Source organism: Acinonyx jubatus, chromosome C1, assembly GCF_027475565.1.
Source record: "Acinonyx jubatus isolate Ajub_Pintada_27869175 chromosome C1, VMU_Ajub_asm_v1.0, whole genome shotgun sequence".
Lineage (NCBI taxonomy): Eukaryota > Metazoa > Chordata > Mammalia > Carnivora > Felidae > Acinonyx > Acinonyx jubatus.
This window is the reverse complement of record NC_069381.1, coordinates 183,728,139-183,973,839: the sequence shown is the minus strand read 5'-3', so window position 1 is coordinate 183,973,839 and position 245,701 is coordinate 183,728,139. Positions and strand designations below refer to the sequence as shown.

Below are 245,701 nucleotides of genomic sequence, written 5' to 3'. Positions count from 1 at the left end.
GACTTAACAGACCATAGGGGAAGAGAAGGGGGAAAATAGTTTCAAACAGAGAAGGAAGCAAATCATAAGAGACTGTTAAATACAGAGAACAACCTGAGGGTTGAAGGGGGGGGGTGAGGGAGGAGGAGAAAATGGGTGATGGGCATTGAGGAGGGCACTTGTTGGATGAGCGCTGGGTATTGTATGTAAGTGATGAATCATGGGAATCTACTCCTGAAACCAAGGGCACAGTGTATACACTGCATGTTAGCTTGGAACAATGGAACATTGGATTCCACTTGAAATCCACAAAATGAGAGGAAATCCCACTGTCAATCTGTACAATAAACATTAGTAAAATTGAATTTTTATTAAACATGAAAAAATATATGTAAGCTTAAATGATGCTGCAATAAACATAAAGCTGCATATACCTTTAAAAAAAAAAAAAGAAAAAATACGTATGTAAGCTTAAATGTTTTCTCTTCTCTCCCCAGTAGATGGTCTTGCACATTCCCTGAGTTATGTATATTCCATTTGGGGGACCATCATGTTAGAAAATGAATCTATAATCTGATAACCAACTTTTTAAAAGAAAAATGGTAAATATCAGAAATAGGGAAGAGAAGGAGAAGAATCAAGGATAGCACTGAAATTATTTTTACCGGAATACTTCTCTCTAGCTCCTAATTAAGCAGGCCTTGCCAATATCCTCTCTCTATGAAGTTAAACAAATTTACATTAATATCAGACTGCATTTCCTTTAAAACCCAATATATAGCATCTTCATTTCCACAGTATCATTAAAGTCTACATTTGATGGAAGCAGCAAGTGGATGACTGTAAATACACCCCATGGCTGTAAATATATATTGAACACTAAGTTCTGCTTGTTTCTACTGCTTCCATCATGCCAATATCCTGCAAACCCTTCTTTTCCTTTTTCATTTTCTTCTAATTTTTTCTTCTATCATATTAACCACTCACATGGTTAAGTTCCTATTCTTTCCATGTTTTTGTCTTTACATATATTCTCTATACCACCTTGTCCCCTGAAGTGCTCTCTCATGTTACTTTTTTTAAAATGTGTGAACCTCTTTCATTAGGTGTATCAAAATAGAGTTTCCTTCAAAGTACAGGGATACAAGGGCACCTGGGTGGCTCTGTCAGTTGAGCATCTGACCCTTGATTTCAACTCAGGTCATGATCTCATGGTTCCCAACCATGAGCCCCAACTTGAGTCTCACGTTGAGCCCCCGTGTCAGGCTCCATGCTGACAGTCTGACAGCACAGAGTCTGCCTGGGATTCTCCCTGTCCCTATCTCTCTGCCCCATGTGCACGTGTGTGTTCTCTCTCTAGCTCTCTAAATTAAATAAACTTTAAAAGCAAAACAAAGTACAGGAATACAGAAAAATTACTATATTCACTATTTGTTGTTTTTCATTAAATATTACATGCCATAATTTAGATTTTTAAAAATCCTTACAGTTTACTTCAAGCATAATTAGATAGTTCTGAGAAAATATCCAAAAGAATAATTCTATGGCATCTTATACTACTTATCACATACCAACATGATAGCTAATGTAATATAGTGGTTACTATGGAGTCAGACCTGGGTCGAAAATTTAACTCTGGAACTTACTAGCTGTGCCATCATAGGCTTTGTTACTTTACTATGGACTTGCCTTACATACAAAATGGGGCTAATAATACTTTCACATATAATCATCTACAGTGCTTATTTATGAGGCTAATACTTAATTAACATTATTTCCAATTGTCCTTTGATCATACATTTTAAGAATGAGTATCACATTTAACTGGTTCTAGTCCAAGCAATGGCAGTAGCTAAGATGACAGTGATTTGTGTGCTTTGCAGCTCCCAAGGAATTAAAGCAATAGTTTTCATATTAATAGAATATAAGGAAAACTTTACTCCTTGCTTCCAGAAAAAATTGTGATAGATAAAACTCAAAAATAGGAGAAAAAAATTGTTTTTCTCTATCATAAATGTGTCAAGCACTGCACTTTCCATCTTTTCTGCACCTAACCCAGCAAATGAGTTTACTCATAGCTATTCAGGGTATCTACTTTTTTTTTTTTTTTTAGTAAGTTCTACACCCAACGTGGGGCTTGAACTTATGACCCTGAGATCAAGAGTCACACACTATATTGATTGAGCAAGCCAGGCACCCCAGGTTACCTACTTCTTAAGTGAGCTTTGATAGTTTTGTCTTTTTATGTTTATTTATTTTTGAGAGCGAGAGACAGAGGGCACCCATAAGATTTTAATCTCTACACTCAATGTGGGGCTCAAATTCACACCCCCAAGATCAAGAGTCATATGCTCCACCAACTGAGGCAGTCAGGTGCCCCTAACAAGCTGTGTTTTAATTGGAAAGTTTTAGAGTTTCAATTTTAGACCACTTACATTTAATGTAATTATTCATATGATTAAGTTTAAATCTACCATCTTGCTATTTTTATTTTTCCTCTTGCTCTTTGTTCCTTTTTAAACACTTTCCTTATCTTTTGCAGTCTTTTTTTATTATTTCATTTAACCACATTCCATTTACTACTATCAGCTTATTAGGAATTCTTACCTCATGTATTTACTGATTTCTCAAGTTTAGGTTTATAAAGAAGAAATTAACAAAGGAAAAAAATATCCTGGAGTTTTATATTAACTTTGTTATTCAAGAAAAAATATTACCTCTCTTCAACAAGCTCAGTTTTAAGTCTCAACTTTACTTAGAAATTTAATTAAAATTTAAAAATTCAATATAGGAAAAATGTGGTTTATTGTTAGAAATACAGGGGAAAAATGTCAAACTTTTCACATCATGAGGATAATGAGAACTAAGGCAAGAGTAGATAACATCACAATAAAGAAAAATGAACACAGTACATGGATATGTCAACCAGAACTGGGCTGTAAATTGTTTTATAGTATAATCTATACCACCTGCAGAGGATGGTGAAAACAGCAAGGCCAATTCCCATCTAAAAACATACTGGAGTGCACTCATGTTCATAGTAGCATTATTCACAATAGATAAAATGTAGAAGCAAACCATGTGTCCATCAATGGTTGAATGGATAAGCAAAATTTAGCATACACATACAACAGAATACTATTCAGATTTAAAAAGAAAGGAAATTCTGACCCATGCTACAATATGGATGAAACTTGAGGACATTATGCTAAGTGAAATAAGCCAGTTACAAAGGGACAAATACTTTATGGTTCCATTTAGCAGGTACTTTTGAGTAGTCAAAATTATAGAGACAGAAAGTGGAACAGTGGTTGCCAAGGGCTGGGAGATGGGGAAATGGAGACTTATTTAATAGGTGTAGACTTTCATTTTAAAAGATGAAAAGTTATGGGGATGGATGGTGGTTATGGTTACACATTTTAAATGTATTTAGTACTACAGACTGCACACTTAAAAGTAGTTAGATGGCAAACATTATGACAACTAAAAAAACCTGAAAAAACAGAAAACAAAACCTGTTAAAACATATCCATTTGGTCAGATATATGCTAATGTTCTGATTGTGCAGAATGCACAACTGCTGGTACTCAATCCCCCACATATTTCAAACCAAATCTGATATGGCTTGACACTTTAAATAATCTCTACACCAAATGTGGGGCTTCAACCCATGACCCCAAGATCTAGAGTCCCATGCTCTACCAACTGAGCCACCCACATGCTGCAAGACATTTTTTTTTTTTTTTAATGACAAAAAAGACCAGCAAATGTATTCATACTTTATTAAATCTTAATAGTATTTTTAGGGAAAAACACACAGATGAGTAGGCTACATTGAAGAAATCTTATTTTTATAGGAGAGTTAAGAAGCCTTTAAGATACTTTCAGGTATTATCTTCAATGATGCTTCTTCTCTTTTTTCTGGGACTCCAGGTAATATTCAGCCCCTACAGCTACCACAAATGCAGCAAATCCCCATTTGAATCCTTTTAATAATGCACCAACAAAGGAAACATTGTTTGCAAAGCCACCCATGTATCTCCAAGCTTCATTGCTAGAAGAAAAAAAAGGGAAAATTATAATCACACATAACTTATGTACATTCACTGAGTAAAACAGACTTGATTTTCATCTAACAGACTTAAATGCAACCCTATATAAGATAATCTAAGTGGATCACAATAGGAGTCTTTTGTGACATAAGATAATTAGGTCTATATGCCCACGTTTCACATATAAAACAGAAGAAAAAAGACTTGATGATTTCACACTTCACAGCCATTAATAATCAATCAGGATTTTATAGAATTCCCAAATGTAAGACTCACTTCAGCCTATTCATTACCGGTCAGCTGTGTGGCTTTGCCCATAAGTCATTACAGCATCATATAAAGAGAAGTTAGAAACTTGGGTATTAAACTTTGCTCTGCCACTTAGATTCTTCACAGCCTCTTAGGCTGCACAAGTTACTTAACCTGTCAGGGCTCGCTTCCACTTTTACTCAATGATGATTACTATCTACCTTATAGTGTTATTATAAAGATTAAACAGGGTAAAGTATGATATATTCTGGCACAGAGGGTATGTAACACTCAACATTATTATTACTATTCCAGAGGCTCACAGCTTTTCCCTGTCATAGCAGACTGAGCTTTAGAAGACTGACTTCCTGCTCTGGCAGTCATTCTTCAGAGTATCCTGAACAGAGAAGTAAACAGAAGTCAAAGCCCTTAGTGAAAAAAAGTCTCTCACAGATAGGGATGAATAAGTGGAAAAAATCATGTTATAAAAAACAAAATACACTTAAACTCTAAAAAATCTGACTTACTAGAATACATGACAGCTAATCACATCTAATTCAGATACCAAATCCAGACAAAGATATCAGAAGAAAACTATAGAATAATATCCATCATGAACATAGATGCAAATATTCTCCACAGAATTTTGGAAAACTGAATCCAGTAATATATGAAAGGATACTAACATCATGATGAAAGGTTTATAGTTCAGGAATGCAAGATTTGGTTTGAGATTTTAAAATCAATAAGAGGGGCGCCTGGGTGGCACAGTCGGTTAAGCGTCCGACTTCAGCCAGGTCACGATCTCGCGGTCCGTGAGTTCGAGCCCCGCATCAGGCTCTGGGCTGACGGCTCAGAGCCTGGAGCCTGTTTCCGATTCTGTGTCTCCCTCTCTCTCTGCCCCTCCCCCATTCATGGTCTGTCTCTCTCTGTCCCAAAAATAAATAAATGTTGGAAAAAAAAATTAATAAAATCAGTAAGAGTAATTCATCATATTAACAGAACAAAAAAACAATGTGAGCATCTCAGTAGCTGCAGAAAAAGCATTTACCACTAAAGAGAACTCCACAACTTGATGAAGGGCAGGCATCTATGACCACCCTCCAACTAATATATTTAGTGGTGAAAGACTGAATGCTTTCCCCCAATTAGCAACAAGGCAAGGATGTCTGCTTACACCACTTTTATTCAACATTATACTAGCAGTGTTAGCCAGAGTAATAATACAAGAAATAAAAAGTTTACAAATTGAAAAGGAGGAAGTAACACTGATTTTAGACAAAAGGATCATTAAGTAAATTCTTAGAAATCTGTAAAAAAAATCTGTTAGAAGAAAAATGTGAATTTAGCAAAGTAACAAGATACAAAGTCAATCTATAAAACTCAATTGTGTTTTCACATATTAGCAAAGAAAATTGAAAATTTATGTTTAACAATACCATTTACAATAGCACAAAAATATGGAATTCAAGATAAAATTAACAAAATCTACATAAGACTTGTATACAAAATAAAACACTGCTGAGAAAATTAAACAGAATCTAAACTGTCCATAGACTTCAAGACTCAATAGTGTTAAGACACCAAGTTTCTTTTTTTTTAGTTTTTATTTAAATTCCAGTTAGTTAACAGTGTAGTATTAGTTTAAGGTATACTATATAGTGATTCAACTTGTTAAGACATCAATTATCCCTAATTGAGCTATGAGTTAATGTGATCTCAATTAAAATTCAAGCAGCCTTAGTAGAAACTGAAAAGCTCGTTTTAAAATTTAAATGTAAATACAAAGAACCTAGAATAGCTAAAACAATTAAAAAAAAGAAAGAAAAGGAACTTAGATACTGATCCTCTAGAATAAATTCTATCTGAATTATTTAATTATTCTTACCGGCCCCATGGATCCCTTAGCCCTCGTGCAGCCAGCTTCTCCTGGACAGTTTCTAATGGTGTCCCTTCTATCTTCCATTGTTTATAATCTGGAAGTTTTAGTTTACCATGACCATGTTCATGTCCATGTCCATGGGCCATGTCTAAACGATAAGATTAACATAAAAGAGAAATATGCAGATGGTAGGTATCAAGCACCCAAGTTTACTATGCAAATTGTAGATAAAATACCTAAACATTTGTTAATATTTTAAAAGAAGAGTCAAATAAATACTTGAAAATTCTGAGTTAATAGGTTTTACAAACAGCATCTTATTACATAACTAGTTTATGTTCACTTAGGAAATACACATGTACAAATTTTAAAAAGAAAAAGTCAATATTCCCACCATTGAGAGATAGCCATTTACTTTTGTTCCTTTCATTTTAAGAACAGCAAACATTTATTGTGCTCTCTGCCAGGAGCACCAAAGTGCTTTAACATGTATTAACTCCATTACTCCTAAAACAACTCTTTGACCTTAAATTCCAGTAACTGTCACCATTTTACAGATGGAGACAATGAAGCTCCAATAAGGCAACTTTCTGAAGGTAACAAAAGTCGTAAATGGTCCAACTGGTTTTGAACCTTGCAGTTTGGTTTCACAGCCCTTGCCTCTAACTTCCAAGCAATAATACTGTTCCTTCTTTCTAGTCCTTTTATAATGTGTAAATATGCATAGCGACAATGTTGTACATACTGTTTTGTTACCTGCTTTGTTTAGATGATTCTTTTAAAATGCAGTGTTACTGTGTTTAAGTATTTAAGATCATATGCACTTTTTCTGTAAAGAGCCAGATAGTAAATATCTTGGCCTTTGTGAAACAAAAGGTAAAATCAAGGATATTTTGTAGGTGGGGCGCCTGGGTGGTTCAGTCAGTTAAGCGTCTGAATCTTGGTTTCAGCTCAAGTCATGATCTGTTTGTGAGCTGGAGCCCCACCTTCAGTGCAGAGTCTGCTTAGAATTTCTCTCTCCCTGTCTCTCTTTGCTCCTCCCTGGCTTGCTCTCTCTCTCTCTCTCAAACAATAAATAAATAAACATTTTTTAAAAAGGGTGTTTTGTAAGTAATTACATAATGAGAGAAAAAATTTTTTTCAAAATATAAGAATAACTGAGTACAATATTTTGTAAAACAGGTCTGATGAAAAAAATGAAATTCCCTTTTTTTAGGGATAGTATTTTGCTTAACTGGGGCATAAAGTTAGTGTTCCTTAGTTATCAAATTCATTCCAAACGTTCATCTGTAAAAACCAGTCTCAGCTCACGGGCAGTACACAGACAGACAATGGGCTGGATTTGCCCAGCAGGCTTTGGTTCGCTGACTACTGAATTAGATCAATGGAGACCTTAGGACTCCAAAGGCTCCTTAAATAAAATATGCCTGTAATGGTTATAATAAAGACCAAATTTACTAGTGTTTCTTGTTTGTTTATTTATAATCTCTACACTCAAGGTGGGGCTTGACACCCCCAGATCAAGAGTCACATGCTCTACTGTGTGTAGAGCAGGAGCCCCACCCACTAGTGTTACTGTTATAGATAATGTAAAAATAAACTTCAGGTCAGTCCCCAGTTAAATTGCTATGAATTTCAAATTAAGGGGGTATGAATTAATACCCCCTTTTCTTTAAGGTTACCAGTAGCAATTCTATAATCACCACTCTCCAGAAATAAAACCAAACCAAATAATCACTACCATTATTTCTGCATTTATAACTATGAACAGGCCAAATAATAAGGCAGGGCTCTTACACTGCATTTTAGAAGACAGAGGTAATTATTACATAGTGTATACTAAAGACACATTATGTGAAATGCTCATACCATTAAAAAATAGTTCTCAGAATATGGGGGGAGGGTGGGAATTATACATAGTAATTCTGACAAATTAACCAACCTTTATATTTAGACATATTAAGATAATCACAAAACATTAGTTTGATGATTCTTACATTTAAAAAAGAATAAAAAACAAGCTACCAAACACAAGCTAGAACAACATTCACAATTTCAAGTGAAGACATTTGATCCATTATTTCATTATTATTATTATTTGGTGGATTCAATAATATAAAGGGAAAAAAATTACAGTTTCAGATTTCAGGCTAACTTTTGAGATTCAATACATTATTATAAAAGAACTAATTTTAGAAGTATTTAATTAGAATGATGTCTTGGCTTCTTCAAACCATGTTTTAAAAAACTTTTTTTGTTTGATGTTTCATTCAAAAATCTTTAAAGAGATTACAAGACAAACCCTCATTTTGGCAAATATCAATTCTAGAATATTAACTCTAATTGACCATCGATATACTTGGAAAAGAATACAAAACATCAACATTTTTTGATAAAATAACTTGACTTGGGAAAATGAAAATGGAAGCATTACTATGCATGAAGGCTATTTCAAAGTTACAATATTACTATGTTCAAAATACTAAGTAATGTGGGAGATAAATCTTTGAAAGAAAACATGAAAGTATACATACACTCATTTCTCCTAATTTCTTTTAATAAGTTCAATGTGTTTTCTCTTTTACCTCATTAAAATATTTCAGAAAGAGTCCCTTACTAAATCGAATATTTCAACGACTTTTCAAAAAGTTGAACACAATTTCTAGGGAAACTTTTGTTTTCTTTTAAAAATTATTTCCACTTATATTCATACAATGGAGTATTACTCGATAATCAGAAAGAATGAAATCTTGCCATTTGCAGCTATGTGGATGGAACTGGAGGGTATTATGCTAAGTGAAATTAGAGAAAGAAATGACTTCACTCATATGAGGGCTTTAAGAGACAAAACAGATGAACATACGGGAAAGGAAACAAAAATAATATAAAAACAGGGAGGGGGACAAAACAGAAAAGACTCATAAATATGGAGAACAAACTGAGGGTTGCTGGAGGGGTTGTGGGAGGGCAGATGGGCTAAATGGGTAAGGGGCACCAAGGAATCTACTCCTGAAATCATTGTTTCACTATATGCTAATTTGGATGTAAATTAAAAAAAATAATATAATTAAAAAAAAAGAATACAAACACAGGAAAAAAAATTATTTACACTTCCAATAGTCATAAATCAAACAATGATATCCTGATCACTTGAAGGAAGTTCAGAATTCTGCTTAAGTGCAGACTTTAGTGCTATATAGATCTGACATCAAGTCCTGGATGCACCATTAATAGCTATAAACTCCTGGGCCTATCATTTAATCTCTCTGAACTTGTTTCCTCATATAACATGAGCATAAAACCTACCCTGCAAGATTGTGAGATTTGGGGAAAACACATTGTGATGTGCTTTCCACTTTCGTACCCAGGTGGTAAAAATGTGACTTAGCACAACCCTTGTGAAAAACTGGCCTGACCTAGAAATGTTGAACATCTGAATACCTTAAGGTCTAGACCTGCCCTATTCAGTATCATAGCCACTAGGACTTAAAGTGTGGCTAGAATTTTTATGTCATTTTAATTTAAATTTAAAATCGGATCCTCAAGTCAGTTATTGGAAATTTTTTTTTATGTTTACTTATTATTTTTGAGAGAGAGAGAGGAGAATGAGCGGGGCAGAGAGAGAGAGAGAGAGAGACAGAATCTGAAGCAGGCTCCAAGCTCTGAGCTGTCAGCACAGAACCCAACACAGGGCTCGAACCCACAAACCACAAGATCATGATCTGAGCTGAAGTCAGACACATACTTAACTGCCGGAGCTACCCAGGTGCCCTACAAAATTTGTTTTTAAGGTTTATTTATTTTTGAGCGAAAGTGTGCAAGGGGGAAGGGGCAGAGAAGGGGGGGGGGGGGGGACAGACAATCCGAAGCAGGTTCTGTGCTGACAGCAGCAGGCCTGATGCAGGGCTCAAATGCATGCACCGTGAGATCATGATCTGAGCCAAAGCCGATCACTCAACCAACAGAGCAACCCAGATGCCACAGTTACTGAAAAATTTTTAAAGTGTGTTTGGAACAATTCAGGTGAACAAATCTGTTTTTTCAACTGTAAACTTTACAAAATATAAAAACTGGATCAAGTGTTTGTATTTATGAAAACTTACAAAACAAAAATATTCTGCAAGTGTAACATACATTGGTTTTGAGATGGTATAAAGAAAATGTAAAATATTTCATTAATAACTTTTAATACTGATTACATCCTGAAATAATATTTGAATATACTGGGTTAGATAAAATATATAATTAATTGTTTCTTTTTACCTTTTTAATATGGTTACTAGAAAACTGTAAATTATATGAGCCCTTGCCTTATATTTGGATAGCACTGTTATTAAAAAAACTCATGTTTTTTTATATGTAACAATAGAAATATACATATATTTTTAACAATATATGTATTTTGTAAAAATCTTTTTAGCCACATTGTTTATGTGGCTAGCCCCAAACTGTAAATGACCCTAACACCCCACATTAATGGATTAATTATGGAATAGACACATTACAGAATACGTAATGAAAAACTACATGCAAAAGTATGAACAAATCTCACAAATAAAGAAGGGAGAGTAAAAAAAAAGATAAATACACTTTGATCCCATTTATATAAATTGAAAAGCCAAACAATTCATTTTTTAGAAATGCATCATAGATGGAAAAATTAAAGTAAAAAAAAAAAGCAAAGTAAAAAAAGTGAATGTTTATGACAAGTCAGGACAGTAGTACATCTTGGTGAAGGAGGTAGAATCACAGAAGCTCAGACAGGGAGCTTCTAAGGCAGTGTTTTTCAATCTAGTTTTTAATTCTTGCACCCCAAAGGAGCATTTTTGGATATTTTTTTTCCCTTATGATGTTTTCATTCCTCCCCCTCCAATGAAATTTTAATACCACAGATATACTGTATATCTGCTTACATTCCATGGCTCTTTGGAGGGCCACAAACCATTGTAGTCTTTGTTATTTGTTTTGTCTTTAAGATTTTTTTTCACCTCTCCTCCAAGAACAAATTTTCACCTCCTTGAAGGGCAATCACCTCTGCTGAAAATGCAAGTTCTAAGTTATTGGCAATGCTTTATTTTCTAACCTGAAGGGTGGTTACACAGGGTTTGCTTAATTATAATTATTTAAATGTATTTATGTTTTATACACCCTTCTGTTATGTAAACTTCATAATAAAAACTAAAATTAGATAAAATAACAAATTATGCCAAGGACTCTACAACGGATAATTATTTCAGTTTCAGAACCGTTCAGACAAAAAAATCCAGCAAGGTCATTAGTGCTACAAAGAAAGAACATGTGATCATGAAATTTTAAAAAAGCTATCTTCTTGTGTTTGGAGTGAACCTGTAATTTGGTGACCAACCTCCACTAACCTGGGCTGGCATATTTTCCCTAACTATGAAATAAGAGGATAATAGGGGCGCCTAGGTGGCTCAGTTGGTTGAGCATCCAGCTTCATTCAGCTCAGGTCATGATCTCACAGCTCCTGAGTTTGAGACCCCCATCCCGCTCTGTGCTGACAGCTCACAGCCTGGAACCTGCTTCGGATTCTGTGTCTCCTACTCTTTCTCTCTCTCTCTGCCCCTACTCCACTCATGCTCTCTCTAAAATAAATAAACATTAAAAAACGAAAGCTTAAAAACAATTTAAAAAATGAGGATAATGCCACTTACAGTACATGTAATTTTATGGTTTTCCAACGACTTTCAAGTACATATCCCAACTACCCCTCATTTTTAAACTTGTGAATAAGAACATTAGAAAATAAAAGACAAGTGAACTTTTAGTGTCCCCTCCAGTCCCTGCGCCTACTTATGTGTAATTTAAAAATAGTAACCACTCTATAAAATTGAATGTGATTTTCGTACACTGCTTTCTTCATAAACATTCACACCAGAAAAGCCTTGCCTTAAAACCATACATGCTTGTTGTGAGGCAGATATTGCAATTATTCTTATTTTACCATTTCTAGATTTGAGGCTGTTCTGATTTTATTCAGTTCAAAGGTAAACCAGAAAACATGCGGCGGGGGTTTGCGGGTGGGAAAGGAGGAAAAAAGTATAAGCACAGTAACTCTCACCACTTTCTTCTACAAACTACCCCTAATTACCCCAGGACTTCATTGTTCTCTCTTGCTAGTTCTTCGATCTTCTTCCCTCGAGGTACATACTCTCAAGATCTTTCCCCGTTTAGTCTCTCCCTTTTTTACAATCCCCAGAATACAGTCTCACTCTTATTCCTGATCAAGAAGTCTCCCACCAACTCTAATTTACCTGACAGCAAACTGACCTCTCACGACACTCAATAAACCCTCCAGCCGGAGCCAAGCGGAAACGGAAATTGTCGCCTGAGTGACTTACCGCAGGAAAGCAGAGAGGCCATTTAACGTTCCGCACTGGGTCACGGATTCCTGGACTCAGTGGAGAGTACATGGAGAATGCTGGAAGCCGACATTTTTTTCCGCACACCTGTGCATCAGTGGTCTGACTGAGGTAAGAGTAATTGTAGAGGACAGAACGGCAGGGAAAGAGTGATGTTTTCCTTGCTTGGAGACCGGAATCCTTAGACACTGCACAGAGGGGAGGACCGCAGACATACTCCAGCCAATAAGTGAGGCAGTTGTTGAGCGCGGACTCACCCAATGGGAAGGCTGGTTGTTGCGCTGCAGTTGGCAGGCTGCTGCGGGAGGCGGTGGCGGTAAGAAGCCGGAGGCAGCGGGGTGACAGGTAGGCGGCGGCGCTGTCTTTGGGGGACGCAGAGTGCCAGGTCAGGACGGTTTTTCTTCTCTCGGCTGCAGGAACTGACGAGGGGGGTCTGGGGAGGGGGCAGCTGGAGTGTTGGTGGTTCCGGAATCTCGCGTAGACAAGGTAGCTTGGGAGGGTCGTGAGGAGAAGGCAGCTGAGGCGGGTGGAGGCTGAACCTTGCGGGGCGACGAGGGGGCCTAGGGCGTGGGGGGCTGCGGTGGCGCTGGCAGAGAGAGGAGAGAGGCAGGAGCAAGACGGTATCATGAGGGCTGGACGACTTCCTTGCATGAAGCTCCAAGAGAGAAAAGGACGCGGCGTTGCAGGCACCTGAGAGAAATCCTAGGAATTGCTTCTTATGGCCATTTCCCGGGGTGGGAAGGGTGTGTGGAGAAGAAACATTTACTGGCGGTCAGATCCTTCAAACTCTTTATAGCTATACATTATGTAATCGTTGGCTATCATTTACCCAAATAACTAGGTTGTCGCTCTTGGAAGAGGTCTTGCAACCTATTGATGTGTCAGAATAGTTTTTTCGTTGGTTTGAGTGGTTTCTACCTTGGCAGTCTCTGTAGGTGAAGAAGCATGAAGGGTAGAGTAATCAGGAAGAGCTTATCCCAAATACGGATTTGGGTTGAGAGATAAGGTTAGTTTGAGACGAGCGGCTAGGTTCGTGTTTGTATAGTTCATGAATTTATTTGTTTTGAGGGTCAAGGTTGATTACAAATACTTTTTTTTTTTTAATCTTCAGGAAAGTGGAGAGCCGCAAAAATCTATAGTAGGAGGTAAGTGCGAGTTGGAAAATGACTAGAAAATTAGTTGCTAGATTTCCGCCCTCCCCCCCCCCCCCGAATTGTGAATGTTAGGGACTATGAAAATAAGGTGGTGGTTTGAAGGAGGTAGGGCGGGGAAGTCATCTTTTAAGTAATTTGCTTTTTAAGTCTGATGAACTAGTTATGAATTGTTTCTTAGGTTTAATAAGTATGCTCTTTGAACCTTTGCTACTGAAGTAAAATGTATTTACAGACATAATTAACTGTAAATTAACATTTTTTGAGTTTTTATAATTGTTTGCACAGTGCAATGTAGAATAAAATAGGAGTTCCATTCCGTGGGTGTTACCAAAGGTCGAACTACATTTTGCTATAAAATCTGATTTTATAGCCCACTGGAGAGGTGTTTTAAAAGAAGCATTATAAATTGCTAAAATTTAAGCTGATTGAAATGTAGCCTGTAGCTGAGAAGATAAAGACTAATGTGGTATGAGCAAGTGTATAATTTTCCTTTTTGTATTAATGATAATTTATATTAGTATATCCCAGAACCTAAATTAAAAGACTTGCTTTTTTCTCTAAATATCATTTGGTAAAGAGAGGTGGATCATTGGAGTTTGTTCTGAAATGTTTAGAGTACTGAGATATTTATCAGTACTTCAGATAAAAATTTTGATACTTGGTGTTTCACTCATTGTCTTTTTACCTTTTTGCAAGAGTAATTCTATCTCAGTCACAAAGAATACTTCTGCTTCTATTTTGGGTGCATTTCTGTAGTGTGAGTACCTGTGAACAAATCTCTGCTTTTTTGCAGGATGGTGTGCGTGTCTGTGTGTTTCTGTGTGTATGTATGTGTTTCTTCTTCTTATGTAACCAGCCTGCTAGAGCTGTCTTAGAGAACTAATGGCTGATGTTGAATGGCCAGTAGGTGTCATTGTAGAATGCAACAGAGTTGAACATTGGGTAGGAAATTACCAAGTGATTTAAAAAACACTAGTCAGAATTAGAATATAATAATAATTGGCTTATTATTTCCACATCATTAGAAGCCCAGTTTTCTGACACATTTCAGTATTGGAGCTGTTTATAAGGAATTTGAAACACTGGGTGTAAAGAAATAAAATTTTTTGCTCTAAAATAGACCTTCAAAGCTTTTTTAACCCAACTGTTAAGCCATCTTGATATGCAATATGGATTTGGGTTTGTTTGAATGTTTTTAATTCACAGTTTTGGCATTTAATAGTGTTTTATTAAGTTCTATAATGATTAAGATTTTCAGCTTGACTGAGCTTTATAATAGAAAAACCAATGCCACATAATAAAACACTAAAATAATAAAATGTGGACAGAAAGTCTCCAAACAAGTTACTAGCTGCACACAAAAAAGTACTTTGTTGTTGTTCTTTTAATGCAAGAACAGAGGAATTTCTGTCTTTCATTCTTTGTGGCTTCTTAGTTTTTCTCATGTTTAAAATAGCTTCTTTTTATATTTTTATCCTGCTAGTAGACTATGTGCTTTCTCAGGATGATGACCGGAGTATTTGTCATTGTCTGAAATGTAACATAATGAATTCTGGAGGGAGCAGGCATAGAAAGCTCTGAAGGTGGCTTACAACTGGCGTGAGTACAGCCCTTACCTGCTGAGCCTTCTACTGAGCTCTTTTCTCTTTGTAGCTCTGGTCCTTTGCCTGCTGTTGATACAGTGTTTAAAAATAGAGTTGGACCTAATTCAGAAATTCTCCATGAAGGTGGTGAGTTACATATGTATCAGAATAATCTAGGAGCTTAAAAAAAAAAAATCATACGCACATATCCATTATATCACCTCCACTTCGCTTCAGATAGGGGGAATATGAAGGGAGGTAGATATATTTTGAAGAAAGAAAGACCCTCCTAGATGATATGGTTCATCACTGGCTTCCACTTTAGAATTATTCATCTAATTCACGGCTCTCATACTTGTGTAAAATAGCAATAGTAGTTTTCACTTGAAAAGAAAGGGCTGCCAAATCAACCAATATTTTTATAGCTCAATAAAATTTCACCATTTAATGTCATATTTGGGGTAGATTTTCTAGCCAGGAGCTAAAATTTCCAGAAATAAAAATTGTGTTGAATGTTTTGGTTTGGATTAGTTTTTACTTGGCAGTTAGCTGCTTTCCATAAACCAAGCTAATTTCTTCCACGATTCAGACCTGTGCTGATTTGCACAGATATTTAGTCATGTCTTGTTCTTTTAATGTCTCTGAAAGCTATCTAGTTTTAGAACCAAACTAGAATTGGACCAAAGTCCATACCTTACATTAGGGTTCAGTCTTGGTATTGTACATTGGACAAATGCAAAATGACATGTATCTACCATTACGGTATTAAACAGTAGTAATAAAGCTTTTTAATCAGAATGTATTCCTTTTGTAGTTACTTCTGTCTAAATGAAAATGGGAGTGGAGAGTATACTGTGGTTCTTTCTACTTGATAATTGTAAAATCTAAAGTTAATATGAATTTGCAGTCTATCATAGTACCTACTGCTTTATTGTTTGTGGAAAAACACTAGCAGTGAATGTTTCTGTTCAGAGTTCTGTGGTCAGATCTCTTGTCATTCTGTACCTTGTTCTTTTGATTTTGTTTGCTCAGTTAGCATCTAAATGTGATGATTCTTAAATCTGAGTCTTTAATCCAGAGCTTTTTCTTGATTTCTGGTTCCTATCCTATAAACCTAATTGCCTTCTAGATGAGAATGACCCGCAAGTCCCTCAAATAAAGTATGTCTAAAAGTGAATTCATGTTTTATTCTTTTATCATCTATGTGGTAAAGCTGGAACCTTGTATTATCTTTGACACTTTTTATTCATATACCCCTCATGTCAATAATGTTAGGTTCTGTGGACTCTACCTTCTTAGTACTTTTTAAATCCCATTTACTTCTCTCAATTTCTATAACCTTTAAAAAAAAGTATGAAGAGTTAGGACTTAGAGGTGTACTATCTAGATTAGAATTTGAGATCTACATTTGTAGCCTCAATTTCTTTGTTTAAAAACAGAGTTGTACAACTGTCCAATTGCATTCTTAGGCATTTATTCCAGAGAAATTGAAACTTATATTCATACAAAACCTGTATATAAATGTTCATAGCAACTTTATTACAAATAGCTCCAAACTGGAAACAATTCAAATGTTCTTCAACAAGTGAATGGTTACACAAACTGGCACATTTATACCATGGACCACTAGAACGAGCAATAAAAAAGAACGAGCTACTGATACATACAACATCCTGGAAGACTCTCAAGTGAAAAAAGCCACTCTCAAAAGGTTACATACTGTATGATTCCATGTATATAATGTTCTTTAAATAACAAAATTGTAGTGATGAAGGGCAGATTAATCATTACCAGGGGTTAGGAACCAGGGAGAGGGGAGCCTCTTGATAGAACAGTTCTGTATCTTGATTGTGGCAGTCGTTACACAAATATACATATGTTATAAAATTGTACAAAACTACACACACACACATACACACACAAATGAGTGCTTATATAACTGGTGATAACCTGAATAACCTCTGTAGACTGTACCAATGTGAATTTCCTGGTCTTGATATTTTATCATAGTTATGCAAGATGTTACCATTGGGGGAAAGTAGACCAAGGGTACCTGGGACCTCCTGGCACATATTTTGGGAACTTCCTGTGAGTCTATTTCAAAATAAAAAAATTTTGAAGGGTAATTACAAAAATGAGAAAATATAAGTAAGGTTCTTATTACAGTACTTGGTGCATCATAAATGCACAATAAATATAATAGTAGTAGCAGCAGCAGTAATGATAGTTCAGGCCACTCACCTCTTTCTAGGCCTTTCACTAGGACTATTCCAACAGTCTTATGGGTCACCCTGGCTTCAGTCTTTTCTCGCTCCAGTCCATTCTACAGTGCAACCAGAGTACTCTTTCTGAAGTGCCCATCACATATTACTTACCACATGCATAATCCTTTAATGGTTCCCTGTTGTACTTTCATACATTAATTTCATTTTTTTTAATGTTTATTTATTTTTGAGAGATAGAGCATGAGCGGGGGAGGGGCAGAGAGAGAGGGGGAGACAGAATCGGAAGCAGGCTTCAGGCTCTGAGCTGTCAGCATAGTCTGACGTGGGGCTCGAACTTGTGAACCACAGATCATGACCTGAGCCGAAGTTGGATGCTTAACAGACTGAGCCATCCAGGCACCATAATTTTATTTTTTTTAAATCATAGTGGAATGAAGCATTGGAGTCAGCATGACCTTCAGAATACTACAATAGGTGAATTAAAGATAAAAACAAAAATCTTGAGTGATTTTTCTCATCTTTAAGGTACTATTTTAAGTATTGTTACTTTAAAGTTTTGTTTTTATATTGGTGCCTAACACACTGTGCCAAAACCTGATGACTGAGGGCAAAGAGATTGATAATTTTTCATCATTCTGTAGGTTTACTGAGCAGTACACTGTTGGTTTCACTGGACTCTCATGTAGTTGAAACTGCCTGGAGAATTGACTGAGTTGGAAGGTCCAAGGTGTCCTCACTCGCATGTTTGCTCTTGGTGCTGGCTGTCCATTAAAGTCCTTCAGTCTTCTCAGTATGGCTTCTCATTCTCTAGTAGGCTAGTCTGGCATCCTTACATGGCATTTTCAGGGCAGCATTCTAAAAAAGTGAAGGTGGAAGCTGCAGGGCTGCAAGCCCTCTTTGGGGCTTAGGCTTCACAACTTTCATAATGTTCCTTCCAAAAGCAACTCACCAAGCTAGCCTAAATTCAGGGGAATGGAGAAATAGAAGAAGACCTCTGTCACAGACAGTTTGAGCTGCTATAACCAAATACCATAAACTAGGCGGCCTAAACAACAAACATTTATTTCTCCCAATTCTGGAAGCTGGGAAGTACAAGGTCAATGTACCAGCAAGTTGTGTTTCTACTGACAGCACACTTCCTGGTTCAGAAATGGCTGTCCTCTTATTGTGTTATCACATGGCAAAAGTGGGAGAGAGCTGTCTGGGGTCTCTTGTATAAGTGTATTTATCCCACTTACGAGGGCTCTACCTTCATGACTTAATCACTTCCCAAAGGCCCCACCTTCTGATACTGTTACATTAGGGGTTAGTATTTCATTATATGAATTTTGGGGAGACATATTCAGTCTATTAACAGTAATCTACAGAGATATCAGATTATTTTCCATTTTCTTAATGTAAGGATAAAAAACACTCCCCCAAAATGACATATTTGCTAAGAACTGTGAAAAGTTTTGCTGAGACTTAACAAGTAAAAATAAAAATACAAGTACAAAAGATGTTAAATGGCAATCCAGGTAAGGCAGGTTCAAAATCTTTGTGAAATAGAATAGTTTGCATAATATGTGAGGAAATCAACCTTATTTGATTGTTATGCTTACAACAACAGCATTACTTGGGAACTTGAAGAAGGTTAATCTGTAGAAAGGTCACAGCTTTTATTATTGTCTTTTTTTTTAATTAAAAAAAATTTTTTTAACGTTTATTTACTTTTGAGACAGAGAGAGACAGAGCATGAACAGGGGAGGGTCAGAGAGAGAGGGAGACACACAATCTGAAACAGGCTCCAGGCTCTGAGCTGTCAGCACAGAGCCCAATGCGGGGCTCGAACTCACGGACCGTGAGATCATGACCTGAGCCGAAGACAGACGCTTAACCAACTGAGCCACCCAGGCGCCCCTTATTATTGTCTTTTAAAGTTTGTTTATTTTGAGAGAGAGTGAGAGAAGGAGAGAACCAACAGAGGGGGGGCAGACAGAGGAGGGAGATAGGATCCAAAGCAGGCTCCGCACTGACAGCAGAGAGCATGATGCGGGGCTTGAATTCACCAACTGTGAGATCATGACCTGAGCCAAAGTCGGATGCTTAACTGACTGAGCCACCCAGGCACCCCTATTCAAACAGCTTTTAAACAGCTGATTTAACATCTTTCATCAAAATGTTTATTTTTTCTAACTTCTTATTTTCATATAATTTGGTCTTGCCAGTCACAGTTTTATAAGCCACAGTACTGTTCTAGAACATAACTCCCAAATGTTGGCAAGAAGTTATAGTACAGTATTATGAAATCTTTTCACTGTATCACACTACTATAAACACCCCTCCAGCTGAACTATAATAGTGTTTGTACCTTCACAGAGTACAGGCTCTTTGTTTAGTCTTCCTTCCTACTCTACCCCCTGTTTCAGTGGAAATATTTTATGTTTTATCATCATTAAATTGAAGCATAGCTAAGATGGCTGTTGGCATCTTAGATCACAGATTTGTTGCTTGGAGTCTCTTTTTTACCTTATCAGTAAGCAATTGTGTTTGGCTGCTAGAAACAAGAAATAACCATTGCTTAAACGGGATAGTAGTTCATCTCTTTGTCTTGTGGAAAAAAATCAGAAACTTGAAGAAAGAAAGGCGGAGAACAAAGGGGGCACACTTCTCATCTTCTAAGAAATCTTTCTAGGGGTACCTGAGTGGCTCAGTGAGTTGAGCATCCGACTTTGGCTCAGGTCACGTTGGGCTCTGTGCTGACAGCATGGAGCCCGCTTCAGATTCTCTCTCTCCCTCTGTCTCTGCCCCCCCCCCACTCATGCTTTCTCTCCCCAAAATAAATATTGAAAAAAAAAAAAGAAAGAAATCTTTCTAGAATTACCCACACACTATTTCTTCTGATCTCATTTACCGGAACTTAGTCATTTGGCTATAAGTGAGGTTCTGAAATGGCTTTTAGCTGAACATGTAGACCAAATCAATGGGGATAGGGGTAGGCATCTATATTGGGTGGGAACTAATAGTCTCTGCCATATTTGCTTCCTGTCTTCTCTGCTGATTCTGCTGCTGACTGCCCATTTGTTGCTGTTAAGTCATCCATCCACTAGACGTGAATTAAGTGCTAACTGTGCTCTGGCCTTGTTAGAACTGGAAATACAAACACAGCTGAGGAATGTTCCCTGTCCTAGAGAAGCCAAGAGTTTAATAATAGGACTAATAAACTTGTATACAGGTTTCTGGGAATGGAAAGTATTAAGTACTGTGTGCTATTAGGACTAGTTACCACCGTCATTCTGTGTACCATATCAATTTCCAAGAGCCTTAAGATGGAGAGGGAGAGATGACTCCTTTCAAAGAGCAATATTAATGGGAAGAAATTAGTTGTTCTCTGCTTCCTAAGAAGAAGGAATGAAGGCCGTTTCCCTTCCCTAAAGGCTAGAGAAAGAGGTCCTAAAAGAATCACTCTTGATGTTTTGTGTGCTTTTAAGAAGAGAGACTTGTTGCAAATAGCTTTTCCCCCCCAGTGTAGAGCAGAAGCTCTTTAACCAGAAAAACATGGCATGAAGTAATGATGAGTATAAATGATATTTTGATGTCTGCAATAACTGTAATTTGATATGAAACTACCTGTGATATCTGTTGGTGACCAAGACACAGAAAATACTATGGATTTTTTTTGTTTTGTTTTTGTTTTGCCTACATTTATAATCAAATGAAATGATAAATGTTAGGTAGAGATTAATAAAAAGAATGATATAATTCTTTTCCTATCAAAGTTTATGAGTTTTGTTTACAGATTCCTGGCAGTCTGTGGACTCTAGATTGAGGATTTGTGAGTGAGGGGGAAAGAAGGGGCTCTGAATGGATACAGGGTTGTATGCTAAGAAGGACTTTAAAGAAGAAGTGACTGGGGTGCCTTAGTGGCTCAGTCAGTTGAGCGGTCGGCTTAGGTCATAATCTCACGGGTTCGTGAGTTCGGGCCCACATTAGGCTCTGTCTGTGCTGACGGCTCAGAGCCTGGAGCCTGCTTCTGATTCTGTGTCTCCCTCTCTCTCTGCCGCTTCCCCCACTCATTCTCACTCTCTCTCAAAAATAAATAAACATTAGAAATTTAAAAAAAAGAATAAAGAGGAAGTGACTGCTGATCTGAGTCTTGAAAGAGTAAGGTGGTTATGCTAGAGGGTAGTTGAAAGGCATTCAAGAGAGGAGGAGGGTAGCTAGTAAATACATGGAAGTGTAAGGTAGCCTGGCATGTCATGGAGTTGCAGGTAAACATTGGTGAGGGGCATCTGTGTTGAGCCAAGGTAATTTCTATTCCTGCTGACAAGGGCATTGAGCAAGTACTGATGACAGAGCCCATGTAGCCAAACCTTAGATATGTACCTCTGGTCATCTCTCTCTTCAGGCATAGGGAACAACCACCTTGTGATACAACTACTTGTATATCTGCCTCCTGGGAGGATTTCCCTTTTCTGCTGTGTTTCAAGGCCACCTCTGTTAGGGGTAATGCCAATGTCATATGGAACCATGTTTAAACCAGGCCTGACTTCTTTCTTTTTTTATCATAGGGAACTCTGCAGGTTCATAGATTTAGTGAAGTGTATGCCATGGATGTTTGAGCCATTTGTTTTTAAGGCTTATTTGTGCTTTGGGGGCTTGTGCTAACCTCATCATATATATAAAATTTTGTAGTCATAGGATCAGTTTTTTTTTTTTTCCTTTTTTTTTTAAAGTCAGGATCAGCTTCTTATGTAGTGGTAATAACCAATCTTCAAATAATGGCTTAAAATAAAAAAAAAAGATTTGTTTATTCTCATGTAAAATTCTGCAAGCCTGGGTGACTATAGGGCAGCTATTATCTATATGATAGATCACCATTGCATCTTTATATTTATTTCTGCTCTGTAATCATAGTGGCAAGGGAAGAACACGTTGGAGAGTGCATATTGGCAATTAAATGCTTCCAGAGGAGTCATTTCTGCTTGTTGTTCAAAGCAAGTTATGAGGTCACATTTGACTTAAATAAGGTAGAGAACTATCATCTTGTGCACTGAAGGATAGGAATAGCTGTCTGATACAGTATCACTTCCACTTAATGATGGATTGCTGCTAGTACATTCAACTGGTGGGTTAGAACACCCAGTTCTTAAGGGTAGATCAGGTCACATGGTCACTTGTGCCCCATGGTCATTCTTTAAGCAGGACCCAAAAACCAAGCAAGGAGCTGTTTCTCAAAAGTAGCATAATCATCTACAGCAGAGGACATAGCTTTATTCTAAAGCAGTGATTCTCAACCTGGGGCAGTATTGCTTCCTAGGGGATATTTGGCAATGTTTGAAGACATTTTGTTTATCGTAATTTGGAGGGGAGTGCTACTGGTATCTAGTGGGGAGAGGCCAGGGATACTGCTAAACATCCTACCATGTACAAGACAGCTCCTTGCGGCATTAGGAGTGACCAACGTGCTAATTGTGCTGAGGTTGAAAAACCCTGCTCTGTGTGGGGCTCTAGTTGTAGTGTGATTATCTTATCAGAGCCTACTGGTAACTTTATACAGCTGCTTTATCATCCACCACCGATACTTCAAACACCACTGAGTTTGCTAGATCTTACTATCCAAATAACAAAGTATCTTGCACTGCCACACTGGCCTGCTACACTGCCTTTTCTGTCCTGGGCCCCATTTAAAACTGGCAGCTTTATGGGCTATTCAGGAAGTGGGGCAAAACAGCACTTTAAAATATGGTTTATTTTGTTTCCAGACTTTAAAGAGGTCCATATAGGACCATGTTTCTTTCTAAGTGGTGGTGGTGGGCTGATCCATGGCAGCCTGTCCTTCATTTTGAAGAGAATATCTTGGCATACTCTAGTACTACACCTCTAGGGACTTCATCAAGGTCTCAGGTTCCTAAATTTTTGTGTGATTCTTCTACTCTCTGGCATGCCTGTATTTTTCCAAGGTATCTTACCAGGTAAAATAAGCACGATGTTCTCAGTGTAATGAACAAGTGAAATCCTGTGGGTTGGTGAGGTGTTCAAAGTTCTTGTAGTCTAGATTGATGAGACATGGCTTCACCACTTACTAGCCATGTGACCTTGTGACCAAGTGATGTAACCTGTCAGTGACTGCTTCTTCATCTATGAGATGGTGATAAGAACAGCACTGACCACATAGGGTTTTTATAAATAGTAGATGAATGTTTTTAAATGCTTAAGGGATGCCTAACTGGTTCAGTTGGCAGGGCATGTGACTCTTGATCTTGGGGTTGTGAGTTTGAGCCTCATGTTGGGTGTAGAAATTATTTAAAAATAAAATTTGGGGGCATCTGGATGGCTCAGTCTACTCTTGGTTTCAGCTCAGGTCATGATCCCAGGGTTGTGGGGTCGCGCCCTGCATCAGGCTCTGTGCCGACCATGGAGCCTGCTTGAGATTCTCTCTCTCTCTCCCTCTCTCTCTCTCTCTCTCTCTCTCTCTCTCTCTCTCCCTCTGCCCCTCTCCCCCTCTCTTTCTCTTAAAATAAGATATAAAACAAAATCTTAAAATAAAAATGCTTAGAATAGTGCCTGGCATATAATGAATTCTATATAAGTATGAGCTAAAAAAAATAATACTGGTAATACAAAATCCTTATGGAGAAAATATAGATTGGCTATGTTTTTAACTTTAGCATAGGGAAGGAGTTTATTAAAAAACAAAAAGCATAATACTATAAAGAAAAGAAGAGTGACAGGACTAGCTGTTTTCTTAATTTTTAAATATAAATTGTAAAGATAAGTGGGGTGCCTGGGTGGCTCAGTCAGTTAAGTGTCCGACTCTTGGTTTTGGCTCAGGTCATGATATCAAGGTTCATGGTTTTGAGCCCCATGTCAGCCTCTGCACTGACACTGGGGAGCCTGCTTGGGATTCTCTCTCTCTCTCCCTCTCTCTCTCTCTCTCTCTCTCTCTCTCTCCCTCTGCCCCTCTCCCCCTCTCTTTCTCTTAAAATAAGATATAAAACAAAATCTTAAAATAAAAATGCTTAGAATAGTGCCTGGCATATAATGAATTCTATATAAGTATGAGCTAAAAAAAATAATACTGGTAATACAAAATCCTTATGGAGAAAATATAGATTGGCTATGTTTTTAACTTTAGCATAGGGAAGGAGTTTATTAAAAAACAAAAAGCATAATACTATAAAGAAAAGAAGAGTGACAGGACTAGCTGTTTTCTTAATTTTTAAATATAAATTGTAAAGATAAGTGGGGTGCCTGGGTGGCTCAGTCAGTTAAGTGTCCGACTCTTGGTTTTGGCTCAGGTCATGATATCAAGGTTCATGGTTTTGAGCCCCATGTCAGCCTCTGCACTGACACTGGGGAGCCTGCTTGGGATTCTCTCTCCCTCTCTCTGCCCCTCCCCTGCTTACATTCTCCATCTGTCTCAAAATAAACAAATAAACATTAAAAAAATTTTAAGGATAACCTCCTTTGTATACCTTTAATTGTAATTAAAATTAGAAACAGTACATCTGTTTTCTAGTACTATTCAAAAAGGAATATTGGTCATGATTAGAAAGGAAGAAATATTTAGGCACTTAGATGCCTGCCCCTGCTCTATTCCCCTTTATCCAATTTTCTGTTTTTGCTTTTTACTGATTGTAGTTCTGGATTATAGTTTAAAATGATTAACTCAAATATTTTTTGACTTCAGAAGAGCTTTTCCTGAACTTTGTCAGTTAACTAGGTAAAGAAGAGAATTGTTTAGAGGTAAGAATGTCATCAAATCCAGATACTTCTGCCTTCCTTGAGTCTTTAAATACCAACTACTTTAAACATTTATTTGGCATTTGAAAGATTTATTCTAAAATTCAGTGTAATTTCCTGGAATAAGTTGTATTTAAGGTATGCCCATCTTTAAATTTTTTTGTAATGTTTTATTTATTTTTGAGAGAGAGAGAATGAGTGCAGAAGGGGCAGAGAGAGAGGGAGACACAGAATCTGAAGTAGGATCCAGGCTCTGAGCTGTCAGCGCAGAACTTGATGCAGGGCTCGAACCCACAAACCATGAGATCGTGACCTGAGCCAAAGTCAGATGCTTAACCAAGTGAGCCACCCACGTACCCCAAGGTATGCCCATCTTTAGCATACAGAATACAGTCTTTGAGTTATTATTTCCCATTGAAAGGAGCCAGGATTCCTTGGAGAAATGTTTGATCACCCTGGAACTTCTTGTCCCTTTAGGAAGTTAGAAGACTATCATCATTTACTAGGTTTATGTCAAAAGGGCTTTGGAGCAGTGTTGGGGGTTCCTATGACCACTCCCAAATTTCATGATTTGTTAGAATGACTCACAAGTCATTATATTCAGTTATACTTTATTACAGTTCAGTGATAAAAATCAGCAAAACAAAAGGCACATAAGGTGAAATCTGGAGGATACCAGGTGCAAGCTTGCAAGAACCCTCCCAGTGGAGTTGAACAGGATGTGCTAATCCCTCCAGTAATGAGTTGTGACAACATGTGCATCATGTTATCTGCTAGGGAAGATATCTTGAGCCTAGATGTTCAGGGTTTTTATTGGGGGGTCAATCATACAGGCTATAGTTACTGAAGTTTCAGATCTCCTAAAGGAAAGTTGATTTTACCATAATCACGTTTGTTTGTACAAACTACCTAGACAAACCAGTACAGTTGGATTCAAAACTCCAAGCATGCAAAACACTTTTATCAGAACTTTTTAAAATTTTTTTTTATTTTTGAAGGAGAGAGAGAGAGAGAGAGCATGAGCGGGGGAGGAGCAGTGAGAGAGGGAGACACAGAATTCAAAGCAGGCTCCAGGCTCTATGCTGTCAGCACAGAGCCCGACGTGGGCTTGAACTCACAAACCGTGAGATCATGGCCTGAGCCAAAGTCAGACACTCAACCAACTGAGCCACCCAGGCGCCCCAGAACTTATTTTTTTTTAATCAGTGCATTTCAAGAGTTCATTTTCCAGGAGCCAGCTGTTACAGGTTGAGTCCTATCGATCAAAAAGTTATGTTGAAGTCCTAACCCCCATTACCTCAGTATTTGACCTTATTTGGAAATAGGGTCATTGCAAATGTAATCAGTTAAGATGAAGTAATACTGAAGGAGGGTTGACCTTTAATCCAGTATGACTGGTGTCCTTATAAGAAAAGAGACACAGACACAGTAAGAAGATAGCCATGTGACAACAGAGGCAGTGGTTGGAGTGCTATATCTACAAGCCAAGAAAAACCAAGGATTGCTGGCAACTCCAGAACCTGAAAAGGCAAGAAAAGATTCTCCCCATTTCAGAGGAAGTATGGCCCTGCCAACATCTTGATTTTACATTTCTGGCCTCCATCAGGATTGGGAGACAATAAATTTCTACTGTTTTAAGCCATGCAGTTTGTGGTAATTTGTTATGGCAGCCCTAGGAAAGTAATACTCTAGCCAGTGGCCACAAAAACAGACCCTTCTTGAGAATGTGCAGTGTTTGACCAACCCAGGCTTGCTGAGTTAACTGATGCATTCACAGGAGCCAAGCATGAAAAGGGCACACAGGGCAAAGATGGAACAATTTGAGTATTAGAATAATAACTATTGTGGGTTGAAACATATCAAGTATATTGAGCCCATGAGTTTATAATGATATTTAAAGCAAAACTAATAAGCTACCAGTAGATGATGCTAGTTAACCAACTCATTTTGGAAATTGGTAACTAAAGGGAAAAAAGTTAAGCATTTATCTTGTCTTAGAAAAATGCTACTACAAAGTAACCAAATACTAGATAAAGAGAAGTTTCTCTTTATAGAAGTATTCTAATTAAATGAGGAAAGAATAATAGGATTAGGTAATTATAACCATTGGGTAACCCCTAAAGATCCCTAAGCATTAATCACCAACAGCTGCTAACATCACAGAACATGACAATCAGACATTATGAACCTTTAGACAAGAGAACACAGCATCAACAGTCTTCCCCCAGCAAAAATGAATCTACTCTGGTCAAACTGCTATATCCAACCACAATTTTATAAGAACTACAGAAGATAGAGGAATGTATTATATTATTAGGGTACAATCAGCGAAATCCAGGCATGTGGAAGATGATAAATAACTGTTTCTTCAACAGATAAATTACAAGATACACACCTATAGCTTAAAAGAGATTTAAGAGACACATTATCCAATCCTGGTATGTAAACTTCATTTGGATACTGATTCAGTGTTTCAAAAAATTGACATAATTGTAAATTTGAATACCAACTGGATATTTGATTACATTTAGGAATTACTTTAAAATTTCTTAGATGTTATGATATTGTGGTTATGTGTTTTAAAAAGCTCTTATCTTTTAGCAATATATACTAAAATATTTACAGTTAAAATGATAGCCTGAATTTGCTTCAAAATAAGTGGAGGAGACACTGGGGGAGTGTAATGAAAAAAGGTTGGCCATGACTTCATAATTATTGAAGCTCAATAATGGCTACCTGGGGGTTCATTATGCTAATTGCCCTACTTATGCATATGTTTAAAATTTTCTGTATTAATTAAAAAGGGACATATTCCCAAGCTGCTATAGTTGAGAAGTCAATAGAAAAACATAGGGAAAATTCCTAGGTGATGAAATTACATCAAACTGTATTTTTCTGAAGGATTTAATGATTTGTTCATTCTCCTTTGGAATAAGTTACTTGCCGTTTTCTGGGAGTGGAAAAGTAATGAGCCTGGGAAAGAGGTTTGAGGTGAACAGAGATTAGTTACCTGTACGTTATCTTGATAATGCTTTGCCCAAATAACCCCCAGAATATAAAGTTATCAATTTTAGTTTTCATATTCTTTCTCTGCTATATTCTGTGCACTTTTGCCTCTCATTTTTGAGACCAGATCTCATTTAATTAATCTCAAGAAAAACATCTCTTTTCATGAAATTTGAAGTTGTTTCCTGGAGCCATTCAGTAAGATATAATCTAAAAAATCATTGGGGCACCTGGGTGGCTCAGTCAGTTAAGCATCCGACTTCGACTCAGGTCATGATCTGTTTGTGGGTTTGAGTCATGCGTCGGGCTCTGTGCTGACAGCTCAGAGCCTAAAGCCTGCTTCAGATTCTGTGTCTCCCTCTCTCTCTGCCCCTGCTTGTGCTCTATTTCTCTCTCAAAAATAAATAAACATTAAAAAAAATGGGGGGGGGGGCACCTGGGTGGCTCAGTCAGTTGAGCGTCCGACTTCGGCTCAGGTCGTGAACTCACGGATCGTGAGTTCCAGCCCCGCATTGGGCTCTGTGCTGACGGCTCAGAGCCTGGAGCCTGCTTCAGATCCTGTGTCTCCTCTCTCTGTTGCTCCCCCGCTTGTACTCTGTCTCTGTCTCTCAAAAATAAAGATTAAAAAAAAATTTTTTTAAGATCTTCAACTATGCATTCAAGTTACACATCACATACTTAAATGGTTTTCAGCCATTTATTGTGTGTCTGGGTATGAATATTCTTGAGTTCATCCAAGCTGGAGTTTGTTGAGATTCTTGGATGTGTAGATAATGCTCTTCATTAAATTTGGGAAATCGTAGGCCATTAATTCTTCAAATACTATTTTCGCCTTTCTTTCTCCTCCATTTGGGTCCCCTTGTGCTTATGTTGATATGTTTAATGCTATCCCACAAGTCTAAGACTCTGTTCATTTTTCTCCATTCTTTTTTCATTATGTTCCTCAAACCAGATAATCCCAATTGATTTATCTTCAAGTTTACTGATTCTTCCTTCTGCAAGCTCAAATATGATGTGCCTCTCTCGAGAGTTATTTATTTCAGCTATTATACTTTTCAACTCCAAATTTCTGGTACTTCAAAAACTTATCTCTATATTCTCTAATTGGAGAGATATCATTCTCTTATTCTCATTGAGTTCTTTACATGTGGTTCTTTTATCTTTGAACGTATTTGAAAGAAGTGATTTAAAGTTTTTGTTTAGTAAGTCTAACATTTGAGCTTCCTCAGGGATAGTTCTATTTACTGCTTTTTTTCCACATGGCTTTTCCATTTTTTTTTTAAATGTTTGTTTATTTTGAGGGGGGGAGAGGCAGAGAGAGAGGGAGAGAGAATCCCAAGCAGGATCCACACTTCTTATATAAGTAATTTTGTCGATAATTCAGAAATTCTTCCTGATTGCTAGAGTTCTCTGTCCTGTAGCTTCCTTGTGGGAAGCAAATACATCTCTTCTTCAGTTGATGCTTGCTTACTCTTTTCTTGGCTCCTGTGTATTCAAAGGAGCCTCCAGCTTCTTTCTGTGGTCAGTGTCTCTGACAGTGTTCTCTCTCTCTTCCATGTGATGCATCTCTGATCCATAGTGAGCATTTGCATGATCTTCACTGACACAGTATCGAAGTGCTCATTCCAACATATCAATAAGCCTTTTTCACTCTGACATCCTGGAGTCATTAGCTAGCCCATCTCTTGCCCTTTAGGTTTCTTAAATGTGAATCACACCAGTCTAATGTATTCTTCAAGCTGCTGGTAACATACGTCAAGATCTCTGAGTAATAGCCCTGAAGTTCCTTCTTTTTGGACATGGGTTCAAGAGGTAATACTATTGGTATCTACTCCTTGGGGAAGGATGAGACACATGGCATTTCAGTAACCCTTTCCAAAAAGTACTCTCCAGTATAGTTCTCCAGGAACTTCTAAAAACTTTCGTATTTTGGCTTAAGGATTAAGATGTGTGGAAATGGATTGAAATCCTCTCCCTTGCAGACACTACATTGATTCTCTCACAACCCCTCATCTTTAGTTTTTAGAAGTTTTATTATAATGTATCTAGGTGGTGATTTGTTTTGATGGGAGGATATTCATCCTGCTTAGGATTCTCTGAGCTTCTTGGGTCTGTGGTTTGATGTTTTTCATTGTATTTTAGAAAATTCCCAGCCATATTCCCTCATGTTTCTTTTATCCTATTCTCTCTTTTCTCTTTCTGGGACTTCAAATAAAACTATGTTAGGCAATTTGATACTGTCCCACAGTTCTTGGATGACCTGTAAATTTTTCCTTACTCTGTTATTTCTTTTTGTGTTTCATGTTTAATAATTTTTTGGACTTATTTTTAAGTTTATTAATTCCTTCCTAAACTGTATTGGAATCTCCTGATAAGCCTGGAAAAGGAATTCTTTATCTTTGAATCATTGTTGTTGGTTTTTTCTCCCCCTACCATTTCCATTTGATTTTTTCTTACAGTTCCCATTACTCTATTGTAATTACCTATCTACTCATGCATATTGCCAACTTTTTAATAGACCCCTTAATATATTCTAGTCATGCTGGAGTGCCTGTCTGGTAGTTCTAAACTGTGGGTTATTTCTTAGCCTGGTCCTGTTGATTGCTTTCTATCTTGAGTATAGGTGGTTGTTTTTGTGTCTTGAAATTTTTTCTTGAATGCCAGATACTTTGTGTAGAATAGTAGAGACAGTTAACTTGTATTTATGCCCCCAAAATGAGCACTTTTCTGTATGGTCATTAGTGTGTGTGGGTAGGTTTAGTCAACCTGCTCAGGAGTTGAGCTGGGTTTGGGTCTGTTGCTACCGTCATTACCTTCAGTGCTTCAAAGTTTTCTGATGGTATGTTGGTATTGGTTTGTGTTAACGTGTGGACTTAGTTCTCAGAGGGTTTTCTTTAGTATTCATACTTCCCCCTCAACTTTCAGCCATGCCCGTCCACCTGTAACACAGAGGGGGCTGGTCTTTCACATTTGGGTGATAGGGAGATTTTTTTAACTGCAAATTCTATTTTTAAAATGGATACAGGAGTATTCATATTATCTCTTTCTTCACTGAGTTTTGGTGATATGTTTCTTGTAAGAAATTTGTCCATGTCAACTAAGTTGTTCAGTGTATTGGCATAAAGTTTATAAGGATTCTTTTATTTTTTCTTAATATCTGTAGAAAATAACAATAAGAAATTAATGAGAAAACAATCACGTATTTATCTTTGTAAATGCCATTTATGATATTCTTCAATCCTTTGTATAAATCCCTATTTCTATCTGGTTTTCTTTCCTTCTCTTCAAAGGGCATTTCTTATAGTGCTTTTATAAAACTGAAAAAGTCTTTTTTTTTTTTTGCCTTTGTTTTTGAGAGATATTTTTGGTTTATAGAATTCTTGGTTGACAGATATTTTTTTCTTTTGGCATTTTAAAGATAATGCTTCATTGTCTTCTGTCTTGCATCTTTTCTGTCATGCTTATCTTTGAGTCTCTGTGCATAATGTGTCTCTTTCCTCCCTTCAGTTGTTTTAAGATGTTCTCTTTATCACTAGTTTTGAGCAATTTAATTATAATGTGCTTTGGTGTGGTTTTCTTCATATGTCTTGTCTTGGGTTTCATTGAACTTCTTGGAACTGTAGGTTAATAGTTTTTATCCAATTTAGAAAAATTTAGAAAATTTTTTCATCAATGCTTCTTTCAAAAATAAGGTTTTTTTATCCCTTTTCTTCTCTCTTTTCTCCTTTGGGGAATCCAGTTACAAGTATTGTAGGCTGCTTGAAAATTGTCCCACAGCTCACTAGTGCTTTGTTTTAATTCTCTTTTCTCTGTTTCATTTTGACTAGTTTCTGTTGCTGTGTCTTCAAGTTCACTAATTTTTTTTTTTCTGCAATGTCTACTGTGCCATTTTCCCTATTCAGTGTAATTTTTACCTTGTTATGGCTTTTATTTTTAGAACTTTGAGTTAGGCCTTTTAAAAAAAATCTATGACTCTACTTAATGGTTTGAATATTTATTGTTTTAAAGTTTTTGCTTATTGTAACATTACTTAATTTTGGGTGAGTTTTGATCAGTTTTTCTCTTCATTTTGGATCTCGTTTTTCTGATTCTTTGCATTCTTGGTAGTTTTTTTTATTGGATGTTTGAGACTGTGAGTTTTACCTTGGGGTGTTCTGGATATTTTTGTATTGCTATAAATATTTTTTAGAACTTCCCTGGGATATAAAAGTATTGGCAAACAGTGATTCTTCCAGGTTTTGATAATAAGATTTATTAAGCACTACTAGAGCTTTGTTCAGTAAAAGGCTAATTATTCTCCATTATTTACAAAGGACTCTCATGTACTTTACCCAATTTTCAACCTGGTTGGTGAGAGTAGGTTCTATTGCTGGCTCTGCATGAATTCTGGGCATTGCTACTTCTAATTCTTTAGGCATTTCTTTCCCTGACTTCTTCCCTTTCCCTGGCTCACACACATATGTGCCGATCAATTCTCATCTGACTACGAGAAGAGAACCTTCTACAGATAGCTAGAGTTCTTTCTCTGTGCTGCTCTTTCCTTACTCTATCCTACAAACTCTAATACCTTGATCAGCCTGGACTCTCAGCTCTACCTCCTTAACTCAGGAAGTCAGCCAGGTTCCACCTGCTTTTTCCTTCCTTAAAATGCAGCCTGGAAACTCTCCCAAGGAAGGAAAACGGACAACTTCATTGTTCTTCATTATGTGTGCCCAGTGCCTTGAAAAATGATGTTTATAATCCTCCCCACCTTTTGATTATGTCAGGCAAGAGAGTAAATTCAGTTCCTATCACTGTCTTCTCTAGAAATAGCCTTTCTCTCTTCACTTTTCTTTTTTCCCTCATTACGAGGATCATGACTGAGGGTAAGTATATTGTCTCTCATCCTAGTCTAACCTCAGTCTTAGGCTTGCCTTTTGTTTAGGAACTCACAGTTTTCTTGCCCCAACCCTTACCCCCAAACAGTCATAGACCTGTCCCTAGGTATTGGGCATATGTATTGCTGATATCTTTTTCTAGCCTTTGGCTTGACTTGTCACTCATTCTGTCTTTTCATGACAGATTTAATACAGTACAATTAATGTATTTTTCATTGTTGTTATAGTGCTTTTTTTTATTGCTAGTTTGGCTGCTTCAAAGACACAAAGATGGTTTGCTATGGTTTTTTTGTTTGTTTGTTTTGTTTCGTATACTTCATATACATTTAGATCTGTGTTCTACTTGGGACGTAATTTTGTGAATTGTGTAAATTTAGAGATCATGGTACATTATTTTCCATAGCGATGTGATATCCAGTTGACCTAGCATCTTTTATTTAAAAGACTGTCTTTTGGGGCAGAGGATCTGAATAGACATTTTCCCAAAGAAGACTTCCTTACAGACAGCCAGTGGGTACATGCAAAGATGCCCACCTTCACTAGTTATCAGGGAAATGCAAATCAAAACTACAGTGAGGTATTCTCACACCTGTTTGAATGGCTGTTATCAGAAAGATAAGAAGTAACAAGTGTTGGCAAGGATTTGGAGAAAAGGGAACTCTCTGCACTGTTGGTGGGAATGTAAATTGGCACAACCACTATGGAAACAGGTATGGAGTTTCCTCAAAAAATAAAAAAAATTGAACTACCATATGATCCAACAATTCCACTTCTGGGTACTTATTCAAAGAAAACACAACAAGAACCTAAACAGATACCTGCACCCCTATGTTCATTACAACTTTATTTATAATACCAAGATATGGAAACAACCTACTGTCAATGGATGCATGGATAAAGAACATGAGGTAGATAGATAGTTATAGATACGCATATGGATATGGATATAGATATAGATATGATATAGATATAGATACAGACAGACATAGATATACAATTGACAATTTGGGGTTAGGGGCACTGACACCCTGCACATTCAAAAATTTGTGTATAACTTGTGAATTCCCCAAAACTTTACTAATAGTCTCCTGTTGACCAGGAGCCTTACCAATAATATAGTTGATTAACATAGATTTTGTACATTATAGGTATTATATACTGTATTATAGTAAAGTTAGCTAGAGAAAAGAAAATTTTGAGAAAACAAGGAATAGAAAATACATTTTACAGTATTTATCCACAAAATCTGTATGGAAGTAGACCTGTGCATTTCAAATCCATGTAGCTCAGGAGTCAACGGTATTGACGTCTTAACAATATTAAGCCTTCCATGGCCATGGGATGAGTTTTCCTTTATTTATGTCTTTAGTTTCTTTAACCAATGTCTTGTAGCTTTCATTGTACAAGTCTTTAGCCTCATTGGTTAAGTTAATTTATAAGTATTTTATTCCTCTGGATACTATTGTAATAGAATTTTTTGGTAAATGGAATTTTTCCTTTTCAGACTGTCCATTCTTAGTGTACGGAAATGCAACTGATATTTGTGAGTTAACTTTGATTCTGCTACTTTTGGATATGTTTATAGTTCTTTTGGTGGAGTCTTTAGGGTTTTATACATTATATATACAAACATGGTTTTTGCTTTTTCCTTTCCAATTTGGATGCCTCTTATTTCTTTTTCTTGTATATTTACCCTGGCTAGAACTTCCAGTACTATGTTGAATAAAAGTGGTGAAAACAGACATCTTTGTCTTGTTCCTAATCTTAGAGAAAAAACTTTCAGTCTTTCAACCTTGTGTATGATGTTTTCTGGGATTTTCATGTACGGCCTTGATTATGTTAGGATAGATTCTTTCTATTTTTTTTTTTTTACATTTTTTATTGAAAAAGGTGTTGAATTTTGTTACATGATTTTCTTGCATGAATTGAGATTATCATGTGGCATTTTCCCTTCATTCTAGTAATTGGGTATATTACATTTTTTTTATGTTTGACTCATCCTTGCATTCCAGGAAAAAAGTTCTACTTGGTATAGTGTATGCTGAATTCTGTTTGCAAGTATTTTGTTGAGGATTTTTGCATTGATGTTTATAAAAGATTTACGGATCTCTTGTTTTGTTGTGTCTTTGTCTGGCTTTGGTATCAGGGTAATATTGGCCTCATAGAATGAATTATGAAGTATTCCCGCTTCTGTTTTTTCAGAAGTTTGGGAGGAATGGTATTAGTTCTTTAAATGTTTGGTGGAATTCATCAGTGAAGCCATCAGGTCCAGGGCTTTTCTTTATCAGAAGATATTTAACTGCTGATTAAATCACTTTACTAGTTATAGATCTATTCATATTTTCTGTTTCTCATGATTTAGACCTGGTAGTTTTTTTATTCCCAGAAATTTGGTTCTCCAATTTGTTGGTGTACAATATTTCATAGAATTCTCCTATAACTCTTTTTATTTCTATAGAATCAGTAGTAATCTTCCCCTTTTCATTTCCAATTTTAGTATTTTGTGTTCTCTCTTTTTTTCTTAGTCCATCTCACTAAACCTTGTCAATTTTCTTAATCTTTTCAAAGGACCAACTTTTGGTTTTATTGCTTTTCTCTATTGTTTTTCTGTTCTTTATTTCATTTATCTCTGTTAATCTTTATTTTCTTTTTTTTAAGTAAACTCAGACTTCTATCATCAATGGATTTTTATTTATTTATTTAAGATTTTAATTTTTTTAAATGTTTATTCATTTTTGAGACAGAGAGACAGAAAGAGAGAGAGAGAGAGAGAGAGAGAGAGAGAATCCAAAGCAGGCTCCAGGCTCCAAGCTGTCAGCACAGAGCCTGACACAGGGCTCGAATCCACAAACTGTGAAATCCTCACCTGAGCTGAAGTCAGACACTTAACTGACTGAGCCACCCATGCACCCCAATTTTTATTATTTTCATCCTTCTGCTAGCTTTGGGCTTATTTTTTCCTCCTTTTTCTAGTTTCTTTCTTTCTTTTTTTAAGTTTTCTTGTTTATTTGAGACAGAGGGAGCCGGAGCTTGCATGCATGCACGTGTGGGGGAGGAGCAGAGAGAGAGGGGGAAAGTCCCAAGCAAGGCTCCGTGGTATAAGCTCAACGGGGCTCAATCTTATGTCTGATGCTCAACCTACTGAGCCACTCAGGCGCCCCCTTTTCTAGTTCTTTAAGTTGTAAAGTTAGGTTGTTTTGATTTGAGAGCTTTTTTTGTTTTTTAATATAAGCATTTATAATTCTAAATTTCCTCCTTAGCATCACTATTGCTACATCTCATAAGTTTTGGTATATTGTGTGTTTACTTTCCTTTGTCTCTTAAGTATTTTGTAATTTATTTTGTGATTTCTTCTTTGGCCTTTTGGTTATTTTAAAATCTTTTGTTTAATTTTTACAATTTTATGGATATTCCCATTTTTCTTCTGTTCACTTCTGACTTACTCCTGTTATGATCCCAGAAGACACTATGTGTGATAACTGTTTTTCTTAAATCTATTGATATTTAATTTGTGTCCTAACATATGATCTGTGTTGGAAAGTGGCCCAGTTGTACTTGAAGACTATATCAGCTTTTGTTGGGTAGAGTGTTCTGTATATGTGTGTTAGATCTGGTTGGATTATTGTGTTGCTTACATCCTCTGTTTCTCTAATTTCCTTTTGTCTGCTTGTTCTATCCATTATTGTGATGGGGTATTGAAGTCTCCAAATGTTATAAAACTGTTTCTCCCTTCAGTTCTGTCAGTTTTGCTTCAAATAATTTGATGGTGTGTCATTAGGTGCATAAATGTTTATAATTGTTACATCTTCTTGCTGTATTGAACCTTTTATTACATATAATGTCCTTTGTCTCTTTTTTGAATTTAAGTTTATTTTTCAGGTATTAGTATAGCCATCTTTAATCTCTTTTAAGTTACCATTTGCACGGACTATCTTTTTCCATTCTTTTACTCTCTGTGTCTTTGGATTTCAAGTGAGTCTTTTATAGACAGCATATATTTGGATCATGCCTTTTTATCTGTTTTGCCAAACTCTTTTGAAGAGTTTAATCCATTCACATTTATAGTAATTACTGATAAAGAATTCTGTAGTTTTGCTATTTGTTTTCTACATATCTTTTTTTGTTCCATATTTCTGCATTGCTTTTGCATTTAGTTGATTGTTTTAGTGAAATGTTTAAATTTATTTCTCATTTCCTTTTGTGTATATTCTATAGCTGTTTTTGTGTGTATATGTGGTTATTGTGGAGATTGAATTTAATAACCTAAAGTTGTAACACTGTAATTTGAATTTGCATTAATTTAACTTCAATAACATAATAAATCTCTACTTCTTTACAGATCCCTTCCCACCCCTTTCAGTTGTTGATTGCATCTTTGTACATTGTATGCTCCAAAACATAAATAATTCTTTTAAATGCATTAGTCTTGATCTAGTTGACAGCAAAATAAATGTCAAGGTTGGTAACTATACATTACCTCACTGTGCAGTCGTGACAGTCTTTTTATGATACTCAGCATGGGACAGTCATAATTAAATTAACCTCAGTGCCTCTTAAGTGCATGGGACCTAAACGAAATAGTCGTGTAAAACCCGTACCTTGAGCAGATTCAGCTTTCCACCTAAACATCTTTTACAAATTAAGAAGTGTTTGCAAATAAATAAATGTATTAGTTTAAGTTATGTAGAAAACAAAATGTGGACATATATGCCAGTTACAATAATACTAGCTTTTAGACCAATAGTTGGTTCTTTTTAATGTATTAGTCTCCTAAATCGTGTAAAAAAATGGTTATAGGGACACCTGCGTGTCTCAGTCGGTTAAACATCCAACTTCAGCTCAGGTCATGATCTCACAGTTTGTGAGTTCGAGCCCCACATCGGGCTCTGTACTGACAGCTCAGAGCCTGGAGCCTGTTTTGGATTCTGTGTCTCCCTCTATCTCTGTCCCTCCCTCGCTCTCTCTCTCAAAAATAAGTAAATAAACATTTTTAGAAAATGGTTATAAATCATTGTTACAATAATATTAACTTATAATGGCCCATGTATTTGCCTTTGCTGAGATTTTTATTCCTTCACACAGCTTTGAGTTTATTGTATAGTGTCTTTTTATTTCATTTTGTAGGATTCCCTTGAGCATCTCTTGTAAGACATGTCTAGTGGTAGTGAACTCTCCCTTAGCTTTTTTTTTTTTTTAATCTGGGAATGTCTTATTTCTTGTCTCACTTTTGAAGAATAGTTTTGTCAGATGTAGGATTCTTGGTTGCCAGTTTTTTTTCTTTTAGCACTTAGAATATATCAGCCCACTGCCTTCTGGGCTTTAAAATTTCTTATGAGAAATCTGCTTATAGTCTTATTGAGGGTTCCTTTGTATCTGAGCTCACTTCTGTCTTACTGTTTTCAAGATCCTCTTTGTCTTTCAACAGCTTGATTATAATGTGTCTCAGTGTGGGTCTCTTTGAGTTCCTCTTACTTGGAGTTCACTGGACTTCCTGGATGTTTATATTCATGTCTTTCATCAAATTTGGGATGTTTTCAGCCATTATTTCTTTAAATATTTTCTTTACTGGGGTGCCTGGGTGGCTCAGTCAGTTGAGCATCTAACTCTTGATTTTGGCTCAGGTCACAATCCCAGGGTCATGGGATTAAGCCCCACATTGGTTCTGCTTAAGATTCTCTCCCCGCCCCCCTCCTCTCCCTATAGGTCCTCCCCTCTCCCCCTCCATCTCTCTCTCCCTCCTCTCCCCTCTCTCTTGCTCCTGTTCTCTCTCTCTAAAATTAAAAGTTTTTTTAAACAATGAATGAATACATACATACATACATACATACATAAATATTTTCTCTACCTCTTTCCCTCTCTTCTCCTTATAGGACTTACACAATGCATATCTTGATCTACTTGTTGGTAGATAGGTCCCTTTGACCTCTGTTTATTTTCTTCAGTCTTTTTGTGTTTTTCAGACAGGATAATTTTCATTGTCCTACCTTGAAGTTTACTTTCTTTCTTCTGCCTACTCACATGTGCCTGTGTATCCCAGAAGTGAAATTTTCATTTCAGTTTTTGTATTTTTCAGCTGCAGAATTTTTTTTGGTTTTGTTTTAGTTTTTCTGTCTCTTTATATTTCCATTTTATTCATATCTCATTTTCTTAACTTTCTCCACATATTCCTTAGTTCCTTAAATACCTTTAAGAAAGTTGTTTTAAAGCCTTTGTCTAATATATCTGCCATCAGGTCTTCTTCAGGAACAGTTTTTCTTTGAATGGGCCACTCTTCCCTGTTTCTTCACACACCTTGTGTGGTTTTTGTTGTTGTTGTTGAATGCTAGACATCTTAATGTAACAATGTGAAACTCTGGAAATCAGATTTTTGTCCTTCCTTAGGGTTTTCCATCCTTTTTTGTCCCTCCCACCTTGTTTTTGTTTTTATTTTGTTGTTTGTTATAAGCTATCTCCATGCCAAGGGTCAGCCTAAGATGTAAACTTAATGTCTTTTCTGTGCACATTCTGGGCATGCATGATCACTTTCTATTTTTCCCTTCATATGCAGTTGTTTTTGTCTTGGTCTCCAATGTCTGGCTCCCAAAAGGGGAAAAAGAGAAAAATGGAGGTGGGGGGGAATATGGGAACAGGCCATTAAGTCCCCTGGAAGTCACTTTAGTGGGAGGAGTGAGACTTACAACAATGAGGGGAGATGGGACAACAATGGTTGCCCAGCTCTTTTTCTGTACCTCCATGATCAGAAGCAGCAGTCAGCAATCAGAGCACAAATATTTGATATTTGTTGGACAGAGTCCTATTTGCCCGTCCTGGCTCCTGCAAGCTGCTATAGAAACATGTGCTTTGCTCCTTGCTATGTGGCTCAGGGTGGGGGATGGGTAGCTATTGCTGTGCTGAGAGCTGAAATTGACCAAAATTAATCACAATTAAAATAAAAACCACAGGTCTTTCCATGGAAGTTTTAAGCATTCAGTAGACTTCAGAGTTCCAAAACAGATTCTGCAGGTATGATTGTTGTCTAGATGCTGATAGACTCCTGGTGCTCTTAACTCTGTCATCTTCCCAGAGTCCTCTCCTTCACCTTAATACTTTAAAGTTGTTTTTTTTTTTTTAATGTTTATTTATTTTGAGAGAGAGTCCATGTACATGTGCGTGTGTACTGGGGAGGGGCAGGCAGAGAGAGAGGGAAAGGGAGAAAAAAAAACCCAAGCAGGCTCTGCATTGTCAGCCCAGAACCCAACATGGGGCTCCATCGAACACATGAACCGAGAGCTCATGATCTGAGCTGAAACCAAGACTCGAATGCTTAACCCAACTGACCACCCAGGTGTTCCTCCTCCACCTTAGTTTTTAAAACAAGCATCATGCTTGATTTTTTTTAAGTTGATTTATTTATTTTGAAAGAGACAGAGACAGCATGAGTGGGGGAGGAGCAGAGAGAGAGGAAGACAGAGAATCCCAAGCAGGTTCCATACCATCAGCACAGAGGCCAGTCAGGGGGCTTGAACTCATGAAACTGCGAGATCATGACCTGAGCCAAAGTCAGATGCTTTAACTGACTGAGCCACCTAGGTGCCTCTACCTTAATTTTTAAAGGATATTTTTGCTGGTTATGTAAAGGATATTTACTATATTCTAGATTGGCAGTTATTTTCTTTTGTCCTTTTAACTATCATTCTGTTATATACTGGTTTCTTTTGTTTCCGTTGAGAAATTTGCTGTCAATCTTACTGTTTCTTTGAAGGTCAGCTGAATTTTTTTCTATGCTTTTTATATGAATTTTTTCTTTTTTCACTCATTCATTTTATAGTTTGATGATGATTTCCTGGGTATGGTGTTCTTTGAGTATATTCTGCTTGGAGTTGGCAGAGTGTCTTGAATCCCTGAATTGATTTCTTTCATCAGTTTTGTAGAACTGTTATTCTTTGAATATTGCTTATATCTGTTTCTGCTCTTGTCTGGAACCTTGATTGTATGTATATTGACATTTTGAGCATATCTTCCATTTATCTTAAGCCTTTCCTCCAACTTTTCCCCTCTCTTCTAGTCTTCTTTCTTCTTTCCTACTTTCTTTCTCATGTTATAGTTTGGTATTTTTTACTGACTTACCTTCTTTTTTTTTTTTTTAACGTTTATTTATTTTTGAGACAGAGAGAGACAGAGCATGAACAGGGGAGGGGCAGAGAGAGAGGGAGACACAGAATCGGAAGCAGGCTCCAGGCTCTGAGCCATCAGCCCAGAGCCCGACGCGGGGCTCGAACTTATGGACCGTGAGATCGTGACCTGAGCTGAAGTCGGACGCTTAACCGACTGAGCCACCCAGGCGCCCCTTACCTTCTAATCCTATGGTCTGCTGTGTCCAGTTTGCTATAAAACTAATATATTGAGTTCTTAATTTCATATATATTGTATTTTTCAGTTTTAGAATTTACATTTTTTTTATATCCTAATTCATTGGTGAAATTTTCTACCTCATCAGTTTTGTCGATTTTTTGCTCTAGTACCTTATTATTGTATGTTTTAATAGTATTCTGCTATAACACTACCTTTTTTAAGTTTATTTATTTTGAGAGAGAGAGAGAGAGCACGCGCGAGAGGGGAAGGGGCAGAGAGAGAGAGAGAATCCCAAGCAGACTCTGTACTGTCATCATGGAGCCCGACATGAGCCTGAATCCATGAACCAGGAGATCATGACCTGAGCTGAAACCAAGAGCCAGATGCTCAACTGACTAAGCCACCCAGGCACCCCCAGAATTATTTTAAATAGTTGTCCTTGTGTGTGAACTTTATTGTTGGATCATCTGTGGATCTAGTTTTCTCTTAATTATTGGTCATGTTTTTGTCACTTAGTATATTTAGTAATTTTTGATTGTGTGCTAGACCTTGTATATGAAAGAACCATAGAGTCTTCAAACAGTGTTACCTCCCTGACAGGGTCCCCCACCCTTTTTTTTTTTTTCTGTTGCTCAAGTGGCTGAGGGGCTTATTACTTCCAATGTATCTATCAGGAGTTGAATTGTTCTGAAGCTGTGCTAAAGTTTAATAAAACTCAGGTTTCCTATCCATCGCCGTGTTGGTTTTTTTGTTTGTTTGTTTGTTTCCTTGTTTGTTTGTTTGTTTTTGCCCCTTAAATTGAGAACCTAGTGAGTACCTGTATCCTTAACCCTGAAAGATTGTTGGAGAGTCATCTTTACAGAGATTCCCAGTATAGCTCTCAAGTCAGCCTGCTTATACTGCTTCAAAATCTGGCAATTGTCTTGGTGGCTCAAAATTCCCAAGGTACAAAAAGAGAGTTTCCTTGACATCAAATGACCCTTCCCAAAGTATGACCATTTCTTGCGTATCTTTCCAGAGGTTTTCTCTTAGTCCTCGTCAAGGTTTTTCACCCACTGCAGAACTCATGAAATGAAAATCTTACGTGATAGTCAATACATAAGAGATAAAAAATCAGCTGCTATGGTTGGATTGGGAGGCTCTGACACATCTTTAGTTTGAAAAACATCAGAGACTTTGCAATGATCATATAACTTTACTCCAAGAGAATTTTATTGTGGTCTTATTTGTATTTTTTAAATTGTTTTTTGTTTATGAACATATTTTAAAATGTTAAGTTTTTTTTGGTGTTTTAGATTTTAAAGTTGTGATACGATTTTGAATCAAAGTGGTAGAGTATAATGTGGTCAGCAGCTACTTAAAAATAGCTTCTACTTTCAGAGGAAAGTATACTTTTAGCAATTTGAAAAGTTTTCTCACTGATCAAAATAATTTTAATATGTTTTTGTACCAAAACTTCAAGTAATAGCATTTCCTGTGTTCTTTTTAAAAATGATAAAATTTTCAGTTCTGTGAAACTCATCCAAAATGATGATATAGCCATTGATACTTATTAAGGTTGATGATATACTGCATATTGAAATTTTAATGATTGTGTGTGTGTGAGAGAGAGAGATATCACTGTAATGTGTTCCAAAAGTTGGATTAATGGAATTTTTGACTGAAAAGGACTGATTTTTATAGATTATTCAAGTGAAACTCCCTAATATTTAAGTCAGCTCCTCAAGGTCTTACAGGTAATTAATGGGAAATTTGAAACTAAAACTCAAACTTCATTTCTCTAAATCTGCTATTTAAAAAAAAATTTTTTTTTAACGTTTATTTATTTTGGAGACAGAGAGAGACAGAGCATGAATGGGGGAGGGTCAGAGAGAGGGAGACACAGAATCCAAAACAGGCTCAAGGCTCTGAGCTGTCAGCACAGAGCCCGACGCGGGGCTCAAACTCACGGACCGCGAGATCATGACCTGAGCTGAAGTCGGGTGCTTAACCGACTGAGCCACCCAGGCGCCCCTGCTATTTTTTAAATTTGGTTTAATGATGGTATACAAGTGTATGCTGGTCATTATAGAAAGCTTTTTAATCCCTAATTATTTTTAAAAACAGATAAATTGTATTATAAATGTTTTATCAAAATTGTTTTTTATTTCATGAGAATATTATCTTAATATTTCAGTTTTTTAATTTTTATTTTTATAGAGCTGGAAAATATTGAAGTCTCAACAAATGAATTCCACACTTGAATTCTGCCGCATTCCTATGCCACCTCCTCCTTTAGAAAACTGATCTTAGAACAGAGGTAAAATTATGAAATTTAACTTTTTAAAAGTTAAAGAATTTTTCCATACAATTAGACATGTTGGAATTTTTGGTCATCTTTGGTGGGTAGCTTCTATTTATTTAGCAATTTTACCTAAGAGACTTGAAATAATCACATCTTAATTACTGCCTTTGAGTTTTACTTTTGAAATACTTTTTAATAGTTTTTAGTAGTTGTGTCTTTTTACCTTCTTGTTGCCTAAATCTTTGCAGTTACTGAATAATTGAATTTACTCATCATAATTGTATTATGTAACTACATTGAGATCAGTGCTGTCCAATAGAATTTCTGTGTTGACGTCTGTGTTCTTTATCTCTGTTCTCCAGTATGGCTGCATGTAGCTACTGAGCACTTGAAATGTAGCTAGTGCAACTAAGGAATTGAGTCTTTAAATTTTATTTTTGTTTATTTTATTTTATTTTAATTTAATTTAAATAGCTATATGTGGCTAGTGGCTACCATATTGAATGGTGCAGCTTTAGGGTTTTTTTTAGAAAAGTTGATATTTACAATAAATGCACATCTTGAGTACTCAAATTTCAGATTTATACCTTGAAATATTGTTATAGTTGGCCTAGTTTGAAAATTTGCAGTAGCAAAAACCATTTTTTATGATTTCATGTTTCCCTGATAATTGTATAGCTTTGTTTATCCAGTAAACCCTAGAGAGCAGTTACCATAATTAGTTTTTCTCACTGATGTGTTAACTTATTTAATCTTAAAAAAACGAAAAAACAAAACTTTGACATAGGTACTTACATTATCTCCCTTTTATAAATGAGGAATTTGAGGCCATAGATTAGTGGAGTAATTTTTCCACAGATGCATAGCTGGTAGGTCATGGAACTGGAATTTGAACTCAGGCAGTCTAGAGCCAGACCCCCATACTCTAACCATTAGGCTGTACTGCCTCTTATAATCTGATTGTTTATAAATTGACAATTTCCGAAAAAGATACATGCTGTCAGCTAAGACACAATTTCTGCCTGTGTAGGCCATGGAAAGCTTATTGTACTTGGATGAGTACAGTGAGTTTGCTTCCTGGCAAGTAGTTATTGACCTTCAGATCACGTTCCAGCAGTTTCTTATTTTGTTCATTATGTTGTATTCAGGGCTTGCTAATAAAGGTTGCCATTACCATGGCCATCAAAAAGATAATTATTTCCTGTGATGTCTTTTTACTTTGTTAGATAGTCTGAAAGTAAGGCAGTATGGGCCCAAATTGAGCTGCATGCTGGAATATCAGCTTGATTTTTGCTTTTAAGACTTTAATTTTTTTAAAGTAATCTCTAGACCCCACGTGGGGCTTAAACCCATGATCTCGAGATCAAGAGTCTCCTGCTCCACCTACTGAGCCAGGCAGGCATCCCTTGATTTTTGCTTTTAAATATACTTTCTATATACCAGATAATGGGATGGGTATAATATACAGTGGAAAAAATCTACAGAATTATACATTGTCTGGTTAAATAAAAGGGAAACTTTTAGTACATTTATAACTACATTCACAGCTACCTCCAGATACTAAGGTACTGAGAATAGTTAGGAAATCCATATTTACAAAATTTCTCTGTAACCAGCACTATTCTGTTTTTCAAGTGAAGGTACTTGAATATTTTTAGGATTTTAGATATAGTAAGTAAAACTAAAGCCCAAAGGATTTAATTGATTTGTCCAAGGTCATATAAGCAGTGTGGTTCATTGATTCAACAAATACACAGAAGTACCTGCCATTAAGTCCAGATACCATAGTATGTTTGTTAGCTTTGAGTATATAGTGAATACCCAAATGTGACCAAAACAGAAAGGGACCATTTTCATATAACTTAATAATCTTATAGGGAAGATAGATAATAAGTAATAAGATCTAAGAAGCCAGGTATAAAATCCAAAGCTCTAGGAAGGAAATGAACCATATTTGTTGGAATGGAAAGTAGTAGAGTAGGGAGAAAGGGATGCTATTTAGATGAAGTGGTCAAGAAAGGCTTGCTGAGACTAACAGGATTGGAAGAAGGCAGCTATTTGTATAGCAGTAGTAAGACAGCATTCTAGGCTGGAAAGAATCCCTGGGGTGAAGGGGTACATGAAGTTATAGAAAAACTTAAGAGTATGGCCAGGACATAGAAAGCTGTGGGGAGTAGTATGAGCTACAAGAAAGGGGACAAGGTACATTTTTCAACCATAGGTTTTGGAATAGGCATTAAGTTAAAATCCTAGTTTTACCAATTCAACTGTGTTACCTTGTGTGGGTCATTTGACCTAATTTACACATTAATTTTCTTATCTATTAGTTGGGAATAACAGAGATTATTTTATAGTACCATATATAGTGTCAGGAAAATTAAGTATATAATACTTGTAGCAAACATTTATAGTGTTTACTTGTGATAAGAATTATTCTTTTTTTTTTTAAGTTTATTTTTATTTATTCTGAGAGAGAGATAGAGAGCAAGTGGAGGAGGGGATGAGAGAGGGGAGAGAGAAGAAATCCCAAGCAGGCTCCACGCTGTTAGTGCAGAGCCCAGTGTGGAGCTCAAACTCATGAACCATGAGATCAAGCCACCAGGTGCCCTGATAAGAACTATTCTAAGTACACAATAATTATATGAAATAAGTACTGTGCTGCTGTTATCCTTCTTTTTGAAACCAGAGAAATGAGGCACAGAGGGTTTAAGTAAGCTAGTAAGGGGGTCACTGTAGTAAGTGAGTACCCTTAAATTTAGACAGTCTGGCTCCAGAGTCCGTGCTCAGAGTGGGTCCTGGTAATCCCTTAAGTGGGTTTGTGAGGTCAAAATTGTTTTTTATGTTAATACTAAGACAGTATTTGCTGCCTTCATTGTCATTCTCTGATGAATACACAGTGAAGTTTTTCAGCAACAGATTGAATGCGGAATTATGAGATTTGCAAAAAAAAAAAAAATGTAAAACAACAAATACTACTCTTCTCACCAAATTTGCTTTTGTTCGGGAAAAATAAAATTTCACTTTAAAACATGTCAAAAAAACCCCACTGTGTTAACATGTAATGGGCTTATTTTTTTAAATGAGTTAATAAACTTTTTAAATGTAGGAGTGAAAGGGGGTTCTGAGGCAAAAAGTTGATTTGCTGCTCTAACCCACTAGATTCTACTGCTTTATTAATCAGATAAATTATAGAAAACAACTGATACAATGTTCATACTTGATAGGCTCACTAGTAATTTACTTTTTTTTTTTAATTTGTTTTAACATTTACTTATTTTTGAGAAAGAGAGAGAGAGAAAGAGCATGAGTGGGGAAGGGGCAGAGAGAGAGAGGGAGACACAGAATCCAAAGCAGGCTCCAGGCTCTATGATGTCAGCACAGAGCCCGAAGCGGGGCTTGAACCCATGAACCGCGAGATCATGACCTGAGCCGAAGTCAGACATTTGGCTGAGCCACCCAGGCGCCCCTACTTTTTCCTTACTTTTAAGATAATTTTCTTTACATTTTAACATTTTTGAAATCAGGATATGTCTTGACTGAATAAACTTCAGCTACCAGGCAAGTAAATTGTGAAATAGCAACAGTCATCCTTATTTGGTATTTTGAGAATTTAGCTTTGTGAATTCCTTTATTCATTTATCATTTCAATTAATACTAGTAGCACCATATTGAGGTAAATTTTTTTATTAAAAATGTTTTTAATGTTTATTTTTGTGTTACGTTTTTATTTGAGTTTCCATCTGTAAATTGTTGCTTAAAATGTCTATAAAATATCACAGTATAATATAGCTTTGCAGTGAATAATGGTCTCAGCTGAAGATTGCCTGACATGTGCCAATTAATTCAGAGAAAATTTGCCAGATCCCTCAGTCTCTAATTTCAAACCCGGACAAGGTTGATATTCCTGTTTGATGCATTTGGGAGAATATCTACCTGTCAAACGTTTCTGGGTGCTTTTTAAAGAAGCTATCAACTTCCAACCATATTTAATTTTGGAAAAATAAAATTATTAAGCTTAATCACATGGAAAAAGCAGGCAGAAATCTCAGGTTTTGGCCAAAAATAAAAACTGTGATTACTGCAGGTGCTAAATAATTGAGTTCATGAGATAAGTAACTAAATCAATAGATGTTTGAGTACCTGTTATGTGCCTCACACTTGAGATATAGAACCTTCTCTGTGAAGTACGGATTCTAGTGGGAAAGACAGACAATAATAAGTAAACAAATAAGATAATTATGATTTTGCTAACTGCTGTGAAGGAAACGGACAGAATGATAGGGGATGGAAGGAAGAGGAATTTGGGGAGCCAATTTAAATATAGTAAGTAGAGGGAGCTTCTCTGAGGAAGTGACATTTGAACTGAGTCTAATCCAGACATAAAGAGAGGGCTGGGAGAGTGTGCCTTATGGCTAGTAGAACAAAGATGTCCAGAAGCATAAAGCATAATTTAAATTTTTTTTAAATGTTTGTTTATTTTTGAGACAGAGAGAGACAGAGAATGAGCAGGGGAGGGGCAGAGAGAGAGGGAGACATAGAATCTGAAGCAGGGTCCAGGCTCTGAGCTGTCAGCACAGAGCCTGATGCGGGGCTCAAACTCATCAACTAAGAGATCATGACCTGAGCCGAAGTCAGATGCTCAACCGACTGAGCCACCCAGGCACCCCAGCATAAAGGATAATTTAAAAAGTCATATGTGATTATATGGATAAGCTTATGTTCTTGTCCTTTAGTTAAACATTTTTTCATTTTAATAAAGGTTTGTTTCTTATTTTCTACTTAAATTTGTTACTGAACAAATTACAGTCTTAAAATTAGTAGTATTGTAGAGTTGAAGAAATATGGTGGTATTTGGTTTTAATTATTAACACCACTGTATTTCTGTATTTAAAAGTATTACGTGGACTCTTGGGTGGCTCAATGGGTTAGGCGTCCGACTTTGGCTCAGGTCATGATTTTGCGGGTTCGTGAGTTCAAGCCCCATGTCGGGTTCTGTGCTGACAGCTCAGAGCCTGGAGCCTGCTTCTTATTCTGTGTCTCCCTCTCTCTCTGCCCCTCCCCCATTCATGCTGTCTCTCTCTGTCTCAAATATAAATAAACACTAAGAAAAAAAAAGTTAAAAAAAAAGTATTACCTTGGAGTCATTTTAAAAATAGCATTGGTAGAAAAAAAATAGTATTGGTAGAAACTAAAGTGATTTGATAAACAAATTTGTTGTTATAGAAGAGATTAGATAGGAATTTAAAATAATGAGTTTAACCTGAATGTGAGACTTTCTCTTTTTTTTTCTGAAGGATTACTTGGGGAGCTTTTTAAAATATGTATTCCAGGCTCTGTATCAAATAGGGATTCTGATGCAATATATATCAGATAAAAAGATTTGTGGGGTTTTTTTGAAAATAATATTTGGGTTTCTTTTTTATTTTAAAAGCAGTTGATGTTCTTTGTAGAGAATTGGAAAAAAATATTAATTTTAGTTGCTTTTCCTTGCCCTTTTCTATAAAGCAGTAGCATACATTTTAAAAATCTTCTAATCCCTTGTAGTTAGCAAAAACATAACTTACTAGTTTATAAATTTTTCCTAAAACATAGAAACCTGGATTTAAACCATTTTTATATTTTAAATATTTATGTTAAAAACTTTTTCATTTTGGGGGCATCTGAGTGGCTCAGTCAGTTGAGTGTCTGACTTCAGCTCAGGTTATGATCTCAAGGTTCGTGGTTTTGAGCCCCATATCAGGATCTGTGTTGACAACTCAGAGCCTGGAGGCTGCTTCAGATTCTGTGTCTCCCTCTCTCTCTGCCCCTTCCCGGCTCATGCCGTGTCTCTCTCTGCCTCTCAAAAATGAATAAACATTAAAAAAAATTTTTTAAGTTGCTCATTTTGACTTTTTAAAGTTTATTTTTGTGTAACAATAGCTAGTTAAAAAACACAGTGAAGGGGCTGCTGGGTGACTCAGTCAGTCAAGGATCCAACTCTTGATTTCGGTGCAGATCACAATCTCATGGTTCTTAGGATTGAGCCCCGCATTGGGTTCTGTGCTGACATTGCGGAGACTGCTTGGGATTCTCTCTCTCTCTCTCTCTCTCTCTCTCTCTCTCTCTCTCTCTCTGCCCATCCCTAGCTCTCTCTAAATAAATAAACTTAAAAAAAAATGAAAAATAACCACAGTCACAAGATAATATAAACCATACAGGAATCAACTTAATTGGAAATGTGTTGACCTACGTGAAGAAAAAATAAAATTTATATTAAGATGTATAGAAGAGGATTTTTAATAAAGAGCAATGCCATGCTTCTGTATGGGTTAACTCAATGTTGTGGAGATGTGATTTGGAATTAATTTGTAAACTCCTATGAGAATGGAGTGTAGGAAAGAAACTTATCAATATAGTTCTAATATTCCTCTGGAAGAAAGAAGCAGGCAATAATAAACGCATTTTTAGGAAAAAGAATCTCTATACAAGAAGGGACTTGGAATATTTTTTACTAAGCTACAGTAATTAAAACATTATAGTCCTGGTGCAAAATTAATGGGAAAGTAGCTCAGAAATAGTTCCAAATGTATGTAAGACTTTTTGTATGTGACAAAAATAGCATTTCAAGTAACTGAGGAAAAACTGGACATAAAATATATTAGAACAATTTAGAGTTGTCAGGAGAAGAACATTTGTTAGATCTTAATCTCATATCACATTCTAAAGTAACTTCCAGATTGTTTAAACTATAAATGTCATTTCTAATTTTAGGAGATTCACACTTAACTAAACAAGCAGAGTGATTTTTAAAATATAATAACATATATCATGGTATCTTATACATCACAGCATTTTGTGTATAAAATCTTTAATGTTTTGGCAATAGGTATGAATGTTGATACTAATTTTTATTATCTTAGTTTTAAAAGTCATGTATATCATATTAATAAATGCAGGAAAATTAAAGCCTTTATATTTAGATTTATTTAGATATTTTCATGCTGAGGTATTAGCTTTATAAGTAGAGTAGGGAGAAATTATTCTGTACATGTGACAGTCATGTGCTTTAAAAATACATGATTGGGGGCACCTGGGTGGTTCAGTTGGTTAAACGTCTGACTTTGGCTCAGGTCATGATCTCATAATATGTGAGTTCGAGCCTTGCATTGGGCTCTGCTCTGACAGCTCAGAGCCTGGAACCTGCTTTGGATTCTGTATCTCCCTCTCTCTCTGCCCTTCTCCTCCTTGAGCCCTGTCTCTTTCTCTCTCTTTCTCAAAAATAAACATTAAAAAAAAAGATGGAGTATGGTTTTGAGAGTTTATTTGTATTTGGATATACTATCAATATTTATATCCTGTGACCTTAAAATTTCAAATCCAGTTTTTACAAGTGATACTACAGAAAAGAACAGAAAATACATAAATAAGTATGAAGATGTTCATTGCAGCATTTTTTTTTTTTTTGTAATATAGGAAAATTGAAAACAACCTATGTGTTTATAAGTAAACTATTAAATGGTAAGTTTTGGGCTTAATTGCTCTGTGGCTGTTAAAAAGAATGAGATCTATAGGTCTTCCATATTTTTAGCAACTGAAAAAAGCATATTGTAGAAAACTATATCTGATGAACATGTGACTATAAACTATATACATGCACTTATATATAAACATGCATATACATAAATATATATTTGAAAGAAAAATAAATACCAGATGGTTGACTCTGTTTAATCTTCATGGGTAGGATAGATAGTTGGGATTTCCTTTTTGTTTTTTTTTCTTTACATACATATACTATTTATAATATTTGAACATTATTTAATAATTGACTATCAACCATTAATTCATATTTGTAGCTAAATATATTTGTAAAATTATAAAGATAACAGTTGATATGCAGGGCAGAAATCGCTTTTTAATTTTCCAGGAAATAAAAAATTAAAATCAGTTGAAATCCGGCAACAGAGATACAGGAGTTTTTTTAAGTTACAATTTGTTTATTGGAAATCAGTCCTTGGTGTCACCACTACAATGAAATTATGCTTTTCTTCCTTACATGGTAATAAATATATCAGAAGTATTTACCTTCTGGAGTACTCCTCAAAGAGGATGTAAAATTCTGTTTTTCTTCTTAATCTTGTGGTCCATTGAGCTCATTAGAAATGATAAAGTGGTAGGAAGAAGATGCTATAAATTATATTAACAAAGCAGCCCCTTTTGTTTATATCTTCATAAGAGACTTGAGGAAAGGAAATACTAAAGGAAGATGAAGATATTAGAATTTATACTTAAATTATTTCCTAAGAAACTAATGTAGGTTTTGTTTTAATATACTAAATTTGATGCTTAATAAAAATGTAACCTGGGGCACCTGGGGGGCTCAGTTGGTTAAGCGTCTGACTTAATCTCAGTTCAGGTCTTGATTTCAGGATTGTGAGCTCAAGCCCTGTGTTGGGCTCCAGGCTGGGCGTGAAGCCTATTTAAAAAAAAAAAAAAAAAAAAAACATAACCTAGCTTACTTATTTTTCAGGTGCTTTGTAAGTCAAAAACATTTCTTTAAAAATTTTTTTTAATGTTTATTTCTGAGACAGAGAGAGACAGAGCATGAGTGGGGGAGGGGCAGAGAGAGTGGGATACACAGAATCAGAAGCAGGCTCCAGGCTCTGACCTGTCAGCACAGAGCCTGACGTGGGGCTCGAACTCACAAACCGTGAGATCATGACCTGAGCTGAAGTTGGTCACTCAACTGACTGAACCACCCAGGCTCCCCAAAAACATTTTTATTCTCAGTAGCTGTTCAGGTATTTTAGTTTCCAGAGACTTGGTAGGAATTCTAAGAGCAAATGCTGTGGCAAGACTGAAATTTCTTTAGTCTTCATACTATTGGGAAATTTGTAGCTAGATGTGAAAAGGATACTAGTCCTCTCTCTGCATTGTAGCCAGGTGAGGTTTTCAAACCTTGAATCTTATAATCAATCCATCTGCCTAAAATCCTTAGTCACTTTCTATGCTTAAGGCAGACTGTAAATTCCTATTTATACCATCTGGGCCATGCCTACCTTTCTACACCCTCAACGTTTGTCCCTTGCTTTTTGGTCACTTGGATCTTCTTTCAGATTTCCTGTGTTTTCTTCTTGCCACAGGGCCATTATATACGCTGTTCCCTCTTTCGAGAATGCTCTTTTCCTAATTCTTTAATTCTACTGATCTTTGTTATCTCACCTTAACTGTTGCCTTAGAGAAGTCTTCTTTGATTCCCTCATCAATGTTAGGTTCCTTTTATTATGCTTTTGTGTGTCATGACTTCTTATTCTTCATCTCTTTGCAAAAATGCATTTAGTTTTCTGTACTACATAAATGCTTCATTATAGTGACTTTCCATTTGGTTTTATCATTGTATTACCAGCTCCTAGCATAATGGCTGTCATTGTTGGTGTTTAAGAAATACTTATGGAATGGATCAATGAATTTCTGACTAAACCTTGCCTTTGCTTTAAAGTCGTCTCCTGGAGTTCTGAGCAGCTTTCAGAGGCAACTACCTTAGGGTATTTAGACAATTGTTCATAAACATTTTTTATTGAGGTATAATTTATGTAGAGTCAGAGGTACATTAATCATAGTTCTGTCATGGAATCCATTTTTAGGTGAAGAACGAGGTTTCAAAAGGTAGTACCACTTAACTGTTGTTTAAAAGGAAAAAAGGGAATTCTGACATTGATTTGAACAATCATCATAATAAATGTGGGAACCTCACAAAATTACTTCTTTGAAGGCCATTGTCATTTGGATGTATGGCTGTGCTATATTTTGTGAAGGTTTTTTTTTTTTAATTAATTATTTAGACCTCATTTATTTTAGTTTTTTATTTTAATTTGCATCCAAATTAGCATATAGTGCAATGATGATTTCAGGAGTAGATTCCTTAGTGCCCCTTACCCATTTAGCCCATCCCTCTCCCACAACCCCTCCAGTAATCCTCATTTTGTTTTCCATATTTATGAGTCTCTTCGGTTTTGTCCCCCTCCCTGTTTTTATATTATTTTGTTCCCCTTCCCTTATGTTCATCTGTTTTGTCTCTTAAAGTCCTCATATGAGTGAAGTCATATGATTTTTGGCTTTCTCTGACTAATTTCACTTAGCAAAATACCCTCCAGTTCCATCCACGTAGTTGCAAATGGTAAGATTTAATTCTTTTTGATTGTCGAGTAATACTCCATTATATATATACACCACATCTTCTTTATCCATTCATCCATCGATGGACATTTGGGCTCTTTCCATACTTTGGCTATTGTTGATAGTGTAATTTTTATTTATTTTGAGAAAGAGCAAGCGAGGGGGGGGCAGCAAAAATGGGAGACGGACAGAGAGCGAGAGACCAAGAATTCCAAGCAGCACAGATCCCACTGTGAGGCTCAAGCTCACAGACTGGCAATCATGACCTGAGCTGAAACCAAGAGTCGGATGTTTAGCCGACTGAGCCACCCAGGCTCCCCTGTGAAGTTATGTTTTAAGAGTCTTATTTCTTCAGCAAGAGTTTGTAACTTGAGTGTCCATGTCTATTAATGAGCTTTAGTTGATCTGAACTCCCAGAAATTATTTGCAAAATTGTGTATGTATGGGTATTGTGTTTATCTTTTTATGTAGTGTTTATTAATCCTTTTTTTCTGAAATTTTATTATGGAACATTTCAAACTTATAATAAAGTAATGATATTAGTGTAATAAAACATATATACCAGTTATTCAGCTTGAATGGTTATTCATAGCCAGTCATATTTCATCTATACCTAATTAGCTTTCCTTCTTTGACTCCTCCTGCTCCTGCTCCTGTCCTGATTGATTGATTGATTATTTATTTATTTATTTTTATTTTTGAGAGAGAGAGCGCTAGCACAAGCAGGGGGAGAGGGGCAGAGGGAGAGAGAAAGATCCCAAGCGGACTCCATACTCAGCACCGAGCCTGACGTGGCGCTCAATCCCACAACCCTGGGACCATGACTGAGCTGAAATCAAGAGTTGGGCACTCAGCTGACTGAGCCACCCAGGTGCCCCTGCCCTGATTATTTTAAAGCAAGTCTCTGACACATTTCACCAGTAAATATTTCAGTATGTAACTTTAAGAAACAAACAGTATTAAAACAAAAAACAAAAAAAAGCCAACCTAACTATAATAGTTATCAAATATAAAAATAACCTATGATAATTCCTTAATTTTATCATCAAATAACCAGTCGTGTTCTGCTTTCTCCAGTTGTATCATACACTTTTTAATTGTTTGAATCAGAGTCCAAGAAAGATTCATATGTTGGTTATTGATTTTTTTTAATCTGTTAGGTTTTCCTACTATATTTTTTCCCTAGAAATTTATTTGACTAAATTCATCAGTCTATCTTAACAGCATTTGCTATTTGAAAGTAAAGGAAATGCCTTACTCCTAACAGCATTTGCTATTTGAAAATAAGGGGAATGTCTTACTCCTCTTCATACTCCTTCCTTACATCGTACTTGATATAGTGCATTATAGAGAGACATTAAAAAGTCCTTTTGGAATTGAAGGGGGAGAATTAGAAAATCTGATTCCTTTTTATAGGGACAAATTTAATGTGAAATTTGACACACTTTTAGGAAATACTATCTTTTAATAAAGAAACTTATTTCAGGGGCGCCTGGGTGGCTCAGTCGGTTGGGCGGCCAACTTTGGCTCAGGTCATGATCTCACGGTCCGTGAGTTCAAGCCCCGCGTCGGGCTCTGTGCTGACAGCTCAGAGCCTGGAGCCTGTTTCAGATTCTGTGTCTCCCTCTCTCTGACCCTCTCCCGTTCATGCTTTGTCTCTCTCTGTCTCAAAAATAAATAAACGTTAAAAAAAAAAAGAAACTTATTTCAGTTGCTTTGAAGACATTATTCTCCCCTCAAAGAAGTTCTTTATTTTTTCTAGTTCTTAACTTTTTTCTTTTTTTCAGTGCTTATTTAGTTTTGAAAGAGAGACAGAGTGTGAGCAGGGAAGGGGCAGAGAGGCGGAGACAGAAGATCCAAAGCAGGCTCTGGGCAGACAACAAAGAGCCCTATGCAGGGCTTGAACTAACAAACTGTGAGACCATGACCTCTCCCGAAGTTGGACGCTTAACCTACTAAGCCACCCAGGTGCCCCTAGCTCTTACTTTTTGAGCCTTTAAATTAAATTAAAATCCAAGACCTTTTCATTGTCTTTCTCACTTTAAAAATAATATAGGCTGTTTTAATTTTTTTCTGTAACTCAAGAGTTACACATAATTAGAATATCCTCAGTATTCCTTACCTCAGAGGTAAACACTTAAAAGAGTTTAGTGGATATATTCGTCCAGGCTTTTTTCACATTTTATTTAGTTTTTTAATGGAATTATAGTTCACATAATTGTACAACTTGCTTTTTCTACTTGGATATTTTTCCATTATAGAAAAAATATAAATCTACCTTCTTTAAAGCCCTTATTTGTATAAACATTTATAATCAGTGTGCTGAATATATGACCCTTGATTTCTAGCTTTTCTATATTTGTCATTTATAATCTGTCACATGGTTTGTTGTATGAAATGTAACTTAATTCCAATTGTATATTTGGCAGAAGCTCTAAGCATAGACTATTCATTTGTCTTGGGTAATGTGCAGTTTGATTTTACTCAGTAAACTTGTTTTTTGGTTTTGGTTTTGTTTTATCACAAATCTGTTTATTAGAATAGTTTCTTACTCATCTTGAGTCCGGGTGCTTTAAGGGCTTCTGTCTGAAGGAGCATCCTTGTATAAGCCTTGCTTTTCCTCCTGTAGGCTGGCAGAGGACAGTGGAACAGCCAACACACAAAACAACCATTTGTGCATGGCTAAAGATGGTGGTGATTTTGTAGCATCCTGGGCACTTCACGTCCATGAAGTAGGAGTTGGGGCTCTGCACCAGGTGTTTCTTCTTGTACTTCCTCTTCTCTTCCAGTACAGGTGGAGAAGGTCCTTCACAAGGGGCATGTTCTTGTGAGGAAGTATAAACTTGTTTTTGCCACTTTGAAATATATTTCTTGGGGAAAATATAAAAGTATTAGGAAAAGAAGTTTCAAATATATCCCTGAAAATAGAATTTATTTCTTAAAAATAAGTTTTGTTTTAATTGAGCTCTAGTCTAGAAGTAAGCCTTCTTATCTAAAATATATACAAGGTTAGTTTTTCTGTTAGTGAAAGGTGCACATCCTTTACCTTTGGTAGTTTCTTTAAGTACATGATGCCATCTTCAAGTTTGGTGCTTTTTTTCTTTCAGAGATAAAAAAAAAGAACTAGAAGTTAGAAGAAGATGCTGGGATCTGAACGTGGTGTTGTGGAAGAATGGTTATCAGAATTCAAGGTAAATTGGATTGGTGATAAGAATGTATCATATGATTCTATATGTCCATAATTCAAACAGTGAATATGTGCTCTGGAGAAACCGAAACAAATGTTATATGAAGTGGAAATGGCAAAATACGAAATAATGTGTTTCTGTAATTGTAACTCTTTAAAAAGGCACTAAGGTCAATAATGGCTAGAAGGTAATATGGAAAAATAAAAAAGTTGTTAGGATTGATGAGGGGATATATCCATTTTTAAATATATTTAATAAAAAAGGGGAAGCTTCCAAGCTTTAATAAGGCACAGACATAGGATTTGTGTCTTATATTTTTATTTCCTGTAATTAAAAATCATTCATTGATTTTATTTAAAACTATATAACTTCTGAACACTAATAGAAATAAATGTTTCATAAGTATAAAATGCAAGAATAAAAATATATTCTAGGGGTGCCTGTGTGGCTCAGTCGGTTAAGCATCCAACTCTTTATTTCAGCTTAGGTCATGATCTCACAGTTCGTGAGTTTGAGCCCCACATCAGGCTCTGCACTAAGTGCCCTCTTTCCCTCCCCCAAAATAAATAAAACTTATTAAATTATATGTGTGTGTGTGTGTATTCTATACTTATTTTTTTTAGACTAGGTTAGTTTTTTTGTTGTTGTTTTAGTGTTTTTATTTATTTTTGAGACACAGAGAGACAGAGCATGAGTAGGGGAGGGGCAGAGAGAGAGGGAGACACAGAATCCAAAGCAGGCTCCAGTCTCTGAGCTGTCAGCACAGAGCCCGACGCGGGGCTCGAACTCCCAGACTGTGAGATCATGATCTGAGCTGAAGTCGGATGCTTAACTGACTGAGCCACCCAAGCGCCCCTAGAGTAGGTTAGTTTAAAGTGACCCTTTTCAGCAAATCTTGGTACGTGTGATTTCTAATAATTTTTCATGGTTGACTAGTTAGAAGAACTGTACACTATAACGTCCTAACTTAATTTGTCTTATTAACTCTAATGATATTTCTTGTATTAATTATCTTTACTTTTCTTAATTGACTCTATCATAAATCTTTTCAAGAGAAACTGAAGTAAAATATATTTCCTGACTTCCCAAATACCACGTTTGCTTTTGATTTCCTTTGATGTTTCTTTTAGGCGTTACCTGACACTCAGATCACCAATTATGCAGCAACTTTACACCGGAAAAAAACACTGGTCCCAGCTCTCTATAAAGTTATTCAAGATTCAAATAATGAGGTAGGAAAGCTTATAAGAAAAATAATTTCAACATAGTAAAGTGAAATATGTGTACTAAAACACATAAGTTTTGTAGTTTTCCCTCCTCTTTTTTAAAATCCTTCTTATGGAACTGGAAAACTTTCTTTCTACTATTTTTCATTCTGATAGTTGCTTTGGCTTTCCCTTTCCCTTTCCCTTCCCTCTTTATATTTTTAAATGTTTTGACAGATATGTTCCTGTTGAGGACTGTATGTTTTGAGTCTTGATCTGAGTGACCATCATCTCAATAGATTACTTATTAATTTGAAACTTTTCTCTGTTTCTGTTTGGGATGTTTCCTTTTCTAGAATCCAAATGTTAGCCTTACACTGATTCAGCTTTTTTTTTATTTTAAGTATGTTTGCTGTTATTTTATTGACAGTGTGGAAGTGTATATATTACTCTGATCAGTGAACTCAACCTGGTAACATGAAATGATGCTGCTAGTAAATTTAGTTTGAAAATGATTGGAGAAAGCACTATTTAGCCTAAATAGTTAAGATCAGTAAACTTAGAGTAAGAGTCTCCTTTTATTCAGCTTTGTGATAGAAGAAGGAAAAAAAAATTCAGCTGTTGAATCTATATGTTAATTTATGCAAAATACACACATTATCTTTCCATTAACACAATAGTATGACATATAGTTTTATCACCACTGGATTCATGTATGCTTTAAAATGAAAATGAAAGGAACACACAGGAAAGTAGCTTCTTATCTTCCCAGATACAGCCTCCAAGAGTGCCTCTGCTGTGTACTGGAGTGAGTTTGAAGAAGTTCAGGTAATCATCTCCTAACCAGCAGCTTAATTTAAAGTGCATCTTAATTTTTGTCCTACCACTAAAAGCTTGCTTTATTGACCTCTTTCTTTACTATCTCCTAAACTTGGATTGGCTCTCAGTTAGGCTTGCATCTGTTGCTGTTTATAGCAGCAATTGCAGGATTCATTTGCTTCTTTTTCTCTTGCTGTGTATTTATGTTTTATAACTTTAGGTGTAGTAATGTATATATATTCATATCCTTTTTGGTTAGGAGTTTTCAAAATTCTGTTTGAATAATGAATGTGTGTTATTTCCTACCCCTTGTTTTGCACTGTCTTAACATTTAAGCTTTGCTTATTAAAATTTGTTTTATGCTTTCTCTTTACATTGTAAGCTCTTCATGAGCAGTGGTCATATAGTCTGTATTTGTTACTTCCCTAGAATCTAGTATATTATGTACATAATGAACACTTAGTAAATATTGATTAGAAGAATAGTGAAACACAAAATGAGATTCTAAAATGCTATCATTTTCATTAACACTCACAAGTATATAAAAAGGATTGGTTTCCTTTTTTATACTTTAGAAGCTCTGACATTAAAAGAAGCTATTCACATTACTTTATATTGTAATACTTCATAATAATGTATGAGACCTTATCATAGGTAGAATTGGAAAATTACAGCTTGAGAGATAAAAGCTCAACAGTAGTCATTATAATCAACCAGTTGCCAGAGCAGAGCTGTCTTTCCATCTTTTCTCCTGTCAGGTTATAAGGTTCTAACCATGTGGTCATATTTCAGAAAAGCAGAATGTAGAGCTCTATAGAATCTCAAACTAATTCTGGATTTCAGTTATAGAAGGAGGCCCCTTTTAGTCCTGATTTTATTGTATTCTGAAACATAACTGTTTTACTTAGTTAACAGGAAATTATTTCAGAAAATCGTCACATGCCACATATTAATTGAAGCTTACGGTGATCTTACAGTTTTGCTTTAAAGACCTTAAAAGTTCTTAAGAAAGTGTATTTCCTAGTTTAGTATTACATATCATGGCCAACCTGTACTGCAGCTGAAATTTTAATCTCTACACCAAACATATTGCTTAATTTTCCTCATTTCCTTTGTTCCTGATCCTGTAGTCACTCTTGCAGTTCTTCCCCTTCAGGAAGACCTCCATCTAATCGTTATGTTAACCCTATCACTTTTTCAGGATTTGATTCCCTTTCCTTCTTCCTTCACATGGCTCACTTCTCTCTTTACCCAGCTAAATTTTCATAGGTCATTTCCTTGCAAACATTCTTAGCTCCTTTGCTTCTTATTCCATTCATTAGTTCTTTTTCTTTGGGGGAAAATCTCAACACTGGAAAAAATCCAGCCATCCATCTTCTTCAGGCCTGTACCTGAGCAGCAGAACATACTTGCAGAACACAGTCTTGTTGACTTTCTCCACTTTAAATGCAGGACTAAAAGGCTCAAGGTCACATAATACTGCCTTGCATTCTTGCTTTACTTTCTTGGTACACTGTCCCACTGCATTTTACACCTTCTCTTTCCTCATACTCTTACCCTCCTTTTCCTCATCTCCAGCTTGCTTTCTGTGTCCTTAAAAAAGAAGAAGATAATTGGGAACTCTCATATTTTCCCCTTCCTACCTACCACTCTATCAGCTTTTCCACCTACATTCTTTTGCCTTTTCTGCTGTTCAGTGGATGAAGTGTCTCAGGTGGTATCAAAGTGTCTCTTGTACTTAGGCCTGGATCACATTCTCTGGCCACCTCAAAGATTGCTCCTGCAGTTATCCCTCCTCATTCCTTCATCATTGATTTCTGACCAAACTCCTCCTCCTCCCCATTTTTAAAAAAAGCAGAGTAAAATTTTGACAACTCTGTATTTCTTTGCTATGCTTAGTTAAAATGTAGTCTCTTACATGCCATTGTGGTTCTTGCTACTGAGGAAGGGAAGTTAAGGTCTTTATAACAGAAACGAATCATAATTGTACCATGGCAAATAAAATTGAGAGACAGCAATTCTGGAGTCTTTGACTAAAGAGGAAAACAGATTTAAAACACAGATATATATTTTTAATAAATACACTTATGAGAGCAGCAATCTTTAATTCCCCAAAAGAGCTTTTTTGTCAGTACTTTAAGAAGATACCAGCAGTTGACTATTTTCAGAAATTTATTACTTCATTATTGACACTACACGGAATATACTATTTGTAGTTAAATAATCCTCACCTCCTACTCTCAACCTTCATTCTAGTATAAGAAATGTGGGATAGTGGAAGCATCAACTTGGTGTTCGAAGACCTGAATTTTAAGTGTCTTCCTCCACCACTAACTTCTGTGACTTTGAGCAAATTGTCTGACTAGTCTAGACTTCTGTTTAAGGGGAGAATTGAAATTTTTTGAAGATTGTAAATATTATGACAGTGATTTCACATAATGGGCCTAGTAGTTACTAGACACGAGGGTGTACATGTGTGTGAACATTTTTAGCTTTAAAGTCATTCTCTAAGAGCTAAGCTTAGCTCATCTAAATATATTAACTGTACAGTTAACATTGGGTTTATTGATTTTTGATTTGCAATCCTGAAAGTAGTGACTTATTCTAGACGGTTAGGTTATTACAGACCTATATAACTTCATTCAAACAGATTTCCAAATGTATATGCATTATTTAATCATTCAGAAAAGAAGGTAGCATATAAATACTGAATGACTCATTTTAAAGCTAGTATTAAATTTTAATTTAGACATTTTTTATAGTTTCTTGTCAATGTGTTATTTGCGTTTTAAAATCATACCCAGTTTTGTGTGGTCTATAGTTATTTGAACAAAACCGTTTTAGATTGGCAGTACGTGATTAGGAAAAAGGGAGAGGTTTTTTTAACCTGCTCATTTTCTTTAGTTTTCAAGGTGATAAAGATCTTCATAAGTCCTATTGTGTGATATCGTATGAAAAATTTAACACTAAAAAAGCTATTCCTATATTTTCAAAATCTTAAATATAATTAGTAGAATTTAAGTCAGTCTTAAAACATAAAAGTAATTCATTTGTTTTACTTGTATTTATGTAAAATATTAGCTAACATTTTGGATATCCAATTATTGTATATTGCAAAATCCGTTTGTCTACTGAGTAGTATATAATTTTATTTAAATCATAATCTAAGTTGAGATTTAAAGTTTATTTCCAACAAGAGCATTTGAAGTTATTTTCTTTCAATAGAAACTTTTTAAAGTGGAGGGTAGTAAGGGCTGATAATAATAGAAAAGGAAACTTAATATAAATGTAGTACATTGGTTAAATAATTATCTAACAAAGTTAACGGATTAGTGTATTGAAAAATAAATTGATATTATATGGGCACAGAATACTTAAAGTTAGTAAATTGGTCAGTTTAATATATAGTCTCTGTGCATAAGTAGAGATTAAGGTTTAGGACACATTGATTCAAAATATGCAAAAATTAATACTGAAAATTTATTTTTTAAATATTACACAAGTATATGTGCTTTAAAAAAAACACAGTTACAGCAAATGAATAGAAATAGCTAATGTACTTTATTTTCCTTTTAGCTTCTGGAGCCTGTCTGCCACCAGCTATTTGAGCTCTATCGTAGCTCTGAAGTTCGACTTAAGAGGTTCACACTGCAGTTCTTGCCGGAATTGATGTGGGTTTATTTACGGCTTACAGTTAGCCGAGACAGACAGAGTAATGGCTGCATTGAAGCACTTCTGTTAGGAATTTACAATTTGGTAAGTTGAAAAAGATAGTTTGGGAAACTTTAAGTATTTTGTAAAAATCTTCTGAAGTAATACTTAAAGAATATTTATTAAAAAAATAAATTGAGAGGTCTACTGAGTAATTTATTTGAATTTATGAGAGGCTTAATAAATAATTGCCAATAATGCATTTTATAAAATAGGTGAAAATATTATAATTGATAGCATTGTTAATATTTTGTGACTTATCTTTAAATTACTTTATTTGACCAATGTTTATGAATGTGCTCCATTTAAAATTTTTGAAATTTATTTTGAATAATCATTTGATAAAATATTATATACTTGACACTGTATTGTTTGAAATTCTTATAAGAAATTCTTAAGTATCTTAAACATTATTCTGGTTTTTTTTTTCCCCACAGTGTCCAGTTAGGACTTTGGTATTGAAATTCTTGCTCTTTGAAGATATCCTTTGTATTTAGTATTCATTGTAAACAAGCACTCCACATAATAAAATTTTTTTTCCATATTAATTTTTCAAATTTAAATCCAAGTTAGTTAATATATAGTGTAATAATGATATCAGGAGTAGACTTTAGTGATTCATCACTTACATATAACACCCAGTGGTCATCCCAACAAGGGTAAAGTACCTCACAAAACATTGAGTTTCACTGTAAATAAATATTTTTCTATACCAGTGTTCAACTCTCAAAGTATTATCCCTTAAAAGATCATTAGAAAACATTTCTATCCCTGGAATGTATATCTGAAGAAAGGAGTATGGCCTTTGAAATCATTTGTATTTTATTTAAAACTAGGCCCTGCCATTTGTTTGCTGTTTTAAATTTGGTCAGGTTACTTAATATCTTGACTTCAGTTGCTTCATCTGTAAAACAGAAATAAAACATTGTTAACAGGATTAAAAACAATTAGGAGAGGCGTGCCTGGCTGTTTCAGTTGGTACAGCATACAACTCTTGATCTTGGGGTTGTGAGTTTGAGCCCCACATTGGGTTTAGAGATTGCTTAAAAATAAAATCTTAAAAACAAAAAAACAATTAGGAGAATCCACATACTACCTGAGGTGTTTAATAAATGTCATTAATAGTAGTAGCAGTATCAAGTAGTATTAAGGGAGAGGTTTTTTTACATGAAAAGCTGGTCTAGGTATAAAATTCTCTAATTTGCCAACTTGCCTGATTGTTTTTTCTTTTAAAGCAGGAAATTTGTTTCATATATTACTCTCTCTAGTACTTAGCACAGGCACTTAGTAGATGTATGTTGATTTAATAATTGAATTTGGTGTTTTCAATTATGTTGAAAATTAAGCTATCTTTTTACTCATTTTTTTAACGTAATAAAATCCAGTAGTGGGACAAATGAAGCCAAGTATTTTTAAGCAGGATGCTGACAAGTTCTTAACAGTGCTTATTGGTGCTATGGTTTAATTATCTTTTAGCATCTTAAAAATAGTGTACTTACAAAGTAAATGGTCAGTTATATATCAGAATGTAACCCAGGCTTCTGTCTTCTAATTCATTTACTGTCTGTGTTCTTTCTTCTCTGTGGCTCTCAATTTTTCTTACCACCTAGGGTTTCTTTTATATATTTATTTTCTTTTTTTCACTTTCCCTCTCGAGAACTTCTCTCTTGTTTCACGTAGCCTCAGAGGGAGTTTTATATTGCCCTCAGCTTAAACAAACTGTAGAACATCCTTCTTCAAGAACACACAAATATAAATAAAAGTTATTTGGCTTAATTTGAAATTTAGGAATAAAAATTAAAGTCGTATTGCCTAACTTAAATTAGGTCCATCCGTCTTACCGTAGACTTTCTCTGAGGCATACTGGCCTGAATGTGGTAATAACTAGTTTGACTACAAAATAGTTAAATGATCTCTCCAAGGAATTTTTAAACCCATTTTCCTGCCAAAATTAGAGGTAAGGCCAATGTTCACATATAATTGGTACTCTCCTGTGACATATTAAACAGAAATGAGCCCTACAGAGAAGTTCTTTTGGGTTTTTGTTTTGTTGATGATAGTTATTGTTGTTGTATCTTCCATTTGTGCTGTGTAACTCTCAGTCTGTCTCTGACCTTTCTTCTAGGTCTACTAAGGGGGCAGCCTTCTCTCTCTGGATTTTATGCTAATTATGAATATATTAATGTGGATTAATATGTAAAATAAATTAATTAAAATTAATTGATATGTAAAAGAAACATAGACCAAATGAGGCAGTAGAGGAAAGGAGTGATAATGGAGGAGCATTTCATCCCTCTATATGCTAGTGTCTATAGGCCGATTTTTATTGATACCTGTAGACCACCAGAGGTACCAGAGACTAGAAATGAAGGACACCATTGTCCTTTTCATTGAAAGATAAAGTGCTTTTAAAAGAAAACAATTTTCTTGCAATTCAGTAAAAATTACCTAAATATGAATCTATTTTTAATCACTTGGACTAATATTCATTATGTTAATATGTAGCTTAAATTGGGTCATTAGTCTTTCGCTGAATAATTGTAACAGTTTTTTTTAGTCAGGATTCATTCTGTGTTAGAGTAATGTGTTTTTTCTTATTTAATAAGTGTATTTCTTGGCTAAAACATATAATCTGTTTGACTCAGATCTAATTGCTTATAATCTCCCTGTCCTATCTGTAAACTTAACATGAAAGATGATTTGTGTGCCCGCTTTATGTCTTTGCTGTCACATTGCATTTGATTTAGTTATAGTATTTATAGTATTGTGCTGCATATCTCTCAGAGGGTAACTCAACTACTAAACTGTGTAATTTGCTAATAGGTTAGAAAAGATACACTAGGATAGTAATATTTTTTGTATATTGCTATTTCTAAAACTCTTCCTCAGTTGTCAATGATATATTGGTAAATTAAGAATTTTTTTCTTATAGCCCTGTGATTACTTATCTTTCTATGTATTTTTTAACTATAGGAAATTGCTGATAAAGATGGAAACAATAAAGTTCTGTCTTTTACTATCCCTTCCTTATCCAAGCCTTCAATATACCATGAGGTAAGTAAGATTGGAAAGGTAGAATTATTTAAAATTACTCTGAGTAAGATGGGGTGCCTGGATGGCTCAGTCAGTTAAGTGTCCAACTCTTGATTTTCGCTCAGATCGTGATCTCATGGTCTGTGAGATAGAGCCCCTCGTCAGGCTCTGCACTGCACAGAGCCTGCTGGGGATTCTCTCTCATCTCTGCCCCTCTACCGCTCACACTTTCTCTTTCTCTTCCTCTCAAAATAAACATGAAAAAAATTTTTATAAAAAATTATATTGAATAAGAGATCAAAGTCAATTTTTCACCAGAGATAAACACTAACACATCTTTATTGATTTACTTCTTAACAGTAGGTGCCTGTTAGTGATGTAAAGCTATGCTGTTATCAAGAGAGGCAGAAAGTAATTAATGGAAAATTTCCTCTAGTTCTTATTTCTTTTTCATTCTTATACCACTATCATTTTCACTTTTTTATTAGTCTTTTATGAATTTTTAAAAATATTCTTTGGGGCGCCTCGGTGGCTCAGTCGGTTAAGCATCCGACTTCAGCTCAGGTCACGATCTCGCGGTCCGTGAGTTTGAGCCCCGCGTCGGGCTCTGGGCTGATGGCTCAGAGCCTGGAGCCTGCTTCCAATTCTGTGTCTCCCTCTCTCTCTGCCCCTCCCCTGTTCATGCTCTGTCTCTCTCTGTCCCAAAAATAAATAAAATGTTAAAAAAATATATTTAAAAATATATATATATATTCTTTAATTTTTTGAAGTCTTCCATATTCATTAGAAATCTGTGTTAGATTGATTTTTTTATTATTTTTTAGGAAACTGTCTACTTAAAAGGATATTAATACCAATTATTTCCATTTAAAGGAGTCTATAACTGATGCACTGTGTCTATTCATTAACAGCACACTTTTGAGTTTTGCTTATATTTATTTGAACAATGTGAGAACCCTGATAATCATAATAGGTAGAAGGCTGCTGTTAAGCTGAAACCCTTCTGCCTGCTTTATTTAAGGATATATTCTATGAATCAAGCTTCAGGTCTATAGTGGCCTTTGGTGTATAAAGTTATAAGGAAAGCACTTAAAGAAACTTTACCAGTAGTCCAAAAATTATATTCCATTTTCTTATCAGTAAACAGTATCTTCTTGCTTCACAACTCCATGCTGCTATTTATTTTCTTAATTAATTCCCGTGGGACTTCATTGTGTATTGGAAATAGAATGCCTCCTATTTAGCCAAGACTTGTTTTAGCATAAAATATTTCTGAGAATATAATCTTAATTAGATTTTAATTAAGTTCTGTGTATCATGTTACGAAATAAAACAGAGGATAGTGAAACATTTATGAATGGATGCTTCTAACTTTAGGAACATCTAATCAATCGTGTCACTAGTAAAGAGACATTTGATTATAGTCTTAAATATTGTTTATAACTCTCTGTACCTTGCTTTAAGTTTTTATTTTAATTCCAGTTAACATACAGTGTTATATTAGTTTCAGGTATACACTATAGTGATTTCAACAATTCCCTTACTTCATCTAGTGCTCATCATGACAAGTGTACTCCTTTATCCCCATCACCTATTTAACCCATGCACCTTGTTTTCTTCATTGTAGAATGGGATTAGTGAAAGTATCTACCTACCTGAAATTAGACAAACTGCAGAATTTAAATGTACAGTGAAGTCTCAAGCCTGTTTTGTGTTCTGGAATACAAATAAATTAAAATTGATGAATCTGAAAAAAAATTTTTTTAATTTTAAAAATAAAATTGATGTTTTTATAACCTTTAGTCTTTCCAGCAACTTTTTTTTTTCTTTTGAGAGAGAGAGAGAGAGAGAGAGCGAGAGCGAGAGCGAGGGGGCGAGCATGAGCAGAGTCAGACAGTTAACTGACTGAGCTCCAGGCACCCCTCTGGCAACTTTTCTTATTCTGTGTTCTAAATATAGATTCATTCCATAATCTTCCAAAAACAAAGCAGTATATTTTTAGTTTTATGTATTATATATAATTTCCAAAAAGAGCTGTAGAATATATGTAATTGAAAAATGCAAAAGGTTTTAAATAAGAGAAATGGTCTTAAACTGCCTTCTGCTAAAACAAAGCTAAATGTCCTTATATGATACAGATTTTTACTTCATTTTAAAGACACAGTCTCATACTTTACCTTATTTTTGTAGCCCTCAACAATTGGATCCATGGCTTTGACAGAAGGGGCATTGTGTCAGCATGATCTCATCAGGGTTGTTTATAGTGATCTTCATCCTCAGAGGGAAACATTCACTGCACAAAACCGGTAATGGTCAAAACTGTAGATAGTAATAATTATTAATTTATGCTTAATAGTTAACTCTAATTACTTTGGTTCAAGTTTGGTGAGAGAAGAAGCAAAATGTTTAAAATGTCATACTAGTGAAATACATTATAGTAGTGAAATACCTATCCATCTAATGCATGGTACTGTGTGTAGTCATCTTGTGTAAAGCAAAATAAAACTAAAAGTGTGGGCATAAAGTCAGCCAAACCAAGGTTTGTGTTCTAGCACTATATGTTAAAAGGTCTCCCTCTCACGCAGTTTATTTATTCTCTATACCTTGCTTTCTTCAATGCAGAATGGGTTAATAGAGTACCTACCTTCCTGAAGTTAGGCAAACTGAATGCATAGTCCCCGAGACTTCCCTTACTTCTGACACTAACTGCAAGTTTGGGAGGGTTCCTATAACCTCTCTTAGGTTTGATAACTCACTAGAAGGACTCAGAGCTCACTGAATGAAAGCTGTTTTATTCACAGTTAAGGTTTATTACAAGAAAAGGAAACAGATGAAAATCAGCCAAAGGGAAAGATGCATAAAATAGAATCAGGAGGGTTCCAAATGCAAAGTTTCTATTGTCCTCATCCATGGAGTCAAGATGCTTCCTCCTAAAAAAAAAAAAAAGGGATGCATTCCTCCTCTCCCAGCATCAGTGTGTGACAGGATAGAGTCAAGTTCAATGTCCAGACTTTTCACTGGGCTCCATTATTGTAGATATGACTCATTAGATTTATTTGCTCACATGGTTGATCTCCGCCTCAAGGGTGGTTGAGGCTGTGTGACCCAAAGCCCCACCCTAAATCACATGGTGGTGGTTGTTTCTAGTGTGGCCAGTCCCCACCTTAAACAAAAACACTCCTGTCAGGTATGACATAGGTTGCTTCCTAGCGGGGAGGCTAGACTTCTTTGGGCAAGGCCAAATTCTTTACTATACAGACTATGCCTTGGCCATCGGCCAAGTCTTTTAAACAAAACCAATCATGTTTATCTGGGCATAAATATGACAGACACATTTATATGACAGACACAGATAGCAATGTGATCATTATGAATAAGCCCAACATTTGAGGAGCCAGTGTCAATTAGGGATAGATTTGAAGAAACAACTGATTTATTCTGTAAAGCCACTACATACATACTCATATTTTTGTACCAGTTTGAGTATTTTCTATGCTGCTCTCCTCCATCTGCTGCTATTTGTACCGTATGATAAACTTGAGCAGAAATATTGATCATAGAAATTAGTTGATGATTAGCTAAGTCCAGTTTTTCCCTCGGGCCAGTCATTTTTTACTCACATTCATCCTAAAGAGGCTTTAACTCAATTTACCAATACATCAATATTAGTATTATAACCTTACCAACCATGCCAGTGTTACACCATATCACAGAATGACAGTAGGTGTGACCTGAAAAATAAGAGGCAGAGATACTGGCATATTACTAGAGTCTTAGTTAACTATTACTGCAGTTCATCCTCATATATTACCAAGATGTCTCCCAGAACAATGCCACTTAGATTTGCAGGCTTCTGTTTGACTTTATCAGGTTCTAAAATCAGGAGTGGTCTCACCAACATATGGTTTCACCCTTTCAAGAATCTGATGTACCAAGAGACAGTGTCGTCTCTTGCTTTTAACCTCTCATGGTGGCAGTGTAATATTGAATTTCTCTCATTGCATAATCCATTTATTAATTCCTTTATCTCAACTAAACACTCTGACCTGTCTCCATTTGTACCCAAACTTTTCTACTTTAGAAGGGATGTTAAGTTTGGCCACTGTGCTGGTCCAGATTGCTGGCAGCAATATTAGCCTAACGTGTGCCTCCCCTCAGTCCACTCCCATCCCTATAGGTAGATTTACCTAGGTACAGACCTAGTGGGCTCTTGACACTAGGTGATACATCTGTACTCAGTGTCAGCCCAGTTTTGCCAGATGAGATGATGGTACAACCCACCCCATCAGGCTCTTGGGAATTTTGAAGATACAGTTATAGTTTCTTGCTTAGAAATCCTCTGCTTCTGGCACCTGCACTTGCAGCCCTGCTCCTAGACCAATGCTTTAGGTAGAAAAAGAAAAGTTGAAGTGATGTGGGGAAGAAAGAAGTATAGTTATACCACCATGTTCTGAAGAAGTATGTAGTCTTACCAACATTATCCTACCCACCGCTTTCCACATCCTTAACCTCATATTAACATACATGATTGTTGTGAGGAATAAGTGAGCTGATGCTTGGCATAGTGCCTGGCATGCTTACCACATGTGCCTGGCACATAGTGAATGTTAGTCATACTGTCATTTGTTGTATAATATTTTATGTTTGTAGTAAAACAGTACTCTTGTTGGTTATAACATTTGAGTTATGGAAGGAATGTAAAATTAGACAAATTTCCACAGTCATTTACCTCTGATTGGTGCTTCAGTCTGGAATTCTGGTTCTTCCTTTGGGTCTTGCCAATATTACATATATGATAGAAAATGCGTTGGCTTTCCTTGCATCCTTACACATTGTTTTGGAATTCAGCTTTAGTGATCATCCTTTATTAGCCAGCAGAGTGCTGTATAACACTTGGGGAAGGCTTTATCCCAACTTAAAGTAACAGCTTAATTTTTTTTTTCTAGTTATATTGGTTTACTTAAATAATTTCACAATATTAAATTTACATTAAAAGAGTGGTTCATAGTGTAGTCTGCAGATTGATTTGCATAAAAATCATCTGGTTACCTGGTTCCTTTTTTGTTTTCTAACTCTAATTTTTGAAAGTATAACATTGTATACTTGTGGTAAATTTTAAATAGAAGAGAATATAAATAGATGAGAATAAATGGGAATACAAAGAGAATAGTATGTGTCCTCTTCCCTCTTCCCTCCATTTCTACCCTCAGTAGTTAAAATGTTAGTTATTTTGTTGTGTGTCCTTTCAGAATATTTTAATGCATGCAAAAGCACATATTCAACTTTAAACACATGCAGGCCCATACACACTGGGCTCCATTATACATATTGTTCTGCAACTTTTTTCCATAAGAATAAATCTTAGGGGTGCCTGGGTAGCTAAGTTGGTTAAGTGTTCAACTCTTGATCTCAGCTCAGGTCTTGATCTCAGGGTCGTGAGTTCAAGCCCTGAATTGGGCTCCGTGCTGTGTCTGGAGCCTACTTTAAAAAAAGGCGGGGGGCAGGGGGAAATAAATCTTAGACTTACTTCTATAACAGCATATAGAGATCTCCATATTCTTTTTTAATGACTACTTAGTATTTCATTATATATATGTATGTATATACATTCATATATATATATACACACACACATATATATATACACATACATATATACATACACACACACACACACACACACACACACACACACACACACACACACACACACACACACACACATATATGTACATACCCTGTCGGTTTTTTAGCCAGTCTTACATTGACTAAAATTTAGGTTGTTTTACTTTTTTGCTACTGTAAACAATATTGCAGGGAACCTAGTTTTGTTTTGTTTTTGTATATATATATATTTGGTGCATAGGAGCATCAAAGTTATCTGTAAGATAAATTCCTAGTGATGAAATTGCTAAGCTAAAGATTGTCTCCTTTTTCACTTTGAGTAGGTATTTCCAAATTACCCTCCCCCTGAACAACTACACCAGCAATATCCTACCAGTAGTTTGAGAAGGCCTATTTCCTCATACTGACCCCCAATAGTGGGTATTTAAAAAATTTTTAATCTTTGCCAATTGATCATTAAAAATTGATGTTACATTGTTTTATTTGTCATTCCCTTAATTATGACTGAGCGTAAACACTTTTAATATATTCATCAATTATTTTTCCTGACTTATGAAATGCCTATTCATGTCCTGTCTCCATTTTTCATATTGAACTGGATATTTTTTCCCCTAGTGATTTGAAAGAGTTTTTTAAATATTGAGAAAACTGCACTGTTTTACACCTTGCACATTTTCAGTTAATTATTAATTTTTACATTATTTTTAATTAAGGTATACTTCATATACATTAAACTCACCCCCTTTAAAGTGTACAATTCATTGATTTTTAGTATATTTACAAGATTGTGCAACTACTAACACTGTTTAATTCCAGGACATTTTGGGGCACCTGGGTGGCTCAGTCAGTTGGGTATCCGACTTGGGCTTAGGTCATTATCTCACAGTTTGTGAGTTCGAGCCCCACGTCAGGCTCTGTGCTGATACCTCAGAACCTGGAGCCTGCTTTGGATTCTGTGTCTCCCTCTCTCTCTGCCCCTCCCCTGCTCATGCTTTGTCTCTCTCTCAAAAATAAATAATAAAATATTTAAAAAGAAATAAATTAATAATTCCAGGACATTTTTATCACACCAAAAAGAAATTCCCCTTTCCTTCCCTCCAGTCCCTGGCCACCACAAAACTTACTTTTCTATCTGTAGATTTCTGTCTATTCTAGACATTTAGTGTAAATGGAATTATGCAATATGTGGCCTTTTGTGTCTGACTTTGTAGCATGTTTTTAAGATCCATTTATGTGGTATTGTGTATTTAGTACTACCTTCCTTTGTGTAACTGCATAATTTTCCATCATTTTGATATACATTTTATTTATCCATTCATCAGTTGATGGACATTTGGGTTATTTCCACTTTGGGGCTATTTCTGAATAATACTGCTGTGAACATTTGTTTATAAGTTTTTATATGAACATACATTTTCATTTCTTTTGGGTATATACCTAAGAGCAGATGGTTAGGTCATATGATAATTTAATGCTTAACTTTTTAAGAAACTCTCATGATGTTTTCTAGAGTAAGTGAACCATTTTACATTCCCACAAGCAAGCATCCATCTCTTGAAGTGTAGCCATTGAAGTGGTTATGAAATCTGTTATCTCACTTGTGCTACTGTTTTCTTTGTTTTTTGCTGTAGGTTTTAGTTTTTTGTTATTTAGTTTTTGTACAGTCTACTATATCAAGAATACTCACATATACACATGCAGATACGTATTTTTTTCATATTTAAACATGCATTCACTCTATACAGTTTATGAAGAAAAACTACAGTCTCCAGCTCCTCCCTACCCCCTCTTCCACTTCTCCTTTCCGAGGTATTATAACAACTTTTAACCAGTGGTTCTCAACCAGAGCATTTCTGCCTCCCAGCAAACATACGGTAATACCTGGATATTTGTTTGATTGTCACAGCTAGGTAGGAGGGAGGGCTGCTGTAGGCATCTGATATGTAGATGTTGCTGCTCAACCATCCTGTGATGCTTGGGCCAGCCTCCCACAACAAACACTTATCTAGCCCAAAATGCCAGTGGTGCAAAGCTTGAGAAATCTTGCTTTTAACTGACTTTCTTAATATTTACTCTTTAAGTAACTTGCTGCTTCTTAATTTTTGAGTTTGGGATATTATCTAATAACTATCTCTATGAAAGATAAAGATTTAGCTCATTTTCCCTCTCTTCCTCCTGTCCTCTTGATATAGTTCTGTTTAACTGTGGGGAACTCATTTTTCAAATTTATTATTATCAGTGACCACGGTTCATTTTAAGCTTCCTTGCTTTGTATGACTGAGGTTTGTAATTAATTGATTACTTTTCCTTTCCTGTGGACCTTTTTGTTTTACTTGGAGTTCATAATTGTCCTTTTTTTCTTTATTATCTGCTTTATAATTCAGCTCCTATAAATTCTCTATCAGTTGTCTAAATCTCCTTTTAAATTTTCATTCATATCAATTATTCTCCCAATTTCATTTTCCTACGAAAGGGGTTCCTGGAGCCTTTCACTTACTTTAATCTGGGCTGTGTTGCCCTCTCTGCCTGGTATACATTTATTATCTTGGGATCTCCCTTCACTCTTTTTTTTTTTTTTTTAATTTTAGTTAACATACAGTGCAATATTGATTTCTGGAGTAGAATTCAGTGATTCATCACTTACATATAACACTGCTCATCACAAGTTCCCTTTTTAATACCCATCACCCATCTAGCCCATCTCCCACCCACCTCCCTCCATCAACCCTCAGTTTGTTCTCTGTCGCCAAGAATCTCTTGTGGGGGCGCCTGGGTGGCTCAGTTGGTTGAGCATCCGACTTCGGCTCAGGTCATGATCTCACAGCTCATGAGTTTGAGCCCCACGTCGGGTTCTGGGCTGACAGCTCGGAGCCTGGAGCCTGCTTCAGATTCTGTGTCTCCCTCTCTCTCTGCCCCTAACGCACTTGCATCCTGTCTCTGTCTCTCTCAAAAATAAATAAATATTAAAAAAAAAAAAAGAGTCTCTTGTGGTTTGTTTTCCTCTCTTCTCTCTCTCCCTCCCCTTCCCATGTGTTTATCTGTTTTGTTTCTTAGATTCCGTATAGGAGTGAAATCATATGGTATTTTTCTTTCTCTGATTTACTTATTTTGCTTAGCTCCATCCACATGGTTGCAAATGGCAAAATTCCATTCTTTTTGATGGCTGAGTTAATATTCAATTATATATATGTATACCACATCTTCTTAGCCATTCATTAGTCAGTGGACATTTAGGCTTTCTCCATAGTTTGACTATTGTTGATAATGTTGCTATAAACATGAGGGTGCATGTATCCCTTTGAATCTGCATTTTTGTATCGTTTGGATAAATACCTAATAGTGCAATTGCTGGATCACAGGGTAGTTCTATTTTTAGTTTTTTGAGGAACCCTTATACTGTTCTCCAGAGTGTCTGTGCAAGTTTGCATTCCCACCAACAGTGCAAGAGGGTTCCCTTACTCTGCATCCTCACCAACACCTGTTGTTTCTTGTGTTGTTAATTTTAGCCCTTCTGACAGGTGTGAGGTGATACCTTGTTGTGGTTTTGATTTCTATTTCCCTTGATGATGAGTGATATTGAGCATCTTTTCACGTATCTGTTAGCCATCTGGATGGATGTCTTTGGAAAAGTGTCTATTCATAAATTCTGTCGATTCATTTCTTCAGTGGATTATTTGTTTTTTGGGTGTTGAATTTGATAAGTTCTTTATAGATTTTACATACTAACCCTTTATCAGATATGTCATTTGAAAATATCTTCTCCATTGCGAAGGTTGCCTTTTAGTTTTATTGATTGTTTCCTCTGCTGGGCAGAAACTTTTTATCTTGTTGAATTCTCAATAGTGTATGTTTGCTTTTGTTTCCGTTGCCTTTGGCGACGTATCTAGTAAGAAGTTGCTGTGGCCGAGGTCAAAGAGGTTGCTGCCTGTGTTCTCCTCTAGGATTTTGATAGTTTCCTATGCACATTTAGGTCTTTCATCCATTTTGAGTTTATTTTTGTGTATGGTGTAAGAAAGTGGTTCAGGTTCATTCTTTTGCATGTTTGTCCAGTTTTCCCAACACCATTTGTTGGAAGAGACTGTCTTTTTTCCTCCCTTCACCCTAATTCTGGGAATTCCCTTTGTCTTTTTCCTTTGTGGATCTGTTTACTGTACCTATATCCTCATTCTTTTTTCCTAGTATTCTGAAATTCCACTATGATATTTCTTGGTGTAGGTTTATTCCCTCCATTGTGCTGAGCACTGGGTGGACCTTTTTGATTTGGAAACTCATGTCCTTTATTTAGACTGGAAAATTTTCTTGAATTATTTTTGTTAATTAGTTTGGCTTCTCCATTTTTTCTGGCCTTTTATTGTTTTTCTTTTATTTATTTGGTCTTTTACTTTCTAATGGTGGTTTTATTATTTGGATGTTGCAACTATTGGAATGGTCCTCTTTTCCCTGCCATCTGCCATATCTTTTTCCTTTAGCTTTACTTTCTGTGATATTTCCTCAACTTCATCCACCAGTCTTTTTCTTGAGTTCTTAATTTTGGCAGTTAATTTTCTAAGTAGTCTTTTTAAAGAGATCCTTAATTTTTCCTAGAAACAACATCTTCTCTTAATTTGGGGGAATATTAATGATAATGTATTTATTCAAAGTTTTTTTTTTCTCCTTGTATATTCTGTTTCCTCCAAATTATGCCCCTATCCTTTCTTTATTTCTTTATTTTGATTTCATTTCATGTTAGTGGAGTTCTTCAGATGTCTGGTAATCCTCCCCACTCCTTATACTATGGAAGACTAAGGAAAGGAAATAAAAAATGAGCAGCTCTGACTTTGTGAATAGGGCTAGTTGACTGTGAACTTCACTGAGCCATTCAGTTGGATAACTTCCCAAGTCTATATACCTCTATGTCTTTCCTCTTAGAGTGGTCTAATTCCCTAGAGAAACTCTTTCAGTCTCTTCGCTAGAGGGCTGTTTGCTAGCATTCTAGTGACCAAGGAGGGAAGGAGAACTTGAGGTTTCAGTATCCAGTACGAAATACTTTATTTTCCTTTTTTCAGTATGGTATCTGCCCCACTCCAATGCCCACTCCAAACCACAATTATTAATTGCTTGGTGGTTCCCAGGTAGAAATTTCTTTTTCTTTCTTTCTTCCTTTCTTTCTTTCTTTCTTTCTTTCTTTCTTTCTTTCTTTCTTTCTTTCCTTCCTTCCTTCCTTCCTTCCTTCCTTCCTTCCTTCCTTCCTTCCTTCCTTCTCTTCTTTTTTTCTTTTCTTTTTTTTTTTAAGTTTATTTATTTTGAGAGAGAGAGGGAGAAAGAGAATCCCAAGCAGGCTCTGCACTGTCAGCATAGAGCCCGTTGCAGGGCTCAATCCCACCCGTGAGGTCATGACTTGAGCTGAAATCAAGAGTGAGATGCCTAACCCACTGAACCACCCATGTGGCGCCCACATAGAATTTTCTTTAATCCTTTAAAAAAGTAAGTCTTCAATAAACCTAACAGTATTGAGATGGAGAAGGAATCTGAAGATATGACTGCTTCCAAGTCAGGCTTTCAACTCCGGTTTTAACTTTTTCTTTTGAAATAATTTCAGACTTTTTTTTTTTTTTTACAGAAACTATCTCAAAAATAGTACAAAGAGTTTCTATATACTCTTTACCACCTATAAGAAGCTTTTTAGAAGTACAACTTTCTTGGATCATGCCCTCATAGATTCTAATTGGGTCAGTCTGGGTTGAGGCACCAGAATATATCATTCCAGAATGTCCTTAAATAACAGTAGTGTGCATCCAGATTAAGGAGCCACTTTCTTAGAGACTTTAAAAATTAAGAAATATTTATTCATTCAATAAAATTCTTTATAAATTTAAAATAAACCTTTTTGAGCAATTATAACATATTAGACAATGTTGGATACTAGACCTAGGAATGATAAACTAAATGAGTAAACTAAAGTTGCTTATTAGTAAATAGGTACTACGTAGCTAAACAGCAACTAAGATTCACTGTGCTGTATTAGAGCTACAAAACAAAGAGAACTGTTTCCTTTAGCTGGGAGAATTAAGAATGGCTTTATATCTAAGGTAAAAATTTGAACCAACATTTGAAACTTAAGCAGTAATTACCCAAGTGAAAAAGTATGTTCTAGTAAGAAAGAGCAGCCTCTATAAAAGCAAGGAGTTACAAAAAGTTATGATGTATTCATGGAGTGGTAAGAAGATTGATGTAGTGTGGTATACGAGGTAAGCAGTGGAGGGAAGTAAGGTTGGAGAGGTAGGTTTTGAGGGTGGATTTTAAAGGCCTTTTATGTCATGATTGGTTTGGATTTTATCATGCAGTCAATAGGAACAGTGGGTTAATGTGATAGGGGAGTCATCTGTTTAAGCATGATGGCTTATTTTTGGAGGAGGAGAATATAGATGGTAGCAATTAATAAGGAAGATGAAAACAGGGAAATCATTGAGGAGGATATCACAGCAATCTGATTGAAAAATCATGACGGTCAATATTAACACATTCTTGTTATAAACACCCACCAAAGAAATGACTTACTGTAGTCTCTGGTAGAAATAATTGTTTGTAATCCTTTTCCTTTGTTTATTTTTTCTAGGTTTGAAGTCCTGAGTTTTCTCATGTTGTGTTATAATTCTGCTATTGTGTATATGCCTGCTTCATCTTACCAGTCTCTTTGTCGGATGGGCTCCAGGTGAGAAGAATAATTATCATTAGCCTTCATATTCATTTATTTGACAAATATTTATTGAGCGCATTTTCTGTAGTAGGTGCTGTTCTAATTTTTGGTAATATAGCAGTAAACAAAACTCAAGGAGCTTACATTCCTGTAGGAATTCTTATCATCCCTCACGTATCATGACTTCTTAAAAGTATTTTAGCATTAAAGAAGTAGTTTCTAGCTGAACATCAAGTCAAGCCAAGATGTCTTAAATTTAGTTTGGCTTAGTAATACACCTAATCACTGCCTGGATGCTCAGTTTTATAAATCCCTTTGAGAGCTTTGAATAATAGTCCTATATGTGGAGAAAGTCTGAAGGAATGTGAAGTTTTTCATTTATATATTTCACAATAACTGTGCTTTGAATAAAATTAGCAATAGCACTAATCATTTATATGTCTCATTTGTATTTGTGTGTTCCAGTCTTCACTAATTCAGAATTTCTAATAATTTGAGTTCAGCTGAGCTGAAATTTAAATGTCCAGTATAGAAAAAAAATTTAATATAAGTTAGTTTGGAGTCAGAGTACCTTTTGAGTCACAGAATTTCAATTATAAAAAGAACCCTGAGTTCATTCTGTCCAACTGATTTTTTAAATTTTTAAAAAATGTTTATTTTTGAGAGAACGTGAATAGGGGAGGGGCAGAGAATAGGGGAGGGCAGAGAATAGGGGAGGGAGATGCAGAATCCAAGGTAGCCTCCAGGCTCTGAGCTGTCAGCACAAAGCCTCATGTGGGGCCTGAACCCACAAACCGTGAGATCATGACCTGAGCTGAAGTCAGACACTCAGCCAGCTGAGCCACCCAGGTATCTCTCTGTCCAACTGATTTTTACTTGAGGAAACTGAGTCCCCTGAAAAAGGTTAAATGCTCTACAGTAAAACCTTGGTTTGGGAGCATAATTCATTCCAGAAACATGCTTGTAATCCAAAGCACTTGCATATCAAAGCAAATTTCCCCATGAGAAATAATGAAAACTCAGATGATTCATTCCACAACCCAAAAATATTCAGATAAAAGTGATTACAGTACTGTAATATAATACAAAATAATAAAGAAAATACAAAATATAAAGAAAAGTAAATTAACCTGCACTTACCTTTGAAAACCTTTGTGGCTGGTGTGAGTGAGACGAGAGAGGAGAGGATGACTTTCACTATCACTAATGGAATCGCTGCTGTCTATTGACTCAGTGGAATCTTTTTCTGCATGGGGCCCATTGTATACATGTTGTGTTGTATATATGTTGACTACAGTACACTATTAATAAACTCTTGTCATATACTGTATTTAATGTAACTGGCAGTAGGGCAGCAGAGGAGAGGGTCTATATCTGTAGACGGCCTGACCTAGAAGGAAGCAAAGCATTCATAAACTTACTCTTGTGTGGAAAAGCAAAGGACTGTCCACAGGTGTTTTGAAGTGACAAAAAACACACTAGTGCCAGTTGTGGGCACCTTCCAGCGTTCTGAAAAATCACTAATTTCTGCCAAACACTGCAGCCTGAGACCAAGCATCTGAGCATCAAGACAGTCACCCGCCCACAATTCCACAGCAAGAGAGAGAGAAGAACCCTTGGCTCAGTTGTGATCATGTGACATCTGGTATCACGTACGACTCGTATTGCAAGACATCACTCATTTATCAAGTTAAGATTTTATTAGAAATGTTTGCTTGTCTTGTGGAACACTTGCAGAACATGTTACTCGCAATCCAAGGTTTTACTCTATTAGTTTTCTATTGCCTCGTAACAAATTGCCATGTACTATGAACGTAACAGCTAAAATAGCACACATTTATTATTTCACAGTTTCTGTAAGTCAGGAGTCTAGGCATGCATTAGCTGGGTCCTCTGCTTAGGGTCTTAGAAAGCTGTGTTTAATATGTCAGCTGAAGGTACAGTTTTATCTGAGGCTCAACTGAGGTATTGTACACTTTTATTGGCAGAATTCTGTTCTTATAGTTGTAGGACTGAGGGCTTCAGCTTCTTGTTGGCTGACTGCTGAAGGCCAGCCTAGTTCTTTGCCACGTAGTCTTCTCTACATAGGCAGCCTACAAAACGGTAGCTTGCTTCTTCAAAGCGGAGAGAGACTCCAGCGAGACCTACACTGCAGCCTTGTTATATAAAATAATCACATACATGTAGTCACAGAAATCCCATCACCTTTGCCATATCCTATTGGTTGGAAGCAAATCACAGATCCCACCCACACTCAATAGTAGGTGATATATAGGGTGTGAATACCAGCAAGGGAGGGATCATACAGGGATTCATGGCCCTACAAGAGACTGTCCACTCCCAAATGTTTTGCTCAAGTTCATACTGTTGTGTTAGTGGGAAGAGAGTGTGGTCCTATTTACAACAAAATTGTTTTGCTAATTGGGGAAAAATCAATCTAATTAGCTACAAGTTTGATTTTATAGATTCTCTTAAAATAGCTGTATTATTTTCACTTGCCTGTAATATGATTAATGACTAACAAAATTCTTGTCTCTAACCTAGATACTGTTATCAAGAGAGTATACTGTTTAAGTACTTATTGCCTATCTACAGATAAATTTATTTATAGGGGTGCCTAGGTGGCTCAGTCGGTTAAGCATCTCACTTTGGCTCTGGTCATGATTTTGTGGTTTGTGGGCTTGAGCCCCGCGTCGGGCTCTGTGCTGACAGCTCAGAGCCTGGAGCCTGCTTCGGATCCTGTGTCTCCCTCTCTGTCTTCCTCTCCCCCACTCATGCTCTGTCTCTCTCTCTCTCTCTCTCTCTCTCAAAAATAAATAAACATTAAAAAAACATTTTTTAAAATATTTATAAGTGACCTATCATTGATTCATGAAAACAATTCTGCCAAATCTGTAATTTTTGTGGCACTTTATTAACAGAGTTTCTTAAGAGCAAAAATGATGGCAGAATTTAGTGGTCCTCACACTTTTGTTCATATATCCCCTAAAAAATTTTGACACACTGTGTAGCTGTTACACGTCTTAAGTTAACATTAAAATTTTTCATTTTATCTTAAATAGTTGCAAATGGTATGATTTCTGGCATGTACATATTCACAAAATAAACCAAATAATTGTTAGGTCAGTATTTTAAATGTTTATAATGTAAATACCCACCATAATCCATTTGAGGAATAGATGAACAAGCTTTTAATAATCTAACATTATTTCTTTTCCTCCTTGAAATTGATCTTCCCTACTACTTTGCCCACATAATTTTATACTAATATAATGCCATACTATGTTTACAAGTCTTTTTTTTTTTTTAATTTAACCATTGTAGGTTTTGTTTTGTACTTTTTTTTTTTAAGCAGGCTCCACACCCAGCATGGGGTTTGAACTCAGAACCCTAAGATCAAGAGTCACATGCTCCACCAGCTGAGCCAGCCAGGCATCCCTATGCTTATAAGTCTTTAATTGATCTCTTAATTGTATATCTCTGCTACAAAAATATATGTGTAAATTGAGATTTAAAAAAAATTTCCCGAGACTGTAATGCACTAAACACTGAAAAATTTCTTCTGGACTCACCATTATAATTATTCTAACAAACTAATTGATTAAAATAATATAAGTACATTACAACTTTGATAATTATTCAGCATAACTTTTCTGGAAGCATTTCTTAATGAGATGAAGACAGAAGCTTATTTATGGCAGTTTAATTAAAAAATGGCCTCATAGAGCACCTGGCTGACTTAGTGGGTACAGCGTGTGACTCTTGATCTCAGGGTTGTGAGTTCTAGCCCCATGTTGGGTGTAGAGATTACGTAAAAATAAAAGAAAATAAAAAGCCCTCACAAACATCAGTATTTTGAAATGTCCCTTAATTTGTTTTGAAATTTCTGTATCTCCCACTAATTCATCCTGATACAATTTGGGACATGTAAGAATTATACATTTGTTTTGTAAAGAAGGAGAAGGACGACAGAGATAGTTAGCTATTTGAGAAAACTTGTTGCTTTTATTGAGACGGTTCTCTAGAATGTATGCTTCATGAGGGCACAGATTTTATTTTTATCTTTTTGTCTATTCATAACTGTATGCGTAGGCCCAGGACAGTGACTGGCACATAGCAGGTACTCAGTAAATATAAGAGGGATGAATAATTGAATAAGTGAATTTATGGAAGGAAAAATGTTTAATGAATCAGGAAATCATACATGGCAAATTCCATCTTTTCCTAGGGTTTGTGTGAGTGGGTTTCCACGGCAACATGAAAAACACTGGAAAGAACTCTGTGGTCGAATAGTATTGGATCCCGAATTCATGGTGCAACTCCTCACAGGGGTTTATTATGCCATGTAAGTAGATAGACTATAAAACTCAGTGAATTGTTCCTAATGTTTGGAAGCTTAATATTTCTCTTTTGTCCTTATCAGTTGTACAATACTGACTCTTATTCCATGAAGGACCCATTATCTTCTCTTTCTAATATGAATTCCTTATAGTACTTTTTAAAAATGAATTGTACACTTGTTATTTAAATAACAATGATTAATAATAATGATCAAAGACAATTTTTAATTGAGATGCAATTGAAATATAAGATTTATTAATTTTAGATGCACAACCCAATGATTCAATATATTTTATATTGTGAAATGATTACCTCAGTAAGTTTAGTTAACATCCATCACTACACCTAGTTACAGATTTGCCCTCAAGATCTGTCCATGTTGTTGCAAATAGCAGGATTTTTTTGCTTTTTTATGGTTGAGTAATATTTATTGCCCCGCCCCATGTGTGTGTGTGTACACCATATTTTCTATTTTCTTTACCCACTCATCTGTCAGTGAACACTAGATTGTTTCCATGTCTTGCTTTTGTAAATAATGCTGCAGCGAATGGGAGTGGAGATGTCTTTTCGAGTTCAGTGATTTTGTTTCCTTTAGATATGTACCAGAAGTGGAACTGCTAGATCATATGGTAGTTTTATTTTTAATTTTTTGATGAACCTCCATACTGATTGCCATACTGTTGCTGCACCAGTTTACATTTTCATCAATAATGCACAGGATTTCCTCTCTCCACATCCTTGGCAACACTTATTTCAATATTGTCTTTTTGGTAATAGCCATTCTTGCAGGTACAAGGTGATATCTAATGGTTTTGATTTGCATTTCCCTGATGATTGGTGATGTTAAGTACTTTTCATGTACCTGTTGGCCATCTGTATGTGTTCTTTGGAAAAATATCTATTCAGGTCCTCTGCCCATTTAAAAAAAAAAATTTTTTTTAAAGGTTTATTCATTTTTCATGGAGGGACAAAGCATGAGTGGGGGACGGGTGGAGAGAGAGGGAGACAAAGAATCCGAAGCAGGCAGGCTCCATGCACTTAGCTGTCAGCACAGAGCCCGACGCGGGGCTCGAACTCACAGACTGCAAGATCATGACCGGAGCTGAAGTCAGATGCTTAACTGACTGCTTCCTCTGCCCATTTTTTAAACAGATTATTTGGTTTTTTTAATGGTGAATTGTTAAGTTCTTTATATATTTTGGATATTAACCCATTATTGGATATATCATTGCAAATACCTTTTCCCATTTAGTAGATTGCCTTTTCATTTTCTTGGTGGTTTCCTTTGCAAAAGCTTTTTATTTTGGTGTAGTTTCAATAGTTTATTTTTGCTTTTGTCTCCCTTGCCTATGAGGACATATCTAAAGAAAAAAAAAATGTTGCCAAGGCAGATGTCAAAGAAATTGCTGCCTATGTTTTCTTCTAGGAGTTTTTATGGTTTCAGGTCTCACATTTAGGTTTTAATCCATTTTGATTTGATTTTTGTGTTGATGTAAGATGGGGATCCAGTTTCATTGTTTTGCATGTCATTGCTCAGTTTTGCCAACACCATTTATTGAAGAGACTTTCCTTTCCCTGTTGTATAATCTTGGCTCTTTGTTATAAATTAATTGACAACACATGCCCAAGTTTATTTCGTGGCTCTCTTCTGTTTCCATTGATCTATGTATGTTGTATATGCCAGTACCCACACTGTTTTAATTACTGTAGTTTTGCAGTCTAGTTAGAAATCAGGAAGTGTGATGCCTCCAGCTGTGGTCTTTTTTTTTTTCAAGATTGTTTTGGCTATTCGGGGTCTTTTGTGTTTCCATACAAATTTTAGGATTATTTCTATTTCTGTGAAAAATATCATTGAAGTTTTGATGGGGATTACCCTGAATCTGTAGATTGCTTTGGATTGTATGGACATTTTAACAATATTAATTCTTCTAATCCATGAGCATGCAATATCTTTCCATTTGTGTTTTTCTATTTCTTTCATCTGTGTCTTATATAAAAATTTAAGTGTACAGTATATAGGTCTTTCATTTTCTTGTTAAATTTATTCCTAGGTACTATTTTAATGCAATTATAAATGGAATTTTTTTCTCAATTTCACGTTCTTATAGTCCATTATTAGTGAATATAAGTGCAACAGATTTTAAATACTGATTTTTGTATCCTACAACTTTATTGAATTCACTTATTCTAATAATGTTTTTAGTGACATTGTTAGAGTTTTGTATAAATACCATGTTATCTGCAAATAAAGACAGTTTTACTCTTTTCTGATTTTGGATCCTTTAATTTCTTTTTCTTGCCCAATTGCTATGGCTAGAATTTCTAGTACTATGTTGAATAAAAGTGGCAAGAGTAGGATCCTTGTCTTGTTCCTGATCTTAGAGAAAAAGCCTTGAGTTTTTCACCATTGAGTATGATGTTAGCTCTAGGCTTGTCATATATGCCTTTTGTTATTGTCAAGGTGTGTCCCCTGTACACTCACGTTGTTGAGTTTTTATCATGAATGGATGTTGAATTTTGTCAAATGTTTTTTTTTGCACCTATTGAAATGATCATATGATTTTTATCCTTCATTTTGTTAATATGGTGTATCATATTGATTGAATTGCAGATTTTGAGCCATATTTGCACCAAGGGATGAATCCCACTTGATCATGATACATGATCCTTTTAATATATTGTTGAATTTGGTTTGCTAATATTTTGTTGAGAATTTTTTTGTTCATCTATGTTCATCAGGGATATTGGCCTGTAATTTTCTTTTCTGGTAGTGTTCTTGTCTGGTTTTGGTATCAGAGTAATGCTGGCCTTCTAAAATGAATATGGAAGTATTCTCTCCTGTTGTTCGGAAGAGTTTGAGAAGAATTGGTATTAATTTTTCTTTAAATGTTTGGTAGAATTCACCTGTGAAGCCACCTGGTCCTAGACTTCTGTTTGTTAGCAGGGTTTTGATTAGTGCTTCAATTTCCTTACCAGTAGTTGGTCTGTTCAAATTTTCTGTTTCTTCATGATTCAGTCCTTGTAGTCTGTGTGTTTTTAGGAATTTATCCTTCTTCTAGGTTGTCCAGTTTGTTGGTGTATAATTGTTCATAGTAGTCCTTTTAGTACTTTTTAAATAGCCAAAATATAACTAGTCATTAAATTAGAGTCTGGAAGTAGGTCAGGCTTTCTTTCTAGAAAACTATGTCTATCTACATAGTTCATAACCTAAGTTTTCATAAATGCATTTCAGTAGATTACCCTAAATATCAACACATGATAAAAGCCAATTATGTGAAAAGACATCTGTAAACTATTTTAAACATTAGTAGATAAACATTAGATTTCAAAAATCTTCATTTTGTACTTGTAACCAAAAGTAAGACAGTTTGGAAATGAGATGATACAAATATTAATGTGAAAACTTGTTTTAGAACCGAAATAGTAGGACTTGGAACAATAAAAATGTTGTTGAAGATTAGAGATACTTGCTAAAGATAGTAAACAATCTGCTTCTCCACAGGTATAATGGGCAGTGGGACCTTGGCCAAGAAGTCCTTGATGACATCATTTATAGAGCTCAGCTAGAACTTTTTTCTCAACCACTATTGGTAAGTTATTATATTTACTTTTTATTAAACATACCTATGCCTGAAAGGGGCACTAGTGAATAAAGATATTCAGTATATAAGATATGAGGCAATCTAAATCATAGAGGGGAAAAGGTTTATTCTGTAACATTTGGTTAACTTTTGGAGAGAAAACAAAATTTATTTGGATCCTCTTCTACCACATATCAAAATAAAGTTCAGATAAATTAAGAATCAAATGTTTTGAAATCCTTTAAGAAAAGAAAGAGGAAAAGGTTAGAAATACTAAAATTTCTAGAGTTGGAAGGATTTTCTAAGCTTAAGAGATGGGACAAGTCCCTCAAAATAGGTTGGGTTTTGTTTTAGTTTTTGACCACATAAGCATCTAAATTCTAAACCACCAGTTTTTTAAAAACAAAGTTAATATGTATTGTACAAACTGAGAAAAAGATTCTCAACAAGCATGACAAGAAAGCCAATTAATATTTTGTTCTCTATAAAAAGATTTCATACTCTCCCACAAAATAAATATATTTCCAAAAGGTAAATGGTCGATCAAAAAGCAAATGCGAACATGTAGTAGTGGAGTAAGGAAGGCATTCTTCCCTTTACCAGTAGCAGTATAACGCAATTCTGAACCTCCCTTTATAGAAGTAGTTCAGTCATGTGTGTTTTCTTTAACCCACTACCTCATATCTAGCAAAACATCCCAGAACTACTTTGAATTTTTTTAATGTATTATAAAATGTATAATATCCAAACATTAGTGTTATTTTTAATCTCAGAGGAATCAAAACAATAAATGTTTTGGGGCACCTGGGTGGCTCAGTCGGTTAATAAGCGTCTGATTCTTGATTTCGGCTCAGGTCATGATCTCATGGTTGTGAGATCGAGCCCTGCTTTGGACTCTGTGCTGAAAATGCGGAGGCTGCTTGGGGTTCTCTGTCTCTCTGCCACTCCCTGCTTGTACATGTAAATGTGTGTGCATGCTTGCTCTCTCTTTCAAATTAAATAAACTTAAAAAATTCTTAATTAAAAAAGATGTTTCACAGCAGAGTATGATTAAGTTTTTATATATGCAAGGGGCACCTGGGTGGCTCAGTCAGTTGAGCATCTGACTTTGGCTCTGGTCTTGATCTCACATTTCATAGGTTTGAGCCCAACATCGGGCTTTGCACTGATAGCACAGAGCCTGCTATTTTCTGTCTCCCTCTCTCTCTGCCCCTCCCCTGCTCATGCTGTTTCCCCTCTCTCAAAAATAAACACTGAAAAAAAAATTTTATATTCAAAAATTTATGCTAAAGAAAATGCTAGCTTGTGTAAGTGGTCAGTCAGGCAGTGTACAACTGTTTTTTTAAATCTAGACAAGACAGAGGCAACATACAAATCTAATGGTCATCAGGTGATTCAACTGTGGATGGTTTTTCTTTGCAAATTTCTGTGTTTTCTGGGCTTTTTGTAGTATTATGATGGTATTTTAAGAATATTACTTGTGGAGGCGCCTTGGTGGCTCAGTCAGTTAAGCGTCCGACTTTGGTTCAGGTCATGGTCTTGTGGTTCATGAGTTTGAGCCCTGCGTCTGTGCTGACAGCTCAGGGCCTGAGGCCTGCTTGGGATTCTGTATCTTCCTCTCTCTCTGCTTCTCCCATGCTCATGCTCTCTCTCTGTCTCTCAAAAATAAAATAAATGTTAAAAAAAATTTTTTTTAAGTATTATTTGTGGTTTTTTACTTGTAACACTTTAAGAGCACAATTAAAAAAATTTTTTTTATGTTTTATTTATTTTTGAGAGCAAGAGAGACAGAGCACGAGCGGGGTAGGGTCAGAGAGAGAGGGAGACACAGAATCTGAAACAGGCTCCAGGCTCTGAGCTGTCAGCACAGAGCCTGACGCGGGATTGACTCACAGATCATGACCTAAACCGAAGTCGGACGCTTAACCGACTGAGCCACCCAGGTACCCCAAGAGCACAATTTCTAAAGCTGTTTTCTTTGTACCATTTTTTAATATCTTAATACAAATATAAATTTATTGAGGTAGCATTTATAATAATTATTTACTATTTGAATTTATTTTTTTTTCTCTCAGGTCAACATGCCTAATTTTACCCTAAGGGTCACATTAAAATAAATGGATAAGAAGATAAAATAATTACTTCATAATAATAATACCCTGCATTTGTGATACTCTTTAAATTCATACTTTTCTCCTTGTAGCAGTTTTATAAATTAAATAGAGGTGGCATTTCCAAGGCAATATAAGTAAAGAGATTAGTAATCTCTAATCTTAGAGCAATCCTTTGTTGTGGGGGACCTTTGAGGGACCCAACAAGCAGCACTCCTTTTCTCTATTCAATTTAGAGCCAGATGATAGGTAAAATAGTTGGCAGAGAAACAAGCCTCATCTTTATTCCTGATAAAAGCTAAATTTAAAGACTTAACTCCCCACCCCTCAGTCTGGATGTTGGAATAGCCTCCTGGAGAAGTTTGAATTGGCAGAACTGTCACACTTGTCCAGGAGGCTGCATTTTACTTGTCCTTTCCAAGTATAGAGGAAGGGAGAAAAACAATTCTCTAGCTCAAGATCTTTGCTAAATTAGTACTTCCCAGTTAAGAAACATGCACCAGTTGGGGCAGCCTGGGGGCTCATTTGGTTAATCACCTGACTCTTGATTTTGGCTCAGGGCATGATGTTACGGTTCGTGGGTTCAAGCCACGTGTGTCAGGCTCCGCACTGTCATTCTCTGTCTCCTCTCTCTCTGCCCCTCCTCTTGCTTGCACTCGCTTTTGCTCCTTTGTCCCTTTCCCTCTCTGTCTCTCTCTCTCTCACACACACACACACACACACACACACACACACACACACACAAACACACACACACACAGTGGTGAAACAAAATGCCAGCCATGTTTAGGCAAAATTTCTCCTTATGGAAACAGAGTGGAGAAAAGGCTAATTTTTTTTTATCAGAGATTAAATTTTGCATGTTATTTATCATCTGAATAATCAAAAACCTACTCTAAATTTTCTTTATCAGGGTTCAAATGTTAAACAATTTTCTTTCTTTGGAATGCCTTTTCTCTTTGCAAGTGAACAACTTTAAGGAATCTGTGGAGTGTATGACTCACATTTTTAAAAATAAATTCTCATTTTAAAAGCTTCCCTAAAACAATACAGAACAATGGAGGTACAAACTCTTTTGACATATTGTACTTTTATATTTTATAGTACCAGTTTTAAATACATATTCAAAAAATTATAGAGGGGTGCCTGTGTGGCTCAGTTGGTTAAGTTTCCAACTCTAGATCTCAGCTAATGTCTTAATCTCAGGGTTATTGAGTTCAAGCCCTGCATTGAGCTCCACGCTGGGCATGGAGCCTACTTAAAAACATTTTCTAAATAAAATAAATTTTATTAATTTTTGAAAGACAGAGAGAGACAGAGCACAAGCAGGGGTGGGGCGGAGAGAGAGAAGGGGACACAGAATCTAAAGCAGGCTCCAGGCTCTGAGCTGTCAGCACAGAGCCCGATGTGGGGCTCGAACTCATGAACTGCGAGATCATGACCTGAGCCAAAGTTGGACACTCAACCGACTGAGCCACCCAGGCATCCCTAAATAAAATAAATTTTAAAAAATTATGGAAACATAATAAAATTATGGAAACATGAAGTAAAAAATAATCATAAATTATATATTGAGTGTAAATATATATAGGCTTTATATTATCATTTTAGGTTGCCAATGCCATGAAAAACTCATTACCATTTGATGCTCCTGATTCTTCACAAGAAGGCCAGAAAGTACTTAAAGTGGAAGTCACTCCAACAGTGCCGAGGATTTCTCGGACTGCAATTACAACAGCTTCAATCCGTCGTCATAGATGGAGAAGAGAAGGTGAGTACAAAATTCCTGTAGCCCATTCATGGATTCTAGCAAATTTATCACTGTTTTTATAGACTAGGTTAACACATGATATTATAGTACTGTATATAATTAAAGTAAAATTGTTTTGTTTTTTAATATAGCACTGGAAATGCGGTTTAAGTGCCTGAATTTATTTTGATATAGATATATATTTTTTATAATGTAGAAAGATGTTATTTAGACTGCTCTATGAACATTAAAACAGAAAATAAGATCAAGTTAATTTTTGTCTTATTTTTGAACTAGTAATAACAATTGGAAAGAAGTTTCTTTAAACCTGTTATAATGGGAAAAAAGGTGCATGTATGAACATTGTGGGAGAAAATTGTGTAACTGACCAAATCAATGGTGAAATACAAGCTATCTATAGAGAGTTGGTTATTGTATTTTAGATTTTTATCTTTGCTTTTCCTTTTTTTGTAAGTGCTGAATCCAGCAGTATTTCATAGGCATATGGTACTTAAATGGTCCAGCTGTCTTGCCTAAGAGATATTAATTGCCATTTTAATGATCCCTATTTTCCTGTCCTATTCATTTGCAAACCTCATATTGTTCATCTGCCTCCTTATGTGTGTGCATGCTGTGCACACACATGTAACTATATAAATAGCGTTTGTGTTTTTATCATATCCATATATACATTCTCTTATCTGCCTGGGGCAAAATGCTCAGAAAAGAATAGAACAGCACAAAAGCACTAAAATTTTATATGTTGAATCCCAGATGGCTTTGACTTCTCAAACGAGGCTGACTCGAGTATTCCTGGCTCCCCGGTCCAACACGGCTCCACTGACCTAGGGATCAAACGTGTGCAAGAGGGGGAGGTGCTGGTGCGCAGGACCCCTGAGCACGGCTCACCGGAGCCCAACTCAGCAGCAGCCACAACAGAGGGTAGGACAGAGATGAGGAGGCAGAAGTCAGTGAGGCAGTTGCTGGAGAAGGATCCTGGCTCTCTATCCCCAAGCAGAACATCTTTCCATTCTAGTGTGTGTTTCCACTATCCCAGGGTGTATTAGCTCCTTGCAAAGCACACCTCCCCATATGCCTAGCACCAGGTCAGGTACAATCTTTAGTTACCATTTGTGCTGGCCTGGAATCTGCATTCTGTGTAATCAAAGAACAGCTTGGCATGGCTACTAACAAGGCAGAGGCCTATCTCCAAAATGCTTGGGATTTTTTTATTACTGAGCATGTTTATTCTAACATTGGGAAAGGAAAAATGCACCCAATGGACATGACAATATGAATTGATTTCTTGTATATAATAATTTATTCCTTAATATATGAAGAGAGTTTTAAAACATTCATACATTATCTTTGGGAAATTGGACTAAAGTGGAGCTGGCCGATTTATCTCTAAGTCCAGGTTGGTCAGTTAACAAGAATTTCTTATCTCTTTGACAGAGTAAACCAGTATTGATCACTTTTTACAGTCTGTGGGTCAAGTCACCTGGGTCTAACTAGTAAACTACTGGCCTCTTTCCTCTATAAATGTGCTATCCTGGTGGACACTGCATTTTATCATTTATTGTAAATATTGATGGTTGTCTTAGATAGCTTCCAAACAGAATTGAAATGTGTTGTTTAGAGTTCAGGTATCCTAGTAGATCTTGTTTCCACAATGTCGGTATCTCAAAATGAGAATTTATTTTTACCCCCAAATCACCACAACCACCACCACCACCACCACCACCATCACCACCCACCACCACCACCACCACCACCACCACCACCACCACCACCATCTGTAAAAGAACACTTTTCTCCAATAGGAAACTATTTATTTGCCGTTTTACATGTAATGCTCATAGGAGTTGGCTTTGTGAAAGAGGGAACTGTAGCCTAAGTTTTTCATTATTTAATGTATTGCTACTCTGGAACCTTTACACTAATTAATAAAATATAGCAAATAGTTTTAAAATAAGTTATATATTTTTACTTAAGACCAAACATATATGGAGCAGTTACCTTCCACCTTAGGGAAGTCTCTTGCTCTTTGGTGCATTAGCGTTTGAGCATGCTCAGTAAGAATTTAAATCTGTCCTCTGTTCCTTTGCCCATTTGCCCACATTGACCTGACTTCATTTAACAGTGTTGCATGTGCATGATCTAAGGACCCCAAAAAGTTGGTGCTGTTTCACAGAGATCCTGTGAAAGATGCAGCCTTCCCTTTTCAGTTTCTCTGTATCTCTTTGTTATCCCTGAGATAGTCAAAAAGGCATAAAAATAAGTATATGAATTGATGTTGAACCCATAGTAGGCCTAAATTGAACAACAGCCTGTTTCTCAACGTTCCTGATGACTAAATGAGCCACTTGATATATATACTACCATTCTTAGAATGTTGATTATTTGTGCTAAATGTAGTACTATGTTAATTAATGCTTGATGAAATTCTAGAGTGTGGGATTAGGTTGGAACATTTCTTCCAGTTCATCAGAAGTCATATACTTTGAAAAAGGAACCAAAATAGTAGTTCTTTTAAAATGGCCTCTTTTAATATTTACTATCACTGGTAAAATTTAAGTTTGTGAGAGTGGGGTATTGCCACAAGGAAAGAGGAATAAGTTCCTTCAATGTGTTTGAAATTTCTCAAAAATTATTTTGCCTTTTAATCTAGATTAATTATATCTTTACATCAATTTCGGAAGGAGCTAAATTTATAAGAAAAGGCAGACATGAATGGAAAATTTCATTAAAGATCCTTTTTGGTTATCTTCCCTGCAGATCATGAGTAGAGTTATCATCATCCAGGGAAAAAAATAGAAAGGAAAAAAAGTTGTGAGACATAACTGCCTTTTTATTCCTTGAGGTTTTTTAAATAGAAGGAAGGAAATTACTAAAACCTATGTAAAGTTTTGGTAATTCTGAAGTCTGCTGGAGCTTTTGTATTAACATCAATATTTGGCCTTTTAAAAGAATTTTCTAGTATGATGGTTTTAAATCATTTTACAATTAAAATTATATTTGTTATGTATTGAAATTGAAGGGAGACTACAAACCCATCGCCTTCCCTTACCCTGATTGTCAAGTAACATTTTATTTGTAACTTTTAAAGTTGGATTTAGGGGCGCCTGGGTGGCTTAGTCGGTTCAGCATCCAACTTTGGCTTAGGTCATGATCTCACAGTTTGTGAGTTCCATTCCCACATTGAGCTCTCTGCTGTCAGCGCACAGCCCACTTTGGATCCTCTGTCCCCCTCTCTCTGCCCCTGCCCTGCTTGTGCTCTATCTCTCTCAAAAACAAATAAACATTAATAAAAAATTAAAGTTGGATTTAAAATTCTTACTAAACTGAGGACAATGCCTATAATTAAAGTATATTAGTATTCAATTGTATTGAAACAGCATTTCTTGGTATATGCAATATCTGTAGATTCTCTTGCATGGTGGCTTTTATGTTATCATCATCTCTTTTATGGCCATATTGCTTGGGCATCAGATCTGCATGAGGCAAAATTTAGATGCTACCACTAAGTCTCTCAGTCTCCTTTCCTCAGTATAAATAGATATATATCTGATGATACATTTTTGTTCACTACAGTTTTATGTTACTGATATCAATTGTGAACCAGTCAATACCTTTTCTTGGGTATTTTGGATTTCTTTATACTAACTGTAAGTAAATTGTTAAGATGATACCATGTGAATATAATATAAAGTTTCATTTTGAGGTACGTTATATACTCTTTTGAAGAAGGGGTTGAGAGAAGTGGTGTCAGCTGCATTTTCATATGGCTTTGCATGATGGTTAATTATTAAACTGCTGGGTATAATAACAACATGACTTCTGCTTTAAGGATAGTCTATTTTGTTCTTCTTTTGAAGGAAGGAAATAACTAATCCATATAAGAAAATATATTTAAGAAACTATTTTTTATTTTTCCAGGTACTATGTTAAATAAAGATTGTGTTTAAATATTTTATGTGTATTTTACTTAGATAACTTATATCTCAAAGTAGTATTTGTTTAGAATTTTTTCCTAATACCTTAACTGTAATATTTATATCTATATGTGGATTCAGATTAAACCTTTCTTGCAGTCTGGCAAACATATGTAATGATGTAGCAAACTGCTATCTGTTAAGAGATTGTTGATCATACTTTCAGTAAGAGAATTGGGCTTTCTGGAAAACCCAAATTAAATATATTAGATACGCTTCTTCCCTTCTAACAAAATCCCAAGGTAAGGATTCTTTTGTTAACTGCAGTTTCTGCACGAAACATAATGGGACACACATTATCTTGTGGTTATAACAATAATACATCTCAAGACTAAAAATCTAAATTATTACAGATGTACATACTATAGAAAGTAAAAATCCTTATAGCTATCTCTGCTAGTTATTGATAATCAAATATTTCCTTTACATTAATTTGTCAAGAAAATATGGAAACCAGTGAGTAGATATGCCCATAAGACAAAATATAATTACGATGTTACTGGAAACAATATACAATTTTTTAGAGTTAGAAAATCTACTAGTTCCATGTTAAAAGCTTTAAAGCCATGTAGAAGCACTTAGCTGTTGAGTAAATGTAAAATCTTACTGCCCTTTTTAAAAAGGGTTTGCCTGTAGGAATAATGAGTTTGACATTATTCTGGGTGACTGAAATTAGAAGGGTAACTCTTGAATGGTCTGTTTTATGGTGGGTTAAGGAAGATATGAGGAAAACCTTTTGATTTTTTTAAACCAGATAGATATCATCACCTCAAATTGACAAGGGTGTATTATAAAGATTAGTAACCAAATGTATTTCACCTGAAGTTGTTTTATATGCCTAAATACTGAGATACTAAGTTTGTTTGTGGATAGTCTTACTAAAGCTGGACTAATTAAAACTGAATAAACACAATGGATAGCATATTAGAATTCTGTGCAGATTAAGATTTCTTCCCCTAAATTATTTAGGGTAAGTGTTGATTTGATAACAGGGTCATTTCCAACCTATAGCAAACATTACCCAAGAGATAAGGTCAGTTGAGTTTTTATTCACAATTCCTTCTTTTTTAACTTAGCTATTGCTGAGTCTGTCTGATTTGTTTTTTAGGTGCTGAGGGTGTAAATGGAGGAGAAGAGTCGGTAAACCTAAATGATGCAGATGAAGGCTTTTCATCAGGGGCCTCCCTCAGCAGTCAGCCAATTGGGACCAAACCATCCTCCTCTTCTCAGAGGGGAAGCTTAAGGAAAGTAGCAGCTGGGCGTTCAGCTAAGGATAAAGAAACAGCTTCTGTCATCAAATCCAGTGAGAGCCCTCGAGATTCAGTCATTCGCAGGCAGTATGTACAGCAACCAACTGATCTTAGTGTAGATGCAATCGAGCTGACACCGATGAAGAAACACCTGAGCCTGCCTGCTGGCCAGGTGGTGCCAAAAGCCAATAGTTTAAGTCTAATCCGGACAGCCAGTGCTTCCTCAAGTAAATCATTTGACTATGTAAATGGCAGTCAAGCAAGTACCAGCATTGGGGTTGGCACGGAGGGAGTTACTAATCTAGCAGCTAACAATGTTAATCGATACTCAACTATCAGTCTACAGGAAGACCGGCTAGGTCAAGCTGGAGAAGGTAAAGAGCTCCTTAGCCCAGGAGCTCCCTTAACCAAGCAGTCTCGATCCCCAAGTTTCAATATGCAGCTAATATCCCAGGTGTAGTTCTGACATCCTCTCTCATCTTTTTGCTTACCTTTTAAACTGAACATTTCATTGTACATGAAGACACTTCATCCCACATTGTGAAAAAATTGGTCATCGTAATCAGATTTGATTTAGTTTAGGTATCTTCATACTGTATTTTGTATGGAAACAGCAATAAGGTTTTCTTTTTTCCTCCTTCCTATATCTTCTCTTCACCTTATTCCTTGTAAATGTGTTTGTGAAGCAGTATAAAATGTATGCATCTTCCATACCTTCCTTTCTCTGTGGGTGATGTGCAATCCATCGTAGGCTGATCGGTCCCATTTCAGCACTGTGAGACTGAGGATACGTTAGAGGAAATGGTGTATATGATCCCTATGAATTGATTCTTTGGCTTTTGTTTAAAAAAAAACAAAACGGGTTTGTTCTCATAATTTATAGAACTGTGGAGATTACTGGATCATATTTTTTTCTCTTTTAACCAGGAGTGCCTCAGAGATTCTGCTATGACTTTGGACTTCTCTGAGTCTGTGCAATCATTTTCTTGAGAAGCATGGGGAAAGGTGGTAGACTGCTGCACTTTTTCATTAAAATGTGGGTGGCTCTTTTTCCCCCCATCTCCTTTATCTCCAGGACACAATGTTCAGTTACTGAGGCATTTAAATCACGTTATGGCCCCCTCCTTTGGAGGGCAGGGCTCAAAATTGTTTGTTTAATTGATAATGCACTTTCTCAATGGCTCGATAGCCATTATTAACATGTCTTCCCTCCTCCCCACAAGGACATAGGTCATTTCTGTCCTTAAAGTTTGAACAACTAACAAATCAGAGAATCCAAGGGGCATGTTCTATTTCCCAGGAATGATTGACACTTTGGTGCTGGGGTTTGTTGGGGGAGGGGGAGGGGTGGTTTTTGTTTAGCTCGTGTGGGACTGTGTGTGCGAGGGGAAGTTTTGATAGGTTTTTTTCTTTTCCTTTGTGAGCTGATGATGACTGAAGTAGAACAAGTACGTCTTCAGGTAAAGAGAGGGATTTCTCAACTTGCTTTCTGTGATGTCAGACTATTGGAGAAGCCCTTTCAGCTGCTTTCTAGATGTACCTAAATTCAGTCAGATATTTTGGATTAAGAAACCTGAAGTCCTGATAGATCATATACTTTAAGGAAATACATCAGGGACAGATAATTGGCTGAAAACACTGATGCTTCAACGTGACACATTTTTATAGAACATTTCTACCAGGGGGTACTGACTTGATTTCTCCGACAAGGACCACACTGCCTTTGTGTTTAGTGTAATGCAATTTGTGTACCTTCTGATCATATATCTGCAAAAGTTTCTCATTTTTATAAAACTTGGAAATCATGCCAGTAAGCTAGATGTTGAATGTATGTAAGTATCATTTTGGTAATTGTGCTAAGAGGCTACAAAAAACATTATTAGTGAAAAAAAATTTTTTTTAGTTCTGATTTGGTTGGGTAAGATTTCAGTATAAGTTCTTTTGGGTCTCAGGCTCTAATGCTTGATTGAAAAAGAAGAGAATATATTGGTTTTTTAAAAATCAGTGTATTGTGACTTGAACTGATATACATTATCCTTCCACAAAATACATCAGAGCTATTAGTGCTTTATACATTTAGACATTTTTATTTTATTGTGAAAGAAAAATATACTGAATTTATAGAAAGCAAGTATTTAATTAACAAAGTTTAAATTTTTATCTCTTTTTGATAAAATAATCAGAAAAATGCCTCTTGTTTTTTTCCACATCTGAAAATCTCCCCTCTCCTCTTCTTATTTTAAGAGGGTTTGTTTTGTTTTATAGGGGACTTTGTTAGAATCTTTATAAGAACGATGAGATGCTTGTTTGAATTTGGTGGTCTGTAACATTTTTCAGCTCATATGAAAATGGAAACCTAGAACCTGAACTGAACTAACACAACCAATACTACTACTACAACATTGCCAAAGTATGGGATAAAGTTAAAAGTTTATAAATAGAAATGTATTGATGTGCGTATGAGTGAGTGAGTGTGTGTGTGTGTGTGTGTATCACAAAGACATATTTTAGATGTCCCTCTTTTTTAATTTAAGGGATGTCAGATAAGTGAGTTTGAAAGCAGCCAAAAAAAATGAGGTGTAAAGATCTGTAACATCCTGAGGAAAGCAAAGTTTCAGGTATGAAAGGAAAAGAGCATTGTTCTTACCAAGGGGTAAGATCTTGGCCATCAGCGGTTGATTTAGGAGGCTGATGGGTTGTTTTGATTTCAACAAGTTGTACATATGTTGGCATCTAAATCTAGCATGGTTTAAAGCGCGCGCGCGCGCACACACACACACACACACACACACACACACACACACAAAACAATACCAAATTACAGCAAAAGCTGTAATACATATAAATCTCGCTTTTATTTTGTTAAAAATCTTCTACTTGAAAAGTTGGTTTTGAAAAACTTTCAACTTCTAAGAATTCATTTATCTGTATGTATATACATGCATATTTTGTATGTATATATACCTATTAATGTTTCATGACCCTGTAACATTTTTTCCATTCTTTTAAGTTATGTGATTTGGCTTTAATGAAGAAACATTTCATTTAGTACAAACTGTGCATTCAGGGTCTTAGAACAGATTTCCTGTGCAAGATATAACTAAAATGGAATGAGTTTTAATAAACCATAAGTCAAATTTTCTAAGAGATTTTTTATATTCATTTGCATTATTTATTGGAATTTAATTCAAAATAGTTTTCAGATATACAACAGCTGTTACAAATATATACCAGCAATATGCATACTTTATTATTTAACAGCCTGTTGTTTTATACTTCTTACCTTTCATAAGAAAAAGTCCTTCTCTCTATGGAAAAGCTCATTACAGAGAAAATACTTGTTTTCTATAATAAAACAATCTGATTGATGCCATCTGTGTCAGGTTAGAGACGCTGGAAGGGGAAAAATGGTTATAGTTTGAAGTACTGACCCCTACCACCACTCTTATGCTCCCAGTTACTCTTCTGTGCCTGTTTATTATAGTCAGAATTTTTGTGCTAGATGAGACCCTAGAAATAATCTAGCTAGTAGCCCAGCTCCCCAAATATCATCCTCAGGAAACTGAGACTCAAAACGGTTGTGACATGATTAAGTTCACATAACTAAGAAGCAGAGCCAGAATATAACTCCTGTCTCCCATCAAATGCATATTAACACCCACTGCCTCCCTGTACTCCTACTATGGTAAATGTGGTATGTAACTGTCTCCATTTTTGCAGTTTCTTTATATTTCTGGTCTAGTAGTTAGTGAATATAGCACATTAAGAAAAGTATGAAATCCAGAAAATAGGCAGAGTAATAAACCTAGATGGGAAGTGTTGGAAATGTAGGTATCTATACCACAGATGTAAGGATAGATACATTTTTTTAATTCTAATTTATGCCTTACTATTTTCTGCCCCATGCCAGTTGTATGCTGCCATTTTATAGTTGATTATATTTCTGGGGATTTATTTAAATGCAAAAATAAACCCAAAGAAATGGCTTTGATCAGTGTTTCTAGCTATTTTAAAATAACTTTTGAATCAGCCAGCCAGCTTTCACAGTCACCTAGGTGGCAAATTAATTGTATTGCACAATGGAGTATTGCAAAGAAAAGATTAAATAAATTTCATTCCATTAATTTCTAATGTTGAGAAAATAGAACCTTACATGTGCTTTAGAATAGATACAAGCAATATTTCCTTATGTAATTGAAAAAGGTTTATAGTGTGAAGTTTATGATTCCATAATGGAATGGTGACCATAATGTCATTTAAAATGTATATACCATATAAAATGTCTTAAATGCAGTAGTCTCAGCTATATAAGCTCAATATTTCCAATGTATATTCTCAAATTCCACTTAGTAGCTTTAAATTAAACTATTTATTAGACACTGGAATACTGAGAATAACTTTTCAGATTTTTTTTGTTTGCACTATTTTTGTGAATATTTTAATGAAGTGGGGTGTTTCTGCTACCTCACTTTGTGAGGTTTGTATGGGTCCATTTTTGAATACTTTAGTTAATAACAATCAGTTGTCTCATTTAATTCTCTGCATGTTCATTTATAAAGTTAAAAAACTAGTATCTGTCTTTAGGGGGTAGTATGCTATTTATATAAACACTGGCAAGGAAGAGCTCTCCATTTCTAATCTTGGATTACAAACTAAGTTTTTGGGTTTTTTTTAATCAGTATTTCAGTTATGTATTTGTTTTTCAGGTTAAAAATGTTTAATAGGTCATGCCAGTGGTCAGAAAACCTGTAAGAATTTTAGAGCAACTTTTCTATACTATGGCTATGTTAAACAGTCTGAATATAAGACTTTTTACCTTTCAAGTTGAATGATTATTGTCATGTTTCAAACCACTAAGTCGGTTGAGACACTTATTTGTAATACTTTAATTTTTTTAAAGTGCTTTCTAGAAACAAGTTATTTGAAAACCAACTAGAAATTATTGAAAACTTAAATTCTCAAAAATTAGAATATTTGCCAGATTATAAGATGGAATGCAGTGTGAAATTGTAAACAGTGCTAATAAAATCATGAGTCACCAGATTGGTACAATTTTCCATTTCCAGGGTGGTCATGTTGATAATATAAGGCATAAATTTTAGTATTATCTACGTTGTGTACCTAATGGGTATATCATATTGGCACTGAATATACATAGGAAATAATATTCATAAAGTCAACCAATGTGCACTTAAATTATATTAGGTTTTTGGCATTGCCAGAAATTTGTATGGTGATCCTGCCATTAGAATTAGAGGAGTCCTCATCACCCAGCCTTCCCCTATTCCATAGACACATTCCTTCTAAACCTGACCACACAATCATAAACTTTTGGTAACTTCAATTGCTTCAGTATTTTTGTACTCTTAACTATTAGTCACATGAGTAATATACACGAGAGCAAACAGTTCAGAATAGAAGTTAGCCGAAAGCTGGAAATGATGTGAAATAACTGGCAGCACAGTACAGAAATGTAGGTTCTATGTTTTACTTTGGATTTTGAGAAAATGTTTACAAATTAAGGCACATTCAGATGACTGATTTTATGATTCTAGGCTTAATATAGATTTTACAAAAATCAGAATTAAGTATAGCTTACAGTATATATGAGTCTTTGTGTATCTGGAGGTAGGCTCAATAAGGAAATTCTTTTATTTTCAAAGAGAAAGGAACTTAATTGGACCATCCATCCCCAACTGCAGAATTGGTATCAAACTGGTTTGCTGTATTTATGTGTCAACAGCTCAGTGTTAATTGTATCAGAGGAAATTCTTCATTGATTACAAAATTTACCAAAGAAAATGTATCAACCAAATATAATTTTTTTAAAGTACCTAACTGTTAAGGAATGAGGCCCCTTTAACATAAAGGATTACTCTCTAGCCCTGGGGGAAATAAATACTAAATGATTCTTTGATCTGCAACATAGGTATACAGTACCTACAAGATTCCATTTCAGGCTTTCTTATGTCAACGTTTTACACTTCCAGCAAAAGTACCAGTTAAGAAGTCCAAATATTATTCATTATGGCACATTTTCATGTCTCCTTAAATTAAGGATTCTGCTCATCAGTATTGAAATTCCTAAAATTGGTATATTGTATGATATGATGGCTTTTTAATAAAATTGAGGGGGGAGTTATGGAAATGCATCTTTTAAAATGGGTAATGGCAGTTATTTCCAGTAAGTATGATACTAGCCAAAATGGTATGTTTTTACATAATTTATGTACATGATCACTCTGGGTGTTTTTTTTTTTTTTCTTTGCAGAAAACATCATTAATAAAAGCTAAAATACTCATTTTTTAAATGCATGGACCAATAAGAACTAATGGATTTACTTAAACTATTAAGTAATGATTTTCGGGGGGCGGGACACAAAATGTAATTATATATTAACTAATGTTGCAAACAGATTCTATATATGTGGTTTTTTTTCATATCAGGTTGTAGTTTAAAAGTAACGTATTGATAGGCTATCTTGGAAACAGAAGATTGGCTTTCCAATAATTCCTAATGTAGGTTTTGGATTTTTTTTTAAGCTTTATCATCCACAATGAATTGAGAGATAAGTTCAATGCTCCATGTATTGTTTTAAAATATTTGTGGGGTGCCTGGTTGGCTCAGTCGAGCATGTGACTCTTGATCTTAAGGTTGTAAGTTCAAGCCCCACGTTGGGTATACAGGTTATTAAAGTCTATGAAAAAATGGATAAATAAATATTTGTAATAAGCTTAACTGCTTTCCAGTGAATCTTTTTGATTCTCATTCTAAAAATTATGCTGACTTTACATTCATTTTAACTGGTTAAGAGAAACCGTTTTTATGGTGCAAAAATTATTTTCGCACTATTTTGTCTCCCGAGCTCTCCTGAGCTACAATTTCTCAAGGGTTTTATTATAGTAATATATAGTCTGGTCTCTGTCACAATGGACAAGTAAACAGGAGATATCCCACATGTTTGCTTCATAAAATGATATGGAATGTATAGGTCAGCTCTTCTTGTTTTTTTTAAACCAGCATCAACCTACAGCTTGGTATAAATTTCCCAAGTATTCAGAGACTCGTGCCGGTGAAAATTTAAATAGGATAGGCATGAAGAAAATATGATTTCTATTGACTGATGTCCTTTCAACCTAGGACTAGTGAAAACTTTCATTTTTTCAGAGCTGAAGAAAAAAAACGCACATTTAAAATCATTTATTGGTGCATGTAAGCCATTATCTTAACTGTCTTACTGAATTGGTTAATGCTGTTGATTGTTGAAATGTGAAACATAGTCACTGTTGACCTTGTAAATATCTGCCAGAGATGAAAAAATATTTTAAGTTATTGTAAATAAAGATGTATAAAATTCATTATCAGTCTGCAATGCAGAAACATATCTAAGATGTTAAATATTGTGTTTCTTGAGAGATGTGTAATTTTCCCCTAGATGTATCTAGTTACATTAAGACTGTAAATTTTCTTTTGTACAGTATAAAAATACAGCTTTATTTGGCTTTTGACTGGATTCCCCTGAGTTAATTTTATATCTTACCTAAATTTTACACCCTAAAATGGTCCTTCATTGTATTTTTTTCAAAGCATGCCATTTTATTCATGTATGTCTGAACTTTTTATTTATATGACACACTATTAAGGCAATTTATAAAACTAATTAAGGCAATAAATAAAGTTACATACAGCACCATAAAATAAATAACATGAAGGCAGGAATGAACTTAATACATAAAATACATGCCGTACATTTATGTTATTGTTGAGATACAAATTTATCTACCTGAACTTTAAAACAGCCAAATGTAAAGAGAGATTAATTATATGAATTTTAGAGATCCTTAAGATAAGACAAATCAGTTTCTTAGGTAAAGCACAATTGTTTCTAGAACTGAGATGAAAAAACTGAAAATTTTCTCCTAAGGTCCTTATAAAGAAGATCCAACATTACTAGTCATTTACATTCTCTTCAGCAAGGTGTGAAAGTGCCTGTTTCCCTGTACACTTACCAGTAATTACTTTTCTAGTCACTCAACTTTTTGGTCTTTCCCACATTGTGTTTTCTAAGATATACTTTAGCCTTCTCTTGGAACATGGGTTGAATGAAGGGCTGAGCTCCAGGCCCTCTTTTCCTTTTTTTATATATGCATTTTCTAGAAAAGTCTCGGGCCTTTTTTTCCAACCCCCCTCTTTCCTCATAGCTACTGTCCCTTGCTTATGGACCAAGGCTTTATTCTTTTACTTCAGATCCAAGCAATATAAAATACTTTTTAAAAATACCTTGTTTATTATGCCTTAATTCAAATTTGCTGATATAGATAATCAGTTTCAGAAGAGAATGGTTTAAGGCAACTCACAAAGTCTGGTTTGTTGTTTTTGCCTTGATTCTGCATCTGCAGTAGTTAGGGTGGATGAGATTCACCAGTTTGACAGTTTCAATTTTTTCCTTTTATTAAAAATGTCCTACTTGCTCATGTTGAAAACTTTAGAAAATACAGAGAAAATACAAAGGGAAAAACTAAGTTACTGTAATAAAATAGTGAATATTAACAAGATAGCAGCAACACTGCCCTAATACATATACAACTGTGGTCCACATCACAATAATTTACATTCCAGAGATTGTTCCCATGTGAATTAAACAATAACAACATTCATTGGGCTCTAGGACATCCCAAGCACCATTCTAACGACTTTAACAACTTTAAAAATTCAATAATACAACAGTGTCTGATAAGTACTGTTATTCTCCTTTTGTAAGAAAAGGAACGTCCATCTGTCCAAGGTCACAGAGCTAGTAAGTGGTACAGCTGGAATTGAACTAGACACTCAGGCTCATGGACTTGTGCACTTAACATAAGATGCTGCTTCATACAGTATTGATTATTCTCAATTATTAGTATACTTGTCCTATCTCCCACAAAGTCAAGACCCCTAAGTGGGGGGGGGGGGGGGTGGAGATTGGATCTTAGTAGAGCTAGATTACTAATAGGCAAACTAAGTCCAGGAAAGAATCAAGCCCTAAAACCCTAGGCATACATAATTATAAATTCTCTCCTATGCGTGGTTCCAATTATGTACCATCCATAATTGTGTACCATTCTAGAGAGGAGAAAATAGTCTTTGTGTGGTTTGTGTGAGGGGCCTAAGTTGAGAAAAGCTGATTTAGAGTATAATGAAGCAGAGGAAGCTCTCAAAAAAACTTAGAAATATTTTATCTGTTTTTATCCTCATCCCTCCCCTGCAAAAACAAAACAAAACAAAACAAAAAAACCTGCCAGGTAGCTTAAGAAGAAATTAGAACTTTTTTGGACTGACTTACAATTATTTTAGGATTTAATGTTTTAAACACCATCAGAAAGGGTACAAATAAAGTTTTATGTTTAGAGTTTCTAAAGCTCTAAATCTGGCCCCTGGGTCCTCATCCAAATAGGATCAATATAATCCGTAATAACAACTCTGGTTTTCCTCAAGATGTTATATGAGAAACGGGTGGGACTGACTGCTTCTAAAACTCATTTGAAGGACCAGTCACTTTTGGCACTTAGGGAACAGTGTTTAATGCATAGGAATGAAAACATTTTTTCTGGCCAGGTCATGCTGACCAATACAAACTTAAAATCTGAATCATTGTATAATTTAAACACAATTCAAAAATATTTTTTATTCTCTCCAATCAACACTCAGTGGGAAATATCCCCATTTCCTCAAAGAAAATAATCAGAATTTTAAATTCTATAGATACTTATAAACAACTTATAAATAATGGCTTTATGCACATTATAAAACTCTACGTTATGTACACTGTAAAACTCTTTATTCTAAAACTCATTTCCCAGAGTCTGAATAATTATGTGCATATTTTTTAAGGATTAATCTGCCAAATCTTTCATTACTAATTTGTGCTTTATGAGGGTTTTATCATCCCTGGTGTAAAAAAACCTTGGAGATAGGGGCATTTGGGTGGCTCAGTTGGTTGAGCATCCCACTTGGGCCCAGGTCATGATTTCATGGTTTGTGGGTTCAAGCCCCAGGTTGGGCTTTGTGTTGCCAACTCAGAGCCTGGAGCCTGCTTCAGATTCTGGGTCTCCCTCTCTCTCTGCCCCGCCCTTTCCCTCCTCATGCTCTCTCTTTCTCTCAAAAATAAACATTAAAAAATGTTTTTTTTAATTTTTAAAAATTAAAAAAAAAATCCTGGAGACAGGATCTCACTACTGTATTCCTAGTGAGAATTTTTTTATTCCTAGATGTTCAGATAGAAGTAATGATTTTCTCCTGAGCAGGACTGAAATCAAACTGATATCTTAAAAAAAAAAAAATTTTTTTTTGAGAGGCGCCTGGGTGGCTCAGTCAGTTGAGCATCCGACTTGGCTCATGTCATGATCTCTCAGTTTGTGAGTTCGAGCCCCGCGTTGGGCTCTGTGCTGACCGCTCGGAGCCTGGAGCCTGCTTCAGATTCTGTGTCTCCTCCTCTCTGTCCGTCCCATGCTCACGCTCTGCCTCTCTCTGTCTCTCAATAATAAATAAACGTTAAAAAAATTTTTTTTTAAACTTGAGTAAGTGGCTCAGTCGGTTAAGCGTCCAACTTCAGCTGAGGTCATGATCTCATGGTTTGTGGGTTTGAGCCCTGCATCAGGCTCTGTGCTGACAGCTCAGAGCCTGGAGCCTGCTTCAGATTCCGTGTCTACCTCTCTCTGTCCCACCCCGCTCACGCTCTGTCTCTGTCTCTCAAAAATAAATGTTAAAAATAATTTAAAAACTGGGTAGAAATTATGTGCTGAGGCATCTGTCACTGACACTCTAGTCCTATTATACCCTTAGAAAGTGTGTGTTTAATGCATAGCATCTAGATAATTTCATATGATAAAAATTTTCATACTCCCTAACTCAGTGGTTCTCAACACCACTGCATGTTAAAATCATCTGGGGAAAATTATTCTTAACTTTTGATTACCAGGCCACATTCAGACTCTCTGGGATTGGGATCTAGCATTAGTAATTTTAACAGCTTCCCAGGTAATTCTCATGTGCAATCAACATTGAAAACTCTCTTTAATCTTATAACAATCTTTGGCATTCATAGCTAAGCTTTCCTTCTTTCACCCAGAACCACTGACTCAAGATTTTTTTTTTCCTAGAGAAATATATAAAACAGTAAATGCCAATTTAAGAGATTAACCCACTGTGTGTGTGTGTGTGTGTGTGTGTGTGTGTGTGTGTGTGTGTGTGTAGACTCATCAATGCTACACTCTGCCTTTTCTCTTCCTTTACTCAGACCACTGGACGCTATAGGCATGAATACAATTTCATTGGCCCTAACCTTAAGCCCCTGACACTTTGAGGTTCTTGTACTTCTTGGGCCTGCCCACTTTTTCATGCCCTTCAATTTATGTTCCAAAGCTTCATCACTTTGAAGTACCACTTTCTCAGGAGCCTCAACTCTTCTTCAAATGGAGGCCACCACTTCAAAGAACAATTCTATCTACAGCTATCCTCATCTCCATGCTGCCTGTCTCAGATGAGGTATCTCACTTCATTTCTTATTTTACTCAGCATCCTAAGGCAATTCTTTTTTTCTCCCTTTGGCTCTAATCTATACACTGATGACCCCTAGATCTCTCTCTTGATCTCTTGACCGATTTTCAAACTCTTATATCCACTGTTTGCAGGATAATTGGATATCCGTCTTTCAAAGTAGTTTCACAGTCAAGATGCCTCAAGCTAAACTCTTTCCCTCTTACCTGTAATCTTGCACAGCACACTGGGAACTAATACCCAGGCAACAGTGCCAGAAACCTGGGAATTATGTCTTCCTTCTCCCTCACTTCTATATCCAGTTTCCAAATCCTGCTGACTTTGCCTTTTTTTTTTTCAAATTCATTCTTTCCTTTCCAGTTTTACTACTACAGTTCAAACTTCTGTGTTCATCTTCATATCTAGACTGCTTTGATAACCTCTTAACTAGTCCCCTGCCCCTCTCAAATTTAACTTCATTAGTGATTAATAAAAAACACCCATCAGTCCCCTGGTTACAGTTATTCAATGGTTCCATCATAGAGGATAAATTCTGTTCTTTAGCCTGAGATTTCTCCCACTCCATCTCCTATCATTCATACTTTTACTTAAGGTTTAACACCAAACTGCTTTGTACTACCACACCCATTTTTTTATTTATTTGTGAGAGAGAGACAGTGCAAGTGGGGGAAGGGCAGAGAGAGAGGGAGAGAGAGAATCCCAAGCAGGCTTTGTGCTGTCAGTGCAGACCCCAGTGTGGGGCTGGAACTCACAAACTGTGAGATCATGACCTGAGTTGAAACCAAGAGTCAGACGCTTAACCGACTGCACTACCTAAACACCCCTACCACACCCATTTTTTAATAGCATACGCTCCTCCTGAAATCCCTTTTCCATCCTGATTCTCTATCATCTGTAGTTGGATAGGCCTTTCCTCTGCTACTTTTCCTCTGTTTACCTAAGCTAAGTGGTAGTTGTCCTGGTAGTTCTCAGCAAATCCTATCCTTGCACTTACACATTATTGCATTGAAATTACCTGATTCTTTCTACCCAATAAGAATCTTAAGTTCCTTAATGGTAAGGGACATATCTGGGCACTGTGTCCCTGGTATAGGTAGGTGCTCAAAGTTAACTGAACAAACTGAACTATTCAAAGAAAAAGACCGAGAGAAATGAAGGACACTCAGCTCCTTCCCTCTTTTCCACAAATACACCACAAAAACAATCTAAACCCACCACTCAAACCAAGGCCTCTGAGTCTAGACTTTAGTGTAGATTTGAAGAAGAGATGGAAGAGAGTTTGCATCATAGAAACGTAAAGAACATATTAGAACATTGAATGTCTACTTAGTATTCCTCATATTTTTATGAATTTTTCAATCACTTCATTAATTGTCAGCTATGTTCTTTCCTCTTCTCCCTACTCACCCTTCCCCAGACTCCTTTTTAATTTCCAATATAGAGAAAATTGCCTTTATCCTTTGTTTTCTTAAACTTTGCCAACCAAAATGGAATATTAAGGTATCCAGGCTACCATCATTTCTTTCTCACATGGATTTCTTAAACAGCTTCCAAAAGGTGTGACTCCATCCCTTCTTTCTGCTCCCACTCTTACTCCTTATCCAGTGATCTTTCAGTACAACTCTGACTAGTGTACCAAGAGCCAAACTAGCGCGCAAAACAACAAACCCAACTTTGGTGCTTGCCTCTTACCCCTTTAGGTACCTGCTATATTGACTTGGGCTTTCTAGCTGGAAAATTTTGCCCCTCCTCTTTCCCTGGCCTAAAACTACTTAACCCTCAGTCTAAACATCTCTTCCTCCAAGGAAATTGTTTCGGACTTCTGTCCTTTAGATACTTCCGCCACGTGATTCAATAAACATTTAACTTCTCATATGGTAGCATTTTTCTCATTGTCCCTTCATTATCTTCTCCTACAGTATTTACTGTGACAGCAGAGATCGTGTTTGTCTCAATAGTATATCGTTATCTAGTATGCAGGGTATTCTGTAGTGCTTTTTGTTTTGAATAAATGCATCTAAACGAAATATATTCTGTTAGTGGGTAATACCGTATCTTAGTAGGTCCAATCCTTTTCTTCTTCAGTATCTCTTTGTATATACTCGTTCTATTTTACCAGTATCTCCATCCCATTAGGAGTCCGATCCGGATCATCTCCATATTCAGTGCCCCGGCCCTAATTCTCTTGTTTACAGAGAAGACTGTCTCCCTCTTCCCTACCCCCAAACCTTAAGATGTACGCAATCCTACCTTTCACCCCAAACGAAATAAATGTTTAAAAACGACATAGGGGCGCCTGGGTGGCTCAGTCACCTCACGGTCCCTGAGTTCGAGCCCCACGTCAGGCTCTGTGCTGACAGCTCAGAGCCTGGAGCCTGTTTCGGATTCTGTGTCTCCTTCTTTCTCTGACCCTCCCCAGTTCATGCTCTGTCTCTATCTCAAAAATAAGTAAACGTTAAGAAAAAAAAAATTTTTTTAAACCGCAAACTCATTCCCATTATCTTTTTGCTCAAAAGAAGGTGTCTAGAGAAAGCAATGAAGACTTTTAAGATTGCCTCAGGGCAGACCGCTCAACCTGCTACACCTCTACAAATGCCTCCAGGTGTAAGCAACACTTCCTTCTCCTTTCCCCGGAAACGGAAAGAGACTAGGAAAGGCCCAGAACCCGAGTTTAGGGATTCGTTTTCCTCAGGTTTCTTGATGGGGGGGGCCGGCAGGCCGAAACCGACTGGCGGGCAGAGACGTCGCTCTCGGATGACTACGCTTTCTATTGGCTTTCCTGGACTCCGCCCATGGACAGGGCGGGAGATTCGGTGTGCCCAGGCAGGACCCCCATCCCCCAGCCGGCCTCCCGGCTTCCCTCCTCGTCTCTGCGACTCTGAGACCCTGCGACCTTGCTCCGGCTGTGCTTAACAGGCATCTGGCTTTTCCTGCTGGGGCCGTAGCCACCTCCCCTGGGGTGCCCAGTCAGCGGGGTACCGCCGGCAGGTGCTGGGCGGCCCGAGCGGCGCCTGGCGGAGACCTAGCTGTGAGTGGTGGGACGACTGGGCAGCCTGCTTCCCTCTCCCTCTTAACTCGGGGTTTGTGAGGTGAGTCCGGTGGCGTCCAGCTCCGCAGTCTGAGCTGGGGTACTCGTCTCGAAGAGGGCTCCCCCTCGGCTCTCCGGGCTGGGTCGTTGCCCTCCCCACGCAGCCCGAAGGCCCCGAGGACCCCCGGCGCGTCCAACTGGTAAGTGGCTCGAGGCCCGGGCCAAAGTCCATAAATACTTGTTGGGGTGACAGCCTCTTTCTGGAAGTACCGTTGGTCGGTCTCTCCAGCAGTGATAGGCCTTCTGTGCAAGGGGCGCATTGCCAACGTATCAGTTTCTCGGCTTAAAGAGCCTTGTGCTCGTAAAGAGAGAACTGTGAAAATCAGTAACAAAAGTGTAAAGTGACCAGAGAGGAGCAGGCACAACGAGGAACAGATTTCGTCCCAGAACTGCCACAGGAGTGAGAACCTTTGATGGCATCCCAGCCCGGATGCCCCAAATGAATCCTGCTGCCTGGTCGGTCACCCTGGCACCATGCTTGGTTGTAAAATGTTGATGAACCAGGCTCTTCTGGTAGAGCTTTTTACATTAAAAGGATGTTGATGCATTAGTTTTCGTCTTACAACTGAAATCCTAACAAAACCATCATACCTACACCCTAGTTAAATGGCAGTCTGAAGGAAAAATAGCATGGCTCTACTACACCGTTGTGTATTGGCACGTTAAATAGATATCATTTATTTGTCATTTACTGAGCACCTTTTCTATTAGACGAGATGTAGGGATGTCAAGAAATCTACATGGTTAAGTTGAAGTTAAAAAAAAAAACAGTGATAAGGAACATTTAATTAGTATTTTCATATGCCACGCACATGAGCTCATTTAATCGTTTTGTCCACAGTTGTGAGTGTGGAGTTAAGATCAGAACCTAGGCTTATCTGATATCAAAATTAGTGCTAATCTATGCCACCTTTTTTTTTAAGGATTATGTTTTTAAAAATTGTAGCAAATCCTTTATTTGCTCTCAAAGGAGAGTGTTTTGCCATTAATACGCCATTGGTGCTGCTGTATTACCTGACTGGTTAACTCCTTGTAAGGAGTCCACTTAAAATTCAGCACCCAAAGACAGTGCCTTGAAGAGTAAATGGTCACTAAAAATTTGCATTGTGTGGTTGTCAAGTAGTGGATTTTGTTTGTTTGTTTGTTGTTGTTTTGTTGTTTTCAGAAATCTTTGGAAAAAGAAGGAAAGATTTCTTTCAAAGTCTTTATAGAAGTTTCTTCAGTTTGGTGATTCAGTACTGTGTAATAAGATGGCTTAAAATCTAGAAAAGGAAATGCTTTCAGCCACAAACAATATTAAATTAGGATGCCTCTGTCCAGGCAATTCTTATGTAAAATACCATAGGGAAATTGCAAAAGATGATATTCAGTTGTCTAAAATTTTTGTTTTTAAATTTTCCTTGAAAATCTTTCCCCAAAGGAACTACTAAACTTTTGTGAATGAGAATTATGCAACTGACCTTTATTCCTTTTTCACTTTGGCTGCCAGTTAGCTCTGAGCCACTGTTCTTTGTATGATGTATTTTCTGCTTTCTTTGTATTTTCCTGGATCCAGACTCCTATTACTATTACAGTTTGTCGTTTGTTTTCTTGCATTTGCTTATTGTCAGTACTTCAAATCCTTTGTAGAACATAGCTGTTTATATTTTAAACAGCTGTTTATATTATGTTTAAACATAGCTGTTTATATATTAAAACAATATACATTAGACTGAATCTGGCCATGCTCCTAAAAATATGCTTGATAGGGGCGTCCAGGTGGCTCATTTGGTTAAGCGTCTGACTTCGGCTCAGGTCATGGTCTCATGGTTCTCACGGTTCATGAGTTAAAGCTCCATGTCAGGTTCTGTGCTGACAGTACAGAGCCTGCTATGGATCCTCTGTCTCTCTGCCCTTCCTCTACGCTTGTGCACCCACTCCCGTTGTCTCTTAAAATTAAACAAACATTTTAAAAAAGAGATTAAAAACATGTATGCTCGATAGAACTAGGGGTGTTTAACTTAATGAACTGGAAACCTGGAGGAACTGTAGAAATCTTTGGATGTTTGAACTGCCAGATGGGAAAATGATTAGATATATGATGAATAGTTTCCAGAGGTCAGAACAAGCATTCAGGATAACAGATTTGTATTTAATGGCAGGAAAAGTGTGTAGTAGCATGATCAAGGACTTTGGAATCAAACTTGGGTTTTAGCCCTTAAGACACTTTCTAGTTGCATGAATTTGGATGAGAAAAAGGATTTAATGGTCTACTATACATGAAAGTACCTAATAGAGTGCCTGACAAACAGCCCCTCAGAAAAACTTTATTTTATACATATAGAAAGAAATCATAAGTTTGTTTATTATATACAAATGTCATGTAGATGGGGGCACCTGGGTGGCTCAGTCGGTTAAGCATCCAGCTTCGGCTCAGGTCATGATTTTGTGGTCTGTGAGTTCAAGCCCTGAGTCGGGCTCTGTGCTGACAGCTCAGAGCCTGGAGCCTGCTTCAGATTCTATGTCTCTCTCCCCGTCCCCCACTCATGCTTTGTCTCTGTCTCTGAAAAATGAATAAACCTTTCAAAAAAAATTTTTTTTAATATGTCATGTAGATGCATTAAACTTTTTCTGTAATATGTCCAAATTCCCCATGGTAGAAAGCAGTATCATGACTAGAAAAATGGCCCAAAACGATATGGTCTGCTGGCAGTGGTCATATAAATTATAGATGAAGTATTATCTTTATACACAAAAACCTAATAGAGTTGGTGAGTGTTAAATGAGAATATGTATAGAATATTCAAAACTGTGTCCAGCATATAGTAAGTGCTCAAATTTTGGCCTCGTCTCTCCAGCCACCTGCCCCCGTGGTCCAGATCTTCTCATCTAGTACTTCCTAGCCAAAATACTGATGGCTGTTTTGCCCTTTCCTATGCCTTCATAATAACGTTTGACTTTGTAAGAACTGTATTTATGTATTCATCTTGTTTGTTAAAACTCATGAACTTGTTTGTTTCTTTTATTTCCTATTAGCTGACCTTGACCAAGTTCTTTTTTTTCCAATTGCAGGGACTCTACCTGAATTTTCCAGCTGCAGAATGTGTAATACCTTTAAAGGTAAATGAAAATAGAGACAAGTCAAAAAAAAGAAAATAGAGACAAGTCATTTAAGTGTGCAGAAGAAAATTTCGCAGCATTTAGTAAGTTATCTTCACACAAGTAACTGACTCATGAGTGATGTAGTCAGCCTCTTATTAGGAGAAAAGACAAAAATAGGATTTATAGAAGAAGGAGGAGAGAAAAAAAATTCACTTTTTGGGTAAACCAATGAGCTAGCAGCTAGTTAGAATCACAGTTGGTTTCAGGCCATTAGTATTATAAGTTCTGAAATTAAGTTTTTTCAAAGTAGGCAGAGTTGATCAAGGTTTTGCTTGCCAAACTCTGAAGTTTGATCAGTGAAGAAGTGACTATAAAGTATTAGAAAGATTCATGTTTACTGTTTAGTTGCCATGATATCCAGAAAGCCACGTTCATAATTGTAAAGTTTGGTAAGCATGCAGTAATACTACAGGGAGGTGCTTGAGGATGTTTGATCCAGGTTTGGTATACCAGTGAAGTACATAGACTTTCGCCAGTGGACTATTTATCTCCAATGAATAGATTCTAAAATCTACCAAACCATTATTCTTTGCTTGGCTGTCCCTTTTCTAAACTGTCATGTATTAACCACCCCCTTTCTGATAATGTTATCATTCTGTAGATTGGTTAGAGCTTTCTTTACAGGAAGAATTGGTTCCCTGTTATTATACTTTAGTTGCCTTTTTTGGATTGAATTTGTTTTTTTTCCAACTGTCAGTTGCCTCTTCTTGTCTTTTCCATTTTTCAGATAAAGAACTGAGTTACCTATTATCAAAAAAACAGTATTAATACAATAATGTATAATATATTTTTCATACTTGAGACTTTAAGTGTTTTGTACAAATACGTGTGTTTGTTATGTGAATGTTTATTTGGCTGTTGATAATGAATTTTTCTTCACTTTGTAGTGCTTTATTGCTTTTGTTTAGGTTGGCAATGATGAGTAAACTGGAATTAAAAGAAGACAAGATGCTGGAGGTTCAATTTGTGGGAGATGATGATGTTCTTAATCACATTCTTGATAGAGAAGGAGGTACAGAGTGATTATACAATTGAAGAGATGCTTATGTGATGGTTATGGATTATTTCACTTTTTAAAATATTTTAACCTTCTATTTTGAATATATAGCACAAAGTATTTGATCTAGTAAGACTAAATAAAAACCACTTTTTTAGTTTACTCCAAACTTTTGACAATTAAAAATAATAAAGCTTTATCTGATATGAAATGCTTAATAATAGGGATAAATGATAACTACCCATTGTAATTAAAATGTGTAGTTATTTTGACCCCCCCAAAATAATACACTTTCAGGGTTTTTTTTTAAATTATATAAACTGTAGTGAAGAGTGCTTATACTTTCATCAAAGAGAAAACAGTGAATTTTCTTCCAGATTTTAAATAATGACAATATAAGTAGTACAGTTTACTTATTTAAATGTAATATTTAGAAAGAATTTATATCTGTCATGTTCTAATTCTTTGGATGTTCTTTTAGGAGCTAAGTTAAAAAAGGAGCGAGCTCAGCTTTTGGTCAACACAAAAAAAATAATAAAGAAGCCAGAATATGATTTGGAAGAAGATGACCAGGAAGTCTTAAAAGATCAGAACTATGTGGAAGTTTTAGGACAAGATATTCAAGGTATTTTGGGGACTGGGGAAAGGGAATGTACACTCAAATTTCTGCTAGTAGCTAAAATTGCTTTGCAGGATACATAAAAATAGTCTGGTAGGTTAGGCAGTGGTGTACCATATTATTATTTTCTAATTGTAAACTACATATAATATAAACTTTACCATCTGTAACATTTTTAAGTGTATAGCTCAGTTGTATTAAATGCATTCATAACGTTGTGCTACTATCACCACCATCCATCTCCAGAACTCTTTTCGTCACGCATGCTATATTATTTTATTTCTCATCAGAAAAGCACTTGCTTCAGTTTTTTATGTACGGTTGGAAAAGTTGGAAGCACTGAGTTTCCATTACATTTTTTTCTTCAGTTTTTTTCCCCCACAAGCAACCAGTCCTGCATTTAATTATTTTTAGAAAAATTCTACAGACCAATCTAAAGTTATTTTTTAAGATACGTATATATTTTTAATTAATTTGAAATAATTTCATAAAGCAAGTCACTTCATTATTACTTTGGTCTTTTTTTTTTTTTTTAATGTTTGTTTATTTTTGAGAGAGAGAGACAGAGCACAGGTGGGGGAGGGCAGAGAGAGAGGGAGACACAGAATCCAAAACAGGCTCCAGGCTCCAAGCTCTCAGCACAGAGCCTGATGTGGGGCTCAAACTCACAGACCATGAGATCATGACCTGAGCTGAAGTGGGACACTTAACTGACTGAACCACCCAAGTGCCCAATTTGGTCTTCTTTATAGAAATAGAAGGGACATTCCAAGAAGTAATGTTTGAATGTAGGCATGCTGATGTTCTGGGTTTTTTTTGCTTTTTGTTTTTTGTTTTTTACATCTAAACCAGATTCCTGCCAGATTATATTTTAAAAATTCTAGGCTTATTATCTTATAGTTAGGGCTCAAGGAACACAGATCTACTTAAGTTGGCTTGGTAAATAAAGACTAAGGAACAAAATCAGTATTGTTGGGCACTAGGGGCATTGGAACTGAGACAACATTAAAAACCTAGGGACTTTGCTTTCATGGATCTCCCAGTCTCCCTCATGTCATCTCTGTGCATCTGTTCTCTTTGTATGCCACCTGTCTCTCTCATGTATGTGTTTTTTACTCTCTCATACTTGGCTTATAAATGGTCATCATCACTACTCCTGACCTTTTTGTCACTTCTTGAGTAATAACACCTCTGGTTTAGTTCCCACTGTTAAATGGCATGATACAAAAAATGACCGTTGTTCCTCAATAGACTAAGTGGACAGAGTAGATTCTTTTAAAAGTTTCCCCAATGGGGTAGTTGACATTTTTAGGGCATGTTCTGAATAGAACTTTGAATTCTTGACTCCCTATTACGCTAGACCTAAGAAGAGATTGAAAGTGTTTTTGTTTTATTTCTTGTTGTAAAAGTAATACATATTTGTGGGGCACCTGGCTGTGACTCTTGATCTTGGGGTTGTAAGTTTGAGCCCTACGTTGAGTGTAGAAATTACATTAAAAAAATAAATAAAATCTTAAAAAAAAAATACATATTTGTAGTAGAAACTCGGTGCTTCCAAGCTTTTTCACTTAATAGCACTCACAGCAAATGATATTTGGAAGCACACTGGGATAAATGAAGGAGAATGCCCCAGACCAGGACAAATGCCCTCGGGCTTCTAACCCTTATTCCTGCTCTTTCTGCAAGCCCTGACTGGCATCCACAGAGGCCTGAGAGGATCATTACTCAGCCTACCTATAACCTATGCCTTTAATTTTGCACACTTAATGGGAATCTTTGCCTTAGAGCAGTGTTTCTCAGCCTATTTTTTACTATCATCCCCCAAAGAGCCTTCTTTTAGACATTTTCTCCTAATTGCCCCCACCCATGAATTTTTGATACTATATATATATCTGTTTATATATCTGTTTGCATATCTGTGGCTCTTTGGAGGACCACAGACCATTGTAATATCTAAGATGTTTTTCACATTTTCACATTCTTCTTCCCACCGAGAGCCAATTTTTAATCCATCTGGAGCAATATATTCCTGTTGACAATGCATGCTTTAGAGAACCTGGAACTGTTAACAGTTGGCTGTGTATTTTCTGTCTGTATGTGCATGCACACACATAAGCTTGTGTTGATGGTCTCTGTGTCCAGGAAATGGAGCTTTTCATTAGGCTGTGGGTATGTACAATAGACAAGTCTATAACAACGATTAAGTCTCACAGACATGACTCTTTCTGTTTTGATTTTTTTCTTGTTTGCCAAAATGTGTATTGGGGAGAATGGTGTTCCAGTTATGGTATAGGAAGGAGAGTTTTTTGGTTTTTGTTTTTTTTTTTTTTAATTTTTTTTTAACAGTTATTTATTTATTTTTTTTTTAATTTATTTTTTTTTTCAACGTTTATTTATTTTTGGGACAGAGAGAGACAGAGCATGAACGGGGGAGGGGCAGAGAGAGAGGGAGACACAGAATCGGAAACAGGCTCCAGACTCTGAGCCATCAGCCCAGAGCCTGACGCGGGGCTCGAACTCCCGGACCTCGAGATCGTGACCTGGCTGAAGTCGGACACTTAACCGACTGCGCCACCCAGGCGCCCCAACAGTTATTTATTTTTGAAACAGAGAGAGACAGAACATGAACGGGGGAGGGTCAGAGAGAGTGGGAGACACAGAATCTGAAACAGGCTCCAGGCTCTGAGCTGTCAGCACAGAGCCCGATGCAGGGCTCAAACTCACAGACCACGAGATCATGACCTGAGCCAAAGTCAGACGCTTCACCAACTGAGCCGTCCAGGCGCTCCTAGGAAGGAGAGTTTTTTAATGTTTTCTTCAGAGCGGAAATGGTGACATCTATTACAGTCTTCTTTAGCCTCCTTTGAGATAATGAACAATAAGCTTCTTTCTAATCTTTTATTATAATAGAAAACAAGTGTGCATTTTTTTTAAGTTAGTTTATTTATTTTGAGAGAGAGAGAGAGAGCACAAGCAGTGGAGGGGCAGAGAGGAGAGACAATCCCAAGTAGGCTCCACACCATCAGTGCAGAGCCCGATGCGGGACTTGAACCCACCAACCATGAGATCATGACCTGAGCCTAGATCAAGAGTCGAATGCTTGGGGTGCCTGGGTGGCTCAGTTGGTTAAGCATCTGACTTCAGCTCAGTTCATGATCTCCTAGTTCATGAGTTCAAGCCCCTCATCAGGCTCTGTGCTGACAGCTCAGAGCCTGGAGCCTGCTTCAGATTCTGTCTTTGTCTCTCTCTCTCTCTCTCAAAAATAAACATTAAAAAAAAAAAAAGTCCAATGCTTGACTGACTGTGTCACCCAGGTGCCCCCATATGCATTATTTTTAGAATATAGAAGGACATTTGGCAAAGAATCCTTAGGAATAGTTAAAGAAAACAACCTTTCAACAATGACCTCTAAATATTTTATTAATCCCTTTACTTACTATCAAAGTGTAAACTGCTTCTTATAAAAAGCACACATCTTGACATACCTGGCATCATTCTTAGCCTGTTAATCACATCTAGTCTGTAGAATAGTCACTGCATAGAGGTGCTAGGTGATCTCAGCCTTAAATAGAAGATTTTTCCCAAAGATCTCTCAAAGCAATTAGGTGTCCTCAAGAGCAATTTGTCTTATTGATGCTTCTCCTGAACAATTGGTTTGTTTTTTAGTCTTAGCAACAGTGTAACTCTATAATTGATTCTTTGTTAGTTGACTACTAGAAAATTCTTGGAAAACCTCTTTTTAGAAATGTGAGAAAAAAATAAAAATTGTGGCAAAATACACGTAATATAAAATTTATGATCTTAAAGTGTATAGTTTAGTATTAAGTACATTCACATTGTTTTGCAGTCAATCTCCAGAACTCTTTGCATTTTACAAAACTGAAATTCTACCCATTAAACAACTCCCTAGTCCCTTCTCCTTATAGCCCCTGACAACCACAATTGTACTTTCTATGAATTTGACTACTCCAGGTACCTCATGTTAAGTGGAATCATACAGTATTTTTGCGTGTGTAACTGGCTTACTTCACTTAGCATAATGTTCTCAAGGTTCATCCATGTTGTAGTGTCAGAATTTTCATCCTTTTTGAGGCTGAATAATATTGCATTGTATGCATATACCATATTTTGTTTTTCCATTCGTCTGTCAATGGACTTTTGGGTGGCTTCGACCTTTTGGCTACTATGAATAATGCTGCTATGAACATGGGTGTACAAATATCTTTTTGAGGCCCTGATTTGAATTCTTTTGGATATATTCCCAGAAGTGGAATTGCTGGATCATATGGTAATTCTATTTTTAAATTTTTGAAGAATCTCCATACTATTTTCCACAGCAGCTACACCAATTTACTTTTCTACTAACAGGACACAACACAAGTGTTCTAGTTTCTCTGTATGCATACCAACACTTGTTTTTCTTTTTAAATTGTTTTTTAATGTTTATTTATTTTTGAGAGAGAGAAAGAGAGCGTGAGCAGGGGAGAGGCAGAGAGAGAGGGAGACACAGAATCCAAAGCAGGCTCCAGGCTCCAAGCTATCAGCACAGAGCCCAATGCAGGGCTCAAATCCACGAACTACAAGATCATGACCTGAGCCAAAGTCACACACTTAACTGACTAAGCCACCCAGGCGCCCCTGTTTTTCTTTTTTAATAGCCATCCTAATGGGTGTGAAATGGTGTATTACAGAAATAACATTGCATTCTGATATATAAACAACATAGTTGGCCTTTATTAGACTTTTGGATTGTTTCTGACTTTTTATTTTAACTAATACAGTAGTGATTACCCTGGGACATAAATCTTTGTTTAGATCTCTTATTTCTTCATAAGAGAGTCCTAGAAGTAGAATTACTGGTGAAAGTGTATGAACTTTATAAAGCATACATGTTGCCAAATTGCTTTCTAGAAGGATTGTATCAACTAGTATTAGGATCCCTCATCAGAATTAAGTATTTTTTGTTACATTTATTACCCACTTTAATTTCTTTTGTGATTTGTATATTCATAGTTGTCAGCGCCGAGCCTGCTCAGATCTTCTGTCCCCCTCTCTCTGCACCTCCCCCACTCACGCTCTCTTCACATAAGCATGCTCTCTCTCTCTCTCTGTCTCTCAAAAATAAATAAACATTAAGAAAATAGTGTCCTTTAAAAAAAGAAAAATTCTATATATAGTAAAAACCTTCTTGGACAATATGATTAGAATCATTGTTAGTCATTCAAAATATCAGAACCAGAAAATTCATAAAAATACTCTAAACATTTTGTTTTATATATAAGCATATATATACACACATATACACACACATACACAAACACATACCCACCAGAGTCTTTTCTTTCAGTAGAAGTTTGCTAGAAGTCAGCTGGTTGAAGAACAGCATCACCTTTTGATTTTGGTGTTGGGTTTTTTTAGACAGCATATCCATAATGCACCATTTGGGATTTCAGGTTTCATTTCCCTCCATTAGATTGTACATTTAAAGACACTTTTGATGCAGTATCAGTGTAGTGTGCTTTTGTGTTTTTTCAAATTTTTTCTTAAATCTTTTATGATTTCTCACCCATATCTGATTTGAAACTAACTGCGCTTACTAATAACTTTAATCAAATATTTCTAAAGCATTTAATTTAGTTTACATAGAAACTACTCAGTATCTTTAAATTCATATTTTGTCTCTGCGCCAGACACTTAAGGTACATAAGTACAGGTTTGCCATAAACAGACTTAAATGTATGTGAAAATTAGATATAAGAGAGGGGCAGCATTGCAGATCACTCTGCTAAGGATGAACTGGTCAGTAAACAGTGTTGGGACAATGGGGTATCATAATGAAAAAAGAATTTGATCTCTACCTCCCATCTTAAACAAGTTAATTACCTTAATTTAAGATTTACGTATGAAAAGCAAATTGTAAATGCTTTTACAAGAAAATACAAGAATATGGTTTTGACTTGATTATAGATGAATTTCTTTTAATGTAATTAAAAAAGGTTGACACATTCACCTTATTAAAATTCAGCACTTCTCAGGAAGACAAACCACAGATTAGGAGAAAATATTTGCAAAAGACATCTGTTGAAGAAGTGTTACCCAGAATACACAAAGAGCTCTTAAAACTCAACAGTGAGAAAATGGATAGCCTGATTTAAAAATGAGCAGAGGCTCTGAACAGGACATCTCACCTAAGAAGATATACAGATGGCAACTAGTGATTTGTATTTACTCAACTCAAAATATACTCAACATTATATGTCATTTAAAAATTGCAGATTTAAACAATGATGAGATTGCCACTTACACACCTATTAGAATGGCCAAAATTCAAAACACTGACAGCACCAAATGCTAGCAAAGCTGTGGAACAAGAGGAGTTCTCATTTATTACACAATGGTACTGCTCTTTGAATGACAGTTTGGCAGTTTCTTACAAATTAAACATATTCTTACAATATGATCTAGCAATTGTCCTTCTTTGTATTTACTCATATGAGTTGAAAACTTATATCCATTCAGAAACCTACGCGCATGCATGCACGCGCACACACACACACACACACACTCTCTGCACACAGATGTTTACAGAAGCTTTGTTCATGCCGTGGCTTGGAAACAACCAAAAAGTTAACCAAGAATAAATTGATATATCCATACAGTGGAATATTATTCAGCATTTAAAAAAAAAATACCAAGGCATGAAAAGATGTGGCGGAACCTTAAATGCATATTACTGAGTGAAAGAAGCCAATCTGAAAAGAAGCCAATAGCTATGATTCCAACTGTGTGACATTATGGGAAAGGCAAAACTGTGGAGACAGTGAAGAGATCACTGCTTGCCAGTGGTTAGAGGATGGGAGGTCTGAATTGGTTGAATACAGAGGATTTTTAGGGCATTGAAACTATTCTGTATCTTATATTACAGTGGTGGATACATGTCATCATACTTCTTTCAAAGTCTATAGAATGTACCACATCAAGAATGAACCTTAATATAAGCTGTGGACTTGAGGTGATAATGAAGTGTCAGTGTAGGTTCAAGATTGTAACAAATCTACCACTCTGGGGTGAGATGTTGATAGTGGGGGAGGCTGTGCGTTTGTGAGGACAGGAGGTATATAGGAAATCTCTGTACCTTGTATTCAGGTTGGCTCTAGACCTAAAACTGCTCTAAAACATAAAGTCTATTTGAAAAAGTATTCAGTACTTCTCTTCATCAAATGACACCCTAAAGAAGTGAAAAGACAAGTCATAGGATAGAGGAAAAGATATTTCCTCTTTAGAAATAACAAATGTGAAAAGACGTTCAACCTCATTAGCAATTAGGGAAAGGGAAATTAAAACAACTGTCCCCATATGATTCATTTTATACCCACTCAATTGGCAAAGATTAAGGAGTTAAGATAATGCCAAGTATTAGGGCATAGACTGTGGGGACTCTTAAATAGTAAGGATAGTAAACATCAACTTCGGAACAGTCTGGCACTGTTTTATAATAACAATAAAAAAACCCATTAGATGTTAACCTGAATTACATATATTTAGATTTGAAAAACAACTATTTCCAAAAAGAAAATTAGTGAAGAAGTCCTTGTTTTATATTTTTGCAAATCTCTTTAATGTCTGGCTTAATAGAAGACAGCTGAATTTTCATATCTGCTTCACACATTCCATTAGCCCACAGGATGGTGTTGTCATCACACATCATGTAGTCTCTGGAATACCTATGATCTACTCTTGATTGCGAAAAAATCGAATAATATCTTAGTGTTGTTATGAAATAGTTTTGGCCCCCAGCCCCCCATCACACTTTGAGAATTACTATGCCAGAGAGTAGGCTACTAGCGATGAGTATCCGGTATGTTGTAGGTAGCTGTTGTTATTAAAAGGGATGATTGAATGGGGCTCCTGGGTGGCTTGGTCGGTTAAGCATCTGACTTTGGCTCAGGTAATGATCTCACGGTCCGTGAGTTCAAGCCCTGCGTCGGGCTCTGTGCTGACAGCTCAGAGCCTGGAGCCTGGTTCAGATTCTGTGTCTCCCTCTCTCTCTGCCCCTCCCCTGTTCATGCTCTGTCTCTCTCTGTCTCAAAAATAAATAAACATTAAAAAAAAATTTAAAAAAAGGGATGATTGAAGAATGAAAATTAGGTCATAGTCTTGATAGTAAGAGAGCTTCCACCATGTAACAACTGTTACCTGTCTCAGTGTCAATTAACTGAATTGTACTTGGCAGTGTTTACTTCAAGAAGAAAACAACTAATAGAGCCCCTTCTGTTTTCCCTCAGGGGCAGCAGTATCATGAATTGAATGCATATACCTCTAGTCTGGAGGGTTTGGGGAGGAGGGGGGGTGGGGCGTGCGTGCGTGCGTGTGTGTGTGTGTTTATATGTTTATTTTTGTGTACTTGTGAAGAATAATGTGTTTTCTGTGTTTCAGATTTATATAAACATAGTCTGTCATCTATTTTTAAATATTTTATGTATAAATATGTATTGTTAAACCTTTATGCAAGACAGGGTTACAGATCTTAAATTTTTAGTTAAAATTTTATTTTTCCTGTTAATTTTGCCTATTTTCCCAAAATGCATATTGCTTTTTCTCTTTCAGAATCTTTGAAAAATGGCTCTGCTGCAGATGGTGGGAATAAAGTTTATTCTTTTCAGAATAGAAAACACTCTGAAAAGATGGCTAAATTAGGTATGTTGTTTTTCTAAGAAGGTGTATTTAACTATCATCCTAATGCATTCCCTAAAAGAATGAGGGATATCGTTTTGTATCATATTTTCAAGCATATGTAAAACCAATTATTTTTCATACTCAGATGTTTTTTCTTTGTAATGTTTGTTTACTTTTGAGAGAGAGAGAGTGCAAGTGGGGAAGGGGCAGAGAAAGAGAGACAGAGACAGAATCTGAAGCAGGCTTCAGGCTTGAAGCTGTCAGCACAGAGCCGGACGTGGAGCTCAAACTCACATACTGGAGATCATGACCTGAACCGAAGTTGGATGCTTAACCCACTGAGACACCCAGATGCTCCTGCTCAGATGTCTTCTGTTCTCAGCTAGATTTTAAGCTTCTCACAGTAGGAATCCTGTGTCTCTTTTCTTCCCACATCTAGCCATAGGTCCTGAACAAAGTTTTAAGTAATGAGCGTCTTAAGTCACAGATAATCTGAATTTAATGACTAAGAATTTTATACTATATACAGAAAAATGTTTGTATTGTAGAAAACTGTATAAAATTGTTACAAATGGGCTGTTATAATATTTTTTCTTACTCAAGTTACCACTTATACTAATTTTACATGGATTACTAATTTTCAGAAAACTAGACTAAAATAAATTACATACAACATTAAAATTAAACTATCAATTCAATTCTTTTAAAAAATTCAGATTGCACTTTATTTGGGTCCTGTGGTATGAGGGGTCATTTTTGAAAGCTTTGAGGAAAGGAAATAACATATCAAAGTAGTTTGAAAATTAGATCCATAAGTATATGAAGGTCTGGGAACAGCAAGAAGTCAAGAGCAAGGGAACAATAATTATCCAGTAAAATGTCAAGTTGTATAATAGGGCTTATAATCTATAATTACAGAACACCGATATATGCAATCATCCTGGCCAGTAACCAGGTAAACATTCAAGATCAAGTGAAAAACTTAAGTGTTTACATTGATGAGGGATATATAAGAATTATAACATCTGTGTTACTGAATATTAAACATTATAATATTTAATCATTTGCAGTATTCAGCTTTTCTGAAAAGTATAATATGAAATTCATTATTAATTCTGAACCTAACATGGTACATACAATAATTGACATGAATTGATCTGTTTCTTAATGTTCATAATGCACATTAAGAAATTAACAGTTTTTCAGTCTGTAAAAATGACTGCATTCTTTATAGGATCTTTGAGAAACCAGAGAAGAAATGCTAAAGTAATTATTAGAGAAAGGATCAGATAGACACCAAGACTAACCTGAAACCCCAAAACAATGAAACAGGACAAAGAACATTGGAGAAAGAGAACTAATAATAGTGAAGAGAGGAGCCCCAGAGGAGTAATCAAGTAGAAGTTCTTCAAGTAGATAATCCACATGCACATAATAACCATGATATATGTCTTATATTGTATGGGCTGCAAGAAACTTCAGTACTGTTATATTAGGCATTTCTGTCATCACAAATGAAAGAAATTCACAGTCACAAAAAGATGGCTTTCTGGATAATTTGAGACTGATGGTACTTTCCAAAATCTGTATTTAGTTTGGACTTGTGTTTAGTTGTGATTTTCTTTAAAGTGTATCTTTGGGCACCTGGGTGATTCGGTTGAGCATCCAACTCTTGATTTCGGCTCAGGTCATGATCCCAGGGTCATGGGATCAAGCCCTACACTGGGCTCTGAACTGAACGTGGAGCCTGCTTAAGATTCTCTCTTTCTCTCTCTGTCTCTCTCTCTCTCTCTCTTCCCCCCACCTCCTGCCTCTCCCCTGCTTGTACGTTCCTAAAATTTAAAAAAAAAAAGTTTCTTTGACTTATTTATTGTTGTTAATTGTGTTTACATCTAATTGTATCAATGAAGTAGAAGGCCTTAGTATTTTTAAAATAATTATAACCTGCCAGAAAATCACATGTTATTATGTATAAATGATTCAATATAATTGGTCTAACCAAGATACAGGTCTAGAAGTACACTAGGAGTTAGATTGGGAATCTTTGTAAAATACATATCTGTGATGAGTTAATAAATGCAAACAAAAGAGCAAAGGTAGAAATACCAAGTAGAGAGGACAGTAAGGAGTTCAGCAGCTTGGAGAAAGATGACTTTAGGGAAATTGAAAATAGATTGGTTGATAGGATCAAATAATAGCCTAATGAGAAGCTATCATTAGGCAAAGAGGATTTTAAAATTTTGTTTTAAAATTTCCAATATGGGGCACCTGGGTGGCTCAGTTGGTTAAGCCTCTGACTCTTGATTTCGGCTCAGGTCATGATGTCACAGTTCATGGGATCAAGCCCCACATCAGGCTCTGCGCTGACAGCACAGAGCCTGTTTGGATTCTCTGTCTCCCTCTCTCTCTGCCCCTCCCTCACTCTTTCTCTCTCAAAATGAATTTTAAAAACCTTTTAAAAAAAATAAAAAAAATATATTGTACTGTAGTTACTTTCTCAGTAGTGTGAGAGGCATGTGGAATGGAGCCTAACTAAGGAATAGATTTACATTTCCCAACTTAACACACACTGGAACATTGTTCACTGAGAAAAAAGGTATATTTTTGAATATATATGCTATTCAAATTATATCCCTCTTTTTTAATAAAAAGTATAGTTGAATTCATGTAAATTAAAGCCACTTTACTGACTGAAGCTCTTTCTAACTTGTTTCACACAATTTATCCTCCAGACTTGAAATTGATCCAAAATATGACAGTCCCCACAAATGTACTACCTTTTTTAATATGTTTATTTATTTTGAGAGAGAGAGAGAGAGAGAGAGAGCAGGGGAGGGGCAGAGACAGAGGAAGAGAAGAGAATCCCAGGCAGGCTCTGTGCTGTCAGCACAGAGCCCAACATGGGGCTCAAACTCACAAATCATGAGATCATGACCTGAGCCGAAATCAAGAATCAGATGCTTACCCGACTGAGCCACCCAGATGCCTCGAGAAAGCATTTTTAAAGGTAAAGATTATATTTTTCATATAAAATGGCCTTTTATGTTTAGAAGCCAACTTTTTAATCTGATGCTCCATTACAGAAACAGTTATCCACTCAATGCTATATTTTATACATTATTCACGTGTATTATAGTTTTAGACACAAAATATACCACATGTTATGGGAGATTTAAGAGTTTTTAAAGTACAGTTTTAAATATACACAGCTTCCACTTGATTTAAATCCCATTTTCTGGCCATTCTTTCTTACCCTCTGACAAAGATATGCCTCAAGTATATATGATAAAGAAATTGAAGGAGTGTAAAATTATTGATGGAAAGGACAGGGAGAGAGAATGACAGTTTAGAAAGCAGTAAGGTCAAAGCCTTATTTATTTATTTATTTATTTATTTATTTATTTAGACAACCTATAGATATTTGAAAGAAGATTTAAGGTAAAAGAGGCAGTACTCTTAATATAGATAGGTTTATTTATATTCCTGGTAATAGTAGCAGGCAGGGTTTCCCCCCCCCAAGAATTTATATAAGTGAAATAAAGTGATTTCCCCCCTTCATCTGCTTAATCTTAATCCACCCCTTAATCATCTGTTAAAGATTGCTTTCTACATTTCTTTTTTCTGTTTACAGCTTCAGAACTAGCAAAAACACCAAGAAAAAATGTTTCAGTTAATTTGAAGAATGATCCTGAAATTATGATAAACATTCCTCAATGTAGCAAGGGTAAGATTTTACCTTGGTTCTTCGATAGTTTTCATAGTTGCTTCAAGTTATATATTTTTTACTTGTCTGTGTTTGTATATATTTTCTTCTGTTCTGAAAATTTATTCAACCAAATGCAGTTAATACCCCCAATTTGTGCCTTCACATACCCATATTTAGCTATCAGTAAAAGGGGGAAATATCTGCTGATTGAAGTTGATTGATAGGGCCAATTAGAAACACCCTTAAAATCCTATTATCATTTGCTTGAGTTACCCAAATGTTCATGGAAGATTTGCTTTGCCACATTCTATTTGAAATAAGGCTTTAGGGATTTGGAAGTCTTACAGTTTGTGGACAGTTGTGGGGCAGTTGAATGAAACTAGACTGTGATGAAAAGTGAAGTATCATGGTAAGTAATGTCTATTTGTTTTATTTTTTAGGACATTCTGCTTCAGACAAAGTTCAGGTGAAGGTAAGCAATTGACTGAAACAAGCAAAAACCTTAGTGTTTCAAAGTCATGAAAATATCCACTTCATCTCTTAAATTATATAGCGCTTTATAATACACAGTATTTGCCAATTACACACCTTACATTAGATGAAGAATCTGAGGTTCAGAGAGGTGAAGTGACTGGTCTAAGTTCGTCTAACTGGGAAGGAGGAAAGCTGGAAAATGAAGCCAGGTCTTCTAGACCCAACTGTTGTGCTATTTCTATGTCAGAACTATCCCTATGTCAAGTTAGTGGAGCTGGCCTGGAAATATTATGGGTTTTGTTTTGTTCTGCTTTTATACACAATGTTCTCTTGTTTCTTGAGGGACTAATAGCAAGATCCATTAAATCCACCTTTCATAAGGTGGATTATTTATCCTTTCATAATTTATTTTTTTTCATAATTTACTTTTTTTTTTTTTTTTTTTTTGAGACAGAGAGAGACAGAGCATGAGCAGAGGAGGGGCAGAGAGAGAGGGAGACACAGAGCCTGACATGGGGCTCGAACTCATGGACTGTGAGATCATGACCTGAGCTGAAATGGGACACTTAACCAACTGAGCCACCCAGAAGCCCCCATAATTTGCATTTGAAAACAAAGTTGGTTTTGGTAAACTCTTTCCAGGGTAGCTGAAAAAAAATGACAATTTTTATCCTCTCTTGTGTTTGTGTGATTTTGTTTTTTCATTATGCCTTGTCAAGTGGCCTGCCTGGATATGAGCAAACCCAGATGGGCATGAATGAATCCAGGGCAGTGAGTATGTGAGTGTGGAGTGTGTCCAGGCCTGGGTGCCTATAAATTTAGACATGCCTGGACTTATGTATAGGCTAAGTTTGGGAACCCCTTGTAAGAATGTGAGTGTAGACATTCAGGGCCATGGTTATGGCCTGTGACATGTGAATGTCTTGTTTAGGCAAGTCTAGATGTGAGATTAGACATGTCAGAGCCTCCTTTGTCTTTAACAATGCTTTTTTCCTGTATTATATCTTGTATACTGTATCACTATAAAAGAATAAAACCTATTCCCCTAATCCAGTCAAGAATTCAGATATATTAGGGCGTCTGGGTGGCTCAGTCGGTTAAGCGTCCGACTTCGGCTCAGGCCATGGTCTCACAGTTTGAGTTCGAGCCCTGCATCGGGCTTTGTGCTGACAGCTCAGACCCTGGAGCCTGCTTTGGATTCTGCATCTCCCCCTGTCTCTGCGCCTCCCACGCTCATGCTCTGTCTCTGTCTCTTGATAATAAATAAACGCTAAAAAAAATTAAGAAAAAAAAAGAATTTAGATATATTAATACATTCTTTTTCAAGGTATGGATCACAGCACATTAGTGGATCTTGTCACTTCCCTAAGAAACCATCACAAAACCTACCACAATGAGAGACAACCTCTGTAACAGATTTAATGCACTGTCTTAGAAGGGAGAGTTCAGGAGAGAGTATGTATAGGGCTTGAGGATCTGGGCTTAAAAGGTTTAAGGCATGACTATCAAGATGGGGAATTGATCTGTATTAGACAAAATTCATTACATGTATTTGAGGATTGGTGGACGCAGTAAGGAGAGGGTCTTGAACTACATCTTGATGAATGAACTTTTATGTGATAAGCTGTTTGCCCTGTTGAGTAATCTATTATCTTGATTGGAGAACAGGTTACCCAAATTGTCTAGGTAAATCAGTTTGCAGAAATTTCTGTAGCAAACACTGAAGTAAGTTATAGCCTTACCTTTTTGAGCAAGAATTTTCTGAAACAGTTATTTTGACATTGGTGTTCTCAGACCTGATAATTAAGCTATATGGAGGCAGGCTGTCTCAACTCACGGTGTTGAGATGAGCTCAGTAGGACATGACCTACAGTTTAAAAAGTAAGAGACTATAAAATTGAAAATTTCTATTTTGTAAGTATTACTTCATTATAATTTATTTCAGTTATATAACTGTGCACATGTGTACTGGATCAAGATGGCAAAATGTAAAAACATTTTTTAAGGATCTGGATCAAAAAAGTTTATGTTATATACTCATTGGGCTCAGTTCATTTATTATAATACTGTTCTTAGTATTCCCAAATCAGAATTCATTAACATTTGAAACTAGCACCAAGAACCTATCACAAGACAACAGACTTAAGTTTTTTGTCCCAATTTCATATTGCCAAAATAACACAGGGTACTTTATCTTTTTATCAGTATTGTTAAAAATTAACTTATATACAACAGTGGGCGTTTTAATGTGCTAGCAGTTTACTGGTATTTAAGTATTATATTCTGTGAGGAAAAGAAAAATAGACTTTATACTTCTGTAAAGAATTTAAAATTTTTTAAATAATGACATAAAATGTAAAGATCTCTGTTCCTCTCCTCCTCAAAGAAGGTAATACTTTACCACCAGTAAATTGCTAACACATTAAAAGGTCCATATGCATAGGTGTGCCTATTTCCTTGCTTACTCATTATCACTGGATATTATCCACTTTAAAAAAAAATATTTTCATCTGATGGGTGAAAATGGTTCAAAAGGCTCATATACATTTTTTCTTTACATACTTTATAGATGTCTGGCATTCAACGTGTAGAATCACTTTAAAGAATCCTTTGGAATTTGTTGTATTGTTTTGTTGCTGTACCGTTTTTTCCTGACAGATTAATTTGTCATTGTTTTCTACTTCTAGGAACTAGGCTCATCTAATTCAAAGGGAGTCTAATGAAAAGAAAATATTTTTCTTCTTTTCTAGCCTCTTCCACTCATCCGTCATTAATTTTTATGTCATCATTATTATTTGATAATTGAAACTATGTTGCTTTATTTTTAAACAGAACAACGATAAAAGCGAATTTCTATCAACAGCACCTAGTGGTATAAGGAAAAGATTAATAGGTATGTATTTCTTTTTAAACAAGAGTTTTTTGGGGCAACTGGCTAGCTCAGTCAGTTAAACATCCAGCTCTTGATTTTGGCTCAGGTCATGATCTCACGGTTTGAGTTCAAGCCCTGTATTGGTCTCTGCACTAAAGTTAAATATTTCAAAATCTCAAATCTGAGCTATTAGTGCAGAGCCTGCTTGGGATTCTCATTTTCTCTCTCCCTCTCTCTCTCTCTCTCTCCCCCTCTTTCTCTCACCTCCCCTCCCCCTCTTTCTCTCTCCCTCCCCCACTTGCTTGTGTGGACACAGTCTCTCAAACTTAAAAAAACAAAACAAAACTGAGTTTTTATAAAAAGAAGCACCTAAACGAGGAGCAGTAATAGTTAAGTATATAGTTCTAGTCTTAGACTGCTTGCTTTTTATCTTCAGTCTGCCACTTAGAGACCTCTCTATGCTTGTTTTTTTCATTTGCAAAACAAGGACAATAATGGTACCAGCCCCGTAGTTCTGAGAGTAAAGGGAATAAAAGATGTCAAAAGTACTTAGTATAGTGCTTGACTTTAATATGTGCTTAACAGGTGTTAGCTTTACTGTCTTTTGTTTTTTTTTTTAAGTAAGCTCTGCACCCAACATGGGACTTGAACACCCCAAGATCAAGAGTCGCATGCTCTACTAACTGAGCCAGCCAGGCACCCTCCTATTAGTATCTGTTATTGTCACTACTTAACTTCTTTTCATGAAAAGATATGTTCATTTCTTCAAGTAAACTGTAGATTCCTTCAGGCCAAGAACTCTCTCTTATATTTTTAACTCCAACACTTAATACTTATTATGTCTTTTACATTATAGTCAATAGATATTAAGGTTAGTTAAAATGTCTCTCCAATAAAATAACACACCTTTTAGGGTTTTTTTTTGAGACAGTTTTGTAAGTGGTTTTATTGATTTGCTTAGAAATCTTATAATGAAACCAGTTTAAATATTCATAGTTGTACTGAATGCTATACAAAGCCAAGTAAACAGACATGGTCCTGCCTTCTAGGAAATTAAAAGTTATTTTAAGGGTGCTTAGGTGGCTCAGTCAGTTAAGCGTCCAACTCTTGATTTCAGTTCAGGTCATGATCTCACAGTTCGTGGGATTGAGCCCTTCATTGGGCTCTGTGCAGACAGTGGAGAGCTTGCTGGGAATTCTCTCTCCCTCCCTCCCTCCCTCCCTTTCTCTCTCTCTCTCTCTCTCTCTCTCTCTCTCAGAATAAATAAACTTAAGGAAAAGCAAAATTATTGTATCAACTCTGCGATGGAATGTGCCTATGTATTGATAGTTTTTATAGTAGCTACCATTTATTGAGTCAGGATGGCGTTTCCAGTATAGGCAGCAACAGAAAATTCTACGATAATGGCTTAAGCCATAGACATTTAATTATCTCACATCATGAGAAGCCTAGGGATACACAGTTCCATGGTTGAGTTAACTCAACAGTGTCGTAAAAGACCCAGGTTCTGCCTGTCTTCTTGCTTTGCTACCAGCATTTTTCACCTTTTGGTTTGAATGCTTCATATTGCAAAATGGCTTCTATAGCTTTAAGCTATTGGTATAAATAAATGGCTTCCATAAGTGAGGGAAATCTTTCCCAGAAGCTTCTAGCAAATTTTCCCTCAAGTTTCATTGGTCAGAGGGTTACGTAGCCAATCCTAGATGCAAAAGAGGCGGGAAAACAAGTATCTGGCAAAGGAAAAGATAATTACCATGATTATTTCTCTCTTAGGGTGAGACACATTGCCACATATTACAAAACTGTTCTGTTAGCAAGGAAGAAGGAAAGAGAATGATACTAGGTATGATTGGCATTTTCTGCCACAGTTCCTGGGTGTCAGGCATTGTTAGTTGCTTTATATACATTTCAATGTAGTCTTCACAGTGGTTCATTAAATCAGGCACTTTGAGCCTCATTTGATAAATGAGGGAACTAGTGCTCAGAAAACTTTATATAACTAGCTCTGGTGAAATCGTCAGCAAATCAGGACAAAACCAGAAGTGAAATTCTCTTATTTCAAAGTCCATGCTCTTTCCATTACCCTTCAATGCCTCTCTTGTCAGACTGTCAAATTTTCCCAATTGCTTTTTTGCCCCACAGTTCCAAGGTCTCATTCTGACAGTGAAAGTGAATATTCTGCTTCCAACTCAGAAGATGATGAAGGAGTTGCACAAGAATATGAAGAGGACACTAATGAAGTCATATTGAGCCAAAAGATTCCATCTCAGAATAGAGTACTTTCAGCTCCTGTTTGTAAAGGAACACCTTCTAAGAAAATGAAAAGAGATAAAACAGTAAGTGGAGACTTTAATCTTAAAGAAAAATTGTGCAGTATCTTAAAGATAAGCTACCCTAAGAAAAGAGATCCAAATGGGGGATTAATATATTTTTTTCCTTTACTTTTCTATATTTTCTCAGTCTTTCACATAAGTGCCCGTATATATTTGTGTCTGTTTCTGAACTTTCTGTTCTGGCCTGTCTGCATCCATACTCATGTATCAATGCCATGTGCTAAAGCTGACATCTCAATTCAGTTGTATAAAAAATGAGCTTTTAAATAAATTTTAATTGGATAACTGGAAGCAAGACTTCTCAGTGTATACCTTTTTATATAGTTTTGTTTTTGTAACATTGTTGATATGGTCAAGTCAGTTTAAGTAGTAAGTGAAGTGCTGTGGGTCCATGTTGAGTTGTTTGAAAGAACATTGTAAGCACCATGACCTGAGGAAAGGCTAATTATCTGGTGTTTGGTGTAAAGAATCAGAGCAATGTAGGAAGCCTACTGCTTGAAAGGTTTTCCAGCCCTTCTTACCACCGTGGAGGTTAGTCTAGCCCCAAGTTCGTGGAAGAAGTAGTAAGCCATTTTACTGGAATGGTAGGCAGCTCTTTTTTTTTTTTTACTCTGCTGTTGAGTTCTTCCTCATTTTCAGTTCCTTAGCTGTACTAATATTAACAGATTTGCTAGGACTGTGTGAGGCAAAATGAAGGTCCTGATCGTTAGCCACCTCCCCCCCCACTTTTTAAGTCTAAATAGAAATTTTATGTTGGAACTTAGGAATCATTTTTGTGAAGACTACTTCAATGTAGTCATTTAACTTTTATGATCCTAAGAGTTACTCAGTTTTACTACTAGAATTAAATAGAATTAAGTTTGCTTGGTCCTTAATCTGTATTATCGCTGCAAAAAGAAAATGCTGCCAAATATTTCACATATCTTATTCTGATATTACTGTCTAGTTTTGATATAAAATAAATATCTGAAACTAAGAATTGATTTTGCTCTATCCACTTTCAGAGTGATTTAGTAGAAGAATATTTTGAAGCTCATAGCAGTTCAAAAGTTTTAACCTCTGACAGAACACTACAGAAACTAAAGCGAGCTAAACTGGATCAGGTATGTTGCAAGAAACGTTACTTCTACATTTTTTTTTTTTTTATTGTGAGCTAAAAAATATACTGCATAAGCAGCAAATGTGAAGAGTGAGTTTACACAAGCAGAATTATCCTGATAAAATGAAACACAAATTAATGTAACATAACTATTATATGTTTCATTATATGTAAATGGTTCAATAGATTTGAATTCTGTTTGATATACTATAATTACATTTTTTTTCTCTACTTTATCATTTCTTCAGGATTTATGATAATCATCAGGGCCATAGTTTTTTTGTTATCCATTAGCATTAATCTCTGTTATTCTTTAACTCATATTCATTGAACTTCACACTGGTCACAAAATAAAGACCTTGACCGGACTCTTTTAGTTACAGACCTTTAGTTACAAAGAACAGAGGGAAGCTGCTTCTTGATATTACAGAAAACCTGTTCGGTACAGTAAGATAAAGTTACTATATACTATGGTTCTGGTATCTCATTTAATAAAAAATACCAGTTTTTGAGGTATTTTGACTGAGGGTTTTGACTGGTATGTCCCTAACAGAGAAGACAGAACCCATCTGAGAAAGTCTTTGAGTAGAAAGTGGGGTTGGTAATCTGAATCAAGAAGAGATGATTGTCATTGGCTCAAAGAATATTGAGACTTTTGGGGCGCCTGGGTGGCTCAGTCGGTTGGGCATCCGACTTAAGCTCAGATCATGATCTCACGGTCTGTGAGTTCGAGCCCCGTGTGGGGCTCTGTGCTGACAGCTCAGAGCCTGGAGCCTGCTTCAGATTCTGTGTGTCTCTCTCTCTCTGCCCCTCCCCTGCTCATGCTGTGTCTCTCTCTGTCTCAAAAATAAATAAAAACATTTTAAAAAATAATAAAAAATGCTATCTTAAAAAAAAAAAGAATATTGAGACTTTTTGCAGTTTTCGAAGGTATACAGGGCTTTTCACAAGAGTTTTCAAGATACGGAAAAGAGGAGAATATAGAGTAAGCTGCCATGAGCTGGAAGACGATGCTATGTGGTTGTTTTTGTCTTTGTCACCTGGTGTATTGAGACTCAGATCAGAGACTGATGAAAACATATCAAGAAGCCAAGTTGTTCTAGGGAGGAGATGGCACTAACATCTACTTAGTGCATAGATTTCTGTATAAGCAACATGGGAGGATAAATGGGTCTAGAGTCAGAACAGGACTTCATAGGACTGAGAGGCAGAAAGACCTCTATTAAACACCTGTTATCAATAATGAGGGAGGGGAAGGTCTTTCAGTGATTGTGGACATAGCTAACCAATATAGTCTCAGTAGCATGTATCATTCAGCATTTATGTTTTCTTTCTCATGTCTGTGGGTCAGGTGGGGGTTGGCCGATCAAGGATTTACTCCATATGTCTCTCTTCCTCATTGGACCAGCAGGCTAGCTGAGGCATGTTCTTCTCATGACGATGCCAGAGATGTATGAAGTGGAAAAACACAAGACCTCTTATAGCCTGGGCTCAAAACTGACCCAGTGTCACTTCTGCCTTGTCCTAGTGGTCACAGCAAATCATGTGGCTGCAAAAAAAGTCAAAGAGCAGGGAACTAGGCTCCACCTCTTTAGTGGGAGGCAAAGTCACATGGCAGAGGGTGTGGATATAGGGAAATGGAAAGTATTGGGGCCAATAGCGTGATTCTCCACAGACACTAAAGTTTGAAATTAAAGTTTATAGATAACTTTCCGGAGTTCACATTCAAGTGTGAGTATGCTCTGATAATTTGCTATAATTGACCTCTGGAAATGATACTAGTGCTTCATCTGCTTTTTCAGAGCTCTAAACTTCAGAAGGAATGAGAGAAAATTTTTAAAACTACCCACTTACCAGTTACTTAGAACTTGTCCTGTTTCTCTTTAAGTGTGTGGATAAGTAAGACCTAAATAGACCCGAGTGCCTGGGATGTTAACTGCAATTCTAGCCTTTAGTATTAAAAGGATATTTTAGGGACACCTGGATGACTCAGTCAGTTGAGCATCTGACTTTGGCTCAGGTTGTGATCTCACAGCTTGAGAGTTCGAGCCCTGCGTGGGGCTCTGTGCTGACAGCTCTGAGCCTGGAGCCTGCTTTGGATTCTGTGTCTCCTTCTCTCTCTGCCCCTCCCCCCCCTCTCAAAAAAAAAAAAAAAAAAAGACATTTTTAAATGTCTGGTTTAAAAATAAATAAAAGAATATTTTACCTAAAGGGTAGAATCACGAAAACACGGTAGTGCCAGGGTAAAATACATATACAGGTTTTTGCTAGGGTTTTCATTCTAAAAAGTGAGCTGTATTTGATTCACCAGCATGAATTTCCAAGTTTTGGGTACAGGGCAGTGTACCTTCCTCAGCTGATTTACATTATTGTTTAAAAAACTTTGCCATACTGGGGCACCTGGCTGGCTCAGTGGAGCATGTGACTCTTGATCTCGGAATTGTGACTTTGAGCCCCACGTTGGGTGTGGAGCTTACTTAAAAGTAAAATCTTGGGGCGCCTGGGTGGCTCAGTCGGTTAAGCGTCCGACTTCGGCTCAGGTCATGATCTCGCGGTCCATGAGTTCGAGCCCCACGTCAGGCTCTGTGCTGACAGCTCAGAGCCTGGAGCCTGCTTCGGATTCTGTGTCTCCTTCTCTCTCTGCCCCTCCCCCATTCATGCTCTGTCTCTGTCTCAAAAATAAACAAACATTAAAAAAAAATTTTTTTAAATAATAAAATCTTTTTTTTTTTAAGTTTTTATTTATTTTTGAGACAGAGAGAGACAGAGCATGAATGGGGGAGGGGCAGAGAGAGAAGGAGACACAGAATCCGAAGCAGGCTCCAGGCTCTGAGCTGTCAGCACAGAGCCTGACGTGGGGCTCGAACTCATGGACCGCGAGATCATGACCTGAGCCGAAGTCGGACGCTTAACCGACTGAGCCACCCAGGCGCCCCAAAAATAAAATCTTAAAAAAAAAAAAAACAACAAAAAAAAACTTTGCCATACTTACCAAAGATGGATTTGTTAGAAGTAGCTTTGATACTTAGAGGAGCAGTGATACAAGTTTATTTTATTAGTGATAATGGTGAATTATAAAGAAACTTTAATGTTTTCTGAGAATTCATATTGTTACCTTAAGCTTTCACATTTCTTCAAATTCATAGGTTTTAAAAAGTCTGTCTGGATTTGTTGTCAAAGCTGGGAGGCAGGTTTAATCATCTCCTCATGGTAATGATCTTTTTAGAAATTAAAGCCTTATATTTGGAATTTATAATCATAGATATTGTTCTAGACAAAAAGTTTTAAGAAAACAAATACTTAAACCGTAAATAGTATGTGTATTCAGTTGATGAACTCATTACCAAGCCTGGTTAAAGTAATATTTCCACTAATGGCCTCTTCTAATGTCTACCTCTAAGGAAATATTTTTAGTTTCTGTTGATTTTGATGTATGTGGTTTGAAAGTGATTTTCTTCCCTCTTTTTTTAAAGCAAACTTTGCGTAACTTACTGAGCAAGGTTTCTCCTTCCTTTTCTGCTGAACTTAAACAACTAAATCAACAGTATGAACAATTATTTCATAAATGGATGTTGCAGTTACGGTAAGTACTATTATTTACATGTCTGTGTGTTAAAATCAAAGCAATCTAACATTTAATTTTCTTTTTGCAATCAACTTGATATATTTTTACATATAAAATTGTGAAAAAATAGGTGTTTTCCTAATTTGATGACTCAGATGTAGAAATGTCATATTGTATGACTCATCTCAGAAAATCTAGTTTTCAAGAAATGTGTCTAAGTTTATCATATATGAAAGCCATTGGTAAAATAGCCTTTATTAGAATTGTTATTACTTGTAAAAATATTGAAAAATCTAATCTGTCAAGACTGATAAGATATATCAATTAGATTTTTTTCTTTGTTTTTAAGAGAGAGCGCAGGGGAGGGTTAGAGAGAGAAAGAGAGAATCTTAAGCAGGCTCCACGTTCCATGTGGAGCCCCCATGTGGGGCTCAGTCCCATATCCCTGGGATCATGACCTGAACTGAAATCAAGATTCGGACACTTAACCACCTGAGCCACGCAGGTGCCCCTCAGTTAGATTTTAATCCAGTTTTCCACAGCAAAGTTTCTAAAAAGAATATATATATATTTTAATCTTATTCTGTATTCATGTGCTATAGATCTTCAGGTTTTTATCTGTCCTATAAATACCATTTTACCATTTTAAAATTATTTCTTTGAATATTTTTTGAATTTTACCATTTTTCAGATACCTCAGGTTAAATTTCAAATTCCCATTAAAACAATTAGAACAATGATTAAAAGGAAAACTTTTTTTTTTACTATAATTACTTTTACACTTTTATTAAAAAGGATCTTAGTATAAGGAAGTGCTTAAAATGTATGGTATTGTACATGTATACTCACAGTTACATAGTCATAGGGATAAATAAGAAGTCAGGTCCACCAAGCAGTAAAACTAGAAATTGACACAATTTTCCTCAATTGATCCTGGCTTTCTTTTGCCAGTAATACATCAAAGAGTTATGCCTATCTTCATTGCTAGGACCTCAGCTTCTCCTAATAACTTTTTATAGATCTGTTCATTATAAATTTGTAAAGTAGCTCTTCACTCTGATCCCATCCCGCAGCATCCACCAGTTCCTCCTTCCAGTATGTCAACTCTGATAACTTGTTTGACTTTGCTTCCCAGCCTATACCTCATTCAGCTACTTAACAGAATTGTCGACTCTCTGAATTCCCTTACTTTTTTTTCTGGTGCTGCTACCTTGCACCATCTATCTCTACTTTGGGGGTTATTGCTTTTCTTCTATCCTAGGCTCCCCTGCATTGCTACAGAGCATCACATAAATACTGTTTCTGATAGACTTCTATAAACAATCATGGAGTTGAGTTTTAGCTTGACCCCTAGGTGCTTGGTGTTCTAATTCTTCTCATTCACTCTCTGGGCTTTGGTTGCTTTTTGCATGTGAATAACTCCCATGATTTCTCCAGGCCAGCCCAGATCTCACTCCTCAGCAGCATATACAGGTACATCAGTGTATATTGGAGGGTTTCCATGTTGATGTCCTGTAAATAATTCAATATATATAAAATTTAACTCCTCTTAAACCCCTCATTGCCACCTGCCCCTGCAGCCTGGCACAGTGAAAGTCACTTCATCCACATAGTTGCCTAGGCCAAAAAAAACCAAGTTATTTTGAAATATTCCCTTTCTCTCACCTTCTACATCTAATCACGCTCCAAATCCTATTGATTTGACATGTAAAGCTCTTGATAACTTCTATTTTTCTCCATAACACCTAATTCAAGCTCATCATCTTTGGCAGTTTCCCCCTTCTTCTGTGCATTCGCCCTATTCAGCCAGGGTGAAAATATCATGCTACTTTCCTACTTAAAACCTTTCAGTTAACACCTGACTAGTTACTGTTAAATGGTCATTGTCCTTTAAATAAAATCTAATGTCTTAGTTGACTTAACAAGACCTTTGTGATTTGGCCTCTGCTTACTTTTCCTATTTAATCTATTAAAACTCAGCTTCAGCCTGTACAACTGTTTAGTGCCTTGTGCCTCCTGTTGTTCTCCCTTGCCTCCAGCCATCCATCACCTGAAAGATAATAAGAGCTGGAGAGAAAGTTACTGACGCTGGACCTGTAAGTTTGGTGTACAGATAATAATAAAATTGCGCTTTTACCTTGTATAAGTTGAGAATCAATGTAGTTCTTTAGTCATCCTAGTTCTTTCTGTATTTTTTATAAACTTAAACTAGTTAATTCTAAAAAATTAAGTAAGAGGTACTGAACTTTAATTTCATGAATGCTATCTTTCCTAACAGCCTGGGGTTCAACATTGTGCTTTTTGGTTTGGGTTCTAAAAGAGATTTACTAGAAAGGTTTCGAACCACTGTGCTGCAAGATTCCATTCATGTTGTCATCAATGGCTTCTTTCCTGGAATAAGTGTGAAATCAGTAAGTTTCAAAAATGTTAAAAGGAGCAACATTATATCCCCTGCCATTTGATACCCATACCATTTACATTCTGGAACATTCAAATTTTTTTAGCCTTGACACTAGTAGGATTGCATAATGCTTAAGATCATGTGTTGGGACTCAGGGTTCTAGCTTTGAAACCTCATCTCTGAATTTCCTACCTTGTAACTGATAAATATAGTAAATCTTAGAGAAATGTTGGTTTTGTTTACCAAATACCAACAACAGTACTTTTGTGAAGGACAGGATTATGGAAGACTTTGATTTTATTATTGCTTTTATGTCACTTTGGTACTCTAATAAGTAATAGTTTGTAGTTTTATAATGTATCATAGGTCAGTTTTAGTGCAAATGCTTGTGTCCTTTCATCATTTGAAAACAAAAACCTTTTGGTGCTAGATATTAATAATGCAGTATTCCTTTTGAAAAGTGTCTTTAATGTGTGTATCCCATTTCCTTTGATAAATACATAGTTTTCGAATGTTTCCCGTTTTGTTGGAGGGGGGTTATTTTTGCTACCCTCTTATCTTTATGTCTTTGGTATTTTTCCATGTTTCATTTTTGCCATAACTTAATGCCAAAAATGAATTTGATATACTTAAGTACCAGAAGGATTTTTTAAGTGGTTTTTTTAGACTTGATAGGAAATCTAAATTCATTTTTAACTTATAAGAAAAGATTGATTTGCTAGTTGTATTTATCCTATATGATAGAATAAGTAGTAATTGATGTACCTCTTGCACTTTTATGATATAGATCCTGAATTCTATAACAGAAGAAGTCCTCGATCATATGGGTACTTTCCGCAGTGTACTGGATCAGCTAGACTGGATAGTAAACAAATTTAAAGAAGGTAACATGAAGTAGATGCTCTAGTTTTAGGGTAAAGCTAAGCATACATTTATACTTATTCACATACAGATAGGAGGTCCCCAATTTAAAATGGATTGACTTACCACTTTTGATGTTATGATGGTGCAAAACCAATACACATTCAGTAGAAAACCATACTTGAAATTTTGCATTTTTAATCTTTTCCTGGGCTAGGGGTATGTGGTGCTGCACTCCCTTGTGATGCTGGGCAGTGGCAGCAAGCCACAGCTCCCCGTCAGCCACATGACCATGAAAGTAAATAACTGATGTAACCATTCTGTACCCGTACAACCATTGTTTTTCACTTTTGGTACAGTATTCAATAAATTACATAGGATATTCAACACTTTATTATAAAATAGACTTTGTTTTAGATAATTTTACCCAACTGTAGGCTGTTCTGAGCACATTTAAGGTGGGCTAGGCTAATCAACAAGAATGAAATCTTACCATTTGCATTGACATGGGTGGAGCCAGCTAAGCAAAATATTTTGCTAAGCAAAATAAGTCAATCAGAGAAAGACAAATACCATACGATTTCCTTCCTATGTGGAATTTAAGAAACAAAACAGATGAACATATGGGAAGGTGGTGGGGGGAAGAGAAGAAAGGAAAACAAACCACAAGAGACTCTTAACAACAGAGAACAAACTGAGGGTTGATGGAGGGAGGTGGGTGGGGAATGGTCTAGATGGGTGATGGGTATTAAGGAGGGCACTTGTGATGAGCACTAGGTGTTGTATGTAAGTGATGATGAATCACTGAATTCTCCTGAAACCAACACTGTACTGTATGTTAACTAAAATTTAAATTAAAAAAACTAAAAAGGTGGGCTAGGCTAAGCTATGATGTTCAGTTGAGTGTATTAAAAGTATTTTTGACTTCAATTTAGAATGGGTTTATCGGGATGTATGCCCATCTGAGACTGAGGAAGCTCTGTATTATTCTGTACAGGGGATTATTTCAATAACAACACTTCTCTCAGTGATGATTTAGATTTCTCAGAAGTAATTTGCCCTTTCTTTTTCCATCAACTTTTTTGTGAACTTCACTTACCTAACAGGAAAGAATTACCCCAAACACCTTGAATTTGTATAACCAAAAGCCTATTATTTCAGAATAGTTTTCAGGTTTTACTTGGCCTGTGTGAAGTGCCCCCAGTTGATACGTGCATCTTTGGTATTTTTATATTGTTTAATATTTTTATAAAACACTTTTCTTCTTTATTCTCAGTAAATATTACTGCATTTGAATAATTTCATATACTAAAATCTGCAGAATGGAAAAAAAGCAATTTTTTTTTTTTTTTAAATAGGCTACATGCCCAACACAGAGCTCAGTGTGGGGCTTGTACTCACGACAGTGAAACCAAGACCTGAGCTGAGATCAAGAGCCGGACACTTAACTGACTGAGCTACCAATGCACCCCTAAAAGCATTTTTTTGTTATTCTTTTGGTGTGAGTGTTTTGGCTATGTGAGCATTTCAGAAAACTAAAAACAAAATTATTTAGGGTCCAACAATTGTCACTTAGTTACTACTTAATAAAAAGGAGTAACTTAAAAATAAAAGTAATTTAATCTAATAGAGAATTTTGGTATTGTTATAAATTGTTTAAAATAGGTGCCTGAGTCATTTTTCATGTATATATTCATTTATGTAATGCATATTTGGTTATTTATATAAAATATATTTGGGGGCGCCTGGGTGGCTCAGTCGGTTAAGCATCCGACTTTAGCTCAGGTCACGATCTCGCAGTCCGCGTGTTCGAGCCCCGCGTCAGGCTCTGGACTGATGGCTCAGAGCCTGGAGCCTGCTTCCGATTCTGTGACTCCCTCTCTCTCTGCCCCTCCCCCATTCATGCTCTGTCTCTCTCTGTCTCAAAAATAAATTAAAAAATAAATAAATAAATAAATTAAAATAAAATATATTTGTAATTATATGAACTATAATTAAATAAAAGTTTTCACATATGGGTATATAATTTGAATATATGTAACTAATTACATAGTTCATAAATATATATAGTGCAATGCATATGATGTAAACATATAATTTTATATAATTATAAAATAGAATTATATGTCTATATAGAATTTAAACACTATTGATTATGGTGGCTTCTAGAATTTAAGGAACCTTGGACTTTCAAAATGTTCTCAGAATCTTTGGTGCTATAGTCTCTCTTGTCCCTCTAGCCCCAGTGGGAGAGAAATTTACTTACTCCAGTAGGCTTATTGTCCATTATAAATGCTAAATGTCTCATTTCTTACCAACTCCTGAGAGACTTACAGTGGCTTTTAAACATATATAGGACTTCTTCCATCATAAGAAAAGGTTTACCTGATTCTGCTGCCCTTCCACACTGTTTTATTTTGTTTCAGTGATTTCAGAGTTTTTGAAGACATGTCATGCCTTTTTACCTATTTCCTCAATTTCTTGCTTCTGTGCTACATGAACTATATGCTTGATTACCTGTGTAATTTTCTTACTAAACACAGTTGACCTTGGCTCATCCTTTATCTTGATCTCTGCAGTAATTAATGGTGTTGACAGCTCCATCCTCCAAATTCTTCCTTCATTAACCTTTATGATACTATTTACTTCTCTGACTTTCCTGATGCCTTGAGCAATATCCTAAATTTCACTCCCTCCCCTTTTTTTGTCTTCTTTGGCTTTTATGATAATCAGGGTTTTCTATCTTGCCTCTTAATGCCTGGTAAGAACTGTGTGTGTGTGTGTGTGTGTGTGTGTGTGTGTGTGTGTGTGTGCGCGCGCGCGCGCGCGCCAGCTCTACTTCTACCTTGCAATGCAACATGCACAGATTTACCTCCAACCCAATATGCATCTTGCACTATTTCCTGTACCTGATTAAAACTGCTTTCTTTATGATGTGATTTGAGCACTAACCATTCCAGTTAAGTGTCTAATCACCCAGTCCCCACTGATTTTCAACCAATTTCCTTAAAACTTTAATAATATGTTGCCTATTTTTGAGAGACTGCTATCTTCTCAAATATATTACATACTGCTATGCAGTAGTTAGCCTTGTCCTATACTACTTTGATTTTTTAATTCACAGGCATTTTGTGTTGTAAGGACTTTACAAATACTCCTTGTAAATAATAATTGAGTTGTCTTTCCTTTTAGATTCTTCTTTAGAACTCTTCCTTCTCATCCACAATTTGGATAGCCAAATGTTGAGAGGAGACAAAAGCCAGCAAATTATTGGACAGTTGTCATCTTTACGTAATATATACCTTATAGCATCTATTGATCACCTCAATGCTCCTCTCAGTAAGTCTTCCCTTCTCTTTCTTGAGATACCAGTCTTAAAAAATTTTTTACTATTGTAAATCAACATTTTTATTGTTTTTTCAGTACACTTTTTTTGTTGCATGCTTAAAGACATGGGTTGCTAAAAATAAAAGTGTCCTCAATCTGATTTAGAGCATAATTCTTGGAAATAAAATTCAGATTCTAAAGGGGGTATTCATTTCATGAAGGAGGAGAGGCCCAACTATTATATTGGTCTTTTTCTACTCTTTGTAAGTATTGCAACATTGACTTTATGCATTTAATTCAGAGACTTTGTGATGATCCTATAGAAAAAAAAATGTTTAAAACACAAAAAGAACAGTGTTATTAAATTTTTTCAAAAGAATGCCTTGGTGTAGCACTAATATATTTTACTTGTATTCAGCATACAAATAAAGATTCAGATATAGATGTTGACTGACAATGAAATTAGATTGTGAGGTACTGATTTGGATGGAAAAATGGCAAAAATGAAAATTTTTAGGATTCATTTATTTCAATGCTTTCTCATTCTTTCCACTTCCTAGAGTGGAATCTAGTAACATGACAGTATGACAATAATTAATAACTCTTGTTTTCTTTAATCATATGCCGTAGTGTGGGATCATGCAAAGCAGAGTCTTTATAACTGGCTCTGGTATGAAACTACTACATATAGTCCTTATACTGAAGAAACTTCCTATGAGAATTCTCTTCTGGTTAAACAATCTGGATCATTACCACTGAGTTCTCTAACTCATGTCTTACGAAGCCTTACCCCTAATGCAAGGTAAGAATTAAAACTACAGTTTCTTTTTAAAAACTCCATACATTTTAAGACATGCAGTAGTAGGTTTTAATGATAATAATAAAGTCTCTACTTAGTTTGAAGGATTAAGAGAAATAGTAAAAACTAGTTGGCAGTACTCGGTTATGCAATAGGCAGACTCCTCAACAGTAGTGTCAATATTTTTTTTTCTGAATTTTTATATTTCTAAATTTTTTTTGAGAGACAGGGCACAAGTCAGCGAGGGGCAGAGAGAAAGTGAGAGAGAGTGGGATAGAGAAGCAGGGCTCACCCAAAGTGTGGCTAGAACTCATGAACCATGAGATCATGACCTGAGCCACCCAGGCACCCCATTAATTATTATATTTCTAAATAAGACATCTCAAGATAGTGGTCACTGGAGGAAAAAGAATTTTGATTTTACTTAAATCTGAGGGTTATTTTTAATTATATACTGAACATTCTGACTCAAACATGGGGCGCTTCACATGAAATAACTCATTTGATCCTCACAGCTACTCTAAGGTAGATAGCAACGGGCAGAGATTTTGATCCACATCTGCTGGGCTCCAAAGCTCTTGCCCTTAAAGATCTTTGTGTAATGTCTCTAGTGGAGCCCTTTCAGCAGCCCCACCAAGAGGTGTATCTGAATTAAGAAATGCTAAGAAAAGCTGGATATGGCATAAACTGGCAAAACATAAAGGGCATGATAACCTATTGAAAAAGGCTTTTAGTACCAGTTCCCCCCCCAAAAGAATAGAATTCTAGAGCAATTTTTAACAAGATGAAGTGTTTGAAAACAATAAACCCTGTTAAAAATAATTAAGATTTGAAAAGATGAAAAATAGTGTGTTCTTGGATGAGTGGACTGAACATTATAGAGGTAGCAAGTGAGAATGTATTGGACCTATAAATTAATCCAAACATCGATTTTTCTTGTGTTTTAAATTTGACAGAAAAATGCAAAGTTTCTTAAAGCAGATGAGACTAGCAAGGTCTTTTTTTTCTCCCAAGAGCAATGGACACATCTAGTCAGGATGGTACAATAGTTTTCACACTTTTAATTCATCCCTTTTGTTCCAAACACATAGCATTAATAGATAAAATATAAAAGGACCAAAGGAAAAACAAAAAAAGATTATAGCCTGACTGAAAATATGAACATCTCAATGAAGCAATCATAGAGCAGTGAGAGAATGGAAGCCACAGCCCAGCTGTGTTCTGGATGTAAGAGCAGCAAAGGCAGTTGGGAGTCTGACTTATGTGGGGTAACAGTAGTAGGACAATACCACGTACTGTCCAAACCCAGACATTTCTGTTCAGGACAAATGCTAAACCAGACAGGATGGTAGATATGAAAAAAAGCATGTAAAACAATACTTTATAGTACTGCAATACTTTATGTATTATGTAGTATTGTAATACTCTATGCATATGTCATTATGGTTAAATTTTAAAATGTGCACAGAAATGAAAAATACCTAATTCAGGATAGTACAGACTGTATAAAAGAAAGGAGGGGAAAAACTAGGGGATGGGATAGGCAAAAACTTTCATATCTTTTCATTCTAGAAAAATTTTTCCCATTTATTTTTATTTTATGTGTTTGCTTTTTTAAAAACTTTTGGAGTATTCACAGAAGGCTACAAAGAAGTTTCCAGGAAAGTCCTGAGTACTCCTTTCCCAAATACCTCCCATCACAGTGCAGTATTAAAACCAAAACCAGACATTGGCAAAATCCATAGAGCTTATTCAGATTTCACCATGGACATGTGCACTCATTTGTATGTGTGCAAGTGTATGCTTATAGCCCTTGCAGTTTAGTCACATGCGGAGCCTTACATAACTATAACCACCACAGTCAAGATACTCAGCTGTATCGGTACCACAAGACTCCCTCATGTTAGCCCTCAATTACTGATTTTAATTAATTTTGTTACTCTGTAAAGCTGCTTTGTAGACCTGAAGATTAGTATTGTATTAGTATTGAAATATGCATTAAATTGGTATCTAATCAAAATTTCTATTAAATTGCAATAGAAAAAGGTTTCAATCTTCTTATGTTTACTGTTAATGGACTATTGCAAGTTGCTGTGTATGAAGGTGGGAATCCATACAATATAAGTACAACGTTAAATAGGACTCTGCTCTAATGCAAGCAGTTTTTAGTTTGGCATACTTAAATGTCTATGTATTAGCTTCCAACACTTTTTTTTTTTTTTTTTTTTTTGAGAGAGAGAGTGAGTGCGAGTCGGGGAGGAACAGAGAGAGAGGGAGGGAGACACAGAATCCGAAGCAGGCTCCAGGCTCCGAGCTGTCAGCACAGAGCCCAATATGGGGCTCAAACCCACGAGCCGTGAGATCATGACCTGAGCCAAAGTCGGACACTTAACCGACTGAGCCACCCAGGTGTCCCTGATGCTTTTTTTTTGTAACTATGAAATTTTGTTTCATTCTGCAAACTCCTATATTATTTAGTGTTTACTTGGTATGAATGTGATAAAAAAATCTTAACATTTAGCTGTGTAGTCAGTGGCAGTATCTAGTTCTAACATGGTCAGATGATCCAGAAACACTTATGTGATTATTTTCTAGATCATCTTAAAAATGAAAATGTAAAGATTTAAAATTTTTGCCACACCCAAGGACTCCTGAAAATCTCAGGGTGTGTAACATGCTTCCAGCCCCATAATTCGACTTTGTGCAGTCTCCTGTAGAAATTGAGATGAAAGAATATGTACAACTTAATGTGGAGTTATTTTTAATAAAATTGGAAGTAAACATTCAAAACAGGTAGGGCAATGGTAACTGTGCAGTACACGATATGACAGATGAGCAGCCATTAAAAATTTAGGAAGACTTTTTAATGATATGGGAAAATCAGTAAGTGAAAAGGTGAGATATAAAATGGTATATACTATATATAAATGCATGAATTTGTGTTTCCACCCTGCTTTATTCCACAAAGATTTGAGAAGGCAGCATACATAAATATGATTTCCACATCAAATGTTTGTGGTTGTTATTTTAGGGTTATGGGATTAATATTCTCTTTACATTTTATTATATATTCAAAATTTTCTAACCTGAACCAACCTGTAGCCTTAAAGAAAACTCCTAGATTTTCCTTAAAAGTCTATAAAAAAGCTTCTCTTTTTTAAGTAGGCCAGGTTCCTTGGAGAAAAGAACAGAAGAGAGTATGTATAAGCCAAGTATTTCAAATTATCTTTGTGTATTTTACTGTTACCTTTTGATGTTAACGTTCTGGATTTGAATTTTTTTTTTCCTTAGGGGGATCTTCAGGCTACTAATAAAGTATCAACTGGATAACCAGGATAACCCTTCTTACATTGGTATCCAATATTTATAATATTAAATTGTTTGACTTTGTTTCACCCCATAAATTCCTTTTTCTGGAATCTAATAATAGCACTGCAGTGTTTCAAAGGAGCAAATAAATGGTTTGGTCTGTGATCAGTTTGTCTGCCACATAGCACATTTTCAAGAAGCCCCACAGATAACACCGCTTAACGCACTGTTTGCCAATGCACATTGAAAGACCCCATCTGGCCGCCTTTTTTTTTAATGTTTTATTTATTTTTGAAAGAGAGAGAGAGCAGGGGAGAGGCAGAGAGAGGAAGACAGAGAATCCCAAGCGAGCTTCATACTCACCGTCAGTGCAGAGCCCACGAGCCTCAAACTCACAAACTCTGAGATCACGACCTGAGCCGAATTTGGGCGCTTAACCAACTGAGCCACCCAGGTGCCCCATTTCCGGCCTATTTTTAAATTTCCTATGGTAGTAACTGTGGACATGTGTCTACAGATAACATATTTCATATGCTGGGCATCTTAGCAGATTTCTTCCCCTTGGGTAAAACCGTTAACTTAGATAAATATTTTAATAATCGTTCAGCTCTCCTGACTTACTAGTTCCTTCTTTAAAAGTCAGCATTATTCACGCGTTTAAAACTGCCCAGAGTTAGGTTGTACTTGGTCAGTTGACTACTTTCAACCAATCAGTTCTCTTTAAAAATAGATATATCTAGGGGTGCCTCGGTGGCTCAGTCAGTTAAGCGTCTGACTTCGGCTCAGGTCATGATCTCACAGCTTGTGGGTTCGAGCCCCGCGTCAGGCTCTGTGCTGACAGCTCAGAGCCTGGAGCCTGCTTCAGATTCTGTGTGTCTCTCTCTCTCTGCCCCTCCCCCACTCACACTCTGTCTCTCTCTCTCAAAAAATAAATAAAACATTAAAAACAATTTTTTTTTAAATAGATATATCTAAGTCACGGTGTATAATTAAGTTTTCTCTAGTTCATTTCTTCCAGAGGTACTTAAAACTGACTACTTTGGTATACTGTGGCAATAGCACTTTTCTTCTGTGTTCTTTGGAGTGGGTAACCATATATGGGGTGACGTCTTAATTGCTAACTTATGTTCACATCTCCTTTTGAACTCTCTAGGACTTTCTTTTCAAGATTTTTACCAACAGTGTCGAGAGGCATTCCTGGTCAATAGTGATCTGACACTTCGGGCCCAGCTAACTGAATTTAGGGACCACAAGCTTATAAGAACAAAGAAGGTGAGACTGCTGTTACAGATTATATGCCAGGAATACCTTATCTCTTGTTTAGTTAAGGATAAGTATGCCTTTGAGTCGACTTTAGGAAACAAATAGAGGTTCCATGACGGGTCACAAGGATCCATTTAGGCCATGTACCATTTAAGTTCTATAGATTAAGTTCTATAGAAGTACTCAGCTTCAGAGCAGAAAACTTAGCCAGGGTAACAGACCATTAGAAATATAAGTCAAATAATTGTATTCCTTTTTCCCTCTTTTTCTTCTATCACATCAACAATTGAGTCTACATGGAGCACTAACTACATATCAGATATTGCACTAAGTATTAGGATACAGTAGTAAGCAAAAACCGAATTTCTTTTCTGATGGAGCTTAAAGTCTAATGGAGGAGATGGGCATTTGTCAAATAATCACACACATGTCAATTTTTAATTGTGGTTAAGTCCTATGATCAGAAGGGTACATGGTTCTGAAAGTGTAATATGTGAATCCGACCTAATTATGGTTATCAGACCACTGAGCTGAGATCTCAAGGAATATTGGGAGATAACTGGTCAGAGAAAAACAAGGCCAGCATGGCACAGAATGAGAGGCTGAAAAGACAATGGTATACTGCTTTTAGGCCACGGAAAGGACTCTAATCTTCATTTGAAGATTAAGGCAAGTCATTAAAAAAATTGTTCTGACTCTGGTTATGCAAAGTGGAATGGGGCAGGGTGAGGTGGGAATTGCTAAAAGTCAATTCCCAGAGACCAGTTAGGAAACTGTTAGTAGTCTGGGTGAGATGATGGTAACTTGATTAGGATGGAGAGAGAAAAGGGGTTGGAATCCAGATATACTTAGGAGGTAGAACTGACAAGAATTGATAATAGGTTGGATGTGAGAACCAAGGGAAAGTGTAAAGAATGATTTCTGGTGCCTGGTGTGCATAACCAGAGAGATGGTAAGATCACTGGATGAGAAACATTTTTGGGTAGACAGATCATAAGTTTGTGATTGCAGTATATTTGAACTTACTCTTTAAGATTCTTTCGAGATTTGCAAATGGAGATGTCAGCTAGGCAACTGGATATCCTGGGACAAGAAACCAGAGGAAAAATTGGGCTAGAGATAGAAGACTGATCCTTGCATATTTAGGTTGTAATGGAAACCAGGCATTGGTAGGACTATAATGAGAGAGGACATACAGTGAGATTAGGAGGCCAGGAACTAAGCCCAGAAGTGTGACATTTAATGGCTAAGTAGAAGATAAGCTTGTAGAGGTGGGAATAATAGCCAGACAGCCAGGAAGAAAAACAGGATATGATGTCACAGAAGCCAAGAGAGGCATGTTTTAAGAAAGAACAGTCAGCAGTGCCAGGTTCTGCAGACAGGCCAAAAAGATGAAAACCGACAATCTGTATTGGACTTAGGAATAAGGAATTCCTTGGTGGTCCAAGCAAAAGTTCTTTTGATGACATATAATGGTGGTAGTAGCTAGGTTGGACTGGGTTGAGTGAAAGGTGAAGAAGTGGAGACCACCAAATATTGATGACTCTTCTGGAAAGGTACAGAGGTTGGGTGATAGAAATGAGAGTCTAGTGAGGGTTATTTTAAAAAGGTGAGATACCTGGGGGACACCTGGCTGGCACAGTCAGTAGAGCATGGAACTCTTGATCTCAGAGTCATGAGTTCAAGCTCCACGTTGGGGGTAGAGATTACTTTTTTAAAAAGGGGATTAGGGGAGATACCTGGATAAAAGAACCAAGAAATATTCTAGAAAGACCAGGAGGGTAAAGAAATCTACTTACTCTCCAGTCTTTCCCACTATGAAGTGGTTTAACTATGAATTCAGTGTATTTAAATATATATGCCTGCCCTTTTGCCTTAATCTTTACATTTCCATATTTATGTAAAATATTAAATCTATTTTTCTGTTTAACCTGCAACAAGATTCACATATATCTTTACAAATGACTAACATCCAGGGTATTCTCACATCTTTTAGGGAACTGATGGAGTAGAATATTTGTTAATTCCTGTGGACAATGGAACATTGACCGATTTCCTGGAAAAGGAAGAAGAGTCTTGAAGCTGCCCTTTACTCTTCTTCTGTAGAAGGGTTGTTGGACCCCAGCTGCCACTCCTCTAAAGTGTTGTGTTTACATCTAACATTAGACTCTTTTTTCCAGTGTATAAGACTTAAAATTAGGAGGGGGAATGTCATCGATTAGAACCTTGATTAGCCTGGCTGGTGTACCATCTCTAGTACTATGCAGTGGTCCTCAAGTAGGAGAAAATGTGCCTTTCATTCATTACCTCTCTGGAGACTTCATGCTGGAATGAACAGTGTGCTCAGGGACTATTTGGAGCTGGTTGTTTTTGAATTCTTTTATACTAGAGATGATATTATTCCTAATTTTTTGAGGGCCTTTTAAACACCCCCCAGAGCTGATTGTTTGCAAATGTGTTTATTCTAGAGTATGGAAGTACAAAAACATTGGCATCACATAAATCTACTTTATTTGCTCTTCTGTCAGAGCTGATGAGTATAAAGGAGAAGGCAGATCATCTCCCTGTTCTTGAAAGGCTTAACAAAAGGTGTGTAAGACTGGGAAAGAGTAGGTGATGTCGCTTTCTCCTTTTGGATTTAGATTACATGCTGGTGGGGGTAGGGAGGAAGAGGGCACGACACTATTTCGTTGGGACAGTGGGAAAAGCATAATGAGTATGTAAGATGTGTACCCACCTTAGAAAGCACATGAACAATAACCATGGTACTTGGAACAATTAATATCTGTGCCATCATCCTCATGACACAAGTGAGAAGCCAGGCTACAGAAACACAATCCTGAATTACATTTTAGTCATTGTTTTCAAGAAAACAGAAAATAAAAATTCAGTTATTCTTCTATTGACATTTTTTCTTCAGTAACATGCAAGTGAGTAGCATATAAATGGCTGCTTTAATCTTGATTTCTCTATCAAGTAGACCTAAAACTCCCTGTAAGACTTTTCAGTTTTTTTCTTAAAGTAATAATTTCAAGACTTTGAAATATTTACACAAGTCTTTTTCCTTAGGAAAGAGAAAAAAGGCTAACCTTGGCCACTGGTCGGCTTGTAGTCTTCACATACTCCCTTAAAATTATTATTTCATACTTGGAAAAAAATTCTTCATTGAAATACCACTGTAATAAGATAGGAATGAAAAATGCTGATGCAGTACATACTTTAACTTGTAAACCCCTTTCATGAAAATATTTCCCTAAATGCTCAGAGTTGGAAGTCATTTATTTGTGCCATCTAATTAATTTTGTTAAATCCACATGAGAGTTTAGTCTTAAATATAATCAAAATATTTAAACAAATCTGTACATGAATTTGATTCTAAAAATTTTTGTCACCGAAGGATATTCAATGAAAAGTGAGTTTTCCTTCCAGTCCCTATGCCAACCAGTGATAGGAGTTTATTCCTCCAGAGGTATTCTATGCACATGGAAGAATATGTCTATATCTCCTTTTAAAAACACAAATGGTAGCATATGATTCGTACTGGTTTGCACCTTGCTTTTTTTGCTTAATGTCTAGTTTATAACTTATAGTATTATAAAGTATATAAAATCTTTAATGACCTAATATGCAAGTTTTGCATTTGCCCTTAAATATCTACTGGTTTATTTTTATAGTTTTTGTGTCCATACTACTTGCAAGCAGTTATGTGTCAATAGTCTATTAATAAATAAAAAGCCAATTTGGATAGAATCATTTTTTTAGTACTGATTTTTTACTAAAAATAATTAGAAGTCCTTCAAATATTTTATAAGTGCATCTTACAGACCTGATGAAGATCTTAGCAGAATTATTCTACACTCTTCATTTACTTGTTTCAGTATTGATGTTCCTTATACTGTCAGTGAAGAGCTTGACTGCTAAGGCTCCAACTTCTGTTGTTACTTGCTTCTGAGAAGAAATAACAGACCTGAAAAACTTGATTTTTTCTGGCTGCTCTTAATAAAATGGCCAAATAATACAGGCCCAAAAAAGGCACAAGGGATGTGGAACAGGCATTCTTACACTCCACAAAAGTTGATACAACGCTGAATCCCTGATGCAGAGTGCACTAAATCAGCTCTTGTGATGCTCTAAAAACTGACTTTCTTAGCATGTTTGTCATTTTAATACATGAACATTTCATTCATATAAAATCAGTTTAGGAGACAGCTAATAGATTTTTTTTCTTTATCTTTTAAAAAAGTTACTTACTTTAGAAGTCTTTGTTGTCCCCCTGATTCAAATGTGGAGCCAGTAACATTGTTCAGAATGTATTTTCCTACATTCTAGGTGAGAAGACTCTTCCAGCCTAGTCCTGAGTAGCCAACAGGTGACAAAGTCATGAGGGTCTGCCTTATCACAGACTGTATGGCCTCTAAAACTAAGGGATAAAAAAAGTGTTATGCAAATGACTTTGTTCTAGGCTTTCTACAATTACTTCTCCCTTAGGAGAGTCTCCTACATTTTTTCAAATTGCTGCTAAAACATTTTTAATCCATGTTTGTTGAACGCTCATTACACAGAAGGCTCTATGCTAGAACAGGAGTTTTAAGGACATGAAGGTCAAGTACAAAATATCTGTTATGAGGCTTTAATAGCATTAATAGTATCCTTACTATGCTGAATAAAACAAACTTGAAATAACTGATGCTGTAGACAATATGACATTAAATGTGAGTATAATAAAAGAAAACTACAAAATTTTCATAATTTTGGCATGTAGCACACTTTGGCCTCAAGCCCTCCCAAGTATTCATGTCACCATTGTTACTTTTCCTACCTCAAGTGTAGTCCTCAAGATGGCAGCAGCAGTATCTCTTGGGAACTCAAATGCCTGGGCCCTACTCAAGCATCTGAATCAATCTGCATTTTTTGTAATGCATTTTTTTTTTTTTACATTTATTCATTTTTCAGAGACAGAGCACAAGTGGGGGAGGGGCAGGGAGGGAGACACTGAATCCAAAGCAGGCTCCAGGCTCCAAACTGTCAGCACAGAGCCTGACACAGGGCTCGAACTCATAAACCATGAGATCATGACCTGAGCCAAAGACAGACGCTTAACTGACTGAGCCACCCAGGTGCCCCTTTTGTAATGCATTTTTAAACTACATCTCCCGATGTTCTTGTGCACATTCAAGTTTGAAAAGCAATGATAACATCTTAAAGTTAACAGTTCAGAAAATTTGACAAGCGAAAATAAAGAATTCATCTTCAGTAGTACTTTATGTTTTAAAAACTACAGAGGATATATTTGGGAGTACTTTTAGTTACTTAAAAATGCTAGCATGCCAGTAAAGAAACTTAAAAAAAAGTGACATTACTACTACAATTTTTAAAGCTTATTTTGAGACAAAGAGACATGACAAGTTGAGAGGGTAGGGGTGGGGAGCGGGGAGATTGCCAAGCAGGCTCCACACTATCAGCACAGACCTGATGCGGGGCTCAGACTCATAAACGGCTAGATCATCTTGACCCCAGCAAAATCAAGAGTCGGACACTTAACCAACTGGGCCACCTGGGCACCCCAATAATGTCATTCTTTAAAAAAAAAAAAAAAAAAAAACTCTTTAGCAATAAGTATGTCCAATCATGAATTCTTCGATCCATTAAATCCCCTCTGGAACTCTATCCAAAGGAATTAATCCACAACCTTCAGCATGAGTAACTGTTAAGTGTGCCATAAAGAGAAAAAAAGTTTGAGAAATTACTGGCCCCAAGCTATTTCTTAAGTACCATCTCTGACAATACCTTTCATGCCTCCTGCTTTCTGCCCTGACAAGTGAATTAATTACTTGGGCTTTTTCAATGCATTGTGTGGTTCCTCTTTACTTGGTGTTTGTTCACGCTGTACCTCTTGACTGAAATCTATCCCCATTCCTCAGATAACTTTCCCTGTAAGCCCTCTGCATATCCTTAGCATAGTTAATTACAATATACTCTAAAATATTATCCAAATTTCTGTCCTATTCTCCCCACTTCTTTATGGGCCCAGCACATAGAACACAATGACTGAGACAAATGCCATTAAGATGGTCTCTCAAAGCTGTCTGCTATCTCATTCTCTCTACTTTGGTGTCAACCATCCCTCATCCAAGCTTTCTACTTGGGCTTCTGAATCTTTTCTGGTTCTCCTCCCACCTCCTCTCTTGGCTCCTCCTCTGACTCTAACTGGGGACATTTCTTAAGGCTCAGTCCTATCGAGTTACTTCTGCAGTGAATCAATATTACAGCAAACCACCAAGAATAATTTGTGAGTCAGGATCCCAAATCCTCTGGGCGATGATTGGTAGGAAAAGGGTCCTACAAAAGAAATGTAAAATCCTTTCTCAGCATTTTACAAGATTTGCTTTCATTATTACCAAAGTAAAAAGCTCAGCAGAGAAACTGGAAATATAAGTATTCAAACGAAAAACCTCCCATACCAGCCAGAGAAAATCCCAGTGAAAATGGATTTCTTTTCCTTCAGAATTCCTTATATATAACTCCTATATCAGTTTTATTGTCAGTGTTAAGAAGTAAAGAACACAGACCGTGAAGCAAGGCTACCACATTTTGTGTCCTAACTCCTTCACTCCCTATCTACGTGCCTTTGGACAAACTCCTTAACCTCTGTTTCAGTTCACTCATCTGTAAAATGGAAATAATAATAATACCTGTATTCTTATTTATAGGGATTGAAACTGTTTATAACATACCTGAGAGGGCCTAGCACAAAATTAATACTGTATAATAACTGGTATTATTTTGAAAGCTAACCATCTTTTATGTATTACTAATAAAATTACAGGTAAGTTACCCAAAAGCAATAAAACAATAGTTATGAATAATGGTCATGTATATTAAGAAAAAAACCACAAAAACAAAACCTCATCCTGATTCTGAAATTTATGTGAGACATTAGTGATCTATGAACAGAAACATACAGACCTTATCACCCCCTAGAGGCTGCTACCTAGAAATCAGTATTCTAATCTCAAGTTTTTTAAACTAACCAAGAGCAGAGAGATCTCAAATGACAGATCTCATCTATAATTAAGCTAAGAAGAAGGTACTTACCAAGAATGTTAAGTAATCTTCCTGGAGTTGATAAATATGTACTTCACATTGTATCATAATCTTAATTCATCTTATAATAAATATTTGTTAATAGTAGTTTGTTTAATACGTTTAATTGTTAAGTGTTTAATACATTATGGTTTTTACCATACAAGCTACAGACTATTTGGTGAAGCAGATTTACAAACCAGAAATAGTGTACATTCTAAGACATTCTTCCAGACGGATACTAAGTCTGCTGATTCCTGTTACGCATTCAAGTTGGGAGCAAATCAATTTGTAGACTCTGTCATCTTGTTGTCCCTGTATGCTTTAAATCACATGAAGAGGGTCCCTGTCTCTTTCTGACAGGATGATATTAATCTTATTTTCCAAGTGAGCACCCAGCATATCTCGAAGATCAGAAAGAAAACCTCGTTCAGTGTTGCTATGTTCACAGAGGATGACATTTATTCCTTGGGATGCAGCATCCAGAACATCATGATGGGACATCTCACCTGCCAACAAAGGAAAGAGCAAATACTTAAATATTAGACACAGAGTCTGTGGAATGCTGAACCATAACTGCAGAAACACCAAGAATTCATCGTGTAAAAAGCAGAACTTTACACATAAATCTAGAAAGTAATGTACAGGTTTCTTAGGTGTCTTCCAATTTAGAAAGAGACAGATCATCCCAATGAGAATTCCAAATTCTTCCTCCTTGGCAGACTCAGACAAGAATCTAAACTCCCGTATGCAATAGCATCTAATACCGCCAGAACCAGATCTACAAGAACACCCATTCAAAATGTTTCCATAAGAAGATAAACGAGTACTGCTAAGTCAACTGGGGCTTTCAGAAAATTTCTCATCTATATCAATATCAAATAACAAAATATCTCCAGAAAATCCTAGGTATAGTTCCCAAACACTTCTTTATGCTTTGTGAACACCAAAATCTTCAGTATCGGCTCTACTCTAATAAGTATAAAACAAGCTTAAGGTTACTTCTAAATTAAAGACAAGGTAAATAAATAAATAAATACATACATACATACATACATACAGGGTATTTATTTTCCTTTAACTTAGGCAAAATTCCTAGAAATTCTGAAGTTACTGGTAGAAGAGGAGCTCCTCTTTTGTAAAAAGGTTTAAAAAAACTCCAGTGTTCTGTATTTTTTGTAATGTGTATATAGAGAAGGAGCACAAGCACATGCATGGGTGGTGCAGAGAGAATCTCAAGCAGGCTCTGTGCTGTCAGCGCAGAGCCCCACAGTACAATCTCACTGTTCATGAGATCTTGACCTGAGCCAAAATTAATAGCCAAGACGTTTAACTGACTGAGCCACCCAGGCGCCCCAATAGTTGCTTTTTCCTATTTTAGAGAGAGTGTGTGTGTACGTAAGGGAGGGGCAGGATAGGGAATCCCAAGCAGGCTCCATGCTCATTGCAGAGTCCAACAGGGCTTGATCCCATGACCCTGGGATCATGACTGTGGCAAAATCAAGAGCCAGATGTTCAACTGACTGAGCCACCCAGGTGCCCCCTCAAGCGTCTTGAATTTTTTAAAAACACTATTTGTGAATTTGAGGACTTCTGATTTTACAGCAAAAATACACAATTTAGCTTGTTCATAACAAGTCTAATTTTGAAATATGTTTAGAGCCCTGAAAACATCAAAAAATAAGGTTCTTAGGGAAAGGTTCAATCCTCCACACTTTCCTGCTCCCCAATACATGTCATTTCATATATGGGATATTTTTTATTCAATAATCTTTTAAAATATCTTAATCTGTAATAGTAAAGGTAATAGTAAATAGTAAAGGTAATAGTAAAGGTAAATAGGAAAGTAAAAAGAAGAAAGACACTAAGGGGCCCAGTTAGAAGCCATGCTTCAGGAGAGACAAGTCTGGTGACCTGGACAATTATAAATGCTGTGAGGAGAAGGCATGAAAGGCAGGGCGGAGACAGGGGGATCTGCAAAGACTCTGTACTAGCTGAAGGCAAAGGGAAGAAAAGCTTACCCTCCTAGCTTAGGAGGGTAGCTGTGGGAAAGAAGCAAATGAGAATTTATATTTACAAGGAACAAATCTGCTGGTCTTTCTAGGATACTACCCTTAACACCCTGATACTACCATGTTACACTCAGAGTAAGGGTGATGAACATCAGGAGAGGCCTATATGCACCCTTGACCTGGTGCTTTTCATCCCTAAAGTTATACTCAAAGCGATGCCTAGATCATAGGCATCTAAGGTCAGCCAGATAAGAAGATACTTTCTATTTCCCCAAGTAACCAGATAGGAAGGCTATTTTAACAATTTTGAACTGCATGAATTTATCTTATGCACATATTGCTTAAAAGTGTAAACAAAGAAAACTAGGGGTGCCTGGGTGGCTCAGTGAGTTGAGTGTCTCTTGATTTTGGCTCAGGTCATGATCCCAGGGTCATGGGATGGAGTCCCACATCAGGCTCCATGCAAAGTATAGAGCCTGCTTAAGATTCTCTTTCTCTTCCTCTGCCCCTCCCTCCCACTTGTGCACTCTCTAAAAACAAAGAATAATTAAAAACAAAAACATTTTAAAAGTCTCTTTCAAGCCTATTAAAAAAAAAGAACTAGTTTTAAGAAAGTCATTATTTATAAGGAAATAATCACATCCCCCAAATTTAGAGATATACCACAAAACAAATGGCCTATACTCTTCAAAAATGTCAATGCTCTGGACAGAGCCGAGAAACTCTTTTAGATGCAGTGTGTGCTGACAGATTAGGTATCAATCAGAAAAAGATACGCAATTCTAATCATTTGGCAAAATTTAAAGATAGACTACATATTAAGTAAGTGTCTTAACAATCCTAAATTCCTGTATTTGATCATTGGTCATAAAAGAAAATGTCCTTAGTTCTTAGGAGATATATGCTGATGTTTCTGGGATAAAAGGTCATGTATGAAATTTATTACAAAATGGTTTCAGGGGAAATACATAAATAGAAATACATTTATATGCACACCCATAGATATATATTTATACACATACACAGAATATGTATGTAACACAGAATATGCAAATGTAGCAAAATACAACCATTAGTGTACAAAGTGCCTCCAAATCTTCTGAATGATGGGCCTTGTACCTATTAGATGTTACCCTCAAGGACAGAGTATAAAGCTGAACAATTACCATCTGATAGAAATGCATACCGGAGGTTAAGTAGAAAGCAACAGGAGGGGCACCTGGGTGGCTCAGGCAGCTGAGTGTCCGACTCTTGATTTCATCTCAGATCAGGATCCCAGGGTCTTGGAAATGAGCCCCACGTCAGGCTCTGTACTGACTGTGAAGCCTGCTTAAGATATTCTCTCTCTCTCTCCCCCTTTGCCCCTCTGCCCCTCTCCCCTGCTCATTCTCGCTCTAAAATTAAAAAATGAAGAATTAAAAAAAAAAATGATAAAGCAATAGTAATTGGAGAGGAAGGCATGACCATCAGGGCAGGAGCCAGACAGTGTCAGAAAAAGCTTCTCAGAGGAGGTATCTTGAGCTTATCACTAGAAGTAAAGGGCAAGGAAGGCATTCTAGCCAGAGAAAACAGCAGAAGGCTGCATGAAAGAGGATGAATGTTCAGGCCTGACCAGGACACGTGAAAGAAACCACTAAAGACTTTCTACCTAGGATAATATTATATACCATCAAATTTGTACTTTTGAAAGAAAAGTTAATTTGAGGGTTGTATGTGGAAGACTTAAGATTAGATTTAAGTATTTCATGTAGAAGATGATGCTTGAATAGAGATAAGAGGAAAGGCTCTATAAAGATTCTGGATGGGGTGCCTGTGTGGCCTAATTGGTTGAGCATCCAACTCTTGATTTCGGCTCAGGTCATTATCTCATGGTTCATGGGTTCAAAAATAAATAAACCTTAAAAAAAAGATTCTGGAGCTAGAACTGATAGGAACTAATGATTGGCTTTAGTGGCTTTAGCTAAGGTGGAAAGGTAGAAAGTGTCCCATTAACAGACATGAAATCTATGAGAATGTTTAGGAAGAACACAGGTTAAATAAATACTGAACACAAGTTTTTAAGATAATCTAACAGTAAATTGTTTAATGACTTTTTTTCCCTCTAAAAGAATATGGTTTAAATTTACTAGTAAAAAAATAAATAAATAAATAAAATAAAAGAATACAGTCTATCTCCAATTTCAGTGCAGTTCCTATTTAGTTCAGGTTCAAACAACAGGTATTAGATTCATCTATATGCCAGGTGCTGGCTTAAAAACCTGTTTTTTTTTTTTCCTTATAAAAAATAAAGCTGGGAATGATACACACAAAAAAGAAAAGGAGACCTAGAGGCTATTGTACCTGTGAGGTAAAGGTCAGCCTCTACCCCCTGCAGCACGGTGCTCCCAGAACCAGCACACAGGGCCACGACTCTGACTGGAGACTCTTCAAAATAAAGGAAACAAGAGACCAACACATTACAATTCCCCTTCATTTTAATATTATAATTTGTATCAATAATCTTTCACATAATGCAGACTTTACTCCTGGTCTCATTACCAGTAAATGAACTTTGCTTACTGAATTTAAAAAAATAATAAAACACATCTTCATATAGACAGATGATTCTTTGGTATTGCAAAAATAACCCAATGCAGGGCTATTAATTCCTTCAAATAGACATAGCTGTGCACAAGCCCACATAAGGCTGGTAAAGTGACCATCCTGGTTTTCCAGGCAACAGCGAGAGATAGGCAGGTACCAGCTCCTTCTCAGGTGAGGGACTAAAAGGGCTAGTTATAGGAATGCTACAAACTCATTTGACATGTATTTTTAAATATCATATTTAACTCAAAAGAACAACCTCTGTAGAGTTGCTGTAGAGTAAAATAACAGAAACTTTGAAACCCAAATCCAACAAGTATTTAGCACTTAAGGCTTCTAGAATGGACACTTTATTACTGGTCATTCCACCAGTGGTATTTTAAGAGAGAGGCTGAGGGTGCCCTCTGCATGGAGAGCTCTGGGACCCCCTGGCCTATACCTATTTCAGGTACAGCTGTGCTGCCAGGGTGCCCCCTGTGCAAAGCACTCAGGTTTCCCCCCACCAGTCCATGCCTCACCTCAGCTCCACAGAGCACACAGAGCATCCTGGAACACTTGGCTTACATCCACTTCAGCTTCAGTTATCCTGCCAAGGCATTCTCTGAGAGCCTTAGGACCACCCCAGTCCATGCCCACTTTAGCTCCAACCATCCCACTAGGGCAGCTCCAGCACAGAGTGCCCTGGGAGTCTGCCCATGCCCAACACCATTCCAGCCAACCAAAGTCACCAGGCACACAGTCTACTCAGGGATGACCATACATAAGACCATTCCTTCAAGTTGGGGAGAAGCAGCTGTTCCGCATAATTCATAGAAGTGAACACAGAAAGTCAAGCAAAATGAGAAGACAGAAGAATATGTTCCACATGAAAGAATAAAATGAAACTTCAGAGAAAGAACTAAATGAAACAGGGAGAAGTAATACTCCAGGTAAAGAGTTTAAGGTAATGATCATAAAGATGCTCACCAGACTGGAGAGAAGAGTGGAAGAACTCAGTGAGAACTTCAACATAGAGACAGAAATTTTTTTTTTTTTTAAAAACCTATCAGGCTACCTGGTAGCTCAGTTGGCTGAGCATCAACTCTGGTTCAGGTCATGATCTCGCGGTTTGTGAGTTCAAGCCCCACAATGGGCTCACTGCTCTCAGTGCAGAGCCTGCTTCAGATCCTGTGTCCCTCTCTCTCTGCCCATCCCCCACTTGTGCTCTCTCAAAAATAAACAAAACATTTAAAAAAACCCTACCAGAAATGGAGAATATAACTGCAATGAAAAATACATTAGAGGGAATTAACAAATGCAGAACAGATCAGTGATCTGAAAAACTGATAATGGAACACAGCCAACCTGAACAGAAAAAGAAAAAAAAAAAATTTAATGAGGATAGGTTAAGGGATCTCTTCAACATCAAGTGAACAATCATAGCATATATCAGTCTCAGAAGGAGAAGAAAGAAAAAGGCAGAAAATTTATTTGAAGAAATAACAGTTGGGAAGCCTGGGTGGTTCAGTCAGTTGAGCGTCCAATGTCAGCCCAGATCATGATCTCACAGTTTCTGAGTTCGAGCCCCATGTTGGCTTTGCACTGACAGCACAGAGTCAACTTTAGATCCTGTCTCCTTCCCTCCCTCTCTCTCTCTGCCTCTCTCCCACTCATGCTTGCTCTGTCTCAAAAATAAACATTAAAAAAAAATTTAATAAAAAATAAAAATAAATTTAAAAAAGAAAGAATAGCTGAAAACTTCCCTGACCTGGAGAAGGAAACACAGAGAGTCCAAACAAGACACACCCAAGGAGATCCACACCATGACACATAATAACTGAAATGTCCAAGACTAAAGATAAAGAGAATTTTAAAAGAAGTAACTGAGAAGCAAAAAGTTATTTATATGGAAAACTCTGGAAGGCAATCAGCTGATTTTCAGCAGAAATTTTGCAGGCCAAAAGGGAATGTATCATGATATATTCAAAATGCTAAAAGGAAAAAAACCCCCATCAAGAATAATCTACCCAGGGGGTACCTGGGTGGCTCAGTTGGCTAAGCATCCAGCTCTTGACTTCAGCTCTAGTCATGATCTCATGGTTTCATGGGTTCAAGCCCCACATTAGGCTCCATGCTGACACTGCGGAGCCTGATTGAGATTCTGTCTCCCTCTCTCTGCCCCTCCCCTGCTCATGTGCTCTCTCTCTCAAAAAAAAAAAAAAAAAAAAAAAAAAAAAAAAAAAGAATAATCTACCTAGCCAGATTATCATTCAGATTTGAAGGAGAGATAAAATGAGTTTCCCAGACAAGCAAAAGTTAAAGGAGTTCATCACCACTATACCAGACTTACAACAATGTTAAAGAATTTCTTTTAAGTAGAAAAGAAAAAGCCATAATTAGGAAATAGTTATGAATAAAAAGATGTAAAATATGATGCCACACACAACATGAGGGAATAAAAAACAAGTGCTTTTAAAAGGTGTTCCAACTTGGGGTGCCTGGGCAGCTCAGTCAGTTGAGCATCTGACTTCAGCCCAGGTCATGGTCTCATGATTTGTGAGTTCAAGCCCCACATCAGGGTCTCTGCTGTCAGCACAGAGCCCGCTTCAGATGCACTGTCTCCCTCTCTCTTGGCCCCTCCACTGCGTGTGCGTGCTCTCTCTCTCAAAAATAAACATTAAAAAAAAAAAAAAAAGGTGTTCGAACTTAAGTGACCATCAATTATAGATGGCTATATATTTAGGGTCCTATAGAGAAACTTTCTGGTAACCACAAACACAAAAATCTGTAACAGATCCACAAAAACTGAAAAGAAAGCAAGCCAAGCATAACACTAAAGAAAATTACCAGTGACAAGGAAAGGGAACAAGAGAAGAAAAAAGGAACAGAAAAGAACTACATAAATCACCAGAAAACAATTAACAAAATAAAAATAAGCACATACCTATCAGTAATTACTTTAAATGTAAGTGGTGTAAATGCAACAATCAAAAAATATAGGATGAAGTGAGTCTCTTGTAGGCAGCATATAGAAGGGTCTGTATTTTATCACTTCAGACCTAAAGATACAAACTGAAGGAAAAGGGATGGAAGAAGATTCCATGCAAATGGAAGCAAAACAAAACAAAGGTAGCAATACAAAATAGACTTTAAAACAAAGATGTAACAAGAGAGAAAGAAGGCATTACATAATGGTAAAGAAATCAATGCAAGAGAGGATATAACAATTATAAATATCTCTGCACCCAATACTGGAGCACCTAAATACATAAAACAAGTATTAACAAATATCAACAGAAAGTTTGACCATACTATCATAACAGTAGGAGACTTTAACACCTACTTATATTGATGGATAAATCATCCAGGCAGAAAATCCATAAAGAAACAGTGTCTTTGGACAACACATTAGTGTTAGCAGATATATACAGAACATTCCATCCCAAAACAACAGAATATACCTTCTTTTCAAACGTACATGGAAGATTCTCCAGGATAAAACATGTTAGGCCAAAAAAGAAGTCTCAATCGGGGCGCCTGGGTGGCTCAGTCTGTTGAGCGTCCAACTTTGGCTTGGGTCATGATCTCACGGAGTGTGAGTTCAAGCCCCGCATCGGGCTGACAGCTCGGAGCCTGGAGCCTGCTCTGGATTCTGTGTGTGTGTCTCTCTCTCTGCCCCTAACCCACTTGCATTGTCTCTGTCTCTCTCAAAAATAAATAAAACATTTAAAAAGAATTAAAAAAAAATAAGTCTCAATAAATTTGTGAAGACTAAAATCATATCATGCATCTTTTCCAACCACAATGGTAGGAAACTAGAAATCAATCACAAGAAAAAAACTGGAAAAAAACCACAAACATGTGGGAGCTAAACAACCAATGTGTCAACAAAGAAATCAAAAAATACAGAGACAAATGAAAATGAAAACATGATCGTCCAAAATCTTTGGGACACAGCAAAAGCAGTGAAAGGAAAATTTACAGTGATACAGGCCTACCTCAAGAAACAAGAAATATCTGAACAATCTAACCTTACATCTAACAGAATGAGAACAACAACAAAACCCAAGGTTAGTGGAAGGAAATAAAAGATCAGGACAGAAATAAATGAAATACAGACTAAAATAAAAAAAACAATAGAAAAGACAAGGAAACGAAGAGCTGTTTCTTTGAATAGATACACAAAAATTGATAAACCTTTAGCCAGACTTATCAAGAAAAATAGAGAGGACCCAAATTTAAAAAATCAGAAATGAATGAAGTAACAACTGACAAAACAGAAATCCAAAGAGACTACTATGAAACATTATATGCCAACAAACTGAACAACCTAGAAGAAATAGATAAACTCTTGGAAAAACACAATCTTCCAAAACTGAATCAGGGATTAATAGAAAATCTAAACAGACTGGGGCACCAGTGTGGCTCAGTGAGTTGAGTGTCTGCTTCTTGATTTCAGCTCAGGTCATGATCCCAGGGATGTGGGATCAAGTCCCATGATGGACTGAGAGTGGAACCTGCTTAAGATTCTCTCCCTTCCTCTGCCCCTCTCCCCACTGATGCACACACTCTCTCTCTAAAGTAAAAACAAATAAAATCTGAACAGACCAATTCAATGAAATTTAATGGGTAATCAAAAAACTCCCAACAAATACAAGTCTAGATATATAGATAAATTTACCAAACAAGGAAGATTTGATAGGTATTCTCCTTCAACTATTCCAAAAAATAGAAGAGGAAGGAAAGCTTCAAATACATTCTACAAGGTCAGCATTACCCTGACACCAAAACTAGACAAAGACACTCCCAACCTACAGGCCAATATCCCTGGTGAATGATGCAAAAATCCTCAACAAAATACTAGCAACCCACATTCACCAATACATCCACCACAACCAAACTGAATTAATTCCAAGGACACAAGGATGATCCTTCAATATTCAGAATATCAATGTAAAACACATTAACAAAGGATAAAAATCATATGACCATCTCAATAGGGCAGAACAGGATAAAATTCAACATCTGTTCATGATAAAAACCTCAAAGTGGGTTTAAAGGAAACATACCTTTAATAGGAACAAGACAAGGATGCCCACTCTTGCCACTGGAAGTCCTAGTCATAGCAATCAGACAATAGAAGGCATCCAAATTGTTAAGGAAGAAGTGAAACTCTCACTATTTGCAGACAACATAATAGTATACACAAGAAAACCCCAAGACTCCACCAAAAGTAATAATAAATGAATTCAATAATGTTGCAAAATACAAATTAATACACAGGAAGCTGTTGCATTTCTATACACTAATAATGAAATAGCAGAAAGAGAAATTAAGAAAACAACTCCATTTACAACTGCACCAAAAAGAATAAAATAGGAATAAACTCAACCAATGAAGTCAATGTCCTATACTCTGAAAACTATAAAACACTGATGGAAGAAATTGAAGGTAACACAAAGAAATGCAAAGATATTCCACTATCATGGATGTGATGAATTAATATTGTGAAAATGTCCATACTACCGAAGCAATCTACAGATTCAGTGCAATCCCTATCAAAATACTAACAGTAGTTTTTACAGAACTGGAACAAATAATACTAAAATTTGTGTGGCTGCACAAAAGACCCTGAACATTGAAAGCAATCTTGAGAAAGAACAAAGCAGGAGGCATCATCATACTACCCAATTTCAAGATATACTACAGGGACACCCGGGTGGCTCAGTCGGTTAAGGGTCCAACTCTTGATTTCGGCTCAGGTCATGATTACACACTTCATGGGATTGAGCCTCACATCAAACTCTGTGCCAACAGTGCAGAGCCTGCTTGGGATTCTCTTTCTCCTTCTGCCCCCTCCCCTGCTCATTCTCTCTCTCTCTCTCCCCCTCAAAATAAACATACGTTAAAAACAAGATATACTACAAAGGTTTAATAATCAAAAATGTATTGTGCTGGCATAAAAATAGACACATAGATCAATGGAACAGCTGAGAAATATACCCCCATTTATATATGGTCAATTAATCTTCAACAAAGGAGGCAAGAATATCCAATGGGAGAAAGTCTCTTCAACATATGGTGTTGGAACAAGCCTAAAGTTTGTATGGAACCACAAAAGACCCGAATAACCAAAGTAATGTTGAAAAAGAAAACCAAAGCAGGAGGCATGACCATCACAGACTTTAGCCTCTAGTACAAAGCTGTAATGATCAAGACAGTCTGGTATTGGCACAAAAACAGACACACAGACCAATGGAATAGAATAGAGAACCCAGAATTGGACCCACATATGGCCAACTAATCTTTGACAAAGCAGGAAAGAGTATCCAGTGGAAAAAAGACAGTCTCTTTAGCAAACGGTGATGGGAGAACTGGACAGCAACATGCAGAAGAATGAAACTGGACCACTTTCTTACATGATACACAAAAATAAACTCAAATGGACGAAAGACCTAAATATGAGACAGGATACCATCAAAACCCTAGAGAAGAAAACAGGCAACAACCTCTTTGACTTCAGTCCCAGTAACTTCTTACTTGGTATGTCTCCGAAGGCAAGGGAAATAAAAGCAAAAATGAACAATTAGGACCTCATCAAGATAAAAAGCTTCTACACAGCAAAGGAAACAATCAACAAAACTAAAAGGCAACCAACAGAATGAGAGAAGATATTTGAAAATAACATATCAAATAAAGGGTCAGTATCCAAAATCTATAAAGAACTTGCCAAACTCAACACCCAAAAAACAAATAATCCAGCGAAGAAACGGGCAGAAGACATGAACAGACACTTTTCCAAAGAAGATATCCAGATGGCCAACAGACACATGAAAAGATATGAAAAGATGTTCAACATCATTCATCATCAGGGAAATACAAATCAAAACCACACTGAGATACCACCTCACACCAATCAGAGTAGCTAAAATTAACGCAGGAAACAACAGATGTTGGCGAGGATATGGAGAAACGGGAACCCTCTCGCACTGTTGGTGGGAATGTAAACTGGTACAGCCACATTCTGGAAAACAGTGCAGAGGCTCCTCAAAAAATTAAAAATAGAATTACCCTACAACCCAGCAATAGCACCACTAGGAATTTATCCAAAGGATATAGGAGTGCTGAATCACAGGGGCATATGTACCCCAACGTTTACAGCAGCGCTATCAACAATAGCCAAATTATGGAAAGAGCCCAAATGTCCATCAAGTGATGAAAAGATAAAGAAGATGTGTTTTATATACACAATGGAATGAATACTACCTGGCAATGAGAAAGAATGAAATCTTGTCATTTGCAACAACAAGGACGGAACTGGAGGGTATTATGCTAAGTGAAATCAGTCAGAGAAAGACAGATACATATGTTTTCCCTCATATGTGGAATTTGAGAAACTTAACAGAAGACCATGGGGAAAGGGCAGGGGGAAAAATAGTTTCAGACAGAGAGGGAGGCAAACCGTAAGAGACACTTAAATAGAGAACATACTGAGGGTTGACTGGGAGAGGGGAAAATGGGTGATGGGCATTGAGGAGGGCACTTATTGGGATGAGCACTGGTGTTGTATGTAAGGAATGAATCATGGGAATCTACTCCCGAAGCCAAGAGCACACTGTATTCACTGTATGTTAGGTAACTTGACAATAAATTATATTTTTAAAATAAATAAATAAATAAAAGAAAAATAAAGTTGGTTATCAATAGAAAAAACAAACAAAGAAACAAATGGTGTTGGGTAAAGTGGACAGCTACATTCAAAAAAATGAAAATGGACAGCTTTCTTATACCATATACAAAAATAAACCCAAGACGGTTTAAAAACCTAAATATGAGCCCTGAAACCATAAAACTCCTACAAGAACACATAAGCAGTCATTTCTCTGACACCGGCCTTAGAAATACTTTTCTAGATAGGTCTCCTCAGGGAAGGTACACAAAAGCAAAAATAAACTATTGGGACTACACCACAATAAAAAGCTTTTGAACAACAAAGGAAACCATCAACAAAATGAGAAGGCAATTTGTTCAATGGGAAAAGATATTTGCAATGATATATCCAATGACAGGCTTACATCCAAAATATATAAAGAACTTCTACAACTCAACACTATAAAAAAACAAATAATCCAATTTAAAAATGGGCAGAAGACCTGAAAAGACATTTTTCCAAAGACATACAGATGGCCAAAAGACACATGAAGAGATGCTCAACATCGCTAATCATCAGGGAAATGCATACCAAAACCACAGTGAGAGATCACCCACACTTCTCACACTGGCTGAAAACAAAAAGACAAGAAATACCAAGTGTTGGCAAGGATGTGGAGAAAAAGGAACCCTCATGCACTGCTAGTGGGAACATTACTAAGTGCAACCACCGTGGGAAACAGTATGGAGGTTCCTCAAAAAATTAAAAATAGGAATACATATGACCCAGTAATTCCACTACTGGATATTTACACACAGAAAATAAAAACACTAACTTGAAAAGATATATGCACCCCTATGTTTACTGCAGTATTTAAAAGCCAAAAACCAAGACTACAAGACTCGGAAACTGCAGTGGATCACTTGGCACCTTGCTGTAAAATGCCATCAGTATTATAAAATAGAATACTTGCATTGTAATTGGAATAATAAAAACTTCCGGCGCCCTTCCTGGCCCATGGTAGGACTGTGCTTCATGCCCTGACTTGTGCTCAAAATGTGATTCATTCTAGACAATGATTTGAACAGAAAATGTATCATTTCTGGGTTAATGTTTAACTGATGGTCCAAGACCATCCAAAACTCCCCCTCTGCAACAGCAATCAGTGTACAATGAGTAGACTTCTCTTGCTGACTTGAAATGAACATGGAGTAGGAGTGAGACATAAATCTTCCTTGAGCCAAATGAGATGTACACCACAGCATAACCTAGCCCACCTGGATTGATAAAATAAATCAGTCAGCCCCCCGTGAGCTAACATGTTTCCTGTCACATTACTACAACCCAAACCATCAACTTTTGCCCAAATACTATGTAATACTACATTATTAGTAGGTACACTGGACAAATAAATGGGTCATATTTACCTAAGGTCCTTCCTACCCCAAGAGCAAGGCGAACATGAGCTAGTTTAAGGTGCCTTTTGATTCGCTCAATCATGGTTGCCAAGGAAGCAGGCTCATCCAGTGTGCACAACCGTCCCATCCCAGTTTGCGGAAGTGGAGGCTGAAGAGAAACACAAGTTAGAAAAACTGTCCATCTCAGTCCTAGAAAACATACAGCAAATACTGAGATCAATAAAACATGCACACTGTGAGCTTACTACAGCCAGGTCCCGGTTGAAGTTCAAGGATGCAAGCCTGACAAAAACATTCTCTGACTTCTAGGAGCTCAATCTCCTGGGAGGCAAATGTTTAGATAACTAATCACAATAAAAGTGTTTAAATACAAGACAGGAACCATTTTATGGGAGCACAAAGAAATGACAAAATAAATGAGCTGGGACTTGGGGTGGGGATACTTGGAGAAAGTGGAACCAAAGGTTTTGCAAAAACATAGGCCTCCCAGACCAGAAAAAAGTAAAAAAATGTATAATAATAATAATGTGATGTCAAGTATAGTGTGGTAGGAAAGGGATAGGGTGAGATGTGGAAAGGTATGAGCTCAGAGAGGTTCCAAGAGCAGACGCTACAGCTGATGTGCAGAGCAAGGGATGGAGACAGAAGCCATGGCCAGTACACTATGAGAAAAAGCATGGACTGTCGCCCTTCCAGTGCCCACTAGGGAGACTACTCTTCTTTTGTTACCTGGGATAGGAGAGTTTCAACTACTGTGGTGACATAGAGAAGAGAAACATTCTATAGATTTGGGGACAGAATCAGCAGGCATGGATTTATGAGAGGCAAGGGAGAGCTGTGTAAACTTGGAAAATCAGGCAGAAGATGATGCCACCAATGAAATAGAAAAAAGTAATATTCAAAGGGGAGATGTGGGAATAAGGTCAATATTTGTATATACTAAATTATATGTGGGATCCATTAAGTGGAACAGAGAGTTCCAGGAAATATGGGTTTATTTTTTTAAGTTTTTACCTTAAGAAAGCATTCTGAGCCAGAAAGTAAAGATGCAGAAATCACCATATGAATAGCTGTCAAGTTAAAGGAGCAAATAGAATGGTCCAGGCAGAGGGTATAAAAGAGATAGAACCTGTAACCGAGTCTCTAACCCTAAAAAGTACTATATGATACTGGGTTTCAACCATACTTCAATAAAAAAAAACATTAAAAAAAAAAAAAAACCTACTACACTGGGGCACCTGAGTGGCTCAGCTGGTTAAGCGTCCAACTTCGGCTCAGGTCATGATCTCATGGGGGGGGGGGGGGTTCGAGCCCCACGTCAGGCTCTGTGCTGACAGCTCAGTGCCTGGAACCTGCTTTGGATTCTGTGTCTCCCTCTGTCTCTGCCCCTCTCCCACTCACACTCTGTCACTCTCTAAAAAAAATAAACATTTAAAAAAATACACACGAAAAAAACACACAATACTACACTTCTATAACCTGAATGTGTCTGCCCCTGCACAAATTCCTATGTTGAAATGCTAACCCCCAAAGATGATGGTATTAGCAGGTGGAGCCCTTAGGGGGTACTTAAGTCATGAGAGGGGAGCCCACATGACTGGAATTAGTTTATAAAACAGATTCCAAGAGATATCCTTAGTGCTTCCCATTACGTGAGGACACAGAGGGAAGGTACCGATGATGAATCAGGAAGTGGACCCTCTCCAGATACCACTCCAAATCTGTCAGCACCATAATCTTGGGAATTCCCAGGCTCCAGAATTGTGAGACATAAATTTCTGTTGCTCATAAGCTATCCAGTCCAGGGTATTTTGTTATAACAGCCTGAATGAACTAAAACCTCTACCAACACTTTTCCATTCCTGGAATGTCTCCCTTTCTCAGTACAGTATATTTTCCAGGGTATTTTATGCCCTCAACACTACCTTGTGCTTCTTTAGGTAACAGTTGACAGTGTGTTGATATAACAACTTACAAATGAATTTGCCAAACAAAAATGCACAGTATATATTTTTATTACCTTCTCCAGTAACAGAATTTCAGTCTTCTGATAGAATTGTCTGTTCTGGGAAAGAAAAGCCATCACCTGTAACAAAGCCTCCTGACTACAATTCAGACTAATCCGTGTTTGTTCTTCATCATCAGTCCTATTAAAAAAAAAAAAAATCACTTGCTGTTCTAGGATGAATATAAGTAAAACATATTATAAACAATCCACACTTTACAACCTCCTATAATTAAGATTAGATTTACATGAAATTTAGGGGACGCCTGGGTGACCCAGTCAGTTAAGCCTCTGACACTTGGTTTCAGCTCAGGTCATGATTTCAGTTTGTGGGTTCAAGCCCTGCATCAGGATCCTTGCTGACAGACAGAGTCTGTTTGGGATTCTCTCTCTCCCTCTCTCTCTGCCCCTCCCCCACTTGCACTCACTCTCTCTCAAAATAAACAAACTTAAAAAAAAAAAGATTTACATGAAATTTAGGTTGCAATCCCAAACCATTTTCAAGAATACTTTTTTTTTAAATTTTTTTATGTTTATTTATTTCTGAGACAGAGAGAGACAAAGCATGAGCAGGGAGGGGCAGGGAGGGAGGGAGGCACAAAATCTGAAGCAGGCTTCAGGCTCTGATCTGTCAGCACAGAGCCCAACGTGGGGCTCGAACTCACAAACTGCGAGATCATGACCTGAGCCGAAGTTAGTCGCTCAACCGACTGAGCCACCCAGGTGCCCCAAGAATAGTATTTCTCAAGGGACACCCGGGTGGCTCAGTCGGTTAAGTGTCAAGATTCTTGACTTCTGCTCAGGACATGATCTTTCAGTTTGTGAGTTCCAGACCCCAGTCAGGCTCTGTGCTGACAGTGCGGAGCCTGCTTGGGATTCTCTCTGTGCCCTTCCCCTGCTCGTTTTCTCTCTTGCTCTCTCTCAAAATAAGTAAACTTAAAAAAATTAAATTAAATAAATAAACAAAAATATTTTTCAAACTTCAGCATGCATCCAAATCTCCTTGTGGACTTATTAAAATAGAATGTTGAGCTCCACCCCCAACTCCGCAGTTTCAGATTCACTAGATCTAGGTGGGGTCTTAGAATTTACCTAACAAGTTCCAGGTGATGCTGATATTGCTGGTTCAGGGACCTCACTTTGAAACTACTATTCTAGAACTGTTCCTAATCCCAGGTATGCATCAGAAATCTGCTAGCTTCTTAAAATGATAGCTACTGGACCCTTCTACAGATCCAGTGAAATAGAACTTCTATGAATGGGGCCAAAGCAAATTGAATTTTTTTCCCAAATGAAGGGCTTTTTATTTTTGAGACAGAGAGAAAATGCGCGCGCACACACACACGCACGCACGCGCTCGGGGCAAGGGCAGAGAGAAAGGGAGATAGAGGATCCAAAGCAGGCTCCAAGCTGACAGCCATAAGACCGATGTGGGGCTCAAAGTCACAATCCATGAGATCATGACCTGAGCCAAGGTTGGACACTCAACTGAGCCACCCAGGTGCCCTCAAACTGAATTTTTTTAAGGCCCAAAGAAGTTAATTTTTCAAACCACTGAAACAAGAATCTCCTGGACAGATTTTCAGGCAAACCCCATTCTAATTACATAGCTTTAGGATGAAGCCAACATTCTGTAGGGGGTCTTGAATGACCCTGAGAAGCAATGCCCTGCAGTGTCTCCAAAAACACTGGCATCGGAAAAGTTTTGTATTTAACCATAAACTCTAAAAATATAATCATAGAATTCTAGAGCAAAAAGACACCTTAAAAGAATCTGGAAGAGTAGTTGTCAACACTGGAATCATCTGTAGAGCTTTGACAAGAAAAAGGGAAAAAGTGCCTGGACCCCAATCTAATCACAAAACCCAGATATCACCCGTAATAAGGAAAAACTAAAACCAAACTAAATGTGCATAAGTTTTAAAAAGGGGGGGAAGGCACCTAGGTGACTCGGTTGAGTGTCTGACTCTTGATTTCGGCTCAGGTCATGATCTCTTGGTTTAATGAATTAGGAGCCCCACATTGGGCTCTGCGCTGCCTCCTTGGGATTCTCTCTCTCCCTTTCTCTTTGCCCCTCCCCAGCTCGCACTGTCTCTGTTTCTCTCAAAATAAATAAACTTTTTAAAAAAGGAAAAAGCTCATTAGTTAGGAAGAGAAATGCTTAAAGAAAGTCCAGTAGATCCATAAGAAACACTACATAGCAGTTAAAGAGATCTTCTATACCTACATAGAAAGATCTCTAAGACCTCTTGTTCAGTAAAAGAGGCAAATGCAGCATGCCATTTAATTAAGAAAACAATAAAAAAAAAAAAACCACAAAAATCTGCATTTCTCCATGTTCCTGTATGTGTTTAGAAAGATACCCACCTCTCTGAAAACAAAGGAAAAGGTAACATGAATTGAAGATACTGGAATTGAGTAGAGGGAACAAGGAGGACTTTTACACTGTTTGAAATTTTCATGTGTATCTTTTTAATTTCAGTACTTACACAGTATTTCAATATGGTAAAAGACATCCATAACTGGAATCTATACAAAGTCCTAGAAATAATTTTTCTTGAGGTTTTTTAAATCCCTCAACACTATTAGAAAGCATTTGCAATAATTTTATTACAAGGTATCTACACCTAAAAACCACTCACAAGAGTCCCTTTTTGTTGCAGCCTGGAACACATCTCCATCTTCTTAAAGTTATTATATTCATCTTTGTTTTTTTAAACAATTATTAAGTTCCAGCTTTGTCTAACTTGTCTCTTAACATGCTTCAAAAGATGTTCGGATAAATTAGCTTCAAAGAAAATCCACTAAAGGCACCATTTTGATATCTCTGCCCTAAATAAATGATTGGCCTTATAAGAGGCACCTGAATGTCTTCTTCCATTAAAGTGTTTGAGAATCACTGATTTGCTTGAAACTGGTAAGAGTAAACCTATGTAATCAGTGAGTCAGTAGGGTTTATCTATATACTATAAAAACCACCTTTCAACATTATCAGGGGAATTAGAAACGTTGTAAATAAAAGGCATAGTACAGTCCCTCCCCCCTAGAAAATAGTAAGTGTTACTTGTCATTTTTATTGTTTCAGGAAAAAAAAACCCATGGTTCTTCTGGAGCACCTACATGCAAATGAAAAGTATACTGCCTCGTAAACCCATCCTGGGGGGAAACAATTTGTTTCAGTTCACAGTACTAGAGTTACAGAATTTATAAAGAAGATCCTTACAGATAAGTACACACAAAAAAGAAGAAAAATATATCATACCTAGTAGAAAAAGAAGTGATAGAAATATTTGCAATTTCTTTCACTGCAGAAATGACTTTGTCCAGGTGTTGGGTGGAGTTAACACTGAATTCTACTCTGTGCGTTCCCCCCGTTGGGTAGTTGGCAGCTTTGGAAGGATGTATGGGCCTGGAGGTGCAAACTCCTAGGAATAAAATTGTGTTGTTTTTTTTTTTAATTAAAAAGATAAACTATTATGGGCAAAATTTAAGAAATAAGCTTTTAGAAACTGATGTTTATATAATATGCACACATATATATATCCCTTACATATACATCCAAAAGTCCCCATAATCTAGTGATTTAGTATTGACATAAAATCAAATTTATTTTCAGAATTTCCAGAAGACTGTTAAATACCACAAAAACTGGACTCATGAAGTTTTAGACGATACATAGAATTGTGACTGCTTACTAAATTTATTCAGGTAAATCATCATTCAGGTTGCAAATGCTCATAACCTACTTGACCACATTAATTCAGATTATGTCATCATAAAAGTTTCAACCCCAAATGAGTAAATGAAAATAACTAACTAAAAATAAAGCTAAAACACATAGGCTGAATTCCGTCATTGTGCTGGGCATGAGTAAGCATTCAGTGAAAATCTGATTTCTATCTAACTGACATACAAAGAATATCCTGGAGAGATCTGAGATTTCAGAGCTCAATTTAACAAGCACTTCTTGAATTTCTGGGTGCCAGGCACTGTGTCACGAGAGTGAGGACTCACAAAGCTCAGTCCAGCAATAAAGATTTCCTATGCTCTCCTTACTAAGGATGAAAATTTAATTTCTCAAATGCAATTTAATGGCCAGATTTCACAACATTATTTTTAAATATATAAAAATAGAATGGTACCCACATCTAAAGCAGTTAAAATTCTACTAGAAAGTCATTCTAAAATTTCAAAGCATTCGTAGGGAAAATATTAAACATGAAAGAAGAGGCTTCTCACCAAGCCCTTTAGCCAACCAGCTATTGACGCCCTGGGGTGCAGCATCATAGGCTGTGTGAGGAGAGTAAATACCAACTCTGTTTTCCAGAGCCTGAATCACCAGGCGCTCCTTCCATGTTTTCCAGGTTATGTGCGTCAAAGGTCGGAAAATAGGCGGATGGTAGGAGAGAATAAGATCCGACTTCTTTTGCAGTGCCTCCTCCATCACTTCCTCGGTCAAGTCATTGGTAAGGAAGAGTGTGTTTACAGTGTGTGGTGGGCTTGGTTCCACCAGTAATCCAACATTGTCCCAACTCTCAGCAAGTGAGAGGGATGCAAAGTCATTCAAGGAGGAAAGGAGAACCTTCAAATCCATGAAGGAACGGGAAGAACTGCAGATCAGGGAATGAACAAGCCGGACTGTTGTGGGAGTGAGGAGTACACGAGATAACATACAGAAATGGCTCAGTCAGTTGAGCGTCTGACTCTTGATTTCAGCTCAGGTCACGATCCCAGAGTTGTGGGATCGAGTTCTGCACTGAGCTCCCCACTGAGCATGAAGCCTGCTTAAGAGTCTCTCTCTCTGCCCCTCTCTCCGGCTTGCACACTAACAACAACAAAACAAAACAAAACAAAACAAAAGGGAGAGAAGAAATCAGGTAAAATTGAGTATCTGAAGTCAATACCCAGGAAATGGTACACATGTACACTTTAAGCCTGGACCTTTGAGGTAGCAAAGCATATGAGCAAAAGAACTATAGTCACATATCCCTGGTTCAAATACTGATTCTGCCACTTACCAGCACATGATACCTTAGGTAAGTCACTTAGCTTCTCTGAGGCTGTTTTCTCATTTACCAAATGGGAGCTACTATAACCAAAATCAAAGGGCATCCATAGAAGCAAATCAATTAAGATGTGTAAATCACCTAGTACAAGCCTGGTACATAGTACACATTCATCCACACTTCCTCAGCCCCCAACACAAAGTTCTTTTTCTCCCCATCCTTGCTTCAACCACCCTCATCCCTTTTCCATTACTCTAAATACTATCTTTCCTTACAAGTTTCCTTCAACTTTTTATTTATTTTGAGAGAGTCAGAGACAGTGCAAGTGGGGGAGGGGTGGGAAGAGGAATGGTGGGGGAGAAAGAAAGAGAGAATATCCCATGCTGTCAGCACAGAGCCCAACTCGGGGCTCTCACAAACTGGGAGATCATGACCTGAGCTGAAATCGAGTCAGACACTAACCAGCTGAGTCACCCAGGTGCCCCATCCTTTAACTTCTTAAATAAAGCTTTTTTTTTTTTTAACATTTATTTTTGAGAGAGACAGTGTGAGCAGGGGAGGGGCAGAGACAGAGAGGAAGAATCTGAAGCCAGATCTGTGCTCACAGCAGAGAGCCTGATGCAGGGCTTGAACTCAGGAACGGTGAGATCATGACCTGAGCTGAAGTTGGACACTTAACCAACTGAGCCACCCAGGTGCCTCAAATAAAGTTTTTCTTAATAAACATCTTCAGTGTCTAGCCCCTATACAAAACACTGTTAATTCCATTAAGATTCTAGGAACATTTCTGTTTTTGAAGAAAAGCATTCATTGTATGCACAATAATTAACAAGAAAAGCATGGCCAACTGTAAATTTTATCAAATTAGTCATAACCCAGTAATTTCAAAAACAAATTCTTTCAACAAAAATGTTTAACAAATTTGTTGAAAAAAACTATTTTTTTCAGCAGAAATGTTTAGTAAGAGATGTGAGTACTTGTTCAGTATCTGATTTGAATGGGGCGCCCAGGGGGGGGGGGCGGGGCTCAGTTGGTTGAGTACCCAATTCTTCTTGATTTTGACTCAGGGCATGATCCCAGGGTCCTGCGATGAAGCCCCGTGTCAGGCCCCACGGCGCCTGCATGGAATTCTCTCTCTCCCTCTGCCCCTCTCCCCGCACGCTTTTTCTTAAAAACAAAAACACAAACACAGAAATGATGCAGAGCCTACAAAATCTACTGGAGCCTAAGGTCTCGGAAGACCTTCTAAAGGTCCTTATACCACTTCCACTCTAGAATTTCCAAGATCTGATACTGCCCCACTTTCCAGACTCTTCTAAATCTGGCAGGCCTTGAAAGTGAAGCCCTAGTGGGCCACCATACCACTTTTGTGTTATTTACTGCTAAATTTGAAAGAACCCTTGTAAATAACATAGAACACCCTCCATTTTTAGAAAACCGCGAAGCTTGACGCCAACAATTAACAATGGGAGGCGGCATAGCATTGTGGGTTGGAGGACCCATCCTGAAACGCAACGAACTCCCAGAACCACAGCTGTGTAACAAATGTCTCAACATCTGCTGTCTCACCTTCTCTAGAATGAGAATAAAAGTGCCCTGCTTATAGTGTTGTCACAAGATTTAACCGTACAGCTGGGAACAATGCCTGGCCTAGAGTAAGCACTGTTTTTAAAATACATTAGTAGGGACCACTTTACAGCCTGCGAACTGCACCCTCTTACGTTACTTTATCTACCTGACATTTCAGTCCCACTTCAGACCTTTTCCAGGACAGTGACGAGACCAGGCACTGGCAGAAACTCCTGAGTTAGGACCCCTGCTCCCCTGGTGCCCTATGCTCTTATGCCACAAGCCAGTTTCCTGCCCCTGTCTCCTCCTCTGCCTCCTTTCACAGACGCAATCTCACAACTCCCACAATTTGCGCTAACCTGGGCCTGGCCAAGCGGGAATAAATAGCCCAGGACTCACCAATTCTCCTCTAGCACCACTTCCGGTCCTGTGCAGGGACTCTTGGCATTGCAAGATGGGGCGGGGGAAAAGGAGCTGGGCGGAAGTGGTCCTTCCCGTTTTACGTCTGAACCCAAGGCACTTCTGGAGGTTGCCCAGAGTTCCGGTTTACGTTTGTGTCTTTGTATTATAATTAAAAGAGCTCCCGTTCACTGTCAAAAGCGTACCAGATGAAGATAAATGACACTGTCTTCCTAGTTCTAGTCATTTTGGTTTGAGATAGCAATGAGGCTGGAAGGGAAAAGGAGGCGAGCAGGAGAGGGGCGTTCTCGCTAAAGGGTCCCGCGCTCGACTTCCGGTAGCCCTAAGACACTTATTTCGAAACATGGCCACCTGCAAGGAACGGCATGTGTCGTTTCAATTAGAGCTGTGCTAACTGAAGTGGTAAGTAATATCACACACTCTTTCATTCACTTATTGAGACACTTGTCAAGCTCCGTGTTTTAGTTCTTGGGCTTGCGTCAGCATTCTGGGCGGGGAGGGTGGTGTTGGAACAGATTTAATTAGAAAAATATGTAGTATATTAGTGATAAGTGCTATGAAAAAAGGAAATTGGGCAGGCACTAGAGTCAAGGCAGTTTTAAATAGAGTTATCAGGCCAATGAGACCTGACTTGTGAGCAGAGACTTGGACGTGAGGAAAATAGCTGTCCAGATGTCTAAGTATAAGTGTTCCAGACAAAAGGAACACCCAGTGCCTAGATCCCAAGGCGGAAATGTACCTGGCTAGTTGCGGAGTTTGCGAGGAGGTTTTTGAAGAAGAGTGAGCAGGGGAAGTAAGAGATTGAGGGGCTTGAGTCGGATAGGATCTCATCATTTCCATAACCAAATTTTTATTACTTAGAGGGTGCTATTGTAGGCATTTTAAATATGCATTAAAAATGAGCACGTGTGAATTAAGAGAGGAAAATGAACTTAATTCTTTTCTCTTTTGGGAATAGAGATTCGTTTTCTAACTTCTCTCGGGGACACTGAGAAATTAAGCAATAATACTTCCCGAAACCATCAGGAAGAAAAATGGTAAGTTTTACACAATTCTTATGAATGCCTTTCATTATAAATAATTTTTAGAAATTCATTGAAGAGAAATAAAGCTGCATTAACTTTCAATGGCAAGACAGAAATGATAAACTGTAGAAGCATAAAATGTATGATGCCTCTAAACAAAGCCAGAAACAAACTACTTTTAAATTCTTCAGTGTTTTCACTTAAAATGCATAGAATTTACTTTTTACAGAAAAAGACTGATTACAACATATAGATGGAAAGAGGGAGTTGAAGTGTATAGCCAGGTGTGATCATTTTAATTGGATCCTTTTGTTTGTTCTAAGGTGGGCAACTAGAGCTTGAAGTAGAAGCAATGAGAATCATGCTGCCCCCCCCCCCCAACCCCACCTCACACACACTCCTGCCCTCTATCAACCTGAACATACTGACTGCTGGATACTACTGGAAGAAGAGAAATGAAAAAGGAAGGCTCAGAATAACCCTGCGAGGGGCGCCTGGGTGACTCAGTTGGTTAAGCTTCTGACTTCACTCAGGTCATGATCTCGAGGTTCCTGAGTTTGAGCCCCGTGCCAGGCTCTGTGCTGACAGCTCAGAGCCTGGAGCCTGCTTCAAATTCTGTCTCCCTCTCTCTCTCTGCCCCTCCCCCCTCAAAAATAAACATTAAAAAAATAATAACCTCTCAGAATCCTACCCCACAATGGGTAACAAAAGGAATGTTACTCAACATCAGATAAACAAAAAACAAGCAAGCAAGAGTAATATGGTTATCTCTGCACATTTAGAATCTAGAAAAACTGAGAATTGTTGTCGTTAGTGAAGAAAGGAATTGTTTTTAACACTGCCTCTCAATTTAATTACATTAAGGGAAATGGTGCAGACTATGTTTTGAAAAGTCATTTTCTTACTATTTTTCAATATATATTGATGATGTTGGGGAGTTGCTATTTAAATCAGTAATACTAACCATTGTTTTCATTTTTATTGATGAAAAATTCAAACTTTAAGTATTTCCATCACAGTATTTACTGTCAAGTTTTTAGGGTGGATACTATTTTACATTAACATATATTTATCATCTGGAGTTTTTTTTCTACTGCTGAAATAAATTTTGAAGAAGTACAGCTTCTCAGCTATGTGGATAGGTCATCTCTGAAATGGTATTTCTTTCTGTGTTTTCATTCAGATTGTCATCTTTAATCTAGTTTGGGAAATAATACAATGCATAAAGTCATCCGAAGAAATCCTAATTGTTCTCACATTCTCTCTCCTTTTTAGTCAGTGACACTGCATACAGATGTAGGTGATATTAAAATAGAAGTCTTCTGTGAAAGGACACCCAAAACATGTGAGGTAAGTATCATTATGTACATATTAAAAATGAGTTAATGCAACAGGATAACCATTTTGAAATCAAATTATGTAACCTAAAAATACAAAAATGAAAAAAAACTTGTCTATAAAACCATTGTCATGGGGCGGCTAGGTGGCTTAGTTGGTTAAGTGTCTGACTTCAGCTCAGGTCCTGATCTCATGGTTCAGATTCTTGAGTTCCAGCCCTACAACAGGCTCTCTGCTGCCAGCATGGCAGCCCTCTACCCCTCCCTCACTTTGCCCCTCCCCTGCACACACATGCATACATGATCTCTCTCAAAAATAAATAAACATAAAATTTAAAAATACAAAACAATTGTCAGGAAAAACTATCCATTAGAATTATTGGCCTGGTTTCCACTTAACCTTTGAGGATCAAAGAAAGAGTAGATAATTTTTCTCTAACCATAGAGTGGCTGGTGTCTTTTTCTTTTGACTTATTTTCCTCTGGAAACATAAGTAATCATTAGCATGTTAGGTAAGATAACTGTTTCTTATGTTATTTTACTTGTTTAAATGACAAAGAAGGAAAGAATTGGCTCTCTCTATATATTCATTCAACATTTATTTATGGGGACAACTGGTGGCTCAGTTGGTTAGGCACCGACTTGTAATTTTGGCTCAGGTCATGATCTTATGGTTTGTAGGATCAAACCCCAAGTCAGGCTCTGCTGCTGTCAGTGCAGAGTCTGCTTGGGATTCTCTCTCTGCCCCTCATGCACATGGGCATTCGTTCACATGTGCACTCTCTCTCTCTCAAACTTAAAAAAAAATCTACAATTATTTATGAAAGGCTATCTTGCCAGGGTCTGGGAGTACTGTAATGACCAAGAGACATTCCTTGCCTTCGTGAAACTGATATTCTAGCTGAGAAGATAAGCATTGGAGGAGGGAGGGGGGACAGGGAGGGATTCATTCTAGAAAAAAAAAGTGATTCTAGAACGTGATAATGTCTTGAAAGAAATAAAGTGTTGATGTAGGAACTAACAGAAAATAATTATTTAAAAGAAGGTGAGGGCAGGCCTAACCAAGAAAGTGATACTTAAATCACATGCAGAAAAATAATGAAGGCATCTCCATAGAAAGACATATAAAAAGAATATGCCAGGTATAGAGATAGCAATACAAAGGCCTCAAGGTAGGAATGCTTACCTCTTGTGGATGAATTTTCAGAAGGATGATGGGGTTAACACAGTAAGTAACAAAAAGAAGTTATTATCACATGAGATGCAGAGGTAGGCCAGGTCATGAAGGGCCTATTAGGCCCTACTGAAGATTGTGTGTTTTATTCCAAAAACAGAAGGAAGCAAAGTGTTTTAGGCAGAGAAGTGACATTATCCAATGTAACGCCTAAAAGACATAAATACATTGTTATAGTGTTTTTAGTAAATACAGTTTGTTCTTTAAATGTTTCTGCTATATCGTTTCCCAGTTATTATTTTTACTCTTTTCAGAATTTCTTGGCTCTTTGTGCCAGTAATTACTACAATGGATGTATATTTCATAGAAATATCAAGGGTTTCATGGTTCAAACAGGAGATCCAACAGGTAAGTTATTCTATTAATATCTAGAGAATTGGGTATATAGTGTGAAAAAGAGGGTAGACAAAGAATAGAAAAATATAGAATGTAATATTGTGCGTCAACTATACTCAAAATATTTTTTTTTTTAATGTTTATTTATTTTTGAGACAGAGAGAGACAGAGCATGAACAGGGGAGGGTCAGAGAGAGGGAGACACAGAATCCGAAACAGGCTCCAGGCTCTGAGCTGTCAGCACAGAGCCCGACGCGGGGCTCAAACTCACAGACCGCAAGATCATGACCTGAGCCGAAGTCAGCCGCTTAACCGACTGAGCCACCCAGGCGCCCCTCAAAATATTTTTTAAATAAAATTTATTTAATTTTTATAAAATAGATAAAATATAAGCATGTGGATTGTTGTGTTGGGGTTTTTTTTTTGTTTTTTTGAGAGAGAGCGAAAGTGGGGGGAGAGGGGCGGAGGGAGGAGGGAGGGAGGGGGAGAGAGAGAGAGAGGGAGAGAGAGAATCTTAAGCAGGTTCCATGGTGAGCATGGACACAGAACTTGATCCCTTGACCCTGGGATCATGACCTGTGCTGACATCAAGAGTCAGACACTTAACCAACTGAGCCACTCCCATGTAGGGAACAACTCCCCTACATAGAGTTTTTATAACCAGGCCCCTTACCCTAGCAAGAAATTTTTAGTCGAAGCTACCAGCACTTAGATTTAAAGTAAAATATGAACAATATTGATAGGGAGGGGATTGGGTTTTTTGTAGAGATACTTTATTTTTCCAGTCTGTAAAGTGAAATTTTGAGGAGAGGACATGTCAAATTTTATTTGTATTTAACAAGTTATAAAATAGCCCTTTTGTTTTAGAAAATTAACCCTTTCTCAACTTTAATTAGATACTTCTTTTGATTTGCTTGTCTTGTAATATAGGTACCGGAAGAGGAGGTAACAGTATCTGGGGCAAGAAATTTGAGGATGAATATAGTGAATATCTTAAGGTATATCTCCAATGCATCAACATCTGGTTTCTAATGCCTTGTTTACACTTGAAACCTTTAATACATATGTTTTAGTAACACAAGTTAATGTTATTAGTATACAAACATACTTTTTTTCTAGTAGTACACTTGATAAATGCCAGGGAGAAATTATAAATGGCAGTTGTTGCCTAAAATATATTCTAGAATCTCACAATCACATGAATCTTGATATTAAGTGAGCTTATCTGTGGGCCCAACCTGAAATGTTTTAATCAGTAATGTACCAAAAGGGCCTAATGTCTCACTATAAAATTTATGTTGAATGACCTGAATCATTGGGCTTTTTTTGATAGCAGGGAGGAAAGACTTCCTGGTTGCAATACTGCCCATTATCAATGTCCAACTTTCAACATTTTCTGTTAGATCTTTGAATATTCCTGTATTAACTTAATACCTGTGGTAGATCCCAACTACGTTAAAGAGAAATGCATAGCATGGTAAAATTAGAGGTTTTTATTTCCTTTGTCATATTTTTCTGTGTTTTTCAAACTTTTATTCCTTTTTTTTTTAAGATTTTATTTTTAAGTAATTTGTGTATCCAACATGGGGCTCGAACTTACAACCCGAAAATTAAGAGGGCATGCTTTACCAACTTAGCCAGCCAGGCACCCCAAGAACTTTTTTTTTTTTTTACTAAAAAACTAATGCATGCCTATTTTTAAAAAATCTTATTTTAAATTAAATTTAAAAAATTAAAATAAATAAGTGTCATTTCCCAGAGGTGACATCTGCTAACAGTTTATCATATGGTCTTTTAAGCTTTGTATCTGCATAGAATGATAACTTTAGAAATTAGAGAAAGAGAGATAAATTCTGCTCAGTAAGAATATGTAACTTAGGGGGTGCCTGGGTGGCTCAGTCAGTCAATCGTCCAACTTTGGCTCAGGTCATGATCTCATGGCTTGTGAGTTCAAGCTCCGCATCAGGCTCTGTGCTGACAGCTCAGAGCCTGGAGCCTGCTTCAGATTCTGTGTGTGTCTCTCTCTCTGCCCTCCTGCTCACACTCTCTCTCTCTCAAAAATAAATAAAAATTTTTTTAAAGAATATATAATTTAGTATTGTATTTCAGTTACATTAAAATATGCCCAAGAAAACTCTGAAAAAAATTCATTGCGGTGTTTATGTCTGGATGGTGGTACTAGGAGTAATTTTTTTTTCTTCATTTTGTTTTTCTATCATAAGGAAACATTACTTTGGTTATAGGAGTTGGGGTTGGGAGGTGATAAATTATAAGTCATTCTTTTCATGAATTACAAACAAGAACTTTTTAGGCATTAATTAATAACTAACTGCCTCCTCAACACTAATCCACCATCCTATACCAGTGATTTTCAACACTGGCTATTACAGACTCACGTGTAGTTGTAAAAATATAAAATATTAAGGTCTTACAACCCCCTAAATGTAGAGAAAAATAGGAGGACTGATTAGGACCTAGATTATATTTTCAGGTTTCCTGGTGATACCTACAGTCAAGATTAAGAATCATTACCTTTAGGGGCACCTGGGTGGCTCAGTCGGTCAAGCGTCCAACTTCAGCTCAGGTCATGATCTCACACTTCATGAATTCTAGCCCAGCATCAGGCTCTGTGCTGACAGCTCAGAGCCTGGAGACTGCTTCAGATCCTGTGTGTCCCTTTCCCTGCCCATCACCTGTTTGTGCTCTGTCTCTTGTCTCTCAAAAATGAATAAATGTTAAAAAAAAAAAAATTTTTAAAGAACCATTATCTTGATATGCAGAGTTGAGGGTGTGTATTGAATATTCACATACCCTGATCCAGCAATTCCATTCCCAAATGTTTACCCTAGAAAACTCTTGTACAAACGCATCAGGAAACAGTACAAGAGTGTTCCTAGAGTGTTTTTTTAACAGCAAAAATCTAAAAACAACCCAAATGTCCATTGATCATAAAATGTACACTGTAGTATATTCAGTTGTGGAATAATATAAAGCAGTAAAAATCAGAACTACACACATATGTGTGTAAATCTTAGAAAGAAAATGATAGTGTAAAAAGTACTTCCCAGAAGACTACAAATAGTATGATACTACTTTAGAGAGCTCAGAAACAAGAAAAAGGAAACAATATATTGTTTAGGCATATATAAAGATAGTAGGATAATGGTTCACTTTTGGAGAGGCTGGGATAATAGATGAGAGGAGTAGTAGGCATATGCAACAGTTTGGTAAATTTGAATTCTTAAATCTTAGAAATAGGTTATTAAGTATTTTATTAAGTTATAAGTGGTACATACATTCTGGTGCATGTATCAAATATAACATTTGACTGGTAGTCACCTTTAGGAAGTCAATAAAGCATTAATATCTTGATGCAGTTGTATCTCCATTGCTTGTGTCATTAGTGTCCCCTGATGAATAGCTAAAGAGAGAATAATCATTAGGGTTATTTATGATCTTTTATATTGCACCTCCTTGTAACACAGTTCTGTCACGTCTTCAATCTTATCAGTAAAGTCTTTTTAATTCTTTTACACAAGTCCCTTTTATAACAAATAGTATCATAAATATTAAAGCTATAGGAGACCTTCCTTAGATCATCTAGTCCTGGGTTGTGAACTGACTGCCCTTGGGTGGAAGGTCCACAGATGTATTATCTATGGCCATTGGTTTAAAAAAAAAAAATTAGGGCCATTAGGCAAGAGATAACACCATTCCTTTTGCCAGCCTCTGTAATGTTTACATTCTGTTCAATTAATTTATTATTTGCTTACCCTTGTGAGCATTTCAATTCTGAATAAATCCCTGAACTAGTCCAACCTCCCTCCCTTGTTTTACAGATAAAGAAACTAGCCAGAGTCCAGTGTATGTGTGAAGAGGTTATGGGGATTTTGGTTTTATTGTCTGCCTGATTGTTTCATGCCAGCACACTGTTCCTTAATGTAAATGTAAGGATTCCTATCATACATTGGTATTGCTAAGTGTTTGTGACTACTTCTCTAAAGTGAAAATGAAATTAATTGGGGCACATGATTTGATATAAACAATTTACATACAAGGTTTCAGAAATATAGATAATCCAGAAACTGATCATTTAGATTAGCCCTAATAGAAACTGATTAAGTGTTTTCTTGGTCCCTGAAAGAGTTCAGGTCTTGTTTCAGTCCTATTATTTGGAACATTTATATAAAAACACAGTTAAATCAATATTTTGGCCTGTCTTTTACAGCACAATGTTAGAGGTGTTGTATCTATGGCTAATAATGGCCCAAACACCAATGGATCTCAGTTCTTCATCACCTATGGCAAGCAGCCACATTTGGATATGAAATACACAGTATTTGGAAAGTGAGTATTCTGGTTATGGTTTCCTTTGGAAATTCCTTTTGGAATTTATTTTTTAAAATAAATCAATGCTTAAAAAAAAAAGAAAGCTAAATATACCTGGTAAGCCCTCCACTTACCAGCCCTGTGACCTTGGGAATTTATAACCTCTTCAAGCCTTAATTCCTTTATTTTGCGAAATAGGAGCCAATACTTTTTTCAGGATCGTTATGCAAAGTATCAGTTATATAATGGATTTCTTCTTATGAAGAAAGATGGTTCCTTTTTGTCACCAATATTCTAAGTGGTGCATCTTCTTCCTCAACCATCTTTATCGTCCATCCCCAAGCTCAGCTCATGGTCATAATGTAAGCAGCACAGCTCCAATCACAACATGGGTTCCAGGCAGAAGGAAGGAGGAAGAGCAAAAGTTTACTAGTTGCTTGTCAGCTGAGTAAACCCCTTTTTATTTTTATTTATTTATTTAACATTTATTTATTTTTTGAGAGAGCGTGAGTGGGGAGGGGCAGAGAGAGACGGAGTCACAGATTCTAAAGTAGGCTCCAGGTTCTGAACTGTCAGCACAGAGCCCGACACAGGACTTGAACTCCCAAACTGTGAGATCATGACCTGAACCAATGTCAGATGCTTAACCACCTGAGTCACCCAGGCACCCCAAGTAAGCCCCTTTTTAAAGACCTTCCCTAGAAGACCCAGAACTTAGCAATGAAGCCTCCTCTTACCTACAAGGGAGGGTAGGAAATGTTTTTTGGCTAGACACATTGCCATTCTTAGTAAAATGAGGTTTCTGCAAGAAGAGAGGGTGCCTGACTCCTAGGGAGGCATTTAGCAGGCTCTGCCATAATATTCACTATAAGCACTATGCCTGGGAATTGCTTTCATAAATCAGCAAGAAGTCAACTTGTCTGTTTATTCAACAAATATTTACACGCTCAATAAACCAAGGTACAGTTATAGTTTCTTTTATTTAACAGTTTGAATTCCAAGTTAGGTTAATGAAAAATAGAAGACTCAGCAACTCTTCTATTTCATTCCATATACATATGTCTAATTTATAGATTAATAACCAGTGAAATTAATGAAATATTACATCCTTTAGTAGTATTTGCCTGGACGTAAATAATTCAGGTTCTCTTCCTTTTATTTTTTCCTTTAAGTCACCATTCAGAATTATTAATCATTAATTACTAGGGTTTATGTTACTAGATTTGTGATAAAACTAGAGTTAAAAACAAAGCTTCTTGGGGCCCCTGGGTGGCTCAGTTGGTTAAGCATCTGACTTTTGGTTTCAGCTCAGGTCATAATCTCAGTGTGTAAGTTTCAGCCCTGCATTGGGTTCTGCACTGACAGTTTGGAGCCTGCTTGGAATCCTCTCTCTTTCCCTATCTGCCCCTCCACTCCCCACTGTCTCCCTCTCTCTCTTTAAAAATAAATAAATAAACTTTAAAAAAAAAGTTTAAAAAGGGGCACCTGGGTGGCTCAGTTGGTTAAGCGTCTGACTTCCGCTCAGGTCATGATCTCACAGTTCGTGATTTCGAGCCCAGAGCTGAGCTCTGTGCTGACCCCTCCCCAGCTCATGCTCGCTCGCTCTCTCTCTCTCTCAAAAACAAGTAAAAACATTGAAAAAAAAGTTAAAAAAAAAACAAAAATTCTTAATCTTAGGTCCCTTAATTCCTTGCAACTGTGTTTTATATATATACAACACATTTATTTCTGGGAATACGGTACATAGCTTTCCTTTGATTCTCAAAGGGGCCCGTGTCCCAAAATACTTGACCTACTGGCCTCAATTTTACATGCCCTTTTTTGCCTGAGATCTGTTTCCCATATCCTCTGTTTCTCTTATTGACCCAGGAGGAGAGACAGCTTTTGAAACTTAAAATTTAAAGACTTTAATGGTTCTACATTTGGAAGTAAATTCAAAAGGTTATTAGAAATGTAGGGGTGCCTGGGTGGCTCAGCGGTTAAGTGCCTGACTTGTGCTCAGGTCTTGATCTCGTGCAGGGTCTTGAGTTCCAGCCCTTGCATTAGGCTCCATGCTTACAGCCCAGACAGAGCCTGGAGCCTGCTTCACATTCTGTGTCTCCCTCTCTCTCTGCCCCTCCTCCACTCACATTCTTTCTCTCTCAAAAATAAACAAACATTAAAAAAAAGGCAAAATAGGGGGCACCTGGGTGGCTCAGTTGGTTAAGCATCTGACTCTTGGTTTCTGCTCAGGTCATGATCTCAGGGTTTGTGGGCTCAAGCCCCACATTGGACTCTGTGCTGTCAGTGTGTAGTCTGCTTGGGATTTTCTCTCTCCCTCTCTCTCTCAAAATAAGTAAATAAAAAAATTTTAAAGAAGAAATGCAAAATAAAATGTAAATCTGTTATCTTTTTTTTAAACATTTTTTTAAATGTTTATTCTTGAGAGAGAGAGAGAAACAAGAGTGTGAACAGGGGAGAGGCAGAGAGAGAAAGGAAGACACAGAATCCAAAACAGGCTCCAGGCTCTGAGCTGTCAGCACACAGCCCTACGCAGGGCTCAAACCCAGGAATCGGGAGATCATGACCTAAGCTGAAGTCGGATGCTTAACCACCTGAGCCACCCAGGCGCCCCTCTGTTATCTTTTTTTTTTAAGTAATACTACAAGTCTCCAGAATTGATTTGAGTTGAACTAGGTGGTATAATCTAAAGCCACCTTTTCTTAGCAAATGTTTTAGACTAACTTGCCAGAAGATAGCTGTCAATATTTCTTTTTCTTGGTGAAAACATGAGGTGGGTTTGCTGTAAATGGGTTTAAGTGTCCCATTTCCCCTCTTATTTTATTACTACTGTTTTTTGTTGTTGCCCAGATGTAAAAAAGTATAAAAATACCATATTTACACAATAAAGTGCAAAGTGGCCACCCACTTCAGCACCTTCAGTATAGGGCAGTACTGATTAACAACAGTGTCACCCTTACATAGTTTCTCTGGGTATTTCCCATAGTAAAGAAAATCTGTGAATGGTTATATTAGACCCATTTGTAGCTATGCTGTGAGAATATTTTAGTGGTAATATTCCTATTCATTGCTATTATCTAAAGGCATAAAAATGAATTCTTGAATTTTGGCTCATATCTGTGGTAGAAAATCAAATCAGTATTTTATTGTACACTCAACTAGGAAATTCAAAGAATTTTGAGACATTATCCTTTTCTTTTAAGGAAACTCTAATGCTATAGGTATTTCGATAGTATGTTTCATACATTTATATGGTTTCTCTTTCAGGGTAATAGATGGTCTAGAGACTCTAGATGAATTGGAGAAATTACCAGTAAATGAGAAGACATACCGACCTCTTAATGATGTACACATTAAGGACATAACTATTCATGCCAATCCATTTGCACAGTAGCTATAATAGATCTGGAAGAATATTTGGCAGACTATTCAGAGGAACACACCTATTGTGGTTTACCCAGTTTTAAATTATGTCAAGAGACTGCATCATCCTTCTGCTTGTTTACAACTAAGATCTTCTATGAGTTGGTGGTACCAAAGGGCCCTACACAGCTTTTATTCCCGTTATTAGAGCATATTCCTTACTAAAACTAGCATCTAATGTATTTAATTTTTTTTAAGCCCTTTTGTTTAATTATTACATATAAACATTCATTCTTAAATGCTGAGCCTCGGGGCACCTGAGTGGCTCAATCAGTTGAGCGCCCCACTTATGCTTAGGTCATGATATCGTGGTTGTGAGTCTGAGCCCCACGTCAGGTTTACTGCTGTCAGGTCGGAACCCACTTGGAACCTCCGTCCCTTTCTCTCTGCCCCTCCCCCACTCACACTCTCATAAAGAAACATTTAAAAATAATTTAAAAAGACACTGAGCAAAAAACAAACAAATTCTGAGCCTTAAATTCAAGTATTTTTGAGCACCCTAGTTACATAGTCCTGCCATATCTAGTCCATATCCTGGAAGTATCCTTGTCCATTAATTATTCACTTTGCATAGTTAGAAAGGACAAGATACAGAGATGGTCTAGAAAAACCAGCCAATCCATTTGCTATTTTCTGGTCTTTAGAATTACAGTAAAGGCACAGAGAAGTCCTATAGTACAGCAAACACTCAATTTCCCAATTTGCCCATGGAACATTTTTTTTTAAGGCCTATCATTTACAGTACTGTAGGACAGAATTCTACAGGTGATCATTTTGAAAATGCGATTAGTTGGTTATAAGCACCAGTTGTGGAGTCCTGGACTGTTTGAATCACAGCTCTGCCCCCTACTAGTAACTTTAGGCAGGTTAACATCTCCCAAGTTTTCTCATCCCTAAATAATATTCCCTCATAAAACTATTGCGAGGATTAAATGAGATAATGTGTATAAAACTTCTGGCATGTGGTAAGTGTTCTGTAGAGTAAATGGAAGCTGCTCTCCTAACATTTATCTCGACCATAGGGCTTTCACTGAATCAGGCCTTATCATTTATCAGGCTATCCCATTGGTTTCATCAAGAACCATATTCCACACCTTGATTAGGTTTTGGGTATTCTAAAACTGATGCCAGGTATTTATTGGTTTGTATCATTTCTGCAAATAGTTGATCTAAATAATGTTTTCTTTCTTAACTACAGTTTAGAAGTTAGCTTGCAATACCCTCTTATTACCATTTATACCTTCTACTAAACTGATGTGCTAATTATACTAATAACCCTCACTTTTTAAAAAAGTAAGCTCTACACCCAACATGGGCTGACCCTGCAATCAAGAGTCACACGCTGTAGGGGCACCTGGGTGGCTCAGTCAGTTAAGTGTCCGACTTCGGCTCAAGTCATGATCTCACGGTTCGTAAGTTCGAACCCCGCATAGGTCTCTGTGCTGACAGCTCAAAGCATGGAGCCTGCTTCAGATTCTGTGTCTCCCTCTCTCTCTCTCTCCCCCTTCCCTGTTCATGCTCTCTCTCTCTCAAAAATAAACATTAAAAAAAATTTTAAAAGTCACATGCTGTAGCTGCTGAGCCAGCCAGGTACCCCTAATGCCCTCACATTTTGAGTCACCCTTTTATTTTAATCATTTAGGTTTCAAGAATTAATATTAAAGCCTCTTTTGGGCCAGAATTTGGTTTGACATTTCTTATACCTGATATTTTTCTTCTCCAACTGAATGTCATTGAATTTTTTTGTCCTCACTCTTAAGAGGCTTTTACTGTCAAAATGTTTTTGTATTGACTGGTATTCCCTCAATTTTTATTCTAAACTGTCCTTTTTTTTTATTTTTAAGTACCAATATGGTGGGTATTTGGTTCTTAGATCTCATTCTTATAATGTCTTTATTATTTTTTAATTTTTTAAACGTTTATTTTGAGAGAATGCTTTGCCCCACAAGTGAGGGGAGGGGCAGAGAGAGAGAGAGGAGAGAGAGAATCCTAAGCGGGCTCCACACTGTTAGCTTGGAGCCCAACGCCCGCCTCGATCTCACAAACTATAAGATTATGACCTGAGCCAAAATGAAGATTTGGATGCTTAACTAACTTAGCCACCCAGGCGGCCGAATAGATAAATTTTAATACATAGGATTCAACTTTTAATCAGTTTAGAAAAGTTGATTAGTTACCATTTCACTATTGAATTTAAAAGAAAACTGATGGTTCTTTTCAATTCAATTTGTACCAATTGTGGTAGAGGTAGAGATGGGAACTCAACATAATAACTGTAAAGCACATCCAGAATAATTGATAATGGAAATTTTAAAAAACAAATTACAATGAAAATGTTACTAGCTGCAAACATCAAAATGGTGTGGGGGAGGGGCGCCTGGGTGGCTCAGTCAATTGTCCGAATTCATTTCAGGTCACGATCATTCAGTTCCTGAGTTCAAGCACCATCAGTCTGCTGTAGCACGGAGCCCACTTCAGATCCTCTGTCTCCCTCTCTGCCCCTCCCCCACTTGCTCTCCCTCAAAAATAAACATTAGAATAGTAATAATAACTAAAATGGTGTGGGGAATATAGCTAGAATAGTATTTTAGAGAGTAGAGTATAAGAGTGTAGTGTATACACAGGAGTTTAATATATGATTAAAGCAATATCCAAAATCATTAAAGAGTTACTCCATAAATTGTGTTAGGATAACCAGTAAATTATATGCAGAAAAATAGCAAAAGAATTTTGCCTCACATGATGTACCAAAATTCCAGATGGATAAGTTTCCGGGGTGGCGGGGGTGGGGAGAAACACCTCCAAAGAGGAATTTCTCAGTTCACAAACATGACAAAGGTAAAGATGAAACAGGTTTAATTATATGAAAATCAAAAACTTTATTGCAATTAAAAAGCTTAAAAGAACTGTACATTCAAAAAAGCAATGAGGTATGAATGGGCAAGTCACAAGAGAAAAGAGAAAATGTTCAACTTCACTAATTAGGGAATAAAGTTACAAGGTTCCACCAAAATACCATTTATTTTTTTATGAGACAGAGACTGAGTGGGAGAGAGGGGCCAAGGGAGAGAGAGAATCTCAAACAAGCTCCAAGCTCAGCTCAGAGCCCAGCTTGGGGCTTGATCCTATGACCTGAGCTGAAATCAGGAGTCAGATGCTCAACTGACTGCGCCACCCAGGTGCCCCTCACCAAAATACCATTTTAAAATCTTTGCACTGTATTAATTTGTTAGGGTTGCCATAACAAAGTACCAGAAACTGGGTAGCTTAAAATTCTGTTATAGAGACTAGCAGTTAGGAGGTCAAGGCATGGGCAGGGTTATTTACACAAAGGTCTCTCACTTTGGCTTGTGGATGACCATCTTCTATATTCACAAGATCCTCCTCAGTGGGTAATTATGTCATAATCTCTTTATAAAGACGTCAGTCATATTGGATTAGGGCCCATCCTAATGACCTCATTTTAACCTTAAGTACTTGGGTAAAGGCCCTATCTACAAATACAGTCACAATCTGAGGTAGTAGAGATTATGGGGGGGCGGGGGGCATAGCATGCCCCAAACAATCATAAGCACTAACACACAAAATAGTTCATTTCATAAACGTAACTTTGGGTAAATCTCACATTAGTAACTGGCTAGGTGTGAGAGGGTTTGCTAAATTTAAAATCATTTTGAAAAAAACACATTTTAGAAACTAATTTTGGTAGTATATATAAGATTTTTTCAATGTTCATTTTCTTTCACCCTTATAATCTTACTGTAGGGATTCTAAATTGCTCTCTGCACATGCACTGCAACTTTTATCTGTAATAGAATATAGTTGATGCCTATCTTGCAGGTTGTTAGGATTAAGTGAAAATGTATGTACAGTGCTTGGCACAATAACTAGCCCACTATGATTAGCTATCATCCTCCAAAGACCAGGATTCCCTAGGTTTGTTTAACATTTAAGTGTGCTAACTGTATCCTGAACAGCTACAAATTTCACAATTTATTGTGATTTCTCCCTCTGAAATATTTACCTTGTATTTGGTGATCTTGGCCCCAATGTAAAGATTTAAGTATTAATGGTTTTAAAGCATCTTCAAATCCATTAAGAAAAGGGACTTAAGAAATGCAAACTACCACAGATACTTTGGAAATATGTATTCCTCATCACTTTTTATCCATAATTGTGCATCTGCATAGGGCTGGGCAATATACGTTGCTCTCCTGTGCAAGTGTGAGCAGTAAAATTATGCTTAATCGTTAATGTTTGATTTTATACATTTTCCACTAAGTTTGGAATGACTAAGCAATCATTTTGTTCAAGAAACAAAAGGGGAGGAAGGGTGCGAGGTCAGGATTGGCAATTATTTTGGTACACTGAAGTGTAGTTTGAAGATTTTGTTGTTCAGAGGTTGTTTCCTGGCGCTTTTCCCTCACGACCTTCCATTTCCTTTTTTTACAGTTCATCTGGCCTTAACACTGAAAAGGACCGGCTTAATGCCAAAATGTTTTAACTGTGTAGGGTATCCACTTCCTGTCTCCAAAATGTTCACTCGTTTAAACTTTCAAAATCTTGAAAATTCTTCCAATCCAATTTCAGTGTGTGTGAGTCCCAGCCACTAAAGCCTTAACGAGTTTAAAATAGGTCTCAGAACCTTAGCAAATGCTGAAATCCAGACAATTAATAATTTAGGGCTACATGATAGAAGTGGTGCTTTTCTTTTTTTTTTTTTTTTTTTAAGATTGTTTAGTGGTTGCATTCAGGGCGCAGGATATTTTGTATCATGCTTGCCTCACTTCTTCTTGTATCCAGCGTTCCCAAATATTTTTAAAGAGCATGGACGAGACTTTTCCACAGTACTTACGTTACTTCCTAAGACCTAGACAGTGGAAAACATGGCCGACAGAGCCGCCGTCCGCAACTCCCCCACCTCCACCTTCTGTCGCTGAGCTCCCCACCCGGCGCCTGCGCACACGGCTCCTACGTTAGTCTCCGTCCATCCCTGCGCTCTAGTGACGCGCCCACGCCGCCCCGCCCCGCCCCGCGGCGGGGACGCGCTCGCAGCGTCACCAATATTTTCGAGGAGAGTCCAGACGCTGCGGCTGTCAGCTCCATTTTGTTGTTGGAGCTCGTGGTAGCCAGCTGGGCTTATTCTGTCGTCGCGTTGCAAGCTTTTGTCTTCTTCGGCTTGGACGCTCTGGCCAGGAAGGTAAGACTCAGAAAGAAGCGGGCTAGGTGTCAAGACCCTTTTTCTGTGCCCGGAGAGCGCCCTGTGGTGCATACAACCTCTCTAGTACGACGACCCTTCCCCCTCCCCTCCTCTTTCATCCTCTTGGGTCGCACGGAGGCGGCCCGCTTGTCTTCTCTGCCGAGACTGTTGCCGCGAGTTTCTCCTTGAACCGCGACTCCCCGGACACTGGCGAGGCGTAGTGACTTGGCTGAGCTGGGAGGGCTTGGCCGGACGCCCGTAGGCGCCATTTTGTCGTCGGCGGCCCTGGCCACCTCGGCGGAACTGTAAGATGGCGGCGGGGCGGAGGAGGCGAAGCTTCCTGCTGTGGGTGGTGTTTACTTGTCTCTTGGAATGTGCATGTCAGCCTCCTGTGAGGAACTGTGTTCCTAGCAAACGGAGAGAAAAACGCATTGAGCTGATACGAGGAGACATCACCTAAGGTCTACTCGAGTCTTAAAAGATTTAATAAAGTGAAAATCACGAGTGTCTTTGCCCTCGGTGGCGTTAACAAAAATAGGGTTTAGGAAAAGGAGAAATAATAGGATATATTTGAAGGAGGTGTGAGAGCGGTCAGGCTATCAGACATCTTATGCGTTGGAGTTTTTGCGCCCTCGATCCCCCAACATGTTGACAGCAACCTTTAAAATATTTTGACTCGGAGTTGTGTGCAGAGACGTGGTGAAGCCCCAGCAGTTAGTACTGGTAAGAACGATAGTGGACAATGAAAAGTCATTTCTGTGTGTGTGTGTTTTTTTTTTCCCAAGTTGTTAGGGATTCTTCTTCGAAACATTTCTGGAAGGAAGGTGCTGCCCTCCTCTAAGTTGATTATGTAAGATTGCTTTAAAGATAAGCTAGGTTTTGTTATGTATATACATGCCGGGGGAATGGTCATCGAAGATGGTATTTTGTGGTTTTCTAATGCCACCATTGATTTGTGTATAGTAAAAGGCCTTGGCGATTTATCTCCTTTACAGAAATACACAATAATGAGTGTCGCAAAGAACGTTTCGGATTGCATTTGAGTTGGGAGGCTAGTTTCCGATACACGTTTAAATGGGGAGAGTTACATATGTGGACCTATAGTAAGTTATGCTACTGACAGGAAAGGGGTAAGGTTTTTACCAAGTTGATGAATTGGACTTTCCAGCCCTCTCCCCGTTTTTTTCTTTTCCTACACACTTTCAATAAATCTTAGCATAACATGGATAATGCAGAATATTGTTAATAGTTTGGACTCCACATTTTGGCGCAATGCTCTCATCGGATTTATCGGTGATTTTAGATTGGCTGACAAAGAATTTTGAACTTCGATTTAAAAGAACAATTTAGGGGCACCTGGGTGGCTCAGTCAGTTAAGCGTATGACTTCCGTCTGGGTCAGAATCTCATGGTTTTTGAGTTCGAACTCACATCGGGCTCTCTGCTATCAGCACAGAGCCTGCTTCACATCCTCTGCCGCCACTCCCCCCCCCCCCCCTTCCCAGCGCACACTCTCCCTCTCTCTCTTTCAAAAACAAACAAACATTAAAAAATAAATATACAAATAAAAACGATTTAGGGACACCTGGCTGGGTCAGTCGGTGGAACATGCGACGCTTGATCTCTACATTGTGAGTTCCATCCTGTGTTGGGTGTTGAGATATTACTTAAAAATAAATATTTAAAGAAACAAAAATAAAAACAGTTTAAAAATCACAGCTAGAATGAATTAGCAAAGAAGAGTTTTATTAATTGAAGTGTTCAGTGCTGACAGGTGGGATACTACTTAAAACTTCTCTTTTATGTAGATGAGACACTCGAAGAGAACTTATTGCCCTGATTGGGAGGAAAAAGATTGGGACTGTGGAAAATGGAGAAGCAGCAGCAGTCATAAAAGAAAGAAGAGATCACATAGCAGTGCCCGGGAGAATAAGCACTGCAAATATAATCACTCTAAAACATCTGATAGGTAAGAATGATAATATATATGAATATATATTGCATCAAAATGTTGTATGTCAGTAATACCTCAGTAAAACGGTGGAGGGGGTATATTTTCATGATTAAAATTACAGCATCACTTAAATAAGTAGCCATGAATACCATTTGTTTCTGTTTCCAATGATGGCTTATAACGTTTCTAAAATTGCATGGGATTTTTTTGGGTTTTTTTGGTGGGGAAAGCAAAAGGTATTAAGAGTACTGTCAGTTTGAGGATATCTAATATTAGCATAAATCATTAAAAATATTTTTTGTTTTTAGCCATTATGTGGAAAACAGGTCCATAAATGAGAAAGATTATCATAGTCGACGCTACATTGATGAATACAGAAATGACTACAGTCAAGGATGTGAACCTGGACATCGCCATAGAGACCATGAAAGCAGATACCAGAACCATAGTAGCAAGTCTTCTGGTAGAAGTGGAAGAAGTAGTTATAAAAGCAAACATAGGATTCACCATAGTACTTCACACCATCGTTCACATGGGGTATGAGCTCTTTTAAAACATTCTGTAAAGTTTATTTCCCCCTTGGGACAGGAAAACTTGAATTTGATTATTTGAGAAAGTTGTGTTTAAAAAGAAGTCATCTCAATTTAACTTGCAGGATTCTTTCTGTGTTTGTGCATTGCATAGGAAACTCCTGAATACAATACATATTAAGTAATAGAGTAACATTTTATTACTAGTTAGCAATTGTCATTCCAGTGAAACAGTGGAGGTGATTAACTTAGTTTTGTGGTACTTCAAGAAATCTGATTTGTTTTGATAAATTGAAGTTTATCACAAAAGTAGAATAGGCATTTTATTTTTGTAAGATTAAGGGTTTAGGCATGCCTTTTTCTAGCAAAGCATGCTTTCTAATTCTTTTTTCATTAAGCAAACCACTTAACAGATTGGAACATTATGGGTTATGGGTTAATTTGAAGATAGTTCAGATGACATTTTAAATGACATACTGTTATTCTTGTATGCCAAATCTTTTTTTTTCTCCCCAAAATTAGGACTTTAATTTTATTTACTGCTTCAATATTTGTTAGATTAGCTAGGAAGTCTTAATTTGGCCACAGTCTACTTTGACCAAGTAACTATTTCATCCTACAATTTTGCAACATTAAATTAGAACACTAGAAACTTAAAATTATGTTTCAGTGAATGCTACAACTAAGCATTTTTTTTTTTTAAGAAAAACAATTGTATTATGTTTTGTTGCCTTGCCACTTTGAGTATCTTATCTGAAAATCTGTTCCTTGCCATGTTTTTCTCCTGTTAACATAAACTATGTGCCCTGTGAATTTCTGGGGACTGAATTTGAAATTGCTCCTGCCAACCGTTTGTGGCCTGGCGTGTATCTGAATGCCTGAATATCTCCCCGCTGAATGAATTTCGTATTCTGCCCTGAATTCACTCGGGTATATTGATTGGCTGGATGATCTTGGTGCCGCCCACTTGACGTTTCCAGAAGAGTCACCGAAGGAAAAGAACCAGGAGTGTAGAGGATGATGAGGAGGGTCACCTGATCTGTCAGAGTGGAGACGTACTAAGTGCAAGATGTATAGAATATTTTTCAACACTTATTAACTTTTCAGATAACATAATCTTTATATAAACATTTCAGGGATTTGGAAATCTTTTTTTTCTTTCTCTGTTTTTTGTTTGTTTGTTTTCCATTTCTTTTGGTGGGTGGGGATTGTGTTTTTTCTTTCTTTAGAAATTTAATATTTGTTAAGCAGAACTTCCAAAACAGTAAATCAAGTTAATAAAATGAACTTAAGAATGAAATTAGACCTAAAAATAGTTATAAATGTTTTTGACAGTGTTGACCAGTAAAATGTTTAGTGATAAGGAAATTTGTAGCATCAACTAGAATAATGTGCATTGATAGCATTTATTATGATAAGTAAATTATTTCCACTTCTTGGTATGACTGAGCTTTATTTCTCTCTTTTAGATGAAATTGTTGATACTTTAGGAGAAGGAGCTTTTGGAAAAGTCGTGGAGTGCATTGATCATAAAGCGTAAGTTTCTTACTGTAATTGCATTTGGGGAGGTCATCAGCATTAGAAAATTTTTTTAGCTTTAGACTGTGGTCTGATCATGAATGAGATATATCCTTTCATTTGGTTTTTTTACTGTAATGTGGGAAATTCCCAGTAAAAGGTACTAGCACTTTGCATTTTTTAAGTATTAGCTATTAATAGTGTACGTAGCCTTTAATTTTAAGCTGAGAGCAGGTTTTATTGTTTTAGAAAGTATTCTTTTGTTATCCCACTGGGAAATTGTGATCCCCCCCTGCCCCAGATCAGTGATATAAATCAGAACTTTTCAAAGCCTTGGTTTTATGTTAGGGGTATTTGGAATTTTGCTTACCTAAGGCATGTTGAAACAATTATCAGAGTAGTTAACCTAGGAATCTGTATTCATTGTGATTACACCATTAGGGTTGAATACTCTTGTAAAATGGTATTACATGTTGGTTTATTCGTGTTCTTCAAATTAAAATTTCTTGAGATAATGTAAGAACTCTCCTTTTACCTTTTTTGTCCTCTATTTGAATTTTCCCCCCTTTTGAATGGCAGAGTTTTTCTAAACAAATGACTAGAGAAGACTTCCTACTATTGGTTAGTAAGGTTTTGAGAGCTGGAGCTCCATACTATGTTCCTACTATCTCTAAAGTTTTCTGGTAACGTAGACAAAGGAAGAATTTGATAAAATATTTGCCGGGTACTATAAGGAGAAACTGTTATATGTACATGTTTTGAGTCTTAATTGGAATACAAACTGAAGTGGTCATATCCCCAATGTTCTTATTAAATTACAACTATTAACGTACATTTTAGTAGAAGGACCAAAAAATTCATGTGAGTGGTGGTTTGATGAAAAAAACATGCATCATTCTCATTATTTACATTGAGTTTCAGTTATAAGAGAGTACTTCCATATAGTACATCTGATAAAACCAAATGTTAGACCACAGATGTAAGAAGATAAATACAGTGGGTCAAAGTAGAAGTTGCACAGTTTGAAAAGAGTGATAGGAAAATGGAGTAGGACATCATCTTTAACGTTTTTTTTTTTTTTTTTACTTGGACTTTTTCTAACAGAGGAGGTAGACATGTAGCAGTAAAAATAGTTAAAAATGTGGATAGATACTGTGAAGCTGCTCGCTCAGAAATACAAGTTCTGGAACACTTGAATACAACAGACCCCAGCAGTACGTTGTAAGTATAAAAACAATTCAGAAAATTCTGTCACGTAGATTTGAATTGTAAGAAGCTGTACTCAGTTATTTTTCATATGTTTATAGCCGCTGTGTCCAGATGTTGGAGTGGTTTGAGCATCATGGTCATATTTGCATTGTATTTGAACTACTAGGACTTAGTACTTATGACTTCATTAAGGAAAATGGTTTTCTACCATTTCGTCTGGATCATATCAGGAAGATGGCATATCAGATATGCAAGTCCGTGAATTGTGAGTACTTGGCATATCTTTGAGAATGAGAATCTTGAGTTTGTTGAGACTGATCTAGTGCCAGACTGATTGGGATTTTTAAATAAAAAATGGGATCTAACCTATAGGTCTTAAAAACCTGGCCTAAGAGTAGGTATGAGGAAGATGTTGATAACCAGCTGCTGGTCAGTTCATTGCGTTTCATTCAGTAAGTAGTATTTTGTCTATCGTACAATAGTACATTGTCATAGAGAAGACTGTAATTTAGCTTGATTCTTAAAAATACTAACCCGGAACCACTGAGTTAAAGAATGATAAATCTTGGCTTTGTAAGAGAAAGATACTTCTTTATTTACTTTTTGAGTAGTTAGCTGTTAGCTGGCAGTGGACTAACTCTGAAGGTAGTGGGTGGTTTTCTAGCCAGCTGTTGAATGTTGACAACTTTGGACATATGCAAAAGGCATCAGAGAGGTTTTTTGTTGTAGGGCTTTGAGTTTGGTTAGGTTTTTGATTTTCCAATTACAGCAGTTGTTTGTTTCATTCTCAGTTCTGCACAGTAATAAGTTGACTCACACAGACTTAAAGCCTGAAAACATCTTATTTGTGCAGTCTGACTACACAGAGGCATATAATCCCAAAATGGTAAGTCTTCAGTGTATTAGTATTTTCATAGTTAAAAATGAATATTTTATGCCTCAAGGTAGTATGCCTCCTTAACCCATGAATTACGATTTTCAGAAACGTGATGAACGTACCTTAAAAAATCCAGATATTAAAGTTGTAGACTTTGGAAGTGCAACATATGATGATGAACATCACAGTACATTGGTATCTACAAGGCATTATAGGGCACCCGAAGTTATTTTAGGTAAGTTACTTCTTAATTATGGTTTGGGAACTTCTGTATATATCTTTATTGAAGCTCAGAATTCTAGTCTTAATCTTTATGGCATTTTTTAGGTCTTCAAGGAATATTGAAGTCTTTTTCTGACAGTTTGCTTTGCTTTGCAGCCCTGGGATGGTCCCAGCCATGTGATGTCTGGAGTATAGGATGTATTCTTATTGAATACTACCTTGGGTTTACAGTATTTCCAGTAAGTGACCGTGATCTGTTTCGATGGCTTTGCTCAAGAAAAGTGCTTGTTTGTGTGGATGAGCCCTTTATTTATTTTATTTTATTTTTTTTATTTATTTATTTATTTTATGTGAATGAGCACTTTAATGCAAAGTATGCACATTTAGGTAGCTTTTTTTCTCCTTGTAGACTTAATTGTAGATGAGTATAAAGAAATGAAAGTCCTGTGACTCTGATGCTATTGGGTATTTGTATTTCCCTTTGTAATTTATTATTTTATTTAAAAACATTTTTAAGCATTTATAAACAATTATGCTGTTGATTTAGAGAAGTCATTGGTGACCTTGTTCTGTGTGCCTTAATATTTGTTACCAGCTGTAACTTGCTAAAAGTTTGCCCTTTTTTAGTAATCACCTTCCTTGTGACCTCTCTCTGGACTAGAAGTGTAGCAGCTGTGTTAAATGAGATCAAAGTGCACAATGTGCTTAACAAGTTCTGTTTGTTATTTTAGACACATGATAGTAAGGAGCATTTGGCAATGATGGAAAGAATTCTTGGACCTTTACCAAAACATATGATACAGAAAACGAGGTATGTTTAAGAGTAGGTACATCTTTCGTACCACTGGTTTTATATTCTGGTTAGAATTTTATGAAATGGTGAAGTTTGACAAATGCATCTTCACTTAAGTAATCTTCCAAGTCTCTAGAAAAGTGTTAATCTTTGATCAATAAAATCATCATAAGTGATGAAACCAATCACTTTTGCTAGATGTTTTTAAGTTTTCATTGTCAGCATTATAAATGAATGGGTATTTACTTTTAGGAAACGTAAATATTTCCATCATGATCGATTAGACTGGGATGAACACAGTTCTGCTGGCAGATATGTTTCAAGGCGCTGTAAACCTCTGAAGGTGAGCCTGGCCCATTTAAGCTTGGGCTTAAATGATCAAAACCTTGAATTTACCTTCTTTTTATGGTAGAAAATAAAACGGTAATAAATGGTAGTAGAAAAGATTGTTGACTATTTCTTTTCTTTTCAGGAATTTATGCTCTCTCAGGATGCTGAACATGAACTTCTCTTTGACCTCATTGAGAAAATGTTACAGTATGATCCAGCTAAAAGGATTACTCTCAGAGAAGCCTTAAAGCATCCTTTCTTTCACCCCCTGAGAAAAGATACATAGATCTGTAACAGTATAGCTCTCTTGAAGAGATTTTATAGACTGTATCAGTCTAATTTTTAAATAAGTTATTTTGTATAGCTTTTGTAAATTTCTTACATTTTTTTTTATTGCCATGTTTATTTTGCTTGGATAATTTGAATTGTTAAGTAAATAGCTAAAGCAATGAACATTTTTTCCAGTAATTACTGTATAAAATGATTTATTCAGAATAAATTTTTTGCACTTATGAAATTTAAAGGAATCTATAACTTGGTTTTAGCACCATTTTTCTTCGTGCATAGATTTCCATTCTTGGAGGTTTTCTTAAGTCTTCAGAAATAGTTAGCTGTGTTTGCATTATAGGGATTGCCAGCATTGGAGCTTCTTCCTTCCTTCTTAAAACCAAATGTTAATGAGCCCACATTACAGGACACAAAGAAGTAGAAATTGGTCCCCAGTTTTCTTCCTCTCTTTATTCTAACCTCCCCCCCCCCCCCCCCCAAGTAGGATACTACAAATGGCCTCATGTCCTATGCTCAAGACTAATAATGAATGACAGAAAAGCTTCCAGAGGGGTACCTGGCTGGCTCAGTTGGAAGAACATGCAACTCTTGAACTTGGGGTATTGAATTGGAGTCCAATGTTAGGTGTAGACATTACTTAAAAATATAAAATCGTAAAAAAACTTAATGAATAAATAAAAATAACTTCCAGAATACTTGGCAGCCAAGTTTAAGTTATCAAGTGACTTGACAAAAGTCAGGCTTTTGCCAATGGTTTCATTTATACTTGATCCACTTAGGACTCTGCATCAGGGTTTTTATTTTTTATCACTGTTTTTTAAGACTTTGGGATGTATGGGTGATTCAAGCATTTGACTTTTAAGAGCAAGAGAGGGCATAGGAGATAAAGGGGCAGAGAGCGAGAGAAGCAGGACTCGCCTGGGGCTCGTGTTTTTACCTGATGTCGGACTCAAACTCACCAACTGTAATGTAAGGTCATGACCTGAGCCAAGGTCAGATGCTTAACAACTGAGCCACCCAGGTGCCCTAAGCATCTGACTTTTGATTTTGGCCCAGGTCATGAGTGAGATCAAGCCCTGTGTTTGGCTCTGCCCTGGGCATGGAGACTGCTTGAAATTCTCCCTATGCCCTTCCCCTGCTTGTGCACATGCGCTCTCTCAAAAAAATTTTTAAAGAGACTTCTAAGAGTTGTAGGTTCACAGCAAAATTGGGAGGAAGGTACAGACATGGATGTACCTTCTGCTCCCACACGTACATAGCATCCTCTGTTAACATCCCTCACCAGTGGGTATGTATTCTTACTGAATCTATGTTGACATAATCACCCAAAGTCCATAGATTGCTCTAGTTCACTTTTGTGTAATACGTTCTTGGGTTTGGACAAATGTGTAATCCATCCATCGTTGTAGAATTTGGAGTATTTTCATTGCTCTAAAAATCTGAGCTCTGCCTATGATCTCTTCTTCCCCATCCATACTCTGGCAACCACCAATCTTTTCACTCTGTAGTTTTGCCTTTTCTAGAATGTCCTATAATTGGAATCAGTATTTGGCCTTTCAGATTGGCGGCTTTCATTTAAGTAATGTGCATTTAAGGTTCCTCCCATCTTTTCATAGCTTTATAGTTCATTTTTTACTTCTGAATTCGTATTCTATTGTCTGGGTGTAGTATAGGTTATCTACTCACCTACCAAAGAACATCTTTCTTCCTAGTTTGACAATTTTGAATAAAGCTGCTAAAAATGCCCATGGACAGGTGTGGGTTTTTTTGTATTTTTGGACCTAAGCTTACCATTCTTTTGGGTAGAAAACAAGTGATTGCTAGATTAAATGATAAAGATACATTGAGTTCTTTGTAAGGCACCTGGGTGGCTCAGTCAGTTGAGTCAACCAAGTTGACTCTTGGTTTCCATTCAGGTCATGATGTCAGACTGTATTTGAGCCCCACATCCAGTTCTGCACTGACAGTGTGGACCCTGCTTGGGATTTTTCTCTCCTTCCCCTGTGTGTGCATATGTGTGTGGTCTCTCAAAAATAAACAAAAAAAAAAAGTTACTTGTAGATTTGGGATAAAGTCCTTTATTAGACCTGTGTTTTGCAAATATTTTCTTCCAGTCTGGCTTGACTTGTTCTCTTGACCTTTCACAGAGCAGCAGTTAATGTTTGTTTTGTGTTTTGCATTTAAATCTAATCCGTTTGAGTTAATTTTTGTGAAGGATTAATCTTTGCATGTGGATGTCCAGTTCTTGCATTGTTTGTTGAGAAGAGTTTTGGGGTTTTTTAGAAATTTAAAAATAAAATTAACACTAAGAGATTTTAAGCAGATTTTTAGGGCATAGTATAAATTTTTGTTGCCAGAATAAGGATCTCAACTTCAGGTCCATACTATCTAGATTGAAAACTAGCCCTTACTATAAGCTGCATGACTTTGGAATGTCACTAAGTCTGTTCTTGGCTATATTATTTGTAAAACTAAGGAATATTACGGTATTTATCTCAGAGTTACAGGTATGTTTAATAGATGAAAAGCACAAGTGGAATAGTGGCCTGGATTATACAAAAACTATTAGCTCTGGAAGGAGTCACATATTCTTAACTGGTATTTTGCATGTTCCTTTGGTCCCCTGCAATACAATAATCTTAGGGTTAATTCGCACTCAAAAATTACATTAAGGTGCCTGTGCAGAGGATTTCTCTGATTTTTTTCTTAAGAGTACACTCTAAATGATAGCACATTTTAAATAAATTGACCGTAGATAATCTCAAATTACATACTGTAGTCCTAGTTTTTGAGTTACATAAATTTTGCCATTGCAGATGGTGACCTGCATATTCAGTTGTACTAATTAACAGCCTTTAAGATGTAAGAAAAGTGGATTGGTTACATGTTTGAAAGTGAGATGCATTAGATTGAATGACATAAACCTTTAAGGGCCTATAGATCTTTGGGGTGCCTGAGTGACTTGGTTAAGTGTCCAAGTCCAACTCTTGATTTCGGCTCAGGTCATGATCTCACGGTTTCGTGAGTTTGAGGCCTGAATCGGGCTCTGCGCTGTTAGTACATAGCCCGTTTGGGATTCTGTGTCTTTGTCTCTCTCTGCCCCTCCCCCACTCGCAGTCTCTCTAAATAAATAAACCTAAAAGAAAAAAACATGGGTTTAGATATCTTTAAAAGCAAGGCAGTTCAGGCTTTGAGGCTTATCCTGCCCCTCGGGAATGGTGTCCCTAGGGCCAATTTGCTAATATCCCGTTGGTCAAAGAAAGGCATGTGGCTGGGTGCTAGCATCTGCATCGGAGGATATTACAAGATTACATGGCAAAAGGTGGGGACAAAAGCAGTGGTAGAGAATTTGGACCATCAGTGGAATCAATCATCCATCTTAACTGTTCCCAGTCTACAAACAGAAGTCAGAGTGAGCCTGTTAAAACTCAATGTCAAGTTACCCATCTCAAAAGCCAAAGGCTTCCATACCAGTCTACCAAAGTCGTTATAATCACCTTTACAATATCTACTGTCTGGGACTCCCAGGTGGCTCAATAGGTTAAGCGTCTGACTCTTGATTTTGGCTCAGGATGTGATCTCGTGGTTCGGGAGATTGAGCCCTGCATCAGGCTCCACACACCACACACAGCCTGCTTGGGATTCTGTCTCCCTCTCTGTCCCTCCCTTGCTTGCTCTCTATCTCCCTTCCAAAATAAAAAATAAAAACTTTAAATAGATAATGATATCTTCTATGCCACTACATCTTTCTGACAACAATGCCAGCTACTTTCTCTTCTGTAGTTCTGTGGCCTCACTGGCCTCCTTATCCTCAAACATACCAAGTATAGTCCTTCCTGTTCTGGATATGCACATTTCACTCTCCTTCAGATGTTTATTTCAGTGAGTCCTTCCCTGACTACTTAAAATTGCCACAACCTCCCTTGTTAACACCATCCATATTTCCCTTCTCTGCTGTTTCTCTCTAGGAGTTTACTTTTACACCTTTGAGAGGTAAGCTCCGTGATCCCAGAGATGTTTTAATTTGTTCACTGCATATCCCAAGAACCTATAACAGTGCCAGGAAGATTGAAGGTGCTCAGTAAATATTGAATAAATAGGTAACCTTTTTTTTTTTTTTTTTTTTTTTGGAGTAAAATTCTTAGGAAATTAGGGAGAGGCCCATGTAGATAATCACCCAGGGAAGATTATGCAAGCAGAGGAGATAGTAATTGCCACAGAAGCAGAAGCATCCTTAGTATGTTCATCGTACAGCAAGGAGACCAGTATAGTTGAAGCTGAATGGGTGTTAGAGTGTTAGGAAATGAGGTTAGAGAGAGATCCAGGGGCTAGATTATGTAGGGCTTTGTAGATCATTGGGGGGGGGGGGGGGGGTGTTAAGATTTTATTTCTAAGTAATCACACCCAACGTGGGGCTCAAACTTCAACCCCAAGATCAAAAGTCACATACTCTACTGACTGAGCCAGACAGACACCCCTGCTTTGTAGATTATTTTGTTCTGGATGAGATAGGAAGTCACCAGAACGTTCTGAATGGTTGCAAAAGTGGTTGCTTGCAGTCCTGGATTATACTCTACTAGTGGAAGAAAGAATATTGCCTCCCTTTCAACAGTTACAGGAAAGGATTCCTGGAAAAGTTATGGTGCCTTGGTTTTGCCTTAGAATAATCCCAGAGGGGTTGGGAGAAGCCGAAGGGAGGAGAGGGGGAGTATAGACCAAATAAGATTGGCTGTGAGATAATAATAGTTGAAATTAGGTGATGAATCAATGAAGGTTCACTGTATTTTTTCCTCTATATGTTTTAAGCGTATATGTTTGCTATCGTAGTGAGAAAGTAGGTAACGTGTAAATGAATGGGTGTCACTGCATTCTAGTAAAACTTTACAAAAAGTAGTGGGTGGCTGGATTTTCAAAAGATGTTTGACTATGTGTCTTAGTATATATTCTTTGGGTTTATCTTTTTTAGAGATGCATTCAGCTTCTTAAATCTGAAGGTTTAGATCATTTGCCTAATTTGGGAGTTTTCAACCATATGTCTTTGAATACTTTTTCAGCCTTGCCCACTTCTTTCTTTCTGGGACTCTTGACATAAATACTAGATCTTTTGTTATAGTTCAAAAGGTCCTTGATCCTCTGGTCATTCTTTTCCCATCTATTTTCTGTTATTTAGATTGGATAATTTCTATTATTCAAGAATACCGATTTTTTCCCTCAATCCCTTCCTTTCTACTGTTTAGCCCATCCCGTGGGGGGTTTTCCCCCCAACTGTCGTGTTTCTCAGCTACAACATTTCGATCTGGTTCCTCGTGTCTCATATTTATTTGCTGAGACTATTTTTTTTTTCAAGTGTTTTTGTAATTGCTCATTACAGCATTTTTCTGATGACTGCTTTAAAATCATCGTAGGGGGGCACCTGGGTGGTTCAGTCAGTTGAGTGACCAACTTTTGATTTCGGCTCAGGTCATGATCCCAGGGTCATGGTATCGAGCCCACGCTCAGTGTGGAGCCTGCTTAAGTTTCTCTCTTTCTGCCCCTCTCCCCCAAACTCGCTTTTTCTCTAAAAAATTCAAATCAAGTCATCATCGGGTAATTCCAAGATCTGTTATCTTGGCATCTGTTGACATTTTTAAATTATATTTTCTTGATTCTTGGTCTGACAAGTAATTTTTTTATTATTATTGAAACCTGAGTATTTGGGGGCATTTATAAGACTCTGGGTCTTACTTAAATATTCTCTTTCACTAGGACTCCTCTGATAGTACCCTGGTGGGAAAGGCAGGGGAATGAGGAGTCCAGGATCTCCACTCAGCTTATGTTAACACCCAGGTCAGAGAGGAGTTCCACCTCACCTCTGGGCAGAGTTGGCAATTCTGACTCCGCACTAGGCCTCCAGCCCTGCATGGGAGGGGCAGGATTGCTTCATTACCTATTACCTCAGATGGCCTGACTGACCTTGAGTGGAGTGGCCTCAGTCCATGTTGTCTGTGGACAGCATGAAAGTGCTGACTCTCCACATGGCCTCAAAATGCCACACCAGCAGGAAGAGGGAGGGGTATCTCATTACTACAAATGAGGATGAAAATCTCCAGATGGATACAACAGGGAGGAGTGTTATCACCCAGCAGAGATGAAAGCCCCAGCTCCCTACTCAGCCTTCTCTGGTACCACCTAGTCAGAGGTTGAGTAATTTTGTCAGAACCTTAGTAGGGTGGAAATCTCAGATCCCCACTTGAATTTTGTTAGCAGAAGTGGAAGTAGAACCATGTTTTTTTCTGTGGTGTTTGGCTGGAGTAGAGCAATCAATTGTATTTTTAAAAGTTTTCTATTAAGGGGGCGCCTGGGTGGCTCAGTCAGTTAAGCATCTGACTCAGGTCATGATCTCACAGTTGGTGAGTTCAAGCACTGCATCCGGTGAGCTAAAGTCCTGCTTCAGATGAGCACAAGCCCTGCTTTGGGTGAGCTCATGCACCACTCTGGGTGAGCTCTCTCTCTCTTTCTGCCCCTCATGGGATTCTGTCTGTCTCCTATTCTCTCTGCCCCTCACTCACTTGCGCCCCCCCCCCCAATACAAAATAAAGTATTGGGGCACCTGGGTGGCTCATTCGGTTAAGCCTCTGACTCTTGGTTTCGGCTCAGGTCATGATCTCACAGTTTGTGAGATTGAGCCCTGTGTTAGGCTCTGTGCTGACAGTGTAGAACCTGCTTGGGATTCTCTCTGTCTCCCTCTCTGTCTCTGCCCCTCCCCCACTTGCTCTCTCTCAAAAATAAATAAATAAACTTTAAAAAATTTAAGCGAAGTATCTGGTACTAAGTTGTAGCAATTACTAAAAAAAAAAAAAAAGTTTTCTGTTCAAGGGGCACCTGGGTGGCTCAGGTTGAGTGTACAACTCTTGATTTGGGCTCAGGTCATGATCCCAGGGTTGTGCAATCAAGCCCTGCATCAGGCTCTGCACTGTGGAGCCTGCTTGAGATTCTCTTCCTTTCTTTCTCTCTTTCCCTCTGTTCTTCCACCATCTCAAATTTGTTTTTGTTTTTGTTTCTCTTTTTTTCTTTTCTTGGCTGCTCTTTTCCTGGCCCTTTGGCTAGAGAGAGCAGACTTTATTGAGGATTTTTGTCTGTGCTTATTGATGTTTCCAGGTTGCCAACTTCTCCAGCATCAAGTCTAGGATAAAGAAAAGCCAGGGAAAACTCACAACCATGTCATTCCTAAGATCCAGATAAGGTTTTCTTACTTTTGTTTTATATATAATGCTTAGGGATTTTAGTTGTACTTAGTGGAAGGAGCAAAGTACTTCAATCTGTCTTTCTGGAAATGTCTCTCATACTCTTTACATTTCTGATCTCCATGTTTCAATTTGGGGATTTTCTTCTGGTTTGTTTTCCAGTTTACTAATCCTCTTTAGTTTGTCCAGTCTGCTGTTAATTTTATCTATTGAAGTCTTAATTTCAGATATATTTTCCTCTAAGATCAGGAATAAGATAAGGTTGTCCACTCTCACCACTTTTATTCAACATAGTACTGGAAGTCATAGCGTCAGCAATCAGAGAAGAAAAAAATAAAATGCATCCAAATTGGTAAGGAAGACATGAAACTCTCACTATTTGTAGATGGTATGATAATACATGAAGAAAATCCTAAAGACTCCACCAAAAAAAAAAAAAAAAAAAAAAAAAACCTACTAGAACTGATAAATGAATTCAGTGAAATCACAGGATAAAAAAATCAATATACAGAATATTGTTGCATTTCTATACACTAATAATGAAATAGCAGAAACAGAAATTAAGAAAATAATCTTGGGGGCACTGGCTGACACCAGCGGAGCCATCCAACTCTTGATCTGGGGGCAATAAGTTTTAGCCCTATGTTCAATATAGAGATTACTTAAAATCTTTTTTAAAAATCTCATTTACAGTTGCACCAAAAATAATAAAATACCTCGGAATAAACTTACACAAGGAGGTGAAATACCTGTACCTTGAAAACTATAAAACATTGACGAAATAAATTGAAGATGACACAAATGGAAAGATATTCCATGCTCATTGATTGGAAGAATACTGATAAAATGTGCATATACCCAAAGCAATCTATAAATTTAATGCAATCTCCCTCAAAATATCAACAGAATTTTTCATGGAACTAGAACAAATCACACTCCAATTTATATGAAACCACAAAAGACCCCAAATACCCAAAGCAATCTTGTAACAGAAGAACAAAACTGGAGTTATCACAGTCCCAGATTTCAAGATATACTACGTTGGTGTAGTAATCAAAACAGTATGGTACTGGCATAAAAATAGACACATAGATCAATAGAACATAATAGAGAGCCCAGAAATAAGCCCACAATTATATGGTCAATTAATCTTCAACAAAGGAGGCAAGAATATACAATGGGAGAAAGACTTTCTTCAAAAAAATGATAATGGGAAAAGTGGACAGCTACATGCAAAAGAATGAAACTGGACCACTTTCTTACACCATACACAAAAATAAACTAAAAATGGATTAAAGGCCTAAATGTGAGACCTGAAATCATAAAATTCCTAGAAGAAAACATAGGCAGTAATCTCTGACATCAGCCAAAGAAACATTTTTCTAGATCTATCTCCTTTGGCAAGGGAAACAAAAACAAAATTAAACTATTAGGACAATACCAAAATAAAAGGCTTTTGCATAGTGAAAGACACCACCAACAAAACACAAAGGGAACCAACCCACTGAATGGGAGAAGATATTTGCAAATGTTATATCTGATAAGGGGTTGATGATATCCAAAATATATTAAAAAAAAAAAACTTATATAACTCAACGCCAAAAAAACAAATAACCCAATTAAAAATGGGCAGAAGACATGAACCGACATTTCTCCAAGGACACCCAGATGGCCAACAAATGCATGAAAAGATGCCCATCACTCATCATCAGGGAAATGCAAATCAAAACCACAAAGATACTGTGTCACACCTGTCAGAATGGCTAAAATCAAAAACACATGAAACAAATGTTAGTGAGGATGTAGAGAAAAAGAAATCCTTTTGCACTATTGGTAGAAATGCAAACTGGTGCAGCCACTGTGGAAAACAATACGAAGTTCCCTCAAAAAATTAAAAATACAATTACCATATAATCCAATAATTACACTACTGGGTATTTACCCAAAGGGAACAAAAACGCTAATTCAAAAAGATACATGCACCCTTATTTTTGCTGCAACATTATTTACAATAGCCAAATATGAAAGCAACCCAAGTAACCATTGATAGATGAATGAAGAAGGTATGGTATATACACACAATGGAATATTATTCAACCATAAAACAATAATGAAATCTTGCCACTTGCAACAACATGGATGGATCTAGAGGGTATAATGCTAAGTGAAATATCAGTCAGAGAAAGACAAATACCGTATGATTTTACTCATATGTGGAATTTGAGAAACAAAACAAAGAAAAAAAGAGACAAGCAACAAGAATAAAAAACCAGATTCAACTACAGAGAACTGCTGGTTACCAGAGGAGAACTTATGGTGAACACTGAGTAACGTATGGAAGTGTTGAATCACTATATTGTACACCTGAAAACTAATATAACACTGCGTGTGTGTTAATTATACTGGAATTAAATAAATAAATAAAAGAAACCTTAGCCTCAAGTGAAAACCAAGTGGTAAACAATTGCAAACTGTTACACCACAATTCTTTAGATCAGAAATTTATGAATACATTTTATAATTTTTTTTCATAGCACAACTTTCAGTAAATCACAAAGCAGGTTTACCAACAGACCCAAGCATCCTCAGTGTCTGTGCAATAAGAAGCCAAAAGCAGACAAACCTATGTTCAGTAATCAATGCTTTAATATTCTATCATATTTGAGAAAGACTTAGCCAATGAATTCAACCCAATTCATCATTTAGCTTAGCAAAACTCCAAAATTTCAAATTTTGAAAGCTTTAAATAAAACTTATTACTCAACCTCCTTGTTCTTAACAATTGTCCATGAAAACTTTAGGAATAGACAAAACTATCATTTGAAGTCATCTTTTTGCTGACAAATTGCAACACAAGTAACACAAGTTTATTTGACCTTTAGTAAACTTGATAGAATAAAAGTTTAATTTTAATGCTGATAACTCTAAATTTTTTTTTTCAACGTTTATTTATTTTTGGGACAGAGAGAGACAGAGCATGAACGGGGGAGGGGCAGAGAGAGAGGGAGACACAGAATCGGAAACAGGCTCCAGGCTCTGAGCCATCAGCCCAGAGCCCGACGCGGGGCTCGAACTCACGGACCGCGAGATCGTAACCTGGCTGACGTCGGACGCTTAACCGACTGTGCCACCCAGGCGCCCCTGATAACTCTAAAGACATGTCTATTTTAAGTAAACCAACAAACTTAAATTACCTTTAATACCGAATATGTTGCACCTGTATCCACTAAAAATCAATTATTCCCCACCATCAATTTCATTTGGGACTCCTGTGGGGAAGTCTGAAGTGGGTGGTTTAAAGCTGGGGAACTCTTGGGCCCCTTCATGTTGACTTGAGAGGAGCTACAGTTTGAACCTCATAAGGAGGTGGCCCAATGGCTTGGGGTGCATTTTGCTTTTTGATAGTGAGGGCAAGGAGCAGGAGCTAATGGCATGGGGGACACTGAGGACTGTATAGGAGGGAGCAGAGCCAGGCATGCTGGGGGTGGAGCAGGAAGTGGCAGGAGTGGGGGGCAGAGGTGGCAGGGGGTTCAGGAGCAGAGCCCAAGGTAGATTTAAAATTTGGACTAACATTCCTTTACCTCCATCTACTATCTTTCCCTCCTACAAAATAGGCTTTTTCTCTGGTTGTTTTTCAGCCCTCTGCACCATCTATTCAAAATATGTCCTAATGACTTTAGTTGGGGACAGGAGTATTCCCCATCTTCCTTGTCAAAAGTTAAGAACAAAGAAACAAATCTATAACTAAGCCCAGAGTTTCCGCTGTTAGCATTTGTTCTCCCCCAAAAGTCGGGAAGCCTTTATCAACTGAACCAAACAGCTTCCTAGACAAGCTAAGAGAGCCAAACCCTAAACCCCCTGTTTGGAGGCAAGCGAATAGAAGGAAGAAATCCAAGAGAGCCATTCATGGCCATTCTTTCCTGAGCTTAACACATATACAGACCAGCTGGTATTCCAATAAAAATCATTTTCCTCTTGGTCATAAGTTTATAACTAAAAGTAGACCAGTCAGTTGATATTCTCTCTCGGGGGCTTTGGGAGGGGATAGAACTAGCATTCCCTATTTCGTGTATACATACGCACACAAACACAATTCCAACAGAGATCTCCCCAAAGCAACCCTGGCTTCTCATTCACCTCCTTCCTCTTTCCAATGGTACCTTTACAAATTACAAGGGCTCCTGCCACAACTCAAGCTATGCTAGCCTGAACAAACGGATTATGAAAACCCAGAACAAATGGTTCAAAAGAACTCAACAGCAGGAAACCAAGCACCGATGGGGTCCAATGTGCAATTATTGGGGGAACTTACCAGGAGTCAGATTTCTAAGGCCCGCCAATTCTAATTTGTTTTTCTGCTTCACCAAATGCTGCTACAGCAGTCAATGCCGGCTCAGGGCAAGCAAGCAAGTCCTCCAAACACAACAGGTTTCAGCAGCTGCCAAGGACTTCTTTCTGTCCTCCCCATCCAGGGTCAACTAGCAAGGAGTAGCTGACTCTGACCTCTCACGGCCACTAGCCTGAGAAGCAAATGAGTGAGCCCTGGTACGCAGCTGAGGCCAACTGCTCCCTCCAGGGAATCCCTAGTGAGCTGGACACATGGAAAGCATAGCTTCTGCCTGGCTCCCCAAAATTGTAGCGGGGCCATCTATGGCACTTAACAACAAAATAAGCCTCAGTTTTTATAATTATCATTGCCACCTTTCAAATGCCAGTGATGTTGTATAAGCCAGCACATCCGCCCTAACACCTGAATTCTATCCCAGTTCACAGGTGAGAGTCTTAGTGGTGGTGCCACAGCATTCCGGGGATTGTCAGCACCCTACATATGGTCCTTGTTAACCACCTGGTCAGTGATCCAATCAAGAGTCCTTTCTTGGAAACCCCATTGTGTAGGACCATTTCTTGGCCCAAATGCTTTAGTTTGGGGTTTTTCCAGAAGCAGAAGCTCTGAAACATGATTTCAAATACAAGTAGTTTATTTGGGAGGTGATTCCAGAAGGCACCAGTAAGAGAGTAAAGTAAGCAGGAAAGGGATGGCATCCAAAAACAGAATGCATTATCAAGGAAGTTCCTATTGTGAGTACCTGGAATTTAATGCCTCTGTGGACTTCTGGGAGCTCCTGAAGAAGAGCCTCTAATTATTCTATGAAAGGGGCAATGCTGAGGACTGCTAGGGTGGAGAGAATAAATTCTTGGCACTTCAGCCTGCCAGACCTAGAGTGGGCTCTGATAGCCTTCAGACAAAGAAATGCAAATGAGATACTGGTAGTTGGAAGTTAACCTCCATTCACTGTAATGGGAAGGCCTGAGGGAAATGGGCAGGGCACCAATGGTATCTGCTATAGGATCCCAAGTGAAAGACCTGGGGTCCTCCTTGGCAGACTTTCACCACCCATTTCCCTCTCAGCCCATGCAGCTACCTAAAATTCTGCTCAATCTTTCAGCCACTAGTGTAAATTCCCTAATACTTTGAAGGGTCACTTCTTTGGCCCTCCCTCTTCTTTTCTCAAGGATGTTGGCCCCTCAAATTATCACAGCCTTGATAACTCTCCAGTGGTTGCAAACTTACATCTTTTACAATTTGTTCAGGTTTTCTAGTGATTATTAGAAAGAGAGTTTGTTTGGAATAAGTTTTCCTGCCTTTGCCAGAAGCAAAAATCACAGCCACAAAATATTGGAGAGAAAAATGAGCATGGGAAGATCCTCAGACTTTGTTTAAACCAACAGAAACTTTGGTACTTTCTTCTAAACAGCAAAACTTAGGGTTTTCATTTTGTATGTAGATAAGCAACTAAACATTTGTAAATCTATATTGCCCACTGTAAATTCTTCGTTTTCTTCCATCATGTGAAATTTATTCTACTGCTAGGTTTGCAAATGTGGTAAGTGCCAAGCATGGAATAACTCCCAATGCTATGCCTTTACAAAGAGCTTTGAATTGTAGGTTCTAGAAAGTTCCCTTTCATATTTCTCATATGCCTCTGAAAACCCGTTTTTAATCCCTGAGTCCAAATCAATGGCATTATGTAATGTCATATATGTGTGCCTCTCTTGATCAGATGGGGGCCACCAGATGTGGGCCAATGATCAGGTGGGAGCCGGTGGTGTGGGCAGTAAAAGAATTCACCTGAGGCAGAACAAAGGCGATAGAAGTTTATTGAATACACAGCAAAGGAGTGGCGGGAGGAGGCAGAGCAGCAAAGCGGAGACTGTCAGCCAAGAGGTGGGGGCTGTTTTTAAAGAGGGAAGGTGAGGAGGTATGGAACATCTGGAATTTTCCTTTTTTTGGTAAGTGTGCCAGGTTCTAAGTAGCTCATTGGTTAGTTAGGGCCTATGGATATTTTGAGGTGGGTCGCCTGATGGGCCTGTCTTTATTTAGCCAGGTGGTCACTGTGGGCCCTTTTGACTTGATAAAGTTAAAAGCAGCCTCCACAATATACATGTTGCCTTAAATTACTCTTTTGTCTGATAAATTGAAGGCATCCATATATTAAGTAATTTATTTATTTAATATTTTTTTAAACTTGTTTTATTTTTTAACATTTACATCCAAATTAGTTAGCATATACTGTAACAGTGATTTCAGGAGTAGAGAACTTAGTGCCCCTTACCCTGCCTCCCACAACCCCTCCAGTAACCCTCAGTTTGTTCTCCATATTTACGAGTCTCTTCTGTTTTGTCCCCCTCCCTGTTTTTATATTTTTGTTTCCCTTCCCTTATGTTCATCTGTTTTGTCTCTTAAAGTCCTCATATGAGTGAAGTCGTATGATTTTTGTCTTTCTCTGACTAATTTCACTTAGCGTAATACCCTCCAGTTCCATCCATGTAGCTGCAAATGGCAAATTTCATTCTTTTTGATTGCCGAGTAATACTCCATTGTACCTGTATCCCACATCTTCTTTAACATTCATCCATCGATGGACATTTGGGCTCTTTCCATACTTTGGCTATTGTTGATAGTGCTGCTATAAACATGGGGGTGCATGTGTCCCTTCAAAACAGCACACCTATATCCTGTGGATAAATGCCTAGTAGTTCAACTGCTGGGTCGTAGGGTAGTTCTATTTTTAGTTTTTTGAGGAACCTTCATACTGTTTTCCAGAGTGGCTTCACCTGCTTGCCTTCCCATTTATTTATTTATTTATTTACCCCCCCCCCCCCCCATTTATTTAAGAGACAGAGAAAGAGTATGAGTGGGAGAGGAGCAGAGAGGGAGACAGAATCCGAAGTAGGCTCCAGGCTCTGAGCTATCAGCACAGAGCCCGAGGCCGGACTCAAACTCATGGACTGCGAGATTATGATCTGAGCCAAAGTTGGACACTTAACCGACTGAGCCATCCAGGTGACCCTGTATTACACCATTTATTAAAAACTGATATTTTCAACATAGATATTTTATTTATTATGCAAATAATAGATTAATAATTCTCATTGTAAAAGATTCAAACAATATAAAATAATGTAGATCAAAATATATGAAAGCCCAGCTTTACATATCTTCCTCACCCCCATCCCTGAGATAACTGGTATAGATATCCCATTTCCTTCCAGTTCTCTCTGTATGCATTTGTTTCTGTATATATGTACACATTTTAAAACTTTACAAATAAGATTGTGCCTGTTGCTTTTTTTTTACTTATCAAGTACAAGTTTTCTATAAGATAGGTGTGGCAGATTTTTTCTAAAAATGTCTTCCACAATATCTCCAACTCCACATGTTCTTTGGAACTGGTAACTGCTTCAAATAATAGACAATAGCAGAAGTCACACGAGGTCAATAAAAGGTCATGCAGCTTCCATCTTGTTTTCATCAAACACTTGCTCTCAGCAGCTTCCTCTTGAGAGACTACCTTTTGGAATCCAGCTACCATGCTATGAGAAGACAAAGTCACTGAGAAGGGCCAGACACATGTAGGTGCTCCAGTCAACAGCCCCAGTATCCAAGTCATCTGAGACCATCTTCCAAATGTTTCCAGACCTCTGTCATTTGAGTTATTTCCCTCTCCCAACTGTTTGAATTTTCCTGGATTAGGAATCCTAGACATGAGATAGAGGCAATTGGCCTCTACTGTGCCCTAATTCCTGAACCACAGAATCTGTGAACATAATAAAAGTTGTTATTTCATGTCACTAAATTTTGGGGTGATTTATTATATAGCAATATATAATGGAAATAAATTCCTGGGATTGGAACAGCTAAATCAAAAGATATGCTTATTTAAAAATTTTATTATAATGCCAAATTTCCTTTCACAAATAACTAACTCAAGAAGAAACAGAATAGGAGTACCTGGCTGGCCCATTTGGTAGAGCATGTGACTCTTGATCTCAGGGTTGTAGGTTCAACCTCCATGGTGGGTGTAGAGATTATTTAAAAATAAAATTAAAAAAAATTCTTTTTAAAACAACATATTTAAAAAATAGGATAGAAGAAGAAATAACTGAATAAATTTATAGCAAGAGATTGAATTAGTAATTGAAAACCTAGCACAAAGAGGGGTGCCTGGTTGTCTCAGTTGGAAAGGCATAAGACTCAATCTCTGGGTCATGAGTTCAAACCCCCATGGGGACAGAAATTACTTAAATAAATAAAACTTAAAAACAACGACAACAACAACAACACTTTGCACAAAGAAAAACTCAGGCACAGATGGCTTCACTGGTAAATTCTACCAGTGTTTACAAAATTACCATCAATCCTTTGCAAACTCTTAGCAAACACAGAAGAGGGCCACTTCCCAACTTATTCTGTGAGGCCAGTGTTAGCCAAATACCAAAACCAGACAATGACCTCACAGGTGAAGAAGACTACAGACCAATATACTTTATGAATACAGATGCAAAACTCTCAAAAAAATACTAGAAAACCAAATACAGCAGCATATGAAAGGATTGTACACTGTGACCAAATGAGATTTATCCCAGGAATACAAAAAATATGGTTCAACATATGAAAAATCAATGTAATACACCAAATTAATACAATAAAAGACAAAAAATACTTGATAATCTCAATAGATGCGGGAAAGGCATTTGACAAAATCCAACACCCTTTCATGAGAGAAACACTCAATAAACTTGGGATAGAAGGAAATTCCTGGAATATTATTCAGTCATATAAAAGAAGAAAATCCTGCTATTTGCAGCAACATGGATGAACTTGGAGGACATTACACTAAGTGAAATAAGCCAGACACAGAAAGACACATATTATATGTTCTGACTTATATGTGGAATCTAAAAAAGTTGAACTCCTAGAACCACAGAGTAGAAATCGTAGTTGCCAGGGAATGAGGGATAGTGGATGCAGGAGATGTTGGTCAAAAGATACAAACTTTCAGGCATAAGATGAATAAATTCTGGGGATCTGCTATGCATCATGATGACTATAGTTAATATTACTATTTCAAATACTTGAAATTTGCCAAGAGAGTAGATATTAAGTATTCTCACTAGATAGACACACACACACACACACACACACACACGCTAATTATGCGATGTGATGGATGTATTAACTTGATTGTGGTAATCATTTCTCAATGTATACATATACATTTTTTAAGTTTTTTAATGTTTATTTATTATTGAGAGACAGAGAGAGACAGAGCACAAGCAGGGGAGGGGCAGAGAGAGAAGGAGACACAGAATCCAAAGCAGGATCCAGGCTCTGAGCTGTCAGCACGGAGCCTGACATGGGGCTTGAACTCACAAACCGTGAGATCGTGACCTGAGCCGAAGTTGGAAGCTTAACTGACTGAGCCACCCAGGCGCCCACAATGTATACATATATTAATTACTTTGTACACCCTAAACACATACAATTTTTTTTTGGTCAACTATACCTCAATAAAGCTGAAAAAAAAGGAAAATTCCTCAATCTGATAAAGGGCATCTATGAAAACCCACAGTTAACATTGTACTTACTGATAAAAAGACTAAAAATTTCCCTGTAAGATCACAAACAAGAAAAGAATGTCCAATCTTGGCATTTCTATTCAATAATGCACTGGAGATTCTATCCAAGGCAAACAGGCAAGTCTTCCTCAGAAAGGAAGAAGTAAAATTCTCTATTTGTAAATGATATGAACATGGTATGTGTCAAGAAAAATCCTAAGGAATCTACTGAAAAAAGTATTCGAACTAATAAATGAGTTCAGAAAGGTTGTAGGATACAAGATCAATATATAAAAAACAATTGTATCTCTATGCACTAATAGTGAATAATTTGAAAATGAAATTAAGAAAATTTCATTTACAATAGCACTAAGAAGAATGAAATGTTTATGGATAAAGTTAACCAAAGAAGTGTGAAGCTTGCACACTGAAAACTACTAAAATACCATTGAAAGAAATTAAAGAAGACCTAAAAAAGTGGAAAGACATTTCATATTCATGGGTTGTAAGATGGCAATAGTCATAAACTGATCTAAGATATAACAATTCTTACAAAAATCTCAGCTTCCTTTTCTGCAGAAATGGAAATGCTAAGGAACCCAAAATAGCCAAGACAATTTTAGAAGAGAACAAAATTGGAGGACTCACAGTTCTCAATTTCAAAACTTACCACAAAGCTACAGTGACAATCAAGGCTGTATGATACTGTCATAAGGATAGACAGATCACTGGAGTTGAAATGAGAATCCAGAAAGTGGGCAATTGATTTTTGAAAAAAGGTGCCAAAACAATTCAAAGGGGAAGAATAATATTTTCAGGAAATGTTGCTAAGACAACTGGTTTTCCACATGCAAAAGAATGGGGTTGAATCCCTACTTCACACCACATATAAAAATTAACTCAAAATGGATCATATACCTAAATGTCAGAACTAAAACTGTAATACTTTTGGAAGAAAGCATAGGAGTAAATATTTTCTTTTTTTTAATGTTTATTTTTGAGAGTGAGAGTGCACATGCATGAGCTGGGGAGGGGCATTGAGAGGAAAACAGAGGATCTGAAGCAGGCTCTGTGCTGACAGCAGATGGCCCGATGTGGGGCTTGAACTAACAAACCAAGGCAGGGCTCAAACTAACAAACCAGTGCAGGGCTTGAACCAACAAACAGTGACATCATGACCTGAACCAAAATTGGTTGCTTAATGGATTGAGCCACCCATGTGCCCCAGGAGTAAATATTTATGAACTTTGATTAGGTGGTTACTTTGATATGATAACAAAAGTACAGGGGATAAAAAGACAAAAGTAGATAAATGGGACTTCATACAATTTCAAAAACTGGTTTTGCATCAAAGGACAGCATCAAGGGGTGCCAGAGTGGCTTAGTCAGTTAAGCTTTTGACTCTTGATCTCAGCTCAGATCTTGATTTCAGGGTTGTGAGTTCAAGCCCCACATTGGGCTCTGCGCTGGGCTTGAAGCCTACTTAAACACACACACACACACACCAAAAGACAGCATTAAAAATATGAAAAGACAAACTACAGACATAAAATATTTACAAACCATGTATCTGATAAGGGAATTATGCCCTGTATGCAGAATATGTAAAGTGTTATGACTCAATAATAAAAGGTCACACAGTTCAAAAATAGGCAAAATATTTGAATAGACATATCTCCAAGGAATATATGCAAACAGCCAATAAGATTTGCAACATTATTACTCATCAGAGAAACGCAAATAAAAACCAAAATGAGATAATGCTTCATACTCACTAGGATGGCTATAATCAAAGAAGCCAACAATAAGTGTTGATGAGGATGTAGAGAAATTTGCTAGTGGGAATGTAAAACTTGTGCATCCATTCTAAAAAACATTTGTGTCCTTCTTCAAAAAGTTAAGCATAGAGTTGCCATGTGGCCAAACAATTCCATCCTAAGTATACACCCAAGAGAAATGAAAACATACATCCACACAAAATGTTGTACACAAATACTCATAGCATCATTATTCATAATAGTCCAAAGGTAGAACCATCCCAAATGTTGATCAACTGAAGAATGGATAAACAAAATGTGATATATCCATACAATTGAATATTTGGCCTTTTAGAAAAAGCAATGAAATACTGATGCATGGCACAACCTAGACGAAGCTTAAAGCCATTATGCTAAGTGAAAGAAACTAGGTATAAAAAGTCATACATTGTATGATTCTATTTATGTGAAATAATGTCCAGAATAGGTAAAGCCATAGAGATAGAAAGTAGGTTAGTGGTTGGTACAGCTGATGAGATGAGAAGGGGAAATGGGGAATGACTGCTAATGGTTATGGGGTTTCTTTTGGGGATGATGAAAATGTTCTGGAATTCAGTAGTGGTGATGGTTGCACAATTTTGTGAAGGAATTAAAAAGCAATGCATTGTACACTTAATTTTTTTTTAGACCTAATGTATTTTTTACCTGAATAAACCAAATTCCTTTTTTTCCCAGCCTTTTGCACATGCTCTTTCCTCTTCGAGGAACACTCTTCTCCATACCTTTCCCTACTCCTAATCCCATGTAAGAAATGTAGTCTGCAGAGCTCCAGCCTCATCACCACATAGGACAAGACTGTTTGAAACAAGATAGTAACTTAAAAAATGGCACACCTACCACTTGATTTTTTTTTTTCCCTATGAGGATTGATCTATTCAGCTTTTCATCTTGAGCCTATTTTGAGTCTGTCCCTTTTGCTATTTCTCTTTATATTTCTAAACAACTATTTAGGATTACATTCAGCTGCATGTAACAGGAGACCTAAAATAAAAATAACTTAAACAAGATATTTTATCATCTGAAAGAAGTCCAGACGTAGGTTGTCAGAGATGGAACACTGAAAAAGTTTGTGTCAAGAACTCAGGCTCTATTTTGTAGCTTTGTAATGCTCAGCAAATCATCCCTCATCTTTATGGTCCAAGAGCCCTGTTTGATCTCTAGTCATCATGCCCATTTCCAGCTATAAGAAGGAGAAAGGGAAGGAAGAAGACATGGCCTCTTCAAAGGCACTGGAAATAGCTCATCCCGCCATCTAGAACTTAATCATGTGGCCACACTTACAAGGGAGGCTGGGCTGGGAGATGTATTTTCTTCTTCTTCGTCTTCTTTTTTTAGATGTTTTTTGAGCAGTCATATGTCCAGCTAAAAGTTGGGGATTCTAAGAAAAAGTCAGAGAATAATATCAGGGACAATTGTTAATCTCTGCCACACAGATGTATAATGCTATGGATCTGCCCATTTTATTAACTTGTTTTTTGTATTTTAATATAGTATTATTACCTGTGTCTGGTATCCACCAATCCATAGCCCCAACTTCTTTCTGCAGATGGTAAACCTTCTGTTTTCTGCTGAATTTAAGTCCAGTCACGTGGCGGTGTAAGGTAAGGGGAGTGGACAAAGGCGGCTACTCCTTTTAAAGACTCCAATAAACTCATGTTTTCCACCCTGCTCCTCACTCCCACCCTTAAAAGAAACCAGTGCCCCAACTTCTGAGCCTTCCCTTAGACCTGCGGTATTGAATTAAGTTATGGTTAGCTCTCTGCTGCACCGCAGGGGCTTAGCAGAACAGACAAAGCTAAAACCCTGCCAACTGGTCACCTATCTGCTTTCCTTCTCTCAACATAAGATACTTATCATATGCCATTAACCTTTGTGGGGTTATAACTTTTTTATTTTTAGAATGGAGTTTGGGGAAGACACTTGACCACATGCACACAAAATATGACTTCCATTGTTACTACCAGGTCATGAGGACTTCAGTTAATCTTGTGTCTCTTTCTATGGTTGCTAAAGTAAAAATATCATGTCAATGGTTTCCTTCTACTGGTTCAAATCAAACAGGAAACCTGTATTCAGGGCTGGCTTTAGCAAGGTCAGTGGCATTTAGTTCCCCCACAAACACATCCTTGACAACAGCCACAGTTCATGGAGAGATTCTTCTGATGAGTACTGTTTAAGTACCTTCGTTTAAGTAGATTATTGTAAATTTCTCAATCACTCCACGAGATAGGCATCAGTCATAATTCTTATTTACAGATGTAGAAAACAAGGCTCAGGGTTGAATTATTTGCCCAGCCTCACAGCTAATAAAGGGGTATCTTTCTCCAACTGTTTCACATGCATGGTCTATTTGTTCAATGTTAGGGACTTGCAAACCATGTTTTGAGTGTGATTTGTCTCTCATGGTTGTTTTAAGGGTTTACAGACTATGTAAGCCCTGAAACCAGATGCTCCAACCTGCCAGTACCTACCATGCCTTTGGTTTTGCTCTCACCTGTGATTAGCTCCCTCCTGTAGGCCTGAATTTTGGCATCTAGTCCTGTTTGTTACCACAGCCCTAAAGCTCAGCAGAGCACCTGACAACACACATTTACGAATTGTTGACAGGTTCTTAGTCCAGCCAGGTCACATCAGTCACAGCAATCCTTGCCATAGAACAGAAGTATCTTGGATTCAACCTTACCAAAGTTGCTTCTAAATAAATATTCCAAAATCACAGAACAACTTTCATTGTACATGCAAACATCCATTCTAGTTTTTCACATCCTCAACTTCAGTATTCTGACTAGATCCAGGAAGCACGGTCGTCCCTGTTCTCATTTCTTCACTTACGTAATATTTAATGCTTACTTACTTGACAAGTACTATCGGATGCTGGGCACTGAGGGGGGGGGGGTGGGAATAAGTGAAAAAGGAAGAGTTAGCTAAAAAATCAATCACACAGGTCCCTCCAGCAGAAAGGTCTTAAGTAGTTTTACTTGAATTTAAAGACTACTCCGGCTGTTAATAGACAATGGTGGCATGAATTAGAGTTGGAGTTGAAATGGACAGAACTTGACCCATCAGATGTGAGGGCTGAAGGGAGGGGAGCTGAAACTTTCCAGGGAGGGTAGATGGCACTGGTATTTCATGAAGAGAAATGATTGCAGTTTTTGAGCATTTGGAGAAGTTTGAAGTACACGTGAGCCAAACAACAGCCAAAGTGGTCCAGACAAAAAAAAAGAGGAATAGGCCTTTCAATGGTATTCAAAACGCCAGGGGGAAAACTGGAAGGACTAGGACAAGGACAGGAGCCAGAAGCAACTCCAGTGCTTATAGGTTATTAGCATACAACAACCAATGCAACAATAGTCATTGCTTCTCTAAGTTAACAAGGAATCTCATGAAATTTTATTCAACTTCAAGGGTACAGACAAGAAGCCAATTTCACAGTTAACACAAATAACGCAGCAATGGAATTACTGGTTTGGATGGCTGGACTGGAGGTGGTCCAACAACTATCTGTAGTATCAGCTATCCAGTTTTCTCCGCTCTCCAACTGTTTGCCATGCCGGGGTCCGTTACTCCTAACTAGAATGGAAATGAGGTGTATTTACAGAGAAAATATTCTTAAGATGCCAGAGAACACAAAACAGATTTTTGAAGTAATAGAGGCTGCAGTCTGTAATGGGTCACACAATAGGTTTACCTCTAAGTCAAGTGTTTAAGCACAGCCTTCGAAATTTTAACTAAAAAAGAAAAAAGGTTTAAACTTTTTTCCCTTCAGTATTGTAAAATGGTCACACAGACCAGAAACTCCTGAAATGGAACAGCTCAACTGTATCTGATAACTTTGTAACACCCCAAATTCACTGTATACACTTAATGCATAGTTCCCAAGCCTGCACTAATACAACCATAAACATTCTGATCATAGTTTGAACAAGGTCTTGGTCCCTCTAGACAGTCTACTAAACAAAGGACTTGGCAGATTTTTTACTACTGTTTCCTCTAGGGCACTACAAACAGTTGAGCTTTTAATTTATATAAGGTTTTTGAAAGTTACTAAATTGACAGTGACTGAGTGCATCTGTAAAGTATCCTCATCGTTTTTTCAATTATTGGGAGAGAGACTATAATTCTAAAGAAAAAAATATAAATGCATGGAAATCAAAAAGGTTGGATTTGATATGGCTGCTAATTGCCCAGTTAAAACGGGGGGGGGGGGGGGAAAGCAGGGAAGGAAAGGGGGTTGGGAAACCTTTCTGATCCACACCAAGTTTTGTAGTTATGTATAACTGTATGGGTAAGACTGGGTTTAGGTCAGGGGTGCCTGGGTGGCCCAGTTGGTCAAGAGGCTGACTCTTCATTTTCAGGTCAGGTCATGATCTCACGGTTTGTGAGATTGAGCCCCACGTCAGGCTCAATGCGTGGACAATGTGGAGCCTGCTTGAGATCCTCTCCCTCTCTCAAAATAAATAAAAATAAAACATTAAAAAAAAAAAAAGATTGGGTTTAGCTCATATCCACTGCAATTCGTTTTTAAACAGAAGCCAATTATAAATTCATTATTTTGAAGTCAAAAGTACTTATAACATCTACTAGAGTCCACCTAAATAAAGCCCACTGAACAACCTATTATTTAATTATATTTTAAACCTTTAGGCCTCAGTAAGCTGATAAACAGAAACACTTTATATCAATACTAAAGGACTACTTACTACTTTACATAAAAAAATCATAGCAAGGCAATTTACCAGAACTCTCACAAATGCTTTACCTATTTTACATGGCACCTGTAAATAGCATCTGAGGAAAATTTTTACAAAGGTCATTCAGTAGTCCAAGTAATATTGCACACTAAAATTTTGGCATCTGTTACACTTAAAGCCAACCAACAGTTCTGTCATTTCCTGAATCTCCTGTAGTTTCATCAGTAAAATTTCAATACCATTATCTAAGCGTTATGCCTAGCAACTTTAATTATAAACTGCTACACAGGGTTTTAATTCATTTTTATAGATTAGAATTCCAAATGATTCTACTTATGATACAGTTACAATCAACAATCTGTTAAAATCTTCAAAACCAATGGGAAATGATTAAAATACTGCCTCAGGATATGGATACACATAAAGATATATCTGCCAATGAAAATGTTTATCTTTAGGTCCCCTCCCCTTTAAAAAGATACATTAGGTCACAATAGGGGTGATACCACCCGAGAAGGGCTCCCCCCAATCACCCTTATTCTTTTTCATGTACAACGCAGATACATCTCTTAGTCACACGTTATTTCCTCTCCCCACCATCACTACGCTATGTCAAAATTTCCTGTGGCATTTTTGTATTTGGAGTTTTCGTAAGAACAAACAAATATCTCTAGGATAATACTCCCAGAATAATTAAGAAACTTAGGATCAGCTCTAAACATTTAATTATGGCACTTAAAAGACGACTTATCCTTGGAAACTGACACCAAGTTAGGAAAATCAGCTAACATTATCCAATTATAATTACAAGTACAATTTTAACATCTAGATTAAGCAGTAAATATCTGAGGCCATAGGTGGGCATTGGCAGCCAAGTTCCAAAATTCCACTTATAATTCAAAATGAAAATCTGTAGTCTTTAGGAAGCATTCCCTTTCTTTATACTATCACAGGTGACTTATCCATTTACTATAACATTGTAGTAAGTAAATACTACTTTGTCATTATGAAGAAAAAAACTGTGATCAAAGATCATAATGTAGTTCTGGAAGACTACACACTCTCACTATACACAGTATATAATAAAATAGGGTACACTTTGTACGACAGTAACATGCAATGGTTTGGCTATAGAAATATTAATGTAGTTTCTGCTACACTGGAATTCTGTGTGGGTGTTACAGTTATGGAATCATAGGATGAAAAGGACGATTATTAAATGCTTGCACAGTAGAGACGTTGTCTGAACGCATAACGTACAGCTATTCCTAGGTATAAACATGGAATACACCAAAAAAAAAACAACAAAAAACTAAAGAAGACTGACCTATAACCTAGGCGTAAGGATGGACTTTATTATTTTTGAAAAAGTCTTTTGAGGACTACAAATTACAAAGTAAAAGCAGATCACTATGTAGAAACCTAGTGAATACATTTTGCCTATGCATTAAAACTATCAAAGTTATTCCTTTAACAATTTCACCCCATTCATAATGGTATCAGTTATGTTCTTCATAAGGTCACTACACCTTTACTTCAAATTATATTACACATATTCCCTCAAGATGAACTTTTAAACACCGAATTCTTGGCTCCTAAGAACGGCACCTTTGAAAGGGGCAATTTCCATTCAGTCTGGTGGCATCATTCTAAGTTGGTTTCTTTTCCCAACAAAAAAAAAACCCTTTCAAAATGTTCACTTTATTGATATGAAGTCTCTCCACCAAAGTGGTGGTCATTTTTTGTTTTCTAATGACTACATATATATATATATATATATATATATATATATATATATATATATATATAATATATATATGGGTAGCAGCAAGAAAAGAAAGATGGAAATTAAAAGGCAGCCATTGAAATAAATGGATCAATTGTATATAAGAGATATTTGGCTCATGGCAATTTAAAAAGATGGAAACTAGGGTATGTTAATAGCCAGATGCTTGAGTTATTTAAAAGGATGTCAAGAGAATGAAGTTGATCCAACATGATCAAGTGGGAATGTATCATCATTGCACTTCATTCTTTACAACAAATACTCTAAGGCAAGAGGAAATGAGTTACATTTAGAGTCTCAGAACATGCTGACCACTTAATATTTAACAACTTCCTGGGATTGGATAGTCACTTTCTTTACTCATACTATTTTTATTTTTTTAAAAAAGTAATCTCTGCACCCAGTGTGAGGCTCGAATCCATGGTGAGATTAAGATTCACATGCTCTCTTCTAATTGAGCCAGGTAGGCACTCACATTATTTTATGAGTCCCTTTCCTTTCAATCTAAGTGCATGACAAGCGTAAAATACTTTAAATGACAAGATTTTTCAAAGGTACATTTGAAAATGGCTGTATGAAAAGAATATCCATTGGTTTTGCCTGGAAAGATACAAACTGAATGCAAAAGTTTTTAATGAGAACAAGCTCAACTTTCTTCTTCCCACCACCTCTGTCATACACAATTTCCCAAACAACTCACTTTCAAGCTTGTTCTCCATGGCTTTACTAAAGAATAAAAACCAGAGAGCAAACAATTGAGCTCAAGGACATCCAGGGTTAAAAATGCAAGAAAATACCAACATGCAAGCAACGGTCCAAATACTCAAGATTCATGTTAATGAATTCAATTACTGTATATGAGATTTTCATTGATGAGCAGGGCTTTGGGCATACCAAATTATCACACAAATCATTGCCTTTTGAGACTTTGGATACTTTTACAGTTTAATTTGCAAACAGAATTTTTATAACAAATTATTTTTAACCAAATCATATCTTGAAAACTGTTTATATAGAAAACCCAGGGAATAAAGTGAACTGTTCATTGTGGAAGGCCTTAAATTACATTATTACAGTAGAAAATACAGGAGGTAGAAGATAACTGAAAAGACTAATGCAACATTAGATTCAAATCTATAGCTCCTGTAGCTACTTAAAACATGGTTTTAGAAACTAAACCCAACATTTCCAGTAACCATAGAAACATTTAAAATAAAATTTGCCATGAAAGCCCTTATATCATGCTTGATATAGGGAGGTAGGAAGATGTAAGAACCAGGACACATGAGACATGACATTTTATCTACAACTCCTGTTTGCTTTACTGAGGGTGTAGTTTCAAAATTCAGTCACCTTCTTCAGCTTCAGACTCAGATTCTAGAAAAGGGGAAAAGATGCAGTCAAGCATTATATAATAAAAGAAAACAAAGTCCCCATTTATAACTTTGAAGATTTTTAATATAATTAAGATATATTATTAATAATCCCCCACTTATGAGGATATTCATAAGCCTTCATTTATAAATCTCAAAATTCATGAATATTAAATAGTCTCAATCTTTTCAATTTTCCTCCTCAGAATGTCTAATGGCCACGCCATCAAAATACTTCAATATTTAAAGTCAAGCTCTCCCTACCTGCCTTAAAGTAAATGAGTATTTGCAGATCTGTCAGAAATGAATGAAAGTCTGTATTCAAGGTACAAAATGGTATATGAATAAAAAAAGGTGGCATATACAATGGCCACATTAAAATTAGTTCTCCGGCTTACCAAACAAACTGCACCAAGCAAAAGACTTACCTTCTTCGGCATTTTTGAGCCACTCTACAAACTTTTTCATTTGCTCAAGGAAGACACTTTTCCCCTTTGCAACATGAGCATCTTTATACCACTTCAGAATGGGCTCTTCACTCAGGACTTCAGCTAGAAAGAGAGTCATCATTACATCTGGGAGTTTTTCAGGCAGAGTCAGATGCCACGTAAGGTACAGATGTGTGCATGGTAAAAAACAGCCTACTGAAGTCAAGTAAAAACAATAATTATATTCAGAACACTCAACTGGTTTCTTCAATTTTTAAAGAAAAATAGAAAAGATAAAATGAGAAACCTACATAAAGAAATGTTTTGTCAACTTCTTGCCAACATAGGAACCTACAGCTAGGAAAAACACTAAACCAGTGACTTTCTCAACTGAAGGCAACTTTACACACCCCATCCCCGTGCTGGGACATCTGACAATGTTTAGAGACATTCTTGATTGTTACACTGAGGAGAAATGCTACTCAATAGTCTATAAGGCACAGGATTGTTACGAACAAGAGTTAAATGGCGCAAAATATCTGGAATACCAAGGTTGAGAAACCTTGCGATTAAGTAATCAGTGATACTTGATCAATAATTCATTAAACTCAGCAGGTTAAGCATCTGACTCTTGGTTTCGGCTCAGGTCATGATCTCATAGGTTCTGAGCTTAAGCTGATAGCGTGGAGCCTGCTTGGGATCCTCCCAGCTTGCATGCGTGTGCACACTCTCTCTCTCCCTTAAAAAAAACAACAACAAAAAACACCAAAACCCAAAAAACAAAAAAACAGGGGTGCCTGGGTGGCTCAGTCTGTTGAGTGTCCAACTTTGGCTCAGGTCATGACCTCAGTTTTTGAGTTCAAGCTGTGCATTTGGCTCACTGCTTTCAGCACAGAATCCACTTCAGATCCTCTGTTCCTCTATCTCTGCCTCTCGCCCACTCACGAGCATGCTCTCAAAAACAGATGTTTAAAAACACCCAAACATTATTAACAACGATAGTAATCTACATATATTGCAATGGGCTCTCTCCCAACAAAGTCCTTATCTTTATTAACCACTTTAGATCAGTTTTCTGAAATAGGGATCACAGAAAAGGGAATAATAACTGAAATAGAAGGTTTTACCAGAGCATTTTGAACTGATCTTGAAGGACAAGATGGCTAATGGGGTAGAGTGAAGAAGGGAAGTCAACTTGTCATGGGCCAAAGACTACAGAGATGTGAAGAGTGTGTCTGGGGAAGAGAACTGGTAGAGAACAGGAGACAAAGTTTGAGGCCACACCAAGAAGGTTTTAGATTTTAACTTATTAATAAGGTTTAAAGATGTTTTGGATATTAATACACTAAAAAGCACCCAATTCAATTAGAGACAATTCAGTCCTATGATTAGAGTAAAATATTTTATGGAGCTAATGTTCAGACTCACTGAAATTATTAGAGGAGTATTTTAGGATTTTTATTAAATGTATTCACAAAATCCAAATTTTAAATTACCTTTATAAAAAAGCACCACTATTTTCTGGAAGGCTTTCATGAAATGAATGTTGTCATAGCAATACTCCTGAATCTTCAGTAACAGAGTCAGCTCAGACTGACCTTGAGTAGTAAAGGCAGCAAGTAGAGGGCTGTATTGCTTTTAAAGGGAAAAGAGAAAAAATGTAGTCACTTCTTATAATGACCAGCCATTTCAAAATTCCTAAAATACAGAACATAACAGATCTTTCAAAATCACTGTAAATTATATTCTATGTAATGGAAACTTAAATTAAGCAGAAGGCTCTCTAAGCAACTAAGCCAACCAAGCTATACTGTCTGCACCAGGGATTCCAGACAACTGTCAATACAATGTTAATATTTTAGAGAATAAATAAGGAATGTTCATATTTTCCAATGCTCCCTCAAAAGCAAACAACAAATTTCAGGCCAATGCTATTTTTAAACATGTATTTGTTTTTAAACCGTGAGCCAAAGAAAGGTGAAGTCAGACTTACCTTCAAGTGCTTGATGGCTTGCTCCGCTACAAGCTCCTCCTTTTTGTTCCATTCCACAGTGCTCATTACGCTGGACCAGACTATTCCAATGACAACAGGTTCTGGGATGTTGTTTTTTTTCATCTCCTCCTTGACATATAAAATTATCTGCAAAAGGAATCCCAATTTAGTAAATCAGTTTTGATATGTATACTCTACGCATCAATCTTAGACCTTTTACAAAAACATAAAAACACAACTGGCAACGGAACCACACGTGTACCACATATAATCAGAGAACTTTTAGAACTGGAAGGGATGGACCTCTAGTCCAAGCCTTAATTTACACACAGGCAAACCAGCTGGAAAAGGATGGAGATGGAAACATAAAACCTATTCACTGGCTTGAACCCTACAAAATCCCCAAGCCCTATAATTTCTGGGCACTAGTAAAGCATTAAATGTGAAAAAGGCTAATGAAAAGCCCCAGCACATAATTCAACAGCCACTAATTAAAACTCACTGTGGTGAAATACCTTAAAGCTTCTCAAGTGAATAAAAAATCATAGAGATGGCTTATTTTTTCCAAAATTTTATTTAAGTTCTAGTTAGTTCGTAAAGATGGTTTAAACAAAAATATCTTACATCCTTAAATGGATCACCACGGGACATCTGTTCTTGAAGTTCTTTCTGGAGTTCCTTTCGAGCTCCTATGGTTTGTTGATTCCGAACATATTCTGAAAGTTCTTTCAAGCCTGCCTCAGTAAAATACTTCGTGAAGTGTTCAACACTTTGTTTATTGGCAGGAAAAAGTTCCTGAAAGGAGAATTTAATCTGGTCAAGTGGTCTTTAAATCGTATCAATAAAAAAACACTTCTTTTCACAGATTAGAAATGAGAAAGTTCCCTTGTTACACTTTAAGTGTTGGCAAGAAGGGGAAGAATGAAAAAAGTTACAAACCATCAGTCTGTTATCCATGCTGACTTTCCGAAGACTTGCAGCTACTGCATTGATGTCTTTTTCATTTATCCATGATTTAAAGAGCTTTACAGCAAAAGCTGCTGAAACCCCTGTAGAACAAAAGAGCTTACTTAGCAGAAACAAGTGGATTTCAACCATTCTATCTCCCCATTTCAACCACAGACTTACTCCCTTTATCCCCAAACTTCCCTCTGCCACTAAGCTGCTTACCATTTCACTCCAATTTCTCTATTGTCTCATTTGCTAGTTAGGTACTTTTAGTTATTAAACTGCTTTCTAATGTGTAAAATGAGTGTAACAGTTCTTACACTTGACAGGGCTGTTGTGGGAAATAGGGCACATTAAGCACTCAGTAGTCTAGTTTTAAAAAAGTTTTGTTTTTATTTTAACAGAATTATTTAACTATGAAAATTACATCAGGCAACTTATTTTCTTTTTGGCTTGACATTTTCCCTAAAGTCACTTTCTCTGACTTTCCCAAGTCTCCCAACTGGAATTAATCTTTCTGGGTTTTCCTGGCATTTCTCTTTTTAAGTTATAACCACATCTGGTATATACCTAAAGATAGCCAAAGGTATATATTAAATATCTAATGAGTTTATTTTATTAAATTTAAAGATAGTTAAAAAACTAAGACTATTACACAAATCAAATCTATGCAAGTTATATCCTAGTTTTTATATCAGTACATCTTTCATGCTCTTTGGTATCCTCACCTTCACACAACTAAAGACAATTCTTTACTAAAGGCTGATTACCTTCTTTAACCAAATTCTCATTATAAAGGCTATTAAGAATGGATGCATTAAGTGTTCCATTAGCCAGAAGAACACCCGTCAACATAGCCAGCTTGTTCCTCTCCGACTCTGAAAAACCCTTTAAGAACAGCAGCAGCTATAAAAGTAAATAGTTAAAGGTTAAAAGAGCAACTGTATTATATAAAGAGACATAGTAAAGCAACCTATACTGATTAAAAGTGTGGGCTCTGGGGTCTAACCATCCAAGTTTTAGTCTCAGTTATAGTAACATTAGCTGAGTGATCCTGAGCAAGTTACTTATCCTCTGTGCCTCAGTTTCCTCACATATATATATATGTGGATAATAAAACTTGCCTCACAGGGTTTCTGTATTACATGAGTTAATAATTAGAACAGGTTGAAACCTGATGTTACTATTAACATTACTACATCTTTTCATCTATCTATATACAGACTATCTAAGACTTCAATAGCAAGTATGCTAAATTTCCTTCTCAATCTGCCTAGCTCTGATCTTACTGTATCTTTTGAACAAACCCCATTTTGGTCTTTAGTTTTTTTGCCACTTGTTTGGACACAAAGCTAGGAAACACTGTGTAGCAAATTAAACTAAATGATACACCCCCAAATCACATTTCAATGACAGTCTACCTAAATACCTAAAATCCTCTCAAATCTGTGGCAAAATTAAGATTTAATGTTCCCCTCTTTGACCCCAACCTTCTGTATCCACAAAGCATACTGTTGTTCATACCTTTTTTACCTCATCTTCAAAACCTTTCTCCAGGTATTTGTAGCGCCTGATTAACTTGTTAAAAACCTATCAAGAACAGTAATGGAATTTAATAACTTGATATCTACAGATGCCAGATTCCTAAAAGATCTGAGTATCTCATAGTATCTTTAGAGCATCAAAGAAGGGAAACTTCCACTGGATATAAGAATTTACAAGCTATTTAAAAAGCCCACTTGGGAAGAATCTGTCAACTCTCAAAACTTACAATATAACACTTTAATAGCCACCCACGATAGATTTTTATTGCCAGATATTAAAGCAAGGACTATTTATTGCTTAAATACAAGTCATTAACCCATCTGTAGGACTATTAACAGAATAAGATCAGAGAATATAGTTCTACTTTCCCAAAGACAGGTAACAAATTTCTAGGTTAGGAGCACTTGAATTCTTTGCTTACAATAACACAAACTATGTATGAAACCTTTGAATGAAATTTTGATTGGTAAGCTAATCTGCCTATTAACTCATTCATCTTTAAAAAGTTACAGGCAGGGGTGCCTGGGTGGCTCAGTCAGTTAAGCGTCCGACTTCGGCTCAGGTCATGATCTCACAGTTCGTGGGTTCGAGCCCTGCATCGGGCTCTGTGCTGACAGCTCAGAGCCTGGAGCCTGGTTCAGATTCTGTGTCTCCCTCTCTCTCTGCCCCTCCCCTGCTCATGCTCTGTCTCAAAAATAAATAAACATTAAAAAAAATTAAAAATAAAATAAAATAAAAAGTTACAGGCAGAAATAATTGAATGAAATGACAAGGAAATGATTTTCCTCTTCAGTTTGAGGGTTTTCCTTAAAAATGGATTAATTCCAAAGGGACAAACAGGAAAATAATTCAATCTTTTCTACTTTGTTTTCCTCAACACATTTGAAATTTCTAGTTCATTAATATTACACCAAAAAGTATCTCTAAATCTTCAGTTCAGATTCCTTCAACTTTCTATTTGCAACCTCTTAAAAGCAGACTACTCCTATTCAGACGATAATAGCTAACTGAAATAAATATATAGTTTCATTTACCTGAGCAAATGCTTGCATGGTTTCTAGGTCTTCTTGTGCTGCGAACACACAGACATCTGTACGCATCATGTCATCTGCCAGTGTACCACCTGGGGCTAAGGTATATTTTACAAAAAATTTGCAGTGACCTTCATTTAAAATTAGTAATTATTTCAATCTTACTTTCTGGAAGGATTCTCATTATAAAATAAAATGATACAAATTCTAAAAGATGATCTGAGAGCAAAGTCACTATCTCAAAAGCAACATGGTTGGTTGGTGAATAAAGTGAAACAACTTGAGAGAATAACCCCCTTTAGCAACCCAGTTAAACTCACTGCATTAACCATTCAACAGTACCAAATCTGTCACTCAAGTGGAGATGTTTTAAGTTGCTTTTGATAACATAACTTTCCATACAGAAAACAACCCTTCAAGCTTCCTAAGAGGCTGGGCCATAAAAACTTACAAGTTAGTCTTTATCTTTCATATACATTTGTAAGTATTTATGGATAAAGTGAGTCTGATATACACTTTGAAATATGGGGGAGGGGGATGAAGTCAGGGGGAACACAGCCAGACTAAGACTGTTAACAATTAAGTAGGGTAACAGCCAAGAAGTTCATTTTACTATTCTCTTTAGGATATATTTGAAAATTTCCTTAGTAAAGGTTTAAGAAAGGATTTTAAAAGCAGATTTAGGGTTAGTATTGTAAGTAGAAAATAGATATTTCTTACTACAAACTGCTAATATAATGGAATATATTAGAACATATGAACGTTAAGTTCCTTGGTTCCACCACTGAGTAATTATTTGACTGCATGTAAGTTACTGAAGCCTTTTAAGCCTCCATTCCGCAGGCTTACAAATAAGAGTTCTGATTCTATCAGCTTGGCCCTGAGAATCAATATCATATCACTGTGAAAACATTTTGAATGTCTTAAAGAGCTATGGAAATGAAATTATCATCATCATTTGAAGATATTTAACTAAATGGCACATTCTTTTAAGACATCCTGAGCTGGTGAGGGTGGAGGTGGAAGTTAGAGCAGTGCTGTGCAACAGAAACATAATGTGAGCCAATGATATAATTTTATATCTTCTAGTAACTTCATTAAAAATATTAAAAACAGGGACACCTGGGTGGCTCAGTTAAGTGCCCAACTTTTGATTCCGGCTCAGGTCATGATCTTGCAGTTTTAAGAACCCCACGTGTGTCAGGGCTCTCTGCTGGGCGTGGAGCCTACTTAAGAGTTCCTCAGAGGGTGCCTAGGGTGGCTCAGTCAGTTAAGCGTCCAACTCTTGATTTTGGCTCAGGTCATGATCTCACACTTCATGAGTTTGAGCCCCACACTGGGTTCTGTGCAGAGCCTGCTTGGGATTCTCTCACTCTGTGCCCCGCCCCCCAAAAGATAAATAAACATTAAGAAACTGTAAACTGTAAACTGTCTTAGTTATTCCTTATAAAAAAATGAGTTTCTCTGCCCCTCTCCCTGGCTCAGGCTCTTTCTCTCCCCCGCCCCCCAACAAAAAAAGGTGCAATTTTAATATACTCTAATCCAACATATCAAAAATATTGATTCTAACATTTCAGTATTCAAAATATTATTGACATGTCTTACATTCTTTTTTATATCAAGTCTTTAAAATTCAATGTATATTTGACACTTATAGGACATCTCAATTTAGATTAGCCACACTCTAAGTGATTGTGGCTAATGTACTGAAGAATGTAGGATTAGTCCTCAGGCATACAGAAGTAGTATTTCATAAGACTACATAAGAGGCTAAGATTTCTCCACTAATGGAGAGTGTTCAAACACAGTTTGGAAAAATTACTCATTGGGGATGTAGTAGGGATGTACATATCAGAAAAGTCATCTCCAAATGTTATGATTTTCTAACAGATTTCAACTATAAAGCTAGACAGAGCAAGATAATTTGCTAAACTACTATGACCTGGGGGCGGGGGGAATGGAAAAATCCTAAGAAAGTAAAAAAGCCAAAAACAAAGCCACCCCAATTTGACAGGTTTGTCAAATAGTCCATGTTCTGGATTCCACATAATCTCTATACATCACATTTCCCACAAAACCCAGACACTTACCCAGCATTCCACCAGCCACCAGAATGTCAAAGAGTGTTTCTGCATATCGGCGGTAATCAAGTTTTGCTCCAGAAGCATCAAGAAACTTTGCTACTGCTTCCAAATCAGTACCAGTTTCAGTTAAGCCTTGAATAATACAGTCTTGAAACTGAGTAGGGTCAAACCTCTCTTTTTCATCTGGGGGGAAAACCCCACAACATTTAGTTTTAAAAGGCTTACCAAAATGCCATGAAACCACCACCTTATGAAAGTGTAACTACTGAATAAGTTAACCACATGTATCACAATCTCATTTATTTCAACACCTGAAAAAAACAAAACACAAAGCTTACCCAAGACCTGCAAAGCAAGCAGACACAATAAAAGACTACACATATCCTCTGCAAATGCAAGGCATGACTGCCTAGTCACAAGAATTGTGTGGCTTTTCTCCTACTATTTTTTTCACACAAGTCTCATAAATGATGAGTTAAATGAGCTAGTGTGTTCCTACCACCAGGAGGCAATTTCTACTCCAAATGCTCTCCTATTGCCTCTGGGCTCTTCTGAAATTTAGGACATCCTCTAAACCTCAGGTAAATTTTATTCTTGAGTGAAATTCTGTCTAAATGCTGGAGTTCTTGATTCTTTTCTTTAAATGCCCATAACACTTTATGTTTGTATGTTTGTTTTAAATCATTCATTTGGTACTTAACAGTGCTTTAGGGACATACCCAGCTTTGTTGACTTCCCTATCTAGGTTAGATGCTACCTTAATTTTCACACAGCCCTAGAGTGACCAACTCCTCCCTGTCTGCCCAAGACTTTGTGTTAGCACTGAAAAGCCTAGGTCCTGGGAACTGTCTTCAGTCCCAGGCAAACTGGGATGATTGTTCATGCTACCCAGGACCCCACCATAAGGAACTAGGAGGGCATGAGTTATCTCAATGTAGAACTGGGGAAGTGACACCTCTTCCTGATGCTAATAACAATAAAATGACTTGGTATCACCACATCCTCAAGGGAATACAGACTTTTCCCTATTACTGCTGAATTGCTCAGTTTCCAATTCCTCTTCCTCCTCTTGAGAAAATTAATTTAGCAGGTTAAATCTAAAGAAATCCGAAAAGACTAGAATCAAATCACTGTTTAGTCTCCCCACTACAAGAGGACAGTCTATGATCAGGGATTACAAAAGATTATGTAATATATATCTCAAAGTGTCTGTTACCCAGGGTAGAAAAAAACAATTTATAACCCGTAGCTGACCCAGTTCTATTTCCTCAAAATCTCCTGTAAAATAAGGTCAATATGGCTTTTGAACAATAACACTGAAAAATCCTGGTGAAAGTATTAAGCCCAATACAAAATATATCTGAGACCACACACACCCCACTTAACTTTGTGTCACCAATAAGTGCTTTGCTACAGAATATTCACCTAACTACCCACTAATAGAAGTTAACAGAATTCTAGTACTTGTCTGTGAGAAATATTTAATTTCAAAAGACATTACAGTGTGAACTCTGTTCCATAATTAGCTTCCATGTGTAAAGTCTGGTTTTTCTCTCAGAAATCTTCACAAAGTTTGGGAAAAACCAGCAATTGCATTAGGAGCTCCCTTTCATAAATTAACTTTTCCCCTCAAGCAAGTCTGCTTAAATAAAATTTAGCTAGTGAAAATGCACTCCATACTTAAAAAAAAAAAGGTACTTTATCCTCAAAATAAAAAGACCATTCACTATAGAGATATATATGTTGATACTAAAAACTAAAGGCTTAGAAAAGCAGTAAAAATACTAAGGGTATATCTGAAATGGCAGTCAACTAGAAATTCAAGTTCCTTTCTGATATTTTCTCTCAAAAGATTTACTATTAAGCAATTGCCTGGCAGAAAAACCAAGATATCAAAGTTGTTCTGGAAGTTTGGAGACAGACTTTAAAACATATTTACCTCTTTTTCTGGTTTTAAAACGCTGGCCTGATAGCGTTGGCTTTTGCTGCTTTTGATTATTCATAAAAGACACCCTAAGAAAAGGAAAATAAAGCCTTAAAAATATCAGTGCCATAACATTTTGTTCTTAAAACAAAGCATCAAACCTTGGTGTAGTCACAATATAAATCAAATATAACACTTTCAGCCTGGCAGTACCTGGGGCAGACACCAAGAATTAATGTAACTTCAAATCCTGCATTTCTCCCTACAAGAAAACTCTGAAGATGTACGGTGAAGTACACTTTTAAAAGACCTTATAGCAGCACCATAGTGACTAGGGGCAAATCACCCATCATAAACATAATTGTTTGGTTTCCTCCTCGTTCCTCTTTGAATTCGCCTGCATATCCCACTACTTCTAAGCACCACAGAAGTCTAAGCGAGATTGCCACCATTGCCGCGAAGTATCCAAAACGTGTACGTCGATTTTCAGACACCGTCAAAGGGTGAATCCTTTCTACCGTGGGCCTATGAGCAGCACCACCCTAGGAAGTTGTGCCCGTGACTGCAGCGGCCGCTTGCACCACTCCAGCCTGCAAAATGAACTGAGAGCCGGCCTAGCCTCCTTTGCCCCGTACCCTGCAATCCAAGTCTCCTCCCCGAGCACGTGTCTCCCTATCCACACCCTTCCTGCGTCTGCCGCTCGAACGAGATAACCCACCCCCCACCCAGAACCCCCTCGGCCCCTGCGGGGCGCCGCAGGGGCGAGCTCTCGGCCCGCAGCCCCTTCTCCACTGACCCCGTCGCCGGTGGTGGCGGCCGCCGCAACGAGCGGACCACAGGCGCCGAGGCGCTTCGCGCCGGGGGCCCCGCCGCCCCGTACATCCGCCCGCCCTCCAGCGAAAGCAGCGGTGGTGGAGGCGGCCGCAGAGGTGGTGGCTGCTCCCCCGCCCCTCCCGCCAGAACCCCCCACGCGTACATCACCCAACAGAGGCCGCAGCGGCTTTGTTACCCAGGCCAGGCAAGGCCGCTGGGGGGAGGGGGGTCCCTCGGTCTCTGGAGCCGCAGCGCACCCCCGGGCCCCACGTCCCGGTCCGGGCCGCAGACCCTCGACCTCCCTGCTGAGGTGGCGGCAGTGGCCCTCGAATCCAGGCCCCGGATCCGGCCTGGCCTCAGGCGGCGGCTCAGACCCATTCAAGCCGGGCCACACCAGACCTGCCGGCCCCCACCCCCCTGCCCTGTCTGGCGACTGAGGGCCACAACCTCGTCCCGGGACAAGCGAGCGTCGCGCCTCACCGACTTTAAGGCGAAGAGAAAAGAGCCAGAAATCCCCGATGTGGCAGCAACTGCGGCGGTGTCTCCTCTGCGACCGGAACTAACGCGAGGAGGAGGGAAGAGGTGTCACCCCCGCCCCGGCCGGCCTCCTATCGCGAGATTTCTTCCTCAAGCTTCCTCCCCGCGTCCCCCGTAGACGAGGCCTTTAGCCTCCGCCTTTTCCATTCCTTGGGATTCCGGGTGGGAAAGTAGGAAAGGACAGAGAGAAGGGTTTTCAAGTCTTCTTTGTTCCTTTATTGGGTTCAGGGTTTTGCGGAAACTTATCCTATCCTAGCCTTTCTTCCTTCTCTGCCCCTTGCGGCCTCGTAGCACACGGAGGGGTTAGAAGAACAAATACCCCGCCCCCCATCCCCGCCAATCCTTAAGAATTTGGATACGGCCGCCCGGAGTCCCTCCCAGTAGACCCCCCCCCCCCCCCCGCCGGAAGTCGAAGCCTGAGTACTTGGTGCACTCGGGCCCTTTCTAGGGCGGTGGCTGAGCTTGGCTAAGGGTCCTTAGCTGACCTCCGCTCCCGTTGGGGTTGGTAGAACTCGCTCAGGCTAGTCCGAAGCGGGACGACTTTGCTTTGCGGTGCTGCTGGCTGGCTGGGGTCGTGCACTGCCTCTCTTAGGAGGTTGGGAGATCCAGATGGAAGGTTCAGAAGAAAATTCTGCCCTCCAACTGTGGCCGCTACCCCTTGCAGCGGTCTTTTGTCGTTTTCTCCTGAGTGTGTTCCTTGCGGGGACCTGGAGAGCCTCAGAATCCCTTGGAGGACTTTTTAAAACACAGATTGCTGGGTCTAACCCGCACAATTATGTAGATCTGTTGTAGGACTCAAAAATGTGCTTTTCTAACAAGTTCCCTCTGATGCTGATGATGCTGGTCTAGGGACTACACTTTTGAGAACCACTGAATTAGAGGATGTATCATCAGAGAGTTGAGGGACAAGGTAACGCGTGTGAAAAGCACTGTGGGCATTAAAACTGCAGAGATGCACAATGTCTCCAAGATCTAGCCTCATGTTTTTATTCCGTTTGTATCTTAGTTTGTTTGACTCTCCATTGTTATTATCCTTCTACCAAAAAATCCCACCCAAACCCTAAAAACAGGGTCTGTTGCTACAGTCATCTTCCCTGCACTCTGCTTCTCTCTCTTATCAAACATTTTTGGTAAATCAGTTTATATTAGTTGATTTATTTAACTGTCTGACCTCTGCTGCCTTCCCCTCTCAACATCGTGGACAATTATTTTCTCAGAGTTCTTCCTCAGAATTATTGCCAAATCCAGTGATCCTCATCTTCCTTTCCTCCTCTGAGCATTTAGAACATTACCCATCTTAAAAACTTCGTTCCAGTTATCCTGGTTACCTCCCTGGATAGTCCTTTGCAATTGCTGTTCCTCTTTTCTGTGCTCATTCCTTTTATCTTATTCCACCTTGCTTTCTTACGTTATACATTCGTAGGGATTTAACTTTGATTTTTTTATTTTTTAAATTAAAAAAAAAAAGTTTGTTTTTGAGAGAGAGCATGCATGAGCAGGGGAGGGGGCAGAGAGAGAGGGAGACAGAATCCAAAGCAGGCTACAGGCTCCTAGCTGTCTGCACAGAGCCCAACACGGGACTAGAACCCAGAAACAGTGAGATCATGACCTGAGCTGGTCAGACACTTAACTGACTAAGCTACCCAGGTGCCCCTGGATTTAACTTAAAAAAATTTTTTTTCTAATGTTTATTTTGGAGACAGAGACAGAGCATGAACAGGGGAGGGGCAGAGAGAGAGGGAGACACAGAATCTGAAACAGGCTCCAGGCTGTGAGCTGTCAGCACAGAGCCTGATGTGGGGCTCGAACCCACGAACTGTGAGTTCATGACTTGAACCAAAGTCAGACGCTTAACCAATTGAGCCACCCAGGTGCCCTGGAGTTAACTTTTAAAAGAATGCCAAATGCTATTGAATCATTACATATTTGTCAAGGCTCTCTATCCTTCTAGGCTGAGGGAATGACAGTGGGAAGGTCCTGAGGTAGGAAAAACCTGACCTGTTGGAGGAACTGAAAGGGGCTAGTGTGACTGGATCTTGGTGGGAGATGGGAAGACTATGGGGAACGCAGAGAAGTGGCAAGAGTCAGATTCCTCAGTGTAAGCCTTTTCCCCAAGGCCTATCTGGTAGCTCCACTAAATGCCAAACTAAACACTCTTTGTACCCTTACCCCTAAACTGTTTTTCTCACTTCTGAAGTTCTGTTAAAGGCACAATGTTTTACTAATAAGAATAGTTACTGTTATGTGGCAGATATATGTGTCATGTATTCTTCTAAGCACTCCACCTTATTTAATCCTCAAAACTACCCTATGATTGGGGCACCTGGGTGGCTCAGTCAATTAAGCATCTGACTTCGGCTCAGGTCATGATCTCTTGGTTCATGAGTTTGAGCCCCGCATCAGGCTCTATGCTGACAGCTCAGAGCCTGGAGCCTACTTTAGATTCTGTGTCTCCTTCTCTCTCTGCTCCTTCCCTGCTCATGCTCTGTCTCTCTTTCAGAAAAATAAATAAACATTAAAAAAAAAAAACCTACCCTATGATCTAGACTCCATCATTAGCCCCATTTAATAGATGGGAAGACTGAGGCATAGAGAAGTCAAGTAACTTACCCAAGGTCATATAACTAGTAAATGGAAAAGCTTAATTTGAACCCAGGCATTCTGGCTGCACTGCTGTAGCATTACTGTCTTGCCACCAAGATCTTATCCATTCAACAAATAGTTGCTGAACTAAAGACCACTAGAAACACAGAGGTAACAAGTTAGACCTCTGACCTCACAAGGCTTATCTTCTATATTTGTCACATTTCTCAACTCAATCATCTTTTTCCAGTAATATCTTCATTTAGGCCTCTATTACCCCTAAGTAACTGGGGCTTTTGCAATAACTTCCTAACTGTGCTATCCCTTTCTCCACCCTTCTAGAATAATCTTCCCAGATGCCGCCTGAATCATATCTCTTCACTATTTACATGCTGTGGTTGGTACTCCAGATCACCCAGGGATAGTTCTGACCAATATTTTTCACCTTTACTTCCCATCACACTGGTGGTTCTTAACCTGTAATTGCCATCCATCGCGGGGTGTAGCAAGCATTTTTTACTAAAAACTATATTAAATTTAGCAAGTGATTTCCTTAAAAAAGTAAGGCAGATGGAAGATTACCTATTATAAGATCATTCTCACTCATTTGCATGCTGATATATGTTCCTGGAAGTGAGAGAGGGAGGGGGTCATTTGGAATCGTATATGGCAGGCAGCCTAGTTTACCTATGCCCTTGGGAAATGTTTATAAACTGTATCTCGAGCAGAAAAGTTTCCAAACACCTGAACTCTATGCTTTAATCAGACTGAGATGTCCTTTCCTCATTCTTTACTGTCAAAATCCCATTTATTATTTCAAGGCTTATCTCAAATACTACCCTTCCCTTAAGCCTTTCTTAATCACTGCAGCTGATGTAAACATATTCCTTTTCTGAACTTTGCACTTTGTGCTTTCTGATATTCAATCTACTTTTGTATTTGCAGTTGTCTTTTATTCTATACTGAAATTCTTTATGGCAATGGCAATTTCTTACTCATTTTAGTAGTGCCTCACTGTATAGCAAGCATCATGCTTTAGTAAGTATGGGATGGGTTTGGTATGGCTAGTACTTCTCATGGAGGAGACCTGACCATGGAGGAGAAAGAAGGGTGAGAAGGAATTTCAAGCTGGTTTTCTTTTAGGGATGCTGAAATACAGACATTTATTTTTATTTATTTTTTAAAATATTTATTTATTTTTGAGAGAGAGAGAGAGAGAGAGAGAGAGTGTGTGTGTGTGTGTGTGTGTGTGTGTGTGTGTGTGTGTGTGCAAGTGGGGGAGGGACAGGGAGAGACGGGGACAGATGATCTGAAGTGGGCCCTGTGCTGAGAGCAGAAAGCCTGATGTGGGGCTTGAACCCACGAACTGTGAGATTATGACCTGAGCCAAAATTGGACCCTCAACTCAACCAACTGAGCCACCCAAGTGCCCTGGAGTATAGATATTTAAAGGAGAATC

General features: G+C 37.1%; 7 protein-coding genes, 2 long non-coding RNA genes and 1 pseudogene across 35 annotated transcripts; 4 read left to right on the top strand and 6 right to left on the bottom strand.

Annotated features, from left to right (window-relative positions):
- Positions 1-3,744: 3,744 nt before the first annotated feature.
- Positions 3,745-12,714, bottom strand: NDUFB3 (NADH:ubiquinone oxidoreductase subunit B3). 4 transcript variants are annotated; one of them, XM_053215553.1, is made up of 3 exons: positions 12,525-12,714; positions 6,169-6,310; positions 3,745-4,033 (listed from the first exon to the last, which is right to left on the bottom strand). In XM_053215553.1, exons 1-3 carry the CDS (start codon positions 12,544-12,546, stop codon positions 3,877-3,879), a joined length of 321 nt encoding a protein of 106 aa, XP_053071528.1. In that variant the 5' UTR covers positions 12,547-12,714; the 3' UTR covers positions 3,745-3,876. The 4 variants fall into 4 exon arrangements, with proteins under 4 accessions (XP_053071528.1, XP_014941840.1, XP_014941839.1 ...); XM_015086354.3 differs by having other exon boundaries at positions 12,438-12,709; XM_015086353.3 differs by lacking the exon at positions 12,525-12,714 and adding an exon at positions 12,275-12,431.
- Positions 12,533-97,335, top strand: HYCC2 (hyccin PI4KA lipid kinase complex subunit 2). Of its 12 annotated transcripts, none has more exons than XM_053215546.1 (15): positions 12,544-12,656; positions 13,657-13,690; positions 43,646-43,745; positions 56,515-56,643; positions 56,993-57,076; positions 58,204-58,305; positions 62,674-62,853; positions 65,782-65,862; positions 68,032-68,147; positions 78,062-78,157; positions 82,371-82,487; positions 85,986-86,073; positions 89,787-89,946; positions 90,700-90,867; positions 95,029-97,329. In XM_053215546.1, exons 5-15 carry the CDS (start codon positions 57,026-57,028, stop codon positions 95,628-95,630), a joined length of 1,761 nt encoding a protein of 586 aa, XP_053071521.1. In that variant the 5' UTR covers positions 12,544-12,656; positions 13,657-13,690; positions 43,646-43,745; positions 56,515-56,643; positions 56,993-57,025; the 3' UTR covers positions 95,631-97,329. The 12 variants fall into 12 exon arrangements, with proteins under 12 accessions (XP_053071524.1, XP_053071521.1, XP_053071518.1 ...); XM_053215543.1 differs by lacking the exon at positions 12,544-12,656 and adding an exon at positions 12,780-12,890; XM_053215545.1 differs by lacking the exon at positions 12,544-12,656 and adding an exon at positions 12,828-12,930.
- On the bottom strand, positions 56,425-56,706 carry LOC128314103 (40S ribosomal protein S27-like; annotated as a pseudogene).
- An 11,834-nt stretch (positions 97,336-109,169) lies between the features above and the next one.
- ORC2 (origin recognition complex subunit 2) lies at positions 109,170-152,986 on the top strand. 4 transcript variants are annotated; one of them, XM_027053691.2, is made up of 18 exons: positions 109,174-109,741; positions 112,846-112,976; positions 113,844-113,947; positions 114,414-114,557; positions 123,159-123,248; positions 126,859-126,951; positions 127,374-127,405; positions 130,240-130,300; positions 132,422-132,615; positions 133,617-133,715; positions 137,185-137,294; positions 139,555-139,687; positions 140,465-140,561; positions 143,731-143,877; positions 144,496-144,667; positions 147,956-148,017; positions 149,127-149,245; positions 151,233-152,986. In XM_027053691.2, the coding sequence occupies exons 3-18, from the start codon at positions 113,851-113,853 to the stop codon at positions 151,314-151,316; spliced, it is 1,734 nt and encodes a 577-aa protein (XP_026909492.2). In that variant the 5' UTR covers positions 109,174-109,741; positions 112,846-112,976; positions 113,844-113,850; the 3' UTR covers positions 151,317-152,986. The 4 variants fall into 4 exon arrangements, with proteins under 4 accessions (XP_053071517.1, XP_026909492.2, XP_053071515.1 ...); XM_053215541.1 differs by having other exon boundaries at positions 109,175-109,741; positions 112,846-112,893; XM_053215540.1 differs by having other exon boundaries at positions 112,846-113,947.
- A 3,428-nt stretch (positions 152,987-156,414) lies between these two features.
- NIF3L1 (NGG1 interacting factor 3 like 1) lies at positions 156,415-176,642 on the bottom strand. 2 transcript variants are annotated; one of them, XM_027053726.2, is made up of 6 exons: positions 176,207-176,642; positions 175,230-175,392; positions 171,983-172,109; positions 169,972-170,110; positions 160,672-160,755; positions 156,415-156,828 (listed from the first exon to the last, which is right to left on the bottom strand). In XM_027053726.2, exons 1-6 carry the CDS (start codon positions 176,637-176,639, stop codon positions 156,644-156,646), a joined length of 1,131 nt encoding a protein of 376 aa, XP_026909527.2. In that variant the 5' UTR covers positions 176,640-176,642; the 3' UTR covers positions 156,415-156,643. The 2 variants fall into 2 exon arrangements, with proteins under 2 accessions (XP_026909527.2, XP_053071527.1); XM_053215552.1 differs by lacking the exon at positions 169,972-170,110 and having other exon boundaries at positions 156,691-156,828.
- Positions 176,643-179,210: 2,568 nt separating this feature from the next.
- On the top strand, positions 179,211-191,598 carry PPIL3 (peptidylprolyl isomerase like 3). Its single transcript, XM_015086336.3, has 7 exons — positions 179,211-179,364; positions 179,921-179,999; positions 181,263-181,337; positions 182,813-182,906; positions 183,825-183,892; positions 187,123-187,241; positions 190,491-191,598. Exons 2-7 carry the CDS (start codon positions 179,997-179,999, stop codon positions 190,615-190,617), a joined length of 486 nt encoding a protein of 161 aa, XP_014941822.1. The 5' UTR covers positions 179,211-179,364; positions 179,921-179,996; the 3' UTR covers positions 190,618-191,598.
- Positions 185,645-188,800, bottom strand: LOC128314104 (uncharacterized). Its single transcript, XR_008295522.1, has 2 exons — positions 187,358-188,800; positions 185,645-186,315 (listed from the first exon to the last, which is right to left on the bottom strand). It is a non-coding gene; the product is annotated as an uncharacterized LOC128314104 (long non-coding RNA).
- On the top strand, positions 187,140-203,801 carry CLK1 (CDC like kinase 1). Of its 3 annotated transcripts, none has more exons than XM_027053716.2 (13): positions 187,140-187,241; positions 197,654-197,814; positions 198,108-198,336; positions 199,310-199,400; positions 199,799-199,865; positions 200,952-201,068; positions 201,155-201,321; positions 201,848-201,942; positions 202,039-202,168; positions 202,312-202,394; positions 202,887-202,966; positions 203,201-203,291; positions 203,421-203,801. In XM_027053716.2, the coding sequence occupies exons 2-13, from the start codon at positions 197,654-197,656 to the stop codon at positions 203,562-203,564; spliced, it is 1,455 nt and encodes a 484-aa protein (XP_026909517.1). In that variant the 5' UTR covers positions 187,140-187,241; the 3' UTR covers positions 203,565-203,801. The 3 variants fall into 3 exon arrangements, with proteins under 3 accessions (XP_026909517.1, XP_014941823.1, XP_053071526.1); XM_015086337.3 differs by lacking the exon at positions 187,140-187,241 and adding an exon at positions 195,688-195,846; XM_053215551.1 differs by lacking the exons at positions 187,140-187,241; positions 197,654-197,814; positions 199,310-199,400 and having other exon boundaries at positions 198,197-198,336.
- Positions 203,802-218,165: 14,364 nt separating this feature from the next.
- On the bottom strand, positions 218,166-224,536 carry LOC113597493 (uncharacterized). The gene is made up of 2 exons (XR_008295520.1): positions 223,788-224,536; positions 218,166-218,829 (listed from the first exon to the last, which is right to left on the bottom strand). It is a non-coding gene; the product is annotated as an uncharacterized LOC113597493 (long non-coding RNA).
- Positions 224,537-225,860: 1,324 nt separating this feature from the next.
- On the bottom strand, positions 225,861-241,909 carry BZW1 (basic leucine zipper and W2 domains 1). Of its 7 annotated transcripts, none has more exons than XM_027053759.2 (12): positions 241,570-241,909; positions 240,325-240,398; positions 238,392-238,568; positions 236,305-236,399; positions 235,250-235,315; positions 234,496-234,631; positions 233,717-233,826; positions 233,402-233,572; positions 232,778-232,924; positions 232,281-232,419; positions 230,785-230,907; positions 225,861-230,360 (listed from the first exon to the last, which is right to left on the bottom strand). In XM_027053759.2, exons 2-12 carry the CDS (start codon positions 240,386-240,388, stop codon positions 230,329-230,331), a joined length of 1,260 nt encoding a protein of 419 aa, XP_026909560.1. In that variant the 5' UTR covers positions 240,389-240,398; positions 241,570-241,909; the 3' UTR covers positions 225,861-230,328. The 7 variants fall into 7 exon arrangements, with proteins under 7 accessions (XP_026909560.1, XP_026909565.1, XP_026909553.1 ...); XM_027053764.2 differs by having other exon boundaries at positions 241,607-241,909; XM_027053752.2 differs by having other exon boundaries at positions 241,603-241,908.
- Positions 241,910-245,701: the final 3,792 nt, after the last annotated feature.

Excerpts from the sequence above, each read along its gene's own strand:
- NDUFB3 (XM_053215553.1), bottom strand. The coding sequence starts at position 12,546 with ATGGCCTCTCTGCTTTCCTGCG. Across the intron at positions 6,311-12,524 it reads GGCCTCTCTGCTTTCCTGCG|ACATGGCCCATGGACATGGA; the intron begins GTAAGTCACTCA and ends CTTATCGTTTAG. Across the intron at positions 4,034-6,168 it reads CTAAGGGATCCATGGGGCCG|CAATGAAGCTTGGAGATACA; the intron begins GTAAGAATAATT and ends TTTTTCTTCTAG.
- HYCC2 (XM_015086349.3), top strand. The coding sequence starts at position 57,026 with ATGCTGGGATCTGAACGTGGTGTTGTGGAAGAATGGTTATCAGAATTC. Across the intron at positions 65,863-68,031 it reads AGCCTTCAATATACCATGAG|CCCTCAACAATTGGATCCAT; the intron begins GTAAGTAAGATT and ends TTATTTTTGTAG. Across the intron at positions 78,158-82,370 it reads CTTTGTCGGATGGGCTCCAG|GGTTTGTGTGAGTGGGTTTC; the intron begins GTGAGAAGAATA and ends ATCTTTTCCTAG.
- ORC2 (XM_053215540.1), top strand. The coding sequence starts at position 113,779 with ATGTTTATTTGGCTGTTGATAATGAATTTTTCTTCACTTTGTAGTGCT. Across the intron at positions 127,406-130,239 it reads CAGACAAAGTTCAGGTGAAG|AACAACGATAAAAGCGAATT; the intron begins GTAAGCAATTGA and ends ATTTTTAAACAG. Across the intron at positions 137,295-139,554 it reads AAATGGATGTTGCAGTTACG|CCTGGGGTTCAACATTGTGC; the intron begins GTAAGTACTATT and ends CTTTCCTAACAG.
- NIF3L1 (XM_027053726.2), bottom strand. The coding sequence starts at position 176,639 with ATGTTATCTCGTGTACTCCTCACTCCCACAACAGTCCGGCTTGTTCAT. Across the intron at positions 175,393-176,206 it reads CTGGTTGGCTAAAGGGCTTG|GAGTTTGCACCTCCAGGCCC; the intron begins GTGAGAAGCCTC and ends TTTTATTCCTAG. Across the intron at positions 160,756-169,971 it reads TGGGGTAGGAAGGACCTTAG|AGTCTCCAGTCAGAGTCGTG; the intron begins GTAAATATGACC and ends TTTATTTTGAAG.
- PPIL3 (XM_015086336.3), top strand. Across the intron at positions 182,907-183,824 it reads TCAAACAGGAGATCCAACAG|GTACCGGAAGAGGAGGTAAC; the intron begins GTAAGTTATTCT and ends CTTGTAATATAG. Across the intron at positions 183,893-187,122 it reads AATATAGTGAATATCTTAAG|CACAATGTTAGAGGTGTTGT; the intron begins GTATATCTCCAA and ends TGTCTTTTACAG.
- CLK1 (XM_027053716.2), top strand. The coding sequence starts at position 197,654 with ATGAGACACTCGAAGAGAACTTATTGCCCTGATTGGGAGGAAAAAGAT. Across the intron at positions 202,169-202,311 it reads GGCACCCGAAGTTATTTTAG|CCCTGGGATGGTCCCAGCCA; the intron begins GTAAGTTACTTC and ends TTTGCTTTGCAG. Across the intron at positions 202,395-202,886 it reads TTGGGTTTACAGTATTTCCA|ACACATGATAGTAAGGAGCA; the intron begins GTAAGTGACCGT and ends TTGTTATTTTAG.
- BZW1 (XM_027053745.2), bottom strand. The coding sequence starts at position 241,191 with ATGTACGGGGCGGCGGGGCCCCCGGCGCGAAGCGCCTCGGCGCCTGTG. Across the intron at positions 234,632-235,249 it reads TTGAAGATGAGGTAAAAAAG|CTGCTGCTGTTCTTAAAGGG; the intron begins GTATGAACAACA and ends TTACTTTTATAG. Across the intron at positions 230,361-230,784 it reads GCTCAAAAATGCCGAAGAAG|AATCTGAGTCTGAAGCTGAA; the intron begins GTAAGTCTTTTG and ends CCCCTTTTCTAG.